Raw genomic sequence first — 283348 nt, 5'->3', positions numbered from 1 at the left:
AACTGTATGGAACATTGGTATCATCGAGAACCTTGTGCGTGGTGGAGATGGTTTGGTGAGATCAGCAATAGTGCGTACAAAATTTGGACTTACTAATAGACCAATCGTCAAACTGTACCCACTAGAGATAAATTCTAATGACAATGATGAATCGCAAATACTTAGAAGGAGTGTTCGTTTACAAAACCGCAATCAGAGACTGTAATTATAACTGAGCTGAGAACAATTTTCAATCGCAACTTGATTCAATGAAAGTTATATGTGATTCATAGACTTTAAAGTTTCAAATATTTCATTTCTTTTCATTTCATAGACAATTTTCTTAATTTCGATACATTGCTCATTGAGACTTTAATTGCACAAACTCGCTGCCCCGAGTATGTCGAGGATAAATAGAGACTATCAGTACCGCGGGAATCATATTTGTGCTTATACGCGTTAGCGCTGTCTATATGTAACGTCATGGTTGCTATGTGTTAACGTCTTTGTATTCCAGCATTATATAATTCATTTGTATAGACGTCTTTTTCTCACTTCATAACACAACTCATTCTACAATTATACGATCACGAGAATACACCCCCTCCAAACCCGAAAAAGCAAATGCTCGTCTGTAATGTCCTTCGTGTGGCCTGGTGTTTTAGAAGAGATCGGAACCTTTAAAAAAACTATCTCGGAACTTCTGTATTGTCAGAGAAAATTATTAAATGATTGGCATTGCAGCAATTATGAGTTAATTGCTTATTGCAATTGTCTTCCGTACGAAGCGTTGCGGGCACATAGACTTACCATACCGGGCGTCATTCTGTCCGTCTGGTGTTGTTTAAGCGCTCTCACGTGTACAATTCTTACCAGATTTTTATAAAATTTATATTAAAGGTTTATATAGGCAATGTCTTGGACAAGTTCGAAAATAAGTCTCAAACAACTGTTTTTAAAGCATTAATGTCCCTTTAAAATAGAAATCATATGAAAATTTGCATTAAGAGCTCCTTAGCCTACATTTTTTTTTTTATTGTTATGAAGTATTTTCCGAACCTTTATATTTAGCAATTTCTTGGATTGATTAAATCGGCGCTGATCTATTTTTTACATGAATTATGTCCATTAGAAATGAAAATTTTATAAAGAATGCATTGTTAGAGCTCTCAAGTGTACAATTCTTGCCAGATACTCATATAGAAAATCAACGCTGATCTTTTGTTTTTACAGGAGTTATGTCTGTTTGATATGGCACGTCTGAACCACTTTTATTACTTAATCTTAGATTAATCTAAACAAAAACAAAAACAAATCACAATTATATGTAGATGTTTGTTATCACGAGTTTATGCACTAAATATTATGTTATGATCGATTGATTGGTGTTTAATCTCCAGTGGCAAATATTAAATGCATCTGAGGATGAGAACATCTTAATGTTCATTTAGAACTAATTAAACTGCCTCTGAATATCGAAAAACGATATATTCTGCATTTATTATTGCCAATTCCCAATAAATCAAAAAATGTGAAATATGTGTGTTTAGGAGCCTGTTGTTCAGTGGTTCTCGTTTCTCGTTTTTTACATAGATAAGACCGTTGGTTTTCCTGTTTGAATTGTTTTACACTAGTCTTTTTGGGGCCCTTTATAGCTTGCTGTTCGGTGTGAGCCAATGCTCCGTGTTGAAGGCCGTACTTTGACCTATAATTGTTAACTTTTTATACATGGTGACTTGGATAGACAGTTGTCTCATTGGCACTCATACCACATCTTCTTTTTTATCTAAACGTCAAAAATGTACGTATAAAACAACAAAAAAGGACAAATTAAGCGAACTGTCGTGATAAATCTTTTTTTTTTCAAACAGCACTCAGACTTAAATGATTTAAACAGAAAAAAAGTGAGACCCCTATTTTTTTCAATATTTCAATTTCGAATACAACTATTAATAGTATTTGTTTACTTTGGTTTTTTTTTTTAGGAATTAACAGAGATGTCAAAATTTAGATACGACCCATGTTACCTCATTGATCCTTTGAATAAACTTATTCTTAAAGGTTTTCAATTTAACACCGTAGTAAGTTCTTTGAAAACTGTTCTTATCGGTACTGACAAATTTATATATTCAGGCGTTAAAAATAGAAAATGAGGTTAAGGATAATGGACATAATATTATGACAGACAAACTCTGTAACATAAGGCATCTGGAACATAATGCTATATACAAGTAGTCTACGCCGCCGTCGCGTTGAAATCCCTATGTTTCGCATTGTGCTACTTTCGTTGCAGGCAAGACAAAAATGACCTTTTACACATTATAAGAAAAAACAAAAAATACTTGCAAGGGATGATAGGAAAAAATCTCCCATTGGTGGGTCTTATGATTTATATACCTCTAAACCAGGTACTCGTAGTTAAATTTTATAAACAACTGAGATAATTAATATATAGTGGCTCATGGTCATTCAAGCTATTCAATTATTTTTAAATATACTGCAAATGTTCTCGGGAAAACTGGTTCGGTGTTTTCCTTTTTCGGTCAACCCTGTGCCTGTACCATCCTCAATGTTTTAGTTATTCGTAAAATTCTGTATCATCATTTTGTGACGACAAATACGTCAAACCTGTCCTGAAAACTTGTACATGTTGTATAGGACCCATTACCGATGTCATAATGTTTGACCCGGCTTTGACAAATCTTATCTAAGTCTTCTTACTATAGGCTCACCAAACAGAAACAACATCAAATGCAACCACGTGTACATACACAATCTAATCACTTGCTCAAGCAGCTATACGTTAAAACTTAGATTGAGAGCATCTCATACAATGAAAAGATTTGTAAATGAAAGTTTCTTTTTCCGTTTTATTCTAATTCGCATTTTTGATTTTCTGAAACTCACCCTTAAGTACATATAGTTTAAAGAGAATATTTTTTTTCAAATTGAAAGGCAAACAAGTAAAACAAGAACGTTTTTTTTCACTGCAGCTTATGCACTATTGTTTATGCAAACGTTCTCTTGTAAAAAATATAACATCTGGTTAAACCATACAAAAACATTACATCCATATAAATGTTTTGCAATAATATCTTCATTCTTCTCATTCAGGATATAATACATTTTGTGTAGAAATGAACCATTGAAAACAATAGTAGGATTAACATTTTCGAGTGGACATTGTAAAAGGCTGTTAAGATGTGTTGTATATAAAATACAAGACTGAAACTGTGCAAATGTGTATATGATATTCAGTATGAAATCTCGGTACGATTTTATATGTCCATCAGCAAACTCTGTTGCCTCGGAGTGCAAGTTTTCAAGCCTTCGAATAATTTTGGTTCCAGGTTGAAATTCTTTGTGTCTTGCAGAAAATAAAATGTAACAAATAAGAACAGATTTGATGAAGTTATTGTTAATAGACGGTTCAGCGACTCTTGCCCAATATGCTGTAATCATCAAAAATAGGCGTGTTTGATCGAGTTGTCCACTTGTTTTACTAGAAGGTACTGAACAACACAAAGCCGTACTTAAAATTTTGATTTTTACTGCAGACGACATGTCCGGTACATGCAAATCTTTGAGTACTCCTGTAGTGCTTATAACTCCCTTTCTTGAGAATTTGCATAAACTCCCTTTTTGTCGATCATATTCTGTAATGTTGGTTTCAGTTCCTACCAATAATGCATATATAACCTCTCGAATTGACAGACTGCAGTCGTGGGAGGAGGTTTCATGTGTGCCCTCTAATTGACACGTGAAAATGTTTTTCTTGTGTATTAATGTATTCATTGCAAAGTTTGGAATTTTACCCCTGCGGTGATGTTCAATTATCCACTTTCTAATACCAAATGGAAATGATGATCGACAAAATCTCCTCGCATCACTTCTATGAATGAGGTCATAAAGGTTATAACTCGTATATTTCCCGGTTTCTGTATATACCTCTAGGGAACGGAAGAGTCTTTCCTCTTCGTTCTTGTCTTCCTTACAGTAATATTGCAATTGTCTTTTCCCCCTTTCAACATCTTTGCAACGACTTATCCAGTATAAAACCTTTCTCGTTGTTATAAAAAAGGGTTCATTACGTTCACATGGCGTTTCAAACACATCTGAAGTTATGGCCATACACTCGGGAAGTCTAAAATTATCAGTATGGTATGCAAATTGTAGAGCTTTTGAATCTTTAACAAAGGTATCGTTACCGAGCGCAGTCGCCAATAGCGCCATTTTATCCGTTAAATAAGGAAATTTTTTCAATAAGTTCTGAATGAAATATATTTTGATTTCAACGGAGGATTTATTTACTCCAGTCAAAATTGATTTAAACGGTAGTGAATCAAATGGTATGTAACCGAACTGGACATCAAAGACAAAAAAGTCACTATTAGACGACAAAACCGGACATTTCAAATCATTACCTAATTTTTGAACGTCTCTATCAGCTTCAAAATCACTTTTTAAGTAGTTGATTCTAAGTTTGTCTAGTATGTTAATAAAAGTAAGAATGGCAAGAACTGGCGTACCTTCTTCCGGTTTATCAATACGATGTTTAGTTTTGCCTAATACAATTCCGATATCCTTGTTATCCATATCAAGGGCGCCATCAAAAACCACAAAAGGTGTTATCCTGCGTTTAAGAAGCCACTTAAAAAACATTTCTACCTTTTCGGCGTATTCATTATAATTTCCAATGGTATCAATATTTGGATATTTATACAGAAATTGGACTAAACAGTTACCAGCGATCACCAGTCCTATGTCTTGAAAGTCAGATATTTTCCAAAAGCTTGGGTTCTTCTTTGCAAGATTGTTTATACTTGGAATTCCCATTTTTTCAGCCTACAATACAAACTAAAAATAGAAAAAATGTTGTAATTTCTAGATTACACTGTTCTTTCTGTCCAGTTAAGAATTTTGAACGGAATTCAGAGTATATCATCATGATTTGTTTCCAAAACTACAAATGCAGTATACCAGTGAAAAAAAATAAGAGTAAAAATGACATGTCCATTTGCGCGAAAATGCATTTGTCAAAGGTTCATATCAGCAATGTCTTACAGTACAAATTTGAGAACTGGTACGCAAAACTATTTTTAAAGGAGTCATACCTCTTGGAAATATTAATAATATTGAAAATTGCATTGTTAGTTTACACTCTCATACCTACATTTCTTGTAGGATTGTTATGAAATGTATATCAAATGATAATATCAGCAATGTATGGGACGATTTCAAAAATCAGCACAGATCAACTAATACTGCAAGAGTTATGTCCCTTTGAAATCTAATTTATATTGACCATTGAATTGCGTAAACACTCACATGTACATGTCAAATTTTACTGAAATTAATATCAACAGTTTACTGATTTAAAACTGTTTATAAACATTTTAAAGAACAGAGAATTCCTGATAAGATGGATACTGCCTTTGAAACTCATATATCAACTGAATTTTTAAATAAGAACAACATTTATTTTTAAAGGGACAGATAAACCTGTAATATTTCAGAAATAAAGCACGTCAAAACAAACAGTTACAAAATGACAAAAAGCAGTGACTTAGATATGATTTGGCATGGCATAATAAAAAAAAAACAGTAGCTAAAACATTGTTAAGAGTATTAGCCAATTTTTTTCAATCTTCCATTGTTTACACCATTATATTCAGAAAAATGGAACAAAATCTAAATCTAATAATTAGGAAGCATTATGCCATATTCTACATAAGGAAATGCCTGTACCAAGTCAGAAATATGACAGTTGCTTTCTATTCGTTTGATGTGTTTGAGCTTTGATTTTGCCATTTGTTAAATAACTTTCTGTTTTGAATTTTCCTTGGAGTTCGGCATTTATTTTATTTTACTTTTTACTAACTTTCTATGTAAATTATTCAGTTCTATCATTAATAATAGATTATTGAGCATATTTGAAGCCCCCCCCCCCCCCCCCCCCACAAAAAAAAACAACAACACATAACAATAAGGAGGTGTAGTATGATTGCCAATGAGACAACTATCCACCAAAGTTCAAATGAAGTAGATGTAAGCAATAATAGGCAACCGTAAGGCCTCGAACATTGTTTGGATTTAGAAAATATAGTAGAACTTCAAATAGTATAATTGTTAAAACATTATTCCAAAAATATGTAAACCATGAAGGCAAAACATTTACGGATGTTTTATAAAACTAAACAAGAGGCTCCACAGAACCTGAATCGACCACTTGGTAAACATATGCCATTTGGATAATTTTTTCCTTCATTGCAATCAGATATGTTTGCTTATTTGTAGATCTTTTGAAAGTCTTGTTTTGATGATCATTTTTATTGTTTACAGTTGATGCGTGTTTATTAAAGTTTTTAAGATAAAAACGTCACTCAATGGCAATAAATCCGTAATTAGTGTGACAACTTGGCAATGATGACTTACATGTAGCTCTTTTGCTGATCTTTTTTGTTTCTTTTGAAGTTTCTCTGTAACTCCTATAGTCATGATAGTTTTTGAAAATAATGTAAAACATGGATAAAAATCATCATTAAGTACAAATAACTTCTATAAAGAGTTGGTTGATAATTTCAACCATGATGACTGTTTATAGTTTGTGCAAAAACAGCAAAAAATAAAATAAAATCATAAGATCTTTGCTTTTTACACATTTTCTCTATCTATAATGGTTTCTGCAAACATTTCTCTGTATCTATTATAGTTTCTGCAAAAAACGCAAACAATGAGTTCAATGTCTTTCAAGAGCAGTAACTCCTCTAAGGGGCCAATTGGCGATTCGTCTATGTTAATTTTAGACCATATTTTGTTAAACATTTTTACTATCGAAACATTCTCTGTATCAACAATTATAGTTTCATTAGAAATGCAAGAAAGGTAAAATTCACCATCTAAAGGCAATAACTCCTACAATGGGTCCTTTGATTACCGTATCACCATGGTGATACGGTCTGATTAGTCAGAGGCTGGACGTCTGGAATGTGGTTAATCTGTTAACGGTATCTCATTGGTTATAAATAACATTAAATGGCTGCATCTCAGCTGCTTCCAGGCTGCTTCTGGGGGAAGTGAAGGATATCTTAACGTCTGATTGGCTATTATTGAGTTGTATGCATTATATGTCAACGCGTCCGTAAGTGGGGTCAGATAAAAATCATGATAGTAGGTCATCGGTAGAAACTATAATGAAGTGTTCAATTGCTATCATAATTTAAGCCAAATTTAGTTCACGAAGCCCTGTCAATTTGAGCAAATAATATCATTCTGTGATGATGAAATTTATGTTATCTTGAAATTTTGTTGCAATTTTGGTACAAAGGTGTGTAATTATGGATTATTAATGTTCTTTCAAAAACAAAACAATAATACATCTAATCTTCACTTTATAGTGCGTATTGAAACATATTTTGCTATATTTCTTCATAAACTATAATTTTCAATAGTAAATACACAAAACGTGTGCTCTATGATTAAACATGTTATCCTCACATTTTTCATTGCTTGAACATATTGATTAGAAAATATTCAAATCACGGAATTTACCGTATTGATACGAAGATGTCCTTTCGTTTCCCCGCGTATTCACCGCTTCATTGATTTCTGATGTAAACAAAACAGACAATTGCCGATAAACAGCTGATTAAAACTTAGAAGAATAGAAAACAAACAAGGTGAGTAATATTGTTGCGTGTGTGCAAGGAAGCAAACACCAAGCATCCCTTTTTAGTTATGGGCAAGGGTTTCAGTGCACTATAGTTTGTTTAATGACCCCTCTAGCTGGACGTCTACGACTATAGATCTATAGATGAAATTAAAAAAGGCAGCAATGTCCAATGAGCAATTTGAATTAATATGCCTGAAAACCCAAGATACTTGCAGCACAGCGAGGTCCCAAATGATGTTCGCATGTAGGGTAGACAGTTTAATGTACTCGTACATGATGATTTATTCTTTGGAGTCGTCGTACACCCCAGGCGGATCCAAAAGTGGGGCTGGGGGCTGGGGCCGCCCCTCCCCTTGGTTGATTATATAGGCCCCCCTTTCTGGATCTACACAGTGGCGCTCAGCAGTCATTGTTAATTGATATATCAACAGCACTGAGAACTGCATTTGACAAATGTTTGATATAGATAAATCCAATTCTAATTTGTTCACATTACAATGTACAATGTATCAGGTCTTACAATAAGTATATTTCGTCGTGATGATAATTACTATTTGCTTTGACTCACATGCTCGAGATAATCAAGGTTTCCCATTTTCAGATGGTGCTGCTATTTGCTAACCTTTTCAAATCTGAATGAGCATAATCATCATAATTACACCTTATGTAGAATCCTGGGTTTTGATTGGTTGATAGCCAGTGTATTTTTCAACAATTTACTTTTATCAAGGATTTGTATAGTGATAGTATACAAATCCTTGCTTTAATCAAATAAATATCGTTCATTTTTTAACGCAGCCGGGGTATATGTAAAAAGGATATGCCTTTTTTACCCTCTCTGCCGTGGTATTTGCCAAAAAATACTCTATCCGACTGGACGCTTGTAACGTCACGATCATCAATGCGTTTTTGAACGTTAACATTCGGTGTAATTAAACAGATATAGCATGTTCTTGAGGGGTATTTGTGAAAAATACCAGTCTTGAGAATGAATTTCCCTCGCCTTACGGCTCGTGAAATTTAACATTCTCTCGACTGGTATTTTTCGCAAATACCCCTCCTTAACAATGATATATCTGTTCAATATACAATGGTGCTGAGTTTAATCTAACGGCTGTATTTGTATAAGTATTTGTAATATGTGATATTGGCAGATCGAACTGACTATGTATAAAGGCTCTAGTTTATGACTTGGATGCATTAACAATGATGGTGGTTGATAAGGAAATCCAGATCCAGGATGTTAATCCAAAACCGAACAGGTATTTTACTTATATATATTAGAATTCATCCTCCTGAACATAGTACCCATATATAATAACCATACACCTAATCGCTCTATGGAATTCTGTCCCAGCTGACCTGAGAATCTGTCCTGCTTCAACCATTGACATCATACTACAATCACTTTTCCATTATGGCGTCAGATATTTTGTATTATGACGTCAAAATTTTACGTGAACCTTTGTGATGGCCAGTAATTGCAGACAAATAGCAATAAGTAGGATTCAAAGCAATCTTTAATAAATCAACTCTAATGAAATATTATTATATATATACATGATATAGATGATCACGTGACATCATGAACATAGACGTCGCTTTACTAGTGCCGAAAACAAATTTTTCAAATGCATCTATTGAAAATAAATTATTGCATGCCTTTCATAAGTTCTGCTTTGGACATAACTGAATAACAATGCCGAATATAATGGAAGCATACATTAAAGTAAATTTCTTTATTTTTCACATAGCATCTGACAACATTGAATGATATGATATGAATCAGCAGATTTATCGTTGTTTTAGAAGTTCAACGAGAAGATATATATTTTACTTAGTTGGGTGGGTAACATAACATTTATCTTGTCATTATAATATAAAAAAAGAAGATATGGTATGATTTCCAATGAGACAACTCTCCAAAAAAGACCAAAATGACACAGAAATAAACAACTATAGGTCACCTTATGGCCTTCAACAATGAGCAAAGCCCATACTGCATAGTCAGCTATAAAAGGCCCCGAAATAACAATGTAAAACAATTCAAACGAGAAAACCAACGGCATAATCTATGTTTGCTCATCATTCATTATGAAAACCATCACATTACAAATCATTTTAGGAAAGCATGACTGTGTAAGCAGACATTTGAGGAAGCAACAAGTCTGTAGGCTGACTGTATATTATCTGAACAAGTTCATTTCTTGTCAACTTCATAATTATTTCAAATATTTTAATAGATGTCATCCAAATTTGGTCTACCGGTATTTCTTTCAGCTTAATATTCTTGCTTTTTCAAAGTCATGTTCATTTATTTTTCAACTGCGCCCAGAAATATGCGGTTACCTTTAATTTCAGAAAAGGATTTAGGGAAAGGCGATCTGGGTCCCCCTTTTAAAACCTACATTTAATGTTAATGCAGACATATTACTTGTTCCAAATCAAACCTTGTCAAGTTTCGGGCCCCTGGGTACCCCTTCTTTCTATAATTCATCCTACATCTACTTTTGAATTTGTTGCTTATTTGTTATTTGGTCTATGAATATCTGTCTATATATTGACAAAAAAGTCAATGAAACCACATCTTGATGGTCCCACAAAAATGTTGATAATGTGTACATTTCATTTTTTTTTCTAGCTCCTCTCATATGATAGCAGTACCTTTTTGGTCACTATTCTGTGTTGCGTCTAAATATTAATTGTAACACTTTAAAGTGACTGAACAGGTAAAACAAATACTTCTCAAGAAACAGAAAAAGAAGACTACTTGGAAGTTGGAACAGCAACAGACTATGTATGAATAAAAACTCAGATCGGAATAGCATGGATGATATATTTATACATTTTGTACATCATTGTGAATAAGCAAGGAAAGCTATTAATAATGGTGCGTTTTTTAAAAGTTTATTGGGTTTTTTATTCATATTTTGTTCGAATTTTCACACAATCTGTCAAAAAGGCAAAACTAACTTTACTGAAACTTTCAAACAATATGAGAAGAGTTTCATTCACCAAAACACTCTTGCTATTCTGCAAAAAAAAAATCATGCATGATTTTGTGAATGAAAGGGGAAAGAAGATCCTGAAACAGCGCACCTGAGCATGTCAATTGCGAACTGACCCAATAATTTATATATCACGACCAGTCAACTGATACTGACATTATCAGAGAGTACACATCAAAGGAAAAATGCACAAATTACCGATAAATTGTTGAATATGATATCATAGAATTAAATATGTTTTATTACAAAAAAAAGTGTTCTCAATCTTGTCGATAGATATATCAGAATGTCATATCAGTACCAAAGACTACTCTCTATCCAAGTCACAATTTGTAAAAGTAAACCATTATATGTTGAAGTACGGTCTTCAACATGAAGCCTTGGTTCACACCAAACAGCAAGTTATATAGTCCATATCAATCATGACAATAAACATAAACAAAAAAAACAACTATCGCTTACTAATAATCCTGACTATAGATCTATGTATTACATGGACTTGTTGCCATCAGAAATGAAGATATAAATATTTCAACTAACAAAAGCATATGCTTACACATGCAACCAAATATAAAGCACTAAATGATAATACCAATATGAAGCTCTCATCTATAGAACTTACAAAAAAAATGTCAAGATTACAAACTGCAACAAAATTATAAAAAATATAAGAAGCCAGCTGACAACATGTTCTAGAAAAATATTTGCAATTAATATTTCATTCCAAATCCATTACCACAAAACATCTTCTTACAGTTATACTACATCTGGAAATTAGTAATAACAACACTTAACCTGTACCTTCAAAACTAATTGCTTCTTCTAAGACAAAAGCCAGATGAGATATTCATCACTTGATGTGCTCCAGCTAGAAATAGAAAGGGGCAGGGTGCCAGTGAAGGGCAGGGCACTTTTTATGATAGGAAAAGGCACGTCTCATTTCTTTTGTCTACGTTTCTGTGTTTATCACGAGTTCACTTTTTTTTTACTGTATATGTTGTTAATAAAGATGCATTAGTTGTTGTTTTAATTATTTGCTCTATAAAATTTGCATTAGAAAAGTCATTCATACTACATGTTCATAAAACATGGCAATACACATTCATACATCAGATCACTATTAACCAAAAGAAGCGAAATAAACTTACTATTCTCCCCCCCCCCCCCCCTTGGAAAAAGGCGTCGGGGAGGGGCGCAACTGAAGGCACCCAGGGCATGGCTAAGGGCACCCAGGGTGCGGCGCCTTTCTAATTGGGGCTAAAGAGACCACTGTCTTCTATACATATAACATGTAATATTCTCATATTCGAACGGCCAACTATAGTAGTCAGAGGCGGATTTAGAGAGTTTTTCAGGAGACCCCCCCCCTTTTGTGGAAAAATTTTGGTTGATCATATACATGTAGTGAATCACTGAATCATGACTGGAGCTGGCCCCCTCTTATGAAAATTTCTAGATCTGCCACTGGTAGTCCATTTTGTCTAGCAGTAATCCTTAAAAGTAAATAATACGTTTTTCTTATCAACTTGATTATAACCTTGCTAACTATTACATAACTGTCAAGACACAGTATGCATGTTAAATCTACTTGCATTGTCATAAAGAGTAAACAATCATATTCCACAAAACAGACAAAAAAGTGTTTGTATCGTTACTTTAGCTATTACAAACCATATATATATATTATCATATGTGACTATCAAGCATCCTTCAATGATAACCCTGATTCACCAATACTACAACTCAAATCAAAAACCAGGAGTAAAAAGAAACTATATATTCTAATGCTAGGAGTTCAAGATTCCAATAAAAAACCCTATACCCACAAACCACCGATCTCAATACATGTATAAGCAGCTAAAATACGGCAAGCTTTTTAGAAAAGCTATTACTTGTGATTTCTACCAGTTGACTTATTTCTAGATCTTATTGTTGTGGTCATTGTTACTTTTTAAAAATTCCCTCTATCAGTTATAATTTTCAAGATAACAACCAAAACTGCGAAATTTGCCTTCAAAAATGACATTTCAGGAGCAATAACTCCAAAATATGTTGACTGATTTTTTTATTTTATAAATTAAGCAGGAGATAGACCTATACGTTATATTTTTAGCAACAGCGGCCATGTTTGTTAATAGATTTTTGTTTTAATAGATAGAATTGTAAAGCAATCAAATAACTACAGCTCCATGTTTTTAATATCTATAAAAATGATATTCCAAAATAATAATATGAAATGAAATGAAATCCATTCAAACTTGAAAATACTTCATTAAACTGCTTATGTTTGCAGACGACATATGACTGATGTCAGCGACTCCAGATGGTTTACAAAAATCTATTATCTATTGATTCTAGATAAATTAAATAAAAATTGTAAAATGGCAATAACTCCTACAAGGAGTCCACTGATAATTTCGGACCTGTTGACTAAATAGTAGATCTGCTGGTCAATTTCGCTATATACAGTTTCTTTCAATCTACTAACGTTTCAACAAAAAACACAAACATTAGTAAAAAGTGTTTTTCAGAGAGCAAAACTCCTATAAGGAGTCAACAGACGATTTTGGTCGTGTTGAGTGATTTGTCGATCTTGTCCTGCTGATCATTCTTGCATCTTATATTTTCTCTCTTCTATATTCTAGTTAACGAAAAAATAACAGAAAATGGAAAAGGCGTCTTTCAAGGGCAATAACTCCTATAACTGGAAATAAGTCTCAATAACTTTTGTGGGTCATCCTAAGGTATTAAAATATCAAAATATCATGACAATTTCCATACTTTAATTTTTTTAAATTATAACTTTTAGTAACCATGTAAATCATTTTAGTGTCTGTAACTTTTCATGTCTAGTGCTATATCTGTATGTCATTTTAATTTATTGTGTTTGTCAAATTCATGCCTTTTATCTTGAATAAATATATGTATATATATAATGAGTCAACTGACAATTTCAAATCTTAATATCTTCTTGGTCTCTGTTGTCATATACCGTAACAGTTTCTTTCTTAAAAAATAAAACTTGAATGTGTAAAATGGTCTAACAAGGGCAATAATTCCTATAGGAACCAACTGACGATTTCGATAATTTATATTAACTTATTTGTATACCATTCCCTGCTGATCATTTTTGGCATTTACAGTCACCTTTTAATAATTTAAGGTAAATAACCGAAATAGCAAAAAAAAAAACACCACACAAAAACGGTGAAAATCGTGAGTTAATTATAAGGGCAATAACTACTATAAGGAGTCTTCTGAAAGTTTTTGGTCTAAACGAAAGGAAGGCGGGTCTTTTAACGATCTGAACGTGTCTGTCCCCAGGCCGTGAGATTTTCTCTATCTACATGTATAACGGTGTTCAAGATAATAGACAATACTTGCATTTTACGCCTATGTTCTATTCTTAGTCTTGGCAGCCTTGTTGACTGGTAGGCGGGATAATCGGTCACATTTAAAAAATAAAATAACCTCAGCATGATTGTGGATAAGTTTGGTTCCATATAGCTCAGTAGTACTCAGTTGAGAAGATTTTTTGTAACGGACGACGACGACAGACGACGGGCGCCAAGTAATGTAATGGGAAATTCTTACACTGACCCTTTGATTGAGTGAGTGAGTAAGTGAGTTAAAAAGCAACCTTCTTACCTGAACTTTCACATAATTTTCATTACGGTCATAAAAAGGGAATATTTGGATCACATTCTTGAAGTTTTTCATGACATGTCAACTTGAAAGTGATGAGGAACATATAAGGTTGTTGTGAAGGAAGAATCCGGTTAATGGTTCTATTTCACAAAAGCACGACGTCACAATTAACTCAAATGCACACTAAGAATTTTGATGACATGTGAAATATGAGCTGCGTCGGATAGAAATCGACCGTATGCGAATGAATATCAATACATCTGTTATCTCGGGTTGAAAAATCTATATGCAAAGTATGTAACTGTTTGAAAATTGAGTTGTTATAAGAACCAAACAAAACAGACCAAAATTCATCTTTCATTTCGTATTTAAATGTTCCAAAATCAATGAAAGTCTTATACATGAACATGTATATGTGCACTTGCATAAGGTCGATTTTTATCCGACGCAGCTCAATTATGATAATATTAAGTTTAAGTTTGCTGATCATCTATATTCATTTTTGATTTCAATGACAAGAAACAAAATTACATAATTTCATATCTGTATGTTTAAAAGCATAGAAATATAATACGGTAAAAATGTCAAGTAATGAACGAAAATGATTTTTTTAAAGAAAAAAAAAACAAAGGAAAATATATATTGTGTGTTTTGTTTTAAAAACAAATGTTTTGTTGTTAAACAGTCGTTTTGAAATGAAATATCATTCGACTACCTTAGAAACGATTTGTCCTTTTTATGCCTTTCATTGATTGTTGTATGGTCCATCAAGATTGATATTGTTACGTTTTGATTAGTTTTGATTTGTGTTTTATTTAACTTTTCGTGGTTGAAATTAATCAGAATTGATGATAAAGGTATTAGAGGACGACCATTTGATATTCGGTGGGTTGGGGTTGGCCGGGGGGAGGTAGTGGATAGTTCGGGCTCGCTTTAGTTAGACTGATGGATTATTTGACTGTCAGTGGAGCGCTCGGCTTTGATATAGAAATTTCATTCATTAAAACTTTCCCGTCACACCACCACCACACTATTGTATGTTTTTTCATCTTTACTGACACTGATCATATTGCATTTGATTAAATCAATAAATAAAAAAAAACTCTTTGCACCCAAAGAAAAGAGCCACTCGGTATACCATCGTCCTGAGAACAAGATAAAAATTATAGTATGCCGTTCTTCGACGTTAAAAGCCAGGTACATGTACTCATTTGCATATTTCCCTGTAATGATCAGGAAAGGCTGTAAATGGCTGTGTTTGGATATACGCCAGAGGTGGCCTATGGTTATCCATAGGTACCTTTGGTTTGATATTCTATATATCAAAATATCAAACCATGGGTACCCAAAGATACCTATGGGTAACCATAGGCTGCCTTAGGCGTATATCCAAACACAGCCCATGTAGATTACTTTGAACATGCTAATAAAAACGTATTTCTTTTATATTCAAAACGCCTTCATTGATGATAAATGAATAAAACACAGATGGCAATTTTTCATTGTGTTCGTTATGATAAACTTCCCTATATAAAGTTAGAGATTTACATGTATCTACCGAAATGCGTAGATACCATCATTTACCTGACATACTGATTACACAATAAAATGACGATGCACTTTCCAATGTCACATAGGCTGTGTTTGGATATACGCCAGAGGTGGCCTATGGTTATCCATAGGTACCTTTGGTTTGATATTCTATATATCAAAATATCAAACCATGGGTACCCAAAGATACCTATGGGTAACCATAGGCTGCCTTAGGCGTATATCCAAACACAGCCATGATTATCTCTCTTACAATGGCTGTGTTTGGATATACGCCAGAGGTGGCCTATGGTTATCCATAGGTACCTTTGGTTTGATATTCTATATATCAAAATATCAAACCATGGGTACCCAAAGATACCTATGGGTAACCATAGGCTGCCTTAGGCGTATATCCAAACACAGCCCATGTAGATTACTTTGAACATGCTAATAAAAACGTATTTCTTTTATATTCAAAACGCCTTCATTGATGATAAATGAATAAAACACAGATGGCAATTTTTCATTGTGTTCGTTATGATAAACTTCCCTATATAAAGTTAGAGATTTACATGTATCTACCGAAATGCGTAGATACCATCATTTACCTGACATACTGATTACACAATAAAATGACGATGCACTTTCCAATGTCACATAGGCTGTGTTTGGATATACGCCAGAGGTGGCCTATGGTTATCCATAGGTACCTTTGGTTTGATATTCTATATATCAAAATATCAAACCATGGGTACCCAAAGATACCTATGGGTAACCATAGGCTGCCTTAGGCGTATATCCAAACACAGCCATGATTATCTCTCTTACAATGGCTGTGTTTGGATATACGCCAGAGGTGGCCTATGGTTATCCATAGGTACCTTTGGTTTGATATTCTATATATCAAAATATCAAACCATGGGTACCAAAAGATACCTATGGGTAACCATAGGCTGCCTTAGGCGTATATCCAAACACAGCCAATAATTACATAAATCTATTTCCTGAAAATTGTTTTTCAGAAAATCTTTGTCAATGTCTCGCGATTATCTCCCCTACAGCTGATTTACGTTTTATTTCTCTTTTCTCAAGCGGGGTCTTAGAATTGAAACAAACGAATAGGGAGAAAGAGTGGCACGGGGAGGGATTAGACTTTTTTCATTGTGTATGCAGGTATATAGACGCATACGGTATACACGTAGACGAGTCGCTAGCTATACAGAACGGGTCACTTTTATTATGTCAAAAATATTTTTTACCGAGGTAATATATTGCTGAATAGTTAGTTATTACACATGTAGTATGTCAATAGGTCATAACTTTCCATCTATGGTGATGTCTGTTACATGTAATACTGTACACTCTCCTATTATTTGATTATAATGAAAAATCTCATCAGGTTAACATGGTTAACTTTTAAAATATTTGCAACGCCGGGATATTGGAACGCTGTACTTTTATTGATAGACCGATAGTTCATATTGATTAAAAGAAGCCAGACAAAATTGCTCATATTGATCAGCAGATTTAATAATTCAATTAACAACAAACGATTATAATTAGAAAGGGGGCTTTAGAAACAGAAGAAGAAAAAATCGTTATATCTTCGCACTTACTGTATACGAATACGAATACGATTACGAAAGTTTTATTTTGATTCGGTTCACATATAACAATACAAACATAAGCTCTTAAGAGCTTTTTACCGAATATAAAGTAACACAAACACAACATTAAAACACACAACATGCAGATAGGATATATAACAGCACAGTCATATTGAAATACATGCAAAGCACTATTAAAATACATATCTAAAGCCAAAGCTGAAGCACAACTAAAATTTAAGCACAATTAAAATTAAGCACAAATAAAATATAGCACACATGCAAAAATATAAGGCATAATAACATGTCAGAGCAACTTCTAAAATATGAAAAAGCTTATCTACAAGCAGAACAACAACATTTTGAACCATTCCAAGACTGTATAAGGCTCTTAAATTGAGAAAACCTGTTTTCAGTCCTGAAATGGTCAGGTAGGCTGTTCCACAGAGTAGCAGCTGCAAATTTAAAACTTTTCTTACCAAACTGTGTAGTTTTTACATGCGGTGTATCCAGTATATTACTATATCTGAAAGAATATTTACAATCTTTTACATTTAATAAATCATGTAAACAGACAGGTGTTAATTTATTGACTATATTAAAAGTTTCAATTGCCATTGATCTTTGTCTTTTAATATGCAGTGAAGGCATCTTAGCCTTTTCAAGCAACTGTTGATATGAGCTTGAATGGTCTTCGTACACAAACCTTAGTGCTCTTTCTTGCACTTTTTCTAATTTTTTTGAATTTTTCTCGGTACAAAAATGCCATGCCAAAGGGCAGAAATTGAAGTTTGACAAAATAAATGTATGGAAAATAGTAAGCTTACTTAGCTTGTTCAGATAAGCTCCCAAACGTTTCATAATATTTTGTTGCTGAGATGCCTTCCTGCATATTTTACCAATATGAATATCAAAATTTAGCTAATAATCTATGTCAATGCCAAGTAATTTGACAGCTGACTCACACGAAAGATCAGCACTTTGGATACGTATAGATGGATTTTTGTTATATGTCTCTTTCCAAACTGCTAAGACCTGAAATTTGTCGGGGTTTGCCTGCATTTTATTTATTTTATTTATTTTGAACCACTCAATAAGTTTGAGTGATTCAGATTCCAAAGTAGAAATAAAATTATAAAGTATAAAGTATTGTCATCTGCATAATTATAAAGTATTGTCATCTGCATGATTATACAGAGTTCCATTTTTTATAAATAAGAAAATATCATTGATAAAAACATTGAAAAGTATGGGCCCCAGGATAGAACCCTGGGGAACCCCCCTTATGAATGTCAGCCCAACTGCTAAGAATACTATTTATTTTAATTTGTTGTTTCCTGTTTGTCAAACAAGATTTAAGTAGTGAAATAGAATGAAAAGTGACACCATATGCTGATAATTTATCAAGCAGAATTGCATGTGGTAGGCAATCAAAAGCCTTTGAAAGGTCCATTAAAACAGCAGCTATATAATGGTTTTTATCTAATGCTGCACGCCAATCTTCTAGCAGTCGTAACAGTGTGGTCTGACACCCATGGCCACGTCTAAAAGCACACAGATAGGGATGAAAAATAATTTCAAAAAAATCACCAAGTTGAATTTCAAAAACCTTTTCATAAATTTTAGAAAAAAATGATAGAACGCTGACAGGCCTATAATTGGCTTTGTCAAGTTGGTTGTTTTTCTTGTGCAGTGGTGTTACTTGAGCCTGCTTGAGTCTATCAGGAAATACTCCAGTTTCTACGAATAGATTTATAAGTGTTGTTAACTGTGGCACAATTATCGGTTTACAATGTTTCACTACTTTTGCTGGTATGCCATCTACTCCAGTAGTTTTTTTTAATGTTAATTTTGTAGGAAGTTGGTAGTTTGTGGTAAGGAGAGTCTATTCAGTTTCAGGTAAACTTTTTCTATATTTTAAATCATGAAAGCATGATTTATTTATAAGTAATAATTGGGATTTGAACCTGCTTTGAGTAAAACGAGAACATTTAGTTCGGTAGTCCTTTATCAGTTTTGTGCCAATCTGATATTAATATAAGCCTAAAAATCATATTTATTTTTCTGAATCTAATCAAATATTCTCGGTTTAAATATTTTTACCTAAAATGCAATTGATGCATTACTCATAATGCATAAACAATAATTTAATGTATAGAATGGAAGCACGTAGCCTTATTTCATTAATATTACAATAAAAAGGTGAACTGTTCAGTGCTTCTTTATTAAATTCATTGATGCAATCATTTTCATTTGATTATTTTTTTACTTATAAATAACACAACCTACTAATATGTAGCTTTAAAAAAACTTTGATACAAATTCGTACCGAGTAGTATTTAAAGGGAAAATCCGCGACTTTTTACTTATCATCTAAATATGTTCATCTACACATAAAAAACATATTCACAAAGTTTTAAATTTGGAGAAAATCAAGTATTTGTAACTTTTTTGGTTGACATACGTTAGTGGGTTGTGTAACTCGAATAATTCAGCACCCTCTATCCACTACTTTTCTCGAGGAATGGGGTGATCGTAGTGATCGTAATATAACGACTGGATTATTCGGGTTATGGGTTGTGACGTTTTAACCCGATTTGTTGAATGCTGGGAAAAACTAAAATCTGTTAAAGTCTTAATTGCTTATCGAAATTTGACGTAATTAAAAGCGCATAGATGACCGTTTCTCGTAGCTAATAACCACATTATAAGAAGGAAAGAAAATGAACACACGTGTACCGTTTTGCATTGATTTAATAAAACTTCCTATATAAAATATATAAATATTTCCGAATTAATTTCATAAATTATTGTTGAGATTTTCTTATAAAATAACTATTGAAAATTTTTTCCGCTTTTATTTTCATTAATAATTTCGGCTACCATTTCAACGCAAAATCTGTGTGATTAGAGTGTGTATATTATTTGGTAAAGTCATTGTTTATTTCTCAATTTAAAAACAATTCGTTTGAACTTCACCTTGTAGCAATTTAGCCTCAAGTGTAAATGTTGTCATCATGTATGGATTAACAGAAAGAGTATTGCGTGTTTAATACACCAAGATTAAATACCCGATGACAATAGAGATACAATAATTAAATTGTATAAGTTAATTGAAAATAATATTCATTTTTTTAATTCCGGAAGTGTATACAATATTAAAATGGAACAATTTTCGATTACGTTCTTTGCAATTAGCATTAAGATTCAAATATGAAGTTAAAAGAATAGAACTTTTAATATTAAAAAAATAAATGTTATATTTTCCCAATTAATAATAATTGCACATCTGTTTAATTTACTTTACCGGAATTCTTTAACTTGTATTTATAAATCTGGCGATGTATAAATTCTAACAAGTGCAAACAATCGTAAAACTATCGCAATTATAATCCAAATTAGTACATGTAATACAGTAGTAGTAGTAATTAAAGGCATAGCTTAGTAATGTATTACTGATATTGACAATTTTAGAACAGTTCGTCCCAACCTCGTTGTTCTTGAAACAAGCTTTACTAGTTTAAGTTTCCTGATGTATAAGCGCCATTGAGGATGAGATACAGAGGTTCTTTCTAACAGACAAAGCAGACTAATCGAATATCGTTTGTTTGTTTGTTGGGGCAGATGAATCAAACGATGATGGTAGAAAGAAATATGAGCGTCATGTGGCAAATATTACATGAATGTCGGACCATGAGTTGTCAATCTGTATGAACAGATTTTTTTCCAAAACAACCATTTTGAGTAGGAATTTTTACATGCTATACTCGTACTAGTATTACAGGGTTCTCATGTCGTTTGACTCAGACACACATCTTTTACTTTAAGATGTATGAAAGGTTCTATATATATATATGTATCTTTAAAATGTAACAATAATCAAACGCCTAGGCAATGACTAAACGGGTATGAAGTTTTCATACATATTTATTTTTATTTACACAATCATTAACAAACAAAATAAATTCAACAAAGAAACACAGTGACACTACGATATAACAAATGAGATACATAATTATTTTTAACCATGCTATGCAGAAACTTAACACATCAAGTGAAGTGCACTTGAATACCAATTAGGTATACGATGCGTGATTTTGTATAACCAAAAATATCAAAGCGAGCAATATAACTTTGTCAAGAAAACATTTTTTTTTCACTATGCCTCTCTTTATCTCCGCTCCTTTACAGTAACTATTTCCCCTTTCGTCGCTCATTCTCTATATTGTTCTCTATTCGGTTATTTTTTTTTTCACTATGCCACTCTTTATCTCCGCTCCTTTACAATGACTATTTCCCCTGTCGTCCTAATCTTTATAAAGATAGGGACATTAGACATAGAAGGAGCTCTCTAATCTTCAATAAATTAATATTGATAGTGACGATAAGTGCTGCATTACTTTATATTTGCATGTTTGTCAATCGACAAAAGCTTATATTTAAAAAAAAAAAGGTCCTGAATCATGCCAAAACAGTATTTCTTTCATGTTTATAAATTTCTTTTTTAACTTATTATCAGCAAAAATAGTGGATAATAATTATCAGAATATCATTCATTAACAGGTGGAATTATAATTTCGAACACGCACAAGATAAACAACGTTCATTATGTCTTTTCAGACACAAATATAAATTGTACACAGGATGTATATTACAGTAAACTGGTCCGCCATTCCATGGGCAGAATCAATTTGCGCCAATTACAGTTTTGAAAAGGTATCAATTGCGCCACTCTTTATTTTTCGGATGATATCAATTGCGCCAATAAATAGAATCAAATTGCGCCACATTCATCCGTACATTTTTACCTATAGCATAAATGTAACATGTACTGTGAATAACCTATCAACTTTAGATTAAACTCAACCCTCATCAAAATTGAGAAAAAATCACCAAGAAATAAATTGTTCAGTAACAGAATAGTTTTTCACATGTAAAGATGTCTGATATATCGTTCAAGAAAATAATGTTTGATAGAGGAAAACCTGTCATCGTTGTCGAAGAACACAAATTTCGTCAGGCATTTGTTCAGAAAAATAGAGAAATTAGATGGAGATGTACAGTTAAGTCGTGGTGTGCTATTTACAGATGAATATAGTACAGTTATATTGAGTAGGGAATTACATCATTTACATGAAACTTATACTCAGAACTAGAAAGACAGATTTTGAAAACAGCATGCAAATGAAAAGCAACTGATATATTAATACAGTGTAACCTGCCTAATCCGACACCTGAGTATTCCAACATCCTGCTTTAACCGACACATTTTCATGGTCGCAAAATAGGCCTATCCTTGCAGAAAAAACCTGAGTATTCCGACACCCTGCTTAATCCGACATTTTTTCTGGTCCCCCAGTGTGTCGGATTAATTCTGAGCATCTTCAAAATTGACGAGGAAAATTTAGAAAAAAAAAGATTTTGAATATCTCAATTCATGTACAACGAAAGAAGGAAACTGCACTCATCTCAACCAAAAAATCAAGCCAATTTCACAGAATTCTTGGTGATATTGGTGTTGTAACAAACGAAGACGATGACTTTGTTTTGTGTAAAATTGATTATAAATAAATAATTTCATTTTTAAAATTGGCGCAATAAGATGATTTTTTCAATTGGCGCAAATGATACCTATAGTTTTCAAAATGAAGTGGCGCAGAAGTAGCATTGGCGCAAATAAGTTCATTTTTGGCGTAAAAAGATATGGCCCCATTCCATCTAGTGTAGCGTTAAGTGAACACAACAGGGGTCCATTTTGATATTACAGCTGATAGTTTTATGGTTCAATAAATGTTACCTGTGCACACCGGGTACCTCAATAAAAGAGGCCATGAATGGACCTGTATTATATAAATGTGTAATACGAATTTTTAGTCGACAGGATGTCACTGCATGGAATACCCAAGGACTTATATCTAATATACGTCCTTAGAATACCTAACTGAATGTATCGATCTGACGGTAAACGGACAGAAAGTCACAGGACAAAAAGTCACAGGACATAAAGTCACAAATTTGATAGGACAAAAAGTCACAAATAATTTGTTGACAATTGTTTGAATATATAAGAGAAAGATCTTCAAATATTTTGTTTTTATTACATATATTCATTTTTAAGTTTAGGAAATTGTTCATAAGCCTTGATAAATGAAAATTTATTAAATCTTAATCATGCAAAGGATATATTTCTTGGCACAATGAAGCCATTTCAGTACCAAGCCACTTTGACATTTTGTTTTCATAACAATTATTTGCTCATTATTGATATTTATTGAATAAATTTTAATTACAAAGTTGCTTCATATATAATAGTTCAAGAAAAAAACAAAAATTTTATTTTCTAAATTAGCGTTTTCTTGTTCAAAGAAAAATAATCTCAAAACTGAGTTGTGACTTTTTGTCCTGTGACTTTTTGTCCGTGACTTTTTGTCTGTGACTTTTTGTCCTGTGACTTTCTGTCCTACATTCGCTCTGACGCGACCTCTATAAATAATTCATCTAGTCTGACATGCCTATTATCAATTCTGGAGAAAATTGAAACATTTATAAAAAGATAACGTATTACTAAATAAAATTTTAAAAGAAAAAAAAACTATTAATTGTTCACCGAACATACCAGATAGGGTCACACGTTAAACTGTAAAGTATCTTTATAAGTGACCGTTCTTAATTGATCCCGTATCAATTTGATGTCATTTAAAGCTTAGTTTAAAAAAAAAACACTTTTGATAAAACAAACCTTATATGAAAAAAAAAATTGAGATGTCCGATATTTCGATATTTACATATCTATAACTTGGGAATATTATACTATATCAACATATTATGTCCCAGCTAAAACCTCTTCCTAACATTGCTCCTTGTCAATAGCTGTTAAACATCATAATAAAAAAAATGTTTTTCATCGTATAACTTTATTAATTTAAAAAATTATCTGGTCTAATACGGAACTATTCTTTATATATACCAAATGCACTGTATATAAAAGAGACATACTAATTAATCTTTCGTAAATCAGTGACTGTTACAAGAACACTGAATTTGCTTTTTTTATAATTGAAATGTCAATAGCTGCTAAATATCATAATAAAAAAATGTTATTTATCGTATAACTTTATTAATTTAAAAAATGATTTTGTCTTATTACGGAACTATTCATTATATAAACCAATGCACTTTATATAAAAGAGGCATACTAATGAATCTTTTGTAAATCAGTGACTGAAACAAGCAACAACAACAAATGGAAGTTTTTAACGACCTTGACTGGATATACATCCCTCGCACGGTCGGCTCGGTGCCCGAAGGCGTTTGGTGAGCGTTTAAATAATTTTGTGCCATCGGTCAGGAACAGGTGGAGGACGCCATTTTGGTAGGCCGCCATCTTGGTTTTGTGAGTTGTTTTGGTTTTTCTTTTGTTGACTATTTTGATGTTATGTCTTCACAACAGCTGTTTTCAGGGCCAGATTGGTCAGCTTGGCAGCCCGCTAACCTCGATGATGGAGTACTGGTAGATGAGTCTCGGACGTAGTATTAACGATGACAGGAAGCATTATCAGGACCAAAGTCGTGAGACAGTGAAATGGTGGTCCATCATCTAACACCTAGGATACAGCCCTCGGACGTCACTCGGCATACCACTCCCCCATCCATAATGGGTTTTGGAGTGTATGTTGACGCGGGAATTAGCCCTACGCGGATTATAGCCTAACGTAGTCTGTACAGCGTTGGATTGGTTTCTGTCATCGAAAGTAGTAAGTCGTTGATCCATCTAACAATAAACCCTCATCGAAGATAGCGGGTAAAGGAGAGCTGACCCAGCACGTCCGTTCAGTTGTAATGACTGAGACGTGACTGTATGTGATGTGATTGTAATGACTGAAACAAGAACACTGCATTTGCCTTTCTTATAATAGACCAGTTTCACATAAGCGACTCATCAACCCTGATCTCGAAATCATATGCGCGTTTTAGTTTTAATCCCGCGATAAATAACGATATCATACGTGACAGGAGGTTATCCAATTTACCCTTATATTTGACAACACAATAATAAATACCGATAATACACATCTCTCTCTCTTGGTGTGTGCTGGAGGCAGGTAAACAGATGATACCAGTACACAGTATGTTTGTCACGGCGAACGTAGCTATTATGTATTGTACATGTACAGGGATTTTAAACGTGTAGAAATATATGCGTATTAATTAAACATGTTAGATTTTTATAACAAATGATGTAGTTTTTTTCAATATTAAATTTTTTTTATACAGCTGTCATTACTTATATTGATTAATCAGCATGCGTTCATGTATACATTTACTTCCTCATAACATATTGTATTTCAACGCTCTAACATTTTGAGTGTCTCTAAGAACAGGTAATGCAATTATATATTCTTTAGAACATGTACCGGGTATTTGGTTTTATTATTAGAAAATGTGGACATATCCTTCTGACGTAGTACTAGTTAAATCCTTGTTATGTAAAAATTGTCTGTTTACTTTAACATTCTGATTAATAATGAATGAATTTACAATAAGATATCATTATCAGTAATTGAATATCCTGCTTTACCATAAAATAAGATCAAGTTGCTGAATGACCCCCTCCTAAATTATTAAAATATATCTTGTTGCATTAACCGTAATATCTCAGTGTAAATTAGGTACATGTATCTTATACAGAAATAGGGTTTACATTTTTAACATCTATATTAGGGGATGACCATTTGAATTTCGGGGGGGGGGGGGGGGGGGGGGATCTTTTAGAAAATGAATATCCTGTCCTAGTAAGAGCTGAAAATAAATAATTTTGCCCACGGCAAGATGAAAAATGAAAAATCTGCATCACAAAATGCAGGAAATAATTGTGTACAAAAGTTAAATAAATTTTCGCGCAGCAAAAAAAAGTAGAATGCGTAGCAACTGGGATATTAAATCGTGATTGACAGTATAATATTCCCAGGTAGCAACAGATGACGATGAATATTCAATCCGAAAAAATCCTTCTGGCTTCCGTCAGAATATCAAATGGTCGTCTCCTTTTCAGCAACTGTATGTAGGAACGGGTACGTTTTTATCAATTGTCACCTGGTGAGATTGTACAAGGTATAACTAGGATCACACATGGCTATAAGGTGTTAATTGACTTCTTAATTTATCAGTGACCTATTATATGGATATGAAGTAACCCCCGCTTATTTTTCTAATTTATTCTTCCCGCTAAGTGAACGACCTCAGCGGGAATCCAAGCATTTCTTCGTGACAATTAAAGGTACAAAGTCAGGCGGCATATTAGGTAGTCTATTACTAAAACCCACAACACAACAGTAGTCCTTTTAAAAATCTTTTAATGTGTCATTGTTGATAAAGTTGTCTCGTCAATATATATTTTGATTCAAATGATGCTCGTGTACATATAAACGCAAACACTTAATCAGGTGATAGTTTTTCCAGGTCTACATGCATGGTCACTGCTTACATCAACCGTAAGCCCCCAGTCGATGAATTCTCGGGAATTATCGCGTGATTTCACATTTTGGCTAATAAGTTAGACATGCGCAGTTAAATGTGAAACTGGCGTATTGAAACTTTCTTCCTCATCAAATTTATATATTTTTTAATCAACGAGATCTTATCATATAAGGATTTGATAACTATAGCTATCAGAACTGCTAGGTTATTTTGTTATTAAAAAAGTATAATTACCATAAAATTTCCCTCGAAACAAGATTTTTCAAAATGGTCTTCACACACCAACTTGTGCTTGTTATAGATGAAACTATTTGCTGTTAGTTTAAGGTTGTACAACCATGTCTGATACAATTCTTTCTTTTTTGCGGGATCGGGAAAACTATGTAGACTTTTGTCATAACCTTGTCGGACAGAATAACCGTACGCTTGACACTTTTGACTTTTGACACTGAATTACGTCTACGGTCACGGTTTTTAACGCACGGTTGGCAAATCCCCGATTCTTTTGGTTCTTTGTGGTTTATAGATATCACGTGACTTTTAAGATCGGGAATGTCGACAAGAAAAGAACGATACTTAATTTTAAAAATCGATTTTGATCTCTTTACATAGAGAATAAAACTTTTTTTATTTATGAACATGTGATTTTTTATACTTAAAAAACAAAATATCAATTTTTTCATTTTTTTGCGGAGTTTCCCTTTAAGTATCGGGAATTATTCGTTTATCAAGGCTTTTGCACATTTAAACCCGCTCAATTTGTTTGCACAAGTCCCAAGTTAGGAACCATTTGTTCAGTGATTGTCATTTTATGCTGTAGTTCATAAGTGTTTCTCGTTTCTCGTTTTTCATATAGATTAGACCGTTCATTTTCCTGTTTGAATGGTTTGACACTTAACATTTTTTGGCTCTACAAAGCTTGCTGTAGGCTCTGTGTTGAAGGCCGTAATTTGACCTATAATAATGGATTTCTTGTTACAAATTGTGACTTGGATGGAGAGTTGTCTCATAAGAACTCATACCACATCTTCTTATATCTGTTTTGGGCATAAAATATCAAATTTTATTATTGTCGACATTTTTATTCCTTTTGTCTTGCATAAACATTTTTACAAGCTGACCACAAGTTGACGCACATCAAAGCCATGCTCGCAAATAACTTTATCGAGAGATAAATAAAACAAAGGCAAAATGATCTGTCCTTTTATAGTCTTTGTAAATGAGAACAACACATTTGGTGATACATATTTAGCACTTGTCTTTGTAATTGTTAATTACTAAGAATAAAAAAAATATTGTTTTATCAGTTGTTATGTAAGTTGGCTCGTGTCAATCGGTTCACTGATTTTTCGGCATTATCAAAGAAAAACCTGCACGTTCCAAATATTTTTCAATTACTCATTTATTGTGTGTTTCTTTGAATTTATGTATTAAAAATCAATCTCTATCATAATATGAAAACAATATACAAGTAACAGCATCCCTTCTCGTCATAAGCAGGGGATGATCCAGAACCTTGATGTCTGGGGGGGGGGGGGGGGGGGGGGGGGGTCGGGGCACCATGAAACCAATATTAAACATTTATTTAGAATTGTTTATATATATATATACTTTTTCACTTTTTTGGTCTTTTTGGAAAATTTTGTTTGTGCTGTATTTAGACCCCTCTACAAAGAAATTTGTTTTGCATGCGGTTTTTATCCAACGCAATCATAGGTTTGAACGTTGTTTTCAATTTAGACTTGTATATATATATATATATATATGCGAGTGTGGGTGGTAATGGGTTTTTCTTTGGAAAGGGGGGGGGGTGAGATCATCATTTCTATAGTTTATATATGTATATATATTACAATTTCACTCTATTCTTTAGCCATTTTTTTCTATTATATTCGTCCTAAACATGCATGTAATATTTGACACTGGACGTTAAGCAACCAACAGTCAATCAACATAGTCATTATACTTCATCACATCTGTATTCTGCTATTTCTATTTTTTGTCTCATTATTCTCTTCTGTAAACCCCATTCATACCCTCATAAATGGTGACCCATTCATAACCTCATACATGTACATCGGGTAATTTAAACAGGAAAAATATACCGACACATATTATTGTACGCTTGGTCTAAATGTTTAAGCCCAAGATAATGTTATAAAGTATGTATTATATAAATACAGTAGTATTTCATTAATTATTATATATAGGAGGGGCGAATATATATATTAGACAATGCAAATCCAATCCATATTGTGTGGATAAGGGAAAAAATACGACATTCAGTTTAAAAACAAAATCTAGTGTGAAAAAAATGTGTTGTTGAGTAAAGTCACAAATAAAACAGTTCCGAAAAAAGAAATTCACAAGAAATGGTAATGTAACGGAATTTTGTTATGAAGGCATATTCCATTTATCGATACAAACATTCTTGGCAATAAACATTTATTTGTACATATTCTTTAAAAAAAAATCAGTAGAATGTATTTTTGGAGTGGGGTGTTAAAGATATTTTAATCTGACAACACGAATTAATCAGACAACACGAATGTATAGTTGTTAATTTCTGTGTCATTTGATCTCTTGATGAGAGATCATACCACATGCATCTCCTTATTTTTATATGTGTTTTTAGATTTATTTTTTGTTTTATGTCCAAACAAAATGTGCTGCCTTGGGTTCAATATCCTTCCTATTTTCGGTTTTTGAAAAAGATGCATTTAATAAACAATTTCGGCTACTTTTTCTTATTCATTATACAATTAAGACAGCGTCACCGAAAAATATTTGTTGACTAATGTAAAGCGTTCCGAATTCACTCCACATTTCTGAATTTATCAACATGATGCCAAGATGAAAGAAATTTCAAATGTTCAGTCAAAACAAAAAATACCCTTTTCAGCCAAAATGATCCTTAGGAAAGGATGCACACAAGAGCTAACAGTTCACCTTTTGTTATATTGAACCGATTTGAAAGTCAAACGTAACGACGTAACGTACTATATTTTGATAGACACATTCCGTATTTCCCCAAATGAATGCTTGGATGATAATGGGTTTTCTTTTATTATTATTTGAAAATTAAGTCCTGGTAAATTTTTACAACAGAAAAACCATCGAAACCATTTTTAGTTTGACAGTCTATTGTTGACGACTTTTTTTGATTATTTGTATGGTTGAGTTGCTGTCTCCCTAGCGTATCTATCACATCTCCTTTTATTCTTATAGTGTTTTCGTATATGTACGCGACTTTAATATCGTCATTAAAATAAGAAGATGTGGTATGATTAACAAATTCGAATATTTATAGTATATAACCTCGCTATTTTCATGATCACAAAACTGTTCAATGTGTGTGACATTGATCTTCAGTTATGACATTTTTTTTAATTTGAGTTATTGACAAACAATCGCAGTTTTTACACGATCCTTCGTTCTCCATTCCGTAAAAAAGTATTTCCTTCTCGCACTTTAACGGTCTTTTTTCCTCAATTATTTTTAAAAGAATTTCAAAACAATTGATGGACTTTTTCAAAAAGATGTTTGTCTCATCTGTAAGCTAGAGTAATATTGTGTTGTACATATACATGCATGTTGAAAAAAAATGTAGATATCTATAACAAATTTAGCAGTTTATATATTGATTCATGGTATTCATATTATCAGAAGTCCATTACTAGTTATCAGAAGTGCTTTTTCAAAATTATTTGTAGGGCTTGATACAAATTATTTAACGAATGTCCAAGTGGATAGTCTACTGAGAAACGTTACGCAGTGCTGGTAATTCATTTACCTTTATAATTTTAATTTTTACATCGAAAATCCCCGAAATGACAAATGTAAAATACAAACGGGAAAACTAATGTCCTGATTTATGTACAATACTATTATGTAAAAAAACGAAAAATAAAAATGATATACAGTAACAAATTTGAACAACAATGTGACTGATTACAGCAGGGGCGGATACAGCAAACGGGTGTTCCAACTTATTTTCCCCTTGACATGTTATATGAAGTGCGCAACGTCCGGGGATATGGGTTAGCAACACCCAGGGGCTATGGGTTTTGTAACGACGTGCGTTAACCAATCAAACTCCTAGAAATATACTAAGCCGGGGATAAGATTAAATTATACCTCAATTTTATATATATATATATATATATCGGTGCGTGCCTGTGTATGTGTGGGTGGATGTGTGTGTCTGGGGCCTGTTTATCGAAATTGTCCTAAGATCGGTCCTAAGAATTTCTTAGGACAGAAATTAGGATAAAGTTAGGACCGACATGTCTCAGCATGCACATCGAAGCTATTTAAGGATTATCTTAGCTAGGGTGTTCTAACCGCTGTCCTAAGTATTGGCGTAAAATAAAAATAGCAAATTAAAAATGAAAAACATGAATATTGTATCAAATTTAATCTATAACTATAATTTAAAAAAAGATTAATGATTAAAAAACAATTATTAGTTTTGAATAAAAGGTAATAAATATTTTTTATATCATAATTGTACATTTAAACTCTATGAAACAAAACATAACTACGTTTTATATAAGAATTGAACAAACTAATTGTTAATAGTTAAAATTTAATATATAATTGGTAAAAGATGAGCTGAATTCGAAGTGTCACGGTTTCATACTTAAAAGTTCAAAGGCAAATCTCGTGCATCTTTTATATAATACTGAGTGCTTCAACTATTTTATTACTGAAAATAACATACGTGTGAATATGAGCAAGAGACGAAATTCGAATTTTACCGATGCAAAACTACAGACTCTCCTGGACGATGAATTTTGACAATTTGAAAAAAAGGCAGGACAGGAGTTTGGAGTAAAAAAAAAGGCAGAATGACTATTTATGTAAAAAAAGTCAGGATAAAGTAATAAAAAAGGACCGAATAGAGTGAAAAATAAAAAGGAAGGACAGAGAAAATTTTTTCATCCTAGCCCCTCCCCCCCCCTCGGCCATAAAAATCAAATGGTAGCTCCCTAAAGTAAATGCAACCAATACAGGACATATTTATTTATAAAATAACCATCCTAAATATATCCTAAAGTTAGGACCATCCTAAGACCATCTTAAGACACCTAAATTGGTATCCTAAAGTTAGGACAATTCCTAGGATTTTCCTAAGTTGCGACATGTTTGATAAACCCACTTAGGACTAAGATATGTCCTAAGTTGGTCTGAGGACACGTCCTAATCCTAAGACTGCTTCGATAAACAGGCCCCAGGGCCTACCGTGCGAGGTCTTTTTAGCCAGTCAGGTCGTTTAACCAAGCCATCATTATTGCAGACTGAAATTTATCTTATATATTCACAGAATAACCCAAAAACTCTTTTACATGCAGTCAGCAATCACTTAACACAATCGTAACCACGCTTCAATTTTTCGTTTGACATTTCCTTCTTTTCGACAATGAACGCCAGTATTATAATTTTACACAGTTTGAATAGTTCATTGAGCTGTTAATCTATAATTTACAATTTTCAGTAAGAATAAACTTTTTACACAATGAATTCAACTAGTGTTAACATTATCTACATCAATTTTATTATTTAACACAGAAATTGTTTTATATACAAACTATTTTATATGTCGGTATAATAATATTTTTTTTTACGAAAATGTAAGATGCATCGATTTTTTTCTATGTAAACAATAAATAATTACTGTTCCTTAGACACACGTGTCTCTATTTAAATAACGAGTACAAAAAAGGAAAACAGAAAAAGAGAAAAGTTCGATGCATATAATAATGACAAATTTAAACAGAAATATAAGTGATAATTTTTCATCACAAATTTGTTTAAATCTATTTATGTTCTATTGAATTGTTTTTAAAACATCTTTCATTTCTAGGATCGCGCCTATGAGTGCATTGAGGACCTTCTCATTCGCATTCTTTTTCCATTTAAAAAAAAATCCACAAGTAATTGTAAGAGACCAAACTTTACTTACACGTTAATTGTGAATATTTGTTGGAGGTATTTTCTGACTAAAATCGATAACGTTCGTAACGGATTAACGATAGTTGTACGACTTTGCCCCCAGCAGAGCTATAGAAAAACAGTACATTAACGGGTGTTACACGGACACTTTTTAGATGATACACGGACACTTTTTAGTTGTTACACGGACACTTTTTATGAATAGAATCACTCGTGCATGATCAGTGAGTTCATGGGCACTTTAAATTTCAATTAGATTTGAACTTTTTGTTTCGCCGACATATTTCCTGTCTTTTTAATTAAAATATTTACGTTAGCATCAATAACTATATATTTTTTTCAAACAATTCCAGTAACTATTCATATTAGTACACTAAGGGATTGACCATTTAACTTCAAAAGGTGGGTTATGGTTTTTTCCTAAAAAAAAATTTTGATCCCCAAATTTATGAGAAAAATATATAATACATTATATAGTTGAAAAACTAAATAATTTTCTTACTCAGAAAAGAACACACCCCTTTTGAAGCTAAATGGTCGGTCCGTAAATGTGTTTTTTTCAATATATGGACATGAATAGTATTCTGGACAATGCTGAAAGAAATGCTGGTACCAACGTTTATATTTCAATTTTCAATAAAAAAGACAGGAAATATATATAAAAACAATCAAATCTAATCAAAAGATAAAATCCCTATCAACTCACCAATGCACGATTGATCCTATAAATAAAAAGTGTCCGTGTAATACATGTTCAAATAGGCAGCAAATCTTGTAGAAAATCATTCACCTTATGTCATCAATTTTGGACGGTAAGCTCTGATTGGATCATATAATGACACGTGTTTAATCCTGATCAACACTATCAGAGACATATAAAAACCTATAAGCATGAACATTTTTTTTAGGCCAAAATAAATGCCTATATATATCTAATAACAAGACAAAATCCGTTTTTTCATAACATTTCATTCACTAATGAGATAGGAAATTAATTCTTTTGATACACTTATATAGTTATTGAATTCATATATATTGAATTCATATATTTGGCGGCAAACGTACAATTTTTACGAATTTATAGGGGGAATTTATCTTAACTCCCCCTTTTCCCCCAATAAAAATCAAATGGTTACCGTAGCTTGCTTACCTCTGAAATTTTTTTTTATACATTACTTACTTGCGAAGTTGCATTTCAAAAAGTCTCAAATGTGTATAACATTCACCTTTAACTTGAAATGGTTCTTTTTATAAAGTTATTAGATTCTTGATTTTTTTGAGAAAAAAACTCTCGGCTGAAGGGAAGTGAGAAAAAAAAATTGAGTTTAAAATTAAACTGTAACTTACATTAACTGGTATATGGCCATTTAAGTTTCTAATATCTTTAGTTTTGCTACCTCTTCTAAATGTAAAATGTACTTCTTCCTTCTTGAAACGTCGTACAAGTCAGATACAAAACAAAGGTAACAAAAAAACAGGCCGGAAACAACCTGCCGTATAGTTTGTCTGCACTTGTAGTCAGGTCAAGGTCCTCGGCTATCGCCTCGGACCTTGACCTGACTACTCGTGCAGAAAAACTATCCGGCAACGGTTGTTACCGGCCTGTTTCTTTGTTACCTTTGTATAGTATCTAATACATAACGGGGATGCTGCTCTGCTTCAGTGATTTACCTTACAAAAAGGCCGTCACTTTAAAGATTTAATTTACAATAATACATAAAAAGATAAAAGGTAGGAAAATTAAAAGAGACCACAACAACAACAAAGACCATCGAGTCCTGTACATAAATAGTAAAAATAGACGTTTAAAGTTGCAAGTGAATAATTCGACCTCATTGAATCCGTATTCATGTGAACTTCAATTTAACCCCTTAGCTAGAGATAGATAACGCATGAATCGTGTTTGCTGAGTTATTTAAAGGAAAAGAATGTCAACATTGAAAGTGAAACAAAGGTAAATCATTTGATTGACTGATTCAATCCACAAAAAATTATTCTTATACAGGTAAAAACGATGATTAACATATATTTTTAATCTATAATATGAAATTAAACAGACCTAGAAAAATCCAATTACACGAGTCCGGTTTCTATTTATATCTATGTTTATGTGTATACTGCTTATATGGGCTGTGTTTGGATATACGCCAGAGGTGGCCTATGGTTATCCATAGGTACCTTTGGTTTGATATTCTATATATCAAAATATCAAACCATGGGTACCCAAAGATACCTATGGGTAACCATAGGCTGCCTTAGGCGTATATCCAAACACAGCCATGGTCATCGGAGGTATTCCGAAGGTCAACTCGATAGTTGATTAGATGGCGTCTAGACTAAAATCCATACGAAACGAAGCTACATATTATCGACCCCATGCCCTGTAAATTGATTATTTTAGACTTTTTATAATTTGGATAAATGTTTTACATTGTTATAAATCAAATATGAGAATTTTAGTCAAATCGGTGAACATGAATTTGACAGCTAGTGCCCCTTTAAGGTTCATGTGGACCCTTTGGCTAAAATGGCTGCATTTTCACCTCATTATTTACTCTGAGTACAGACAAACCTGTGTATCTGGAAAAATGTTAAGGCATAGCATGCCCTAGATAAATAAAATTCAAATATATTTAATGTTTTAGAAAATTAAAAACTTAACAGGATTTTGCAGTGCACTTTTTTTCATTCCTCCAGAAGGTGCCAAAATAAACTAAGTTGTGAAAGAGGTTTGAGAACTTCCCCACAGGTAATAATTGACGTGAACTGGTATTGATTGACATGGACAATAGATAGACAATAGATACCTTACAATAATTGGTGATTTAAACTGTGTACCTTAGTGGACCATATCAAGTGAAACTCAACTGTTTGTTTATTTTATCATCTTCTACAGGGACGAAAAAAAGTGCACTGCAAAATCCAGTTAAGTTTTAAATTTTCTAAAACATACAATGCATTTGAATTTTATTAATCTAGGGCATGCTATGCCTTAAAACTTTTCCAGATACACAGGTTTGTCTGTACTCAGAGTAAATTTTGAGGTGAAAACGCAGCCATTTTAGCCAAAGGGTCCACATGAACCTTAATCAACAATGAACAACACAAAACCCGGATACCCGGACGTTTGGCTCAAATTTAGTGGGGCTAATCCAGTTTAACATGCAATCCCTCCCTGGTCAGACTTGGTGCAGGCACACAATCCAATGGGTTAAATCAGTATAACATGCACCATCCCCAGCCCGACTATGGCACAATATGTAGCGGTGTATTGCTGTGTGTTTGTTTAATCTACATTGGCTAGAGGTATAGGGGGGGGGGGTTGAGATTTTTGCTCCTGTCCCAAGTCAGGAGCTTCTGGCCTTTGTTAGTCTTCATTTTGTATGTTTTTTTAATTTTAGTTCATTTATTTGTTTAGGAGGAGTTAAGTATGACGTCCATTTTCACCGAACAAGTACACATTTTTGTTAAAGGGCTAGCTGAAGTGCCGCCTTTTCTCGCTGTGTTGAAGACCCATTGGAGGCCTTCGGCTGTTTTGTTTACTCTTTGGTCGGGTTGTTGTCTCTTTGAAACATTCCCCATTTCCATTCTCTATTTTAACATGTAGACAAAAAATTAAAAAAGGGGCAACATTCATTCTTCAACAAAAGAATACATCACAATATAAGTTTGTAAGAAAAAGACCAAATTCATGAGACGTTGTGTAGGACTTGAATAGCCAAGGCAAACTGATAAATATCTGAATGAATGAATCGATTGATGTAAAAAAAATCAAAGTATTAAACAAAAAAATAAAATGATTTTTTAATTATCCGGAACTCTTCACAAACAAAACCTGCATGTATGCATTGAATAAAAAGTAGGGTACTCTTTTTTAAATGATTACAACGTAGAAGTACTTATTCTCGTAATCAATAAGTTATTTTGTGAATTAACCCCATCAACTTAAAGTTTTTTACAATGAATAAACGTATTTTTGGATTATTTAATGATATCAGCTCTGAACATTATTATTCTTTAAAATGAAACTGTTGTATGTGATGGTATAAAAAATATTTAAAACAAATCTTTTAAAGTTTTGTGAAAAGAAAGTTTCATTTTATGGATCGAAATGTGTAAGAAGTGATCGTTATTTAAATCCCCACTGGAAGGCCTCTGACAGACTGAGTGAGCGTAAAATCATTGTTATCGATAGCAAATGACAAACAAGTTAAAGGTAAATGATTCAGTATTATTACCAACAAAAGTTTGACGGTTGACTACACTGGCTGTGTTTGGGTATACGCCAGAGGTGGCCTATGGTTATCCATGGGTACCTTTGGTTTGATATTCTATATATCAAAATATCAAACCATTGGTACCCAAAGATACCTATGGGTAACCATAGGCTGCCTTAGGCGTATATCCAAACACAGCCAATGTTATGAAAACGATTCTATTAGGTTGTTGTCAAGGAAGAATCGGGTAATGGTTCTGTCACGTGGGTTCTGTATCACGAAAGCACGAAGTCACAATCTCAAATGCACAATAATAATTTTGATATGTGAAATATGATTATATTGATTTAAGGTTGGCTGATCATCTATATTTAATGCTGATTTAAATGAAAAGCAACAAAATTACATAATTTCCGGCGTATGTATAAGTTAAAAAGCATAGACATATATTACGGTAAAAGTGTTTAGTAAAGAACAAAACTTCTTTTTTTAAAGAAAAAAAAATAAATAAAATAAAAATATAATATATTGTGTGTTTTGTAAAAAAAATGTTTTGTTGTAAGACAATCGTTTCGGTGCGGAGGGGGGATTTTGTTTGCGGATTAATATTCAATTAGGCAAGAATATCCCCCCCCCTCGAAAATCAAATGGTAGTCCCCTTACTTTATTCATACGTCAACTATAATGGCTTCCAATTCGGGTTCAATATTTTTTCAGGTAACTAATTAAAAGGACAAAAAAATAAGTTGTAAAAGATTTACCAGAAGCTACGTTTATTTTTTTTTATATAGTTATAAGGAAGTCAATACATAGTAGGGACTTTCAAATAATTGAAAGCAGACAATAAGCTGAGATGTGGTAATGATAACTTTTATGATGGATTGTCAGTCTGAAATAAGCCAGCCTCCACTATCCACTTCCCTACAAACGCAAGTGGATAGTGGGGGCTTGCTTTAGTCAGACTGATTGATTATTTGACTGTCAGTGGATCTCAGTGGAGCGCACGGCTTTGATAAAGACATTTCGTTCATTTAAACTTCCGTGTAGTATTTACGTCATACCACCACACTATTGTATGTTTTTTTCGTTTTTACTTACATTGATGACATTGCATTTGATTAAATAAATAAATAAATAAACTCTTTTATGCATGAAGTGGAAGGAAAAGCAGTAGACCCCTGTAATATATTTGCACCCAAAGAAAAAAGCCACTCGGTATACCATCGTCCTGAGATCAAGATAAAAAGTATGCCGTTCTTCGACTATAAAGTTAGGTACGTGTACTCATCTGCATGCATATATATATATATATGTTATCCTGTAATGAACAGGAAAGGCTGCATGTATATGTAGGTTACTTTGAAAATCTAACAAAAAACGTATTGAAACTTACCCTTTCTTTCATATCCTATTCCAAACGTCTTCATTGATTATAAATAGAATAAAATACAGGTTGCATTTTTTTCATATAAGCGTAAATTGTACAATTGTATTGTATTAATTATGTAAGTTATGATAATCTTCCCTATCATAAAGTTTGAGAGTTATCTACCGAAATGCGTAGATACAATCATCATCATGTACTTGACATTGATTACACAATAAAACTACGATGCACTTTTCAATGTCACATGATTATCTCTCTTACAATGTGTACATAAATCTATTTCCTGAAAATTGTTTTAAGAAAAGGGATTTCCAGAAATTGCATATCAATGTTTCACTCAGGATAAACTCTCCTACATTTGTACATTTAACAATTTTCTGAAACTGCATCTTCGAGATTTTACGTTTTAATTCTTTTTTTCTCAGGAGGGGTTCAAGAATTGAAACAGAATGGGAATAAAAACATAAACGATACCAATTTTGATTCATCAGATGCGCATTTCGACAAATAATGTCTCCTCAGTGATGCTCGAGGCCAAAATATATTTATTATATAATATCCAAAATCTTATACAAACGTTGAAGAGCGGATCAAATCAAAAAGGACCTAAAGTATAGCCAAATTCGGACAACGAATCAGGAGTCGGTTTCACAAAAAAATTACGACTAAGAGGGGCGTAAAGAGTGGGGGGGGGGGGGGGGTGTATCTGCACGGAAGAACGTGAAATAAAATTGCCATTTCACGATGAACGAACAATTAAACATTTCTTGCACGTTGATCTTTTTACCGATTTCACGAAACACGGTGAATAACGAACCTTTTTCACGGCTGCACGTGAAATAAAAATGGCAAAACACGTTGCACGAAAATAACCCTTTACCACGAGGATAAATTGATCGTTAGTATACTGAATTGTTCACGTGGAATTGTTCATGACTTACGATCAGTCTTAGTCGTAAGTTTTTTTGTGAAACCTAGAGCTTTGCATGAGGGACATTGGGAGAGGAAGGAGTGGCTCGGGGGAGAGGTTAGACTTACTTCACTGTGTATGAAGGTATACACGCATACGGCATACACATAGACGTACCGCTAGCTATATATAACGGGTCACTTTTGATATGTCATAAATATTTCTTACAGAGGTCATATTTTACTGGGTAGTTATTATTATGTCAATAAGTCATAAATTTCCATCTATTTTGATAAGATGTCTGTTACATGTAATACTGTGCGCTGATCCTTTCAATTAATTATTGTGAAAATATCACGAGATTAACATGGTTAAATTTTATATATCTGCTGAAAATCTTATTAAGTTATAACACAATTAAAATCAAACTTTGAAATTTAATCAATATGTCGACACAGAATGTATGCGTGATAGCTGATAAATGCCGGTATGAATTGGTTATGATTTTGCCATGAAATGTATATATATGGGTCAGGATGTTCACAAAACTTCAATATATATATATGTTCCGACCATATGAGTATTTGGGCCATACGCGTATGGTCATGACCATATGCGTATACTCATATGGTACGCGCATGGTTGGACCATATGAATATATATACTAGTTTGGTTATTGTCACTATTAGGACCATATAGGTATTTTTCGAATATGCACTAGAAATGATAACCAATTATCTGTGCTCATTTAATTTACTTGTGTGCTTTTTGTTCAGCACATCAAAAAAAATCAATCAATTATGTTCAGAAAACAAAACATGATATACTTTTAAAAGGATATATCAAGATTCGATGACAGCAAATAAGAAACAAAACAAACCCGTTTTGGACAAAAATGATTATCAGAATATTTCAATGTAATTGTTTAATATTTGAATAAATGAATTTTTGAAATATAAAAATATGTTTTGGACTAAGATGATTTCTCAGAATATTTCACTGTAATTGTTTATTTTATGACTAAATGAAATTTTGAAATATAAACATAAGTTAAAAGATAAACTGTATAAGAATTATAACTCCTTTCGCTGGAACTCACAACTCGTTTTCCTAACCCAAATCTGACTTCTTTTTTTTTTTATCTTGGACGCTTTGTCTGAACCTGGTGTAACTGTCAATTTTAAACGTATTTACTTTGTTTACTTTTTCGTCCGTTTTAAAGAGTTGACTTCTTGTTTGAAAGTTCATTTATATTTTTCAGGTTATCTTCCCAAGTGGACGAATTGTCATTCTTCAGGACAAATCGATAATGACCTTTTTTTTTACTTTTTTTTTATTATCATGCTTATGCCTGGTCTTTTTTAAAAGCATATGGAATACTTGTAACATATTTGAACTTTAAAAATTCGACCAGACTTTTCTTACTTACCCTGCCGAAAAGCTATGGTCAGGTGACATTACCCATAAGTTGGTATATCATGCAGACAATGTGTTCTATGTGGGAGGTAGAAATACCGGGCGTCTCTAAGGGCAGGCATACGGCACAGTAACAAGGGGGATAATGACGTTGCTAACGTAAAAGTTTTCGCAACGTCAAACTGTGACATACGGGGAAAAGATATTTTTCCAGTGATTTTAATCATCATCTGGAAAACGAGTACACGGACCCCTTTTTTATATGACATTTGGCTTGATTATGTATGAAGATCATTTGTTCCAATTTTTATGAAGAAATCACCAATGAATGTCTTTAAAATTAGATAAATATACAACAAAAAATGCCGTTTTTTTTCTAAAATCATGAATATTTGAAAAAAAATGAATCATTTCCAAAGAACTGTTATATACAAATTAGTGCATATATTTGTAAAAAAGATATTCCAAATCTTTTTACAGAAATCCGCATGTGTTTATCTTTTGAAATACAAAAGTATTTCTATCCAAAGGACGGACACAAATGACCAAGAAACCGAAATTTTGAGTAAATGTCTAAATTTCGATCCGATCTATCTCTAAATGTAGCACATGAAGGTATATTTTTTTATTACATTTTTTAATTGACTAGGTGGAAAATAGCTTGTATGCAAATTTTCGTAAAATAAAATCACCGTGGGATCAAAACTGTATCGTATGCCCTTAAGTGCTCTCACATGTACAATTCTTGCCAGATTTTCATGAAATTTATATCACAAGTTTATATCGATAATGTCTAGGACAAGTTTGAAAATCAGTTCACAAAAGACGTCATAAACAGTCTGAAAAAGCATATGACCCTGTGCAATGCCAAAACATAGGTACTTGCTATCGGCAAATGTAGAATCATATGTTTTCTTAACTGTATACCAATTCATAATTAGGTATGTGTTCATTCATCAAAAACACATTAATGTATTAGGTCCGATACCAATAATATCCAAATATCTTACCAAGGTGTTAAATTCAAAACCTGTAAGAATAAGTTTATTCGAAGGATCAATGAGTTTACATGGATTTTATCTTAACATCACTCTTAATATAAAAATAAAGATATGAGGTATGATTGCCAATGAGACAACTATCCACCAAAGTAATAAGGTGGATGTTAGCAATTATTGGAACCATACGACCGTCAACAATGAGAAAAACCAATACCGTATAGTCGGCTATAAAAGGCCTGACATGACAAATATGAAACAATTCAATTGAGAAAACTAACGGCCTAATGTGTAACAAAACAATTAACGAAAAACAAATATGACAAACATGAACCAACGACAACTACTGAACTACAGGCTCCTGACTTGGGATTTAAGTTAATAAAAAACAAATTAAAAAATCATTTTTCATAGTTTTGTTCGAAATCGAAACTGATTGAAAAATTTGGGATTTTCGTATTCGTTTTTTCTGTCTGCACCATTTAAGTATAAGAGATGTTTGAAAAAACTACGATTTTTCACGGTGTTATGCGTATTTTGTCCTTTTTATGCGTTTTCGCCGATTTTTACGTATAGGTTTTTATAACATTTATATACATATTACACATTTTTTTATTTAGTGTAAATAGGGAATAATAAAGGCAATATTTATCACATGTTTCTATATTTAGACGGTTTAACGATTTTAAATGGGCATTGAGATGTTCTTGTCTTCAAATGCATGTAATATTTGCTTCTGGAGATTAAACACCAATCAATCGATACTAACATATTACCCAAGTACCAAGATACCAGAACGTTGTCCCTTGATATATCTGCCATTTTTTATATTGTACAAAGATACAAATTATGTTTAGGTGCCTAAATCGGTTATATTTTTAAAGGGTATTCATCATACTTTCAACTTCCATGAAATTTTGTGTGAATCTGAAATGTACATAAATATGGTGGAAAATTATCTGAGTGAATGGTCCACGTTTTATTTTCGATTTCAACCACGAAGTTAATTAATTTACCCAATTTATATTCAAAACAGTATTGCTTTTTCAATGCCGGTCATGACCCTTCAAAATTCTAACAGAATAATGAATAGGACTATAAGTTTGAAATTTGAATTAAATTTCGGAAGTCAAATTAAGGAACATAAAATCTGAACATCTGTTAAAATAGTATTGAACTTAATTGTCAGGAAAGTCCACGTACACATCGACCACAGAAGACACAAGATCGAGAGCTCACGCTAAAATGTCTCGCCTGCTTGACTGACCATGATTGATTTTATGTTGAAAGTTTGAAAGTTAAAGGTTTTACTATATATATATGTATCACGTAAACTTAACATTATCAATGATCCATGACAATTAATGAGGTAAACGCTAGATAAACCCTGTATTCATAATATAATAATCCCTAGGTCTCACATTCTGCGAATTTTATCGCCGGCGAGACAAAAAAGGTCATTACCGAAAACAAGAAATACTTGCAAGGGCTATCAGGTAAGAATCTCCCATTGGTGCGCGCTTAAGATTTATACCGCTTAACCAAGTATTTAAAAGAAATTTCATAAACAATTGAGGTAATTAAATTGCCATTCGCAATGAAAATGGTGCCGTGTGCTGTTATTAATATCTAATTCATTACTAGGGAGAAATAATCTTCTTATCTTCGCATGTACTGTACGAAGTTGGTGTTAAGGGGGCCTATACAGTTTCTTGTAAACTTTTTGTATATTTTAGTCTTTAAAAGCATGATCTATTTATTAGTTATTAGGGGGCTTTGACCTTGTTGTCAGTAACGAAAAGAGCTTTATTCCGTTAATCTGTTAAAAGTTTGTTATCGATCTGATATACTAGCAACCAGAGCCTTATAATTATACATATTTTTCTGAATATAATCAAAAATTCTAGGATTTGATATTTATACCTAAAACACAATTTAATCATTATTAATAATGCCTAAACAACAATTTGATGTCAAGAATATGAGCTTGTAAACTATTTTGTTATAAATTAGACTGAATCGAATTGTTTCATATCGAGGCCTTTCATAGCCGACTATACGGTATGGGTTTTTCTCATTGTTGAAGGTCGTACGGTTGCCTATAATTGCTTACATCCACTTTAATTGAACTTTGGTGGATAGTTGTCTCATTAGCAATCATACCCCATCCTTATTTTTATACTGATACCTTATTTCACTAAAAATAACGTGAACTGTTCCAAACATATAGCGGAATTAAGTCACAATCATTTTTATTTGATTGTTTGTTTGACTTAGAAATAACACAATAAGCAACCTACTTTTTTGTAGCTTTAAAAACTTTGATACAAATTCGTACCGAGTCTTAATAAAACATGAACATGAAAAGTACAGAGTGTCAACCATTTAACAATATTCAAAGTTCTAAATCGTCACATGCTTTATCACATTCCGGAGCATTAGACAGTGTGTAAGCCTCATACATTGTCGCCTATATAAACATTCTCCTGTACAAATTGTAACATGTTATTAAAGCACTCAAAGTGATACTTCTCAGATGCTAAATATTGTCCAATAATGTCTGTTTTGGTTTCTTTGAGTGTATAATACATGTCGTGCAAGAATTTACCATTAAACACGAAGGCAGGATTTACATTTTCTAAGGGGCAGTTCAAAAGTTGGTTCAGATATGTTGTATACAAAATACATGACTGAAATTGTGCAAATATATAAATAATATTTGGTATGTAATCCCGGTTTGTTTTAATATCTTTTCCAGCGAACTGTGTTACTGCGGAGTACAAATCCTTAAGCCTAACGGCACTGTACAAATGTTCCGAATGAAAAACATCCGCCCCTTTACCATTGGCTCCTTTTCTGCTATCAGTGTGTGAATTTCTTTGGTATAAACTATCATTGTATCGGACATCAATTTTCAACTCGGCAAATTCATTACGTTGGAATGTCGAAAACAAAAGATAGCAAATCAAAACGGATTTTAGAAAGTTAATGTTTATAGCTGGTTCAGCTACTCTTGCCCAGTAGGCCGTTATCATTAGAAATAAACGTGTTTGACAAAGTGTTCCACATATCGAATCAGATGGCATTGGACAACATAAAGCTGCAACTAGTATTTTAATTTTCAGTTCTCTTGACATATTGTGTATGTAGGGATCACTAAGAAGACCAGTAACACATATAACACCGGTTCTTTGGAACTCACATAAACTCATTCTATATCGGTCGTGTTCGGTAACACTCTGCTCTGTACCTAGCAATAAGGCGTATATAACCTTCCGAATGGACAGACTGCACTCGTGAGAGGACAATTCATGAGTACCTTCTACCTGACTTAAAAGAAAAACTCTTTTGTGGATTAAAGTATTCAATACAAAATCTGGAACTGCACCTCTTCTATGACTGTCAATAATCCACGTGGGTACATGTGATGGGGTTAGGGACCTATCTAGGCCACCAGATTCTCTTTCTTGTAGAAGATCATGAAGATTGTAGCTCGTGTAGTTGTCTGGTTCTGTAAAAACTTTAAGGGAACGGATTAACATTTCTTCTTCTCTTTTATCCCTGTCGCAAAAGTATTGCAGTTGTCTTTTCCCTCTGTCAGCATCATTATAACGACATATCCAGTACAAAACTTTTCTGATAGTTATAAAAAATGGTTCGCCTGATTCACAAGGAATTTCAAATAAATCTGAAACTTCTGTTTTGCACCTGGGAAGTCTAAAGTTATCACTGTGATAAGCATTTTGTAAAACATTGGAGTGTTTGCTTAGATAATCGTTACCAAGTGCAGTTGCTAGTAACGCCATATTATATCTTAGGTATGGAAATTTTTTCCATAAATTCTCAATAACATAAACTTTTATCTCAAATAGATGATCATCAGTGCCTCCAAATATTGAGCTTAATGGCAGTGAGTCAAAAGGTATATAACCGAAATGTACATCAAAGATGAAAAAGTCACTGTCACGTGATAAAACAGGACATTTCAAATCATTGGCTAGCCTTTGTATGTCTCTATCAGCTTCAAAATCACATTTTATGTACTGGATTCTAAGTTTGTCTAAAATATTAATAAACGTTATCTTGGCCAGAATTGGTGTACACTCTACTGGACTGTCAGTACGTTGTTGAGCCCTGCTTTTGACTGTTTCAATTTTCTTATCATCAATATCATATGCTCCATCGAAAACAACATAAGGGGTAACTCGACGGTAGAAAAGCCACCTGAAAAACATTTCTACTTTCTCAGCGTATTCACTAAAATTTCCAATGGTATCTATATCTAGGTATTGATACAGGAAATTATACAAGCAGTTACCGTCAATAACTAACTCAATGTCCTGAAAATGGCATACTTCCCAGAAGCTTGGGTTTTTCTTTGCAAGAACAATAATACTTGGAACTCCCATTCTCAATCTGAAAAAAAAGAAAAGTTAGTATTGATATGTCTTATTTTAACCACATGCGCTTGAAGCATGGACCCTTTATGTTTCTTCTTTGGTGTTTGATTTTGAGTGCATATTCTTCAATATTTCCTCTTATATTCTCTTATCTAATGTGTCTTTGCTCTTATGCATACGATATATGCCAATAAAAAAAGTTTAAAGAAATTTACAAAAATCGGGCCAATGAGATAGTAACCCAAGAACACAAAAAACCAAAAGACGTATGGAGTCCCAAGAAGAGAGGCAAAAGATACCAAATGGATATTCAAACTTGTAAGTAAAAAAAATAGCAATGCCATGGCACAAACCAAAAAAATGATCAAAAGACAAACAACAAAAGCTAAAAAAACCTTTAAACAGACTTATTAAGAAGGGATATAGTTACGATACTGTTGTCAGGTCATTAAAGATTGCATATTTTGGCTTTAATATTGATTCACTTATAGGGTCTTTGCATCGGAATTAAACATATTTATTCTAAAACCAGTTGTTGGCATGACACGGGTTATGTTCTTCTCATATATTTTATGACGGTATAATACTAAACCCCTAACAGGAGGGATTGTGCCTGATGTTCATATGATGAAGACATAATCTTTCAATCAGTTTGATTGAGGTCTGGAGCTGGCATGTCAGTAACTGCTAGTAGTCTGTTGTTATTTATGTATTATTGTCATTTTGTTTATTTTCTTTTGTTTCCTATTCTGACATCGGACTCGGACTTCTCTTAAACTGAGTTTTACTGTGCGTACTATTGTACGTTTGTTTTTTCTACATTGGCTAGAGGTATAGGAGGAGGGTTGAGATCTCAAAAAACATGTTTAACCCCGCCGCATTTTTGCGCCTGTCCCAAGTCAGGAGCCTCTGGCCTTTTTTAGTCTTGTATCATTTTTAATTTTAGTTTCTTGTGTATAATTTGGAGTTTAGTATGACGTCCATTATCACTGAACTAGTATACATATTTGTTTAGGGGCCAGCTGAAGGACGCCTCCGGGTGCGGGAGTTTCCCGCTGCATTGAAGACCCATTGGTGGACTTCGGCTGTTGTCTGCTCTATGGTCGGGTTGTTGTCTCTTTGACACATTCCATTTCCATTCTCAATTTTATTAACAATATACAAAACACAACATAGAAATCTTAAAACTGAGCAACACGGACCCCACCTAAGACCGGGGTGATCTTAGGTGCTCCGGGAGGGTAAGCAGATCCTATTCCACCTGTGGCACCCGTCGTGTTGCCCCATATAGTTTAACACAATGTTGAATAACTAACAGGGACCATCGAAGACAAGCCATCAGCAATAAGTTCTTCGAAATGGCAATTAAATGGCGTGACTTATAAGACAACCATTGACAAGATTCCTGGTTTGGAAAGGCACACAAATTATGTAGCCGGGTCAATTTTTTTTCCGATCTCAACCCTCCCCTTTTGCATCACCTTAAGTGGACCAATAAAAGAGACTTCAAACAACATTCAATAAAATCTGAAAGCACAGAAAAAAACACTTTACTCTATACTAACGATTAAAGAGATTAAAAATGCAAACATCAACATAATCAAAATAAATTAAATGATGTCCAACAGTACCCCGGCAATACATGTTTAGACTCAATAGTACCTAATATCCGATACGGAGACGGATCACCTACAGACAGAGAAAATGTGGGATTTTTTTTTATTTATTTGTTATTGGTTTGAATTTGTAGAATATAAATACACATATTACTATTTTCGATTGTGAAATGCAATATTTTCTACGCGCAAGGCAAATTGCTGAATAGTGTGAACTTTCCCTCCAAGTTATTTCTCATTAAATTGTGCACATTGTACGGAAAGAAACGTACGAAAAGAAAGATAAATACACGAAGATTGCAAGATTAACCACTTTTTGCACCTCAATTTTTGTATTTCTATGTTGTTTACAATATAAAGACCCGGTTTGTCTTTATAAAGGACCCGGTTTTGTCTTTATAAAGGACCCGGTTTTGTCTTTATAAAGGACCCGGTTTTGTTTCATTTTGAAACCATAAATCTATGAAAAGCAGCACGGATCTGAACATTTTCCGTCGAAAGAAATTTAATAAACTAGTATATGATAGTGTGTTAAATAAGACAATTTTCCTGGAAAACTTTTCTAAATAGGGAGTCCAAAAACTTAACTTGGTTATAAGATAACGATTCCCCAAGAATGTATTTACCATATTGTTAACAGTTAAAACATAGACGACAGGAAACCTGACAATTGAGGGAGCAGAAAAATCATTTCATGAACTCATCAATGAAAACTCATGTGTTGTTACAGCTTTAAACAACACCAACGTCATAATGACAAATGAACCATGCAAATGAGGTCTAAGTAAAATGAACCGTGCCAGAAAGACATGCACAATATACACAAAATATATATAGTTGACCTATTACTTGCAGCATCAGAGATACAAAATTGACTATGAAAACTTAACCTTTATTCACTGGCCCCTAAATGAGGTCAAGGGAAGTTGAATCTGTCTGACGGACAAGAAGACTTGCAATGACCCCCTATATCAAATATAGTTATCCTATCAATCATTGTAAGTGTGAAATTTACCAAACAATCTATGCAATTTTTAGGCAGTCGTTGCTCCATGAAAGTCAGTTCAATGACAATGGACATAAGACAGAAGAAACTTCGTAACATAAGGGATGTGTATGCAAGTTGTGAAGCATTCAGGCCTATCAACTTCTGAAATAGAAGGTTTATACAAATATTGTTCAAGCGCCGCCGAATTGACATCTCTTGGTCTGGCGAGAGCAAAATACCAATGTGAATTTTGATAGGAAACATGATTTTCCAATTCACAAACATCCAATTCGGAGGATGTCTGTGTTTTCTTGTTTCTTATTGAATTTAAAAGATGATATACGATATAGTTATATTATTTTAACAATAATAAACTTAACCAACGTCACCTACATGTAAAACATTTGTCAATGTACTATAATTATTACACAATGGAGAGATAAAAGATCCGTTTATTTTCCCTGTATTAATAAAAGGTTCGACATTGCATTTTCTGGAGGGGCTGGGCTGGGACTATTTTCTAACTTATACCGAGTTTAAGTAGTATGTATTTTTCTTGTTTCAATACTAAACATATGGAGATACTATATAAAAACTACAGCCTTTCCCCTTGTACTCTTATAGTTGACATTTCTGTTCTTTTAATAGAAAGGGGAATTACTACAGTGCTAGCAATCATTGTTTCCCTAAAACAAGTTTTAAAATATAGATATTAGTTAAAACAAGTGCCAATATGGACCTATTCAACTACATCTTCTAGGTTGTGCTCGAGGTTGTTTAGTTTTTTTTTGTAAACAATAAACGCTAGCATAACATAGAAAAAACAAGTGAGTAATCTATGTTTAAAATGTTGTAACGAAAATCTCTGTAATACAGTCTGTGGATTTCATGTAAAAATCTTTGCTTAATTTTCCACAAAATTCACATATTCTATTAAATGCAATGAAACAATAAATATTATTTCTATTAACGATGGAATAAGAAGATAATTATTGTGATTCTTAACGTCGAATGATAATTTATACGGGCAATTCTGCATACATATATGTTGAACATTTTATGTTCAAGATATTCATTTTCAAACTATCATAGGAAAGATTACCCTCCTCCCCCAGGTAGAGTAGAATATTTACTTCGATAAACATCATGTTGTTCTAGAAAATCACATTTCAAATCTTCGTCTTCAATTTTCGAGACTGTACATTATCCAAGTTTGAGCACTAAATATTACAGTAGTCATATCGAAAAACGTATAGAGAGCTGAGATCATCAAGTTGAGTTACATTTTGTATTTGGATTTCGTCGTTAAAGAGAGACGGAAGAAACCAAAGGGGTAGTCAAACTCATAAGTCGAAAACGAACGGACTGAAAAAACATATTAAAAAATCGATCAAAAGACAAACGACAGTCTACAAAATACAACATAGAAAAACAAAAGACTTATCAAACAAAAACCGTGGGTTATCTCAGGTGACCCGGAAGGGTAAGCAGATCCTGTTCCACAGCATGTAGCACCCGTCGTGTTAAAATTCATTTTCAAACAATGCGAATTTAAAATTATGTTTTGTTTCAGTAAATCAGGAATGCAAGTGTTTACGGATTCAAATAAAGAATAAGTTGTCTCTTTATAGAAACCGTTTTTCCAACAAGCCTTTAATCGCCTGTTGAACGTCAGATTTTAATTCATATAATACTAGTATCATTATTTTCAATGACGAAACCGGGTCCTGTTTTGGGGAATTTAAAGACGACTTCGGGTCATACACATTTACAAAACCGGGTCCTCCCATTTTGACACGATCCATTTCTTTCGTTTCATGCATAGAAATACATTTATTGAGGTGCTCAAAGTGGCCAATCCTGCAATCTCCATGTATAGATCTTTCTTTCTGTACGTTTCTTTCCGTACAACGTGCACAATTAAAAGAGAAATTAAACAAATTCCAGGTAAGGTTCACTTCTTCTCATCATTTTGAAGTGTATTTTTATTTATTTTTCCATTAATCTAGAACGGTTGTAGAAAATATTACATCTCACAATCGAAAATTGTTATATGTGTATTTATGTTCTTCAATTTCACACAAAAACAAATAGATAAAAAGAAATCTCACCTTTTCTTTGTCTGTAGGTGAAAAACAAACAAATATAACCTGATGGAATTACTTTACTGTGGGTCACTGTCCAAATAAACCTGATGGAATTACTTTATTGTATGACACTGTCCAAATAAAGCCTTGTTAGTGACGTTGACGAAGTTGCCTCCATGGAGTTTTATTTATGACGTCCATCATCTTCTCATACTTGTTTAACTGTTGTTGCTATATTAAAAAAAAGCATAGGAGATCCGTCTCTCCTTTATTGAGACTAATCTATAATACGTTGTAGTATTCTAACTGTTATTTTATAATGCGATATAGATCTATTGAATAACACTGAAGGTCAGGGTACAGTAAATGGGCTATGTCACAGATTTTTGAAAAATTTTGCATTCAACTTTCACTTGGCTCGTTGAAATATAACCGAAAATTAAAAAAAAAATCGTTTATGGCTTTTATGACTGATTCAGAAGCAATTCTTTCAATTAAATGTAGATACATATTTGTTAAGAAAGCACTTAAAATCGGTGAAATAAAGTTCTTAAATTCGTTTTTAGATCATCCAATCTTCAATTAACAACGCGTCAATTTTATTGAAAATTCATACCGGTATGATGTCGATGAATAAATTACAGTTTTGAATATGTAAAAATTCATAGGTTTAGCGACACTTTCTAAAGTTTCTCTCTATATACTATTGTTTTTTGACAAAAATGTTATTACTATTACTATCGATCGCGATGTATTATATTTGCTACACAAATTTCAAAAATGGGTAGAAATCAATATTCAGTGACAGCAACTCTTACAAGGGTTCAATTAACGATTTCGGCCGTGCTGACTAAATTGTACATCTAATTGTTCGCTTTGTTCATTTTTACTATGTGAAGTTTCTCTCTATCATATAACTAAAACTGAGAAACTTGCTAAATAATTGACGTTTCAGAGGCAATAACTCCGTGATGGAGGTCGGATTTTTCAGGGTTCTATGTGACGTGGTCGAACTGATATGGGGTTATCAGTATGGGGTTATCAGCCTGGGTACGTTTGTACATCAGTAGTATATATGATAAAAAGATAAATACATGTCCTTATCCATATCGGCCTGGGTATCAGCCCTCGACCATAATAAGCCATCGACTATTACGTCTGAGGCTGATATGGGGGTCTCGGGATGATACCCGGCCCGTTATGGAATAGGCCATGTATTAATCTGTTTACGTTAACAGTTCATTTATATCTACCACGGACTGGTTAATGTTATGGTCATTGTTAACGTAAGAGACTGTGATGTAAATAAAGCTACGTATTGTAACGTCATATCAATTATAGTATTATGCTTTCTTCGAGTCTCGAGGCCAATACAGCTAACCTCGTATCTAAAACAGGGCAGATACAGCCAGCTAACTTCGTATCTATAACACGGCCAATACAGCTAACTTCGTATCTATATTAGGGCCAATACAGAAACAGCCAGTTAATAATACTATAGTATCAGTTGAAATGCAGATCACGGTTTTACCCAGAGTCTATAAGCAACACAAGTGTCACATAATGGGGAAAATTCAGTCAAACTATTCTGGAGACAAAGACCAGTTTTTTCGCATTAATATTCCACTGTCATGATAAAACATTTTTTTGATGTCGTGTTAAAGTTAAATTATTAACAAAACCTATAAATTTCAAAAATCGACCTATAACGTCTTGAAAAGGCTAAGATGCCTTCACTGCATATTAAAAGACAAAGATCAATGGCAATTGAAACTTTTAATATAGTTAATAAATTAGCACCTGTCTGTTTACATGATCTGTTAAATGTAAAAGATTGTAAATATTTTTCAGATATAGTAATATACTGGATATTCCACATGTAAAGACTACACAGCTTGGCAAGAAAAGTTTTAAATTTGCAGCTGCTACTCTGTGGAACAGCCTACCTGACCATTTCAGGACTGAAATAGTTTTTCTCAGTTTAAGAGCCTTATACAGAATATATCCTGGAATGGTTCAAAATGCTGTTGTTCTGCATGTAGATAAGCTTTTTCATACTTTTAGTAAATGCTAAATGTTTGCATTATGCCTTAAATTTAGCATGTGTGCTATATTTTTTATTTGTGCTTAATCTTTAGTTGTGTTTACTGGTTAATTTTAGTTGTGCTTCAGTTTTTAGTTATGCTTCGGTATTGGCATGTTTAGACGTATAGTTTAGTAATGCTTTGCATGTATTTCAATATGCCTGTGCTGTTTCTATGCATTTGAAAAATTTGCTACATATATATCTTATCTGCATGTTATGTGTTTTAATGTTATGTATATGTTATTCATATTCGGTAAAGAGCTCATATTTGTATTGTTATATGTGAACCGAATCAAAATAAAAACTTTCTTATCGATCATAATACTTAATTAAAACAGCATTATAAATGTCGTGCGTCCGAAGCGCTTTTCTGTATTTACCTTCATTAGGGTACATCAAACTGTAACAGACCAGGATGATTGATTGATTGATTGATTGATTGATTGATTAAACACGCAGAAAACTGTAGCTATATGACTGAAGGCGCGATTTTCCGAAAATTGATTCAATTGATTTGTATAAGGTGCAACGGTTTCCGAAAAATCGAAAGGAAGATTCTAGAAATATTTTAAAGATCTCAAATACTTTGATTTTAAGATTTTTTTAGTTAACAGTTTTAAAGGTTTAGAAGAAGCCAACTGATATTATCATAATGAATGCACGTTCGATATTTTTATAAAAGTTATAATAATTGTTATATTTACTTTCGGTATCAGTATATTTCGTTACATAAGCATTTTTGTATTTGTTATTAATCTATACAGAGTGATTTATCCTAAACTTGTGGTGTGTATTGGTCTTATTTTTCGTATGGTTTACATTGCTGAAATAGTATTACGAAAGTATTTTGGTCAGCCATGCGGCATTTAGGAGTAAAGGAACAGGTAAACTCGGATTAAGAGTGAAGCTGCACATATATTTTTCTGCGGACTATTACATGCCTCTTTCTTATATAATTCATGAAATATTAGCCTCCTCTCTGTTAACGCGTTGAATTAAAAAAAAATAGACATTAAGACTATTGAAAAAAAAAACAACATTATAAAACAAAAACAAAAATTCAACATTCCTCAGCTATTTTTCTAGTGACTGTAAACATCAATAGAACGAATAGGATTGTCACGGATCATATATGATGTTATTCTTCAACAGTAGTGTGACATGCTACTGTAAAGTATTAGTGAATCGATAAAGGGCAAGTGTGTTTTAAAGGGTCCATTCTATTCAATTAGAAACAGGCAAGATGTCTTTGTCTTTGTGAGAACCAGTCAGTTAAAATAAAACGATAACGTGGCGATATATGATATGTATTAATAAATGTCCCAAATCCTCAAAATGTTTATGAATAAGTTAAAGAAATAATACTAAAGACATTTATGATAAAGGTCAGATATGTCAGTATGATACATTTTGGTGGCGTAGTTACCATTGACGCAACAAAGCACTTGCGTGCACACACATAATGTAAATATGTTATTATTATACCCTATAGTGGGGTTTTAAAATTATTGCATTCACATTGTCTGTCCGTCCGTCCGTTCGTCAAACAGACGTCACACTTTTTTCTTATTAATGTCGATAGGTTGCTGTTTCGCTTGTGGATACAATACATTCACATTCATCGGTAAGTCAGGCAAATGTTGAATACTTGAATTGTTTTGAATCCATATTAAAAGAAATAAGATATTAAAACGAAAGAGGATACTGACTAACTGCTAGACTATTAGACAATCTATAAACAATGTTTTTGCTTGTTTGCTTTTTTTGCTTGTCACTTTCATATGTTTGATTCTCCACTTTTCAGTCTAATCCTACGGCTACTGAATATGTTCATCTCTGGACTTCGCCAATGCGTCTGTAAAACCCACGCCAGAGATGAGTGTGTAGGATGTAAAAATATACAAGCACGTCCAGTCTTGTGCTACGGTATCTGCACTTAAAAGAATCATTGCAACAAATCTATTAGGGGTTCGTAGATGTCCTGTTGCAATCAAAATTTCGTACCATATCCAACATTCGCTCATTTACTAGTGGCTTTAATTCAGTAAAGTATATATATTTGACGTCACTAGTACATTGGAGTAGTGGAAACCGTATCCTTGCACATGCAATTTTCAAACTGCACATAGGTGTTTTAAAAAAAAACGATATCCTTTTAAAGTACCAAACGATCGCGAAAAGTAAAAGCAGGAGTAGAGTGGAGTACGGTACATTTATCAATTTTTTTTCCGAGAAATAATATTGATTTGTATTAAATTGCATCAACTTTCATTATTTGCTGTTTATACATATCTCTTTGAGATAAAAACGTCATTTGATGGCAATAAATATATAACTAGTGTGACAATATGCCATTTTGACTTACTTGTAGTTCTTATTTTGCTGATCTTTTTCGCTTTTAAAGTTTCTCTTTATATTATAAAGTTTTTGACAAAAATGAATAAATATGATAATTCAGGGAAAAATAACTTCTTGTTGGTTGACAATTTATGTTATGACAACTGATTATGGTACATGTACATACAGAACTGGAGACAATGCTGAAATTTTTTGTAATATATTGTTGCTATCTATCTATCTTTGTTTCTGCCAAAAAAAATCATTCAATTGGTAAAAATGTTCATTCAGGGGCAATAACTCCTAAAGGAGTCAGTTGACAGTTTTGTCCATATCGACTTATTTGTAGATCGTATTGTGCTTAAGATCTTTGCTTTTTACAATTTATCTCAATCAATAATGATTTCTGCAAAAATTTAGAAATAGGATAAAAAATACATCTTTAAAGGGCAATAAGTTAATAACTCATATAAGCGTTCAGTTGACAACTTCTTCAAAGTTGACTTATTCATAGTTATTATTCACTGAACTCTTTTGCTTGTAATAATTTCTCTTTTAACTATTATAGTTTCTGCAAAAACACGCACAAAATGAGTAAATTTTGTCTTTCAAGGGCAATGACTCATAAAAGGGATGAATTGACCATTCGTCCATGTTGACCTACTTGTAGACCATATCTTGTTGAACATGTTTACTGTTGAAAAATTATCTCTAACAACTATAGATTCCGAAAAAAATTTAAAAATGCAAAAAGGGTAAAAATCACAATTTAAAGACAATAAATTCTATTAGGGGTCATTTGACGATTTCTGCCAAGTTGACTTATTTGTAGATTATACTGTTCTGGTCATTTTTACTATTTAAAATTTCTCTCTATCTATGATAGTTTTCATAACCAAAAAACTGCGAAATTTGCAATTACTCCAAAACGGGACGTCCGATTTTTCTGAAAATTCCACAGGCTATAGACCATGTCCTGTTGATTAGTTTAAACCTGTCAGATTTACTCTTTGTTTATTGAGATATAAGCCGAAAACTGCATTTTACCCCTATTTTCTATTTTTAGCAACAGCGGCCATGTTTTCTTATGGATCAAATCCATGGATACAGTGTTTAAACTAGATACCCCAAGGAACATTCAGGCAAAGTTTGGTAACATTTGGCCAGGTAGTTTCAGAGGAGTACATGACGACGGACGGACGACGAACAACTGACGACAAATGACGGACGACGACGACAGACACCAAGTGACGGCAAAATCTCACATTGTAAAAGGCAGGAAGAGGTGAATATGCAATACAACTGTTTCTAACATGAGGAGGATTTCTCAAAGATTTTACGCAAATTTATTTATTTTACACTTTCTGTAGCAACGAAAAAAAAAAATAACCATCAAAATCCAGAATAGTAATTATCATTTTTGAAACAAAATGCATTCATTTATCTAGCTGCTGGTAGGCTTAAAACTTTTTTGTTGAACAGGTTTGTTTGAATACTGTCAGAGCAAATTACGCGGTGTAAATATTTATAACCATTGTTTCCAAATGATTAAGACGAACCTTGATTCATTTTAGTCAGGCTGTGTAAACCATTTATATTATTAGTTGTTGTTTGTCTTAGTTTGTTAATACGTCTATTTGTCTGAGGAGACGGTCATGTCAGTGTTGTTAGTGGTTTGTTAATACGTCTGTTTGTCGGAGGAGTCGGTCATGTCAGTGTTGTTAGTGGTTTGTTAATACGTCTGTTTGTCGGAGGAGTCGGTCATGTCAGTGTTGTTAGTGGTTTGTTAATACGTCTGCTTGTCGGAGGAGTCGGTCATGTCAGTGTTGTTAGTGGTTTGTTAATACGACTATTTGTCTGAGGAGTCGGTCATGTCAGTGTTGTTTGTCTTAGATTGTTAATACGCTTATTTTTCTGAGGAGTCGGTCATGTCAGTGTTGTTTGTCTTAGATTGTTAATACGTCTATTTGTCTGAGGAGTCGGTCATGTCAGTGTTGTTAGTGGTTTGTCAATACGTCTGTTTGTCGGAGGAGTCGGTCATGTCAGTGTTGTTAGTGGCATGTTAATACGTCTATTTGTCTGAGGAGTCGGTCATGTCAGTGTTGTTTGTCTTAGATTGTTAATACGTCTATTTGTCTGAGGAGTCGGTCATGTCAGTGTTGTTAGTGGTTTGTTACTACGTCTATTTGTCCGAGGAGTCGGTCATGTCAGTGTTGTTTGTCTTAGATTGTTAATACGTCTATTTGTCTGAGGAGTCGGTATTGTCAGTGTTGTTTGTCTTAGATTGTTAATACGTCTATTTGTCTGAGGAGTCGGTCATGTCAATGTTGTTTGTCTTAGATTGTTAATACGTCTATTTGTCTGAGGAATCGGTCATGTCAGTGTTGTTAGTGGTTTGTTAATAAGTCTATTTGTCTGAGGAGTCGGTCATGTCAGTGTTGTTTGTCTTAGATTGTTAATACGTCTATTTGTCTGAGGAGTCGGTCATGTCAGTGTTGTTAGTGGTTTGTTAATACGTCTATTTGTCTGAGGAGTCGGTCATGTCAGTGTTGTTTGTCTAAGATTGTTAATACGTCTATTTGTCTGAGAAGTCGGTCATGTCAGTGTTGTTAGTGGTTTGTTAATACGTCTATTTGTCTGAGGAGTCGGTCATGTCAGTGTTGTTTGTCTTAGATTGTTAATACGTCTTTTTGTCTGAGGAGTCGGTCATGTCAGTGTTGTTTATCTTAGATTGTTAATACGTCTATTTGTCCGAGGAGTCGGTCATGTCAGTGATGTTAGTGGTTTGTTAATACGTCTATTTGTCTGAGGAGTCGGTCATGTCAGTGTTGTTTGTCTTAGATTGTTAATACGTCTATTTGTCTGAGGAGTCGGTCATGTCAGTGTTGTTTGTCTTAGATTGTTAATACGTCTATTTGTCCGAGGAGTCGGTCATGTCAGTGTTGTTAGTGGTTTGTTAATACGTCTATTTGTCTGAGGAGTCGGTCATGTCAGTGTTGTTTCTCTTAGATTGTTAATACGTCTATTTGTCTGAGGAGTCGGTCATGTCAGTGTTGTTAGTGGTTTGTTTATACGTCTATTTGTCTGAGGAGTCGGTCATGTCAGTGTTGTTAGTGGTTTGTTAATACGTGTATTTGTCTGAGGAGTCGGTCATGTCAGTGTTGTTTGTCTTAGATTGTTAATATGTCTATTTGTCTGAGGAGTCGGTCATGTCAGTGTTGTTTGTCTTAGATTGTTAATACGTCTATTTGTCTGAGGAGTCGGTCATGTCAGTGTTGTTAGTGGTTTGTTAATACGTCTATTTGTCTGAGGAGTCGGTCATGTCAGTGTTGTTTGTCTTAGATTGTTAATACGTCTATTTGTCTGAGGAGTCGGTCATGTCAGTGTTGTTAGTGGTTTGTTAATACGTCTATTTGTCTGAGGAGTCGGTCATGTCAGTGTTGTTTGTCTAAGATTGTTAATACGTCTATTTGTCTGAGGAGTCGGTCATGTCAGTGTTGTTAGTGGTTTGTTAATACGTCTATTTGTCTGAGGAATCGGTCATGTCAGTGTTGTTTGTCTTAGATTGTTAATACGTCTATTTGTCTGAGGAGTCGGTCATGTCAGTGTTGTTTGTCTTAGATTGTTAATACGTCTATTTGTCCGAGGAGTCGGTCATGTCAGTGTTGTTAGTGGTTTGTTAATACGTCTACTTGTCTGAGGAGTCGGTCATGTCAGTGTTGTTTGTCTTAGATTGTTAATACGTCTATTTGTCTGAGGAGTCGGTCATGTCAGTGTTGTTTGCCTTAGATTGTTAATACGTCTATTTGTCCGAGGAGTCGGTCATGTCAGTGTTGTTAGTGGTTTGTTAATACGTCTATTTGTCTGAGGAGTCGGTCATATCAGTGTTGTTAGTGGTTTGTTTTTAAAAATTGGCCAGTGTACGAACTCCTTGCATTAATTAATTTTTAGAACACATTTCCTTCCCTATTTTAGTGTCGAGTATTGTGCGGGTCCGAACTGGAACTAGTACTGCAAGGGCGTTTGGCTAGTATTCCATCAATTATTTACGGTTATTCCTCTTATACTATTTACGTAATAGAATGATAATATTTGTTGTTCTGGGAACGAAATATCATACTGATCCGTGTATGCTTGAAAATTCGTATGAACATTTTGATCTTTGCCCAAAATTTTGCAATACAATGCTTGTGTTTGTATGATTGTACTTACCTTTATATATTCTTATCCAATCTTACAATAATACATGTATTATAGATCGTTTACAGTTCGTAGTGATTATTATGCAACAACATTATGATGCACAAATGATACAATGTAATCATTCATGATTAGAACACCATGTCGGTAGTTTCAACGCGCTTTGTTTTCTGTGTATGTTTTGAACATCAGTGCATTTTTCGAAAATCAATTGTAAACCTTACGGTGCAATTTCCCGAAAATTGATAAAATTAATAATCGAAAATGTAATCGCGAGGAAGATTCTAGAAATATTTTAAAGATCCCAATTTCTATTGAAATACTTGGATTTTAAGATTAAAAGTTGTTATAGTTTTAAGGTGATGATGAATGGAATAACGATACTTCAAAACTTCTTTTGCACGTGTGCTTTTTTTGAACTATAAATTTATATTACTGAAAATATACCTAAAAATGTAGAAGTGATGCATTTCTTCCAAACAAGTCAGGAGCTTGTAGTTCAGTGGTTGTCTTTGGTTCATGTCTGTCATATTTGTTTAGTAAATTGTTTTGTTATAAATTAGGCCGTTAGTTTTCTCAATTGAAATGTTTCATATTTTTCATGTCAAGGCCTTTTTATATAGCTGACTACACGGTATGGGTTTTTCTCATTGTTGAAGGCCGTACGGTTGCCTATAAATGCTAACATCCACTTCATTTGAACTTTGGTGTATGGTTGTATCATTGGCAATCATACGACATCTTCTTTTTTTTTTTTATATATATAGTGTAATATTTTGGCATCATAATTTCACAGTACTAAATTGTACTACAAGTTTAAAGAACTAGTTTTTTTAACCTCCGTAGTAATGAGATATGAAGGTACAACAAAAATATCGTAGTACTTATTTTTGCTATAATTTGATTGGAAATTTACTCAAATTGTCCTTGATTGGTACAAACAAGTTTTTGTAACCAAAATGTACTACACGTTAAAATTATCAGGTAATTTCAACTTGAAGTCTAATTCCAGGAAAGTGAAATAAGTGTACTGAAAAAGTACGATGCTTTTGAAGTACTGTATAAGTAATACATTATTTAGGTAAGTTTTTTTTATAATGAATTCGCGTTATTGTTACAAATTGACTAGCACAACATGTATGAATAAAGGTATAGAGAATGGCATATTCACAGCATGGAAGTTTTAAATCAAAAATATCAATTATTGGATATATAATGTTATAACATTAGGTTACACATCAATGATTATCTCATAACAGTGAAACATTATTTCCTTCTTAGATATATATTTGTGGCGATTAAAATCAAATAAACAAAACAAAAAAACAAAAAAAACCACCATTTATCAATTAGTTTATAATGGGGAACCAAGGACTCCAATATTTGTTATATTCCTCTTCAGAGAGGTTTTTAAATGAAACGTGTTTCTCTAGGTTCATGTGTATCCTTTAAATATTTTTTAAAGCATTTAAGTTTGGCAATACTTCTTATAATTTTGTTCGGTAAATAAAATATTTTGTTAGCAAGTTTATAGTACTATAAAAGTACACATGCAAAAGTAGCTGTGTATGACATTAAAAAAAATTCCCGACAATTGATTCAATTGATTTGCAAAGTGCAACAATACTGGAAAATAGCATGGAAGATTCTAGAAACATTTTTAAGGTCACAATTCCTATAGAAATACTATGATTTTAAAAATGTTTAGTTATTGTTTTAATGTGATGATCACGATACTATGAGATAAAACAAACAACTGTAAAACATAAAATGAATCAATATTGAAATTAAAATGTGTCATAGTGTTTGTTTGAGTGTGTTTTATTAAGCTTTTTTTTTATAGAGGAGATGGGTGAACAAGTATAAACAAAAATCACAAAAAGTTTAGAGGAAGCCAATTGATTCACAAAATGTACTTTTATTATGAAAATGAATGCACATTTTGTTTAGAGGCCAGCTGAAGCCCGCCGTCCTGGTGCGGGATTTTCTCGCTGTGTTGAAGACCCTTTGGTGGCCTTGGGCTGTTTTCTGCTCTTTGGTCGGGTTGTTGTCTCTTTGACACATTCCCCATTTCCATTCTCAATTTTATTTACGTTCAATGTTCAAATATTTTTGTCAATTATTTATTTTCGATATCAGTATATTTTGTTACACAAGTCTATTTGTATTTGTTTTTAAAATGTTATCTATAAAGATTAATATATCTAAAAACTGAAGATATAAGAATATTTTGTATTGTTTAAATAACTTGTTTATAGATAATAATACGAATATTTTTTTTCAAGGATTCGAGTTAGCCATGCGATATTAAGAATTTAAGGAATAGGTCAAGCCGGATTCAAAATGATGCTGCACATCTTTCTTTGGGTGTTGCCTTGCGAGCTAGTACGTCGTAAGAATTTGACTCAGTTTATTGGTTAAGAAAGAAAGCAGGGTCTTATCCTTATAAAGTTAATCAAAATTCATATAAGCCACCTTTCTGTTATTTTCTGAAATTAAATTCGCACAATGCTTTAATTTGGATGAAAAGTTATAAATGAAATTAATGAATAACACACCTATTCAGTAAAAATCGTCCTTTCTAAACACTGAAAAATTATACTCAATGTTTGGAACGTTCTCAGTACTGGAAGTTATAATGATAACAGATGAGAATAAAACTGAATTGTCATATAATGTTACTATGAACCTCTTAATATAGCAAACGATGAGAACAGCAAGCTAATTGAGTTGTGAGAAAATTGGTTTTATCCTCATGTATTTTTCTAATGACAATAAGCGTACAAATGGCATTTATCCTGCACTTAGCTTATACATTTACGCTCCTACGAACCACACCAAAGCATTCTTGAACTTTGATGCCGATTTTTCGAAAGCGGTGGACATAAACCAAACATTAATTTTCCGAATGATATTGGACAATAATTTATTATTGTTGATGACTATTAAAATTAATTGTTCTATTACAAAAAAAAATAATTTCCTTGATGCGTTTTTTTTTACGCACGCCTTTGCGATTCTTTCCGGCGTACCTATCGTTAGCTGTTTGTGTCCATTTCACTTTTATGTAATACGAGTGGACTCCCCAGGGAGATGAAGGAAAAGTTATATTTTTGAAATGAATGATAGCAATCAAAATGAGTTTACCTATATCTTTAAGCAACAATCTTGAACCATATTCACTGCAGGATAAAGACAATATGTATTTGAACATTAAGCTCGCATGTCACCTGTTTTGAGCCTTGTACAAATAGAGCTGACATTTTAAAATTGTCTATACTATGAAACTATACCAAAATATAGCAAGAAAATAGATTGGTATGCAGCAAAGAATAATACTTTTAAACTGATGTCACCCTCTGTGCCTTCACAAAAACATCGATTGTATATATATAAAAATATCTTAAAACCTAAAAAGTGCTAAAGAAATTGTAAAACCTTTTAACGCATAATTGTTTTTGTAAACAAATTTATCTCTTTTCTTATCTGAAATGCCTAAAATTCAAATCATAATATTCATCCCAAACAGAAAAATACTTTTATATCGAGCAGTTTAGGATCACACAGCACACCAGGGTGATCAGAAACTTAACTGGATACAAGGGAAATATTGGGCAATTGCATGCCAAGGTAATCATTTTAACACCGTACGGTAGTTAAATCTTTAGATATTGTTCTTATCGGTACTAATAAATTATTTAGTTTTTGATGCATTTTTGACATGACATTCCAAAGCAATAAACAGTTCGTATGTCTCATTCATTGCCGCCTATATACACATTCTCCTGTACAAACTGTAGCATGTTGTTAAACCACCCAAAACGACACTTCTCAGATGCTAGATAGTGTCCAATAATGTCTTCTTTTGTTTCTCTGAGTGTATAATACATGTCGTGCAAGAATTTACCATTGAACACGAAGGCAGGATTTACATTTTCTAAGGGATTGTTCAAAAGTTGGTTCAGATATGTTGTATACAAAATACAAGATTGAAACTGTGCAAATGTGCGAATAATATTTGATATATTATCTCGGTTTGTTTTAGTATATCTTCCAGCGAACCCTGTCACGGCAGAGTACAAATCGTTAAGCCTAACGTCACTGTGTAAATATTTTGAATGAAGAATTTCAAATCCTTTACCTTCAACAACTTTTCTGCCATCAGTGTGTGAATTTCGTTCGTATAGAATATCATCGTCTCGGATATCAATTTTCAAATCGCCAAATTCATTACGTTGGGTCGCCGAAAACAAAAGATAGCCAATCAAAACGGATTTTATAAAGTTAATGCCTATAGTCGGTTTAGCCATTCTTACCCAATAGGTCGTTATCATGAGAAATATGCGTGTTTGGCCAAGTGATCCACAAATCGAATCAGAAGGCATAGGACAACATAAAGCTTCAACCAGTAATTGAATTTTCAGTTCTCTGGACATAGTGGGTATGTCACTAAGAACACAAGTAACACATGTATCACATTCTCTTTGGAATTCACACAAACTAATTTTATGTCGGTCGTGTTCTGTAACTATCTGCTCTGTACCTAGCAATAAGGCATATATAACCTTCCGAATTGACAGACTGCATTCGTGTGAGGATATAACATGAGAACCTTCTACTTGACTTAAAAGAATATTTCTCTCGTGGATTAAAGTATTTAATAAAAATTCCGGGATTGCACCTCTTCTATGACTGTCAATGATCCACGTGGGTACATGTGATGGAATTACGGACATATCCTGGCTACCAGATTGCCTTCCTTGTAGGAGGGCATTAAGATTATAGCTCGTATAGTTGTCTGGTTCTGTAAAAACTCTTATTGAATGGGTTACCATATCTTCTTCTTTGCTATCATTGTTGCAAAAGTATAGCAATTGTCTTTTGCCCCTCTCAGTATCTTTATAGCGGCACATCCAGTACAAAACTTTTCTGATTGTTATAAAATATGGTTCGCCTTTTATACTTGGAATTTCAAATAAATCTGAAACTTCTGTTTTGCATCTAGGAAGTCTAAAATTATCACTGCGATATGCGTTTTGTAAAACATTGGATTTTTTGCTCAGATAATCGTTACCAAGGGCAGTCGCTAATAAGGCCATATTACACCTTAGGAATGGGAATTTTTTCCATAAATTCTCAATAACGTACACTTTTATCTTAAATTCCTGATTATCAATGCCTTCAAATATTGATCTTAATGGTAATGAATCAAAGGGTATATAACCAAAATGAACATCAAAGATGTAAAAATCACTGTCCCGTGATAAAACTGGACATTTCAAAAGGCTAGCCTTTGTATGTCTCTATCTGCTTCAAAATCACATTTTATGTACCTTATTTCGAGTTTGTCTAAAATGTTAGTAAATGTTATTTTTGCAAGAATTGGTGTATACTCTTCCGGATTGACAATACGTCGTTGAGCCCTGCGTTTGACTGTTTCAATTTTCTTATCATCAATATCATATGCTCCATCAAAAATAACATAAGGGGTGATCAGACGGTTAATAAGCCACATGAAAAACACTTCGAGTTTCTCGGCGTATTCACTAAAATTTCCGATGGTATATATACTTAGGTATTTATACAAGAAATGCAACAAGCAGTTGCCGTCAATAACTAGCTGAACGTCATGAAAATGGCATACTTCCCAGAAGCTTGGGTTTCTCTCTGCAAGAGTAATAATACTTGGAACTCCCATTTTGAACCTATAAAAAGAGAAGTTACTATCAATATATCTCATTTTATCCACATGCTCTTGAAGCATGAACCCTGCTCTTATTCTTTGGTGTTTGAATTTTTATTCATGTCCTTGAATCACTTATTTTCCCATTTTTGATGTGTCCTTGCGCCATTGAATACGATATTGCATTAAAAGTAGTTTATATGTACTGATCCTCTTTTCCTGAAAAATCTAAATCGCCCTTGGAGGGAAATGACTAAGGGATATGTCAATGATGTCAACGAGACAGTAACCCAATAACACAAAGGTTTATGGAGTTCAACATAGTCTTGCAAAATGTTAATATCTAAACTGGACTGAGTCTAAAAAAGATGATGAAAATCTCTAACAGGGACCACCAAAGACAAGCAATCAACAGCAAATTCTCCGAAATGATTATTCATAAAGGCATGACTTATAAGAACCATAATTGACTAGATTCCTGGTCTTGGAGAGGCACCTGAATGATATAGCCGAGTCAAACGTTTTTAAAGATCTCAACCCTCTCTTTTTTTTATCACGATAGTTGGACCAATAAAGGAGACTTCAAAAACATTCACAATCTTAATTGACTAGGATTGTCAGTTTTCCTATCGAAGGTCGGTGGTTTTCTCTGGGCACTCCGGCTTCCTCCACCAATAAAAACTGGCCGCCACGAAATAGCCCAAAAGCGGTGCTTAAAAGTGGCGTTAAAACACCAAAAATCAAAAAATCAAAAAATCAAAAACATTCAATAACATTTGGAAAGTATAGTTAAAGCACTTAACTATATGGTAATGGTTAAAGAGATATTAAACAGCAATACAATCAAAATGAAAAGTAAATAACAAAAATACCCAAATCCAAGGAAAATTCAAAACGGAAAGTCCCTTATCAAATGGTAAAATCAAAAGCTCAAACACATTAAACAAATTAAAGTATTTCAAATCAAAGAATTTTGGCAGCTACTGAACGCATTGAAAATGCCCTTCTTCCTTATTTTAGGTTGATGTACTCCCCACATTACTTATGAAACGTCATAAACAGCACAGGAAGACACAACCTTGTACAGTGTCAAAAACTTCAGATTTTCAATACTGAAAAACAAAAAAGTATTACCTGATGAAATGACCGAGCATCAATACTTGCAGTTTATATCTAAGTCAGATTAGAAAATGATTTTACCGTATATAATTTAATAAATACCGAATCAAAATTTGTTTTTTTATCTTTCCTTATCTCAATTTAGGCTTTAATAAAGCCTTGTTAGTGACGTTGATGATGAGTTTTCATAAAGCGTATTGATGACGCCAATCGTCTGCTCATACCCGTTTAACTACTGTTGCTATATTCACTAAAAGCCTAGGAGAACCATCTGTCGTTCTCGGGAGACTTATTCATACGTTGTTGTATTCTGCCTGGAAAGTAGTTGTTACGATTACTTTTACGTTCGAGTGATAGTAAAAGGACTATGTTACAGATTTTGTCAAAGTTTTGCATACAACTTTGACTCGTTGAACTTTAATTGAAAATTAAAAAAAAAATTTATGCATTTTCTCTTGAATTTCTGAAATATTACAAAATTAATTAATTCTTTTAAAAAGAGACACATATTTGTTTAGAAAGGATATAAAATTGGCGAAAAAAGTTCTTACATTTGTCTTAAAATCATGAAATCTCAAATTACCAATGAATAGATTTTTTTTTAGAATAGGTTGTTGATATTTGAATATCCGTTTATATAAAGTAAAACCAATCATTGTGTAAGAAATGGGTAAACATGATCATTCAGAAGCGAAAAATACTATCAGGAGTCGTTTTACAATTTAGGCCATGTAGACATAACATTTTTTCCATTAACTTTTCCCTTTATAGTATATAGTTACAGCAAAAAACTCAAAAATGAATGAAATAATCTTTCTCTGGAAAAAAAAACGCCACTTAGAGATCATTTGATCATGTTGAATTATTTGTAGTTCTTATCTTGCTGAACATTGTTGCTGTTTACTGTTGCTCTCTATCTATTATAATTTATTCCAAAAAAATTGGGAAAATCGTATTTCACGACAACAAGTCCTAAATGAGTCAGTTGAAAATTTAGTTCATGTTGACTTATTTGTAGATTTCTTCATACTAAATATCTTAACAATTTAAAATTTCTCTCTATCTATTATTGTTCCTGCAAAAATCATCTTTAAAGAACAATAACTCTTATAAGGAGTCAAACGACAATTTGTTTTTCCAAGTTTGACATATTTTGTTGCATATTTATGTTAGAATTTTGTTCACTTTTTATTATAGTGCTGCAAAAATAGGTAAAATCAACATTCAGGGACAATAACTCTAACATCCATTAATGTATTGTGAATATTTATATTTCGCGTAAGCACGTATAACAGTTATACTTTTAAATTTGTGAATTTAATGATGCCTAATGCTACATATTTACGAAAAAACAAATGCGAAAACATGATTTAAATCTTCAAAATGTATGGTACAAAATGTACATTGTTTTACTTTAGCCTACTCATCCAAATGTTTTTTTCTTTTTGAATCTTTGATATAAAAAAGAGACTTAAAAAAAAAACACTTGACATAATATTTAATCTAGCCTGTGCAGATAAATGTCAATATTTTTTGGACAATAGCAATGTGTTAAGTCAGTGGGGTTTACTAAACATGGGATCCTGGTAAACAAACACTGATGTATGTATTGGCGGGAACATTGGCATATATGCTAAATATTGCATATCAGTATAAGAAAATATACCCGACCTGTTAAATGCAGCTGTTTGATCACACCAATCGAATTTAGAATTGTACTTGTATATTTTTTTTCAATTTTTTAATTACACCACGATTTAATGTGTATCGTGGATTCGTTCTAAAAATAAAATTTTAGACAAGATATAAGTTGAAAGATAAGAAGAGCCAGTACATATTTTAAAAATTCCCAATTGTAAAATCGCTTTGAAGTCTGAAAAAAGGTTATTGCTAACACATTCATTACTACTTTTAAAGCTAGTTAAATTTTATTTTAATGTTTAAAGGACGTGCGATATCATAAATAATTTAATCATCAATTATCGTTTATCAGTGAAAAATGTCAAAGCATTATTTGTAGTATTTTTGTCGAGTTATTTGTTTTTAAGGCGTGGAGGAATCTTTGGTGGTGGTGACTCCATCCGTTTAAATATCTATTGTAAAAACAACGTATTACTTAAGTGGATGTAACAGACGAACATTTACCTGATCTGACCCAGTCAATTGATGACCTGACCGAGCCAAGTGATGGCCTCGTCAACACTGTTATGAATTCGATTATATAAAAGGTCGTTTGACAGTTTTATAAATGAACAATAGGTAGAGCTCAACATTCGAAACATTTACTCCTCGTCAGATTTTCTCTTTTTTATAGCGGTTTTCAAAATAATATACAAAACTTGCCTGTTACTCATTTGTCTTATTTTTTATCCATGTCGGTCATCTTGGCAGGCGAGATCACCAAACAAGTTTGGTTAAATTTGATCCAGTAGTTTCAGAGGATAAGATATTTGTAAAAGTTTAAGGACGACGACGGACGACGAACAGTGGACGATATGTGATGAAGAAAGCTTACTCGTCCCTTTGGGCTAGGTGAACTAAAAATGAATTTTTGCTACTTCTCCGCATCATGCGCATATTTAGGGATAAAAACAAAACACGTTCTACTCAACGTCAGTATAAAAAGTCATGAAGGAATTACATGTAATTCATTAGATTGTTACCTTAGAAACTAGAAAGCAAACTTTTACTGAGCGTATAGTATTGATTTACTACGCAATAAGGTTAATATCACATTTAAATGTTCCCGTACTGAATATGCATGTAACATTTGACACTGGGCGTTAATCTTCGTACCATTCATCCAGCAACTCGATTTCAAGTATAAACGAGCCCATGTAGTCATCAGCCTGGCAACGGAATACTAATTTAACGTTTATAAAAGTGTGTGCAAAATTTAATATTGAAAGTTAGAAGAAATGTCTGATTTTGAAAACGCCGTCTTTTAACTGCTGAATATTGAAAATTAGATAAATATTAAACTAACAAAAAGGATACCGTATACTGGACCTAGTTATTTTCAATTATTAGATATCAATCATCAAATTTTAACACATTCTGATTTCCATTTGTAAAACACGGAGACAACAAGTAGAACAAAAAATAAATGATATGGATTAAACATATAATTATAAAAATAATACAAATTAAAGAGGCGTATGTCATAACTAATAACATCTATATTAAAACCAGACATACTGGATAGGGGGTATTAAATTAACTTGTCTTACGCAGACGTCGATGACTAGGACGTAAGACCACATATTATATAACTAACAATTATTCTAATTGGACAAATCTTTTATAATTATAAGTATACATGGGTATTTACAATTCTTCAGTAATATCCCCTACAAGAACATAAAGAATGCCACAACAATCTGCTGTTAAAATTATAAAATCCAGCCGTATTCAGTTAGATTTGATTTGATTTTTGGTGTTTTAACGCCACTTTAAAGCACCGATTTTGGGCTATTTCGTGGCGGCCAGTTTTTATTGGTGGAGAAAGCCGGAGTTTCCGGAGAAAACAACCAAACTTCGATAGGAAAACTGAAAAATCCTAGTCAATTAAGATTGGAGTAAAGTGCACCCGCAGGAGCTGGGTTCGAACACACTACCTCAGTGTTGACTGGCTAGTGATTACAGTAGTAACTACTTAGACCACTCGGCCTCCGAGGTTCCCTATTCAGTTAGAACTTCAACAGTTAATATTCTGAATAAACTATCATTTTTCATTAAGTTAAATCAATTAAGAATATCGAAAAGACATTTTCCCAAATGTAGTACTACAGTCTTTAGTTAAAAGTGTTTCATAAAGGCAACAGTAGTATACCGCTGTTCGAAATTCATAAATCGATTGAGAAAAAACAAATCCGGGTTACAAACTAAAACTGAGGGAAACACATCACATATAAGAGGAGAACAAAAACACAACAGAAACACTCAAATGCAACACACACATAAACGAACTATAAGATAAAAATAGCCATTTTCCTGACTTGGTACAGGACATTTTAAGAAAAAAATGGTGGGTTGAACCTGGTTTTCACCTGTTGGAAATTTTCCCATTATTTCATATAAACACACATTTGTTAAAAAAACATTAGGAAAAACTAATTTGAGGAACAAGACGAAATATTTTAATATTAAACTCATAAATGAGTACAGTTTTTGTGTTTATTATGATACATTTTATGACATGTAAGTACTGAAGAATCAGTTTGTAAACACATGATGAAATTATGTGTCATGTTTTTCCTTTATAGCCATAAGATTAATTCAAGCAGAAATTAATATGTGTTTTTAAAAAGTGATTTTCCTAAATCATTTCTTATCTTATGTTGCTTACTTCTTTAATTGATGGCTTGTGAAAATATAAATATATATGTAAATTTAAAGTACAACCAAATACTTACTTATTAATAACAGCTTTCAGATAGTACTTTATTCCGAACTAAATCGATGTTTCAGTATCGCATCGATTTGTTTTGTTCAAAAATTAAACATTTACTTTACGTACATGTTTGGCTAAAAAGTGTAATGTTTGAATTGATTATTTTGACCGTATGACTTGTTATGTAGATTTACAAAGAGGGTTCAAATTTTAAAATAAATGCTCTAAAGAGTTGTATAGTTCTTTGATCTTTAAAACTATTTATCGTATCAACTGTATAATATCTGAGATGTTATTTTTCAGTGGCGTAGTTACCATTGACGCAACAACACACTTTTGTGCATAAGCAACAGGTAAATACTTTAGTCTAGTATTTTATTATTTTATCCTATAGTGAGGGTATTATTGCATTCACCTTGTCCATCTGTGCATCTCTCCATTCGTCCAATATATCCGTCACACTTTGTTTTATATATGCCGACAGGTTGCTCTTTTGCTTGAGTATACAATACCATTCCCATATATCGGCATGTCAGGTAACCGTTGAGTAATTGTATCGTTTTGATTCCTTATGTTTTATTGTCAAGATTCAAATTTTCTAGATACGAATCGAATGATGAATGATGAAATGTAAAATGTATATTAACTATTGGCTTCATTGGTACACATGTTTTTGTATTGGCTTATTGGTTGTCGCCTTAATGATTTTATCTTATGCCAAAAACCAGCAGCCCCGAGCCTATGAAGAAGCCAAGATTTGAGAGTCTTCTTTTCTCTATTTTGTCTTAGGCATTTTCACTTTTCTTTATTTTCTAGTCCATTATTTCCTAATACATTGTAATCATTTTTTACAAACCCCATTAAGACCTTCAAATCTTAATTTGCAATTTTTGTTAAAATAGGCAGATTAAAAATTCTTTAGCGCCAATTAAATACATTTGTACTAAATCAATGCATTCTTAAATCAAAACGTCAACATCAAATACAATGTACTCAATATGCTAGCTTATCGACTATGACTATTAGACTATAGAAAAGCTTTTTGATTTTTTTGTTGGGTGTCTATTTCAAAAATGCCCCGTTTTTGTCACTGAATATGGTCATCTCTGAACTGTTCTAATGCAGCAGTAAAACAGAGACAAAAGGAACATTCAAGCTCACATGTCGAAAATAAACTGACAATGCCATAGCAAAATCACGAAAAGACCAAAAGACAAACAACAGTATACAAAACACAACATAGAAAACTTAAGACTAAGCAACTCGAACCCCACCAAAAACCCGGGATGATCTCAGGTGCTCCTAGAGGGTAAGCTGATCCTGATCCACACGTCCCCTTGTGTAAAACACATGCTTAAGAGGAGCGTACGTTTGAATGTACAGGATGTATAAATACGCAAACACGTCCAGTGAGAATGAGTACGTTAAATCTAATGCCTCATTTAGGGAGAGTGCACTTTAAGTAATCATTGCCATTAATCTGTTAGGAGTCCGTAGATGATTTGTTGCATTAAAACCATTTCCACCATACACGCATTTACCAGTTGTTGTAATTCAGTAAAGATATAAATATTTTGGTGGTGTTGGGGGGAAGCGGAAATCGTATCCTTGCACATTCGAAAAGTAAGCAGGAGAAGAGTGGAGTACGTTACAGTAATAAGTTTTCCCGCGAAATGATATTAATTTTCATAAAATTATGTAAACTTCCCTAGAGGCGAGACATTTTATGATACAAAATGAAAACGTATCCTTACAAGTAAGGTAGTATCCTGGCCATGAATTAATTTATAGTAACATGGTTTCATTGTATGAGTGTGATAGCCTGTTATTTTATGTATATAACATATCAATTGGAATACATTAAACAATTACATATAGTATCTAACTATTAAATTTTGAGTCACTTAGTGAGCTACTATTCATACTTAGACATGCATATATATCTTGACCAATTTCAACGATTTTATCAATATTATGATTATAATTACATCAATACTTCAAATCTGATCTAATCTTACAATTTTCAAGTGATTAGTGTGATTGTTGTGCAACAACATTTTAATGTAACATTAAACAGTAATCATCTATAATGAGAACACCATACATCCATTTTCAAAAAATATATTGTAAAGTTAATACAAGTTTGCGGTGCAATTTCCCGAAAATTGATAATTCATGTATTGATAACCGAAAGTTTAATCCAAAAGAAGATTCTGGAAATATTTTAAAGATCGCAATTCCTATAGAAATGCTTGGATTTTAAGATTAAAAGTTGTTAGAGTTTTAAAATGATGATAAATGGAATTGCGATACTTCGCTTATTCTTCTGTAGGTGTCCATTTTAAGAACTATACAATTATAGTACTGGAAATGTTCCTAAATAGAAGTGATGTATTACTTCCAAACTGGTGTTCTATCTAAATGTAAGTATCATAATTTTACAGTACTAAATGTGTGCTACAAGTTTGAAGTGCCAGTTTTGTATGTCCGTAGTGTAGTGATATGGAGGTACAACAAAAGTATCATAGTACTTTTTTTTCTATAATTTGATTGGAAAATTAATGAAATATTATTTATTTAAAAGTACCTGATTAGTACAAAATGTTTTTGTACCTAAAATGTACTACACATTAAAAGTATACAACTTGATGTACAAATCCACTACTGTGATATTATGGTACTGAAAAAGTACGATGATTTCGAAGTACTGTATAAGTACTACATTATTTAGGTACTTAGTTTATAATACTACAAAAAAAAAACATGCAAAAGTAGCTGTGTATAACATGAAAACTGACTTATAAAAGAAACAAAACTGAAACAATATTTTTTGATGGAGTAGGAAGGGGAGGCAAAAACAATCACAAAAAGTTTACAGGAAGCCAACTGATTCACAAAAAGTTTACAGGAAGCCAATTGATTCACAAAAAGTTTACAGGAAGCCAACTGATTCACAAAAAGTTTACAGGAAGCCAACTGATTCACAAAAAGTTTACAGAAAGCCAACTGATTCACAAATTTACTTTTATCATGCAAATGTTTGCACTTTCAATGTTTAAATTATATTGTTTACTATTTACTTTCGGTATCATTATAGTTCGTTACACAAGTGTATTTGCAAATGATATTTATCTGTAGTTAAGCAGATATTGACCAAACACTGCATTTTAAGCCTATGCATATTTTTTAAGCACCAGCAGCCATGTTGATGAATCAAATCCTCGGTTACATCTAGAAATTGACAATGAGGGTCGGTTGAAAACAAAACTTTACAACAAAAGAGATGATTTCAGCTTCCAAATTGTGAACTTTCCATTTCTATGTAGCAACATTCCAGCAGGGCCTGCATACGGAGTATATATCTTCCAGTTGATACGATATTCCAGGGCTTATATTTCCTGACATGATTTCCTTGATATAGGGTTGCTGTTCACAAGGAAGCTACTAAACCAAGAGTTTCAAGTGGTGAAGTTGAAATCACCCCTACGTAAATTTTACGGACGCCATTACGAGTTGGTTGACCGTTATGGAATATCTGTTTCACAGATGATAGCGGATATGTTCCAAATGTCGTAACTACAATCCCATCCCCTTTTCCCCGAATGTGACCTACCGAATTAGACTTATTACCTGGTTTGTACTAACATGAGCAACACGACGGGTGCCACATGTGGAGTAGGATCTGCCTACCCATCCTAAGTACCTGAGATCACCCCCAGTTTGTGGTGGGGTTCGTGTTGCTCAGTCTTTAGTTTTCTATATTGTGTTTTGTGTACTGTTATTTGTCTGTTTGTCTTTTTCTTTTTTAGCCATGGCGTTGTCAGTTTATTTTCGACGTATGAGTCTAAATGTCCCTTTTGTATCTTTCGCCTCTCTTTTAGAATAGTTGAGCTTCAGTAAAACTACTCTAGATGCAATCATCAGTTTTTCTTATTATGCTCATATAGGTCTTAAAGTTTTTCGGTTATACCTCCTAGATTTTCAAAAGTTCGGCTTTGAGCTTTTCTTATGAAGATTTATCCAGAAAAGAGTTTTAGACTTACGAAATTTAAAAAAAATGTTGTTTTTATTTTGTTAATTATAGCGAATTAAAATAACACTTAATGAATTTTCGTGCACCCGAAGCGCTTTTCTTGATTTACATTTATCAGGAACACTCTATCCAAAACATTTTAAAGCCAGGGATATATCAACATGTAGAAACTTAAGGAGATAGATGACTGAAGGTGCAATTTTCCAAAAATTGATTCAATTGGTATAAAAAGTGCAACAACACTGGAAAATATATAGAAGATTTTAGAAACATTTTTAATGTCACAATTCCAATAGAAATAGTTTGATTTTTATTTTTTTACTGATTGTTTTCATGTTATGAAGGAAGGAATCACGATACTATGACATAAAAACTGCTCGATAAAACAAACAACTGTAAAACATAAAATGAATCAACATTGAAATATATATTGTAAAGTGTTTGTTTGAGTTTGTTTTATTAAGCTTTATTTAGAGGAGATGGGGGAACAGACACAAAAAAAAAAAAAAAAAAAAAAACCAACAACAACGGAACGTTTAGAGGAAGCCAATTGATTCACAAATGTACTTTTATTATGAAAATGAATGCACGTTCAATGTTTAAATGTTATTGTTAATTATTGATTTTAGGTATCAGAACATATTTCGCTACACAAGTCTATGTGTATTTGTTTTTTAATCTTATCTATACAGATTGATATATTTAAAAATTGTGTGCATTGAACTACAAGAATCTTTTGTATGGTTTAATTTGCTTATAATTAATAAATAATAATACAAATGGTTTTTCCAAATATTCCAGTCAGCCATGCGGCATTAAGAAGTTATGGAACATGTCAACTTATGTCTTTGACTAATGTATGTGATTTGATATTCCACTGAAATTCAATTCAACAAGGCAATGTTGAGCTGTCGTTATCTAAAAAGAAATTAAATTTGCACAATGCTTTGATTTGGATGAAAAGCTATGAATGAAATTCATGCATAACATACATATTCAGTAAAAATCGTCCTTTCTAAACACTGACAAATTAAACTCAACAGATGAAAATAAAAACTGAATTGTCATATAATGTTACCATGAACTTGTTAATATAGCAAACGATGAGAACAGCAAGCTAATTGAGTTGTGAGAAAATTGGTTCTATCCTCATGTATTTTTCTAATGACTATAAGCGTACAAATGGCATTTATCCTGCACTTAGCTTGTACATTTACGCTCCTACGAACCACACCAAAGCATTCTTGAACTTTGATGCCGATTTTTCGAAAGCGGTGGACATAAACCAAACATTAATTTTCCGAATAATATTGGACAATAATTTATTATTGTTGATGACTATCAAAATTAATTGTTCTATTACAAAAAAAACAATTTCCTTGATTCGTTTTTTTGTACGCACGCCTTTGCGATTCTTTCCAGCGTACTAGTCGTTAGCTGTTGGTGTCGATTTCACTTTTATGTAATACGAGTGGACTCCCCAGGGAGATGAGGAAAAACTTATATTTTTGAAAGGAAAATGATAGCAATCAAAATGAGTATACCTATATCTTTAGGCAAAAATCCTGATCCATATTCACTGCAGGATAACGACAATATGTATTTAAACATTAAACTCGAATTTCACTTGTTTTGAGACTCGTACAAATAGAAATGACATTTTAAGATTGTCTATATTATAAAACTATACCAAAATATATCAAGAAAATAGATTGATATGCAGCAAAGAATAATACTTTTGTATTTATGTCACCCACTGTGCCTTAACGAATACATCGACTGCGTATATATATCTTAAAACCTAAAAGTTGCTAAAGAAATTGTAAAACATTTTAACGCATAACTATTTTTTAATTTTTTTTTATTATCTCTTTTTAATCTGAAATGGCTTATCATTCAAATAGTAATATTCATCTCAAACAGAAAAAAAACTTTTATAACGAGCAGATTACACAGATTACCGGCGTGCTCAAAAACGTAATAGATAAAAGGTAAATATTGGGCAATTGCATGCCAAGGTTATCATTTTACACCGTAGTAAAATCTGAACATTATTCAGTTTTTGATGAATTTTTGACATGACATTCCAAAGCAGTAGACAGTGTGTGTGTGTCTCATTCACTGTCACACATATAAACGTTCTCCTGTACAAACTGTAGCATTTTATTAAACCACTCAAAACGACACTTCTGAGATGCTAAATAGTGTCCAATAATGTCTTCTTTTGTTTCTCTGAGTGTATAGTACATGTCGTGCAAGAATTTACCATTGAACACGAAGGCAGGATTTACATTTTCTAATGGGTTGTTCAATAGTTGGTTCAGATATGTTGTATATAAAATACAAGATTGAAACTGTGCAAATGTATAAATGATATTTGGTATATATTCCCGGTTTGTTTTGATATATCTTCCAGCAAACTGTGTTACTGCTGAGTACAAATCTTCAAGCATTACATCACTGTGCAAATGTTTCGAATAAAGAATTTCCAATCTTTTACCATTTGCCCCTTTTCTGCCATCAGTGTGTGAATTTCTTTTGTAGAGACAATTGTCGTCCCGAATATCAATTCTGAAACCGCAAATTTCTTTACCTTGGACCGAAAACAAAATATAGCAAATCAGAACGGATTTGAGAATGTTAGCGTTTATAGGAGGATCAGCTACTCTTGCCCAGAAGGTCGTTATCATGAGAAATATTCGTGTTTGGTCAAGTGATCCACACATCGAATTAGAAGGCACTGGGCAGCATAAAGCTGCACTCAGAATTTTTATTTTCAATTCTCGCGACATATTGGGTATGTAAAGATCACTGAGAACACCTGTTATGCATATAACACCTGATCTTTGGAATTCAAATAAACTAGTTTTTTGTCGGTCGTGTTCTGTAACGCACTGCTCTGTACCTAGCATTAAAGCATATATAACCTTCCGAATGGACAGACTGCATTCATTCTACCTGACTTAAAAGAATAATTCTCTTGTGGATTAAAGTATTCAATACAAATCCCGGGATTGTACCTCTTCTGTGACTGTCGATGATCCACGTGGGTATATGTGATGGAAACATGGACCTGCTAAAACTACGAGAACGCTTTTCTTGCAGAAGACCGAAAAGATCATAGCTCATATAGCCATCTGGTTCTGTATAAGCCTTTATTGAACGGGTTACCATTTTTTCATCTTCTCTATCCCCGTTACAAAAGTATAGCAGTTGTCTTTTCCCTCTCTCAGCATCTTTATAACGACATATCCAGTACAAAACTTTTCTGATTTTGATAAAAAATGGTTCGCCTGGTTCACATGGAGTTTCAAATAAATCAGAAACTTCTGTCTTGCATCTAGGAAGTCTAAAATTATCGCTGTGTAATGCCTTTTGTAAAACTTTGGAGTTTTTGCTCAGATAATCGTTACCAAGGGCAGTTGCTAGTAACGCCATATTGCTTCTAAGGTATGGGAATTTTTTCCATAAATTCTCAATAACATAAACTTTTATCTCAAATAGATGATCATCAGTGCTTTCAAATATCGAGCTTAATGGCAGCGAGTCAAAGGGTATATAACCAAAATGTACATCAAAGATGAAATAGTCACTGTCACGTGATAAAACAGGACATTTCAAATCGTTGGCTAGCCTTTGTATGTCTCTATCAGCTTCAAAATCACACTTTATGTACCTGATTCCAAGTTTGTCTAAAATATAAAGAAGGGTTATCTTGGCCAGAATAGGTGTATGCTCTTCCGGATTGTAAATACGATGTTGAGCATTGCTTTTGACCCTATGAATTTTCTTATCATCAATAGCATATGCTCCATTGGAAACTACATAAGGAGTGATCCGACGGTTGATAAGCCACATGAAAAATATTTCTAATTTCTCGCCGTATTCACTAAAATTTCCAATGGTGTCTATATTTAGGTATTTATACAGGAAATGAAACAAGCAATTACCGTCAATAACCAACTCAATGTCCTGAAAAAGGCAAGCTCTCCAGAAGCTTGGGTTTTTCTTGGCAAGAACTATAATACTTGAAACTCCCATTGTATACCTGCAAGATAACAAAGGCATGATGGAGATATCTTATTTGATCATGTGTACACTAATGCATATGCAGTGTACTCACACTTTATTTATGTGAAAAAATTGTACTCGGACTCGGGTGGAAAATTATTTGTGTCTAGGTCTGTACAATATGTCTACCTCTAAATCGCCCAGAGTCTAAAAAGGTTGTAAATATTTTTAACAGAGACTATCAAAGACGACCCATCAGCAATGATTATTTTCCTGAATTGGTCATTTTGATATGAAAATAAGGAGATGTGGCATGATTGTCAATGAGACAACTACCGACGGGAGTGCCGTTGATGTATTCAACTATTCGTGAACTATTATTATCACAAATCAAAATCAATGTTAGTACCGTTAAGAAAATTTTCAAAGTTCGTATTATTGTATCAAAATGAAAACCTTTACAAATAAGATTTACCCAAAGGACCAATGAGTTGTTATGGATTGAATTTTAATTCGCGGGCTATATATACAACATTAAAAAATGAGGATGGGATATCCTGTTTTTAATTTGATAAGCATTCTACAGGTACAACCAAACTTCCTAATGAATTATGTTAATTGTTTAATACTAATAATATGTGGTAACGAAACCCTTGACTTAATAATTAAATAGATTACGTTAATTGTAACCTAAAACATTACGACAGACACGGATATAGCGAAGTCTGTTAAAGTGGTTCAGATAGATATTGGAGACCTCCAAAATTGTGATTCACTTTCAGATTTTGCGAACAATAAATTCTAGGCTGGTATCTTAAAGTACACATCATTAATATAGCTTTCATTAGAAACTAAAGATATTGAAGATAATATGCCTTGAAAGGTGATTTTATTTTCGATACCGCCTCTGTAACTTTGAGTTTGAGTAGCTTTTACTGTTCAACTCCCCGTTAAGTAAATAGTGTTTTAACATATTACTGTATGAAGTTAATCCCAACATGTTTTCCGTTCATATTTTTTGTTTGTACATCAATTCTATTTAGACGAAAAATTAACACAAAAGAAAATACAAAGATTATGTAGTAGTTTATTTTTGACGATATTTGTTAAAATGGGAGATATTGAGTCGCAATATCACAGTTCCATAACAGCCATTATTTAAAGTGTATCTACAGCATATACTGAAAAATCAAAGTACGACGTATATTAATTATGTACTGCGTATAATATAAAGCAAACACATTTTAAAAGATTATAATGTTGATGTTTAAACTAGGGCCGATAAACTCATAAACGGGTCTTCAATGCAGCGAGAAAATCCCGCACCCAGAGGTGATCCTCAGCTGGCCCCTAAATAAAATTGTGTGCTAGTTCAGTGAAAATGGTTTACCCCACCAGAAACGCTCAAACACCAAATTTATAAGTCCAATCTTAAGCATTGTAATTTTTGATAGTGTTGTCTATATCAAAATAAGAAGATGTGGTACGATTGCAAATGAGACAACTCTCCACCAGAGAACATATATAATTTGATGTAAAAAACAGTATTCTGAAACTATATATCTCCATAAGCATTGGAACGTCACTGTGGGTTAGATATGATCCCTAGTCTGAGTTCATTTTTATATATGACATTATATATTGGAAGCGTTTCAATTAACATTGACATGGATTTCAAATCGGGCACTTGCTGAACAAAATCCTCCTCTGTTACGTAAAATGATTGTTCAGTAGATTAACGACATTAGCAACTGCGAGAAACTTACAACAGTATTACGACAACGTTGGAGAATACAAATTACGACATGTCTTATGCATGTCGTATATTTACGATAAATAATTACGATACAACATGTTGTATCGTATCATTAGTGAATACGGGGCCTGGTTGTTAAAAACGTAGTTTCAGTAACATGGTCTATCGAAATGTCAACCAAGGAAATAATTCTAGCGAACCAAAACCATGTTCAAGTATGTGTTGATAGAGAAATCATATGACAGTGTACAATAAACTGTGTACAATGTGTTAGGAATAATGCATCACATTTAATAAAAATTATACTGCACTGCAAGAAAACACCGACCGCGTATTTTGACTTTAATACCACGTAACACGACAGATTAAACGTAATGTACAAAGTTTGAATGCACTGCTTGTACTGTATAATACTGCATATGGTGTTAAATGTATTGCACATATAGCAGAAAATTATCAAAAGACATTTCTGCGTTCACAGGTTTACTATTCTTGAAATGTACTTACTAGGTTAAGCTGTAGACGGGACAATATTAACCATGTACATCAACCTTGTTCAACATCGTGATTTCCATGAAGCATTTTCAAAAGCAAAGTCCATTTGATATCGATGTTTTCATAAAATCAAATTGAATATAATTTTATTACTAATTAATCTCATTGCAGATCAGTTTTTTTTATTTATATTACATCATGTTTATCCATAAAAACTGTTATCTGGCATAATCACGTAAAAGCTACATTGACGGGTTATCATTTAAATCAGTTTTTGATTATTAACACAGGCTGTTTATCCATAAAAAACTGATATCTGCCATAATTATGTAATAGTTACATTGACGGGTTATCATTTATAAACAGTATTTGCACTTGAAAGGTGTACGACATGATTTGAAGCGAACGATCTTCCAATAAAAGGGACACAAACACGGAAATACACGTAAATTTCAGTTCGAACAAAAACCTTATGACTTGTGAAAGAACAAATATTTAGTTAGTATTTCAAGTAAATAAAATGATGCAAGTTACTATTTTGAATAGAAAACAATGTGTCGTCTCGTATAGAAAACAATGTGTCGTCTCGTATAGAAAACAATGTGTCGTCTCGTATAGAAAACAATGTGTCGTCTCGTATAGAAAACAATGTGTCGTCTCGTATAGAAATTCAACTTGCATATGATCTGTATACTTGTCCTGTAAGTGATAAAATCTCGTTGTAACATGAATGGTAATGTTTCTTTTAATCTTCGAATGAGCTAACTTTGGAATCTGTTATACCTAGGGAGAGTGCGTTAACTGGACGTTTTTGTTTTAACTATTGCACTATCCAATCAAATAGTAGCTATGCACAACACTTATTGAAAAAATCTGGTAGGCAGGCATTTGAATAAAATTTAAATAAATCACTCTTAGGTCTGTAAACTTCAATGAAAATCTCACGGCAACAACAATTGATTTACATGTTCATGTAACATCCAAATGGTGAAGTTGAAATCATCCCTTCGTTAATTGTACGGACGCCATCACGAGTTGGTTGACCGTTATGGAATAACCGTTTCACAGATGATATCGGATATGTTTCTTATGTCGTAACTACAATATCCTTCCCTTTTCACGAATGTGACCTACCGAATTAGACTATTTACCGGATTTGTAATAACATAAGCAACACGACGGGTGCCACATATGGAGCAGGATCTGCTTACCCTTCCGGAGCACCTGAGATCACCCCCAGTTTTTAGTAGGGTTCGTGTTGCTTAGTCTTTAGTTTTCTATGTTCTGTCATCTGTACTATTATTTGTCTGTTTGTCTTTTTATTTTTGGCCATGGCGTTGTCAGTTTGTTTTCGATCTACGAGTTTGACTGTCCCTCTGGTATCTTTCGTCCTTCCCTTATATATACAAATCCTACTGCAAATATTTTATACATGTGTTCATATTTTGGAAAAAAAGAGACCTTTTGTGCATAGCAACTATGTGATAAAACATATTTAATTCTTATGATTAAAGCACAATTCAGCTTTATTGGTCAGCATTAAACCTTCGACACGAGTCATCGCCCGTTAATATTACAAACGAAATATAGTCACACCTTACTCATTAACATATTTAACAAGTAAATGGAACACAAACTAGCCTCGACTACTCGAGAAACTGGATAGACAAGAAATACGATTTGATACAAATAAAATAGAACAAGTAAAAGATTCATGCCGTAAGAAACGAAACCAAATGAAATAATACATGTAAAGTATGAAATAAAATGAATTAATTAAGTAGACTAGAGAAAATAAAATAAATACGATAAAAAATAATTAAAAAAAAACCAAATTGTCAGAGAATATTTCAATTAAATATGTTTAAAATGTTTCACAATTATTTTGCTTATAAGTTGTTTAGAGCGAAAGTAGCATGCTCTTCATAAATTGTTTGGCATAATTTGAAATAAAACAATAGTTCATATTTCCTGTTTTTTTTTTTTTTGTGTTTCCGTTTTTGTGATAAGATTTCTTCAAAATTAGTGAAAACTAAGCAAGGCATCATGGACATTAATTGTTGCATTGTTCAGTCCTTTTCAGTCATTAACAAAATGTAAATCTTCTTTTTAATTAAAATCAAATCATTTCGCTAACAAACTGTCATCGAAAGCATTGAAAGGTAGTTAGACATGAAATATGATTTGAGGTATAACTTCACAAACTGAAACGCAAATAGTGCAGTCGAATATAGATAGCTCGCTTAAAACAGGGGAAAGGGGTTGAGGGGGGAGGGGATAAGATACATTTATTCGAATTTCACTAACAAGATACAAAATATGTAATATATTTACTCAATGCCTTAGTCAGCGCACTCGATCCTTTTTATTTTGGTTAACTTGATCAGCGCCCAAAATAAAATTAATACTATCAAGGACTAAACATTCCTTTGGCTTCCCCCTAAATACTGCAAGCAGTGAACATAAATATTTGAACACCAAAACATGTAGTTAACGTTGCTCCACTTTTGGAGGGGTCTTTTTGTCAAGCATCGCATATTTATATTGAAAGTCAAATCAAATACCAAATGAATATCTAACTTAGACGTCAAGAAATGTGTGCAAATTTGAGTATTGAAAGTTAAAATAAATGTCTAAATGACTTTGAAAACATGTTTCAACCAAATTTATTTTTGAATAGATTAAGAATTAATTAAACAAATAAAAAAGACAGACAAACTGCAATGTATAAGCTATAAAGAGCATGTTTCACTCACATAGGTCTATGTAATGGACACTCTCCAACATTGCACAGTAGAATAGTATTCATAACTAAAACCTCCTATTAGTTTAACTTGTTTTTCTGATCATTAAATATGTTGATAATTTTTCTCCATCTCATGTACTTTTTGTCCAAACACAATGAGGGTAAAAATCGTCATTTCAGAGCAATTACTCTTATAAGGTATAGAACCACTAATTCAGGCCCAGTCGGAAAGAACATACAAGAAAGTAGTACATATTTTAAACAAAATAGTTCCTACGCATAGCTGTATCTTTGTCAATAGTGGGAATATTTGGGTAGTTTTAGTATCAAATGAAAGCTTGGGGACTTGGGATCACTGAAGAACCCTTGTTGAAAGTTTTATTTGAATAATAAAGAAGTATATGAAATTTTAATAGGAGGGCTCATTTGGCCTGTTGTTCAGATCAGAAGTTCCTGTTTTTGTACTATCAAACTTTCGGGAACCAGTACGCTCTAATATGCAATTAAAGGTATGTTGATTTTTTCAGCACACGTCAACATAAGGTACAGTTTTGACATGAAATAACTGTCACTTTATTTGAACTTAAGACAAAGTAGCCATTTATGCTTGAAATTGCAGAATTTAACATAGAAAGCAATGGGGCTATGAATTAGTGGTTTTATACCTATTACTGACAGGCATGTGAAATTCTATTTTTAGGAATCATACCCTTTACAGTGAAAATTTGTCACATTTGTTGTCAGAAATCATGTTACATTATTTTTTTTATGTAACAATTATGTTAGTGTCAAATTACAGCCCTCAAATTGCTACAATAAGGTATTTTAGCCTTTTTTGGTCATTTAGCATGCACACAGTAAAGATTTTACCTGAAATTCAATTTTTTGGATTATCTAACACTGAAACCAATGAAACTTGTATATTATGACTAGTTTATAGTATAAATATTGTTTTTAGTCAAATTATCTAGTGAGTGTTCATGTTTTATTGTGTTTCTTGGTGAATTATTTATTTCAAGGAAAAATGGTGTATACTTATATAGGATTTCCAAAATCTCACTTGAAATGCATTTTATAACCATTTTATCAAGTTGTCTAGCTTGGAGATACATAAATTGCTCTTGTTGATCCATGTTTATACATAAAAGTATGGTTTGTTTACCAAATCACTCTCCTTTTCCAACATGTAGAAAAAAGGGGGGACAAAATTATCAATTATATTTTATGTTTGGACCACTGTATTTATATTCAAGGAAGAATCTCTGATAAAAATAAGACATATAGGTAAGAACACTGTTATTTGAGTAGATATTAACAAATCAGAACTGGTAAAAATTGAAAAAGTGTCATATCTGTCACTATTAGTATCCATATGTAATTTTCTTTGTTTAACACATATGTTACTACCAGTTCACTTTGAGCTTGAATTCAGTGATATAGTGTTTTGACAAAAGCTTTATGTGTTTTTCTATGCTAGAAATTGATCATAGAAAGAAATTAAGTCAAGCAGAAGTCAATATAACACGTTTGGTGCTGTTATAGGTATAGAACCACTAATTCAGGCCCGGTCGGAAAGAACATACAAGAAAGTAGTACATATCTTAAACAAAATAGTTCCTACGCATAGCTGTATCTTTGTCAATAGTGGGAATATTTGGGAAGTTTTAGTATCAAATGAAAGCTTGGGGACTTGGGAACACTGTAGAACCCTTGTTGAAAGTTTTATTTGAATAATAAAGAAGTATATAAAATTTTAATAGGAGGGCTCATTTGGCCTGTTGTTCAGATCAGAAGTTTCTGTTTTTGTACTATCAAACTTCCGGGAACCAGTACGCTCTAATATGCAATTAAAGGTATGTTGATTTTTTCAGCACACGTCAACATAAGGTACAGTTTTGACATGGAGTAACTGCCACTTTATTTGAACTTAAGACAAAGTAGCCATTCATGCTTGAAATTGTAGAATTTAACATAGAAAGCAATGGGGCTACGAATTAGTGGTTTTATACCATAAGAAGACAACTGACAAATTCATCTACATGTATGCTGACCTATATGCAGATGTTGTCTTGCTGATCATTTTCACTTTCAAAGTGTCAAATTGACAATATAATTGGCTGAAACGCAAAAAAATGGAAAATAAATTGAGAATAAGTCTATGTGATACAAAGGATACACCCGCTTGCATATAACGTCATAAAAGGACATAATTGAACTCAAAAACGGTAAAAGTGACGCTACTCAAATTCGAACTTGATCTTAGTTTTGTGGTAATAAGCATTGTGTATAAGTTTCATAACATTTGGTTGAGACAAACTTAAGTTAGAGAACAAAAACGAACAATTCAGCATTTTTTCATTTGTAAAGAGGCATAACTCTAGAAAAGTAAAAGTGACGTCACCCGAATTCAAACTTGATCTGTGGCTTGTGGTAATAAGCATTGGGTATAAGTTTCATAACATTTGGTTGAGACAAACAAAAGTTAGAGAATGGAAACTAATTATGGGACGTACACACGTACGTGCGGACAAGGGTTACACTTAATGTCCCCTTCACAATGTCTTTGGCGAGACCAACGATTTCAGCAATAGCAACTTATTCGTAAACCTTGCCTTGTGGGACTTTTTTTCTCTAAAAAATTCCCTATCTATTATAGTTTCAAAATGATAAGCAGAAACAAAAAAGAAATGCTAAAATTCGTCATTAAAGGCAACTAATCCAATAGGGAACCGACTAACTAACTAACTTGTTGAGTTGAATTTCAATAACTTTAAAATCACATTCATTAGTCGAATACATAATGTGATTACATATGTAAGTACTGTTGTGATCACTTTTTTCAAATTTTTGGTGTGGTTTAGTTTTAGTTTTAGTTTTTGATTGTTTTGTTTTGTTTTGTTTTGTTTTGTTTTGTTTTGTTTTGTTTTGTTTTTGCTTTGTTTTTGTTTTGTTTGTTCCTTTTTTCAATAGAATTAATGTTTTTTTTAAACTTCAGTGATTGATAGATATGTAGCTAATGTTTTATGGACTTTATAAGAAAGAGACACTACTCTCTTCTTTAGCTTCAAGATAATTGAATTCTTGCGACGTAAGTACTAGAAACAATCAATATATCTAACATATCCACATATGCATTTAGACTGCGCAATTCGAACAGTTGCGGTTATAAAATACGTGACTGACATACAATTTTTTGATAGTTAAGCTAATTAGAATATTGATCCTGATTTCGTTATGCTCATTAGACGAGCACGCAAGTTACGATAGATCTTAATTTAATCAGATTAATTGATGGTACTTTTGTAACAATAACCTGCAATAATTAACTACATACATACCTAGTCCTTGTTAAGCTCGGAGGCACATAGGGCAAGGACTAGATATTTCCACTCATCTCTGTTCTGTTCTGTGGTTTCCTTTCTATCTCTCTGTAGCTGATTCCATTGTCTTTCCTTTCTGCTTCAACTGTTTTTTTCCCAGTTGTTTTTGGGCGTCCTGTTTTTCTTTCCCCTCTGGTGTCTATCTTAGGGCAATTCTGGTCAAGTCTTCAGCTGGTCTTTGTAGAACATGACCAACCCATCTCCATCGTTTTTGCTTTAATATAGTCTCCATGTTGTTGGATCCTGTTGTTTCATGGAGATCTTTGTTATTGATCTTACATGGCCATAATGTCTTAAAAGTCATGCTCATAATTGCCATTTCGCAGAATTTGTCCCTAACGGCTGTCTATGTTGTCCCTATTTGAGTTATTCGCAATGTCTTTAAAGACTTGGTGCCATTTAGATATAGCATGTTGTAGTAGTACATTGTATAAAGTAAAATAACAAAAATACCTAACTCCAAGGAAAATTCAAATCCCTCATAGGTCCATGTAACACTTATCAATTCAAAATGTTAAAAAGTTTTCAAATTTTAGATTTTTGGAATTTTTATCAAAGTTTTAAAATATCAAAATTCCAAATTTTTAAAAATTTTTGAAATATTGAAATTTTCACCAAATAATTAAAAAATTTCAAATTCTTAATATAGTTTTTAAATTTGGTAGATTAGATATTTGATCAAACTTTAAAAGTACTAAACTTAATGTGCAGTTTTGATTATTTCGCTTTTTAAAAGTTTGATTTTTTTAAATTTGATTAAGATATCAAAAATAGAAAACGGGCGAAAAGAGGGGTACCTGTAAAGGGCGAAACGGAATAAAAGCGGAACGAAACGAAACAAAACGAAACGAAAAAACCCAAAATGAAATGAACAGTTAATGTTACTTAAAAGTTAATGTATAAAATAAACCCAGAGGCACACAGTTGTAACCGGTGAAAAATTGGATAACAAAATAAATGTTTCTCAAAAGCGGAGAATTCATTTTAAAACAAGAAACACGGCTCTGACTATGATCATTCTTAGTTAGGAATAAAAAGCATGAAATATATATCAAATCATTTTTAATTGCAAAATAAATAATTGAAAGAAGAAGTCATTTTTTAAAAACAAATTGGACTAATACTATCCTGCAATTTTATAGGTTTTGCATCTATTGAGAAAAAAATAATTTTAAACCTATCTAAACCTGCATCAAACAAGTTGATTTACGTTTGAAAAAATCCCTTACATAAGCTTAGCGTTTCAGATAAATAATTCAGAACTATTTGGTTTCTCCAGCGACCATCATTTAGAAGTAGTAGTGAAAACTGACCGACTCGCAGTAGGCTAAATAGTATGGTAGGGTTGAGTATATATATATTTCCTACTAAACTTTAAGCAATAAAATGGCTCAATACACGGGTATTCTCTCAAATTTGATTTCAATTTTTTTTTTTTTTTGGCTTTACCACTTCTTACTTTCTGCAATCATGTCGGCAGATGAAATTATTGAATGTACATTTTGAACGATTATCTTCAACCTTTTTTCAACTATTTCGGTTGTTATAAATTGTTGGCCTTCAAATATTCGGCTTTGAGCGTTCCTGATGAAGGTAGATCCAGAAAAGCACTTCGGAGGTATGCAATTTTTAACGTTTTGTTTTCATTTTTTATCGATTGAATTACGATCATATATTGCCTTGTATCATTGATATCAGTTCAAAGTATTGATACGGTAGGAATACTGAATTAATGGTGTCGCAATGAACGTTGCACTAGCCTCGAATGTGGGAGGTTGTTGATATCTATTTTACACTGCTACCCGCTATACACGCTGAATTTAAGAGTAAGATCAAATATTAGTAGCTTGGAACCAAGACATTGTTATAAGGGATCTGAATAAACTCATCATAAATACCAGGATGGAAATTTTGTATTTGCGCCAGACGTGCGTTTCGTCTACAAAAGACTCATCAGTGACGCTCGAATCAAATACAGTTAAAAAGGCCAAATAAAGTAAACGTTAACATCCAACTCATGGTTCTGGTTTTGTAAAAGCTGAATACAGTCATATCATATAAACGTAAACCATAAACATTATTTTCAGCATGCATATTTATGTAATAGTCGCCGCTGTACATTAAGCGCCCATCTATATCCATTTGTGGGTGTCGGCATTTTGAAATCGTGATTTGAAATAAATCTTTAAAAGTTCATATCAACGATAAATGGTAATCTATTTGGGAATCGGAAGTATAAATATTGTCACTAAGATGACACTAAATTTGACTTGGATACTTCCACGATGGGCTTCAAAAGAAGGGGCCTAGTCAGGGAACGATCACTTTAAAGGAGGTGGGGGAGGGGGTATGGTTTTTTCCTAAAAAAATATTCTGACAAAATCGTTTGATTGATAGCGTTGAAAAAGTAAAAAAACAACGTCTGGCCTGTTGTTTGTAAAAAGTGTATGCATTTATCATATATGTAGTTCCATTAGAGGTCCTAAATCCGCATCTTTTTTAAAATAGCGAATGAAAGGAAACGGGACCTTGTATTAAGGGATAGTTCCGTATTTCTAAGTTATCGCACGACAATCAACTTTGAGCATAGAAAAAGTACGCAGCGAAGTCTAGTCAGAATGAGGCGTGTAGAAAGAGTGCCAAGCTCTCTTCACGTTAAGAACCCCTGCAGCAACTCGTTGGTTTGTTGCAAGGCAACATTTCTGTCCCTATCCAATATACCCTCATTTTCCAGTGATATTCAAATTTGCCGATCTTCATCCTGAACGGACTCTTACAGAACCTACATATTGTTAATTTGTTATCGTCCTGAGCATTCATGAAATACTACATATTTGATAATTGCATATCCTTTTTACAAGCATCGGTCCTAACGTTGTCTAACTAGGCCCCCACATTTTGAAACTCATGGATCCGCACCTGAAAAATGTACCATTATTGAAGCCCTTCGTAGAGGTATTTAAGTCAAATATAGTGTCACCTTAGTGACAACATTTATATTTCCAATTTATAACAACCGAAACAGTAAATAAAATGTTAACAGAGATGATCGTTTAAAATGTATATTCAATGATTTCATCCGCCGACATGATTGTAGATAGGAAGAAGTCGTAGAGCAAAACAAACAAAAAATGAACTCAAATTTGAGGGAATACACGTGTTTTGAGCCATTTTATTGTCTAAAGTACAGCAGAAAATATAAACATAATCAACCCTACCATACTATTTGGCCGAAAGCGAGTTGGTCAGTTTTCACTGTTACTCCTAAATGATGGGCGCTGGGAAACCAAATAGTTCTGAATTATTCATCTGAAACGCTAACTTTATATTAGAGATTTTTTTAAAAAGTAAATTAACTTGTTTGATGCCGATTCAAAAGGTTTAGATAGGTTGGCGGCATTTTGTTCAAGATTTACATTGTTATATCATGTATATGGCGGCATTGTAAGGATATGGTTGACTTTCTGAAATTGTTTATTATCTCACCCCTTATCTTATTGATTTTGTATTTACATTATGTCATAGATCAAATTTATTCGTTCAGTGTATATTCACTTGTTTGTTTTCATATGTCTTTTGATTGAGTTAAGCCAATTCAATTGATATTTTATAGTGTGTCTTTCTATGTTGTGATGTAACACTATTGTTTCAGGTAAGGGTGAAAGTTGGTACCTATTAAAACGTTTAAAACCCGCTGTATTTGTTTGCACCTGTCCTAAGTCAGGAACCTGATGTTCAGTGGTTGTCGTTTGTTGATGTTGTTCAAAAATGTTTCTCGTTTCCCGATTTTTATATAGATTAGACCGTTGGTTTTACCGTTTGAATGGTTTTACACTAGTAATTTTTTGGGGCCCTTTGTAAATTGCTGTTCGGTGTGAGCCAAGTCTCCGTGTTGAAGACCGTACTTTGACCTATAACGGTTTACTTCTACAAATTATGACTTGGATGGAGAGTTGTCTCATTGGCACTCATACCACATCTTCTTATATCTATTAAATAATATTTTTTTCAATAGATACAAAACCTAAAAAAATTCAGGATAATTTTATCTCATGTGATGTCCAATTTGTTTTAAAAGATAAAAAAGATATCTTAATCAAAAATTTAAAAAATCAAACTTTCAAAAAACTGCACGTTAAGTTTAGTACTTTTCAAGTTTGATCAAATATCTAAACTAGCAAATTTAAAAACGATATGAAGAATTTTAAAATTTTAATTATTTGGTAAAAATTTCAAAATTTCAAAAATTTTCAAAAATTAGGAATTTTGATATTTTAAAACTTTGATCAAAATTCCAAAAATCTAAAATTTGAAAACTTTTTAAAATTTTGAATTGATAAGTGTTACACGGACCCTCATCAAATGACAAAATCATAATCTCAAACACATCAAATGAATAGAAAACAACTGTTATATTCCTGACTTGGTACAGGCATTTCCTTATGTAGAAAATGGTGGATTAAACATGGTTTAGAAGCTAGCTAAACCTCTCACTTGTATGTCAGTCGCATAGAAATGCATTGTTTATGTTACTCTACAAACCTTTTGGTTAATTTGTATTTTGGGGTAATTGTCTCATTGAAATATACCCCCGTCATTTTCTATCAAATCTAACATTAAAATATCAGTACAATATCTGCAAATGAATTAAGTATGAGTACATCTAAAATATTGAAAATAGTGTAAAGAAAAAGTGAACAGCGATCAAGTCCAAATAACGGGCGCTTGGGACATGGATCCTTGCCCTCCGTTTTATTTTATTTTATATTCCTTTCCATTTTTAAAGAATTGTTTGTAAACTATATTAAAAATAAGAAAAGAGGAGCAGCATGTATACACTACTTTTATTGAAATATCGTATGTATAGGAGTAATGACACATTTAAAAAAGCACAACAAGTGAAAATATTTAAGAATAAGAACTAAAAATCATACATCAAAGTAAAAAAAAAAGACTGATGTGATTCAAGTGAGATATATTAATAATAACTTTTTTTTATTTTGCAGGTTTGAAATGAGAGTTCCAAGTATTATTGTTCTTACAAGGAAGAACCCAAGCTTCTGGGAAGTATGCCATTTTCAGGACATTAAGTTAGTTATTGACGGTAACTGCTTGTTTCATTTCCTGTATAAATACCTAGATATAGATACTATTGGAAATTTTAGTGAATACGCTGAGAAAGTAGAAATGTTTTTCATGTGGCTTTTCTACCGTCGAATTACCCCTTATGTTGATTTCGATGGAGCATATGATATTGATGATAAGAAAATTGAAACAGTCAAAAGCAGGGCTCAACAACGTATTAACAATCCAGAAGAGTGTACACCAATTCTGGCAAAGATAACATTTACTAATATTTTAGACAAACTCGGAATCAGGTACATAAAATGTGATTTTGAAGCTGATTGAGACATACAAAGGCTATCCAATGATTTGAAATGTCCTATTTTATCACGTGACAGTGACTTTTTCATCTTTGATGTACATTTCGGTTATATTCCCTTTGACTCACTGCCATTAAGCTCAATATTTGAAGGCGATGATGCTCCTCTATTTGAGATAAACGTTTCTGTTATTGAGAATTTATGGAAAAATTCCCATACTTAAGATGTAATATGACGTTACTTGCAACTGCCCTTTGGAACGATTATCTGAGCAAAAACTCCAAAGTTTTACAAAAGGCTTATTTATCACAGTGATAATATTAGACTTCTTAAATACAAGACAGAAGTTTAGATTTATTTGAAATTCCTTGTAGACCAGGCGAAACATATTATATAACAATCAGAAAAATTTTGTACTGGTTATTATAGGCTTAAACGCCTTTTTAAAGGAATTTATTGGTGTATAAACTCGACCAATTCACTCACAAACAAATAAAAGTCCGAAGGACTTTTATGATATGTTTGTGAGTGACTTGGTACAGTTTATACACCAATAAATTCCTTTAAAAAGGCGTTTAATCCTTATAATTCTTTAAAATTGGAGATAAGGAATTTATTTTTCAACACTCGTAACCTCTATCACATTATCAATATATTGTATATTTGTGTCATTGAATAGGCCTGGCGCATGAATACATTTGTTGGTTAACGCAAAAATATGTACTCCATGAAATTTGCAATCTGATAAAAAATAAACTACAAAAACTCTTGTTATCATTCAAACGAATGTTTTGTGTTTATTATTTAGTTTAACCATTAAGACCTATTAACGCGAATTGAAAATAAATTTTGTTAACGTCGATCCGGATTGTGTCATTATCGCCGCCATCTTGTTTACATTGGTTACGAAAAGAAGTTCGGTCAATGTCGTCTATCGAAAAATAAACAACTTCAAGAACAACTACCGGAAGTCCTGTCAACCAATCATATCAACGTATTCTCTAATATGCAAATCATATAAGAATTATGTCGTTATAATGATGCTGAGAGAGGAAAGAGACAACTGTAATACTTTTGCAACAGGAATAGAGAAGAAGAAAAAATGTTAACCCGTTCCCTTAAAGTTTTTACAGAACAAAACAACTATACGAGCTATAATCTTCATGATCTTCTACGAGAAAGACACTCTGGTAGCCTGGATAGGATAAGAATACCTTCACATGTACCCACGTGGATCATTGACAGTCATAGAAGAGGTGCAATTCCGGAATTTGTTTGAATACTTTAATCCTTAAGAGAATTATTCTTTTTGGTCAGGTAGAAGGTACTCATGAATTATCCTCGCACGAGTGTAGTCTGTCAATTCGGAATGTTATATATGCCTTATTGTTAGGTACAGAGCAGAGCGTTACAGATCACGACCGACATTAAATCAATTTATGTGAATTCCAAAAATCCGGTGTTATATGTTTAACCGGTGTTCTCAATGATCCTTACTTACCCAAAATGTCAAGAGAACTGAAAATTGAGTGCAGCTTTATGCTGTCCTGTGCCTTCTAATTCGATATGTGGAGCACTTGACCAAGCACGCATATTTCTCATGATAACGACCTGGGCAAGAGTAGCTGATCCTCCAATAACCATTAACTTTCTCAAATCTGTTCTGATTTGCTATATTTTCTTTTCAATCCAAAGCAATGAATTTGAGTTTATGAACACGGAAATCTGGAACGATAATACCCCGGTATTCTCTACCAAATTAATCCACACACCGATGGCAGAAAAGTGACAAATAGATGTAAAGGAGCGTCAATTCTTTATTCAAAGCATTTACGCAGTAACGCTAGGATTAAAGATTTATAATCTACAGTGACTGAGTTCGCTTGAAGATATATCAAAACAAACCTGGATTACATACCAAATATGATTCATACATTTGCACAGTTTCAATCTTGTATTTTGCATACAACATATCTGAACCAACTTTGGAACTGTCCCTTAGAAAATGTAAATCCCGCTTTAGTATTTAATGGTAAATTCTTGCACGACTTTTATTATACACTCAAAGAAACAAAAGAAGACATTATTGGACAATGTCTAGCATCTGAGAAGTATCATTTAAGTGCTTTAATAGGATGTTACAGTTTGTGCAGGAGAGTGTTTTTATATGTGACAGCGAATGATGAGACATACCCGAGGGTCTGTTTGGGTTTTATCGAATAGAAAAAAATGTGTTTGCAGATATGGAAATGATTATGCAATAAACTTTGTACAGCGTATAACAAATGTATAATGAATAATGCACCACATTTGATAACGAATATAGCACATTTAAGGACAAGCAAGCCTCGGATTTTGAACTTCCTACCACGTATATTGCCATATTAAAAAGAAGTGTGCTAAAAGTTTAAATGCGCTGCATTTACTTAATAGTGTTAAATGTTTTGCACAAATAAAAGAAAATCTTCAAAAGTCAACTACTGCGTTCAATAGTTTAGTATGCATTTCATGTATACTTATAAAAGAGGGACGAAAGATACCAGAGGGACAGTCAAACTCACAGATCGAAAACAAACTGACAACGCCATGGCCAAAAATAAAAAGACAAACAGACAAATAATAGTACAGATGACTCAACATAGAAAACTAAAGACTAAGCAACACGAACCCCACCAAAAACTGGGGGTGATCGCATGTGCTCCGGAAGGGTAAGCAGATCCTGCTCCACATGTGGCACCCGTCGTGTTGATTATGTTATTAGGTATGGATGTAAATGAACAAGATAACCCATATACTTCTATCTTATTCAGCATCGTGATTTTGATGATGCATTTTAAAAGCAAATTCCGTTTGATATCGATGTTATTCATTCCTAATCTTCTTCCTTGAAAGTTATATCAACTTCAATATGATTTTATTACTTAGTGTATCGCATTGCAAATCAGATTTTGATTTTGAATACAGGCTGTTTATAGTTATCAAAGATACCAGGATTATAATTTAATACGCCAGACGCGCGTTTCGTCTACATAAGACTCATCAGTGACGCTCAGATCAAAATAGTTATAAAGCCAAACAAGTACAAAGTTGAAGAGCATTGAGGACCCAAAATTCCAAAAAGTTGTGCCAAATACGGCTAAGGTAATCTATTCTTGGGGTAAGAAAATCCTTAGTTTTTCGAAAAATTCAAAGTTTTGTAACAGGAAATTTATAAAAATGACCATATAATTAATATTCATGTCAACACCGAAGTGCTGACTACTGGGCTGGTGATACCCTTGGGGACGAAACGTCCACCAGCAGTTGCATCGACCCATACAGCTGCTATCTAGCATAACAAAGTAATAGTTACATCGAAGGTTTATCCTTTATCAACAGTACTTGAAGGGTGCACACAATGATTTGATGAAAATGATCTTCCAATAAAGGAGACACAAACATAGTAAATTTCTCTTTGAATAAACACCTCATGACTTTAGGAAAAATATTTAGTTAGTTTTTCAAGTAATAAAATCGATTTAAGTAACCATTTTTAATAGAATCAAATTTGTCGTCTAGTATAGAAATTCAACTTGCAAATGCATTGTACACTTGTCCTGTAGGCGACAAATTCTCATTGTAAAATTAATGATTTTTCTTTTAATCTTCGAATGAGCTTCGTGTGTAACTTCAGAATCTGTTATTCTAGGAGAGTGTATTACCTGGACATTTATAAAGCTATTGCGCTATCCAATTCCACCGACGATCGCTTATCATAGGAAAAGCAAAGAATGGGAGTAGCTCAGACCAGTGCATAGACGTCCATCTCAGAATTTGTTATTGCATAATCTGGCTCCCCCTCCTTATGATGCTAAATAATGAAAAAAGAAAAAAGGAATGTTATATCAAACTTCACATCAAATTAGAAAAAAATAGAGATCACGCTAACATACCCCACGCCCCACATTGTCACTGGACACACTAAATGTCACCAAAAGTCGATATGCACATATACATATTATGTCCTTATTATCTACAAAGTTTCATAAAATTATGGTGTGTGTTGCAGAGGAGTTGTGATGACAAACTGTTGCAGTTGTATATTTAGGCCGAAATTCTAAGTTCAAAGGGGTATAACTCCTAGAAAAAAACCAATAAATCATAATTTACTGTCCTTAATATCTACAAATTTTCATGAAATTCTGTTGTGCGGTTTCAGAGAAGTTGCGATGACAAGAACAGGACTGACAAACAGACTAACGGACGGGTCAAAAACATTATACCGAACGCAAAGTTGCGTGGGGTATAATTAGAATAAGTTAAGATTTAGTTTACCCCCTCCACCCCCCGATTTATCATTTTTCACAGCAAGAATTCATTTACATGTTCATGTATCTGACATACAAACCCTACTGCATTGGTCAGCATTTGACCTTTGATGTATTTCATTTTATACATTTGAAAACGCTGTTCTTCTTAAATTTGTTTGTTTGTTTGTTTGTTTGTTTGTTTGTTTGTTTGTTTGTTTGAAAGGTATCTGTATTCAGACATCTTTTGACTTTTTCGTAGCTAGACCGCGAAGCATTATTGGCGTTATTTTCCCTCTGTACATATCTGTGACTATATATTAGTGGTGTCGTGACTTTGACTCACTTCAAATTAAGATTAGTCTTTGATTTTGTAAATATATCATGAAATGTAGACAAAGAGTTATGGCAAGTGCGCATTGCATCTTATGAAGTTTGGCATGTTTGCAACAATGTTAGAAAAGCGTACTAAACGATTACTGCAATCCGGAAAAAAACAATTCGTTCTCAGTTTAAGTAATATAACGAATGCGGGAGCCAGGAAAACAATCTTTATTATCCAACGACGAATAACTCTTGTAACCATGTACCCATGTACATTCGTTCAACAATCCGACAGAGGCGTACAGAGTTTGTCCGCTCTACGGTTGCTGGTGTGTGCAGATTGATAATAATTTAAAAAATAGTGTTCATATTGTCAAAATTTGATATTAATGACTTATCAACAAAATGAGGAGTAGTTAAACTTTTGAATTTTTAATGTACGGCACACTATTTCCAATTTTTATCTTTATAATTTTTAGTTCAACTCTTACTAAATGATTTTAGTTAGAAATATTTATTTTGGAATATGTTAATGCGCATCATGTATGTACTATTATGAGGATTTTTATTTAAATGAATTTTGCATTTATGATGCGAATTTCAACCTCTCAACTCTCTAATATATGAGAGTAACATGTTTAGTGTACCGGCCAAATACGATTAAAAGCTAAAAATATCTTTACAATCTGATGCAGAATAAGAAAGATGACGCTTTCAAAACTTTTTACATTAGAAGACGTAAAACCTGAAATTGAGTATGAACTATTTATACAGAAGTAGTTGTAGGAGTACGGAATCGTAAAAACTATGTTAAATATCATAATTTCTCGGAGGTTATATGAAGATAAAGAAAGTCTTAATATGGTATCTTAAGAAAACACTTCAAAAATCAAAGTCTGTTTTAAGTCCATTTTACAATCTATTTCATCATTATCAAAATCCGATTTATTATATACAGTCCGTATTATTTCGAACAAACAACGCATGTCATCAAAGCATTGTTGGTGTACGGTGGACAAGGAAGTGAACCGCAACGTGCTTTGACAGCATAGAAAAGTTTACCATTGTTGTTTGCTACTCCATTATATAGAACTTCCGGATAGTTGTCAAGGCAGACAAACTGTGACGCTGCTGGTTGTGTACGACTTCCGCCTGCAAGTTTTCCAAAATATTCTCTTTTCCATCCATCATAACACGTGGTTTTTCCTGGAATCATTAGAATAACAGATTGATGAGGTGTGTAACATACAGCACATGGCACATCATTTTGTATAAGTTTCGGACCAAAAACGTTATCTTCATATTCTTCTCCATACAAATAAGAAAGAAGCTATGGTGGTGATCACCGCCGCCTGCTATGCCTAGAGGAAACAAGAGGTAGCGCTGTTGAAATGTTTGTAGCATTCGAATTCTCACTAGTTTGGAAACCTATAATTATCGGTAGTTGGTTGCATAGCATAACGTTAATTTATTGTATAAGAGCTATAAAATTAAACCCACTGTTGGACACCATTACAAAATCTGAAAATACCTGTGTATGCTAATTCAGTTCAATTTCCAGGGCAAGTTTTCCTTCCCCATCTAGTGTAAACTGCGCCTAAAATAAATGAGCATGCCAATATTTTAGCCTGAAATGATAAATCAGGATTCCACATGATGGAACTCGTAACGCAAACAAACATATGCAAAACTTTCCTGCATACATAGGGTTCTATCTATTACAGATTATTTCCTTTGCTGCTATACTTTGAAAGCCAAATGCACACTGAAAGTCATTGTTGTTCTTTATTAAATATTGTTAATGTTGCCCTTCTTAATACCAAAATTTCTTACAAACGAGACTGCTTTTTTTTGTATTTTAAGTATTGCCTCCTTGTTGAGGATGTTCTGTTGGCCTATTATTATGGCGAGTTCGTTTCATTGCAGTGAAGATTTACATGCATGTACGAATTACTTAAAACTTTTAAGACAAAAATAAAGATATAAAAAGAAATGATTAACAAAGAAATAGCGAAAAATAATGTTACCATAAGCTTGTAAATTTTATCACAAAAAAAAATGGTTTAATGTGAAAATATTATTTCATTTGCGGAAATTTTACTTAATAAGCGGATTTTACGCCAAATTTTCGAGGTGATTTAGTAGGGTCGGCATTTCTGTTCCTTTGTAAAGCTTTCTGTCTAAAACATGAACTGTTCTTTCAAAATTTCAAAAATACAAATTTTCTTATACTTCTTTACATTGGCTTACTTCATATTTGGCTGATAGACATCAGGTCGTATCCATTTCAAATACTTTTTCAGATGTATCAAAATCAAAAACAGGTGTACCTCTAGGGTCAGTTTTAGGTCCTACATTATTTTTATTATTTATTAACGATGTGCCTTTATATAATTGTATTCATAAGCCTGATCTTTCTGCTGATTATAACATTTCTGTGATTTGGATAAACAAATATTATATAAGTCCGACGCTAAAAACTGTGTTAGAAAATCTCTTTCATTGGTTCGATAAAACAATGTTGGTAAATGTGTCAAAAACAAAAACAATGTGTATAAGTTCTAAACAGAAACTGTCTGGCAGTACCATGTGTAATGAATCATATAATATAACACTTGATGGCCAAAATATTAATAAAAGACACTGTGAAAAGATCCTTTGTATTTTTGTAGACGCAGCTTTGTCTTTGTCTGATCATATTATTATATATAATTATGTTTTCGAAAAAGTTATAAAAAAACGGTAACATATTTCTAATTGACCGTTTACTAAAATTGCAAAAGAGGCATCTATAAAAATTTTCAATGATCTATATATTCCAAAAACCATCTATCGAACTATTTAAAAAATCCGAAATTTTTCATGTTAATAAGAGAATTCTATACCACCAAGTCATTATAAATGTATAAATCAAAGTATGGATTGGCTCCGAAATATTTATCATATCTAATTCTGGCTACAAATTTTAAACAATCATACAATACTAGACTTTCATCATTAGATAATATTATCGTTCCTAAATCAAATATAGAATCATGCAGATTTTTCTTTGAGTGATCTAAAAGTGTAGAATTCACTTTCCAGTGAAATTTTAAAAAGTGTACATACAAAAATTGTTTTAGCATTCAAATGTTCACACAAGTCATTAAAAATGTTAAATCTTTTAACAAAGTGTTCTATTTGTAACTTTATTTGAAAATCATTTTAGATTAAGGAATACATATCCCTCATGCGTAGTTCTGATTCCTTGTTCTGGTTTGGATATATTTAGGTCCTTTTTGGTTTGATCAGCTCTTCATCGTTTGTATTAGGTTTGGATTTTTAAATACTTTGGCCACAAGCATTACTGAAAAGACATAAATTGTCGAAATGCGCATCTGATACTGCAAAATTGGTACCGTTAACGTTATAACTACCATTGGGTCTATACTGCTGCTGCTGGACTGTTAGACACAGAGGTTATCACCACCCTGTAGCCAGTACTTTGGTACTGGCATGAAAATACAGATGTTCTTTGATAAAAACTTGCTTTTATAAAATTGGGGATATCGTATTAGATTAAAGAATATATCTCTTCAAACAAAGCTCTAATTCCTTAACCCGATTTAACTATATTGTATGTCCATTTTTATTTAATCTGCTCTTCAACGTTTGTATTAGGTTTGGATTTTCAATGTTTCCGTTCCCTTGTATGAGGGGGTGGACAGGGGGTACCCTTCTCCCACCTCCCGCCCCCTATCTCCCATCTCCCACTTTTAGAATATTTTTTTCTCTCCCACCTATTTTTTGTCTCCCATCTCCCGCCCCTAACCTCCCACCTCCCTCAAAAGCTGTCAACCCCCTCTTGTATACATGTAGCATATGATCTCTGAACTAAATATATTACTAAAAAACGTAAACCATATCATAATAACAACGAATCACGACAAAATTTACTGAGACAACGTGTTTCCCCAAATCTAGCCCAAAATTTTAAACTCCTAAATATCAATAAATCCGTTCCTCAAGTAAGCATATTATTACTGGATGAAACATGACTTCAAATCAACATCATAAAAAGAACGTACTGAAAATAGTTTATTTTCTACTTTTAACATTTGTGATTATTTTGTGTACTTTATTAGTTGAAAATGCGAATATAGAAAAAAAAAAACCCAATAAAATAGATAATCTACTTCGTGTGCTTTCAATTTTGTAGGAGTCTTTTTGTATGTATATACTTGAGGCCAACATATAGTCTTCAAGTCTCTTCTTATGAATATATATTATGAGATTAGTGAAATATCTCCTGACATACTAAACGATACAAAAGCAAATTACCTTTTTGCATCCTCATCATCTGGCTTTCAAGACTTTGAATTTTTAGCTCCATCTGATGAAACTTTGCGTATAATACATCATTGTTATTCAGTAGAATTCCTTTATTGTCGTCACCAAAGACTACATCAAAAATTAACAATAAGAAGTGTAACATTTTAAAAAAATTCAATATTGACAGAAGTTTTATTTCCCAAATCCTATCTTTCGTGCACTACATATGATTATCTGTGTTCTAACAGTATTTCATATTTTGTTTTTTACTTTTCTATTTAAAATAAGACTGTACATGAAAATAAAAGAACACTTTTTTTTAATGTTTTTATAATTGACACTTTGCCATGACACACAAATGCAAATAAAACTTTAAGAATTCATTGCGTACGAAGCGCTTTTCTAGATTTACCTTCAACAAGAACATTCAAAACCTAATATTCGAAAGCCAAGGACGTATAAGTACGGAAACACGTAAAGAGTAAAAAGGGCTTAAAAAAAAGCCAAAAATGTAGTATATGATGTAATTGAAATATAAATAAAACGTATATGTCATCAAGCATGTTTTCAAGGCACGTGAAACACGAACGTCTTCATTTTGTATATATTGAAATGCACTCTATTATGACTAGAAATAAACTAATGCTATCTTTCCTTATAAAAATCAAAAGAGTTCCTGTGTATTTGTCAAACAAAAATTGTTATCATAAGATAAAACGCTATAAATGTAATTGCCGAAAAATCCCATACAGCATTAAGAATCAATGTCTGTAATATCTCTTGATGATGAATAAGAATAAACACATCGAATGAAATCTATAACTATGATGTGTATGTGTCCATTTGAGAGTCTCACAACGGGTATTAAATGTATGAATATTCCTGGTCAGAAGTTTTTGTTTTGTGAAAAAATTACCTGTATTATAAAAACACTTAGCTACACTGGCACGTAAAAAATTAGGCAGGTGTCAAAAATAACTATATCTATACCCAAACCGAGCATAAACATTACTATACATAAGTAGCAACGAATCCTTTACCTGAAAGCATTACAATAAGGAAAAGGAAGTGCTATTGGTATTTTAAAAGGATGTAGGACCTGTAATAGTTTCAGCATGAGATTTTACTGATGTAATATTAATGCACCTTGCTACAGTAAAACAAATAGTTCGGAAGCAAATGTCACAACACAAAATAAAGTTTTTTGGTCATTGTGACAAACAGTTTGTCTTGAATGCAGTTCCTCGTTATTTACTTGAACTAATGTCAATCATTGTGAATAGGACATATAATATGTAATGGAAAGCAGTTTCACAAAGTTTTCTATTCATTCTGCTGGTTGATATAAACTAACATTTGATTTTGTCAGGTTTTATGAACTTTCCTCTTTTTGAATTTACCTTGGAGTTCGGATTTTTGTTACAACGTTTTTTTTACCTAGCCATCGCTCAATAGTTGTATTACAACAGCCACTAAAAAGCAACAAAAGAATCAGATCAGCAGCAGAAACTTCAGTGGATTGCAATCCACGATTCGCCGTATACGTTTGTCTATTATAGTACACCAAGACCAGAAACCTACAACTCATTGATTCATTGCTTCAGCATTGACTATCCTTTCTTAAATTTTCGAATGTTGCAAAGACAAAACAAGCTCATCAAATAATAGCATGATATATCTTTTTTACGATTTACAGGGCATATCAATTTAATTTGACAATAACTGTCGCTTCTATTGATGACAATCTGACTTGGTGCTAAGAACATGAAAAACCAATTCCCGTTTTAGGGCACAATATCTTACATCTGAATATGTTTGTTCTTTCTAGCTTTTCAAAGAGTCACTGTCAATTTTCATTCCCTATTTCTTTACCCTCGATCTTTCTTATTAAGTATGCTGATCTTTGCGCTATGCTTGCAATGGAGACAAGACCTTCAGCTGTTTATTCTGAATTTTTTAAGGGAATTGTACTTTTTGAAAAAAAACGTTTTCAAACATTGGCTTTTGACCAAGTCCATGAACAAAACAACGCACTCGTAAAAGGTGATAGTGGTGTTATCGGTTCAACACAGGATCCTATAGTTCCTAGGCGATGGATGTTGGCCGGACCAGAAGTAAGTAGACTTGTTAGTGAATTTTTGACTGTTTATGGAAATGTTGAAATGAAAATAATAAATAGTCCTGAAGAAGCACATGCTTAGAATTTTTTTTTTACAAAACGAACAGACTACGTGTCATTCTTTCAAAAATAGGTTATTACTTTGAAGAAGAATGAACCTACTTGACGTGTTCTTTAGATGAAAAAAAAAGATGCATTGATTATGAAGTAGCCAAAGAGATAGCAAAAAAATAAAAAGCAGACACAGGGGAATTGTATGGTTTGTTTAAATAATTGAGAGAAATCAGGTTTTTATGAACCTTTAAAGTACAAACAAGTATGCTCTCTTTTGTCGTTAGAAAAATACTGATACCAGTGCTGAAACTCAAAACCTGATGTCGTCTTTGGTGTGTATTACGGCGACAGTCTGAAAAGTGAAGCAAGAAAGATTCGCGGAACAGGCTCTGGAAGAAAAGTAACAGTGCACAGCAGACCTCCAAGGTCATGGAACACTTTTCTGCGATGTGATGAAAACAAAACGGAACGGAACTGGTCGTTTTTTTTTTTTGGCAAACAAAATTATTGTATTCAACACAGACATCAAAGTCGTTATCACCATAGAGCAGAATGTTCTCGTGAATAAAGCATTCGATGTTGACCAGATTGCACCATACACCCACGAGGAGGCTGACACACGTATGGTCTTGTGTGCATACTATGTTATTGTATGTCAAATATGCATCAGTTAATTTACGTTTTTTGATTGAGTTAAGCCTTCCAATTGATATTTTATAGTGTGTTTTTCTATGTTGTGATGTTATACTATTGTTTCAAAAAAGGGAGAAGGTTTGGTACCATTAAAACGTTAAATCCCGCTGCAAATGTTTGCACCTGTCCTAAGTCAGGAATCTGATTACAGAAGTTGCCGTCTGTTTATGTAGTTCATACGTGTTTCTCGTTTCTCGTTTTTATATAGATTAGACCGTTGGTTTTTCCGTTTGAATGGTTTTACGCTAGTAATTTTGGGACCCTTTATAGCTTGCTGTTTGGTGTGAGCCAAGGCTCCGTGTTGAAGGCCGTACCTTGACCTATAATGGTTTACTTTTATAAATTGTAACTTGGATGGAGAGTTGTCTCATTGGCACTCATACCACATCTTCCTATATCTATCAATAGATAAGTGCTGATACTGATTTCGTTGTGACGGTGTATATTGCATTGCATAGCTATATGAAAAAAAGTAAAATAACACAAATACAGAACTCTAAGGAAATTCAGAACGGAAAGTTCTTTATCAAATGGCGAAATCAAAAGCTCAAACACATCAAACGAATTAAAGAAAACTGTCATATTCCTGACTTGGTACAGACATTTCCTTATGTAGAACATGGTGGTTTGAACCTGGTTTTATAGCTAGCTAAACCTCTCACGTGTATGACAATCGCATAGAATTCCATTATATTGACAACAATGTATGAGCAAAACAAACAGACATGGTAGGTTAAAATGTCAAAAATTTGCATTCTATGGATTGCTTAAGGCAAAGGAAATAACTTTCAATAGATTCCAATTCATTATGTAGCAAGATCGCTCTTTCCAAAAGCTGCGCTTCCCTTTTTCCATACATTCACTAGTTGTAACACGGTTTCTGCTTTTGTTGGTAAGGCAAAAAAGTCATCACGGCAGGCCTAGAATGTGTTTCAAGAGATTTTTCAATATTCCAGTCGTCCAGTGGATGTGACAAATGATGAAATTTCCATATCTTTGGAATTTGGAGCCGTTATATATGACCAATCCAGCAGCATTGATAAGGTAAATGAAGCACACCGTGACCTTTTGCATGTAAACAACATTCATATAAAGCCAATCCACCATATAAATAAAGGCAACAGTAGTATACCGCTGTTCAATAGTCATAATTCGATTAAGCAAAAACAAATCCGGATAACAATATATGTCTGCTCTTATCCAGTATATTAAGAGGTCAATTTTACAAGCTAGACAAACTTTGGGCCAGTATTTATGTCGCAATCAACAGTTGTCATCACCATATAGAGATGTTTAGAAAAGATGCTTCAAGTGCTTTCGTTCCGGATTGTCAAACACTGCATCGTGCAGCTGTAACTGTGGTGGAGTCATTTAAAAAAAGGATATTATATTAAAGAAACAACGCATGCGCAATGCATGAAACTCCCAATTTATATTTGTTTTAATATTAAGATAACAATTGGCATTCCCATGGGAACCAACTGTGCCCCTCTTCTTGTCGACTCGTTCATTTATTCAAATGAGGCTGACTTCATACAGGAATTTGTTAGGAAGAAAGAAAAAAAGTTAGCAGTATCATTTAACTTTACTTTCCGCTATAAAAATGATGTTCTCTCACTAAATAATTCAAAATTTGGTGACTATGTTGAACTCATCTATCCCATCGAACTTGAGATAGAGAATACAACAGATACAGTTAAGTCTGCCTCATATCTTGACTTACTTCTACAAATTATGAGTGTGAATGTCCCTTTGGTATCTTTCTCCTCTGTTTTAGATATGTTGCAATGCATTTAATGACAGTAAATCCTTTATAAGAATGTGATATAAGGTCTCGTGATTATTTAACTTTTTTACAAATTCTAAATAACCAATAATACGAAAATCATTGAACGTGGCAATTATTTTGAAAAAAGGTAAAAATTCAAGTGGCCAAGAGTTTATTTCGATAATGTGGACTATAAGGATGCTACAGGCCAAATCTGGAGATTGTGTCATCAAGTGAATTATTTTGAAAGCTTCCCGCTGGATCATTTTAAAAACGTTCTTCTTTTCAATAGATTCATTGCCATATTTTTGTTTTTACTGAAAAGGAAATTATGTATTTGAACGCGTCGCAAGTTTTTATTTGTTACCTATCAAAAACGTACTAATAAGAAATTCCTACATAAATTGCCAGTCAGATGTCATGTTCACGGTAGGTATAGTGTCGGTCTGGAATCGTGTTTTTCGAGTGATTTGATCGGGTTTTTTCGAGTGTGGCCACGTTTTTTCGAGTGAGTATGATCAAAAATGCAAACAAACAGACTTCTTTTCTGGTAAGACGTAAAAAAAAAGATGCCTGAACCTAATATTTAATATCATAGAAGGTAAATTAGTATTTGTGATAAAAATTTATTATCAATTTATTATCAACCTCACATTATTTTGTTTTAAAAGTGTTTAATTTTAGCCTTACAATGCTTTATTCCAAACTATAGATGAAAGCCATTTTTATACACATACCAATGCAAATGTCAATGGAAATGCTTACATGGAATCTATATATACTTAGATATACAGACACTTTACAAAAGTTCTTGTTTTTATATTGAAAAGTACATTTTGGAGAGTAAATACATTTTATATGTCCGTTTTTTTTAAAACAAAATTCCTATGGCTTAAAATGTATATGTCAGTGCATTTACGTTTAAAAACATTGAAAAATGTTAAAATAAAGTACTTTTCAAAGCACGGAACAATGCATTAACCCAGGTTAATAATGTTGTATTAACACGTACATTTCATAAAAAGGCACCGTTCATTTGTATTCAGATAGCTTCACGAAAGTGTACCGATATGGATTTCATACAGTAAATATTTCGTGATGTAAAAAATCTTTATGTGAGCTTAGACATGTTGGATTCAGACGTACGTACACATACTGTGTAAAGCGTGTAAATGTGTTAAAAGAAAATACATCCTAAATGCTTCATTTTCTGTTAGTCTTGATGATAATATTAGTTATCTGGGTGTAATCAAGGTTGTACACAATTTTACACCGGTGACGGAAAATTCATACTCCATGAGGTGCATCCGAAGGGTGTATTTATTTTCAAACCCGGTTTAAAATTCCGTACACCCCTGATTTCACCAAGATAACGATTTTATTTCTTATGAAGCGTTCCATTTCTCATTTCTTTACCGGGGTGTGAAATTGAAAAATGCTTATGAAGAACTTCCACGACATTATTTTGTGTGTAACCCATGTTGCTGTGCATTGTCAGATATTACCTATTTAAAATTTTTCTTTTTTTTCGAGAAATTTGAAAATATTGTTGTTTTTTTTTAATTTTGGGATTTTTTTTATTTTTTGCACCCAAAATTTGTTTTGGGGTATTTTTTGCAATCTTTATTTATAAATTTGGCAAAATTTTTCTTTTTTGAAAATTTTGGCAAAACTTTATCCCCGGGTGTTTGTTTCCATCAGAAATTAAAAGAATTTTATTTGTGAGGTGTACATATATTATATGCACATTTCGGTTTTTCAGTGGTAGCCGAAATTTCCCGAACTTCATCCCGAACGTCCTCTGTTACAGGATTTATTGTTTATTGGTTCTCGTCTTGAACATGCATGAAATATTTGCCACTGGACGTTAAGCAGCCAACAATCAAATCAATCATTGTCCGTTTATAAATTTCAAAATCATACAGAAACTGAGGATGTTTTTGGCTATTTTTTTTAGGTCCTTTTGGTTTTCAAATGTGTCGGTTCTTATACATCCTTGGCTTTCAAATATTCTACTTTTAGCGTTCTGGGTGAAAGTAAATCCAGAAAAGAACCGGATCATTTGTTGAAAAACCCGGACGTCTTAGATGTTGCTCTCGAAAATAAAACACGGACAATATAAAACAATGAATTATGAGTGAACTACATGGAAATTGTGCGTCGTTTAATTGTTCTCAAAATATATATAGCATTCAGAATAAGATGAACAGTCACGAATACAGCTATTATATTCGCGAAATAGCAGTAAATCGATCTGATCGCATGTTATATCACTCAAAAAAACCTGATCCACACTCGAAAAAAGTGGACCGATTCACTCGCAAAAACACGATCTCAGCCGGACACTATACCTACCGTGATATGTTGATCTTGAATGAACTAATGTAAGTCAACATTGAAAATATTGCGTTTTGATTTTCGTTGTCTACAAATGTAGTTCGCATCTAATTGCTAGTATATCTTTCAAATCAAGTTTTACTTAATTGAATATTTCTGCACGAAATAAGTTGAATCGCACGGGATTTTCGATGAAAAGGCTGTCTATTTGTTTACGTTTCCTTTGCGGTATCTCATTTAAACAATTGCGACTTACAAATGAAATGCGAGCAGTGTGATAAGTAGCTATAAGTTCATCTAAACATTTAAGAATCCTATTTGTAACAGTGTGGTGGCCGAGTGGTTAAGGCGTTGGACTTAAGTTCCAATGGACGTATGTCCGCGTGGGTTCGAACCCCACCCGCACTAGTCTTATTTTTATTACACCAAATTGACATCTGGTCTGAAACTGAGTGAATTGTACCCGAGTGCAGGAACTAACAATATCGAATAAGCGATGTGATTAAAGTTCAGAAATAAAGATCTACAGTTGCAACTGGAAGAGTAAAGGTTTTAAATTGTAATTAACGGCAGTCTTTTTCTTATTGCAACTTCAATCAGAAGTTACGCTGAAAGTGACTATAAGCAGGTGTTATGACCACTACTCCTTTATGACAGGAAACATATTGTATGTAACATTGCTTTCGTGTTGCGAATTGATTTTTTAGCTGAAATTGTCGTTTATGAGATAATACAATATTTTTTTCTTTTCTCTATATATATGATTATAAAAATTCCTATAGTAACGGTACTCGGGTTGACAAAAATCAAGTTTTACTTAATTGAATATTTCTGCACGAAATAAGTTGAATCGCACGGGATTTTCGATGAAAAGGCTGTCTATTTGTTTACGTTTCCTTTGCGGTATCTCATTTAAACAATTGCGACTTACAAATGAATGCGAGCAGTGTGATAAGTAGCTATAAGTTCATCTAAACATTTAAGAATCCCATTTGTAACAGTGTGGTGGCCGAGTGGTTAAGGCGTTGGACTTAAGTTCCAATGGACGTATGTCCGCGTGGGTTCGAACCCCACCCGCACTAGTCTTATTTTTATTACACCAAATTGACATCTGGTCTGAAACTGAGTCAATTGTACCCGAGTGCAGGAACTAACAATATCGAATAAGCGATGTGATTAAAGTTCAGAAATAAAGATCTACAGTTGCAACTGGAAGAGTAAAGGTTATAAATTGTAATTAACGGCAGTCTTTTTCTTATTGCAACTTCAATCAGAAGTTACGCTGAAAGTGACTATAAGCAGGTGTTATGACCACTACTCCTTTATGACAGGAAACATATTGTATGTAACATTGCTTTCGTGTTGCGAATTGATTTTTTAGCTGAAATTGTCGTTTATGAGATAATACAATATTTTTTTCTTTTCTCTATATATATGATTATAAAAATTCCTATAGTAACGGTACTCGGGTTGACAAAAATCAAGTTTTACTTAATTGAATATTTCTGCACGAAATAAGTTGAATCGCACGGGATTTTCGATGAAAAGGCTGTCTATTTGTTTACGTTTCCTTTGCGGTATCTCATTTAAACAATTGCGACTTACAAATGAAATGCGAGCAGTGTGATAAGTAGCTATAAGTTCATCTAAACATTTAAGAATCCTATTTGTAACAGTGTGGTGGCCGAGTGGTTAAGGCGTTGGACTTAAGTTCCAATGGACGTATGTCCGCGTGGGTTCGAACCCCACCCGCACTAGTCTTATTTTTATTACACCAAATTGACATCTGGTCTGAAACTGAGTCAATTGTACCCGAGTGCAGGAACTAACAATATCGAATAAGCGATGTGATTAAAGTTCAGAAATAAAGATCTACAGTTGCAACTGGAAGAGTAAAGGTTTTAAATTGTAATTAACGGCAGTCTTTTTCTTATTGCAACTTCAATCAGAAGTTACGCTGAAAGTGACTATAAGCAGGTGTTATGACCACTACTCCTTTATGACAGGAAACATATTGTATGTAACATTGCTTTCGTGTTGCGAATTGATTTTTTAGCTGAAATTGTCGTTTATGAGATAATACAATATTTTTTTCTTTTCTCTATATATATGATTATAAAAATTCCTATAGTAACGGTACTCGGGTTGACAAAAATCAAGTTTTACTTAATTGAATATTTCTGCACGAAATAAGTTGAATCGCACGGGATTTTCGATGAAAAGGCTGTCTATTTGTTTACGTTTCCTTTGCGGTATCTCATTTAAACAATTGCGACTTACAAATGAATGCGAGCAGTGTGATAAGTAGCTATAAGTTCATCTAAACATTTAAGAATCCCATTTGTAACAGTGTGGTGGCCGAGTGGTTAAGGCGTTGGACTTAAGTTCCAATGGACGTATGTCCGCGTGGGTTCGAACCCCACCCGCACTAGTCTTATTTTTATTACACCAAATTGACATCTGGTCTGAAACTGAGTCAATTGTACCCGAGTGCAGGAACTAACAATATCGAATAAGCGATGTGATTAAAGTTCAGAAATAAAGATCTACAGTTGCAACTGGAAGAGTAAAGGTTATAAATTGTAATTAACGGCAGTCTTTTTCTTATTGCAACTTCAATCAGAAGTTACGCTGAAAGTGACTATAAGCAGGTGTTATGACCACTACTCCTTTATGACAGGAAACATATTGTATGTAACATTGCTTTCGTGTTGCGAATTGATTTTTTAGCTGAAATTGTCGTTTATGAGATAATACAATATTTTTTTCTTTTCTCTATATATATGATTATAAAAATTCCTATAGTAACGGTACTCGGGTTGACAAAAATCAAGTTTTACTTAATTGAATATTTCTGCACGAAATAAGTTGAATCGCACGGGATTTTCGATGAAAAGGCTGTCTATTTGTTTACGTTTCCTTTGCGGTATCTCATTTAAACAATTGCGACTTACAAATGAAATGCGAGCAGTGTGATAAGTAGCTATAAGTTCATCTAAACATTTAAGAATCCTATTTGTAACAGTGTGGTGGCCGAGTGGTTAAGGCGTTGGACTTAAGTTCCAATGGACGTATGTCCGCGTGGGTTCGAACCCCACCCGCACTAGTCTTATTTTTATTACACCAAATTGACATCTGGTCTGAAACTGAGTGAATTGTACCCGAGTGCAGGAACTAACAATATCGAATAAGCGATGTGATTAAAGTTCAGAAATAAAGATCTACAGTTGCAACTGGAAGAGTAAAGGTTTTAAATTGTAATTAACGGCAGTCTTTTTCTTATTGCAACTTCAATCAGAAGTTACGCTGAAAGTGACTATAAGCAGGTGTTATGACCACTACTCCTTTATGACAGGAAACATATTGTATGTAACATTGCTTTCGTGTTGCGAATTGATTTTTTAGCTGAAATTGTCGTTTATGAGATAATACAATATTTTTTTCTTTTCTCTATATATATGATTATAAAAATTCCTATAGTAACGGTACTCGGGTTGACAAAAATCAAGTTTTACTTAATTGAATATTTCTGCACGAAATAAGTTGAATCGCACGGGATTTTCGATGAAAAGGCTGTCTATTTGTTTACGTTTCCTTTGCGGTATCTCATTTAAACAATTGCGACTTACAAATGAAATGCGAGCAGTGTGATAAGTAGCTATAAGTTCATCTAAACATTTAAGAATCCTATTTGTAACAGTGTGGTGGCCGAGTGGTTAAGGCGTTGGACTTAAGTTCCAATGGACGTATGTCCGCGTGGGTTCGAACCCCACCCGCACTAGTCTTATTTTTATTACACCAAATTGACATCTGGTCTGAAACTGAGTGAATTGTACCCGAGTGCAGGAACTAACAATATCGAATAAGCGATGTGATTAAAGTTCAGAAATAAAGATCTACAGTTGCAACTGGAAGAGTAAAGGTTTTAAATTGTAATTAACGGCAGTCTTTTTCTTATTGCAACTTCAATCAGAAGTTACGCTGAAAGTGACTATAAGCAGGTGTTATGACCACTACTCCTTTATGACAGGAAACATATTGTATGTAACATTGCTTTCGTGTTGCGAATTGATTTTTTAGCTGAAATTGTCGTTTATGAGATAATACAATATTTTTTTCTTTTCTCTATATATATGATTATAAAAATTCCTATAGTAACGGTACTCGGGTTGACAAAAATCAAGTTTTACTTAATTGAATATTTCTGCACGAAATAAGTTGAATCGCACGGGATTTTCGATGAAAAGGCTGTCTATTTGTTTACGTTTCCTTTGCGGTATCTCATTTAAACAATTGCGACTTACAAATGAATGCGAGCAGTGTGATAAGTAGCTATAAGTTCATCTAAACATTTAAGAATCCCATTTGTAACAGTGTGGTGGCCGAGTGGTTAAGGCGTTGGACTTAAGTTCCAATGGACGTATGTCCGCGTGGGTTCGAACCCCACCCGCACTAGTCTTATTTTTATTACACCAAATTGACATCTGGTCTGAAACTGAGTCAATTGTACCCGAGTGCAGGAACTAACAATATCGAATAAGCGATGTGATTAAAGTTCAGAAATAAAGATCTACAGTTGCAACTGGAAGAGTAAAGGTTATAAATTGTAATTAACGGCAGTCTTTTTCTTATTGCAACTTCAATCAGAAGTTACGCTGAAAGTGACTATAAGCAGGTGTTATGACCACTACTCCTTTATGACAGGAAACATATTGTATGTAACATTGCTTTCGTGTTGCGAATTGATTTTTTAGCTGAAATTGTCGTTTATGAGATAATACAATATTTTTTTCTTTTCTCTATATATATGATTATAAAAATTCCTATAGTAACGGTACTCGGGTTGACAAAAATCAAGTTTTACTTAATTGAATATTTCTGCACGAAATAAGTTGAATCGCACGGGATTTTCGATGAAAAGGCTGTCTATTTGTTTACGTTTCCTTTGCGGTATCTCATTTAAACAATTGCGACTTACAAATGAAATGCGAGCAGTGTGATAAGTAGCTATAAGTTCATCTAAACATTTAAGAATCCTATTTGTAACAGTGTGGTGGCCGAGTGGTTAAGGCGTTGGGAAGGCCTGACTTCCGGTTTGTGTTTTGAAATGGTTACACGTATTTTCTGAGTAGCGAAAATTCTTCTGTTTCTAAGGTTAAGCTCGGATATCCAAGCAGGGAAAGTGGAATATATTTTCGAACCTTGTTGACAGTAAGTGATTTTGAACTATTTAAGGAAAAAAACATTTGTAAAGAAGAATTATTAATCAAAGGTATCGTGTAGCTTTCAAGGCTGGAGGCACCATAAGGTTTTTTTTCATTAATAAAATTTAGACAATTAGTTTGAGATGAATATGGATAAGTTACCGAAGTTTCTATTAAGTGCTATAAAAAGTGCGTGTGATGAATTTAGTACAATTACATATAGTGTACATGGTGACGATGAAAAAGCTAGAATATCAATAATGTTTTCAAAATCTGACAATAAGCAGGTGAAACGTAAATCTGGGGCAGCATTGAGAAGAGATAACAAGCGATTAAGAGAATACAATGAAAGCAGCAATAAAATACAAGTTACAAGTTTAGATACATTAGACAATATAACTGTAGAAACCGAAAATAATATTACGAGTGTTAGAATGGATGAATTCAATATGGAATGTGAAAATGAACCCAAAGATGCCTCTGGATATACATCAAAACAGTTAGGTGACAATGTAGAACGGTTATATGTAAACATAGATGACTCGTCTAACAGGTTTAGCGACGTACACATAAACCGGTTAGATTCAAGTATTGACACACCTGTAGAGAAGACAATAGTTACAAAATTAAAACCCAATCGAATAGTCAAACATAAAGATAACGAACCGAATGTTGATACGGAAAAGTGCGATTTAGATACTAGTAGTTCATCACAACCATTACATGAAGAATTTGGAAAAATAGTTTATAAAAAAAGTCGAGTTGGCCGAGATGTGTTGATTGGAAAGGTTAAAAATAGAAAATTGTTAATTACATACGAAATGGATAGAATGGCAATTAAAACATTGAATGATGATGATTACAATTACGAACATTATGAAGAATTGGTTTTAAAAGAATTTGAAGATGTGACAGAAACAATTTTTTGGAACGATAGGGTTAATTATGGAATTGAGAAAATGATTGACTACGTGAAACAACATAATTTGTAATGTAAAAGTTATTTAATATGATAAGTCTTGTGCGAGATAGGAACGAGTGACCTTTGTATGACAGTGTTTTTGTATGTGTGTGGCTTTTGTTTATTGATTTAATATGAAATATAGGCAATACAATGTATTTCCAATGTTCGTGTCATATTTAGAAAATACATCGTATTCATTAACTTGCGTTTCTGGAATGGATATTACCAGCCGTACATGCATATAATGTGAATCTTTGACTTTTAATAGAGACACTTTTACATTCATGGAAAATATTGACTATAAATATGATTTAATAACTAACAATTTGTTTGACAATAGTTTAAAAAAAAAAAAAAAAAAAAAGGTTTTTAATTGTATGTAAGTGAATACAAAAGAATGATATGGTAAGAGTGAGGAAGCCTATGAGTATAGGGACTTGATGTTTTCTGTGATATATGTAAATATTGTAAAAAGTGAGATGAAGTTGAATAAATATACAAGATAAAAAAAAAAAAAAAAGGCGTTGGACTTAAGTTCCAATGGACGTATGTCCGCGTGGGTTCGAACCCCACCCGCACTAGTCTTATTTTTATTACACCAAATTGACATCTGGTCTGAAACTGAGTGAATTGTACCCGAGTGCAGGAACTAACAATATCGAATAAGCGATGTGATTAAAGTTCAGAAATAAAGATCTACAGTTGCAACTGGAAGAGTAAAGGTTTTAAATTGTAATTAACGGCAGTCTTTTTCTTATTGCAACTTCAATCAGAAGTTACGCTGAAAGTGACTATAAGCAGGTGTTATGACCACTACTCCTTTATGACAGGAAACATATTGTATGTAACATTGCTTTCGTGTTGCGAATTGATTTTTTAGCTGAAATTGTCGTTTATGAGATAATACAATATTTTTTTCTTTTCTCTATATATATGATTATAAAAATTCCTATAGTAACGGTACTCGGGTTGACAAAAATCAAGTTTTACTTAATTGAATATTTCTGCACGAAATAAGTTGAATCGCACGGGATTTTCGATGAAAAGGCTGTCTATTTGTTTACGTTTCCTTTGCGGTATCTCATTTAAACAATTGCGACTTACAAATGAAATGCGAGCAGTGTGATAAGTAGCTATAAGTTCATCTAAACATTTAAGAATCCTATTTGTAACAGTGTGGTGGCCGAGTGGTTAAGGCGTTGGACTTAAGTTCCAATGGACGTATGTCCGCGTGGGTTCGAACCCCACCCGCACTAGTCTTATTTTTATTACACCAAATTGACATCTGGTCTGAAACTGAGTGAATTGTACCCGAGTGCAGGAACTAACAATATCGAATAAGCGATGTGATTAAAGTTCAGAAATAAAGATCTACAGTTGCAACTGGAAGAGTAAAGGTTTTAAATTGTAATTAACGGCAGTCTTTTTCTTATTGCAACTTCAATCAGAAGTTACGCTGAAAGTGACTATAAGCAGGTGTTATGACCACTACTCCTTTATGACAGGAAACATATTGTATGTAACATTGCTTTCGTGTTGCGAATTGATTTTTTAGCTGAAATTGTCGTTTATGAGATAATACAATATTTTTTTCTTTTCTCTATATATATGATTATAAAAATTCCTATAGTAACGGTACTCGGGTTGACAAAAATCAAGTTTTACTTAATTGAATATTTCTGCACGAAATAAGTTGAATCGCACGGGATTTTCGATGAAAAGGCTGTCTATTTGTTTACGTTTCCTTTGCGGTATCTCATTTAAACAATTGCGACTTACAAATGAATGCGAGCAGTGTGATAAGTAGCTATAAGTTCATCTAAACATTTAAGAATCCCATTTGTAACAGTGTGGTGGCCGAGTGGTTAAGGCGTTGGACTTAAGTTCCAATGGACGTATGTCCGCGTGGGTTCGAACCCCACCCGCACTAGTCTTATTTTTATTACACCAAATTGACATCTGGTCTGAAACTGAGTCAATTGTACCCGAGTGCAGGAACTAACAATATCGAATAAGCGATGTGATTAAAGTTCAGAAATAAAGATCTACAGTTGCAACTGGAAGAGTAAAGGTTATAAATTGTAATTAACGGCAGTCTTTTTCTTATTGCAACTTCAATCAGAAGTTACGCTGAAAGTGACTATAAGCAGGTGTTATGACCACTACTCCTTTATGACAGGAAACATATTGTATGTAACATTGCTTTCGTGTTGCGAATTGATTTTTTAGCTGAAATTGTCGTTTATGAGATAATACAATATTTTTTTCTTTTCTCTATATATATGATTATAAAAATTCCTATAGTAACGGTACTCGGGTTGACAAAAATCAAGTTTTACTTAATTGAATATTTCTGCACGAAATAAGTTGAATCGCACGGGATTTTCGATGAAAAGGCTGTCTATTTGTTTACGTTTCCTTTGCGGTATCTCATTTAAACAATTGCGACTTACAAATGAAATGCGAGCAGTGTGATAAGTAGCTATAAGTTCATCTAAACATTTAAGAATCCTATTTGTAACAGTGTGGTGGCCGAGTGGTTAAGGCGTTGGACTTAAGTTCCAATGGACGTATGTCCGCGTGGGTTCGAACCCCACCCGCACTAGTCTTATTTTTATTACACCAAATTGACATCTGGTCTGAAACTGAGTCAATTGTACCCGAGTGCAGGAACTAACAATATCGAATAAGCGATGTGATTAAAGTTCAGAAATAAAGATCTACAGTTGCAACTGGAAGAGTAAAGGTTTTAAATTGTAATTAACGGCAGTCTTTTTCTTATTGCAACTTCAATCAGAAGTTACGCTGAAAGTGACTATAAGCAGGTGTTATGACCACTACTCCTTTATGACAGGAAACATATTGTATGTAACATTGCTTTCGTGTTGCGAATTGATTTTTTAGCTGAAATTGTCGTTTATGAGATAATACAATATTTTTTTCTTTTCTCTATATATATGATTATAAAAATTCCTATAGTAACGGTACTCGGGTTGACAAAAATCAAGTTTTACTTAATTGAATATTTCTGCACGAAATAAGTTGAATCGCACGGGATTTTCGATGAAAAGGCTGTCTATTTGTTTACGTTTCCTTTGCGGTATCTCATTTAAACAATTGCGACTTACAAATGAATGCGAGCAGTGTGATAAGTAGCTATAAGTTCATCTAAACATTTAAGAATCCCATTTGTAACAGTGTGGTGGCCGAGTGGTTAAGGCGTTGGACTTAAGTTCCAATGGACGTATGTCCGCGTGGGTTCGAACCCCACCCGCACTAGTCTTATTTTTATTACACCAAATTGACATCTGGTCTGAAACTGAGTCAATTGTACCCGAGTGCAGGAACTAACAATATCGAATAAGCGATGTGATTAAAGTTCAGAAATAAAGATCTACAGTTGCAACTGGAAGAGTAAAGGTTATAAATTGTAATTAACGGCAGTCTTTTTCTTATTGCAACTTCAATCAGAAGTTACGCTGAAAGTGACTATAAGCAGGTGTTATGACCACTACTCCTTTATGACAGGAAACATATTGTATGTAACATTGCTTTCGTGTTGCGAATTGATTTTTTAGCTGAAATTGTCGTTTATGAGATAATACAATATTTTTTTCTTTTCTCTATATATATGATTATAAAAATTCCTATAGTAACGGTACTCGGGTTGACAAAAATCAAGTTTTACTTAATTGAATATTTCTGCACGAAATAAGTTGAATCGCACGGGATTTTCGATGAAAAGGCTGTCTATTTGTTTACGTTTCCTTTGCGGTATCTCATTTAAACAATTGCGACTTACAAATGAAATGCGAGCAGTGTGATAAGTAGCTATAAGTTCATCTAAACATTTAAGAATTGTAACAGTGTGGTGGCCGAGTGGTTAAGGCGTTGGACTTAAGTTCCAATGGACGTATGTCCGCGTGGGTTCGAACCCCACCCGCACTAGTCTTATTTTTATTACACCAAATTGACATCTGGTCTGAAACTGAGTCAATTGTACCCGAGTGCAGGAACTAACAATATCGAATAAGCGATGTGATTAAAGTTCAGAAATAAAGATCTACAGTTGCAACTGGAAGAGTAAAGGTTATAAATTGTAATTAACGGCAGTCTTTTTCTTATTGCAACTTCAATCAGAAGTTACGCTGAAAGTGACTATAAGCAGGTGTTATGACCACTACTCCTTTATGACAGGAAACATATTGTATGTAACATTGCTTTCGTGTTGCGAATTGATTTTTTAGCTGAAATTGTCGTTTATGAGATAATACAATATTTTTTTCTTTTCTCTATATATATGATTATAAAAATTCCTATAGTAACGGTACTCGGGTTGACAAAAATCAAGTTTTACTTAATTGAATATTTCTGCACGAAATAAGTTGAATCGCACGGGATTTTCGATGAAAAGGCTGTCTATTTGTTTACGTTTCCTTTGCGGTATCTCATTTAAACAATTGCGACTTACAAATGAAATGCGAGCAGTGTGATAAGTAGCTATAAGTTCATCTAAACATTTAAGAATCCTATTTGTAACAGTGTGGTGGCCGAGTGGTTAAGGCGTTGGACTTAAGTTCCAATGGACGTATGTCCGCGTGGGTTCGAACCCCACCCGCACTAGTCTTATTTTTATTACACCAAATTGACATCTGGTCTGAAACTGAGTCAATTGTACCCGAGTGCAGGAACTAACAATATCGAATAAGCGATGTGATTAAAGTTCAGAAATAAAGATCTACAGTTGCAACTGGAAGAGTAAAGGTTTTAAATTGTAATTAACGGCAGTCTTTTTCTTATTGCAACTTCAATCAGAAGTTACGCTGAAAGTGACTATAAGCAGGTGTTATGACCACTACTCCTTTATGACAGGAAACATATTGTATGTAACATTGCTTTCGTGTTGCGAATTGATTTTTTAGCTGAAATTGTCGTTTATGAGATAATACAATATTTTTTTCTTTTCTCTATATATATGATTATAAAAATTCCTATAGTAACGGTACTCGGGTTGACAAAAATCAAGTTTTACTTAATTGAATATTTCTGCACGAAATAAGTTGAATCGCACGGGATTTTCGATGAAAAGGCTGTCTATTTGTTTACGTTTCCTTTGCGGTATCTCATTTAAACAATTGCGACTTACAAATGAATGCGAGCAGTGTGATAAGTAGCTATAAGTTCATCTAAACATTTAAGAATCCCATTTGTAACAGTGTGGTGGCCGAGTGGTTAAGGCGTTGGACTTAAGTTCCAATGGACGTATGTCCGCGTGGGTTCGAACCCCACCCGCACTAGTCTTATTTTTATTACACCAAATTGACATCTGGTCTGAAACTGAGTCAATTGTACCCGAGTGCAGGAACTAACAATATCGAATAAGCGATGTGATTAAAGTTCAGAAATAAAGATCTACAGTTGCAACTGGAAGAGTAAAGGTTATAAATTGTAATTAACGGCAGTATTTTTCTTATTGCAACTTCAATCAGAAGTTACGCTGAAAGTGACTATAAGCAGGTGTTATGACCACTACTCCTTTATGACAGGAAACATATTGTATGTAACATTGCTTTCGTGTTGCGAATTGATTTTTTAGCTGAAATTGTCGTTTATGAGATAATACAATATTTTTTTCTTTTCTCTATATATATGATTATAAAAATTCCTATAGTAACGGTACTCGGGTTGACAAAAATCAAGTTTTACTTAATTGAATATTTCTGCACGAAATAAGTTGAATCGCACGGGATTTTCGATGAAAAGGCTGTCTATTTGTTTACGTTTCCTTTGCGGTATCTCATTTAAACAATTGCGACTTACAAATGAAATGCGAGCAGTGTGATAAGTAGCTATAAGTTCATCTAAACATTTAAGAATTGTAACAGTGTGGTGGCCGAGTGGTTAAGGCGTTGGACTTAAGTTCCAATGGACGTATGTCCGCGTGGGTTCGAACCCCACCCGCACTAGTCTTATTTTTATTACACCAAATTGACATCTGGTCTGAAACTGAGTCAATTGTACCCGAGTGCAGGAACTAACAATATCGAATAAGCGATGTGATTAAAGTTCAGAAATAAAGATCTACAGTTGCAACTGGAAGAGTAAAGGTTATAAATTGTAATTAACGGCAGTCTTTTTCTTATTGCAACTTCAATCAGAAGTTACGCTGAAAGTGACTATAAGCAGGTGTTATGACCACTACTCCTTTATGACAGGAAACATATTGTATGTAACATTGCTTTCGTGTTGCGAATTGATTTTTTAGCTGAAATTGTCGTTTATGAGATAATACAATATTTTTTTCTTTTCTCTATATATATGATTATAAAAATTCCTATAGTAACGGTACTCGGGTTGACAAAAATCAAGTTTTACTTAATTGAATATTTCTGCACGAAATAAGTTGAATCGCACGGGATTTTCGATGAAAAGGCTGTCTATTTGTTTACGTTTCCTTTGCGGTATCTCATTTAAACAATTGCGACTTACAAATGAAATGCGAGCAGTGTGATAAGTAGCTATAAGTTCATCTAAACATTTAAGAATCCTATTTGTAACAGTGTGGTGGCCGAGTGGTTAAGGCGTTGGACTTAAGTTCCAATGGACGTATGTCCGCGTGGGTTCGAACCCCACCCGCACTAGTCTTATTTTTATTACACCAAATTGACATCTGGTCTGAAACTGAGTGAATTGTACCCGAGTGCAGGAACTAACAATATCGAATAAGCGATGTGATTAAAGTTCAGAAATAAAGATCTACAGTTGCAACTGGAAGAGTAAAGGTTTTAAATTGTAATTAACGGCAGTCTTTTTCTTATTGCAACTTCAATCAGAAGTTACGCTGAAAGTGACTATAAGCAGGTGTTATGACCACTACTCCTTTATGACAGGAAACATATTGTATGTAACATTGCTTTCGTGTTGCGAATTGATTTTTTAGCTGAAATTGTCGTTTATGAGATAATACAATATTTTTTTCTTTTCTCTATATATATGATTATAAAAATTCCTATAGTAACGGTACTCGGGTTGACAAAAATCAAGTTTTACTTAATTGAATATTTCTGCACGAAATAAGTTGAATCGCACGGGATTTTCGATGAAAAGGCTGTCTATTTGTTTACGTTTCCTTTGCGGTATCTCATTTAAACAATTGCGACTTACAAATGAATGCGAGCAGTGTGATAAGTAGCTATAAGTTCATCTAAACATTTAAGAATCCCATTTGTAACAGTGTGGTGGCCGAGTGGTTAAGGCGTTGGACTTAAGTTCCAATGGACGTATGTCCGCGTGGGTTCGAACCCCACCCGCACTAGTCTTATTTTTATTACACCAAATTGACATCTGGTCTGAAACTGAGTCAATTGTACCCGAGTGCAGGAACTAACAATATCGAATAAGCGATGTGATTAAAGTTCAGAAATAAAGATCTACAGTTGCAACTGGAAGAGTAAAGGTTATAAATTGTAATTAACGGCAGTCTTTTTCTTATTGCAACTTCAATCAGAAGTTACGCTGAAAGTGACTATAAGCAGGTGTTATGACCACTACTCCTTTATGACAGGAAACATATTGTATGTAACATTGCTTTCGTGTTGCGAATTGATTTTTTAGCTGAAATTGTCGTTTATGAGATAATACAATATTTTTTTCTTTTCTCTATATATATGATTATAAAAATTCCTATAGTAACGGTACTCGGGTTGACAAAAATCAAGTTTTACTTAATTGAATATTTCTGCACGAAATAAGTTGAATCGCACGGGATTTTCGATGAAAAGGCTGTCTATTTGTTTACGTTTCCTTTGCGGTATCTCATTTAAACAATTGCGACTTACAAATGAAATGCGAGCAGTGTGATAAGTAGCTATAAGTTCATCTAAACATTTAAGAATCCTATTTGTAACAGTGTGGTGGCCGAGTGGTTAAGGCGTTGGACTTAAGTTCCAATGGACGTATGTCCGCGTGGGTTCGAACCCCACCCGCACTAGTCTTATTTTTATTACACCAAATTGACATCTGGTCTGAAACTGAGTCAATTGTACCCGAGTGCAGGAACTAACAATATCGAATAAGCGATGTGATTAAAGTTCAGAAATAAAGATCTACAGTTGCAACTGGAAGAGTAAAGGTTTTAAATTGTAATTAACGGCAGTCTTTTTCTTATTGCAACTTCAATCAGAAGTTACGCTGAAAGTGACTATAAGCAGGTGTTATGACCACTACTCCTTTATGACAGGAAACATATTGTATGTAACATTGCTTTCGTGTTGCGAATTGATTTTTTAGCTGAAATTGTCGTTTATGAGATAATACAATATTTTTTTCTTTTCTCTATATATATGATTATAAAAATTCCTATAGTAACGGTACTCGGGTTGACAAAAATCAAGTTTTACTTAATTGAATATTTCTGCACGAAATAAGTTGAATCGCACGGGATTTTCGATGAAAAGGCTGTCTATTTGTTTACGTTTCCTTTGCGGTATCTCATTTAAACAATTGCGACTTACAAATGAATGCGAGCAGTGTGATAAGTAGCTATAAGTTCATCTAAACATTTAAGAATCCCATTTGTAACAGTGTGGTGGCCGAGTGGTTAAGGCGTTGGACTTAAGTTCCAATGGACGTATGTCCGCGTGGGTTCGAACCCCACCCGCACTAGTCTTATTTTTATTACACCAAATTGACATCTGGTCTGAAACTGAGTCAATTGTACCCGAGTGCAGGAACTAACAATATCGAATAAGCGATGTGATTAAAGTTCAGAAATAAAGATCTACAGTTGCAACTGGAAGAGTAAAGGTTATAAATTGTAATTAACGGCAGTCTTTTTCTTATTGCAACTTCAATCAGAAGTTACGCTGAAAGTGACTATAAGCAGGTGTTATGACCACTACTCCTTTATGACAGGAAACATATTGTATGTAACATTGCTTTCGTGTTGCGAATTGATTTTTTAGCTGAAATTGTCGTTTATGAGATAATACAATATTTTTTTCTTTTCTCTATATATATGATTATAAAAATTCCTATAGTAACGGTACTCGGGTTGACAAAAATCAAGTTTTACTTAATTGAATATTTCTGCACGAAATAAGTTGAATCGCACGGGATTTTCGATGAAAAGGCTGTCTATTTGTTTACGTTTCCTTTGCGGTATCTCATTTAAACAATTGCGACTTACAAATGAAATGCGAGCAGTGTGATAAGTAGCTATAAGTTCATCTAAACATTTAAGAATTGTAACAGTGTGGTGGCCGAGTGGTTAAGGCGTTGGACTTAAGTTCCAATGGACGTATGTCCGCGTGGGTTCGAACCCCACCCGCACTAGTCTTATTTTTATTACACCAAATTGACATCTGGTCTGAAACTGAGTCAATTGTACCCGAGTGCAGGAACTAACAATATCGAATAAGCGATGTGATTAAAGTTCAGAAATAAAGATCTACAGTTGCAACTGGAAGAGTAAAGGTTATAAATTGTAATTAACGGCAGTCTTTTTCTTATTGCAACTTCAATCAGAAGTTACGCTGAAAGTGACTATAAGCAGGTGTTATGACCACTACTCCTTTATGACAGGAAACATATTGTATGTAACATTGCTTTCGTGTTGCGAATTGATTTTTTAGCTGAAATTGTCGTTTATGAGATAATACAATATTTTTTTCTTTTCTCTATATATATGATTATAAAAATTCCTATAGTAACGGTACTCGGGTTGACAAAAATCAAGTTTTACTTAATTGAATATTTCTGCACGAAATAAGTTGAATCGCACGGGATTTTCGATGAAAAGGCTGTCTATTTGTTTACGTTTCCTTTGCGGTATCTCATTTAAACAATTGCGACTTACAAATGAAATGCGAGCAGTGTGATAAGTAGCTATAAGTTCATCTAAACATTTAAGAATCCTATTTGTAACAGTGTGGTGGCCGAGTGGTTAAGGCGTTGGACTTAAGTTCCAATGGACGTATGTCCGCGTGGGTTCGAACCCCACCCGCACTAGTCTTATTTTTATTACACCAAATTGACATCTGGTCTGAAACTGAGTCAATTGTACCCGAGTGCAGGAACTAACAATATCGAATAAGCGATGTGATTAAAGTTCAGAAATAAAGATCTACAGTTGCAACTGGAAGAGTAAAGGTTTTAAATTGTAATTAACGGCAGTCTTTTTCTTATTGCAACTTCAATCAGAAGTTACGCTGAAAGTGACTATAAGCAGGTGTTATGACCACTACTCCTTTATGACAGGAAACATATTGTATGTAACATTGCTTTCGTGTTGCGAATTGATTTTTTAGCTGAAATTGTCGTTTATGAGATAATACAATATTTTTTTCTTTTCTCTATATATATGATTATAAAAATTCCTATAGTAACGGTACTCGGGTTGACAAAAATCAAGTTTTACTTAATTGAATATTTCTGCACGAAATAAGTTGAATCGCACGGGATTTTCGATGAAAAGGCTGTCTATTTGTTTACGTTTCCTTTGCGGTATCTCATTTAAACAATTGCGACTTACAAATGAATGCGAGCAGTGTGATAAGTAGCTATAAGTTCATCTAAACATTTAAGAATCCCATTTGTAACAGTGTGGTGGCCGAGTGGTTAAGGCGTTGGACTTAAGTTCCAATGGACGTATGTCCGCGTGGGTTCGAACCCCACCCGCACTAGTCTTATTTTTATTACACCAAATTGACATCTGGTCTGAAACTGAGTCAATTGTACCCGAGTGCAGGAACTAACAATATCGAATAAGCGATGTGATTAAAGTTCAGAAATAAAGATCTACAGTTGCAACTGGAAGAGTAAAGGTTATAAATTGTAATTAACGGCAGTATTTTTCTTATTGCAACTTCAATCAGAAGTTACGCTGAAAGTGACTATAAGCAGGTGTTATGACCACTACTCCTTTATGACAGGAAACATATTGTATGTAACATTGCTTTCGTGTTGCGAATTGATTTTTTAGCTGAAATTGTCGTTTATGAGATAATACAATATTTTTTTCTTTTCTCTATATATATGATTATAAAAATTCCTATAGTAACGGTACTCGGGTTGACAAAAATCAAGTTTTACTTAATTGAATATTTCTGCACGAAATAAGTTGAATCGCACGGGATTTTCGATGAAAAGGCTGTCTATTTGTTTACGTTTCCTTTGCGGTATCTCATTTAAACAATTGCGACTTACAAATGAAATGCGAGCAGTGTGATAAGTAGCTATAAGTTCATCTAAACATTTAAGAATTGTAACAGTGTGGTGGCCGAGTGGTTAAGGCGTTGGACTTAAGTTCCAATGGACGTATGTCCGCGTGGGTTCGAACCCCACCCGCACTAGTCTTATTTTTATTACACCAAATTGACATCTGGTCTGAAACTGAGTCAATTGTACCCGAGTGCAGGAACTAACAATATCGAATAAGCGATGTGATTAAAGTTCAGAAATAAAGATCTACAGTTGCAACTGGAAGAGTAAAGGTTATAAATTGTAATTAACGGCAGTCTTTTTCTTATTGCAACTTCAATCAGAAGTTACGCTGAAAGTGACTATAAGCAGGTGTTATGACCACTACTCCTTTATGACAGGAAACATATTGTATGTAACATTGCTTTCGTGTTGCGAATTGATTTTTTAGCTGAAATTGTCGTTTATGAGATAATACAATATTTTTTTCTTTTCTCTATATATATGATTATAAAAATTCCTATAGTAACGGTACTCGGGTTGACAAAAATCAAGTTTTACTTAATTGAATATTTCTGCACGAAATAAGTTGAATCGCACGGGATTTTCGATGAAAAGGCTGTCTATTTGTTTACGTTTCCTTTGCGGTATCTCATTTAAACAATTGCGACTTACAAATGAAATGCGAGCAGTGTGATAAGTAGCTATAAGTTCATCTAAACATTTAAGAATCCTATTTGTAACAGTGTGGTGGCCGAGTGGTTAAGGCGTTGGACTTAAGTTCCAATGGACGTATGTCCGCGTGGGTTCGAACCCCACCCGCACTAGTCTTATTTTTATTACACCAAATTGACATCTGGTCTGAAACTGAGTGAATTGTACCCGAGTGCAGGAACTAACAATATCGAATAAGCGATGTGATTAAAGTTCAGAAATAAAGATCTACAGTTGCAACTGGAAGAGTAAAGGTTTTAAATTGTAATTAACGGCAGTCTTTTTCTTATTGCAACTTCAATCAGAAGTTACGCTGAAAGTGACTATAAGCAGGTGTTATGACCACTACTCCTTTATGACAGGAAACATATTGTATGTAACATTGCTTTCGTGTTGCGAATTGATTTTTTAGCTGAAATTGTCGTTTATGAGATAATACAATATTTTTTTCTTTTCTCTATATATATGATTATAAAAATTCCTATAGTAACGGTACTCGGGTTGACAAAAATCAAGTTTTACTTAATTGAATATTTCTGCACGAAATAAGTTGAATCGCACGGGATTTTCGATGAAAAGGCTGTCTATTTGTTTACGTTTCCTTTGCGGTATCTCATTTAAACAATTGCGACTTACAAATGAATGCGAGCAGTGTGATAAGTAGCTATAAGTTCATCTAAACATTTAAGAATCCCATTTGTAACAGTGTGGTGGCCGAGTGGTTAAGGCGTTGGACTTAAGTTCCAATGGACGTATGTCCGCGTGGGTTCGAACCCCACCCGCACTAGTCTTATTTTTATTACACCAAATTGACATCTGGTCTGAAACTGAGTGAATTGTACCCGAGTGCAGGAACTAACAATATCGAATAAGCGATGTGATTAAAGTTCAGAAATAAAGATCTACAGTTGCAACTGGAAGAGTAAAGGTTTTAAATTGTAATTAACGGCAGTCTTTTTCTTATTGCAACTTCAATCAGAAGTTACGCTGAAAGTGACTATAAGCAGGTGTTATGACCACTACTCCTTTATGACAGGAAACATATTGTATGTAACATTGCTTTCGTGTTGCGAATTGATTTTTTAGCTGAAATTGTCGTTTATGAGATAATACAATATTTTTTTCTTTTCTCTATATATATGATTATAAAAATTCCTATAGTAACGGTACTCGGGTTGACAAAAATCAAGTTTTACTTAATTGAATATTTCTGCACGAAATAAGTTGAATCGCACGGGATTTTCGATGAAAAGGCTGTCTATTTGTTTACGTTTCCTTTGCGGTATCTCATTTAAACAATTGCGACTTACAAATGAATGCGAGCAGTGTGATAAGTAGCTATAAGTTCATCTAAACATTTAAGAATCCCATTTGTAACAGTGTGGTGGCCGAGTGGTTAAGGCGTTGGACTTAAGTTCCAATGGACGTATGTCCGCGTGGGTTCGAACCCCACCCGCACTAGTCTTATTTTTATTACATCAAATTGACATCTGGTCTGAAACTGAGTCAATTGTACCCGAGTGCAGGAACTAACAATATCGAATAAGCGATGTGATTAAAGTTCAGAAATAAAGATCTACAGTTGCAACTGGAAGAGTAAAGGTTATAAATTGTAATTAACGGCAGTCTTTTTCTTATTGCAACTTCAATCAGAAGTTACGCTGAAAGTGACTATAAGCAGGTGTTATGACCACTACTCCTTTATGACAGGAAACATATTGTATGTAACATTGCTTTCGTGTTGCGAATTGATTTTTTAGCTGAAATTGTCGTTTATGAGATAATACAATATTTTTTTCTTTTCTCTATATATATGATTATAAAAATTCCTATAGTAACGGTACTCGGGTTGACAAAAATCAAGTTTTACTTAATTGAATATTTCTGCACGAAATAAGTTGAATCGCACGGGATTTTCGATGAAAAGGCTGTCTATTTGTTTACGTTTCCTTTGCGGTATCTCATTTAAACAATTGCGACTTACAAATGAAATGCGAGCAGTGTGATAAGTAGCTATAAGTTCATCTAAACATTTAAGAATCCTATTTGTAACAGTGTGGTGGCCGAGTGGTTAAGGCGTTGGACTTAAGTTCCAATGGACGTATGTCCGCGTGGGTTCGAACCCCACCCGCACTAGTCTTATTTTTATTACACCAAATTGACATCTGGTCTGAAACTGAGTGAATTGTACCCGAGTGCAGGAACTAACAATATCGAATAAGCGATGTGATTAAAGTTCAGAAATAAAGATCTACAGTTGCAACTGGAAGAGTAAAGGTTATAAATTGTAATTAACGGCAGTCTTTTTCTTATTGCAACTTCAATCAGAAGTTACGCTGAAAGTGACTATAAGCAGGTGTTATGACCACTACTCCTTTATGACAGGAAACATATTGTATGTAACATTGCTTTCGTGTTGCGAATTGATTTTTTAGCTGAAATTGTCGTTTATGAGATAATACAATATTTTTTTCTTTTCTCTATATATATGATTATAAAAATTCCTATAGTAACGGTACTCGGGTTGACAAAAATCAAGTTTTACTTAATTGAATATTTCTGCACGAAATAAGTTGAATCGCACGGGATTTTCGATGAAAAGGCTGTCTATTTGTTTACGTTTCCTTTGCGGTATCTCATTTAAACAATTGCGACTTACAAATGAAATGCGAGCAGTGTGATAAGTAGCTATAAGTTCATCTAAACATTTAAGAATCCTATTTGTAACAGTGTGGTGGCCGAGTGGTTAAGGCGTTGGACTTAAGTTCCAATGGACGTATGTCCGCGTGGGTTCGAACCCCACCCGCACTAGTCTTATTTTTATTACACCAAATTGACATCTGGTCTGAAACTGAGTGAATTGTACCCGAGTGCAGGAACTAACAATATCGAATAAGCGATGTGATTAAAGTTCAGAAATAAAGATCTACAGTTGCAACTGGAAGAGTAAAGGTTTTAAATTGTAATTAACGGCAGTCTTTTTCTTATTGCAACTTCAATCAGAAGTTACGCTGAAAGTGACTATAAGCAGGTGTTATGACCACTACTCCTTTATGACAGGAAACATATTGTATGTAACATTGCTTTCGTGTTGCGAATTGATTTTTTAGCTGAAATTGTCGTTTATGAGATAATACAATATTTTTTTCTTTTCTCTATATATATGATTATAAAAATTCCTATAGTAACGGTACTCGGGTTGACAAAAATCAAGTTTTACTTAATTGAATATTTCTGCACGAAATAAGTTGAATCGCACGGGATTTTCGATGAAAAGGCTGTCTATTTGTTTACGTTTCCTTTGCGGTATCTCATTTAAACAATTGCGACTTACAAATGAATGCGAGCAGTGTGATAAGTAGCTATAAGTTCATCTAAACATTTAAGAATCCCATTTGTAACAGTGTGGTGGCCGAGTGGTTAAGGCGTTGGACTTAAGTTCCAATGGACGTATGTCCGCGTGGGTTCGAACCCCACCCGCACTAGTCTTATTTTTATTACACCAAATTGACATCTGGTCTGAAACTGAGTCAATTGTACCCGAGTGCAGGAACTAACAATATCGAATAAGCGATGTGATTAAAGTTCAGAAATAAAGATCTACAGTTGCAACTGGAAGAGTAAAGGTTATAAATTGTAATTAACGGCAGTCTTTTTCTTATTGCAACTTCAATCAGAAGTTACGCTGAAAGTGACTATAAGCAGGTGTTATGACCACTACTCCTTTATGACAGGAAACATATTGTATGTAACATTGCTTTCGTGTTGCGAATTGATTTTTTAGCTGAAATTGTCGTTTATGAGATAATACAATATTTTTTTCTTTTCTCTATATATATGATTATAAAAATTCCTATAGTAACGGTACTCGGGTTGACAAAAATCAAGTTTTACTTAATTGAATATTTCTGCACGAAATAAGTTGAATCGCACGGGATTTTCGATGAAAAGGCTGTCTATTTGTTTACGTTTCCTTTGCGGTATCTCATTTAAACAATTGCGACTTACAAATGAAATGCGAGCAGTGTGATAAGTAGCTATAAGTTCATCTAAACATTTAAGAATCCTATTTGTAACAGTGTGGTGGCCGAGTGGTTAAGGCGTTGGACTTAAGTTCCAATGGACGTATGTCCGCGTGGGTTCGAACCCCACCCGCACTAGTCTTATTTTTATTACACCAAATTGACATCTGGTCTGAAACTGAGTGAATTGTACCCGAGTGCAGGAACTAACAATATCGAATAAGCGATGTGATTAAAGTTCAGAAATAAAGATCTACAGTTGCAACTGGAAGAGTAAAGGTTTTAAATTGTAATTAACGGCAGTCTTTTTCTTATTGCAACTTCAATCAGAAGTTACGCTGAAAGTGACTATAAGCAGGTGTTATGACCACTACTCCTTTATGACAGGAAACATATTGTATGTAACATTGCTTTCGTGTTGCGAATTGATTTTTTAGCTGAAATTGTCGTTTATGAGATAATACAATATTTTTTTCTTTTCTCTATATATATGATTATAAAAATTCCTATAGTAACGGTACTCGGGTTGACAAAAATCAAGTTTTACTTAATTGAATATTTCTGCACGAAATAAGTTGAATCGCACGGGATTTTCGATGAAAAGGCTGTCTATTTGTTTACGTTTCCTTTGCGGTATCTCATTTAAACAATTGCGACTTACAAATGAAATGCGAGCAGTGTGATAAGTAGCTATAAGTTCATCTAAACATTTAAGAATCCTATTTGTAACAGAGTGGTGGCCGAGTGGTTAAGGCGTTGGACTTAAGTTCCAATGGACGTATGTCCGCGTGGGTTCGAACCCCACCCGCACTAGTCTTATTTTTATTACACCAAATTGACATCTGGTCTGAAACTGAGAGAATTGTACCCGAGTGCAGGAACTAACAATATCGAATAAGCGATGTGATTAAAGTTCAGAAATAAAGATCTACAGTTGCAACTGGAAGAGTAAAGGTTTTAAATTGTAATTAACGGCAGTCTTTTTCTTATTGCAACTTCAATCAGAAGTTACGCTGAAAGTGACTATAAGCAGGTGTTATGACCACTACTCCTTTATGACAGGAAACATATTGTATGTAACATTGCTTTCGTGTTGCGAATTGATTTTTTAGCTGAAATTGTCGTTTATGAGATAATACAATATTTTTTTCTTTTCTCTATATATATGATTATAAAAATTCCTATAGTAACGGTACTCGGGTTGACAAAAATCAAGTTTTACTTAATTGAATATTTCTGCACGAAATAAGTTGAATCGCACGGGATTTTCGATGAAAAGGCTGTCTATTTGTTTACGTTTCCTTTGCGGTATCTCATTTAAACAATTGCGACTTACAAATGAAATGCGAGCAGTGTGATAAGTAGCTATAAGTTCATCTAAACATTTAAGAATCCTATTTGTAACAGTGTGGTGGCCGAGTGGTTAAGGCGTTGGACTTAAGTTCCAATGGACGTATGTCCGCGTGGGTTCGAACCCCACCCGCACTAGTCTTATTTTTATTACACCAAATTGACATCTGGTCTGAAACTGAGAGAATTGTACCCGAGTGCAGGAACTAACAATATCGAATAAGCGATGTGATTAAAGTTCAGAAATAAAGATCTACAGTTGCAACTGGAAGAGTAAAGGTTTTAAATTGTAATTAACGGCAGTCTTTTTCTTATTGCAACTTCAATCAGAAGTTACGCTGAAAGTGACTATAAGCAGGTGTTATGACCACTACTCCTTTATGACAGGAAACATATTGTATGTAACATTGCTTTCGTGTTGCGAATTGATTTTTTAGCTGAAATTGTCGTTTATGAGATAATACAATATTTTTTTCTTTTCTCTATATATATGATTATAAAAATTCCTATAGTAACGGTACTCGGGTTGACAAAAATCAAGTTTTACTTAATTGAATATTTCTGCACGAAATAAGTTGAATCGCACGGGATTTTCGATGAAAAGGCTGTCTATTTGTTTACGTTTCCTTTGCGGTATCTCATTTAAACAATTGCGACTTACAAATGAATGCGAGCAGTGTGATAAGTAGCTATAAGTTCATCTAAACATTTAAGAATCCCATTTGTAACAGTGTGGTGGCCGAGTGGTTAAGGCGTTGGACTTAAGTTCCAATGGACGTATGTCCGCGTGGGTTCGAACCCCACCCGCACTAGTCTTATTTTTATTACACCAAATTGACATCTGGTCTGAAACTGAGTCAATTGTACCCGAGTGCAGGAACTAACAATATCGAATAAGCGATGTGATTAAAGTTCAGAAATAAAGATCTACAGTTGCAACTGGAAGAGTAAAGGTTATAAATTGTAATTAACGGCAGTCTTTTTCTTATTGCAACTTCAATCAGAAGTTACGCTGAAAGTGACTATAAGCAGGTGTTATGACCACTACTCCTTTATGACAGGAAACATATTGTATGTAACATTGCTTTCGTGTTGCGAATTGATTTTTTAGCTGAAATTGTCGTTTATGAGATAATACAATATTTTTTTCTTTTCTCTATATATATGATTATAAAAATTCCTATAGTAACGGTACTCGGGTTGACAAAAATCAAGTTTTACTTAATTGAATATTTCTGCACGAAATAAGTTGAATCGCACGGGATTTTCGATGAAAAGGCTGTCTATTTGTTTACGTTTCCTTTGCGGTATCTCATTTAAACAATTGCGACTTACAAATGAAATGCGAGCAGTGTGATAAGTAGCTATAAGTTCATCTAAACATTTAAGAATCCTATTTGTAACAGTGTGGTGGCCGAGTGGTTAAGGCGTTGGACTTAAGTTCCAATGGACGTATGTCCGCGTGGGTTCGAACCCCACCCGCACTAGTCTTATTTTTATTACACCAAATTGACATCTGGTCTGAAACTGAGAGAATTGTACCCGAGTGCAGGAACTAACAATATCGAATAAGCGATGTGATTAAAGTTCAGAAATAAAGATCTACAGTTGCAACTGGAAGAGTAAAGGTTTTAAATTGTAATTAACGGCAGTCTTTTTCTTATTGCAACTTCAATCAGAAGTTACGCTGAAAGTGACTATAAGCAGGTGTTATGACCACTACTCCTTTATGACAGGAAACATATTGTATGTAACATTGCTTTCGTGTTGCGAATTGATTTTTTAGCTGAAATTGTCGTTTATGAGATAATACAATATTTTTTTCTTTTCTCTATATATATGATTATAAAAATTCCTATAGTAACGGTACTCGGGTTGACAAAAATCAAGTTTTACTTAATTGAATATTTCTGCACGAAATAAGTTGAATCGCACGGGATTTTCGATGAAAAGGCTGTCTATTTGTTTACGTTTCCTTTGCGGTATCTCATTTAAACAATTGCGACTTACAAATGAATGCGAGCAGTGTGATAAGTAGCTATAAGTTCATCTAAACATTTAAGAATCCCATTTGTAACAGTGTGGTGGCCGAGTGGTTAAGGCGTTGGACTTAAGTTCCAATGGACGTATGTCCGCGTGGGTTCGAACCCCACCCGCACTAGTCTTATTTTTATTACACCAAATTGACATCTGGTCTGAAACTGAGTCAATTGTACCCGAGTGCAGGAACTAACAATATCGAATAAGCGATGTGATTAAAGTTCAGAAATAAAGATCTACAGTTGCAACTGGAAGAGTAAAGGTTATAAATTGTAATTAACGGCAGTCTTTTTCTTATTGCAACTTCAATCAGAAGTTACGCTGAAAGTGACTATAAGCAGGTGTTATGACCACTACTCCTTTATGACAGGAAACATATTGTATGTAACATTGCTTTCGTGTTGCGAATTGATTTTTTAGCTGAAATTGTCGTTTATGAGATAATACAATATTTTTTTCTTTTCTCTATATATATGATTATAAAAATTCCTATAGTAACGGTACTCGGGTTGACAAAAATCAAGTTTTACTTAATTGAATATTTCTGCACGAAATAAGTTGAATCGCACGGGATTTTCGATGAAAAGGCTGTCTATTTGTTTACGTTTCCTTTGCGGTATCTCATTTAAACAATTGCGACTTACAAATGAAATGCGAGCAGTGTGATAAGTAGCTATAAGTTCATCTAAACATTTAAGAATCCTATTTGTAACAGTGTGGTGGCCGAGTGGTTAAGGCGTTGGACTTAAGTTCCAATGGACGTATGTCCGCGTGGGTTCGAACCCCACCCGCACTAGTCTTATTTTTATTACACCAAATTGACATCTGGTCTGAAACTGAGTGAATTGTACCCGAGTGCAGGAACTAACAATATCGAATAAGCGATGTGATTAAAGTTCAGAAATAAAGATCTACAGTTGCAACTGGAAGAGTAAAGGTTATAAATTGTAATTAACGGCAGTCTTTTTCTTATTGCAACTTCAATCAGAAGTTACGCTGAAAGTGACTATAAGCAGGTGTTATGACCACTACTCCTTTATGACAGGAAACATATTGTATGTAACATTGCTTTCGTGTTGCGAATTGATTTTTTAGCTGAAATTGTCGTTTATGAGATAATACAATATTTTTTTCTTTTCTCTATATATATGATTATAAAAATTCCTATAGTAACGGTACTCGGGTTGACAAAAATCAAGTTTTACTTAATTGAATATTTCTGCACGAAATAAGTTGAATCGCACGGGATTTTCGATGAAAAGGCTGTCTATTTGTTTACGTTTCCTTTGCGGTATCTCATTTAAACAATTGCGACTTACAAATGAAATGCGAGCAGTGTGATAAGTAGCTATAAGTTCATCTAAACATTTAAGAATCCTATTTGTAACAGTGTGGTGGCCGAGTGGTTAAGGCGTTGGACTTAAGTTCCAATGGACGTATGTCCGCGTGGGTTCGAACCCCACCCGCACTAGTCTTATTTTTATTACACCAAATTGACATCTGGTCTGAAACTGAGTCAATTGTACCCGAGTGCAGCAACTAACAATATCGAATAAGCGATGTGATTAAAGTTCAGAAATAAAGATCTACAGTTGCAACTGGAAGAGTAAAGGTTATAAATTGTAATTAACGGCAGTCTTTTTCTTATTGCAACTTCAATCAGAAGTTACGCTGAAAGTGACTATAAGCAGGTGTTATGACCACTACTCCTTTATGACAGGAAACATATTGTATGTAACATTGCTTTCGTGTTGCGAATTGATTTTTTAGCTGAAATTGTCGTTTATGAGATAATACAATATTTTTTTCTTTTCTCTATATATATGATTATAAAAATTCCTATAGTAACGGTACTCGGGTTGACAAAAATCAAGTTTTACTTAATTGAATATTTCTGCACGAAATAAGTTGAATCGCACGGGATTTTCGATGAAAAGGCTGTCTATTTGTTTACGTTTCCTTTGCGGTATCTCATTTAAACAATTGCGACTTACAAATGAAATGCGAGCAGTGTGATAAGTAGCTATAAGTTCATCTAAACATTTAAGAATCCCATTTGTAACAGTGTGGTGGCCGAGTGGTTAAGGCGTTGGACTTAAGTTCCAATGGACGTATGTCCGCGTGGGTTCGAACCCCACCCGCACTAGTCTTATTTTTATTACACCAAATTGACATCTGGTCTGAAACTGAGTGAATTGTACCCGAGTGCAGGAACTAACAATATCGAATAAGCGATGTGATTAAAGTTCAGAAATAAAGATCTACAGTTGCAACTGGAAGAGTAAAGGTTATAAATTGTAATTAACGGCAGTCTTTTTCTTATTGCAACTTCAATCAGAAGTTACGCTGAAAGTGACTATAAGCAGGTGTTATGACCACTACTCCTTTATGACAGGAAACATATTGTATGTAACATTGCTTTCGTGTTGCGAATTGATTTTTTAGCTGAAATTGTCGTTTATGAGATAATACAATATTTTTTTCTTTTCTCTATATATATGATTATAAAAATTCCTATAGTAACGGTACTCGGGTTGACAAAAATCAAGTTTTACTTAATTGAATATTTCTGCACGAAATAAGTTGAATCGCACGGGATTTTCGATGAAAAGGCTGTCTATTTGTTTACGTTTCCTTTGCGGTATCTCATTTAAACAATTGCGACTTACAAATGAAATGCGAGCAGTGTGATAAGTAGCTATAAGTTCATCTAAACATTTAAGAATCCCATTTGTAACAGTGTGGTGGCCGAGTGGTTAAGGCGTTGGACTTAAGTTCCAATGGACGTATGTCCGCGTGGGTTCGAACCCCACCCGCACTAGTCTTATTTTTATTACACCAAATTGACATCTGGTCTGAAACTGAGTGAATTGTACCCGAGTGCAGGAACTAACAATATCGAATAAGCGATGTGATTAAAGTTCAGAAATAAAGATCTACAGTTGCAACTGGAAGAGTAAAGGTTTTAAATTGTAATTAACGGCAGTCTTTTTCTTATTGCAACTTCAATCAGAAGTTACGCTGAAAGTGACTATAAGCAGGTGTTATGACCACTACTCCTTTATGACAGGAAACATATTGTATGTAACATTGCTTTCGTGTTGCGAATTGATTTTTTAGCTGAAATTGTCGTTTATGAGATAATACAATATTTTTTTCTTTTCTCTATATATATGATTATAAAAATTCCTATAGTAACGGTACTCGGGTTGACAAAAATCAAGTTTTACTTAATTGAATATTTCTGCACGAAATAAGTTGAATCGCACGGGATTTTCGATGAAAAGGCTGTCTATTTGTTTACGTTTCCTTTGCGGTATCTCATTTAAACAATTGCGACTTACAAATGAATGCGAGCAGTGTGATAAGTAGCTATAAGTTCATCTAAACATTTAAGAATCCCATTTGTAACAGTGTGGTGGCCGAGTGGTTAAGGCGTTGGACTTAAGTTCCAATGGACGTATGTCCGCGTGGGTTCGAACCCCACCCGCACTAGTCTTATTTTTATTACACCAAATTGACATCTGGTCTGAAACTGAGTCAATTGTACCCGAGTGCAGGAACTAACAATATCGAATAAGCGATGTGATTAAAGTTCAGAAATAAAGATCTACAGTTGCAACTGGAAGAGTAAAGGTTATAAATTGTAATTAACGGCAGTCTTTTTCTTATTGCAACTTCAATCAGAAGTTACGCTGAAAGTGACTATAAGCAGGTGTTATGACCACTACTCCTTTATGACAGGAAACATATTGTATGTAACATTGCTTTCGTGTTGCGAATTGATTTTTTAGCTGAAATTGTCGTTTATGAGATAATACAATATTTTTTTCTTTTCTCTATATATATGATTATAAAAATTCCTATAGTAACGGTACTCGGGTTGACAAAAATCAAGTTTTACTTAATTGAATATTTCTGCACGAAATAAGTTGAATCGCACGGGATTTTCGATGAAAAGGCTGTCTATTTGTTTACGTTTCCTTTGCGGTATCTCATTTAAACAATTGCGACTTACAAATGAAATGCGAGCAGTGTGATAAGTAGCTATAAGTTCATCTAAACATTTAAGAATCCTATTTGTAACAGTGTGGTGGCCGAGTGGTTAAGGCGTTGGACTTAAGTTCCAATGGACGTATGTCCGCGTGGGTTCGAACCCCACCCGCACTAGTCTTATTTTTATTACACCAAATTGACATCTGGTCTGAAACTGAGTGAATTGTACCCGAGTGCAGGAACTAACAATATCGAATAAGCGATGTGATTAAAGTTCAGAAATAAAGATCTACAGTTGCAACTGGAAGAGTAAAGGTTATAAATTGTAATTAACGGCAGTCTTTTTCTTATTGCAACTTCAATCAGAAGTTACGCTGAAAGTGACTATAAGCAGGTGTTATGACCACTACTCCTTTATGACAGGAAACATATTGTATGTAACATTGCTTTCGTGTTGCGAATTGATTTTTTAGCTGAAATTGTCGTTTATGAGATAATACAATATTTTTTTCTTTTCTCTATATATATGATTATAAAAATTCCTATAGTAACGGTACTCGGGTTGACAAAAATCAAGTTTTACTTAATTGAATATTTCTGCACGAAATAAGTTGAATCGCACGGGATTTTCGATGAAAAGGCTGTCTATTTGTTTACGTTTCCTTTGCGGTATCTCATTTAAACAATTGCGACTTACAAATGAAATGCGAGCAGTGTGATAAGTAGCTATAAGTTCATCTAAACATTTAAGAATCCCATTTGTAACAGTGTGGTGGCCGAGTGGTTAAGGCGTTGGACTTAAGTTCCAATGGACGTATGTCCGCGTGGGTTCGAACCCCACCCGCACTAGTCTTATTTTTATTACACCAAATTGACATCTGGTCTGAAACTGAGTGAATTGTACCCGAGTGCAGGAACTAACAATATCGAATAAGCGATGTGATTAAAGTTCAGAAATAAAGATCTACAGTTGCAACTGGAAGAGTAAAGGTTTTAAATTGTAATTAACGGCAGTCTTTTTCTTATTGCAACTTCAATCAGAAGTTACGCTGAAAGTGACTATAAGCAGGTGTTATGACCACTACTCCTTTATGACAGGAAACATATTGTATGTAACATTGCTTTCGTGTTGCGAATTGATTTTTTAGCTGAAATTGTCGTTTATGAGATAATACAATATTTTTTTCTTTTCTCTATATATATGATTATAAAAATTCCTATAGTAACGGTACTCGGGTTGACAAAAATCAAGTTTTACTTAATTGAATATTTCTGCACGAAATAAGTTGAATCGCACGGGATTTTCGATGAAAAGGCTGTCTATTTGTTTACGTTTCCTTTGCGGTATCTCATTTAAACAATTGCGACTTACAAATGAATGCGAGCAGTGTGATAAGTAGCTATAAGTTCATCTAAACATTTAAGAATCCCATTTGTAACAGTGTGGTGGCCGAGTGGTTAAGGCGTTGGACTTAAGTTCCAATGGACGTATGTCCGCGTGGGTTCGAACCCCACCCGCACTAGTCTTATTTTTATTACACCAAATTGACATCTGGTCTGAAACTGAGTCAATTGTACCCGAGTGCAGGAACTAACAATATCGAATAAGCGATGTGATTAAAGTTCAGAAATAAAGATCTACAGTTGCAACTGGAAGAGTAAAGGTTATAAATTGTAATTAACGGCAGTCTTTTTCTTATTGCAACTTCAATCAGAAGTTACGCTGAAAGTGACTATAAGCAGGTGTTATGACCACTACTCCTTTATGACAGGAAACATATTGTATGTAACATTGCTTTCGTGTTGCGAATTGATTTTTTAGCTGAAATTGTCGTTTATGAGATAATACAATATTTTTTTCTTTTCTCTATATATATGATTATAAAAATTCCTATAGTAACGGTACTCGGGTTGACAAAAATCAAGTTTTACTTAATTGAATATTTCTGCACGAAATAAGTTGAATCGCACGGGATTTTCGATGAAAAGGCTGTCTATTTGTTTACGTTTCCTTTGCGGTATCTCATTTAAACAATTGCGACTTACAAATGAATGCGAGCAGTGTGATAAGTAGCTATAAGTTCATCTAAACATTTAAGAATCCCATTTGTAACAGTGTGGTGGCCGAGTGGTTAAGGCGTTGGACTTAAGTTCCAATGGACGTATGTCCGCGTGGGTTCGAACCCCACCCGCACTAGTCTTATTTTTATTACACCAAATTGACATCTGGTCTGAAACTGAGTCAATTGTACCCGAGTGCAGGAACTAACAATATCGAATAAGCGATGTGATTAAAGTTCAGAAATAAAGATCTACAGTTGCAACTGGAAGAGTAAAGGTTATAAATTGTAATTAACGGCAGTCTTTTTCTTATTGCAACTTCAATCAGAAGTTACGCTGAAAGTGACTATAAGCAGGTGTTATGACCACTACTCCTTTATGACAGGAAACATATTGTATGTAACATTGCTTTCGTGTTGCGAATTGATTTTTTAGCTGAAATTGTCGTTTATGAGATAATACAATATTTTTTTCTTTTCTCTATATATATGATTATAAAAATTCCTATAGTAACGGTACTCGGGTTGACAAAAATCAAGTTTTACTTAATTGAATATTTCTGCACGAAATAAGTTGAATCGCACGGGATTTTCGATGAAAAGGCTGTCTATTTGTTTACGTTTCCTTTGCGGTATCTCATTTAAACAATTGCGACTTACAAATGAAATGCGAGCAGTGTGATAAGTAGCTATAAGTTCATCTAAACATTTAAGAATCCCATTTGTAACAGTGTGGTGGCCGAGTGGTTAAGGCGTTAGACTTAAGTTCCAATGGACGTATGTCCGCGTGGGTTCGAACCCCACCCGCACTAGTCTTATTTTTATTACACCAAATTGACATCTGGTCTGAAACTGAGTGAATTGTACCCGAGTGCAGGAACTAACAATATCGAATAAGCGATGTGATTAAAGTTCAGAAATAAAGATCTACAGTTGCAACTGGAAGAGTAAAGGTTTTAAATTGTAATTAACGGCAGTCTTTTTCTTATTGCAACTTCAATCAGAAGTTACGCTGAAAGTGACTATAAGCAGGTGTTATGACCACTACTCCTTTATGACAGGAAACATATTGTATGTAACATTGCTTTCGTGTTGCGAATTGATTTTTTAGCTGAAATTGTCGTTTATGAGATAATACAATATTTTTTTCTTTTCTCTATATATATGATTATAAAAATTCCTATAGTAACGGTACTCGGGTTGACAAAAATCAAGTTTTACTTAATTGAATATTTCTGCACGAAATAAGTTGAATCGCACGGGATTTTCGATGAAAAGGCTGTCTATTTGTTTACGTTTCCTTTGCGGTATCTCATTTAAACAATTGCGACTTACAAATGAAATGCGAGCAGTGTGATAAGTAGCTATAAGTTCATCTAAACATTTAAGAATCCCATTTGTAACAGTGTGGTGGCAACTGGAAGAGTAAAGGTTTTAAATTGTAATTAACGGCAGTCTTTTTCTTATTGCAACTTCAATCAGAAGTTACGCTGAAAGTGACTATAAGCAGGTGTTATGACCACTACTCCTTTATGACAGGAAACATATTGTATGTAACATTGCTTTCGTGTTGCGAATTGATTTTTTAGCTGAAATTGTCGTTTATGAGATAATACAATATTTTTTTCTTTTCTCTATATATATGATTATAAAAATTCCTATAGTAACGGTACTCGGGTTGACAAAAATCAAGTTTTACTTAATTGAATATTTCTGCACGAAATAAGTTGAATCGCACGGGATTTTCGATGAAAAGGCTGTCTATTTGTTTACGTTTCCTTTGCGATATCTCATTTAAACAATTGCGACTTACAAATGAAATGCGAGCAGTGTGATAAGTAGCTATAAGTTCATCTAAACATTTAAGAATCCCATTTGTAACAGTGTGGTGGCCGAGTGGTTAAGGCGTTGGACTTAAGTTCCAATGGACGTATGTCCGCGTGGGTTCGAACCCCACCCGCACTAGTCTTATTTTTATTACACCAAATTGACATCTGGTCTGAAACTGAGTGAATTGTACCCGAGTGCAGGAACTAACAATATCGAATAAGCGATGTGATTAAAGTTCAGAAATAAAGATCTACAGTTGCAACTGGAAGAGTAAAGGTTTTAAATTGTAATTAACGGCAGTCTTTTTCTTATTGCAACTTCAATCAGAAGTTACGCTGAAAGTGACTATAAGCAGGTGTTATGACCACTACTCCTTTATGACAGGAAACATATTGTATGTAACATTGCTTTCGTGTTGCGAATTGATTTTTTAGCTGAAATTGTCGTTTATGAGATAATACAATATTTTTTTCTTTTCTCTATATATATGATTATAAAAATTCCTATAGTAACGGTACTCGGGTTGACAAAAATCAAGTTTTACTTAATTGAATATTTCTGCACGAAATAAGTTGAATCGCACGGGATTTTCGATGAAAAGGCTGTCTATTTGTTTACGTTTCCTTTGCGGTATCTCATTTAAACAATTGCGACTTACAAATGAAATGCGAGCAGTGTGATAAGTAGCTATAAGTTCATCTAAACATTTAAGAATCCCATTTGTAACAGTGTGGTGGCCGAGTGGTTAAGGCGTTGGACTTAAGTTCCAATGGACGTATGTCCGCGTGGGTTCGAACCCCACCCGCACTAGTCTTATTTTTATTACACCAAATTGACATCTGGTCTGAAACTGAGTGAATTGTACCCGAGTGCAGGAACTAACAATATCGAATAAGCGATGTGATTAAAGTTCAGAAATAAAGATCTACAGTTGCAACTGGAAGAGTAAAGGTTTTAAATTGTAATTAACGGCAGTCTTTTTCTTATTGCAACTTCAATCAGAAGTTACGCTGAAAGTGACTATAAGCAGGTGTTATGACCACTACTCCTTTATGACAGGAAACATATTGTATGTAACATTGCTTTCGTGTTGCGAATTGATTTTTTAGCTGAAATTGTCGTTTATGAGATAATACAATATTTTTTTCTTTTCTCTATATATATGATTATAAAAATTCCTATAGTAACGGTACTCGGGTTGACAAAAATCAAGTTTTACTTAATTGAATATTTCTGCACGAAATAAGTTGAATCGCACGGGATTTTCGATGAAAAGGCTGTCTATTTGTTTACGTTTCCTTTGCGGTATCTCATTTAAACAATTGCGACTTACAAATGAAATGCGAGCAGTGTGATAAGTAGCTATAAGTTCATCTAAACATTTAAGAATCCCATTTGTAACAGTGTGGTGGCCGAGTGGTTAAGGCGTTGGACTTAAGTTCCAATGGACGTATGTCCGCGTGGGTTCGAACCCCACCCGCACTAGTCTTATTTTTATTACACCAAATTGACATCTGGTCTGAAACTGAGTGAATTGTACCCGAGTGCAGGAACTAACAATATCGAATAAGCGATGTGATTAAAGTTCAGAAATAAAGATCTACAGTTGCAACTGGAAGAGTAAAGGTTTTAAATTGTAATTAACGGCAGTCTTTTTCTTATTGCAACTTCAATCAGAAGTTACGCTGAAAGTGACTATAAGCAGGTGTTATGACCACTACTCCTTTATGACAGGAAACATATTGTATGTAACATTGCTTTCGTGTTGCGAATTGATTTTTTAGCTGAAATTGTCGTTTATGAGATAATACAATATTTTTTTCTTTTCTCTATATATATGATTATAAAAATTCCTATAGTAACGGTACTCGGGTTGACAAAAATCAAGTTTTACTTAATTGAATATTTCTGCACGAAATAAGTTGAATCGCACGGGATTTTCGATGAAAAGGCTGTCTATTTGTTTACGTTTCCTTTGCGGTATCTCATTTAAACAATTGCGACTTACAAATGAAATGCGAGCAGTGTGATAAGTAGCTATAAGTTCATCTAAACATTTAAGAATCCCATTTGTAACAGTGTGGTGGCCGAGTGGTTAAGGCGTTGGACTTAAGTTCCAATGGACGTATGTCCGCGTGGGTTCGAACCCCACCCGCACTAGTCTTATTTTTATTACACCAAATTGACATCTGGTCTGAAACTGAGTGAATTGTACCCGAGTGCAGGAACTAACAATATCGAATAAGCGATGTGATTAAAGTTCAGAAATAAAGATCTACAGTTGCAACTGGAAGAGTAAAGGTTTTAAATTGTAATTAACGGCAGTCTTTTTCTTATTGCAACTTCAATCAGAAGTTACGCTGAAAGTGACTATAAGCAGGTGTTATGACCACTACTCCTTTATGACAGGAAACATATTGTATGTAACATTGCTTTCGTGTTGCGAATTGATTTTTTAGCTGAAATTGTCGTTTATGAGATAATACAATATTTTTTTCTTTTCTCTATATATATGATTATAAAAATTCCTATAGTAACGGTACTCGGGTTGACAAAAATCAAGTTTTACTTAATTGAATATTTCTGCACGAAATAAGTTGAATCGCACGGGATTTTCGATGAAAAGGCTGTCTATTTGTTTACGTTTCCTTTGCGGTATCTCATTTAAACAATTGCGACTTACAAATGAAATGCGAGCAGTGTGATAAGTAGCTATAAGTTCATCTAAACATTTAAGAATCCCATTTGTAACAGTGTGGTGGCAACTGGAAGAGTAAAGGTTTTAAATTGTAATTAACGGCAGTCTTTTTCTTATTGCAACTTCAATCAGAAGTTACGCTGAAAGTGACTATAAGCAGGTGTTATGACCACTACTCCTTTATGACAGGAAACATATTGTATGTAACATTGCTTTCGTGTTGCGAATTGATTTTTTAGCTGAAATTGTCGTTTATGAGATAATACAATATTTTTTTCTTTTCTCTATATATATGATTATAAAAATTCCTATAGTAACGGTACTCGGGTTGACAAAAATCAAGTTTTACTTAATTGAATATTTCTGCACGAAATAAGTTGAATCGCACGGGATTTTCGATGAAAAGGCTGTCTATTTGTTTACGTTTCCTTTGCGGTATCTCATTTAAACAATTGCGACTTACAAATGAAATGCGAGCAGTGTGATAAGTAGCTATAAGTTCATCTAAACATTTAAGAATCCCATTTGTAACAGTGTGGTGGCCGAGTGGTTAAGGCGTTGGACTTAAGTTCCAATGGACGTATGTCCGCGTGGGTTCGAACCCCACCCGCACTAGTCTTATTTTTATTACACCAAATTGACATCTGGTCTGAAACTGAGTGAATTGTACCCGAGTGCAGGAACTAACAATATCGAATAAGCGATGTGATTAAAGTTCAGAAATAAAGATCTACAGTTGCAACTGGAAGAGTAAAGGTTTTAAATTGTAATTAACGGCAGTCTTTTTCTTATTGCAACTTCAATCAGAAGTTACGCTGAAAGTGACTATAAGCAGGTGTTATGACCACTACTCCTTTATGACAGGAAACATATTGTATGTAACATTGCTTTCGTGTTGCGAATTGATTTTTTAGCTGAAATTGTCGTTTATGAGATAATACAATATTTTTTTCTTTTCTCTATATATATGATTATAAAAATTCCTATAGTAACGGTACTCGGGTTGACAAAAATCAAGTTTTACTTAATTGAATATTTCTGCACGAAATAAGTTGAATCGCACGGGATTTTCGATGAAAAGGCTGTCTATTTGTTTACGTTTCCTTTGCGGTATCTCATTTAAACAATTGCGACTTACAAATGAAATGCGAGCAGTGTGATAAGTAGCTATAAGTTCATCTAAACATTTAAGAATCCCATTTGTAACAGTGTGGTGGCCGAGTGGTTAAGGCGTTGGACTTAGGGGTCCGAATTGAGTGCAGCCCTAGGATGGAAGTGTCATAATTTCTCCGGTGGATAATTCTGTGTTTCAACGGGATATTATGATTCGATAATTACAGTAAGGATTTATTTATGATTTATTAACAAAACTATATTGTTCTTAGTAGAGAAACAGTGATTATAAACTGTATTTCCCCCTAATCCGGCGATTCATTCGTGTGGAAAAGGGGGTCGTTTTGGAGCACTCGAGTGTTTGTTTACAAATTTGGGCTGTGCTTGCTTGTAATTTTTCGGAATTTCCGGCGGAATGGAGCAAAATAGTAAAAAATCGAGTCTATCTCAAAGAAATGGTAGTCGTGGTTCTGGGAATGGATATAATCAAAAGCAAAATTATGTTCTTGATGAAAAGTCGTATCAGAGAGATTGTACCGTGAGAATTGAAAGAATTCGTACTGATGTTATTGGTGAAAGAATAGTAATCGAAGATGTGGAAACAATCACTGGATTAAACTCAGTGTTAGCTGTTGTCAAAAATGATGCCATGTCTTATGATATAACATTAGATAGTAAGCAGACTGCTTTCAATCTAGTGCAAGAAGGAATTGATATTGCAAATAATGAATATCAAGTCAGTATGTTACATTCGGATATTACCGTTGTTTCTATTATGAAACTTCCATCGTTTATTCCTGATGAAGATATAAGAAGTAAATTAGTATCAAAAGGGGTTAAAATTGTTTCTCCTATATACAGACGAGCAATACCTGGAACGCAAGTAGCAGACGGGACTAGATTTATGAGATGCAAATTTCCACAAGGTATGTTCGCTTTGCCATGGACAATGCCTTTCAAAGTTGGCTCAGATACGAAATATTTTCGTGTTGTACACAACAACCAGATGAAGGTCTGCTCTGAGTGTTTGTCACCGGAGCATATGCGTAAACAGTGTCCGTACTTTATTTGCCACGGGTGTGGCGAATATGGACATTCAAAGAGACAATGTAAAGCTGTTAAATGTACATATTGTCATAATTTACCGTTGTTATGCGTGTGTGGAAGTAGCTCCGATACAAGAAGAGATCAACCTCCGACACATAAAAAGAAGAAGAACTGTGATGTCTGTGGTTTCTATTTTTGCATGTGCAAATGTAACATTTGCGGGAAAAAAGAGTGTATATGCGCCTGCTTCAAATGTGAAAAGTACCCATGTATATGTACTTGCGCTTTTTGTAAAAGTGATCCGTGTGTTTGTCCTTGTCAAGACTGTCGTAAATGTCCATGTGTGTGTACATGTGACACATGCCGAGAAAAACCCGATCGTTGTACTTGCGACAAACAGAATAACGAAAATGATCCGGAAATTATAATAAAGATACCAGGTGAAAATGAAGACGAAGATATTTCTGATGTTTGGTCAGAGAAAACTGTATCTGTTGGCGATGCTGATTCTAAAACAACTGTTCCGATAGAAGTTAATGTGGTGCAGCTTAATAAACAAGAAAGCCACCTTCAGGAGGAAAACAGAAAGAGAAAGATGGACAGTGATACAGAAAGTAACAATGAGATAACAGAGGATGAAATATTGAATCTAGATAATGTTAAAGATGGTAATGAAAACATCAATTCAGACAAAGATTTTTCTGATGGCAAAAAGTTAAAAATAGCCATTAATGACGCTCCTCCTGGGGACAATATTGTCACTGGGGAGAGTGAAAATGAAATTGAAATTGAGCAGTGTTGCTCTGATGATGAAATCACCTTCTTTGGTGACGAAGATGTCACCATGGAAGGTGCAAATGCAAATGAGTCTTTTGTCTGTTCTGATGGTGAAAATGACACCACAAGTAAATTTATAAGTGCCAAAATGGCCAGAAAAATTAAGAAAAAACAGAGGAGACTTGAAAGGAGATCTAGTATCAAAGTTGCTCCTAATTTGAGTGGTAAAAATGTAAGAAATGTGGTTGACAGTACAAAAAGGTAAAATGGATAAGTTCATATGTAAGATTGTTTTTCTTTTTGCAATGGTGGTTATTTGTTCTTTTAATTGTAATGGTTTAAAGAATGTAGTCAATTTTGAGAATTTTATAAGTATTATTCATGATAGAAAATTTAGTATGGTATTGTTACAAGAAACTTTCTGGGATGATGCTTATGTAAATAGTGTAAAACACTTATATGAAGGTGATATATATTGTAGTAACAGTTCACATGGTAGAAGGGGTGTGGCTGTTTTAGTGAATAATTATCTTAAAAATAAGATAAAATGTGTATATAAAGACTGTGATGGCAGATTTATTCATATAACATATGAAGAAGATGGACAATTGTTTAATGTAATTTCATTGTATGCTCCAAATGTAATTGTTGAAAGAGTTATCTTTTTTAACTTTGTTAAACAGTATACGGAAAAGTTAAATAACTTAATAATTGGTGGGGATTTTAATACTTCTCTGTCTATGTTAGACAGAGGTGGTAAAAGCAATCATGTTATAGATGAACCATGTAAAAGAATAAGTGACTTGATTGAAAATAACAATTTGTATGATGTATGGCGTACTAGAAATAAAAGTTCTAGAATATTTTCATGGAAAAGAATTTGTAATGGAGAATTACAACAAAGCAGAATCGATTATTTCCTTGTAAATAAACAGTTATCTTCTTATGTTCAGAATGTATATTATAATACTACTAGTTTAAGTGATCATTCATTTGTAATTATGAATTTTAACTGTAGTAATATTGAAAGAGGTCCTGGATTGTGGGTCTTCAATAATACATTATTATATAATGAAGAATATGTAAGGAGAGTAAAAGAAATTATATCTGATGAAAAAGAAAATGAATTGTATAATAAAGATTTAATGATTTGGTGGGATAATCTTAAATATAAAATAAAGAGATATTCCCAATTTTTTTCTTCTAAAATGGCAAAAGAAAACAGAAGAGATTATTATAGATTAGAAAGGCAGATTAATATTTTATGTGAAAAGGCTGCTTGTGGTGTAGATATTGATGTAGCTAAGTTAGAAAGTTTGAAACTTGAATTGTCAGCATATGAATTAGAAAAATGTAGAGGTGCAGTACTCAGATCAAAAGCTATTTGGGCTGTTGAGTCAGATAAAAATACAAAGTATTTTTTAAATCTGGAAAAATATAAACAAGAGAATAATTCTATAAAAGAATTACTAAATGACAGTAATGAATCAGTTTATGCTACTGAAGGTATTTTAGATTTACAATATAAATTTTATAAAGAATTGTACTCATGTGTAGATACAGATAATGATAAAATGTCAGAATTGTTAGATAGTGTAGATACAAAAATAGATGATAATGATTGTAACTTTTGTGATTCTGATATTTCACACGAAGAAATTTGTAAAGCAATAAATCAAATTTCAAAAAATAAAAGTCCAGGATCTGATGGACTTACAGTTGAGTTTTACTGTCAATTTTATAATGAACTCAGACATGTATTATTTGATTTGTTTAATGTAATTGAAAAAGAAGGTGTTTTAGGTAGATCTATGAAATGTGGAGTGATTAGTCTTATATATAAAAAGAAAGGTGATAAAAAGTCTTTAAAAAATTATAGACCTATTTCATTACTACAGGTTGATTATAAAATATTAGCCAGGATAATGGCAAATAGATTTAAGGTAGTATTACCTAAGATTGTATCTAATGATCAAACATGTTGTATTATTGGTAGAGATATTTCAAATAATATTGCTAATGTAAGAGATATTATAGAACTTATTGAAAAAGATGAACTTGAAGGGTATATAATGAAAATAGATCAGGAAAAAGCATTTGACAGAGTGAGTCATAAATACTTGTTACAAATGTTAAGAAAATTTGGATTTGGTGATAGATTTGTAAAATGGATTGAAATATTTTATTATGGTATTAATAGTGCTGTAAAATGTAACGGTTTTTTGACTAAATATTTTCATATTGAAAATGGTATTAGACAAGGTTGTCCAATAAGTGCATTGTTATATGTTCTTGCTGCTGAACCTTTACATTGTAGAATTGTTAAAAATGACAAAATCAAAGGTATAAAAGTCCCTAACTGTGAAAAAGAGGGATTAATTTATCAGCATGCAGATGATACTACATTATCTTTATGTAATAAAGAATCTATACCAGAAGTTTTTAAAGAATTTGATTTATACAGTAAGGCTACTGGATCTAAAATTAATAAACAGAAGTCAGAAATTTTATGTGTTGGTAATGGAGAGTTATCAGATGTAGAAAAAAAGCAATTTGGCTTACAAATTTGTAAAGATGCTATTCAGTTACTTGGGGTTTATGTTGGTCCTAACAAATCACTGTGTGATGACATGAATTGGAAAAATAAAATAAAGAAAGTAAGAAGTCTTTTGAACATGTGGTTACAGAGACAACTTACTTTACAAGGTAGAGTCACTGTTGTAAATACATTAATGTTGTCAAGATTTTGGTACGCATTATTTGTTACATCTATGCCAGAGTGGGCATATGTAGAAATTAAAAGATTATGTGTCAATTTTATATGGGATAATAGATCCCATTTAGTTAAATATAGTTCTATAGTTGATGAAAAAGTTAAAGGTGGATTACAGTTGTCTGATATCAAATGTAAAATGTATGCATTTAGATTGAAATATATAGGTAGACTAATTGATGATCAGTATCATGTGTTATGGAAAGATACATTCAAATATTTTGTATCCAAAATATATGGCATGCAATTAGGATTAGAAATATTATATACAAAAATACCAAATTGTGAATTAAAATGTATTCCTATGGTTTATCGAGAAATGTGTCAAGCTTTGTACTCCCTAGGACGTAAGTTAGATTTTCAGTTAACTGTTGAAAATATATATGATCAACCTTTGTTCTGTAATCCAAAAATTGTTTTAGATGATAAAACTATTATTTGGTATGATTTCATACAAGCTGGTATTGTGACTATCAAAGATATTTGCTATGAGGTTAAGACTGGGTTTTTACCAAAAAATGCAATTGTAGATATGATTGATAATGTATGTGATTATGTAAATATTCAATATGTAATTGATAGGTATCATTGTTTATTATCTATTATACCAGAGGACTGGAAGAATACTATTGACACTAATGTACACCATAGAAATATGGATAGAACAATAGATATATCTGTATTGATAAAAAATGTACCTTGTGACTTGAAATCTTGTAATGTTAAAAAGTTATATCAATGTTTGTTAGAAGACATAATTGAAGAGCCTATTGGGCCAATTATATGGAAAAAATTATATGCTTTAGATGAAGCAGAATTGTGTAAAATTTGGAAACATGTTAATGTGTTTTGGAAGCCCTCAAAAATGATAGAGTTGGATTATAAAATAATACATAACTGTGTCTTTACAAATGTGAAATTAAAGAAAATTGGGCTGTCTGATTCTGAATTGTGTGATGTATGTAATAAAGAAAATGAAGATATTATGCATATATTTATAAACTGTGATGAACTAGAAGACTTTCATGACTATTTGTCTACTTTACTATGTAAAATATTTGAACATTGTGACTCTGATAAAATAAGTTTAGTACAGAGTGAAATGTTATTATTAAATGGACTCAGATGGAAAATGAAAGGCGTGAATGACCTTTTCTTAAATTTTGTATTGTCAGTAGCTAGGTTCTGTATCTTTCGGAGAAGAAATTTACTGAAAAATGGACACAAAAATGTAAATTTGATCAAACTGTTCCAATATACATTGAAACATTATGTAACATATTTTTATGTATACCTATGTCAGCAAAATAACAAGAGCAATGTTTTTGAAAAGAACTTTCTAAAAGACAATCCAATTGTACAAGAAACAGATGATGTCTTAGTATTTGATTTGTAAATGTATGATATATAGATGACAAACCTCATTGTTTCTATTACTGTATGCATATTGATTAATGTTGTTTATTTTTGATTAGTTTTATCAGTTTTAACATGTACTATATCCGATGATTTATTTTAATAAAGATAAAAAAAAAGAAAAAAAAAAAAAAAAAAGGCGTTGGACTTAAGTTCCAATGGACGTATGTCCGCGTGGGTTCGAACCCCACCCGCACTAGTCTTATTTTTATTACACCAAATTGACATCTGGTCTGAAACTGAGTGAATTGTACCCGAGTGCAGGAACTAACAATATCGAATAAGCGATGTGATTAAAGTTCAGAAATAAAGATCTACAGTTGCAACTGGAAGAGTAAAGGTTTTAAATTGTAATTAACGGCAGTCTTTTTCTTATTGCAACTTCAATCAGAAGTTACGCTGAAAGTGACTATAAGCAGGTGTTATGACCACTTCTCCTTTATGACAGGAAACATATTGTATGTAACATTGCTTTCGTGTTGCGAATTGATTTTTTAGCTGAAATTGTCGTTTATGAGATAATACAATATTTTTTTCTTTTCTCTATATATATGATTATAAAAATTCCTATAGTAACGGTACTCGGGTTGACAAAAATCAAGTTTTACTTAATTGAATATTTCTGCACGAAATAAGTTGAATCGCACGGGATTTTCGATGAAAAGGCTGTCTATTTGTTTACGTTTCCTTTGCGGTATCTCATTTAAACAATTGCGACTTACAAATGAAATGCGAGCAGTGTGATAAGTAGCTATAAGTTCATCTAAACATTTAAGAATCCCATTTGTAACAGTGTGGTGGCCGAGTGGTTAAGGCGTTGGACTTAAGTTCCAATGGACGTATGTCCGCGTGGGTTCGAACCCCACCCGCACTAGTCTTATTTTTATTACACCAAATTGACATCTGGTCTGAAACTGAGTGAATTGTACCCGAGTGCAGGAACTTACAATATCGAATAAGCGATGTGATTAAAGTTCAGAAATAAAGATCTACAGTTGCAACTGGAAGAGTAAAGGTTTTAAATTGTAATTAACGGCAGTCTTTTTCTTATTGCAACTTCAATCAGAAGTTACGCTGAAAGTGACTATAAGCAGGTGTTATGACCACTACTCCTTTATGACAGGAAACATATTGTATGTAACATTGCTTTCGTGTTGCGAATTGATTTTTTAGCTGAAATTGTCGTTTATGAGATAATACAATATTTTTTTCTTTTCTCTATATATATGATTATAAAAATTCCTATAGTAACGGTACTCGGGTTGACAAAAATCAAGTTTTACTTAATTGAATATTTCTGCACGAAATAAGTTGAATCGCACGGGATTTTCGATGAAAAGGCTGTCTATTTGTTTACGTTTCCTTTGCGGTATCTCATTTAAACAATTGCGACTTACAAATGAAATGCGAGCAGTGTGATAAGTAGCTATAAGTTCATCTAAACATTTAAGAATCCCATTTGTAACAGTGTGGTGGCCGAGTGGTTAAGGCGTTGGACTTAAGTTCCAATGGACGTATGTCCGCGTGGGTTCGAACCCCACCCGCACTAGTCTTATTTTTATTACACCAAATTGACATCTGGTCTGAAACTGAGTGAATTGTACCCGAGTGCAGGAACTAACAATATCGAATAAGCGATGTGATTAAAGTTCAGAAATAAAGATCTACAGTTGCAACTGGAAGAGTAAAGGTTTTAAATTGTAATTAACGGCAGTCTTTTTCTTATTGCAACTTCAATCAGAAGTTACGCTGAAAGTGACTATAAGCAGGTGTTATGACCACTACTCCTTTATGACAGGAAACATATTGTATGTAACATTGCTTTCGTGTTGCGAATTGATTTTTTAGCTGAAATTGTCGTTTATGAGATAATACAATATTTTTTTCTTTTCTCTATATATATGATTATAAAAATTCCTATAGTAACGGTACTCGGGTTGACAAAAATCAAGTTTTACTTAATTGAATATTTCTGCACGAAATAAGTTGAATCGCACGGGATTTTCGATGAAAAGGCTGTCTATTTGTTTACGTTTCCTTTGCGGTATCTCATTTAAACAATTGCGACTTACAAATGAAATGCGAGCAGTGTGATAAGTAGCTATAAGTTCATCTAAACATTTAAGAATCCCATTTGTAACAGTGTGGTGGCCGAGTGGTTAAGGCGTTGGACTTAAGTTCCAATGGACGTATGTCCGCGTGGGTTCGAACCCCACCCGCACTAGTCTTATTTTTATTACACCAAATTGACATCTGGTCTGAAACTGAGTGAATTGTACCCGAGTGCAGGAACTAACAATATCGAATAAGCGATGTGATTAAAGTTCAGAAATAAAGATCTACAGTTGCAACTGGAAGAGTAAAGGTTTTAAATTGTAATTAACGGCAGTCTTTTTCTTATTGCAACTTCAATCAGAAGTTACGCTGAAAGTGACTATAAGCAGGTGTTATGACCACTACTCCTTTATGACAGGAAACATATTGTATGTAACATTGCTTTCGTGTTGCGAATTGATTTTTTAGCTGAAATTGTCGTTTATGAGATAATACAATATTTTTTTCTTTTCTCTATATATATGATTATAAAAATTCCTATAGTAACGGTACTCGGGTTGACAAAAATCAAGTTTTACTTAATTGAATATTTCTGCACGAAATAAGTTGAATCGCACGGGATTTTCGATGAAAAGGCTGTCTATTTGTTTACGTTTCCTTTGCGGTATCTCATTTAAACAATTGCGACTTACAAATGAAATGCGAGCAGTGTGATAAGTAGCTATAAGTTCATCTAAACATTTAAGAATCCCATTTGTAACAGTGTGGTGGCCGAGTGGTTAAGGCGTTGGACTTAAGTTCCAATGGACGTATGTCCGCGTGGGTTCGAACCCCACCCGCACTAGTCTTATTTTTATTACACCAAATTGACATCTGGTCTGAAACAGAGTGAGGGATGGTCGAGTGGACCTTTACATGACAGGACGTTGTTTTTGTGTACTGTGAAAATATTACTCTATTATAAGTTATTGCTCGGATTACCAAGCTGAAATATGGAATATTAACATTCTAACTTGTTTTAGAAGTAAGTTCTTTTCATTGATATTGAAAAACCGTCGTTTGTAACTGTTTGAAATATTGTAAATATTGTTAGATTGAAAGAGGCTACCCGAGGGTGAATTGTAATACTGTTTTGAATTAGATCTACAATGGAGAAACTTCCATCTTTATTGATGAGTACTATAGAAAATGCATGCGAACAATTTCGGAATATCACATTTACTGTTCATGGTGAAAATGACAGAGCTCGTATATCTATAGTTTTTACAAATCAAGATAGCAATAAAAGTAAAAGGAAATCAAATTCTACCGTCAATCGTGACAAAAAACGGATGAAAGAATATAACAATGATAATGTAAATATTTCTAATATTGAGAATCATACAGATCTGATTTGTTCAGATAGTTCATCTGATAATAATCAAATACCGAGTGGAAAGGTATCGACAAATACCTCAGATATAATGGACTTTGAAGATAACCCGTCTGAGGCCTCAGCTACTACAGGTAACATTGAAATTATAGAAAGTCCAAATATAGAACTGTCTATCGATACAGGTAATGAATTGTCTATGTCATCAACCTGTGTAACGAGTAAAATTGTAAACAATGTAAATAAAAGTAAAGAAAGACTATCTGTTGATAGAATTGAAAAGAATAAGTGTACAGTAGGAGAAGAAAATTTAGTAACAAAATTTACAATTAGTGAAAAGGATAATAGTGATATTGTATCTACTCCGTCAACATGTGATAAATTGAAAGAACATGATAATACCGTACAAGAAAGTAGACTTATTAGTAAACTTGTTTTGAAACAAAACCGATGTGGTATGGACATATTAATTGGAAGAACGCAAAGAGGACGTCTGATATTATTTCATATGGCCCATAAAGAGTTTGAAGTTGTCCTTCGCGGAGAACGAGATTACCGTTTATTCAACAAAGTGCTAAACGAGGATTTTCAAGATGTAAGAACAACAAAACTAATGACTGATGCAGTGAGTGAAGGAATACTAGAGATGGGGAAAATTGTGAAAATTAAAAAACTGTAACTTTTTATAAGTATTTTGTAATTTGCTTTTGTAGTGAGAAAGTGTGTATGTTTCTGTGAGAAAATGGAAAAAAGGGTTTTGCTGAATAATGATAATTATATTGTGATGTTGTTTGCTTGTCTTATTTTTTTCGATAATTGACTTGATATTTAATACTTTTGATTTTATTTGCCTGGTGGAATGGAGACCAGCCCTGTGCGAACCATTATTTCGATTGTATCAATTTTCGTCATATGTCGGACAATAAGACTGTACAAACACTTAACTCTTTGATTTTTTCTTTGTATTCAGTGTAAGCTTTTTATAATTTTGAATGTATGAGCTGAATGGTTGATTAGAAAGAGATTGAATATAATAATAGGGATATGATGTTTTTTCTATAGAAAATGATATATATATAAGAATATGAGTATACACAAATTGATCATCAGACAATCATGTTCGTGACAAATATTTCACGCAATATAGCTAATGTTTTATTTATGATTCATTTCAGAGAAAGGACAATAACTAATGACAATGTTTTTATTTTTGTGTAATTGAAACTGTGATATGTATATACAAATTGTGAATATAATAAAGATAAAAAAAAAAGGCGTTGGACTTAAGTTCCAATGGACGTATGTCCGCGTGGGTTCGAACCCCACCCGCACTAGTCTTATTTTTATTACACCAAATTGACATCTGGTCTGAAACTGAGTGAATTGTACCCGAGTGCAGGAACTAACAATATCGAATAAGCGATGTGATTAAAGTTCAGAAATAAAGATCTACAGTTGCAACTGGAAGAGTAAAGGTTTTAAATTGTAATTAACGGCAGTCTTTTTCTTATTGCAACTTCAATCAGAAGTTACGCTGAAAGTGACTATAAGCAGGTGTTATGACCACTACTCCTTTATGACAGGAAACATATTGTATGTAACATTGCTTTCGTGTTGCGAATTGATTTTTTAGCTGAAATTGTCGTTTATGAGATAATACAATATTTTTTTCTTTTCTCTATATACTAGTATATGATTATAAAAATTCCTATAGTAACGGTACTCGGGTTGACAAAAATCAAGTTTTACTTAATTGAATATTTCTGCACGAAATAAGTTGAATCGCACGGGATTTTCGATGAAAAGGCTGTCTATTTGTTTACGTTTCCTTTGCGGTATCTCATTTAAACAATTGCGACTTACAAATGAAATGCGAGCAGTGTGATAAGTAGCTATAAGTTCATCTAAACATTTAAGAATCCCATTTGTAACAGTGTGGTGGCCGAGTGGTTAAGGCGTTGGACTTAAGTTCCAATGGACGTATGTCCGCGTGGGTTCGAACCCCACCCGCACTAGTCTTATTTTTATTACACCAAATTGACATCTGGTCTGAAACTGAGTGAATTGTACCCGAGTGCAGGAACTAACAATATCGAATAAGCGATGTGATTAAAGTTCAGAAATAAAGATCTACAGTTGCAACTGGAAGAGTAAAGGTTTTAAATTGTAATTAACGGCAGTCTTTTTCTTATTGCAACTTCAATCAGAAGTTACGCTGAAAGTGACTATAAGCAGGTGTTATGACCACTACTCCTTTATGACAGGAAACATATTGTATGTAACATTGCTTTCGTGTTGCGAATTGATTTTTTAGCTGAAATTGTCGTTTATGAGATAATACAATATTTTTTTCTTTTCTCTATATATATGATTATAAAAATTCCTATAGTAACGGTACTCGGGTTGACAAAAATCAAGTTTTACTTAATTGAATATTTCTGCACGAAATAAGTTGAATCGCACGGGATTTTCGATGAAAAGGCTGTCTATTTGTTTACGTTTCCTTTGCGGTATCTCATTTAAACAATTGCGACTTACAAATGAAATGCGAACAGTGTGATAAGTAGCTATAAGTTCATCTAAACATTTAAGAATCCCATTTGTAACAGTGTGGTGGCCGAGTGGTTAAGGCGTTGGACTTAAGTTCCAATGGACGTATGTCCGCGTGGGTTCGAACCCCACCCGCACTAGTCTTATTTTTATTACACCAAATTGACATCTGGTCTGAAACTGAGTGAATTGTACCCGAGTGCAGGAACTAACAATATCGAATAAGCGATGTGATTAAAGTTCAGAAATAAAGATCTACAGTTGCAACTGGAAGAGTAAAGGTTTTAAATTGTAATTAACGGCAGTCTTTTTCTTATTGCAACTTCAATCAGAAGTTACGCTGAAAGTGACTATAAGCAGGTGTTATGACCACTACTCCTTTATGACAGGAAACATATTGTATGTAACATTGCTTTCGTGTTGCGAATTGATTTTTTAGCTGAAATTGTCGTTTATGAGATAATACAATATTTTTTTCTTTTCTCTATATATATGATTATAAAAATTCCTATAGTAACGGTACTCGGGTTGACAAAAATCAAGTTTTACTTAATTGAATATTTCTGCACGAAATAAGTTGAATCGCACGGGATTTTCGATGAAAAGGCTGTCTATTTGTTTACGTTTCCTTTGCGGTATCTCATTTAAACAATTGCGACTTACAAATGAAATGCGAGCAGTGTGATAAGTAGCTATAAGTTCATCTAAACATTTAAGAATCCCATTTGTAACAGTGTGGTGGCCGAGTGGTTAAGGCGTTGGACTTAAGTTCCAATGGACGTATGTCCGCGTGGGTTCGAACCCCACCCGCACTAGTCTTATTTTTATTACACCAAATTGACATCTGGTCTGAAACTGAGTGAATTGTACCCGAGTGCAGGAACTAACAATATCGAATAAGCGATGTGATTAAAGTTCAGAAATAAAGATCTACAGTTGCAACTGGAAGAGTAAAGGTTTTAAATTGTAATTAACGGCAGTCTTTTTCTTATTGCAACTTCAATCAGAAGTTACGCTGAAAGTGACTATAAGCAGGTGTTATGACCACTACTCCTTTATGACAGGAAACATATTGTATGTAACATTGCTTTCGTGTTGCGAATTGATTTTTTAGCTGAAATTGTCGTTTATGAGATAATACAATATTTTTTTCTTTTCTCTATATATATGATTATAAAAATTCCTATAGTAACGGTACTCGGGTTGACAAAAATCAAGTTTTACTTAATTGAATATTTCTGCACGAAATAAGTTGAATCGCACGGGATTTTCGATGAAAAGGCTGTCTATTTGTTTACGTTTCCTTTGCGGTATCTCATTTAAACAATTGCGACTTACAAATGAAATGCGAGCAGTGTGATAAGTAGCTATAAGTTCATCTAAACATTTAAGAATCCCATTTGTAACAGTGTGGTGGCCGAGTGGTTAAGGCGTTGGACTTAAGTTCCAATGGACGTATGTCCGCGTGGGTTCGAACCCCACCCGCACTAGTCTTATTTTTATTACACCAAATTGACATCTGGTCTGAAACTGAGTGAATTGTACCCGAGTGCAGGAACTAACAATATCGAATAAGCGATGTGATTAAAGTTCAGAAATAAAGATCTACAGTTGCAACTGGAAGAGTAAAGGTTTTAAATTGTAATTAACGGCAGTCTTTTTCTTATTGCAACTTCAATCAGAAGTTACGCTGAAAGTGACTATAAGCAGGTGTTATGACCACTACTCCGTTATGACAGGAAACATATTGTATGTAACATTGCTTTCGTGTTGCGAATTGATTTTTTAGCTGAAATTGTCGTTTATGAGATAATACAATATTTTTTTCTTTTCTCTATATACTAGTATATGATTATAAAAATTCCTATAGTAACGGTACTCGGGTTGACAAAAATCAAGTTTTACTTAATTGAATATTTCTGCACGAAATAAGTTGAATCGCACGGGATTTTCGATGAAAAGGCTGTCTATTTGTTTACGTTTCCTTTGCGGTATCTCATTTAAACAATTGCGACTTACAAATGAAATGCGAGCAGTGTGATAAGTAGCTATAAGTTCATCTAAACATTTAAGAATCCCATTTGTAACAGTGTGGTGGCCGAGTGGTTAAGGCGTTGGACTTAAGTTCCAATGGACGTATGTCCGCGTGGGTTCGAACCCCACCCGCACTAGTCTTATTTTTATTACACCAAATTGACATCTGGTCTGAAACTGAGTGAATTGTACCCGAGTGCAGGAACTAACAATATCGAATAAGCGATGTGATTAAAGTTCAGAAATAAAGATCTACAGTTGCAACTGGAAGAGTAAAGGTTTTAAATTGTAATTAACGGCAGTCTTTTTCTTATTGCAACTTCAATCAGAAGTTACGCTGAAAGTGACTATAAGCAGGTGTTATGACCACTACTCCTTTATGACAGGAAACATATTGTATGTAACATTGCTTTCGTGTTGCGAATTGATTTTTTAGCTGAAATTGTCGTTTATGAGATAATACAATATTTTTTTCTTTTCTCTATATATATGATTATAAAAATTCCTATAGTAACGGTACTCGGGTTGACAAAAATCAAGTTTTACTTAATTGAATATTTCTGCACGAAATAAGTTGAATCGCACGGGATTTTCGATGAAAAGGCTGTCTATTTGTTTACGTTTCCTTTGCGGTATCTCATTTAAACAATTGCGACTTACAAATGAAATGCGAGCAGTGTGATAAGTAGCTATAAGTTCATCTAAACATTTAAGAATCCCATTTGTAACAGTGTGGTGGCCGAGTGGTTAAGGCGTTGGACTTAAGTTCCAATGGACGTATGTCCGCGTGGGTTCGAACCCCACCCGCACTAGTCTTATTTTTATTACACCAAATTGACATCTGGTCTGAAACTGAGTGAATTGTACCCGAGTGCAGGAACTAACAATATCGAATAAGCGATGTGATTAAAGTTCAGAAATAAAGATCTACAGTTGCAACTGGAAGAGTAAAGGTTTTAAATTGTAATTAACGGCAGTCTTTTTCTTATTGCAACTTCAATCAGAAGTTACGCTGAAAGTGACTATAAGCAGGTGTTATGACCACTACTCCTTTATGACAGGAAACATATTGTATGTAACATTGCTTTCGTGTTGCGAATTGATTTTTTAGCTGAAATTGTCGTTTATGAGATAATACAATATTTTTTTCTTTTCTCTATATATATGATTATAAAAATTCCTATAGTAACGGTACTCGGGTTGACAAAAATCAAGTTTTACTTAATTGAATATTTCTGCACGAAATAAGTTGAATCGCACGGGATTTTCGATGAAAAGGCTGTCTATTTGTTTACGTTTCCTTTGCGGTATCTCATTTAAACAATTGCGACTTACAAATGAAATGCGAGCAGTGTGATAAGTAGCTATAAGTTCATCTAAACATTTAAGAATCCCATTTGTAACAGTGTGGTGGCCGAGTGGTTAAGGCGTTGGACTTAAGTTCCAATGGACGTATGTCCGCGTGGGTTCGAACCCCACCCGCACTAGTCTTATTTTTATTACACCAAATTGACATCTGGTCTGAAACTGAGTGAATTGTACCCGAGTGCAGGAACTAACAATATCGAATAAGCGATGTGATTAAAGTTCAGAAATAAAGATCTACAGTTGCAACTGGAAGAGTAAAGGTTTTAAATTGTAATTAACGGCAGTCTTTTTCTTATTGCAACTTCAATCAGAAGTTACGCTGAAAGTGACTATAAGCAGGTGTTATGACCACTACTCCTTTATGACAGGAAACATATTGTATGTAACATTGCTTTCGTGTTGCGAATTGATTTTTTAGCTGAAATTGTCGTTTATGAGATAATACAATATTTTTTTCTTTTCTCTATATATATGATTATAAAAATTCCTATAGTAACGGTACTCGGGTTGACAAAAATCAAGTTTTACTTAATTGAATATTTCTGCACGAAATAAGTTGAATCGCACGGGATTTTCGATGAAAAGGCTGTCTATTTGTTTACGTTTCCTTTGCGGTATCTCATTTAAACAATTGCGACTTACAAATGAAATGCGAGCAGTGTGATAAGTAGCTATAAGTTCATCTAAACATTTAAGAATCCCATTTGTAACAGTGTGGTGGCCGAGTGGTTAAGGCGTTGGACTTAAGTTCCAATGGACGTATGTCCGCGTGGGTTCGAACCCCACCCGCACTAGTCTTATTTTTATTACACCAAATTGACATCTGGTCTGAAACTGAGTGAATTGTACCCGAGTGCAGGAACTAACAATATCGAATAAGCGATGTGATTAAAGTTCAGAAATAAAGATCTACAGTTGCAACTGGAAGAGTAAAGGTTTTAAATTGTAATTAACGGCAGTCTTTTTCTTATTGCAACTTCAATCAGAAGTTACGCTGAAAGTGACTATAAGCAGGTGTTATGACCACTACTCCGTTATGACAGGAAACATATTGTATGTAACATTGCTTTCGTGTTGCGAATTGATTTTTTAGCTGAAATTGTCGTTTATGAGATAATACAATATTTTTTTCTTTTCTCTATATACTAGTATATGATTATAAAAATTCCTATAGTAACGGTACTCGGGTTGACAAAAATCAAGTTTTACTTAATTGAATATTTCTGCACGAAATAAGTTGAATCGCACGGGATTTTCGATGAAAAGGCTGTCTATTTGTTTACGTTTCCTTTGCGGTATCTCATTTAAACAATTGCGACTTACAAATGAAATGCGAGCAGTGTGATAAGTAGCTATAAGTTCATCTAAACATTTAAGAATCCCATTTGTAACAGTGTGGTGGCCGAGTGGTTAAGGCGTTGGACTTAAGTTCCAATGGACGTATGTCCGCGTGGGTTCGAACCCCACCCGCACTAGTCTTATTTTTATTACACCAAATTGACATCTGGTCTGAAACTGAGTGAATTGTACCCGAGTGCAGGAACTAACAATATCGAATAAGCGATGTGATTAAAGTTCAGAAATAAAGATCTACAGTTGCAACTGGAAGAGTAAAGGTTTTAAATTGTAATTAACGGCAGTCTTTTTCTTATTGCAACTTCAATCAGAAGTTACGCTGAAAGTGACTATAAGCAGGTGTTATGACCACTACTCCTTTATGACAGGAAACATATTGTATGTAACATTGCTTTCGTGTTGCGAATTGATTTTTAGCTGAAATTGTCGTTTATGAGATAATACAATATTTTTTTCTTTTCTCTATATATATGATTATAAAAATTCCTATAGTAACGGTACTCGGGTTGACAAAAATCAAGTTTTACTTAATTGAATATTTCTGCACGAAATAAGTTGAATCGCACGGGATTTTCGATGAAAAGGCTGTCTATTTGTTTACGTTTCCTTTGCGGTATCTCATTTAAACAATTGCGACTTACAAATGAAATGCGAGCAGTGTGATAAGTAGCTATAAGTTCATCTAAACATTTAAGAATCCCATTTGTAACAGTGTGGTGGCCGAGTGGTTAAGGCGTTGGACTTAAGTTCCAATGGACGTATGTCCGCGTGGGTTCGAACCCCACCCGCACTAGTCTTATTTTTATTACACCAAATTGACATCTGGTCTGAAACTGAGTGAATTGTACCCGAGTGCAGGAACTAACAATATCGAATAAGCGATGTGATTAAAGTTCAGAAATAAAGATCTACAGTTGCAACTGGAAGAGTAAAGGTTTTAAATTGTAATTAACGGCAGTCTTTTTCTTATTGCAACTTCAATCAGAAGTTACGCTGAAAGTGACTATAAGCAGGTGTTATGACCACTACTCCTTTATGACAGGAAACATATTGTATGTAACATTGCTTTCGTGTTGCGAATTGATTTTTTAGCTGAAATTGTCGTTTATGAGATAATACAATATTTTTTTCTTTTCTCTATATATATGATTATAAAAATTCCTATAGTAACGGTACTCGGGTTGACAAAAATCAAGTTTTACTTAATTGAATATTTCTGCACGAAATAAGTTGAATCGCACGGGATTTTCGATGAAAAGGCTGTCTATTTGTTTACGTTTCCTTTGCGGTATCTCATTTAAACAATTGCGACTTACAAATGAAATGCGAGCAGTGTGATAAGTAGCTATAAGTTCATCTAAACATTTAAGAATCCCATTTGTAACAGTGTGGTGGCCGAGTGGTTAAGGCGTTGGACTTAAGTTCCAATGGACGTATGTCCGCGTGGGTTCGAACCCCACCCGCACTAGTCTTATTTTTATTACACCAAATTGACATCTGGTCTGAAACTGAGTGAATTGTACCCGAGTGCAGGAACTAACAATATCGAATAAGCGATGTGATTAAAGTTCAGAAATAAAGATCTACAGTTGCAACTGGAAGAGTAAAGGTTTTAAATTGTAATTAACGGCAGTCTTTTTCTTATTGCAACTTCAATCAGAAGTTACGCTGAAAGTGACTATAAGCAGGTGTTATGACCACTACTCCTTTATGACAGGAAACATATTGTATGTAACATTGCTTTCGTGTTGCGAATTGATTTTTTAGCTGAAATTGTCGTTTATGAGATAATACAATATTTTTTTCTTTTCTCTATATATATGATTATAAAAATTCCTATAGTAACGGTACTCGGGTTGACAAAAATCAAGTTTTACTTAATTGAATATTTCTGCACGAAATAAGTTGAATCGCACGGGATTTTCGATGAAAAGGCTGTCTATTTGTTTACGTTTCCTTTGCGGTATCTCATTTAAACAATTGCGACTTACAAATGAAATGCGAGCAGTGTGATAAGTAGCTATAAGTTCATCTAAACATTTAAGAATCCCATTTGTAACAGTGTGGTGGCCGAGTGGTTAAGGCGTTGGACTTAAGTTCCAATGGACGTATGTCCGCGTGGGTTCGAACCCCACCCGCACTAGTCTTATTTTTATTACACCAAATTGACATCTGGTCTGAAACTGAGTGAATTGTACCCGAGTGCAGGAACTAACAATATCGAATAAGCGATGTGATTAAAGTTCAGAAATAAAGATCTACAGTTGCAACTGGAAGAGTAAAGGTTTTAAATTGTAATTAACGGCAGTCTTTTTCTTATTGCAACTTCAATCAGAAGTTACGCTGAAAGTGACTATAAGCAGGTGTTATGACCACTACTCCTTTATGACAGGAAACATATTGTATGTAACATTGCTTTCGTGTTGCGAATTGATTTTTTAGCTGAAATTGTCGTTTATGAGATAATACAATATTTTTTTCTTTTCTCTATATATATGATTATAAAAATTCCTATAGTAACGGTACTCGGGTTGACAAAAATCAAGTTTTACTTAATTGAATATTTCTGCACGAAATAAGTTGAATCGCACGGGATTTTCGATGAAAAGGCTGTCTATTTGTTTACGTTTCCTTTGCGGTATCTCATCATGTGCAAGAATATGTCACATTTCCAAGCGAGATAACCCAATCTGTTTATATTGGACAGTAGATAATTAACGATAACTCTTAACTCCTTCCAATAGATGTCGTTGCATTTACTAATCTTGTTAAATAAGAGACATGTCTCTGATAAAAATTAATTAGCGTCTTCATGGGAATTATAAATTACGATACTTGATTTAGTGGTCTTTAAAAGGACTATGATATTGAGATCAAAACCGCGTCGAGATTATATTAAATCAATGTACGAAGGGGAAATTATTTTAAAAAATTAGGGAAAAAATCCATATTTTTTGTTAATTGATCTTGAATGACATTTTTAAACAAACAGTCATAAAACGTATCTCATGAGTTTTGATGTTCATGTATCTTAAAAAAATACCATCTAGGAGGTTATATGACATCCTTGTTACCAAGAAATTTGATATTTTCATTTGTCCGTATGCAACAGAGCTGACGACAAAATTGGTACCAAACCGTAGCTTATTGCAGTTTAATCACCATTAGTAATGAAATTACATGACGTAATATCAGATGTGTTTTTATAAACATATATTAACACCAGCAAACACAAGTTTGTCCAGCTTTCTAACAATAGGGCATATATATTCATTCATTTCAGTACAATCATTCATTTATGCTTTGGACAAATAAGTTTGCTTTAAAATGATGCTATATGTCTTTGAAGAAATAACTTACAAGCTAGATGTTTTTCATTTTTTAAATGTTTTATGTAAAAACGGCTAAACATATCTCAACAATCTTTAGTAAGGTAAGGCGTAGCAGACAAAAGGTTCAATAAATCAAAGTTAGACAATTTGTGAAAATTAAAGATATAAATTACAAGACTAAATAATTGAAGAATAAGTCATTCAACAGTTAAAATATATTTTTATTGATATTGATAAGTAGAGCTCTCTCTCTGATTGATAAGTGAAGATTTATCAATTGTAGTAACTAAAGACATCATCATGTACAGCGAGTTAGGTCGCAAGCGCTTTTATAGTGGGTCTCCCTTTTTATGTGTGTTTAGGAGTAACTCTTATTTGAAAGTTTTCTTTCATATTTCAACTTATTTTCACTTATCTAAAATTTTCTGCTATCAGTGCGATTTAATACTACGGATAAAAATTCACAGGACAATAAGGGACGACATCAAAAGTTCAATGTACTAGGATAAACAAACTTAATTCACATAATTTTTTGACTGACCCCCACCCCCTCTTAACTTAATTTTGGAAAAATTGATTGACCAATACAGATATATGTAAAATCGATGTCAAATAAACAAAACTTGCAGCAATTTTAACCCCCTCCCATTTCCACCCCCAAACTACCCCCCCTCCCGCCCCCCACCCCACACTATTTGAATTTAGTTTTTTATCGTAGATTGATCTTTTGATGTCGTCCCTAGATCAAAGCTCATTTATGCGATTCATAGTTTGTCTTTGAAAAATAAATCGCCTTTTTTCCACACAACAAGAAAGATCAAAAATTTAAATTAAAAAAAATCAAGGACACAAATTCGTCGGACAAAACTAAATTAATAAATATAAGTTAGTTTTTATGAGTCGTGGCATATGCACCAGACAAAAGTGTTTTGAAATACAAGGAAACCCCAACATATCAACGAAGAAGGGCTTCTTGTGCTGTGCATAAGATTAAAACTTGTCACCAGGTCTTCAGCAATCGGCTTTTTAATATTCATTTACAATGACAAAACATTCATCATTATAACAGAAACCAACATTCAATGTGTTGTAAGCGTTACATTTTTTCACACAAGAACATTTTGAACAGTGTATTTCTAAAATGACCGAGAGACAACTTATATATATGTGTTTTGTATTGCACCATTAAGTAATTAAAAAAAACATATATATAGAAAATGACAAATTAAAAGAAGAAATAAAAAAACAAAAGCTGCAAATTAAACTATCTATAGAAAGATAACACTAATCAATTTACTTCCATGGTCAAACCAGGCGCGTAGCTGCCTTTACGCAAAAAATCATTTGCTTGCACATTTTTTTCACCAAAAAAAAAATAATTCTGAAATTGAATAACGGATAGTCTTTAGTCTTTACAGATTATCGTGTCTGGCGGTGTTTAAAGCCCAAATCTCTGATGTCGTCTGTAGCAGTGACTAATAAGGAACTATATATCCTTCAATATTCGCAATCTTCTCAATTCTAGTTACAATGCCAGTAACTACATCAACTACTGAACGGTCATTTAGTGCATTAAGGCGACCGAAAACTTATCTCCGTTCAACCATGGTACAGGACAGACTAACTTCGTTGGCGCTCATACATGTTCACAAAGAAATGGGTATCAACACCGAGAGAGTTCTGCGATCATTTGCCTTGGCAAAAAATAGATATATGGACTTTCGATATTAACTATACTTTAAGTCTTACATGCAGTATTAACATTTAATAATACAGGCTCAATACAATCACATTGAAAACATCTTAGATTTATATCCCTTACTTATAAGTCAAGACTTAAAAGTGGCCGTTATATTTCGAATTCCCATTGTCCGTTCGTCCAAAAGACTATTGATTCACCTGGGGTATTTGTGTCCCAAATGACCTTCTATCGATGTCGTAGAAACCTCTCCTTTGATTTGAGAATGGCCTTCGTGAGACACCGTGACTACGGGTGTCTTGCAAGAAGCAGGAACTGCTTACCCTTTTGGAGCACCGGATGTCGCCACATTGTTTTCTGGGTCCGTGTTTTTCATCTGTATTTAGTTTTCAATGTTGAATTTTTTTGTTTCTCCTTTTGTGTCTTATCTGTTCCCGGGTTTGTCAATTGTCCATTGATTAACGCTTCGGTTGTCGACTCTTCCTAATCTTCCCGTTTTATATAATTTATTTTATATTTGAAAATAACCATGTTAATAATATAAGCAGCAAGTTACGGAACTCACTAGACTTTTACTATCGTTTCATGAAAATATGGTATAGTAAGAAACAGATAGGGTATTTTTCATGTTCAAAGCAATCACTGTAATTACTCATATGCCCGGAGCTTCATGGAGATTCGCTTCCCTGGACCACCGTCTACGGTGCTGCCCTGGATCCCCGACTAGGGTGCTACCCTGGACCAGCTGGGGACTTTGAGCGGTCCATAGCCTCCTCCCTTGCCGAATCACTATAAAGTTCACAAGTATTCACAAAATAGGAGTTTGGGCTTGAATGTGATGTGAATTTCATAAGCATGGCATACCGGGAAAATGCCCGAAAAAAAGATATCATTTTCTGCATAAAATGGTAAAAAAAAAAATTTCGCCTCGCTGCGCTCGGCGATAGTTATGATTGCACTTTATGTAAGTCCAGCTACGCCCCTGCAAACTAAAGAGCGAGGAACACGATTCCCTAAAAAAGAGTGATTTGAAAGATTTTTTGCATTAGTTTTCGAATTCTCAAATTTGTTTTAATAGTTCCACCACATTGATGTAATGTCATTACAGGATGATACTCCCACAACAAACCGTGCATACATTCATTACATGTACATATGTCATCAATTAACACTAGTTGTATTGTATCAGATTCAATTTAATAAAACAAACAGTGGCATCCTGTTGAGCATATATAAGACATCGTAATTGGAGATAGGAAAGATAATCAAGCGACAGGGTGCCTGCTGATAATATAATTCATTTGACAATATATCCTTTTTTAATATACCACCTTTTCATTTTCTTTAAATATTATCGAAATACAAATGATGGAAAAATGTTTTACGGGTGAAAAAAAAAATTGAACAGCGAATCGTTTATTATTATTTAAATGTAAATGTATACTTTATCATTTATCATTAAATACTTTTCACCAAATACGAATAAAAAATATCTTTATAGTCTCTATTATATGAAAGTATACGAACTATGAACTATCATTAACAAGAACCCTTACAGTAAAACTCCATTATGTCCTTTGAACAGATGAGTTATCCCGACGAATACAATTTAATATAATTAAATATGATTTTATTTTGTATTCAATATTTATCGTTTCTATTTGAACAATAAAAAATAGCCGCAGTGAACACTTTGAATTTGAACTTATTATGTATTATTTCATTTATTTAAGAATAACCGGAATTTATTTTACTTGTATAACAGTATGATCTTGCTAATGTACGTTGTTTTCGTATATTACATTTGTGTTGGTTATTTTTTTCCAAAGACAACTTTTCAAAACGCCGGAGACCTAAGAATTTCTTGATTTAATCTGACTTTTCTGACATCAAAATATAGCTTATTGACAGGAGTATTCAACAGTATGTGTTAATAGTATTTTCTCCGCATATTAAGTGAGCTTCAATTTTTTTAGCTTCTGCTGTCTCGTTTCTTTTGAGGTAATTCATCGATATTTACTGATGTGAGTAAGGGAATTTTGATAATGAAATTTCAAAAAATCGGAGACCTAACAATGAGATAAGATAAACTGGATTTTTTAATACCACCAGAAAGGTAAATCTATGTAGAATTCGGTCGTATGTGTTAATAAGAATTCAGACGATTAATAAAAATAATATGAAGAATTAATGAATGGTACCCATTTATTTTCCCATTACTTTCTATGTTAATCGAACATCATTAAAAACATTGCACCCCGGGTGTCGCTGATAAGGGTAATCGGCCATTAGTGTCCTTCATTCTTGGGTATGTTTAAACAATTGCGACTTACAAATGAAATGCGAGCAGTGTGATAAGTAGCTATAAGTTCATCTAAACATTTAAGAATCCCATTTGTAACAGTGTGGTGGCCGAGTGGTTAAGGCGTTGGACTTAAGTTCCAATGGACGTATGTCCGCGTGGGTTCGAACCCCACCCGCACTAGTCTTATTTTTATTACACCAAATTGACATCTGGTCTGAAACTGAGTGAATTGTACCCGAGTGCAGGAACTAACAATATCGAATAAGCGATGTGATTAAAGTTCAGAAATAAAGATCTACAGTTGCAACTGGAAGAGTAAAGGTTTTAAATTGTAATTAACGGCAGTCTTTTTCTTATTGCAACTTCAATCAGAAGTTACGCTGAAAGTGACTATAAGCAGGTGTTATGACCACTACTCCTTTATGACAGGAAACATATTGTATGTAACATTGCTTTCGTGTTGCGAATTGATTTTTTAGCTGAAATTGTCGTTTATGAGATAATACAATATTTTTTTCTTTTCTCTATATATATGATTATAAAAATTCCTATAGTAACGGTACTCGGGTTGACAAAAATCAAGTTTTACTTAATTGAATATTTCTGCACGAAATAAGTTGAATCGCACGGGATTTTCGATGAAAAGGCTGTCTATTTGTTTACGTTTCCTTTGCGGTATCTCATTTAAACAATTGCGACTTACAAATGAAATGCGAGCAGTGTGATAAGTAGCTATAAGTTCATCTAAACATTTAAGAATCCCATTTGTAACAGTGTGGTGGCCGAGTGGTTAAGGCGTTGGACTTAAGTTCCAATGGACGTATGTCCGCGTGGGTTCGAACCCCACCCGCACTAGTCTTATTTTTATTACACCAAATTGACATCTGGTCTGAAACTGAGTGAATTGTACCCGAGTGCAGGAACTAACAATATCGAATAAGCGATGTGATTAAAGTTCAGAAATAAAGATCTACAGTTGCAACTGGAAGAGTAAAGGTTTTAAATTGTAATTAACGGCAGTCTTTTTCTTATTGCAACTTCAATCAGAAGTTACGCTGAAAGTGACTATAAGCAGGTGTTATGACCACTACTCCTTTATGACAGGAAACATATTGTATGTAACATTGCTTTCGTGTTGCGAATTGATTTTTTAGCTGAAATTGTCGTTTATGAGATAATACAATATTTTTTTCTTTTCTCTATATATATGATTATAAAAATTCCTATAGTAACGGTACTCGGGTTGACAAAAATCAAGTTTTACTTAATTGAATATTTCTGCACGAAATAAGTTGAATCGCACGGGATTTTCGATGAAAAGGCTGTCTATTTGTTTACGTTTCCTTTGCGGTATCTCATTTAAACAATTGCGACTTACAAATGAAATGCGAGCAGTGTGATAAGTAGCTATAAGTTCATCTAAACATTTAAGAATCCTATTTGTAACAGTGTGGTGGCCGAGTGGTTAAGGCGTTGGACTTAAGTTCCAATGGACGTATGTCCGCGTGGGTTCGAACCCCACCCGCACTAGTCTTATTTTTATTACACCAAATTGACATCTGGTCTGAAACTGAGTGAATTGTACCCGAGTGCAGGAACTAACAATATCGAATAAGCGATGTGATTAAAGTTCAGAAATAAAGATCTACAGTTGCAACTGGAAGAGTAAAGGTTTTAAATTGTAATTAACGGCAGTCTTTTTCTTATTGCAACTTCAATCAGAAGTTACGCTGAAAGTGACTATAAGCAGGTGTTATGACCACTACTCCTTTATGACAGGAAACATATTGTATGTAACATTGCTTTCGTGTTGCGAATTGATTTTTTAGCTGAAATTGTCGTTTATGAGATAATACAATATTTTTTTCTTTTCTCTATATATATGATTATAAAAATTCCTATAGTAACGGTACTCGGGTTGACAAAAATCAAGTTTTACTTAATTGAATATTTCTGCACGAAATAAGTTGAATCGCACGGGATTTTCGATGAAAAGGCTGTCTATTTGTTTACGTTTCCTTTGCGGTATCTCATTTAAACAATTGCGACTTACAAATGAAATGCGGGCAGTGTGATAAGTAGCTATAAGTTCATCTAAACATTTAAGAATCCCATTTGTAACAGTGTGGTGGCAACTGGAAGAGTAAAGGTTTTAAATTGTAATTAGCGGCAGTCTTTTTCTTATTGCAACTTCAATCAGAAGTTACGCTGAAAGTGACTATAAGCAGGTGTTATGACCACTACTCCTTTATGACAGGAAACATATTGTATGTAACATTGCTTTCGTGTTGCGAATTGATTTTTTAGCTGAAATTGTCGTTTATGAGATAATACAATATTTTTTTCTTTTCTCTATATATATGATTATAAAAATTCCTATAGTAACGGTACTCGGGTTGACAAAAATCAAGTTTTACTTAATTGAATATTTCTGCACGAAATAAGTTGAATCGCACGGGATTTTCGATGAAAAGGCTGTCTATTTGTTTACGTTTCCTTTGCGGTATCTCATTTAAACAATTGCGACTTACAAATGAAATGCGAGCAGTGTGATAAGTAGCTATAAGTTCATCTAAACATTTAAGAATCCTATTTGTAACAGTGTGGTGGCCGAGTGGTTAAGGCGTTGGACTTAAGTTCCAATGGACGTATGTCCGCGTGGGTTCGAACCCCACCCGCACTAGTCTTATTTTTATTACACCAAATTGACATCTGGTCTGAAACTGAGTGAATTGTACCCGAGTGCAGGAACTAACAATATCGAATAAGCGATGTGATTAAAGTTCAGAAATAAAGATCTACAGTTGCAACTGGAAGAGTAAAGGTTTTAAATTGTAATTAACGGCAGTCTTTTTCTTATTGCAACTTCAATCAGAAGTTACGCTGAAAGTGACTATAAGCAGGTGTTATGACCACTACTCCTTTATGACAGGAAACATATTGTATGTAACATTGCTTTCGTGTTGCGAATTGATTTTTTAGCTGAAATTGTCGTTTATGAGATAATACAATATTTTTTTCTTTTCTCTATATATATGATTATAAAAATTCCTATAGTAACGGTACTCGGGTTGACAAAAATCAAGTTTTACTTAATTGAATATTTCTGCACGAAATAAGTTGAATCGCACGGGATTTTCGATGAAAAGGCTGTCTATTTGTTTACGTTTCCTTTGCGGTATCTCATTTAAACAATTGCGACTTACAAATGAAATGCGAGCAGTGTGATAAGTAGCTATAAGTTCATCTAAACATTTAAGAATCCCATTTGTAACAGTGTGGTGGCAACTGGAAGAGTAAAGGTTTTAAATTGTAATTAGCGGCAGTCTTTTTCTTATTGCAACTTCAATCAGAAGTTACGCTGAAAGTGACTATAAGCAGGTGTTATGACCACTACTCCTTTATGACAGGAAACATATTGTATGTAACATTGCTTTCGTGTTGCGAATTAATTTTTTAGCTGAAATTGTCGTTTATGAGATAATACAATATTTTTTTCTTTTCTCTATATATATGATTATAAAAATTCCTATAGTAACGGTACTCGGGTTGACAAAAATCAAGTTTTACTTAATTGAATATTTCTGCACGAAATAAGTTGAATCGCACGGGATTTTCGATGAAAAGGCTGTCTATTTGTTTACGTTTCCTTTGCGGTATCTCATTTAAACAATTGCGACTTACAAATGAAATGCGAGCAGTGTGATAAGTAGCTATAAGTTCATCTAAACATTTAAGAATCCCATTTGTAACAGTGTGGTGGCCGAGTGGTTAAGGCGTTGGACTTAAGTTCCAATGGACGTATGTCCGCGTGGGTTCGAACCCCACCCGCACTAGTCTTATTTTTATTACACCAAATTGACATCTGGTCTGAAACTGAGTGAATTGTACCCGAGTGCAGGAACTAACAATATCGAATAAGCGATGTGATTAAAGTTCAGAAATAAAGATCTACAGTTGCAACTGGAAGAGTAAAGGTTTTAAATTGTAATTAACGGCAGTCTTTTTCTTATTGCAACTTCAATCAGAAGTTACGCTGAAAGTGACTATAAGCAGGTGTTATGACCACTACTCCTTTATGACAGGAAACATATTGTATGTAACATTGCTTTCGTGTTGCGAATTGATTTTTTAGCTGAAATTGTCGTTTATGAGATAATACAATATTTTTTTCTTTTCTCTATATATATGATTATAAAAATTCCTATAGTAACGGTACTCGGGTTGACAAAAATCAAGTTTTACTTAATTGAATATTTCTGCACGAAATAAGTTGAATCGCACGGGATTTTCGATGAAAAGGCTGTCTATTTGTTTACGTTTCCTTTGCGGTATCTCATTTAAACAATTGCGACTTACAAATGAAATGCGAGCAGTGTGATAAGTAGCTATAAGTTCATCTAAACATTTAAGAATCCCATTTGTAACAGTGTGGTGGCCGAGTGGTTAAGGCGTTGGACTTAAGTTCCAATGGACGTATGTCCGCGTGGGTTCGAACCCCACCCGCACTAGTCTTATTTTTATTACACCAAATTGACATCTGGTCTGAAACTGAGTGAATTGTACCCGAGTGCAGGAACTAACAATATCGAATAAGCGATGTGATTAAAGTTCAGAAATAAAGATCTACAGTTGCAACTGGAAGAGTAAAGGTTTTAAATTGTAATTAACGGCAGTCTTTTTCTTATTGCAACTTCAATCAGAAGTTACGCTGAAAGTGACTATAAGCAGGTGTTATGACCACTACTCCTTTATGACAGGAAACATATTGTATGTAACATTGCTTTCGTGTTGCGAATTGATTTTTTAGCTGAAATTGTCGTTTATGAGATAATACAATATTTTTTTCTTTTCTCTATATATATGATTATAAAAATTCCTATAGTAACGGTACTCGGGTTGACAAAAATCAAGTTTTACTTAATTGAATATTTCTGCACGAAATAAGTTGAATCGCACGGGATTTTCGATGAAAAGGCTGTCTATTTGTTTACGTTTGCTTTGCGGTATCTCATTTAAACAATTGCGACTTACAAATGAATGCGAGCAGTGTGATAAGTAGCTATAAGTTCATCTAAACATTTAAGAATACCATTTGTAACAGTGTGGTGGCCGAGTGGTTAAGGCGTTGGACTTAAGTTCCAATGGACGTATGTCCGCGTGGGTTCGAACCCCACCCGCACTAGTCTTATTTTTATTACACCAAATTGACATCTGGTCTGAAACTGAGTGAATTGTACCCGAGTGCAGGAACTAACAATATCGAACAAGCGATGTGATTAAAGTTCAGAAATAAAGATCTACAGTTGCAACTGGAAGAGTAAAGGTTTTAAATTGTAATTAACGGCAGTCTTTTTCTTATTGCAACTTCAATCAGAAGTTACGCTGAAAGTGACTATAAGCAGGTGTTATGACCACTACTCCTTTATGACAGGAAACATATTGTATGTAACATTGCTTTCGTGTTGCGAATTGATTTTTTAGCTGAAATTGTCGTTTATGAGATAATACAATATTTTTTTCTTTTCTCTATATATATGATTATAAAAATTCCTATAGTAACGGTACTCGGGTTGACAAAAATCAAGTTTTACTTAATTGAATATTTCTGCACGAAATAAGTTGAATCGCACGGGATTTTCGATGAAAAGGCTGTCTATTTGTTTACGTTTCCTTTGCGGTATCTCATTTAAACAATTGCGACTTACAAATGAATGCGAGCAGTGTGATAAGTAGCTATAAGTTCATCTAAACATTTAAGAATCCCATTTGTAACAGTGTGGTGGCCGAGTGGTTAAGGCGTTGGACTTAAGTTCCAATGGACGTATGTCCGCGTGGGTTCGAACCCCACCCGCACTAGTCTTATTTTTATTACACCAAATTGACATCTGGTCTGAAACTGAGTGAATTGTACCCGAGTGCAGGAACTAACAATATCGAATAAGCGATGTGATTAAAGTTCAGAAATAAAGATCTACAGTTGCAACTGGAAGAGTAAAGGTTTTAAATTGTAATTAACGGCAGTCTTTTTCTTATTGCAACTTCAATCAGAAGTTACGCTGAAAGTGACTATAAGCAGGTGTTATGGCCACTACTCCTTTATGACAGGAAACATATTGTATGTAACATTGCTTTCGTGTTGCGAATTGATTTTTTAGCTGAAATTGTCGTTTATGAGATAATACAATATTTTTTTCTTTTCTCTATATATATGATTATAAAAATTCCTATAGTAACGGTACTCGGGTTGACAAAAATCAAGTTTTACTTAATTGAATATTTCTGCACGAAATAAGTTGAATCGCACGGGATTTTCGATGAAAAGGCTGTCTATTTGTTTACGTTTCCTTTGCGGTATCTCATTTAAACAATTGCGACTTACAAATGAAATGCGAGCAGTGTGATAAGTAGCTATAAGTTCATCTAAACATTTAAGAATCCCATTTGTAACAGTGTGGTGGCAACTGGAAGAGTAAAGGTTTTAAATTGTAATTAGCGGCAGTCTTTTTCTTATTGCAACTTCAATCAGAAGTTACGCTGAAAGTGACTATAAGCAGGTGTTATGACCACTACTCCTTTATGACAGGAAACATATTGTATGTAACATTGCTTTCGTGTTGCGAATTGATTTTTTAGCTGAAATTGTCGTTTATGAGATAATACAATATTTTTTTCTTTTCTCTATATATATGATTATAAAAATTCCTATAGTAACGGTACTCGGGTTGACAAAAATCAAGTTTTACTTAATTGAATATTTCTGCACGAAATAAGTTGAATCGCACGGGATTTTCGATGAAAAGGCTGTCTATTTGTTTACGTTTCCTTTGCGGTATCTCATTTAAACAATTGCGACTTACAAATGAAATGCGAGCAGTGTGATAAGTAGCTATAAGTTCATCTAAACATTTAAGAATCCCATTTGTAACAGTGTGGTGGCCGAGTGGTTAAGGCGTTGGACTTAAGTTCCAATGGACGTATGTCCGCGTGGGTTCGAACCCCACCCGCACTAGTCTTATTTTTATTACACCAAATTGACATCTGGTCTGAAACTGAGTGAATTGTACCCGAGTGCAGGAACTAACAATATCGAATAAGCGATGTGATTAAAGTTCAGAAATAAAGATCTACAGTTGCAACTGGAAGAGTAAAGGTTTTAAATTGTAATTAACGGCAGTCTTTTTCTTATTGCAACTTCAATCAGAAGTTACGCTGAAAGTGACTATAAGCAGGTGTTATGACCTCTACTCCTTTATGACAGGAAACATATTGTATGTAACATTGCTTTCGTGTTGCGAATTGATTTTTTAGCTGAAATTGTCGTTTATGAGATAATACAATATTTTTTTCTTTTCTCTATATATATGATTATAAAAATTCCTATAGTAACGGTACTCGGGTTGACAAAAATCAAGTTTTACTTAATTGAATATTTCTGCACGAAATAAGTTGAATCGCACGGGATTTTCGATGAAAAGGCTGTCTATTTGTTTACGTTTCCTTTGCGGTATCTCATTTAAACAATTGCGACTTACAAATGAAATGCGAGCAGTGTGATAAGTAGCTATAAGTTCATCTAAACATTTAAGAATCCCATTTGTAACAGTGTGGTGGCCGAGTGGTTAAGGCGTTGGACTTAAGTTCCAATGGACGTATGTCCGCGTGGGTTCGAACCCCACCCGCACTAGTCTTATTTTTATTACACCAAATTGACATCTGGTCTGAAACTGAGTGAATTGTACCCGAGTGCAGGAACTAACAATATCGAATAAGCGATGTGATTAAAGTTCAGAAATAAAGATCTACAGTTGCAACTGGAAGAGTAAAGGTTTTAAATTGTAATTAACGGCAGTCTTTTTCTTATTGCAACTTCAATCAGAAGTTACGCTGAAAGTGACTATAAGCAGGTGTTATGACCACTACTCCTTTATGACAGGAAACATATTGTATGTAACATTGCTTTCGTGTTGCGAATTGATTTTTTAGCTGAAATTGTCGTTTATGAGATAATACAATATTTTTTTCTTTTCTCTATATATATGATTATAAAAATTCCTATAGTAACGGTACTCGGGTTGACAAAAATCAAGTTTTACTTAATTGAATATTTCTGCACGAAATAAGTTGAATCGCACGGGATTTTCGATGAAAAGGCTGTCTATTTGTTTACGTTTGCTTTGCGGTATCTCATTTAAACAATTGCGACTTACAAATGAATGCGAGCAGTGTGATAAGTAGCTATAAGTTCATCTAAACATTTAAGAATCCCATTTGTAACAGTGTGGTGGCCGAGTGGTTAAGGCGTTGGACTTAAGTTCCAATGGACGTATGTCCGCGTGGGTTCGAACCCCACCCGCACTAGTCTTATTTTTATTACACCAAATTGACATCTGGTCTGAAACTGAGTGAATTGTACCCGAGTGCAGGAACTAACAATATCGAATAAGCGATGTGATTAAAGTTCAGAAATAAAGATCTACAGTTTCAACTGGAAGAGTAAAGGTTTTAAATTGTAATTAACGGCAGTCTTTTTCTTATTGCAACTTCAATCAGAAGTTACGCTGAAAGTGACTATAAGCAGGTGTTATGACCACTACTCCTTTATGACAGGAAACATATTGTATGTAACATTGCTTTCGTGTTGCGAATTGATTTTTTAGCTGAAATTGTCGTTTATGAGATAATACAATATTTTTTTCTTTTCTCTATATATATGATTATAAAAATTCCTATAGTAACGGTACTCGGGTTGACAAAAATCAAGTTTTACTTAATTGAATATTTCTGCACGAAATAAGTTGAATCGCACGGGATTTTCGATGAAAAGGCTGTCTATTTGTTTACGTTTCCTTTGCGGTATCTCATTTAAACAATTGCGACTTACAAATGAAATGCGAGCAGTGTGATAAGTAGCTATAAGTTCATCTAAACATTTAAGAATCCCATTTGTAACAGTGTGGTGGCCGAGTGGTTAAGGCGTTGGACTTAAGTTCCAATGGACGTATGTCCGCGTGGGTTCGAACCCCACCCGAACTAGTCTTATTTTTATTACACCAAATTGACATCTGGTCTGAAACTGAGTGAATTGTACCCGAGTGCAGGAACTAACAATATCGAATAAGCGATGTGATTAAAGTTCAGAAATAAAGATCTACAGTTGCAACTGGAAGAGTAAAGGTTTTAAATTGTAATTAACGGCAGTCTTTTTCTTATTGCAACTTCAATCAGAAGTTACGCTGAAAGTGACTATAAGCAGGTGTTATGACCACTACTCCTTTATGACAGGAAACATATTGTATGTAACATTGCTTTCGTGTTGCGAATTGATTTTTTAGCTGAAATTGTCGTTTATGAGATAATACAATATTTTTTTCTTTTCTCTATATATATGATTATAAAAATTCCTATAGTAACGGTACTCGGGTTGACAAAAATCAAGTTTTACTTAATTGAATATTTCTGCACGAAATAAGTTGAATCGCACGGGATTTTCGATGAAAAGGCTGTCTATTTGTTTACGTTTCCTTTGCGGTATCTCATTTAAACAATTGCGACTTACAAATGAAATGCGAGCAGTGTGATAAGTAGCTATAAGTTCATCTAAACATTTAAGAATCCCATTTGTAACAGTGTGGTGGCCGAGTGGTTAAGGCGTTGGACTTAAGTTCCAATGGACGTATGTCCGCGTGGGTTCGAACCCCACCCGCACTAGTCTTATTTTTATTACACCAAATTGACATCTGGTCTGAAACTGAGTGAATTGTACCCGAGTGCAGGAACTAACAATATCGAATAAGCGATGTGATTAAAGTTCAGAAATAAAGATCTACAGTTGCAACTGGAAGAGTAAAGGTTTTAAATTGTAATTAACGGCAGTCTTTTTCTTATTGCAACTTCAATCAGAAGTTACGCTGAAAGTGACTATAAGCAGGTGTTATGACCACTACTCCTTTATGACAGGAAACATATTGTATGTAACATTGCTTTCGTGTTGCGAATTGATTTTTTAGCTGAAATTGTCGTTTATGAGATAATACAATATTTTTTTCTTTTCTCTATATATATGATTATAAAAATTCCTATAGTAACGGTACTCGGGTTGACAAAAATCAAGTTTTACTTAATTGAATATTTCTGCACGAAATAAGTTGAATCGCACGGGATTTTCGATGAAAAGGCTGTCTATTTGTTTACGTTTCCTTTGCGGTATCTCATTTAAACAATTGCGACTTACAAATGAAATGCGAGCAGTGTGATAAGTAGCTATAAGTTCATCTAAACATTTAAGAATCCCATTTGTAACAGTGTGGTGGCCGAGTGGTTAAGGCGTTGGACTTAAGTTCCAATGGACGTATGTCCGCGTGGGTTCGAACCCCACCCGCACTAGTCTTATTTTTATTACACCAAATTGACATCTGGTCTGAAACTGAGTGAATTGTACCCGAGTGCAGGAACTAACAATATCGAATAAGCGATGTGATTAAAGTTCAGAAATAAAGATCTACAGTTGCAACTGGAAGAGTAAAGGTTTTAAATTGTAATTAACGGCAGTCTTTTTCTTATTGCAACTTCAATCAGAAGTTACGCTGAAAGTGACTATAAGCAGGTGTTATGACCTCTACTCCTTTATGACAGGAAACATATTGTATGTAACATTGCTTTCGTGTTGCGAATTGATTTTTTAGCTGAAATTGTCGTTTATGAGATAATACAATATTTTTTTCTTTTCTCTATATATATGATTATAAAAATTCCTATAGTAACGGTACTCGGGTTGACAAAAATCAAGTTTTACTTAATTGAATATTTCTGCACGAAATAAGTTGAATCGCACGGGATTTTCGATGAAAAGGCTGTCTATTTGTTTACGTTTCCTTTGCGGTATCTCATTTAAACAATTGCGACTTACAAATGAAATGCGAGCAGTGTGATAAGTAGCTATAAGTTCATCTAAACATTTAAGAATCCCATTTGTAACAGTGTGGTGGCCGAGTGGTTAAGGCGTTGGACTTAAGTTCCAATGGACGTATGTCCGCGTGGGTTCGAACCCCACCCGCACTAGTCTTATTTTTATTACACCAAATTGACATCTGGTCTGAAACTGAGTGAATTGTACCCGAGTGCAGGAACTAACAATATCGAATAAGCGATGTGATTAAAGTTCAGAAATAAAGATCTACAGTTGCAACTGGAAGAGTAAAGGTTTTAAATTGTAATTAACGGCAGTCTTTTTCTTATTGCAACTTCAATCAGAAGTTACGCTGAAAGTGACTATAAGCAGGTGTTATGACCACTACTCCTTTATGACAGGAAACATATTGTATGTAACATTGCTTTCGTGTTGCGAATTGATTTTTTAGCTGAAATTGTCGTTTATGAGATAATACAATATTTTTTTCTTTTCTCTATATATATGATTATAAAAATTCCTATAGTAACGGTACTCGGGTTGACAAAAATCAAGTTTTACTTAATTGAATATTTCTGCACGAAATAAGTTGAATCGCACGGGATTTTCGATGAAAAGGCTGTCTATTTGTTTACGTTTGCTTTGCGGTATCTCATTTAAACAATTGCGACTTACAAATGAATGCGAGCAGTGTGATAAGTAGCTATAAGTTCATCTAAACATTTAAGAATCCCATTTGTAACAGTGTGGTGGCCGAGTGGTTAAGGCGTTGGACTTAAGTTCCAATGGACGTATGTCCGCGTGGGTTCGAACCCCACCCGCACTAGTCTTATTTTTATTACACCAAATTGACATCTGGTCTGAAACTGAGTGAATTGTACCCGAGTGCAGGAACTAACAATATCGAATAAGCGATGTGATTAAAGTTCAGAAATAAAGATCTACAGTTGCAACTGGAAGAGTAAAGGTTTTAAATTGTAATTAACGGCAGTCTTTTTCTTATTGCAACTTCAATCAGAAGTTACGCTGAAAGTGACTATAAGCAGGTGTTATGACCACTACTCCTTTATGACAGGAAACATATTGTATGTAACATTGCTTTCGTGTTGCGAATTGATTTTTTAGCTGAAATTGTCGTTTATGAGATAATACAATATTTTTTTCTTTTCTCTATATATATGATTATAAAAATTCCTATAGTAACGGTACTCGGGTTGACAAAAATCAAGTTTTACTTAATTGAATATTTCTGCACGAAATAAGTTGAATCGCACGGGATTTTCGATGAAAAGGCTGTCTATTTGTTTACGTTTCCTTTGCGGTATCTCATTTAAACAATTGCGACTTACAAATGAAATGCGAACAGTGTGATAAGTAGCTATAAGTTCATCTAAACATTTAAGAATCCCATTTGTAACAGTGTGGTGGCCGAGTGGTTAAGGCGTTGGACTTAAGTTCCAATGGACGTATGTCCGCGTGGGTTCGAACCCAACCCGAACTAGTCTTATTTTTATTACACCAAATTGACATCTGGTCTGAAACTGAGTGAATTGTACCCGAGTGCAGGAACTAACAATATCGAATAAGCGATGTGATTAAAGTTCAGAAATAAAGATCTACAGTTGCAACTGGAAGAGTAAAGGTTTTAAATTGTAATTAACGGCAGTCTTTTTCTTATTGCAACTTCAATCAGAAGTTACGCTGAAAGTGACTATAAGCAGGTGTTATGACCACTACTCCTTTATGACAGGAAACATATTGTATGTAACATTGCTTTCGTGTTGCGAATTGATTTTTTAGCTGAAATTGTCGTTTATGAGATAATACAATATTTTTTTCTTTTCTCTATATATATGATTATAAAAATTCCTATAGTAACGGTACTCGGGTTGACAAAAATCAAGTTTTACTTAATTGAATATTTCTGCACGAAATAAGTTGAATCGCACGGGATTTTCGATGAAAAGGCTGTCTATTTGTTTACGTTTCCTTTGCGGTATCTCATTTAAACAATTGCGACTTACAAATGAAATGCGAGCAGTGTGATAAGTAGCTATAAGTTCATCTAAACATTTAAGAATCCCATTTGTAACAGTGTGGTGGCAACTGGAAGAGTAAAGGTTTTAAATTGTAATTAACGGCAGTCTTTTTCTTATTGCAACTTCAATCAGAAGTTACGCTGAAAGTGACTATAAGCAGGTGTTATGACCACTACCCCTTTATGACAGGAAACATATTGTATGTAACATTGCTTTCGTGTTGCGAATTGATTTTTTAGCTGAAATTGTCGTTTATGAGATAATACAATATTTTTTTCTTTTCTCTATATATATGATTATAAAAATTCCTATAGTAACGGTACTCGGGTTGACAAAAATCAAGTTTTACTTAATTGAATATTTCTGCACGAAATAAGTTGAATCGCACGGGATTTTCGATGAAAAGGCTGTCTATTTGTTTACGTTTCCTTTGCGGTATCTCATTTAAACAATTGCGACTTACAAATGAAATGCGAGCAGTGTGATAAGTAGCTATAAGTTCATCTAAACATTTAAGAATCCCATTTGTAACAGTGTGGTGGCCGAGTGGTTAAGGCGTTGGACTTAAGTTCCAATGGACGTATGTCCGCGTGGGTTCGAACCCCACCCGCACTAGTCTTATTTTTATTACACCAAATTGACATCTGGTCTGAAACTGAGTGAATTGTACCCGAGTGCAGGAACTAACAATATCGAATAAGCGATGTGATTAAAGTTCAGAAATAAAGATCTACAGTTGCAACTGGAAGAGTAAAGGTTTTAAATTGTAATTAACGGCAGTCTTTTTCTTATTGCAACTTCAATCAGAAGTTACGCTGAAAGTGACTATAAGCAGGTGTTATGACCACTACTCCTTTATGACAGGAAACATATTGTATGTAACATTGCTTTCGTGTTGCGAATTGATTTTTTAGCTGAAATTGTCGTTTATGAGATAATACAATATTTTTTTCTTTTCTCTATATATATGATTATAAAAATTCCTATAGTAACGGTACTCGGGTTGACAAAAATCAAGTTTTACTTAATTGAATATTTCTGCACGAAATAAGTTGAATCGCACGGGATTTTCGATGAAAAGGCTGTCTATTTGTTTACGTTTCCTTTGCGGTATCTCATTTAAACAATTGCGACTTACAAATGAAATGCGAGCAGTGTGATAAGTAGCTATAAGTTCATCTAAACATTTAAGAATCCCATTTGTAACAGTGTGGTGGCCGAGTGGTTAAGGCGTTGGACTTAAGTTCCAATGGACGTATGTCCGCGTGGGTTCGAACCCCACCCGCACTAGTCTTATTTTTATTACACCAAATTGACATCTGGTCTGAAACTGAGTGAATTGTACCCGAGTGCAGGAACTAACAATATCGAATAAGCGATGTGATTAAAGTTCAGAAATAAAGATCTACAGTTGCAACTGGAAGAGTAAAGGTTTTAAATTGTAATTAACGGCAGTCTTTTTCTTATTGCAACTTCAATCAGAAGTTACGCTGAAAGTGACTATAAGCAGGTGTTATGACCACTACTCCTTTATGACAGGAAACATATTGTATGTAACATTGCTTTCGTGTTGCGAATTGATTTTTTAGCTGAAATTGTCGTTTATGAGATAATACAATATTTTTTTCTTTTCTCTATATATATGATTATAAAAATTCCTATAGTAACGGTACTCGGGTTGACAAAAATCAAGTTTTACTTAATTGAATATTTCTGCACGAAATAAGTTGAATCGCACGGGATTTTCGATGAAAAGGCTGTCTATTTGTTTACGTTTCCTTTGCGGTATCTCATTTAAACAATTGCGACTTACAAATGAAATGCGAGCAGTGTGATAAGTAGCTATAAGTTCATCTAAACATTTAAGAATCCCATTTGTAACAGTGTGGTGGCAACTGGAAGAGTAAAGGTTTTAAATTGTAATTAACGGCAGTCTTTTTCTTATTGCAACTTCAATCAGAAGTTACGCTGAAAGTGACTATAAGCAGGTGTTATGACCACTACCCCTTTATGACAGGAAACATATTGTATGTAACATTGCTTTCGTGTTGCGAATTGATTTTTTAGCTGAAATTGTCGTTTATGAGATAATACAATATTTTTTTCTTTTCTCTATATATATGATTATAAAAATTCCTATAGTAACGGTACTCGGGTTGACAAAAATCAAGTTTTACTTAATTGAATATTTCTGCACGAAATAAGTTGAATCGCACGGGATTTTCGATGAAAAGGCTGTCTATTTGTTTACGTTTCCTTTGCGGTATCTCATTTAAACAATTGCGACTTACAAATGAAATGCGAGCAGTGTGATAAGTAGCTATAAGTTCATCTAAACATTTAAGAATCCCATTTGTAACAGTGTGGTGGCCGAGTGGTTAAGGCGTTGGACTTAAGTTCCAATGGACGTATGTCCGCGTGGGTTCGAACCCCACCCGCACTAGTCTTATTTTTATTACACCAAATTGACATCTGGTCTGAAACTGAGTGAATTGTACCCGAGTGCAGGAACTAACAATATCGAATAAGCGATGTGATTAAAGTTCAGAAATAAAGATCTACAGTTGCAACTGGAAGAGTAAAGGTTTTAAATTGTAATTAACGGCAGTCTTTTTCTTATTGCAACTTCAATCAGAAGTTACGCTGAAAGTGACTATAAGCAGGTGTTATGACCACTACTCCTTTATGACAGGAAACATATTGTATGTAACATTGCTTTCGTGTTGCGAATTGATTTTTTAGCTGAAATTGTCGTTTATGAGATAATACAATATTTTTTTCTTTTCTCTATATATATGATTATAAAAATTCCTATAGTAACGGTACTCGGGTTGACAAAAATCAAGTTTTACTTAATTGAATATTTCTGCACGAAATAAGTTGAATCGCACGGGATTTTCGATGAAAAGGCTGTCTATTTGTTTACGTTTCCTTTGCGGTATCTCATTTAAACAATTGCGACTTACAAATGAAATGCGAGCAGTGTGATAAGTAGCTATAAGTTCATCTAAACATTTAAGAATCCCATTTGTAACAGTGTGGTGGCCGAGTGGTTAAGGCGTTGGACTTAAGTTCCAATGGACGTATGTCCGCGTGGGTTCGAACCCCACCCGCACTAGTCTTATTTTTATTACACCAAATTGACATCTGGTCTGAAACTGAGTGAATTGTACCCGAGTGCAGGAACTAACAATATCGAATAAGCGATGTGATTAAAGTTCAGAAATAAAGATCTACAGTTGCAACTGGAAGAGTAAAGGTTTTAAATTGTAATTAACGGCAGTCTTTTTCTTATTGCAACTTCAATCAGAAGTTACGCTGAAAGTGACTATAAGCAGGTGTTATGACCACTACTCCTTTATGACAGGAAACATATTGTATGTAACATTGCTTTCGTGTTGCGAATTGATTTTTTAGCTGAAATTGTCGTTTATGAGATAATACAATATTTTTTTCTTTTCTCTATATATATGATTATAAAAATTCCTATAGTAACGGTACTCGGGTTGACAAAAATCAAGTTTTACTTAATTGAATATTTCTGCACGAAATAAGTTGAATCGCACGGGATTTTCGATGAAAAGGCTGTCTATTTGTTTACGTTTCCTTTGCGGTATCTCATTTAAACAATTGCGACTTACAAATGAAATGCGAGCAGTGTGATAAGTAGCTATAAGTTCATCTAAACATTTAAGAATCCCATTTGTAACAGTGTGGTGGCCGAGTGGTTAAGGCGTTGGACTTAAGTTCCAATGGACGTATGTCCGCGTGGGTTCGAACCCCACCCGCACTAGTCTTATTTTTATTACACCAAATTGACATCTGGTCTGAAACTGAGTGAATTGTACCCGAGTGCAGGAACTAACAATATCGAATAAGCGATGTGATTAAAGTTCAGAAATAAAGATCTACAGTTGCAACTGGAAGAGTAAAGGTTTTAAATTGTAATTAACGGCAGTCTTTTTCTTATTGCAACTTCAATCAGAAGTTACGCTGAAAGTGACTATAAGCAGGTGTTATGACCACTACTCCTTTATGACAGGAAACATATTGTATGTAACATTGCTTTCGTGTTGCGAATTGATTTTTTAGCTGAAATTGTCGTTTATGAGATAATACAATATTTTTTTCTTTTCTCTATATATATGATTATAAAAATTCCTATAGTAACGGTACTCGGGTTGACAAAAATCAAGTTTTACTTAATTGAATATTTCTGCACGAAATAAGTTGAATCGCACGGGATTTTCGATGAAAAGGCTGTCTATTTGTTTACGTTTCCTTTGCGGTATCTCATTTAAACAATTGCGACTTACAAATGAAATGCGAGCAGTGTGATAAGTAGCTATAAGTTCATCTAAACATTTAAGAATCCCATTTGTAACAGTGTGGTGGCAACTGGAAGAGTAAAGGTTTTAAATTGTAATTAACGGCAGTCTTTTTCTTATTGCAACTTCAATCAGAAGTTACGCTGAAAGTGACTATAAGCAGGTGTTATGACCACTACCCCTTTATGACAGGAAACATATTGTATGTAACATTGCTTTCGTGTTGCGAATTGATTTTTTAGCTGAAATTGTCGTTTATGAGATAATACAATATTTTTTTCTTTTCTCTATATATATGATTATAAAAATTCCTATAGTAACGGTACTCGGGTTGACAAAAATCAAGTTTTACTTAATTGAATATTTCTGCACGAAATAAGTTGAATCGCACGGGATTTTCGATGAAAAGGCTGTCTATTTGTTTACGTTTCCTTTGCGGTATCTCATTTAAACAATTGCGACTTACAAATGAAATGCGAGCAGTGTGATAAGTAGCTATAAGTTCATCTAAACATTTAAGAATCCCATTTGTAACAGTGTGGTGGCCGAGTGGTTAAGGCGTTGGACTTAAGTTCCAATGGACGTATGTCCGCGTGGGTTCGAACCCCACCCGCACTAGTCTTATTTTTATTACACCAAATTGACATCTGGTCTGAAACTGAGTGAATTGTACCCGAGTGCAGGAACTAACAATATCGAATAAGCGATGTGATTAAAGTTCAGAAATAAAGATCTACAGTTGCAACTGGAAGAGTAAAGGTTTTAAATTGTAATTAACGGCAGTCTTTTTCTTATTGCAACTTCAATCAGAAGTTACGCTGAAAGTGACTATAAGCAGGTGTTATGACCACTACTCCTTTATGACAGGAAACATATTGTATGTAACATTGCTTTCGTGTTGCGAATTGATTTTTTAGCTGAAATTGTCGTTTATGAGATAATACAATATTTTTTTCTTTTCTCTATATATATGATTATAAAAATTCCTATAGTAACGGTACTCGGGTTGACAAAAATCAAGTTTTACTTAATTGAATATTTCTGCACGAAATAAGTTGAATCGCACGGGATTTTCGATGAAAAGGCTGTCTATTTGTTTACGTTTCCTTTGCGGTATCTCATTTAAACAATTGCGACTTACAAATGAAATGCGAGCAGTGTGATAAGTAGCTATAAGTTCATCTAAACATTTAAGAATCCCATTTGTAACAGTGTGGTGGCCGAGTGGTTAAGGCGTTGGACTTAAGTTCCAATGGACGTATGTCCGCGTGGGTTCGAACCCCACCCGCACTAGTCTTATTTTTATTACACCAAATTGACATCTGGTCTGAAACTGAGTGAATTGTACCCGAGTGCAGGAACTAACAATATCGAATAAGCGATGTGATTAAAGTTCAGAAATAAAGATCTACAGTTGCAACTGGAAGAGTAAAGGTTTTAAATTGTAATTAACGGCAGTCTTTTTCTTATTGCAACTTCAATCAGAAGTTACGCTGAAAGTGACTATAAGCAGGTGTTATGACCACTACTCCTTTATGACAGGAAACATATTGTATGTAACATTGCTTTCGTGTTGCGAATTGATTTTTTAGCTGAAATTGTCGTTTATGAGATAATACAATATTTTTTTCTTTTCTCTATATATATGATTATAAAAATTCCTATAGTAACGGTACTCGGGTTGACAAAAATCAAGTTTTACTTAATTGAATATTTCTGCACGAAATAAGTTGAATCGCACGGGATTTTCGATGAAAAGGCTGTCTATTTGTTTACGTTTCCTTTGCGGTATCTCATTTAAACAATTGCGACTTACAAATGAAATGCGAGCAGTGTGATAAGTAGCTATAAGTTCATCTAAACATTTAAGAATCCCATTTGTAACAGTGTGGTGGCCGAGTGGTTAAGGCGTTGGACTTAAGTTCCAATGGACGTATGTCCGCGTGGGTTCGAACCCCACCCGCACTAGTCTTATTTTTATTACACCAAATTGACATCTGGTCTGAAACTGAGTGAATTGTACCCGAGTGCAGGAACTAACAATATCGAATAAGCGATGTGATTAAAGTTCAGAAATAAAGATCTACAGTTGCAACTGGAAGAGTAAAGGTTTTAAATTGTAATTAACGGCAGTCTTTTTCTTATTGCAACTTCAATCAGAAGTTACGCTGAAAGTGACTATAAGCAGGTGTTATGACCACTACTCCTTTATGACAGGAAACATATTGTATGTAACATTGCTTTCGTGTTGCGAATTGATTTTTTAGCTGAAATTGTCGTTTATGAGATAATACAATATTTTTTTCTTTTCTCTATATATATGATTATAAAAATTCCTATAGTAACGGTACTCGGGTTGACAAAAATCAAGTTTTACTTAATTGAATATTTCTGCACGAAATAAGTTGAATCGCACGGGATTTTCGATGAAAAGGCTGTCTATTTGTTTACGTTTCCTTTGCGGTATCTCATTTAAACAATTGCGACTTACAAATGAAATGCGAGCAGTGTGATAAGTAGCTATAAGTTCATCTAAACATTTAAGAATCCCATTTGTAACAGTGTGGTGGCAACTGGAAGAGTAAAGGTTTTAAATTGTAATTAACGGCAGTCTTTTTCTTATTGCAACTTCAATCAGAAGTTACGCTGAAAGTGACTATAAGCAGGTGTTATGACCACTACCCCTTTATGACAGGAAACATATTGTATGTAACATTGCTTTCGTGTTGCGAATTGATTTTTTAGCTGAAATTGTCGTTTATGAGATAATACAATATTTTTTTCTTTTCTCTATATATATGATTATAAAAATTCCTATAGTAACGGTACTCGGGTTGACAAAAATCAAGTTTTACTTAATTGAATATTTCTGCACGAAATAAGTTGAATCGCACGGGATTTTCGATGAAAAGGCTGTCTATTTGTTTACGTTTCCTTTGCGGTATCTCATTTAAACAATTGCGACTTACAAATGAAATGCGAGCAGTGTGATAAGTAGCTATAAGTTCATCTAAACATTTAAGAATCCCATTTGTAACAGTGTGGTGGCCGAGTGGTTAAGGCGTTGGACTTAAGTTCCAATGGACGTATGTCCGCGTGGGTTCGAACCCCACCCGCACTAGTCTTATTTTTATTACACCAAATTGACATCTGGTCTGAAACTGAGTGAATTGTACCCGAGTGCAGGAACTAACAATATCGAATAAGCGATGTGATTAAAGTTCAGAAATAAAGATCTACAGTTGCAACTGGAAGAGTAAAGGTTTTAAATTGTAATTAACGGCAGTCTTTTTCTTATTGCAACTTCAATCAGAAGTTACGCTGAAAGTGACTATAAGCAGGTGTTATGACCACTACTCCTTTATGACAGGAAACATATTGTATGTAACATTGCTTTCGTGTTGCGAATTGATTTTTTAGCTGAAATTGTCGTTTATGAGATAATACAATATTTTTTTCTTTTCTCTATATATATGATTATAAAAATTCCTATAGTAACGGTACTCGGGTTGACAAAAATCAAGTTTTACTTAATTGAATATTTCTGCACGAAATAAGTTGAATCGCACGGGATTTTCGATGAAAAGGCTGTCTATTTGTTTACGTTTGCTTTGCGGTATCTCATTTAAACAATTGCGACTTACAAATGAATGCGAGCAGTGTGATAAGTAGCTATAAGTTCATCTAAACATTTAAGAATCCCATTTGTAACAGTGTGGTGGCCGAGTGGTTAAGGCGTTGGACTTAAGTTCCAATGGACGTATGTCCGCGTGGGTTCGAACCCCACCCGCACTAGTCTTATTTTTATTACACCAAATTGACATCTGGTCTGAAACTGAGTGAATTGTACCCGAGTGCAGGAACTAACAATATCGAATAAGCGATGTGATTAAAGTTCAGAAATAAAGATCTACAGTTGCAACTGGAAGAGTAAAGGTTTTAAATTGTAATTAACGGCAGTCTTTTTCTTATTGCAACTTCAATCAGAAGTTACGCTGAAAGTGACTATAAGCAGGTGTTATGACCACTACCCCTTTATGACAGGAAACATATTGTATGTAACATTGCTTTCGTGTTGCGAATTGATTTTTTAGCTGAAATTGTCGTTTATGAGATAATACAATATTTTTTTCTTTTCTCTATATATATGATTATAAAAATTCCTATAGTAACGGTACTCGGGTTGACAAAAATCAAGTTTTACTTAATTGAATATTTCTGCACGAAATAAGTTGAATCGCACGGGATTTTCGATGAAAAGGCTGTCTATTTGTTTACGTTTCCTTTGCGGTATCTCATTTAAACAATTGCGACTTACAAATGAAATGCGAGCAGTGTGATAAGTAGCTATAAGTTCATCTAAACATTTAAGAATCCCATTTGTAACAGTGTGGTGGCCGAGTGGTTAAGGCGTTGGACTTAAGTTCCAATGGACGTATGTCCGCGTGGGTTCGAACCCCACCCGCACTAGTCTTATTTTTATTACACCAAATTGACATCTGGTCTGAAACTGAGTGAATTGTACCCGAGTGCAGGAACTAACAATATCGAATAAGCGATGTGATTAAAGTTCAGAAATAAAGATCTACAGTTGCAACTGGAAGAGTAAAGGTTTTAAATTGTAATTAACGGCAGTCTTTTTCTTATTGCAACTTCAATCAGAAGTTACGCTGAAAGTGACTATAAGCAGGTGTTATGACCACTACTCCTTTATGACAGGAAACATATTGTATGTAACATTGCTTTCGTGTTGCGAATTGATTTTTTAGCTGAAATTGTCGTTTATGAGATAATACAATATTTTTTTCTTTTCTCTATATATATGATTATAAAAATTCCTATAGTAACGGTACTCGGGTTGACAAAAATCAAGTTTTACTTAATTGAATATTTCTGCACGAAATAAGTTGAATCGCACGGGATTTTCGATGAAAAGGCTGTCTATTTGTTTACGTTTCCTTTGCGGTATCTCATTTAAACAATTGCGACTTACAAATGAAATGCGAACAGTGTGATAAGTAGCTATAAGTTCATCTAAACATTTAAGAATCCCATTTGAAACAGTGTGGTGGCCGAGTGGTTAAGGCGTTGGACTTAAGTTCCAATGGACGTATGTCCGCGTGGGTTCGAACCCCACCCGCACTAGTCTTATTTTTATTACACCAAATTGACATCTGGTCTGAAACTGAGTGAATTGTACCCGAGTGCAGGAACTAACAATATCGAATAAGCGATGTGATTAAAGTTCAGAAATAAAGATCTACAGTTGCAACTGGAAGAGTAAAGGTTTTAAATTGTAATTAACGGCAGTCTTTTTCTTATTGCAACTTCAATCAGAAGTTACGCTGAAAGTGACTATAAGCAGGTGTTATGACCTCTACTCCTTTATGACAGGAAACATATTGTATGTAACATTGCTTTCGTGTTGCGAATTGATTTTTTAGCTGAAATTGTCGTTTATGAGATAATACAATATTTTTTTCTTTTCTCTATATATATGATTATAAAAATTCCTATAGTAACGGTACTCGGGTTGACAAAAATCAAGTTTTACTTAATTGAATATTTCTGCACGAAATAAGTTGAATCGCACGGGATTTTCGATGAAAAGGCTGTCTATTTGTTTACGTTTGCTTTGCGGTATCTCATTTAAACAATTGCGACTTACAAATGAATGCGAGCAGTGTGATAAGTAGCTATAAGTTCATCTAAACATTTAAGAATCCCATTTGTAACAGTGTGGTGGCCGAGTGGTTAAGGCGTTGGACTTAAGTTCCAATGGACGTATGTCCGCGTGGGTTCGAACCCCACCCGCACTAGTCTTATTTTTATTACACCAAATTGACATCTGGTCTGAAACTGAGTGAATTGTACCCGAGTGCAGGAACTAACAATATCGAATAAGCGATGTGATTAAAGTTCAGAAATAAAGATCTACAGTTGCAACTGGAAGAGTAAAGGTTTTAAATTGTAATTAACGGCAGTCTTTTTCTTATTGCAACTTCAATCAGAAGTTACGCTGAAAGTGACTATAAGCAGGTGTTATGACCACTACTCCTTTATGACAGGAAACATATTGTATGTAACATTGCTTTCGTGTTGCGAATTGATTTTTTAGCTGAAATTGTCGTTTATGAGATAATACAATATTTTTTTCTTTTCTCTATATATATGATTATAAAAATTCCTATAGTAACGGTACTCGGGTTGACAAAAATCAAGTTTTACTTAATTGAATATTTCTGCACGAAATAAGTTGAATCGCACGGGATTTTCGATGAAAAGGCTGTCTATTTGTTTACGTTTCCTTTGCGGTATCTCATTTAAACAATTGCGACTTACAAATGAAATGCGAGCAGTGTGATAAGTAGCTATAAGTTCATCTAAACATTTAAGAATCCCATTTGTAACAGTGTGGTGGCCGAGTGGTTAAGGCGTTGGACTTAAGTTCCAATGGACGTATGTCCGCGTGGGTTCGAACCCCACCCGCACTAGTCTTATTTTTATTACACCAAATTGACATCTGGTCTGAAACTGAGTGAATTGTACCCGAGTGCAGGAACTAACAATATCGAATAAGCGATGTGATTAAAGTTCAGAAATAAAGATCTACAGTTGCAACTGGAAGAGTAAAGGTTTTAAATTGTAATTAACGGCAGTCTTTTTCTTATTGCAACTTCAATCAGAAGTTACGCTGAAAGTGACTATAAGCAGGTGTTATGACCACTACTCCTTTATGACAGGAAACATATTGTATGTAACATTGCTTTCGTGTTGCGAATTGATTTTTTAGCTGAAATTGTCGTTTATGAGATAATACAATATTTTTTTCTTTTCTCTATATATATGATTATAAAAATTCCTATAGTAACGGTACTCGGGTTGACAAAAATCAAGTTTTACTTAATTGAATATTTCTGCACGAAATAAGTTGAATCGCACGGGATTTTCGATGAAAAGGCTGTCTATTTGTTTACGTTTCCTTTGCGGTATCTCATTTAAACAATTGCGACTTACAAATGAAATGCGAACAGTGTGATAAGTAGCTATAAGTTCATCTAAACATTTAAGAATCCCATTTGTAACAGTGTGGTGGCCGAGTGGTTAAGGCGTTGGACTTAAGTTCCAATGGACGTATGTCCGCGTGGGTTCGAACCCCACCCGCACTAGTCTTATTTTTATTACACCAAATTGACATCTGGTCTGAAACTGAGTGAATTGTACCCGAGTGCAGGAACTAACAATATCGAATAAGCGATGTGATTAAAGTTCAGAAATAAAGATCTACAGTTGCAACTGGAAGAGTAAAGGTTTTAAATTGTAATTAACGGCAGTCTTTTTCTTATTGCAACTTCAATCAGAAGTTACGCTGAAAGTGACTATAAGCAGGTGTTATGACCTCTACTCCTTTATGACAGGAAACATATTGTATGTAACATTGCTTTCGTGTTGCGAATTGATTTTTTAGCTGAAATTGTCGTTTATGAGATAATACAATATTTTTTTCTTTTCTCTATATATATGATTATAAAAATTCCTATAGTAACGGTACTCGGGTTGACAAAAATCAAGTTTTACTTAATTGAATATTTCTGCACGAAATAAGTTGAATCGCACGGGATTTTCGATGAAAAGGCTGTCTATTTGTTTACGTTTCCTTTGCGGTATCTCATTTAAACAATTGCGACTTACAAATGAAATGCGAACAGTGTGATAAGTAGCTATAAGTTCATCTAAACATTTAAGAATCCCATTTGTAACAGTGTGGTGGCCGAGTGGTTAAGGCGTTGGACTTAAGTTCCAATGGACGTATGTCCGCGTGGGTTCGAACCCCACCCGCACTAGTCTTATTTTTATTACACCAAATTGACATCTGGTCTGAAACTGAGTGAATTGTACCCGAGTGCAGGAACTAACAATATCGAATAAGCGATGTGATTAAAGTTCAGAAATAAAGATCTACAGTTGCAACTGGAAGAGTAAAGGTTTTAAATTGTAATTAACGACAGTCTTTTTCTTATTGCAACTTCAATCAGAAGTTACGCTGAAAGTGACTATAAGCAGGTGTTATGACCACTACTCCTTTATGACAGGAAACATATTGTATGTAACATTGCTTTCGTGTTGCGAATTGATTTTTTAGCTGAAAGTGTCGTTTATGAGATAATACAATATTTTTTTCTTTTCTCTATATATATGATTATAAAAATTCCTATAGTAACGGTACTCGGGTTGACAAAAATCAAGTTTTACTTAATTGAATATTTCTGCACGAAATAAGTTGAATCGCACGGGATTTTCGATGAAAAGGCTGTCTATTTGTTTACGTTTCCTTTGCGGTATCTCATTTAAACAATTGCGACTTACAAATGAAATGCGAGCAGTGTGATAAGTAGCTATAAGTTCATCTAAACATTTAAGAATCCCATTTGTAACAGTGTGGTGGCCGAGTGGTTAAGGCGTTGGACTTAAGTTCCAATGGACGTATGTCCGCGTGGGTTCGAACCCCACCCGCACTAGTCTTATTTTTATTACACCAAATTGACATCTGGTCTGAAACTGAGTGAATTGTACCCGAGTGCAGGAACTAACAATATCGAATAAGCGATGTGATTAAAGTTCAGAAATAAAGATCTACAGTTGCAACTGGAAGAGTAAAGGTTTTAAATTGTAATTAACGGCAGTCTTTTTCTTATTGCAACTTCAATCAGAAGTTACGCTGAAAGTGACTATAAGCAGGTGTTATGACCACTACTCCTTTATGACAGGAAACATATTGTATGTAACATTGCTTTCGTGTTGCGAATTGATTTTTTAGCTGAAATTGTCGTTTATGAGATAATACAATATTTTTTTCTTTTCTCTATATACTAGTATATGATTATAAAAATTCCTATAGTAACGGTACTCGGGTTGACAAAAATCAAGTTTTACTTAATTGAATATTTCTGCACGAAATAAGTTGAATCGCACGGGATTTTCGATGAAAAGGCTGTTTATTTGTTTACGTTTCCTTTGCGGTATCTCATTTAAACAATTGCGACTTACAAATGAAATGCGAGCAGTGTAATAAGTAGCTATAAGTTCATCTAAACATTTAAGAATCCCATTTGTAACAGTGTGGTGGCCGAGTGGTTAAGGCGTTGGACTTAAGTTCCAATGGACGTATGTCCGCGTGGGTTCGAACCCCACCCGCACTAGTCTTATTTTTATTACACCAAATTGACATCTGGTCTGAAACTGAGTGAATTGTACCCGAGTGCAGGAACTAACAATATCGAATAAGCGATGTGATTAAAGTTCAGAAATAAAGATCTACAGTTGCAACTGGAAGAGTAAAGGTTTTAAATTGTAATTAACGACAGTCTTTTTCTTATTGCAACTTCAATCAGAAGTTACGCTGAAAGTGACTATAAGCAGGTGTTATGACCACTACTCCTTTATGACAGGAAACATATTGTATGTAACATTGCTTTCGTGTTGCGAATTGATTTTTTAGCTGAAAGTGTCGTTTATGAGATAATACAATATTTTTTTCTTTTCTCTATATATATGATTATAAAAATTCCTATAGTAACGGTACTCGGGTTGACAAAAATCAAGTTTTACTTAATTGAATATTTCTGCACGAAATAAGTTGAATCGCACGGGATTTTCGATGAAAAGGCTGTCTATTTGTTTACGTTTCCTTTGCGGTATCTCATTTAAACAATTGCGACTTACAAATGAAATGCGAGCAGTGTGATAAGTAGCTATAAGTTCATCTAAACATTTAAGAATCCCATTTGTAACAGTGTGGTGGCCGAGTGGTTAAGGCGTTGGACTTAAGTTCCAATGGACGTATGTCCGCGTGGGTTCGAACCCCACCCGCACTAGTCTTATTTTTATTACACCAAATTGACATCTGGTCTGAAACTGAGTGAATTGTACCCGAGTGCAGGAACTAACAATATCGAATAAGCGATGTGATTAAAGTTCAGAAATAAAGATCTACAGTTGCAACTGGAAGAGTAAAGGTTTTAAATTGTAATTAACGGCAGTCTTTTTCTTATTGCAACTTCAATCAGAAGTTACGCTGAAAGTGACTATAAGCAGGTGTTATGACCACTACTCCTTTATGACAGGAAACATATTGTATGTAACATTGCTTTCGTGTTGCGAATTGATTTTTTAGCTGAAATTGTCGTTTATGAGATAATACAATATTTTTTTCTTTTCTCTATATACTAGTATATGATTATAAAAATTCCTATAGTAACGGTACTCGGGTTGACAAAAATCAAGTTTTACTTAATTGAATATTTCTGCACGAAATAAGTTGAATCGCACGGGATTTTCGATGAAAAGGCTGTTTATTTGTTTACGTTTCCTTTGCGGTATCTCATTTAAACAATTGCGACTTACAAATGAAATGCGAGCAGTGTAATAAGTAGCTATAAGTTCATCTAAACATTTAAGAATCCCATTTGTAACAGTGTGGTGGCCGAGTGGTTAAGGCGTTGGACTTAAGTTCCAATGGACGTATGTCCGCGTGGGTTCGAACCCCACCCGCACTAGTCTTATTTTTATTACACCAAATTGACATCTGGTCTGAAACTGAGTGAATTGTACCTGAGTGCAGGAACTAACCATATCGAATAAGCGATGTGATTAAAGTTCAGAAATAAAGATCTACAGTTGCAACTGGAAGAGTAAAGGTTTTAAATTGTAATTAACGGCAGTCTTTTTCTTATTGCAACTTCAATCAGAAGTTACGCTGAAAGTGACTATAAGCAGGTGTTATGACCACTACTCCTTTATGACAGGAAACATATTGTATGTAACATTGCTTTCGTGTTGCGAATTGATTTTTTAGCTGAAATTGTCGTTTATGAGATAATACAATATTTTTTTCTTTTCTCTATATATATGATTATAAAAATTCCTATAGTAACGGTACTCGGGTTGACAAAAATCAAGTTTTACTTAATTGAATATTTCTGCACGAAATAAGTTGAATCGCACGGGATTTTCGATGAAAAGGCTGTCTATTTGTTTACGTTTCCTTTGCGGTATCTCATTTAAACAATTGCGACTTACAAATGAAATGCGAGCAGTGTGATAAGTAGCTATAAGTTCATCTAAACATTTAAGAATCCCATTTGTAACAGTGTGGTGGCCGAGTGGTTAAGGCGTTGGACTTAAGTTCCAATGGACGTATGTCCGCGTGGGTGGGGGTTCGAACGCACCGGAAGGTCAACATGTAGTGTTTATAGGACTCTATAAATTTTCCGAAATTGGTGAGTTTGGATGAATGTTTTCCACTCGAATTGTTGTACATAGTATTTATTAATGTGAAAAGTTCATTTTTGACTGTATTTTGACTTGTATGAGTACCCTTATTCCTGTTTATCAGCAAACAGGATAAGGGGGAGGGGGATCCAGTGTGAAGGGGACAGTAACGTGTCTTACTTCGTTGTTTTGAATTATTTTGTTTTGCGTTCGGAAAAATGGATAAGGTGACTAACAAACATTTTCGATCTCCAAATCGACAGAAACAAAACTATGTTGTTGGAGATAAATCGTACTCAAGGGATTGTACTATCAGGATCGAACGATTAAATACAAATGTTATTAAAGAGAGAATAATTATTGAAGAAGTTGAGACTATCATAGGACTAAATACTGTTTTAGCTGTGGTTCAGCATGATGCATCTTCGTACGATGTAACTATGGATAGTAAACAGAATGCTTTAAAGTTGTTGGGTGGTATATCTATTGGAAGCCGGGAATATTCAGTAAGCTTAATGCATTCTGATATTACTGTTGTGTCTGTAATGAAACTGCCGTCATATGTTCCAGATGAAGATATTCGAATTAAACTAGCTATTAAAGGAGTTATTGTCGTGTCTCCTATATATAGAAGAACGGTTCCAGGTACGCAAGTTGCGGACGGTACCAGGTTCATGCGATGCACGTTCCCTCCGGGATTAGTAGCTCTACCTTGGACAATACCGTTCAAAATAGGATCTGAAACGAAATATTTCAGACTGAAACATAATAACCAAACAAAAGTATGTTCGGAATGCTTGTCGCCGGATCACATGAAAAATAATTGTCCTCATTTTGAATGCCATGGCTGTGGTGAGGTAGGACATCCAAAGAGGTATTGCAAAGCAACTAAATGCAAGTCGTGTAGCAATTTACCATTATTGTGTGTTTGTACTCGGGGTACTTTTGGAAGGAACAATAGGACACCTGATGCGTCAAAGAATTGTAAGGAATGTGGAAAATTCTTTTGTATGTGCAAATGTAGTATTTGTGGCAATAAGGTTTGCACCTGTGTTTGTTTAAAGTGTGAACAATATCCGTGTATATGTAGTTGTATGTACTGCCATGAGGAATCATGTGTGTTCCCCTGTCAAGACTGTGATAGGCAACCCTGTGAATGTAAATGTGATAATTGTTCGGAATTATTGAAGAACTGTACCTGTATGGATCAAAATATTGATGAAGATAAAGATAAGGATGATGACAGTGAGGTAGTTATACAATTTAAGGATGATGATGTAGAAAGTAGTGAAAATATAATTGATGATGAACAAACAGAGTTGAAAAAAGTAGATGATTCCCATATGAATGTTAAAATTGTTGTAGCAGAGGTCCATGCCAATAGTAGTGGCATACAGGAGGACAGCAGGAAACGGAAATTGGACAGGGATGATCAAATATTTGATGATGGTAATGATGGTGATGATGATATTAATGTAATTGAACAGGCTCAAGATAAAAACAAAAGAGCAGACAGTGATTCTGATGAAGTTGTTAAAAAGAAAAAAAATGAAGAGTGCTCTCCTGTTGACATTATTGTTACAGAAGAGTGTAATGTGGAGATGGCAACAGAGGAGCACTCGATAGATATGGATGATGAATATAGCACCTGTGATGATGACGAAGAAGTCAATGTTGAAGGTGCAAGTAATAATAAGGAATCATTTGTCTGTTCTGATGTAGAGTTAAATACAGATTGTAACATTATTGATAGCGGGATGAAAAAATGTATTAGTATCAAAAAGTTTTAAAAAATCAGAAAAAAAGAAAAGAAAAAAGAAAGGAGAAATAAAATAAAAATTGCTCCAAATTTGAATAGTCAAACTGTTAGAAATTTGTCAAAAAATACAAAAAGTAAAAATGGATAGATATATATGTCATTGTTTAATATTTTTTGTAATGGTTGTTATATGTAGTTTGAATTGTAATGGTATGAGAAATGTTGTAAATTTACAAAGATTTCTAAGTACTGTACAAGACAGAAAATTTGGTATTGTGTTACTTCAAGAAACATTTTGGGATGATGATTTTATTAAAGGTGTAAAACATATGTATGAAGGTGATATTTATTATAGTAATGGTATGGATGGCAGACAGGGTGTGGCTGTTCTAGCTAGCAATTATTATAAAGATAAAATAAAATGTATTTATAAAGATGATCAAGGTAGATTTATTCATGTGACTTATTATGAGAATGATACATTGGTAAACTTTATTTCTTTGTATGCACCTAATGTAGTTTCTGATAGATGTAATTTCTATGATTTTGTGATAGATTATACTAAAGATTTAGATAATTTGATTATTGGAGGTGATTTTAATACCTCTTTGTCTGTGTTAGACAGAGGAAGTAAAACTTGTCATATAAATGATGAACCCTATAGAAAACTGACTAAATTGATGGATGATAATAATGTATATGATATATGGAGGGCTAGAAACCCAGATTGTCGAATATTTTCCTGGAAAAGAATTTCAGAGGGTAAACTACAACAAAGTAGAATAGATTATTTTCTTGTTAGTAGGAATATGTCATCTTTTGTACAAAGTTTGTATTATAATGTTACTAGTATGAGTGACCACTCTTTTGTTATTATGAATTTAAATTGTACATGTATTGAAAGAGGTCCTGGACTCTGGATTTTGAATAATACATTGTTGTTTAACGAAGAATATGTACAAAGAGTTAAAGATATTATATCACAAGAAAAAGAAAGTGAATTATTTCATAGAGATTTTTTAGTTTGGTGGGATAACTTAAAGTATAGAATTAAAAGATATTCTCAGATATTGTCATCTGATTTAGCTAAACAAAACAAGAAAGAGTATTTTAGATTAGAAAGGCAAATCAATAACCTTTGTGAAAAGGCAGCTAGTGGTATTGTAATTGATATTGCCAAATTAGAAAGTCTTAAATTAGAACTGTCAAATTTAGAAATTGAAAAGTGTAAAGGAGCAGTATTGAGAGCTAAAGCTTTATGGGCTGTGGAGTCTGATAAAAATACAAAATACTTTCTAAATTTAGAAAAGTATAAACAAGAGAGTAATGCTATAAAAGAATTGTTGAATGATAATGGTGATACTGTGTCAGATACTGATGGTATTTTAGAATTACAACATAGTTTTTTTAGTGATTTATATTCATGTGTAACTACTGATGAAAATAAGATGTCAGAATTGGTAAATTTTGTTACAAAAACAGTAAATGATGATGATAACAATATATGTAATGATGATGTAACAGAAGATGAATTGTGTAAAGCTATTAATCAATTGTCTAAAAATAAAAGTCCAGGTTCAGACGGACTTACTGTAGAGTTTTATTGTAAATTTTATTCTGAATTAAAATATGTGTTATTGAAATTGTTTGATGTTATTGAAGAGGAAGGTATTTTAAGTAGATCAATGAAATGTGGAATTATAAGTCTGGTTTATAAGAAAAAAGGTGAAAGGAATTTTTTGAAAAATTATAGGCCAATATCTTTATTGCAAGTAGATTATAAAATTTTAGCAAGAATTATGTCAAATAGATTAAAATCTGTATTACCGAAGATAATTTCTGAAGATCAAACTTGTTGTATTATGGGAAGAGATATCTCAAATAATATTTCAAATGTTAGAGATATTATGGAACTTGTTGAAAGAGATGATCTTGAGGGATATTTTTTAAAATTAGATCAAGCAAACGCTTTTGATAGAGTTAGTCATACTTATCTGTTAGAAGTATTGAAGAAATTTGGTTTTGGTGAGAGATTTGTGAAATGGATTAGTATATTTTATAATGGTATAAATAGTGCAGTCAAATGTAATGGCTTTTTAACAAAGTATTTTGTCATAAAGAATGGTATTAGGCAAGGTTGTCCAATTAGTGCCTTATTATATGTACTTATTGCAGAACCACTGCACTGTAAAATTGTACAAAATGTAAATATAAAGGGAATTAATATCCCAAAAAGTAACAAGATTGGTTTGATTTATCAACATGCTGATGATACAACTTTGTCTTTATGTAATAAGGAATCAATTCCTGAAGTGTTTAAGGAATTCGATTTGTATAGCAAAGCAACAGGCGCCAGAATAAACAGACAAAAGTCAGAGATATTATGTTTAGGGACCGGTACATTATCTGTATTAGAAAAAGATCACATTGGTCTAAAAGTTTGTGAAGATTTTTTTCAACTGTTGGGAGTTTTTATTGGAAAAAATAGAAAAACGTGTGATGAAATGAATTGGAAAAATAAAATAGCTAAGATAAAAACCCTTCTCAACATATGGTTATTGAGAAGACTTACTATACATGGCAGGGTTAGTGTTATCAATTCACTGATGTTATCTAGATTTTGGTATGCATTGTTTGTTACTGCATTACCTGAATGGGCTTATATAGAGATAAAAAGAGTTTGTCTGAATTTTATATGGAAAAATAGATGTCATTTAGTAAAATATAACTGTATAGTAGATGATAAAAGTAGAGGTGGTTTAAATGTTGCTGATATCAAATGTAAAATATATGCTTTTAGGCTAAAATTTCTAGGCAGATTGTTAGATGATGAATATGAAGTATTATGGAAATACACATTTAAGTATTTTGTATCTTCAATTTATGATATGAAACTTTGTCTTAATGTTTTTTATTCAGTGATACCTAATTGTGAATTGAAAAAACTTCCTGTTGTTTATCAAGAATTTTTTCAAGCACTGAATTGTATAAGGAAAAAAATAGAGTTTCCATTGTCTGTAGAAAATATTTATGATCAGCCTTTGTTTGTAAATCCTAATATTATAGTTAATAACAGAACAATTTTATGGCACGATTTTATAGGTGCTGGTATTGTTTGTCTCAAAGATATATGCTTTGAAGTAAAAACTGGTTTCTTGCCAGATCATGCTATAGTTGAAATGATTCAAGTTGTATATGAAGATGTTAATGTACAGTATGTAATTGATAGATATAGAAATTTGTTGAATGTTATACCTGTAGAATGGAAAAACACAGTGAACACTGATATTCACAGAATATCTATACCAAGAGCAATAGACATTTCAATTATTTGTAAAAATGTGCATTATGATTTGAAACTATGTAGTACTAAAACATTATATACTATTATGTTGGAAAATATTGTTGAAGAACCTGTTGGTATTGAGTTATGGAAATCAGAATTTGAAGTAAGTTCTGAAGCATTTAGTAAAATATGGACACATGTTAATATGTATTGGAAACCTTCTAACTTGGTTGAGTTAGACTTTAAGGTGTTACATAACTGTATTTTTACCAATGTAAAACTTCATAAGATAGGTTTAGGTGATGATAATATTTGTAAAGTATGTTGCAGTGAAAAGGAGGACATCCTGCATATATTTATGAATTGTGATAAGCTTCAAGATTTTCATAATTATTTATCATCTTTGTTGGTTAGAATTTTTGAAAACTGTGATTCAGATAAGATTAGTTTAGTAAAAAGTGAGGAACTATTGATTTTGGGTTTGAGATGGCATATGAAAGGTGTAAATGATACGTTTCTAAATTTTTTTATGTCTGTTGCCAGATACTGTATCTACAGAAGGAGAAACTTGTTGAATAGTGGTTATTTTAATGTAAATTTGATAAAATTATTTCAATATACATTAAAACATTATGTAACATATATGCATGTCTATCTCTGTCGATGTCATAATATGAGTCATATATTTCAAAAAAAGTTTGTATTAGATAACCCATTGTTAGAAGAAACAGACAATATTCTAGTCTTTAAATTGTAATTAGTTTATATACTTTATATTGTGTACTTTAAATGTGAATTAACAGTAGTAGATGTATTGTAAATACAAAGTTAGTATATAATGACAACAATCAAGGACAATTGATTTTATATATTGTTTTACTTGTATAATATGATGTTTGATTTTAATAAAGATAAAAAAAAAAGGCGTTGGACTTAAGTTCCAATGGACGTATGTCCGCGTGGGTTCGAACCCCACCCGCACTAGTCTTATTTTTATTACACCAAATTGACATCTGGTCTGAAACTGAGTGAATTGTACCCGAGTGCAGGAACTAACAATATCGAATAAGCGATGTGATTAAAGTTCAGAAATAAAGATCTACAGTTGCAACTGGAAGAGTAAAAGTTTTAAATTGTAATTAACGGCAGTCTTTTTCTTATTGCAACTTCAATCAGAAGTTACGCTGAAAGTGACTATAAGCAGGTGTTATGACCACTACTCCTTTATGACAGGAAACATATTGTATGTAACATTGCTTTCGTGTTGCGAATTGATTTTTTAGCTGAAATTGTCGTTTATGAGATAATACAATATTTTTTTCTTTTCTCTACATATATGATTATAAAAATTCCTATAGTAACGGTACTCGGGTTGACAAAAATCAAGTTTTACTTAATTGAATATTTCTGCACGAAATAAGTTGAATCGCACGGGATTTTCGATGAAAAGGCTGTCTATTTGTTTACGTTTCCTTTGCGGTATCTCATTTAAACAATTGCGACTTACAAATGAAATGCGAACAGTGTGATAAGTAGCTATAAGTTCATCTAAACATTTAAGAATCCCATTTGTAACAGTGTGGTGGCCGAGTGGTTAAGGCGTTGGACTTAAGTTCCAATGGACGTATGTCCGCGTGGGTTCGAACCCCACCCGCACTAGTCTTATTTTTATTACACCAAATTGACATCTGGTCTGAAACTGAGTGAATTGTACCCGAGTGCAGGAACTAACAATATCGAATAAGCGATGTGATTAAAGTTCAGAAATAAAGATCTACAGTTGCAACTGGAAGAGTAAAGGTTTTAAATTGTAATTAACGGCAGTCTTTTTCTTATTGCAACTTCAATCAGAAGTTACGCTGAAAGTGACTATAAGCAGGTGTTATGACCACTACTCCTTTATGACAGGAAACATATTGTATGTAACATTGCTTTCGTGTTGCGAATTGATTTTTTAGCTGAAATTGTCGTTTATGAGATAATACAATATTTTTTTCTTTTCTCTATATATATGATTATAAAAATTCCTATAGTAACGCTGGGAACAGTATATCTAACGGGAAATGAATCTGATACGCTTTTCAGTATTAAATTGATAAAATCTCGGACTCCCCGAGACTTCCCAAGATTTACGGATTTTGGTAGCGTCTGACTGAAAAACTATCAGAACTGCTCAACAAATAAACCACATAACTCTAATTGTAAATAAATACAAGTTTTATCATTTAGCAGATATATTTTGTCATATAAAATTACCAAAATAAGTTTGAGTTATTTGATGTGAAGTGTTTTATAATAGTTTGGGAATTTGTAAATCATCGCGGCAATGGCCGCCATTTTTTATTACCTGGTTTCCATTCTGCACAATTCTGTGATGAAATGCTTGCGATTTTAACAAATTTGAAGTGACAGAATACAAGTTTGATACACTAGCATCACTATAAAACTAGTTTAAATGACATTTAATTGATAATATCAGAAATTATTAGGATAATAGCGAGTCCGTTTTTAACACATGTCCGTTTCTGTATCGTATCTTTATTAACTATGGCACGACGATAAAATCGACTACAATCAGGTAGTGTCAAGTCCCGTCAATATATATGTTCCTGAGTAACGGTACTCGGGTTGACAAAAATCAAGTTTTACTTAATTGAATATTTCTGCACGAAATAAGTTGAATCGCACGGGATTTTCGATGAAAAGGCTGTCTATTTGTTTACGTTTCCTTTGCGGTATCTCATTTAAACAATTGCGACTTACAAATGAAATGCGAGCAGTGTGATAAGTAGCTATAAGTTCATCTAAACATTTAAGACTCCCATTTGTAACAGTGTGGTGGCCGAGTGGTTAAGGCGTTGGACTTAAGTTCCAATGGACGTATGTCCGCGTGGGTTCGAACCCCACCCGCACTAGTCTTATTTTTATTACACCAAATTGACATCTGGTCTGAAACTGAGTGAATTGTACCCGAGTGCAGGAACTAACAATATCGAATAAGCGATGTGATTAAAGTTCAGAAATAAAGATCTACAGTTGCAACTGGAAGAGTAAAGGTTTTAAATTGTAATTAACGGCAGTCTTTTTCTTATTGCAACTTCAATCAGAAGTTACGCTGAAAGTGACTATAAGCAGGTGTTATGACCACTACTCCTTTATGACAGGAAACATATTGTATGTAACATTGCTTTCGTGTTGCGAATTGATTTTTTAGCTGAAATTGTCGTTTATGAGATAATACAATATTTTTTTCTTTTCTCTATATATATGATTACAAAAATTCCTATAGTAACGGTACTCGGGTTGACAAAAATCAAGTTTTACTTAATTGAATATTTCTGCACGAAATAAGTTGAATCGCACGGGATTTTCGATGAAAAGGCTGTCTATTTGTTTACGTTTCCTTTGCGGTATCTCATTTAAACAATTGCGACTTACAAATGAAATGCGAGCAGTGTGATAAGTAGCTATAAGTTCATCTAAACATTTAAGAATCCCATTTGTAACAGTGTGGTGGCCGAGTGGTTAAGGCGTTGGACTTAAGTTCCAATGGACGTATGTCCGCGTGGGTTCGAACCCCACCCGCACTAGTCTTATTTTTATTACACCAAATTGACATCTGGTCTGAAACTGAGTGAATTGTACCCGAGTGCAGGAACTAACAATATCGAATAAGCGATGTGATTAAAGTTCAGAAATAAAGATCTACAGTTGCAACTGGAAGAGTAAAGGTTTTAAATTGTAATTAACGGCAGTCTTTTTCTTATTGCAACTTCAATCAGAAGTTACGCTGAAAGTGACTATAAGCAGGTGTTATGACCACTACTCCTTTATGACAGGAAACATATTGTATGTAACATTGCTTTCGTGTTGCGAATTGATTTTTTAGCTGAAATTGTCGTTTATGAGATAATACAATATTTTTTTCTTTTCTCTATATATATATGATTATAAAAATTCCTATAGTAACGGTACATGTCCGTTTCTGTATCGTATCTTTATTAACTATGGCACGACGATAAAATCGACTACAATCAGGTAGTGTCAAGTCCCGTCAATATATATGTTCCTGAGTAACGGTACTCGGGTTGACAAAAATCAAGTTTTACTTAATTGAATATTTCTGCACGAAATAAGTTGAATCGCACGGGATTTTCGATGAAAAGGCTGTCTATTTGTTTACGTTTCCTTTGCGGTATCTCATTTAAACAATTGCGACTTACAAATGAAATGCGAGCAGTGTGATAAGTAGCTATAAGTTCATCTAAACATTAAAGAATCCCATTTGTAACAGTGTGGTGGCCGAGTGGTTAAGGCGTTGGACTTAAGTTCCAATGGACGTATGTCCGCGTGGGTTCGAACCCCACCCGCACTAGTCTTATTTTTATTACACCAAATTGACATCTGGTCTGAAACTGAGTGAATTGTACCCGAGTGCAGGAACTAACAATATCGAATAAGCGATGTGATTAAAGTTCAGAAATAAAGATCTACAGTTGCAACTGGAAGAGTAAAGGTTTTAAATTGTAATTAACGGCAGTCTTTTTCTTATTGCAACTTCAATCAGAAGTTACGCTGAAAGTGACTATAAGCAGGTGTTATGACCACTACTCCTTTATGACAGGAAACATATTGTATGTAACATTGCTTTCGTGTTGCGAATTGATTTTTTAGCTGAAATTGTCGTTTATGAGATAATACAATATTTTTTTCTTTTCTCTATATATATGATTATAAAAATTCCTATAGTAACGGTACTCGGGTTGACAAAAATCAAGTTTTACTTAATTGAATATTTCTGCACGAAATAAGTTGAATCGCACGGGATTTTCGATGAAAAGGCTGTCTATTTGTTTACGTTTCCTTTGCGGTATCTCATTTAAACAATTGCGACTTACAAATGAAATGCGAGCAGTGTGATAAGTAGCTATAAGTTCATCTAAACATTTAAGAATCCCATTTGTAACAGTGTGGTGGCCGAGTGGTTAAGGCGTTGGACTTAAGTTCCAATGGACGTATGTCCGCGTGGGTTCGAACCCCACCCGCACTAGTCTTATTTTTATTACACCAAATTGACATCTGGTCTGAAACTGAGTGAATTGTACCCGAGTGCAGGAACTAACAATATCGAATAAGCGATGTGATTAAAGTTCAGAAATAAAGATCTACAGTTGCAACTGGAAGAGTAAAGGTTTTAAATTGTAATTAACGGCAGTCTTTTTCTTATTGCAACTTCAACCAGAAGTTACGCTGAAAGTGACTATAAGCAGGTGTTATGACCACTACTCCTTTATGACAGGAAACATATTGTATGTAACATTGCTTTCGTGTTGCGAATTGATTTTTTAGCTGAAATTGTCGTTTATGAGATAATACAATATTTTTTTCTTTTCTCTATATATATATGATTATAAAAATTCCTATAGTAACGGTACTCGGGTTGACAAAAATCAAGTTTTACTTAATTGAATATTTCTGCACGAAATAAGTTGAATCGCACGGGATTTTCGATGAAAAGGCTGTCTATTTGTTTACGTTTCCTTTGCGGTATCTCATTTAAACAATTGCGACTTACAAATGAAATGCGAGCAGTGTGATAAGTAGCTATAAGTTCATCTAAACATTTAAGAATCCCATTTGTAACAGTGTGGTGGCCGAGTGGTTAAGGCGTTGGACTTAAGTTCCAATGGACGTATGTCCGCGTGGGTTCGAACCCCACCCGCACTAGTCTTATTTTTATTACACCAAATTGACATCTGGTCTGAAACTGAGTGAATTGTACCCGAGTGCAGGAACTAACAATATCGAATAAGCGATGTGATTAAAGTTCAGAAATAAAGATCTACAGTTGCAACTGGAAGAGTAAAGGTTTTAAATTGTAATTAACGGCAGTCTTTTTCTTATTGCAACTTCAACCAGAAGTTACGCTGAAAGTGACTATAAGCAGGTGTTATGACCACTACTCCTTTATGACAGGAAACATATTGTATGTAACATTGCTTTCGTGTTGCGAATTGATTTTTTAGCTGAAATTGTCGTTTATGAGATAATACAATATTTTTTTCTTTTCTCTATATATATGATTATAAAAATTCCTATAGTAACGGTACTCGGGTTGACAAAAATCAAGTTTTACTTAATTGAATATTTCTGCACGAAATAAGTTGAATCGCACGGGATTTTCGATGAAAAGGCTGTCTATTTGTTTACGTTTCCTTTGCGGTATCTCATTTAAACAATTGCGACTTACAAATGAAATGCGAGCAGTGTGATAAGTAGCTATAAGTTCATCTAAACATTTAAGAATCCCATTTGTAACAGTGTGGTGGCCGAGTGGTTAAGGCGTTGGACTTAAGTTCCAATGGACGTATGTCCGCGTGGGTTCGAACCCCACCCGCACTAGTCTTATTTTTATTACACCAAATTGACATCTGGTCTGAAACTGAGTGAATTGTACCCGAGTGCAGGAACTAACAATATCGAATAAGCGATGTGATTAAAGTTCAGAAATAAAGATCTACAGTTGCAACTGGAAGAGTAAAGGTTTTAAATTGTAATTAACGGCAGTCTTTTTCTTATTGCAACTTCAACCAGAAGTTACGCTGAAAGTGACTATAAGCAGGTGTTATGACCACTACTCCTTTATGACAGGAAACATATTGTATGTAACATTGCTTTCGTGTTGCGAATTGATTTTTTAGCTGAAATTGTCGTTTATGAGATAATACAATATTTTTTTCTTTTCTCTATATATATGATTATAAAAATTCCTATAGTAACGGTACTCGGGTTGACAAAAATCAAGTTTTACTTAATTGAATATTTCTGCACGAAATAAGTTGAATCGCACGGGATTTTCGATGAAAAGGCTGTCTATTTGTTTACGTTTCCTTTGCGGTATCTCATTTAAACAATTGCGACTTACAAATGAAATGCGAGCAGTGTGATAAGTAGCTATAAGTTCATCTAAACATTTAAGAATCCCATTTGTAACAGTGTGGTGGCCGAGTGGTTAAGGCGTTGGACTTAAGTTCCAATGGACGTATGTCCGCGTGGGTTCGAACCCCACCCGCACTAGTCTTATTTTTATTACACCAAATTGACATCTGGTCTGAAACTGAGTGAATTGTACCCGAGTGCAGGAACTAACAATATCGAATAAGCGATGTGATTAAAGTTTAGAAATAAAGATCTACAGTTGCAACTGGAAGAGTAAAGGTTTTAAATTGTAATTAACGGCAGTCTTTTTCTTATTGCAACTTCAATCAGAAGTTACGCTGAAAGTGACTATAAGCAGGTGTTATGACCACTACTCCTTTATGACAGGAAACATATTGTATGTAACATTGCTTTCGTGTTGCGAATTGATTTTTTAGCTGAAATTGTCGTTTATGAGATAATACAATATTTTTTTCTTTTCTCTATATATATGATTATAAAAATTCCTATAGTAACGGTACTCGGGTTGACAAAAATCAAGTTTTACTTAATTGAATATTTCTGCACGAAATAAGTTGAATCGCACGGGATTTTCGATGAAAAGGCTGTCTATTTGTTTACGTTTCCTTTGCGGTATCTCATTTAAACAATTGCGACTTACAAATGAAATGCGAGCAGTGTGATAAGTAGCTATAAGTTCATCTAAACATTTAAGAATCCCATTTGTAACAGTGTGGTGGCCGAGTGGTTAAGGCGTTGGACTTAAGTTCCAATGGACGTATGTCCGCGTGGGTTCGAACCCCACCCGCACTAGTCTTATTTTTATTACACCAAATTGACATCTGGTCTGAAACTGAGTGAATTGTACCCGAGTGCAGGAACTAACAATATCGAATAAGCGATGTGATTAAAGTTTAGAAATAAAGATCTACAGTTGCAACTGGAAGAGTAAAGGTTTTAAATTGTAATTAACGGCAGTCTTTTTCTTATTGCAACTTCAATCAGAAGTTACGCTGAAAGTGACTATAAGCAGGTGTTATGACCACTACTCCTTTATGACAGGAAACATATTGTATGTAACATTGCTTTCGTGTTGCGAATTGATTTTTTAGCTGAAATTGTCGTTTATGAGATAATACAATATTTTTTTCTTTTCTCTATATATATGATTATAAAAATTCCTATAGTAACGGTACTCGGGTTGACAAAAATCAAGTTTTACTTAATTGAATATTTCTGCACGAAATAAGTTGAATCGCACGGGATTTTCGATGAAAAGGCTGTCTATTTGTTTACGTTTCCTTTGCGGTATCTCATTTAAACAATTGCGACTTACAAATGAAATGCGAGCAGTGTGATAAGTAGCTATAAGTTCATCTAAACATTTAAGAATCCCATTTGTAACAGTGTGGTGGCCGAGTGGTTAAGGCGTTGGACTTAAGTTCCAATGGACGTATGTCCGCGTGGGTTCGAACCCCACCCGCACTAGTCTTATTTTTATTACACCAAATTGACATCTGGTCTGAAACTGAGTGAATTGTACCCGAGTGCAGGAACTAACAATATCGAATAAGCGATGTGATTAAAGTTTAGAAATAAAGATCTACAGTTGCAACTGGAAGAGTAAAGGTTTTAAATTGTAATTAACGGCAGTCTTTTTCTTATTGCAACTTCAATCAGAAGTTACGCTGAAAGTGACTATAAGCAGGTGTTATGACCACTACTCCTTTATGACAGGAAACATATTGTATGTAACATTGCTTTCGTGTTGCGAATTGATTTTTTAGCTGAAATTGTCGTTTATGAGATAATACAATATTTTTTTCTTTTCTCTATATATATGATTATAAAAATTCCTATAGTAACGGTACTCGGGTTGACAAAAATCAAGTTTTACTTAATTGAATATTTCTGCACGAAATAAGTTGAATCGCACGGGATTTTCGATGAAAAGGCTGTCTATTTGTTTACGTTTCCTTTGCGGTATCTCATTTAAACAATTGCGACTTACAAATGAAATGCGAACAGTGTGATAAGTAGCTATAAGTTCATCTAAACATTTAAGAATCCCATTTGTAACAGTGTGGTGGCCGAGTGGTTAAGGCGTTGGACTTAAGTTCCAATGGACGTATGTCCGCGTGGGTTCGAACCCCACCCGCACTAGTCTTATTTTTATTACACCAAATTGACATCTGGTCTGAAACTGAGTGAATTGTACCCGAGTGCAGGAACTAACAATATCGAATAAGCGATGTGATTAAAGTTCAGAAATAAAGATCTACAGTTGCAACTGGAAGAGTAAAGGTTTTAAATTGTAATTAACGGCAGTCTTTTTCTTATTGCAACTTCAATCAGAAGTTACGCTGAAAGTGACTATAAGCAGGTGTTATGACCACTACTCCTTTATGACAGGAAACATATTGTATGTAACATTGCTTTCGTGTTGCGAATTGATTTTTTAGCTGAAATTGTCGTTTATGAGATAATACAATATTTTTTTCTTTTCTCTATATATATGATTATAAAAATTCCTATAGTAACGGTACTCGGGTTGACAAAAATCAAGTTTTACTTAATTGAATATTTCTGCACGAAATAAGTTGAATCGCACGGGATTTTCGATGAAAAGGCTGTCTATTTGTTTACGTTTCCTTTGCGGTATCTCATTTAAACAATTGCGACTTACAAATGAAATGCGAGCAGTGTGATAAGTAGCTATAAGTTCATCTAAACATTTAAGAATCCCATTTGTAACAGTGTGGTGGCCGAGTGGTTAAGGCGTTGGGCTTAAGTTCCAATGGACGTATGTCCGCGTGGGTTCGAACCCCACCCGCACTAGTCTTATTTTTATTACACCAAATTGACATCTGGTCTGAAACTGAGTGAATTGTACCCGAGTGCAGGAACTAACAATATCGAATAAGCGATGTGATTAAAGTTCAGAAATAAAGATCTACAGTTGCAACTGGAAGAGTAAAGGTTTTAAATTGTAATTAACGGCAGTCTTTTTCTTATTGCAACTTCAATCAGAAGTTACGCTGAAAGTGACTATAAGCAGGTGTTATGACCACTACTCCTTTATGACAGGAAACATATTGTATGTAACATTGCTTTCGTGTTGCGAATTGATTTTTTAGCTGAAATTGTCGTTTATGAGATAATACAATATTTTTTTCTTTTCTCTATATATATGATTATAAAAATTCCTATAGTAACGGTACTCGGGTTGACAAAAATCAAGTTTTACTTAATTGAATATTTCTGCACGAAATAAGTTGAATCGCACGGGATTTTCGATGAAAAGGCTGTCTATTTGTTTACGTTTCCTTTGCGGTATCTCATTTAAACAATTGCGACTTACAAATGAAATGCGAACAGTGTGATAAGTAGCTATAAGTTCATCTAAACATTTAAGAATCCCATTTGTAACAGTGTGGTGGCCGAGTGGTTAAGGCGTTGGACTTAAGTTCCAATGGACGTATGTCCGCGTGGGTTCGAACCCCACCCGCACTAGTCTTATTTTTATTACACCAAATTGACATCTGGTCTGAAACTGAGTGAATTGTACCCGAGTGCAGGAACTAACAATATCGAATAAGCGATGTGATTAAAGTTCAGAAATAAAGATCTACAGTTGCAACTGGAAGAGTAAAGGTTTTAAATTGTAATTAACGGCAGTCTTTTTCTTATTGCAACTTCAATCAGAAGTTACGCTGAAAGTGACTATAAGCAGGTGTTATGACCACTACTCCTTTATGACAGGAAACATATTGTATGTAACATTGCTTTCGTGTTGCGAATTGATTTTTTAGCTGAAATTGTCGTTTATGAGATAATACAATATTTTTTTCTTTTCTCTATATATATGATTATAAAAATTCCTATAGTAACGGTACTCGGGTTGACAAAAATCAAGTTTTACTTAATTGAATATTTCTGCACGAAATAAGTTGAATCGCACGGGATTTTCGATGAAAAGGCTGTCTATTTGTTTACGTTTCCTTTGCGGTATCTCATTTAAACAATTGCGACTTACAAATGAAATGCGAACAGTGTGATAAGTAGCTATAAGTTCATCTAAACATTTAAGAATCCCATTTGTAACAGTGTGGTGGCCGAGTGGTTAAGGCGTTGGACTTAAGTTCCAATGGACGTATGTCCGCGTGGGTTCGAACCCCACCCGCACTAGTCTTATTTTTATTACACCAAATTGACATCTGGTCTGAAACTGAGTGAATTGTACCCGAGTGCAGGAACTAACAATATCGAATAAGCGATGTGATTAAAGTTCAGAAATAAAGATCTACAGTTGCAACTGGAAGAGTAAAGGTTTTAAATTGTAATTAACGGCAGTCTTTTTCTTATTGCAACTTCAATCAGAAGTTACGCTGAAAGTGACTATAAGCAGGTGTTATGACCACTACTGCTTTATGACAGGAAACATATTGTATGTAACATTGCTTTCGTGTTGCGAATTGATTTTTTAGCTGAAATTGTCGTTTATGAGATAATACAATATTTTTTTCTTTTCTCTATATATATGATTATAAAAATTCCTATAGTAACGGTACTCGGGTTGACAAAAATCAAGTTTTACTTAATTGAATATTTCTGCACGAAATAAGTTGAATCGCACGGGATTTTCGATGAAAAGGCTGTCTATTTGTTTACGTTTCCTTTGCGGTATCTCATTTAAACAATTGCGACTTACAAATGAAATGCGAACAGTGTGATAAGTAGCTATAAGTTCATCTAAACATTTAAGAATCCCATTTGTAACAGTGTGGTGGCCGAGTGGTTAAGGCGTTGGACTTAAGTTCCAATGGACGTATGTCCGCGTGGGTTCGAACCCCACCCGCACTAGTCTTATTTTTATTACACCAAATTGACATCTGGTCTGAAACTGAGTGAATTGTACCCGAGTGCAGGAACTAACAATATCGAATAAGCGATGTGATTAAAGTTCAGAAATAAAGATCTACAGTTGCAACTGGAAGAGTAAAGGTTTTAAATTGTAATTAACGGCAGTCTTTTTCTTATTGCAACTTCAATCAGAAGTTACGCTGAAAGTGACTATAAGCAGGTGTTATGACCACTACTGCTTTATGACAGGAAACATATTGTATGTAACATTGCTTTCGTGTTGCGAATTGATTTTTTAGCTGAAATTGTCGTTTATGAGATAATACAATATTTTTTTCTTTTCTCTATATATATGATTATAAAAATTCCTATAGTAACGGTACTCGGGTTGACAAAAATCAAGTTTTACTTAATTGAATATTTCTGCACGAAATAAGTTGAATCGCACGGGATTTTCGATGAAAAGGCTGTCTATTTGTTTACGTTTCCTTTGCGGTATCTCATTTAAACAATTGCGACTTACAAATGAAATGCGAACAGTGTGATAAGTAGCTATAAGTTCATCTAAACATTTAAGAATCCCATTTGTAACAGTGTGGTGGCCGAGTGGTTAAGGCGTTGGACTTAAGTTCCAATGGACGTATGTCCGCGTGGGTTCGAACCCCACCCGCACTAGTCTTATTTTTATTACACCAAATTGACATCTGGTCTGAAACTGAGTGAATTGTACCCGAGTGCAGGAACTAACAATATCGAATAAGCGATGTGATTAAAGTTCAGAAATAAAGATCTACAGTTGCAACTGGAAGAGTAAAGGTTTTAAATTGTAATTAACGGCAGTCTTTTTCTTATTGCAACTTCAATCAGAAGTTACGCTGAAAGTGACTATAAGCAGGTGTTATGACCACTACTGCTTTATGACAGGAAACATATTGTATGTAACATTGCTTTCGTGTTGCGAATTGATTTTTTAGCTGAAATTGTCGTTTATGAGATAATACAATATTTTTTTCTTTTCTCTATATATATGATTATAAAAATTCCTATAGTAACGGTACTCGGGTTGACAAAAATCAAGTTTTACTTAATTGAATATTTCTGCACGAAATAAGTTGAATCGCACGGGATTTTCGATGAAAAGGCTGTCTATTTGTTTACGTTTCCTTTGCGGTATCTCATTTAAACAATTGCGACTTACAAATGAAATGCGAACAGTGTGATAAGTAGCTATAAGTTCATCTAAACATTTAAGAATCCCATTTGTAACAGTGTGGTGGCCGAGTGGTTAAGGCGTTGGACTTAAGTTCCAATGGACGTATGTCCGCGTGGGTTCGAACCCCACCCGCACTAGTCTTATTTTTATTACACCAAATTGACATCTGGTCTGAAACTGAGTGAATTGTACCCGAGTGCAGGAACTAACAATATCGAATAAGCGATGTGATTAAAGTTCAGAAATAAAGATCTACAGTTGCAACTGGAAGAGTAAAGGTTTTAAATTGTAATTAACGGCAGTCTTTTTCTTATTGCAACTTCAATCAGAAGTTACGCTGAAAGTGACTATAAGCAGGTGTTATGACCACTACTGCTTTATGACAGGAAACATATTGTATGTAACATTGCTTTCGTGTTGCGAATTGATTTTTTAGCTGAAATTGTCGTTTATGAGATAATACAATATTTTTTTCTTTTCTCTATATATATGATTATAAAAATTCCTATAGTAACGGTACTCGGGTTGACAAAAATCAAGTTTTACTTAATTGAATATTTCTGCACGAAATAAGTTGAATCGCACGGGATTTTCGATGAAAAGGCTGTCTATTTGTTTACGTTTCCTTTGCGGTATCTCATTTAAACAATTGCGACTTACAAATGAAATGCGAACAGTGTGATAAGTAGCTATAAGTTCATCTAAACATTTAAGAATCCCATTTGTAACAGTGTGGTGGCCGAGTGGTTAAGGCGTTGGACTTAAGTTCCAATGGACGTATGTCCGCGTGGGTTCGAACCCCACCCGCACTAGTCTTATTTTTATTACACCAAATTGACATCTGGTCTGAAACTGAGTGAATTGTACCCGAGTGCAGGAACTAACAATATCGAATAAGCGATGTGATTAAAGTTCAGAAATAAAGATCTACAGTTGCAACTGGAAGAGTAAAGGTTTTAAATTGTAATTAACGGCAGTCTTTTTCTTATTGCAACTTCAATCAGAAGTTACGCTGAAAGTGACTATAAGCAGGTGTTATGACCACTACTGCTTTATGACAGGAAACATATTGTATGTAACATTGCTTTCGTGTTGCGAATTGATTTTTTAGCTGAAATTGTCGTTTATGAGATAATACAATATTTTTTTCTTTTCTCTATATATATGATTATAAAACTTCCTATAGTAACGGTACTCGGGTTGACAAAAATCAAGTTTTACTTAATTGAATATTTCTGCACGAAATAAGTTGAATCGCACGGGATTTTCGATGAAAAGGCTGTCTATTTGTTTACGTTTCCTTTGCGGTATCTCATTTAAACAATTGCGACTTACAAATGAAATGCGAACAGTGTGATAAGTAGCTATAAGTTCATCTAAACATTTAAGAATCCCATTTGTAACAGTGTGGTGGCCGAGTGGTTAAGGCGTTGGACTTAAGTTCCAATGGACGTATGTCCGCGTGGGTTCGAGACTTCCGGTTAGTGTTTTGAAGTGTATACACGTCTTTTGAGAGTAGGATTTATTTGATTCAGTTATCAAGGTTAAGCTCGGAATTCCAAGCAGTGAAATGTGTATCATTTTCGGACCTTGTATGCAGTAAGTCAATTAAACTATTTTTTAAGAGAATATCCGTTTAAAATATCTATTTTAACGGCTGAATTGTGTATCGAACCTGATCAGAGGCTCCGTTGGTTTATTTTGTTTCATTTATGAAAAATTTGACTGTGCGTTATGGATAGATTACCTAAGTTTCTTATAAAGGCAATAGAATGTGCATGTGAGGAATATGGAAATATAACATATAGTTTCCATGGTGATAATGACAAAACAAGAATTTCGATTATGTTCTCGAATACTGATACAAATAGGCAGGTAAAACGTAAATCAGAATCGGCAAGAAAGAGAGACAATAAACGTTTGAAAGAATTTAATTTCATTCAAAGTAACACAGACGTTTTGAACGTTGAAGATAATGAAAGTATTGTAATTGATAATATGAACATTGAAGCTTGTACCGTGGATAAATGCGAGGAACGTGCAATGATTACAGACATTTCCCTTATGGGAGCCTCTTCATTCACACATAGTATTCCAATTCAACACGTGGATGAGAATATAGAACGATGTACATTTAATAAACCAGTTACTGTTGATATGATACCCGTAAAACAGGTTATTAATAGCGACAGGAATTTACCTGTAGGAGAGACAATAGAGTGTAAAGAAAAACGTAAACAAATAGTGAAACGTAAACATAGTAAAGAAATTGAAATGAAAGAACAAAGTAGTGATGTTTGTAATAAAGATATTATAGAATCGAAACATGAAGAATTCCGGAAAATTGTTTGTAAAAGAAGTCTTACAAGTGGTGATGTTTTGATCGGAAAGATCATTAATAAGAACCTTATAGTTACATGTAATGTAAATAGAAAATCTGTTGAAGCGGTTGATAACCGGGATGCAAGATATGAACATTATTTGCGACTACTTTTTAAGCAGTTTGATGATATAACAGAGACGGATTTTTATTCGGAAAAAGCGAAGGAAGCAATTCAATTGATGATTAACTATGTGAAATGTAATAAATTGTCGACAATATAATGAAGTCATCTATAAGTCTTTTGTGTGATAGGTTTGCGTGAAGTTTTGTATAATTCTGTGAGTGATTTAATTCATTTATATTGCGGTATATACTTAGTTGCAAGCTAATTTTTTTGTGTTTATTTATGAAAAACTTTGACTTCGTTGAATGCGTTTTCAGGAATGGAATCCATCCGCAAACGCTACAAATGAACATTGTTGAATTTTTGAATAGACAGTTAAAAATAATGGTTGAATACAAGGTATATATATACGGTGTTATTAATATAATGAAGTAAATTTAGGATTAGTGTGATTGTTATTGGTTGTAAGATGAAAGAATGCTGTAGAATGGTAGTATAGGGACTCTATGTTTTCTGTGATAATATGTAAACTTGTTGTAAATAATAGAATTGAGGTTTAATAAATATAAAGATAAAAAAAAAAAGGCGTTGGACTTAAGTTCCAATGGACGTATGTCCGCGTGGGTTCGAACCCCACCCGCACTAGTCTTATTTTTATTACACCAAATTGACATCTGGTCTGAAACTGAGTGAATTGTACCCGAGTGCAGGAACTAACAATATCGAATAAGCGATGTGATTAAAGTTCAGAAATAAAGATCTACAGTTGCAACTGGAAGAGTAAAGGTTTTAAATTGTAATTAACGGCAGTCTTTTTCTTATTGCAACTTCAATCAGAAGTTACGCTGAAAGTGACTATAAGCAGGTGTTATGACCACTACTCCTTTATGACAGGAAACATATTGTATGTAACATTGCTTTCGTGTTGCGAATTGATTTTTTAGCTGAAATTGTCGTTTATGAGATAATACAATATTTTTTTCTTTTCTCTATATATATGATTATAAAAATTCCTATAGTAACGGTACTCGGGTTGACAAAAATCAAGTTTTACTTAATTGAATATTTCTGCACGAAATAAGTTGAATCGCACGGGATTTTCGATGAAAAGGCTGTCTATTTGTTTACGTTTCCTTTGCGGTATCTCATTTAAACAATTGCGACTTACAAATGAAATGCGAACAGTGTGATAAGTAGCTATAAGTTCATCTAAACATTTAAGAATCCCATTTGTAACAGTGTGGTGGCCGAGTGGTTAAGGCGTTGGACTTAAGTTCCAATGGACGTATGTCCGCGTGGGTTCGAACCCCACCCGCACTAGTCTTATTTTTATTACACCAAATTGACATCTGGTCTGAAACTGAGTGAATTGTACCCGAGTGCAGGAACTAACAATATCGAATAAGCGATGTGATTAAAGTTCAGAAATAAAGATCTACAGTTGCAACTGGAAGAGTAAAAGTTTTAAATTGTAATTAACGGCAGTCTTTTTCTTATTGCAACTTCAATCAGAAGTTACGCTGAAAGTGACTATAAGCAGGTGTTATGACCACTACTCCTTTATGACAGGAAACATATTGTATGTAACATTGCTTTCGTGTTGCGAATTGATTTTTTAGCTGAAATTGTCGTTTATGAGATAATACAATATTTTTGTCTTTTCTCTATATATATGATTATAAAATTCCTATAGTAACGGTACTCGGGTTGACAAAAATCAAGTTTTACTTAATTGAATATTTCTGCACGAAATAAGTTGAATCGCACGGGATTTTCGATGAAAAGGCTGTCTATTTGTTTACGTTTCCTTTGCGGTATCTCATTTAGTCAATTGCGACTTACAAATGAAATGCGAACAGTGTGATAAGTAGCTATAAGTTCATCTAAACATTTAAGAATCCCATTTGTAACAGTGTGGTGGCCGAGTGGTTAAGGCGTTGGACTTAAGTTCCAATGGACGTATGTCCGCGTGGGTTCGAACCCCACCCGCACTAGTCTTATTTTTATTACACCAAATTGACATCTGGTCTGAAACTGAGTGAATTGTACCCGAGTGCAGGAACTAACAATATCGAATAAGCGATGTGATTAAAGTTCAGAAATAAAGATCTACAGTTGCAACTGGAAGAGTAAAGGTTTTAAATTGTAATTAACGGCAGTCTTTTTTCTTATTGCCACTTCAATCAGAAGTTACACTGAAAGTGACTATAAGCAGGTGTTATGACCACTACTCCTTTATGACAGGAAACATATTGTATGTAACATTGCTTTCGTGTTGCGAATTGATTTTTTAGCTGAAATTGTCGTTTATGAGATAATACAATATTTTTTTCTTTTCTCTATATATATGATTATAAAAATTCCTATAGTAACGGTACTCGGGTTGACAAAAATCAAGTTTTACTTAATTGAATATTTCTGCACGAAATAAGTTGAATCGCACGGGATTTTCGATGAAAAGGCTGTCTATTTGTTTACGTTTCCTTTGCGGTATCTCATTTAAACAATTGCGACTTACAAATGAAATGCGAGCAGTGTGATAAGTAGCTATAAGTTCATCTAAACATTTAAGAATCCCATTTGTAACAGTGTGGTGGCCGAGTGGTTAAGGCGTTGGACTTAAGTTCCAATGGACGTATGTCCGCGTGGGTTCGAACCCCACCCGCACTAGTCTTATTTTTATTACACCAAATTGACATCTGGTCTGAAACAGAGTGAATTGTACCCGAGTGCAGGAACTAACAATATCGAATAAGCGATGTGATTAAAGTTCAGAAATAAAGATCTACAGTTGCAACTGGAAGAGTAAAGGTTTTAAATTGTAATTAACGGCAGTCTTTTTTCTTATTGCAACTTCAATCAGAAGTTACGCTGAAAGTGACTATAAGCAGGTGTTATGACCACTACTCCTTTATGACAGGAAACATATTGTATGTAACATTGCTTTCGTGTTGCGAATTGATTTTTTAGCTGAAATTGTCGTTTATGAGATAATACAATATTTTTTTCTTTTCTCTATATATATGATTATAAAAATTCCTATAGTAACGGTACTCGGGTTGACAAAAATCAAGTTTCACTTAATTGAATATTTCTGCACAAAATAAGTTGAATCGCACGGGATTTTCGATGAAAAGGCTGTCTATTTGTTTACGTTTCCTTTGCGGTATCTCATTTAAACAATTGCGACTTACAAATGAAATGCGAACAGTGTGATAAGTAGCTATAAGTTCATCTAAACATTTAAGAATCCCATTTGTAACAGTGTGGTGGCCGAGTGGTTAAGGCGTTGGACTTAAGTTCCAATGGACGTATGTCCGCGTGGGTTCGAACCCCACCCGCACTAGTCTTATTTTTATTACACCAAATTGACATCTGGTCTGAAACTGAGTGAATTGTACCCGAGTGCAGGAACTAACAATATCGAATAAGCGATGTGATTAAAGTTCAGAAATAAAGATCTACATTTGCAACTGGAAGAGTAAAGGTTTTAAATTGTAACTAACGGCAGTCTTTTTCTTATTGCAACTTCAATCAGAAGTTACGCTGAAAGTGACTATAAGCAGGTGTTATGACCACTACTCCTTTATGACAGGAAACATATTGTATGTAACATTGCTTTCGTGTTGCGAATTGATTTTTTAGCTGAAATTGTCGTTTATGAGATAATACAATATTTTTTTCTTTTTTCTATATATATGATTATAATAATTCCTATAGTAACGGTACTCGGGTTGACAAAAATCAAGTTTTACTTAATTGAATATTTCTGCACGAAATAAGTTGAATCGCACGGGATTTTCGATGAAAAGGCTGTCTATTTGTTTACGTTTCCTTTGCGGTATCTCATTTAAACAATTGCGACTTACAAATGAAATGCGAACAGTGTGATAAGTAGCTATAAGTTCATCTAAACATTTAAGAATCCCATTTGTAACAGTGTGGTGGCCGAGTGGTTAAGGCGTTGGACTTAAGTTCCAATGGACGTATGTCCGCGTGGGTTCGAACCCCACCCGCACTAGTCTTATTTTTATTACACCAAATTGACATCTGGTCTGAAACTGAGTGAATTGTACCCGAGTGCAGGAACTAACAATATCGAATAAGCGATGTGATTAAAGTTCAGAAATAAAGATCTACAGTTGCAACTGGAAGAGTAAAGGTTTTAAATTGTAATTAACGGCAGTCTTTTTTCTTATTGCAACTTCAATCAGAAGTTACGCTGAAAGTGACTATAAGCAGGTGTTATGACCACTACTCCTTTATGACAGGAAACATATTGTATGTAACATTGCTTTCGTGTTGCGAATTGATTTTTTAGCTGAAATTGTCGTTTATGAGATAATACAATATTTTTTTCTTTTCTCTATATATATGATTATAAAAATTCCTATAGTAACGGTACTCGGGTTGACAAAAATCAAGTTTTACTTAATTGAATATTTCTGCACAAAATAAGTTGAATCACACGGGATTTTCGATGAAAAGGCTGTCTATTTGTTTACGTTTCCTTTGCGGTATCTCATTTAAACAATTGCGACTTACAAATGAAATGCGAACAGTGTGATAAGTAGCTATGAGTTCATCTAAATATTTAAGAATCCCATTTGTAACAGTGTGGTGGCCGAGTGGTTAAGGCGTTGGATTTAAGTTCCAATGGACGTATGTCCGCGTGGGTTCGAACCCCACCCGCACTAGTCTTATTTTTATTACACCAAATTGACATCTGGTCTGAAACTGAGTGAATTGTACCCGAGTGCAGGAACTAACAATATCGAATAAGCGATGTGATTAAAGTTCAGAAATAAAGATCTACAGTTGCAACTGGAAGAGTAAAGGTTTTAAATTGTAATTAACGGCAGTCTTTTTCTTATTGCAACTTCAATCAGAAGTTACGCTGAAAGTGACTATAAGCAGGTGTTATGACCACTACTCCTTTATGACAGGAAACATATTGTATGTAACATTGCTTTCGTGTTGCGAAATTATTTTTTAGCTGAAATTGTCGTTTATGAGATAATACATATTTTTTTCTTTTCTCTATATATATGATTATAAAAATTCCTATAGTAACGGTACTCGGGTTGACAAAAATCAAGTTTTACTTAATTGAATATTTCTGCACGAAATAAGTTGAATCGCACGGGATTTTCGATGAAAAGGCTGTCTATTTGTTTACGTTTCCTTTGCGGTATCTCATTTAAACAATTGCGACTTACAAATGAAATGCGAACAGTGTGATAAGTAGCTATAAGTTCATCTAAACATTTAAGAATCCCATTTGTAACAGTGTGGTGGCCAAGTGACTATGGCGTTGGACTTAAGTTCCAATGGACGTATGTCCGCGTGGGTTCGAACCCCACCCGCACTAGTCTTATTTTTATTACACCAAATTGACATCTGGTCTGAAACTGAGTGAATTGTACCCGAGTGCAGGAACTAACAATATCGAATAAGCGATGTGATTAAAGTTCAGAAATAAAGATCTACAGTTGCAACTGGAAGAGTAAAGGTTTTAAATTGTAATTAACGGCAGTCTTTTTCTTATTGCAACTTCAATCAGAAGTTACGCTGAAAGTGACTATAAGCAGGTGTTATGACCACTACTCCTTTATGACAGGAAACATATTGTATGTAATATTGCTTTCGTGTTGCGAATTGATTTTTTAGCTGAAATTGTCGTTTATGAGATAATACAATATTTTTTTCTTTTCTCTATATATATGATTATAAAAATTCCTATAGTAACGGTACTCGGGTTGACAAAAATCAAGTTTTACTTAATTGAATATTTCTGCACGAAATAAGTTGAATCGCACGGGATTTTCGATGAAAAGGCTGTCTATTTGTTTACGTTTCCTTTGCGGTATCTCATTTAAACAATTGCGACTTACAAATGAAATGCGAACAGTGTGATAAGTAGCTATAAGTTCATCTAAACATTTAAGATTCCCATTTGTAACAGTGTGGTGGCCGAGTGGTTAAGGCGTTGGACTTAAGTTCCAATGGACGTATGTCCGCGTGGGTTCGAACCCCACCCGCACTAGTCTTATTTTTATTACACCAAATTGACATCTGGTCTGAAACTGAGTGAATTGTACCCGAGTGCAGGAACTAACAATATCGAATAAGCGATGTGATTAAAGTTCAGAAATAAAGATCTACAGTTGCAACTGGAAGAGTAAAAGTTTTAAATTGTAATTAACGGCAGTCTTTTTCTTATTGCAACTTCAATCAGAAGTTACGCTGAAAGTGACTATAAGCAGGTGTTATGACCACTACTCCTTTATGACAGGAAACATATTGTATGTAACATTGCTTTCGTGTTGCGAATTGATTTTTTAGCTGAAATTGTCGTTTATGAGATAATACAATATTTTTTTCTTTTCTCTATATATATGATTATAAAAATTCCTATAGTAACGGTACTCGGGTTGACAAAAATCAAGTTTTACTTAATTGAATATTTCTGCACGAAATAAGTTGAATCGCACGGGATTTTCGATGAAAAGGCTGTCTATTTGTTTACGTTTCCTTTGCGGTATCTCATTTAAACAATTGCGACTTACAAATGAAATGCGAACAGTGTGATAAGTAGCTATAAGTTCATCTAAACATTTAAGAATCCCATTTGTAACAGTGTGGTGGCCGAGTGGTTAAGGCGTTGGACTTAAGTTCCAATGGACGTATGTCCGCGTGGGTTCGAACCCCACCCGCACTAGTCTTATTTTTATTACACCAAATTGACATCTGGTCTGAAACTGAGTGAATTGTACCCGAGTGCAGGAACTAACAATATCGAATAAGCGATGTGATTAAAGTTCAGAAATAAAGATCTACAGTTGCAACTGGAAGAGTTAAGGTTTTAAATTGTAATTAACGGCAGTCTTTTTCTTATTGCAACTTCAATCAGAAGTTACGCTGAAAGTGACTATAAGCATGCCTGGTGGAAGGGGGGCGAATAGAACTGTGAAGGAACAGACTGTCCTAGTTGATGTTGGGGACAATAAAAATGTTTCGGCCTTATCGGTTATTAATAGTGTAGAGGCAGAAGTTGGTGAAGGTGTAGTGGAGGCTTGTGTCCCTAAAAGTGGAAACATATATGAGATAACACTCAAAGAAATAGAAGCTGTTGATTTAATATGCGACACGGGGTTCAAAGTTAACAATGAGACATTTAAGCCAAACGCTGTATTTTCGAAAGAAAAGATGGTGAGTTTCCTTAATGTGTCTTATTATGTGACGGATGAAGAAATTACGAAAAAACTTGAAGATTTCGGTGCTGAGTTAATATCGTCCATTAAACGCCGAATGCATCCGGGCACGACTATTGCAGATGGTACAAGGTACGTGGTAGTAAGGTTCCCAGATTTTCGTCAAAGTTTACCGTATACTATGAAGTTTTTAACAGGTGTTAATTCCCATGAATATATACGTGTATTACATGACAATCAGAAAAAGGTCTGCTCGAAATGCTTCGAATCCGGCCATGTGTATATCAACTGCCCTGACAATATGTGTTATCGTTGCAAAGATAGTGGACATTTGGCTCGCAATTGTCCGAAACCACGCTGTGATAAGTGTCATAGATATCCAGCCAGCTGTATTTGTGAACCTGTATGGGGTTATGATCGTCCTGATACAGAACCCCAAAATGACTCTAATGTTGAAGACTCTAATGTCGAAAATGAAAATGCTACTAATGATGATCAAATGGAAGAAGATGATGAGGTTAAAAATGGTGAACGTGGTGATGTAGATGATGTGTTAAATTTAGATGACCGTGACTCGACAGATGTAAAAGAAAATTCGGATGTTAATACTGACCAAGATGAACTAAACCTAGATGAAAATATTAAAACTGATTCCAGTAACAATACTCCTGACGATGATGATAAACAAACTGAAATTATGAAAGTACATGAACATTCAAAAGACAATTTAATTGACAATGAAATAAATATTTTGCATAAAAAAGGGGGGTCCAAAAAAGTGAACGAGTCAGTTTCTCATGAGTCAAATGTTGACATGGTTGATTGTGATCATGATAAAAATGCAGAGTCTTCGATTGCCAGTGAATCAGAAATGGAAATTACTGATGAGGAACTGGCTCGTAGTATGGGAAAAAAAGAAGGCGTCGTTTGGTTACTAGCCCCAACCTCACCCCTGAGGACATTAAGAAGATGAAGTCTAATCCTAAGTCTAAACTCTCTTCTAATCAACCAAGTTCAAGTTCATAGGTTCACATTTTTATTGTTTATTTTTCTGGTTGATGGTAAATATTGTTAGCATAAATGCTAATGGTCTCAGAGATGTAACAAAGTTTCAGAATTTTACAAAATATTGTTCAGAAAATTATTTTGATATTGTTGGTATCCAAGAAACGTTTTGGGATGATGATATTATTCCAAATATTGAAAAATTTTGGGAAGGAAAAATATATTTTTGTAATGGTGTAAACCTGAGACAAGGTGTTGCTTTTTTAGTAAGCAAAAGAGTACAAAATCAAGTGTCCGAAGTTCAAAGTTTTGACGGTAGATGTATCCATATTTCCTTTAAACAGGATGATAACGCTATTGATATAATTAATTGCTATGTTCCAAATATTATGCAAGAAAAAATTAAGTTTTTTGAGAAACTTGCTTCTAAAATGGCGAATTCAGAAAATATCATTTTACTAGGTGATATGAATACATCTCTGTCAAATCTTGATCGTTGTGGTAAAACAGAACACACTCAAGATAAAGCATACAAAGAACTCACAAACATGTGTGATATGTTTAATTTATATGATGTATGGCGAGCGAGAAATCAAAATGCACGAATCTTCTCTTGGCGTCGTATCGTTCAAAATGTCCTAATTCAAAGTAGAATTGACCACATTTTTATTCCGAAAGCATATTCTCAATTTGTCAAAAACGTGTATTATAAACATAATACTTTCAGTGACCACTCTTTTGTCAATCTAAATATAGATTTTACTGAAATTGAGAGAGGCCCAGGGTTATGGATATTTAATAATTTATTATTACATGACGAGGATTATGTTCAAAAAATTTCACGATTAATTGAAAAAGAAAAAAAATTGTAGACGTTTTGATGATGAGCCGCTTATTTGGTATGACAACTTAAAATTTAAAATAAAACAATTATCAAAATCATATGCGCAAAATAAATCGCGTATTGAAAAGTCCGAATATTTTAAGCTTCAAAATGAATATGAAAAACTATCGTCTATGGCGGTAAATAATGTAAATTTTGATGTAAATAAGTTTGAAGAAATGAAACTAAAACTTAAAACGTATGAAGATAAAATTTGTAAAGGTGCAATTTTGCGCTCAAAGGCCCAATGGGCTATAGACGGAGATAAAAGTTCAAAATATTTTTTTGCAACTTGAAAAATATAAACAAAATAGTAACGCTATAAAAGAATTAAAAACAACCGAGGGTAAAATTTTAACAAGTACAGATGACATTCTAGAAGAAGTACATAAATTTTATAAAGAGTTATACTCTAGTACAGTAATAAATAAAGATAAGGCAAAAGAAATTTTGGAATATATTTCTGAAAAAGTTTCTGATGAAGATAGTGAAAATTTAGAAACCGATTTAACTCTAGATGAAATTAAATCGTCATTATTTGGCATGTCAAAAAATAAATCTCCGGGTCCTGATGGATTAACAGTTGAATTCTTCTGTAAATTTTTTCATTTGTTTGGTGAGATTTTTCTTAAAATTTTTAAAGTTATAGAAGAAGATCACATCCTAACAAGATCAATGCGGCATGGTATAATAAACTTAGTTTATAAAAACAAAGGGGATAAAAATCTATTAAAAAATTTTAGACCGATATCTTTGCTTTGTGTAGACTACAAAATAATTGCTAGAATAATGTCCAATAGATTAAAATTTGTTCTACCGAAATTAGTGTCTAGTTTTCAAACATGTTGCATACTAGGCCGCGACATTGCAGACACTACATCAAGTATAAGAGATCTAATTGAAATAATTGAAAATGATGATTTAGAAGCCTATCTTATTAAAGCTGACCAGGAAAAAGCTTTTGATAAAGTTGACCATGATTATCTGTTTTTAGTTTTAGAAAAATTTGGTTTTGGTCCTAAATTTATGCAGTGGATAAAAATATTTTATAACAATGTAAACAGCAGTGTAAAATGTAATGGTTTCCTTACAAAGTATGTTAAACTAAATAATTCAATAAAACAAGGGTGTCCAGTTTCTGCTCTCCTCTATGTGTTGGTGGCAGAACCATTAGGTCAAGCTATAATTAAAAATAAAAATATTCAGAGTGTAAATATCCCAAAGTCAAATGTAAATGCTAAAATTTTTCAACACGCAGATGACACAAATATTTTTACTTCAAATAAAAAATCTGTAAATGAAGCTTTCAAAGTTCTTAATTTGTACAGTGAGGCTTCTGGTGCTAAAATTAATAAACAAAAATCTGAAATTATGAGTTTAGGTTCTGGCAGTATTACTGATTCAGAGTTAAATAAATTACAAATACAAAAAAGTGAAAATGTAACAAAAGTTTTAGGCATATATGTTGGAAAGGATAAAGAGTTATGTGAACTTCTTAACTGGAAGGATAAAATTAAAAAGATAAAAACAATTTTATTCTTTTGGAATAAAAGAGAATTAACTTTACCAGGTCGAGCTACAGTTTTAACTTCCCTCATAATGTCGCGGTTATATTATACTGTAACTGTATGTCCATTGCCGGAAAAAGTTAAAAATGAAATCCGACTAATTGTTATAAAATTTCTTTGGCAAAGTAAATCACATTTAGTAAAATATCAAAGTGTAGTAGGTACAAAACTGGAAGGTGGCTTAAACATTCCTGATATTTTTCTAAAAATGCAAGCCTTTAGATTAAAATTTCTTAAAAAATATTTGGACCCTGAATGTAAATCAATTTGGAAAGGTGCGTTTGATTACTTTATCTCTAAAATCGATAATATGGATTTAAAACAAGATGTAGTTTATACGCATTTAAATTCAAAACAGATTAAACACTTACCGCTTTACTATCAAGAAATGATAAACGCGTATTATAAAATAAAATCCAATTTGAAAATCGATTTTCAAGTGCAACATGTATATAATAATCCGCTGTTTTGTAATCCAAACATAACATGCAACGGTAAAATGCTTCTGTTTGAAAAATTCATTCAAACAGGCTTGATACGAATAAAAGACATTTGCTATGAATTTATGCCGGGTTTCTTCACATCGAATTCAATAGATGAAATAATAAAACAAAAATTTCCTGATGAAAAAACAGAACAAATAAAAACAGCTTTTGAAAAAATCATTCGATGTATTCCTGACGAGTGGAAAGAACTATTAAAATCCGAAAATCCTCTAAATGTTGAGATTACTCCGATTGTTAAAATTTGTTTAGATAACGATAGAGAAATTCACATTAGAAGTGCTGTGACGAAATTATTTTACAGCCTTCTTTTGACAAAATTTTTTGAAACGCCCTCTGCTGAAAAGCATTGGGCGGAGCTATATCCGTCTCTCAATTTCAAAAATCTTTATTTGGTTGTCAATCAGTGTTGTTTACCTCCTGATTGTCATTGCTTAAACTATAGGATTGTCCATAGAGCTATTTTTACACTCGAAAAGTTGGTCAGAATAGGTCAGGCAGATACTAGCACATGCAAAACGTGCGGCCAGGGTATAGAAAATCTTAGTCACATGTTTGTACTTTGTCAAAAGTTCAAACCACTTCATGATTACCTGAAAGATATATTACACAACATTTTTATCAATTACCCGCCTGATATGGTTAATTCTATTGATTATGAACAGTTATTTTTACTTGGGTTTTTGAAACGTTCACAAGTTATTAATACTTATTTTTTAAATTTTTTCCTTAGTGTAGCCCGACTTTGCATATTCAAATCACGGAATTTAAAAGTTTTTCATGACAAAGACATAGATGCACTTCGTTTATTCAAGTACACAACTAAAAGATACATTGAATACGCATACACGTATTATAAAATGACACAACAAAGACAATTATTCTATAAGTATTTTTTACACAATAACACTTTATTGGATATTAAAAATGACAACATAGTTTTGTTTGTCTAGACAGTTACTTCAATTTGATTGGTTGTTAGAACAAAAGATCACATTCCAATGTAAAATTATCGATCGCATTTAGGTGTGTTCGACTTTTGAAAATATTTTAGAGTTGTCTCGCTTTCAATATATAACTTATATTGAATCTGTCCTGTTCAATTCATATACCCTTTTGATGAATGAATCACTATAAAATTAATTGGGACTAATATGCTATACTATTTTTAAAGTTTTTAACGTGTCTCATCTAGATGTATTTTATTTTTTACTAATGTAGGAGGTTAACTACTAACAACTCTGTATATAGAAAACTTCTCACCAATGAGGAATGTCTCATGGTGACAGTATGTAAACATGTAATAAAAATTTTATTAATGATAAAAAAAAGGCGTTGGACTTAAGTTCCAATGGACGTATGTCCGCGTGGGTTCGAACCCCACCCGCACTAGTCTTATTTTTATTACACCAAATTGACATCTGGTCTGAAACTGAGTGAATTGTACCCGAGTGCAGGAACTAACAATATCGAATAAGCGATGTGATTAAAGTTCAGAAATAAAGATCTACAGTTGCAACTGGAAGAGTAAAGGTTTTAAATTGTAATTAACGGCAGTCTTTTTCTTATTGCAACTTCAATCAGAAGTTACGCTGAAAGTGACTATAAGCAGGTGTTATGACCACTACTCCTTTATGACAGGAAACATATTGTATGTAACATTGCTTTCGTGTTGCGAATTGATTTTTTAGCTGAAATTGTCGTTTATGAGATAATACAATATTTTTTTCTTTTCTCTCTATATATGATTATAAAAATTCCTATAGTAACGGTACTCGGGTTGACAAAAATCAAGTTTTACTTAATTGAATATTTCTGCACGAAATAAGTTGAATCGCACGGGATTTTCGATGAAAAGGCTGTCTATTTGTTTACGTTTCCTTTGCGGTATCTCATTTAAACAATTGCGACTTACAAATGAAATGCGAACAGTGTGATAAGTAGCTATAAGTTCATCTAAACATTTAAGAATCCCATTTGTAACAGTGTGGTGGCCGAGTGGTTAAGGCGTTGGACTTAAGTTCCAATGGACGTATGTCCGCGTGGGTTCGAACCCCACCCGCACTAGTCTTATTTTTATTACACCAAATTGACATCTGGTCTGAAACTGAGTGAATTGTACCCGAGTGCAGGAACTAACAATATCGAATAAGCGATGTGATTAAAGTTCAGAAATAAAGATCTACAGTTGCAACTGGAAGAGTAAAGGTTTTAAATTGTAATTAACGGCAGTCTTTTTCTTATTGCAACTTCAATCAGAAGTTACGCTGAAAGTGACTATAAGCAGGTGTTATGACCACTACTCCTTTATGAAAGGAAACATATTGTATGTAACATTGCTTTCGTGTTGCGAATTGATTTTTTAGCTGAAATTGTCGTTTTATGAGATAATACAATATTTTTTTCTTTTCTCTATATATATGATTATAAAAATTCCTATAGTAACGGTACTCGGGTTGACAAAAATCAAGTTTTACTTAATTGAATATTTCTGCACGAAATAAGTTGAATAGCACGGGATTTTCGATGAAAAGGCTGTCTATTTGTTTACGTTTCCTTTGCTGTATCTCATTTAAACAATTGCGACTGACAAATGAAATGCGAACAGTGTGATAAGTAGCTATAAGTTCATCTAAACATTTAAGAATCCCATTTGTAACTGTGTGGTGGCCGAGTGGTTAAGGCGTTGGACTTAAGTTCCAATGGACGTATGTCCGCGTGGGTTCGAACCCCACCCGCACTAGTCTTATTTTTATTACACCAAATTGACATCTGGTCTGAAACTGAGTGAATTGTACCCGAGTGCAGGAACTAACAAAATCGAATAAGCGATGTGATTAAAAATCAGAAATAAAGATCTACAGTTGCAACTGGAAGAGTAAAGGTTTTAAATTGTAATTAACGGCAGTCTTTTTCTTATTGCAACTTCAATCAGAAGTTACGCTGAAAGTGACTATCAGCAGGTGTTATGACCACTACTCCTTTATGACAGGAAACATATTGTATGTAACATTGCTTTCGTGTTGCGAATTGATTTTTTAGCTGAAATTGTCGTTTATGAGATAATACAATATTTTTTTCTTTTCTCTCTATATATATGATTATAAAAATTCCTATAGTAACGGTACTCGGGTTGACAAAAATCAAGTTTCACTTAATTGAATATTTCTGCACGAAATAAGTTGAATAGCACGGGATTTTCGATGAAAAGGCTGTTTATTTGTTTACGTTTCCTTTGCGGTATCTCATTTAAACAATTGCGACTTACAAATGAAATGCGAACAGTGTGATAAGTAGCTATAAGTTCATCTAAACATTTAAGAATCCCATTCGTAACAGTGTGGTGGCCGAGTGGTTAAGGCGTTGGACTAGACTTCCGGTTGACCTATGAAAGAGTAAACAGGTGTTTATATCGAGAGAGTCAATCTAATTTAAAAACTGTGTTTTTTGAAGTCATCGTATATGTGATTTTGTATATATTGCGTCAGAATGTGATAATATACATTAATATCGTTTTATTTTTTCAACTTTTTTGTTGAAAAAGACTTTGATTTGTCACCCGGGATGGGTGACAAAACGTACCCTTTGGATGATAATTATTCAAAGGAACAAACGGTTCGTGTGAATGTTGGCAGTACTAAATTGATTTCCCCAGAACCAGTGATAGATGAAATTGAGAAGAAATGTGGAGTAGGATCTGTTTTAGCGTGTGTTCCAAAGAATGATACCGGCTATGAAGTAGTAATGCGGGAAAGGAGAAATGTTGGAGAAATATCAGGAGACAGTATGTCGATACAAGGTAAATCATGTAGTGTAAACGAACTGATTTCCGTATTTAGAATTGTTTCAATTTTCAATATGTACGTAACAGATGAAGAAATAATTGATAGATTTGATAGAATGAGTGTTGAAATAGTAAATGACATTAGGAAAAGGAAAATGAGCACCAGATCGAATGTATATGATGGTACTAGGGTTTTTAAAGTAAAATTACCACCTACACTTGCCTCAATACCATATTCTATGAAATTTACAGTGAGCGGGAAAGACACAGCATATTATAGGGTTATTCATAATGACCAGGTCAAAGTTTGTTCTGGTTGTTATAGTGCTGAACATTTATATAGAGATTGTCCAGAATTTAAATGTTTTAAATGCGGTCAACAGGGACATATTAGTAAAAACTGTTCAGAGAATAAATGTAAGAGTTGCCTACGGACAAAAACTGATTGTGATTGTCTCACACGAAAGCGGTATTTTGGAGAAGGATTTGGTCAAATACCCGAAGGAAAAAGAAAAACACCCTGGGGTAGTGTTTCTGACAATAAAAGAAAATATCAAGAAATTAACACCAGTAGTGAAGAAAACAATGCAGAATTAAAAGAAAGTGAAAATGAAAATGACCTTGTTAGTGTGAATACGTCAGATATTGGTCCCTCAGTCATTAGTTCGGAACAGGGAACCAGTGATGATGTTAAAAAGTCAAAGGTCGTAAAAGTTGTGGCCGATATACACACAAGTAGTATTATGTGTGATGATGGGGAAGTTAATGGAGAGGATGGGAATGGAGAAGACGCTGATGTTGATGGTAATGGTAATGGAAATGATGATGATGGTAATGGAGAAATTGGTGATGGTATTGGTAATGGAGATGAATATGATGAGGATGAATTTACCGATGCTGAGGAAGCCATGGAGGATGATGTTACAGAAACCGTTGATAACGCGTCCGACAATGGTGAAAAGACAAAGATCGCGACTGACAATAGTGAACAGACAAAGATCGCGACCGACAATGGTGTAAAGACAAAGATCGCGACCGACAAGATGGATAAAGACAGAGAGCAAATTTCAGATGGACAAATTGTAACTGTTAGCAATATTAGCAAATGTAATTTATTGTTAAGTACAAATGAAATTATGAATGAAAATGTTTCATGTGAAACAACTGTTAATGATGAAAAAATTAGTATCATCCCCTCTCTGGAACAAAAATGCAGCCAGGGAGGAGATGATAGTGTTTGTGGTGAATTAGACGAAATTAGTATGGACACTGACCCATTGACTGAAGAAAGTGAGTGGGCTAGTGTAGAAGAAAAATGCAAAAATGTGTTTAAGAAAAAATGCAAGAAGAAAGTCATTGAAGGTTAAGGTTAATGTAAAGGCCGCTATGTTGGCACATCAGAAAAAAAATAGAAACAAATAAAAATGGATTGTAAATATTATATAATACTCAATATATTTTATATAGTAATGGCTATGTTTAATGTTATAAGTCTTAATTGTAACGGACTTTGTGACAGTAATAAAAGGAATTGTATTTTGTCATTGTGTAATGACAGATTTTATGATATGATATGTTTACAAGAAACATTTTGAAATGATTTGTTTGTAGAAAGAATTAAAAGAGATAAAACTATTTGGGATGGAGATATTTTTTATAGTAATAGTGGTAATAACAGGCAAGGTGTTGCTATTCTTGTAAGTAAGAAATTAAAAAATATTTTTTTAGAAGTGGAAAATGATAATGGAAGATTTATTCATATAAAAGGGACAATTAATGATAAATTAATTGACATTTATAATATATATGCACCAAATAATGTAAATGAAAGGTATGAGTTTTTCTTAAAGTGTAAACAAAAAATTAGTAAAGGAAAATATGTATTAGTTGCTGGAGATTTTAATACTACATTATCCAGTTTAGATAAGAGTGGGAAAACCCTGCATTGTAATGAAAAGGCTGTAAAATCCTTATGTAATTTTATGCAAGAAAAAGGTTTATATGATATATGGAGAAATAGAAATGTTAATACAAAAGTTTTTTCTAGAAAACAGGTTGTACAAGGGTTTTTAACCCAAAGCAGAATAGACTATTTTCTAGTTTCATTAGATTTAAAATCATGTATTAAGAATATTCATTATAAGGATACTAGTTTTAGTGATCATAGTATTGTCAGCATGAAGGTAGATTTTTGTAATGTAGAAAGAGATCCAGGTGTGTGGATTTTTAATAATTCATTTTTACAAGATGAATTATTTACTGATAAAATGAAGAGACTATTTGCAGAGGAAATTGGGTCAGATTTTTATGTGTCAAATCCTTTAATTTGGTGGGATAATTTAAAATTTACAATTAAAAGATTAAGCCAAATTTATGGCAAAGAAAAGCAAAAAGATTTAAACAGGGAATATTATAAATTGCGGAAAAAAATACAAGAATTATCAGTAAAATCTGCAAATGGTATTCAGATAAACTGTGAACAATTTTTAGAATTGAAAACACAATTAGAAGATATTGAAACATACAAATGTAAAGGTGCAATTTTGAGATCTAAGTCACAGTGGGCTCTAGAAAGTGATAGAAATACTGCATATTTTTTGAAATTAGAAAAGTATCGACAGAATAAGAATGTGATAAGTGAAATAAAAGATTGTGATGGGAAAATTGTTACAGAAACAAATGATTTACTTGATGTTATACATGATTATTATAAACATTTGTTTTCTTGTGTTAGTATTGATATGCATTCGGTTGATGAATTATTGAATAATGTTAATGTAAAAATTGATGATGAAGATGTAGAAATGTGTGATGATGATGAAATTAATATTGAGGAAATTGAAAAATCCTTAAAAGGTATGAAAAAAGGGAAAACACCTGGACCAGATGGTATAACTGCAGAATTTTATTTGTTTTTTTTCAATGAATTAAAGCATGTATTACACTATATTTATCAAAGTATTGGGGAAAATGATGAATTATCTAGATCTATGAGATATGGGAATATAAATATAATTTTTAAAAACAAAGGTGATCAATCAGATTTGAAAAATTTTAGGCCAATTAGCTTGTTGAATGTTGATTACAAAATACTTGCCAGAGTTATGGCAAATAGATTTAAGTATGTTCTTCCAAAAGTTATTTCACCAAATCAAAGCTGTTGTATCTTAGGAAAAGATATATCTGATACAGTTGCTAGTGTTAGGGATATTATGGATTTAGTAGAAATGGATGATATAGAATGTTATTTATTAAAATTAGATCAAGAAAAAGAATTTGACAGAGCTGGACACGAGTATCTTTTTGCAGTTTTAGACAAATTTGGATTTGGTAATAAATTCAAAAACTGGATAAAAATATTTTACACCAATATTTTTAGTTCAGTTAAATGTAATGGATTTTTGACTCCATACTTTAGATTGAAAAATTCTGTCAAACAGGGGTGTCCTATTTCGGCTCTGTTATATGTTTTGTTAGCAGAACCATTGAGTATTGCTATTAAGAAAAAATGTGAGATAAGAGGTGTTGTAATACCAAATACAAATGTTGAAGAAAAAGTTTTTGTACATGCTGACGATACAACTTTGACCTTAGTGGACAAAAATTCAGTTAGTGAAACATTTCGGGTATTAGAATTGTACGAAAAAGCATCGGGGGCAAAATTGAATAAAGAAAAATCAGAAGTTTTATCACTAGGAAAAGGAAAAATTTGTTCAAATGATTTAAAAATTTGGAAAATAAAAGAATGTGATGAAGTCTTACAGTTATTAGGAATATGGGTTGGAAAAAATAAAACACTATGTGAAAATTTGAATTGGGAAGGCAAAGTACAATCAATTACAAAAATTCTGAATTTTTGGAAAATGAGGCATTTAACTCTTCATGGAAGGGTAAGTGTTATTAGTGCCTTACTTATGAGTAAACTGTGGTATACATTAATGATTGTAAATATACCTGAAAAGTATTGCATACTTATAAAAAAGAAATGCTTAGAATTTTTATGGAATAATAAACCTCCTCTTGTAGCATATGAGGTTATTATTAATAAAGTAGTTGACGGAGGATTGAATTTTCCTGATATTATGCAGAAAATGTATGCTTTTAGATTAAAATATTTGAGTAGACTGTTTGATGAAAATTATTGTGCTATATGGAAACAAACGTGTCTTTATTTCTTTTCTAAGTTTGAAAATATGAATCTTGGAATTGAACTTTTATTCTGTGATCTCCGAAATAGAAAAATAGATGCATTACCAGAGTTTTATCAAAGTCTGATTTTGTCATGGCAAAGTATTTATGAAAATGTAGATATTGAAGTTAATTTAGAAAATGTTTTTGATATTCCGCTATTTCTAAATCCAAATATTACAAATGGTAATAAAATGTTATATCTTAAGACATTTATTGAAGCAGGTATATGCAAAATTAAAGATATCGCATATGAATGTAAACCAGGTTTCTTGAAAGAAAGTTATATTCAAGAGATTGTATTAGAAAAATTTCCGGAAGTTTCGGAAAATAAAATGTTACATGCAGTTAGAAATGTGTTAGAAACAATACCTGAGGAGTATAAAGTGTTAGTTGAAGCAAATGTCCATGTTAGTAAAACTCCTGTGTTAAATCCTATGATTAAAGATGGCGTCCAAATTTGTTCACTTCCATCCACGACGAGTTTTTATTATCAAATGCTTGTATCAAAGCTTTCTAGAGAACCTAAATCTGTATCACGATGGCGTTTGATGTACGCAGATTTTGACCTGAGAAAGGTCCAGAAAATCCTGAATTTTCCTTTTTTACAAAGCGGTTGTCACGAGATAGCATTTAAATTTTAACCGTATTATATTTACAAAAGAAAGGCTATTTAAATGCCGTATTACAAAGGACTCACTATGTATATGTAAGAGAATGATAATCCCTTTCTTCATGAATAAGTACGAGCGTTAGCGAGTACTTATCATGAAGTAAGGGATTATCATTCTCTTACAAACTTAGAATATTGTAAAGTGCTCAAGGCTCAAATGATCTATTCAAGAATTAGTTTCATTGTCAGTGCAATGTTTATAATTGATGCATGACTTCCTTTTTCGGCATGTCATTTATGGATTAGTTCTAGTGATGTGAGGACTTTCTTATCATTTGGGAAAATTTTAAAAAAAAATGCGTTATAGATATTAGGTGACACAACAGTAGAAAGAAAAGGTAGGAATTGTATGTTTCCTGATTGTGAGTATGAATGTAAATCATGTAATATTTCAGTGAGGAATTATCCTTTTTTTATTTACAGTTTAAATCAATTTAAAATACATTTGAGTTACAACTAAATTTTATTTCACAGCCAATAATTTGGTCCGGCTTTTTAAATCAAATACTGTTTCATTATGTCAGGGAAATGTTCAAAAATAATGCCTTTAAAAGTTTTTAATATGTTCAAAATTAAATTCCTGATTTTTTTTATCGGAAAACATGTATTGGAAATAACTATTCTCCCCAACCGCTGATCAAGTAATCAAAATTTTGGAAAGCTAAAGATTTAGGTTATTTTTTATCTCAAAGATTTTTTCTTTATTTTTGCATTGCTTTGGTATTGTTTAATTTTATAGTAATTTGAAGTTATTAATATTTTCATAATAAAACTCACGGTACCAATTTTACTGCACCAGTAAACTACAACTTATTTTGAGATTTTTGTTTGTTTCACTATTCAACTTTTAGTCAGTTTCAATCACTGTGTGATAAATCCTTTCAATCTGATAAATGTGCTTCGAGGCAGTTGTAACTCATTTATAGAAACTCTTTGTTTTGAACTGTAAATAGACCCAAATAATAGGATAATCCTTTACTAAGAACATGATTTACATTCATTCTTCACAATTAAGAGACATCCAATCCTACAATTTCATTGGTCGAGAATACTTTGCTATATTCTAAGTCCTATATGCTCAACTCTACCTGAGAGTTTAAATCACCTGATTTTAGAGTGTACGATGTTAACTCGCTTCAATGATTTTGTAAAGAATTTTTTACACAATATTTTGTATAAGAGTTCAGGCAGTTATATAAATGACCTTAGTTTTGAGTTTATGTGTATTTTTGGTTTGACCAAACAGAATAAATATATTAATTACTATTTTGTAAATAGTGTATTAGCAATAAGAAGATTTTGTATTGTAAAAAGACGAAATATTGCAATGTTAGAAAATAAGATTATAGACATAGAACAATACTTTAAATCTACTCTTGTTAAAAATGTGAACTATGCTTATGAACATTATAAACGCAACAATGCGTTACAATTATTTGAAAAGTATTATAGTGAAAATAATCCAGTATTAATTATTAGAGACAATCAAATTCAAATTGATTTCTAATGTGATCATAATCATGTGTTATTTATTGTGAATCTATATCATATGATTGAAGTTGTAATCTTACATGCTTATATTGTGATAATGTGAATTTTCAGGAGTATAGCCTGATTATTCTTTTTATATGTATTATTTGAATAAAGTTTTATCAAGAGAAAAAAGGCGTTGGACTTAAGTTCCAATGGACGTATGTCCGCGTGGGTTCGAACCCCACCCGCACTAGTCTTATTTTTATTACAACAAATTGACATCTGGTCTGAAACTGAGTGAATTGTACCCGAGTGCAGGAACTAACAATATCGAATAAGCGATGTGATTAAAGTTCAGAAATAAAGATCTACAGTTGCAACTGGAAGAGTAAAGGTTTTAAATTGTAATTAACGGCAGTCTTTTTCTTATTGCAACTTCAATCAGAAGTTACGCTGAAAGTGACTATAAGCAGGTGTTATGACCACTACTCCTTTATGAAAGGAAACATATTGTATGTAACATTGCTTTCGTGTTGCGAATTGATTTTTTAGCTGAAATTGTCGTTTATGAGATAATACAATATTTTTTTCTTTTCTCTATATATATGATTATAAAAATTCCTATAGTAACGGTACTCGGGTTGACAAAAATCAAGTTTTACTTAATTGAATATTTCTGCACGAAATAAGTTGAATCGCACGGGATTTTCGATGAAAAGGCTGTCCATTTGTTTACGTTTCCTTTGCGGTACCTCATTTAAACAATTGCGACTTACAAATGAAATGCGAACAGTGTGATAAGTAGCTATAAGTTCATCTAAACATTTAAGAATCCCATTTGTAACAGTGTGGTGGCCGAGTGGTTAAGGCGTTGGACTTAAGTTCCAATGGACGTATGTCCGCGTGGGTTCGAACCCCACCCGCACAAGTCTTATTTTTATTACACCAAATTGACATCTGGTCTGAAACTGAGTGAATTGTACCCGAGTGCAGGAACTAACAAAATCGAATAAGCGATGTGATTAAAGTTCAGAAATAAAGATCTACAGTTGCAACTGGAAGAGTAAAGGTTTTAAATTGTAATTAACGGCAGTCTTTTTCTTATTACAACTTCAATCAGAAGTTACGCTGAAAGTGACTATAAGCAGGTGTTATGACCACTACTCCTTTATGAAAGGAAACATATTGTATGTAACATTGCTTTCGTGTTGCGAATTGATTTTTTATCTGAAATTGTCGTTTATGAGATAATACAATATTTTTTTCTTTTCTCTATATATATGATTATAAAAATTCCTATAGTAACGGTACTCGGGTTGACAAAAATCAAGTTTTACTTAATTGAATATTTCTGCACGAAATAAGTTGAATCGCACGGGATTTTCGATGAAAAGGCTGTCCATTTGTTTACGTTTCCTTTGCGGTACCTCATTTAAACAATTGCGACTTACAAATGAAATGCGAACAGTGTGATAAGTAGCTATAAGTTCATCTAAACATTTAAGAATCCCATTTGTAACAGTGTGGTGGCCGAGTGGTTAAGGCGTTGGACTTAAGTTCCAATGGACGTATGTCCACGTGGGTTCGAACCCCACCCGCACTAGTCTTATTTTTATTACACCAAATTGACATCTGGTCTGAAACTGAGTGAATTGTACCCGAGTGCAGGAACTAACAAAATCGAATAAGCGATGTGATTAAAGTTCAGAAATAAAGATCTACAGTTGCAACTGGAAGAGTAAAGGTTTTAAATTGTAATTAACGGCAGTCTTTTTCTTATTACAACTTCAATCAGAAGTTACGCTGAAAGTGACTATAAGCAGGTGTTATGACCACTACTCCTTTATGAAAGGAAACATATTGTATGTAACATTGCTTTCGTGTTGTGAATTGATTTTTTAGCTGAAATTGTCGTTTATGAGATAATACAATATTTTTTTCTTTTCTCTATATATATGATTATAAAAATTCCTATAGTAACGGTACTCGGGTTGACAAAAATCAAGTTTTACTTAATTGAATATTTCTGCACGAAATAAGTTGAATCGCACGGGATTTTCGATGAAAAGGCTGTCTATTTGTTTACGTTTCCTTTGCGGTATCTCATTTAAACAATTGCGACTTACAAATGAAATGCGAACAGTGTGATAAGTAGCTATAAGTTCATCTAAACATTTAAGAATCCCATTCGTAACAGTGTGGTGGCCGAGTGGTTAAGGCGTTGGACTTAAGTTCCAATGGACGTTTCGAACCCCACCCGCACTAGTCTTATTTTTATTACACCAAATTGACATCTGGTCTAAAACTGAGTGAATTGTACCCGAGTGCAGGAACTAACAATATCGAATAAGCGATGTGATTAAAGTTCAGAAATAAAGATCTACAGTTGCAACTGGAAGAGTAAAGGTTTTAAATTGTAATTAACGGCAGTCTTTTTCTTATTGCAACTTCAATCAGAAGTTACGCTGAAAGTGACTATAAGCAGGTGTTATGACCACTACTCCTTTATGAAAGGAAACATATTGTATGTAACATTGCTTTCGTGTTGCGAATTGATTTTTTAGCTGAAATTGTCGTTTATGAGATAATACAATATTTTTTTCTTTTCTCTATATATATGATTATAAAAATTCCTATAGTAACGGTACTCGGGTTGACAAAAATAAAGTTTTACTTAATTGAATATTTCTGCACGAAATAATTTGAATCGCACGGGATTTTCGATGAAAAGGCTGTCTATTTGTTTACGTTTCCTTTGCGGTATCTCATTTAAACAATTGCGACTTACAAATGAAATGCGAACAGTGTGATAAGTAGCTATAAGTTCATCTAAACATTTAAGAATCCCATTCGTAACAGTGTGGTGGCCGAGTGGTTAAGGCGTTGGACTTAAGTTCCAATGGACGTATGTCTGCGTGGGTTCGAACCCCACCCGCACGATGCCTGAATGAAGCACAGCCGGATATAGATGTAGTTTACATTCTTCCGATGTGATTTTGTTGTTTTCAGTGTATAAATAGACCTATTTTTATATTGAAAGGTATTTGCGAACATTATTATACTTCCGTTCATGAAAACTAATATTGATTAACGCTTTACTAAACATTTAAACCCCTTAAACCGACGATTTAGTCGTTTGGTGAAATCGGGGTGGAGCGGTGCACTCGTCAGTTTTTTTTAAGGGCTGAAGTTGCTTTTGAAAAACCAGAATGACCGGCGGAATTGAGTTTTTTGGAAAAGGACCGCAAGGCTTTGGGCGAGGGCCGGAGAAAGTTTCTAAGGGTAAAGAAAATTATGTCTTGGAGATAAAAAGATATTCGAGGGACTGTACTATTCGTGTAATAGGGATATCTACAGAAAAAGTGCAAGCAATTTCTGTTATAAGGGCAATTGAGCATGTCACAGGATTGAACTCTGTGCTTGCTGTGGTTAAAGATGATTCCTCTTCGTATGATGTTACGCTTGATTCTAAGTCAAATGCAGCAAAAATACTTAGCGGAGTTGAGATTTTGGATAAAGATTACGAATGTTCGTTACTGTACTCAGATACGACAGTTGTGTCTTTCATGTACATCCCAGCATTCATTGATGATGACGATATAATAGCCAACTTGAGAGATAGAGGAATTAAAATCGTTTCACCAGTAATCAGAAGAGTTGTACCAGGTACGCAGGTAGCCGATGGAACGCGTTTTGTCAAATGCGTTTTTCCACCACATGTAATTGCACTTCCATGGAGTATGCCTTTTAAGGTTGGTAAAGCCACGAAGTATTACAAATGTGTTCACAATAATCAGACAAAGGTATGTTCAGAATGCCTTTCACCTGAACATGTTCACAAAAACTGTCCTTACATTATTTGTAATGGTTGTGGAGCACAGGGTCATGTGACGAGAAGGTGTCGTTCAGATAAGTGTGAACATTGTCATGAACTACCATTAAAGTGTAAATGTCAGAAGGGAGAAAATTTGAAAGCGCAACCACAGCCAATCGTTGCAAAGTGCAATGCTTGTGATAAACTAGTGTGTAGTTGCGTGAAAGACGTAAACAACGTGGAAGACACGGGAGTTAAAAACATGAGTAATACGCACGAAGAAACCAATAATGAAGTGTCAGAATCAACCGAGTTAAAAAGTGATGATGTACCAGAAAGTGAAGGTCTGGTCGATGGAATTCATAGGAACAAAAATGAACTGATTATTGAAGCTGTCGTGCACGTGAATAATGTTGTACAGCATGAGACAAGAAAGAGAAAAATTGCTAGTTCAGACGATAATTGTTCTGAATCAGATGAAAATATTGATGAAGATGTGAAAGATGATGCTGAAGTTGATATCTCTACTCCTAGTGTTAGTGCCTTTGAGGAAGAGAAAAAAGATGAAAAACTGGTAAAAAAGTCAAAAGAGACGGAGAGAGCACTCTTCTATGTGAAGAAGTGGAAATGAAGATTTAGATTTTGGGGATTTTGATCCCGATCATTGGGGAAAACGAAACGACACCCTTTGTGATGTTGCTTTAAACAACGCAGAGGGTGGTAGTGGTGGTGATCATGATAACTCCTCTATCTGTGTTGAGGAAAACATGGATGAAGGAGGTGACACGAACGTAGATGTTGATGTTTGTTCTCTTTCAGCTAAAGAGCTTAGGAAATTTAAAAAGCACCAAAGAAAGCTTGAAAGAAGGGCTATGATTAAGACTACACCTAATGTTAATGTTAGTAGAAGCTCTCAGGTGTCTGAAAATAAAAATAGAAATGGATAACCAATTTTATTATTTTATTTGTATCATAATGGTCTTGATTTGTTCGTTTAATTGTAATGGTTTAAAAAATGTGAATAATTTTCAGAATTTTGTATCTGTTTTATATGATAGAAGGGCTACTTTTGCTTTGTTGCAAGAGACTTTTTGGGATAAATCATATGTTGATGGAATAAAAAATATGTATGAAGGGAAAATATATGAATGTAATGGTTATAATACTAGGCAAGGTGTTGCTATTATGGTTGCCAATAGTGTAAAAGATAAAACAAAACTAGTATACAAAGATGATGAGGGGAGGTTTATACATGTATCATATGAAACTGATGGTCAAATTTTTAATTTTGTATCTGTTTATGCACCTAATAATTGTATAGAAAGAGCAAGATATTTTAAGTTTGTTAACAGTTGTATTGAAAATTTACAAAATGTTATAATAGGTGGAGATTTCAATACAACTTTGTCAAACTTAGACAAAGGAGGTAAATCTAAACATAGTATTGATGAAGCATATAGAGAGTTAAATAAAACTATTTGTAATTGTAATATATATGATGTGTGGAGAGCAAGAAATGAATGTAAAAAAAATATTTTCTTGGAAAAGAATATGTAATAATATATTGCAGCAGAGTAGAATAGACTATTTCTTAATTAGTAAATCCTTATCACCAAATGTACAAAATGTGTATTATAATGAAACAAGCTTTAGTGATCATACATATGTTTTTATGAATTTTAACTTCTGTGTTGTTGAACGAGGCCCTGGAATATGGGTGTTGAATACTACTGTATTGTCAAATGTAAATTATGTAAAAAGAGTTAAAGAGATTATAGTTGAATCTATGAATTGTTCATTATATGACAGTGAACCACTTATTTGGTGGGATAATTTGAAATATCGAATTAAGAGATATTCTCAAGTTTTTTCTTCAGATTTAGTTAAGGAAAAGAAAAGGGAATTTTTTTATATACAAAATAAAATACAAAGGTTATGTGCTTTACAAGCAAGTGGTATAGATATAGATGTAACTAGACTAGAAACATTGAAATGAGATCTAGGTAAATGTGAATTAGAAAAATGTAAAGGTGCTATTTTAAGATCTAAAGCCATATGGGCTACAGAGGGTGACAAAAACACAAAGTATTTTCTTAACTTAGAAAAGTATAAACAGGAAAGTAATTCTGTGAAAGAATTGTATAATGAAAATGATGAAATTGTAAATGATACTGATGGAATTTTAGATATTGAATATAATTTTTACAAAGATTTGTACTCTTGTGTTGAGATAGAAACTGATAAACTATGTGATTTTTTACAACATGTTGATAAAAAGGTTAATGATAATGATAAAGAGAATTGTGATTCGGATATAACATTTAATGAAATTGCTGAGGCCTTATCATCTATGTCTAAGAATAAGAGCCCAGGTTCAGATGGACTTACTACAGAATTTTATTGTACATTTTATGATTCGCTTAGAGAAATATTATATAAAGTTTTTAATGCTGTTTATGATGAAAGTATTTTATCAAGATCGATGAGATCTGGTGTTATCAGTCTAATTTTTAAGAAAAAAGGTGATAGAAGAGGTATTAAAAATTATAGACCTATTTCATTACTGCAAGTTGATTACAAAATTTTAGCTCGTGTCATGGCAAATAGATTTAAAAAAAGTATTGCCAAAAATAGTGTCTGATAATCAAACATGTTGTATAGTAGGAAGAGATATTTCTAACAGTATTGCCAATGTACGAGATATCATTACTTTAGTAGAAAATGATGATATGGAGGGATATATTGTAAAAGCTGATCAAGAAAAAGCCTTTGATAGGCTAAGTCATGAGTATATGTTGAGTGTATTAGAGAAATTTGGTTTTGGTGAAAGTTTTATTAAATGGATTACATCTTTTATAATGAAATAAATAGCTCTGTAAAATGTAATGGGTTTTTAACCAAATATTTTTCTATCAAGAATGGGATAAGGCAAGGCTGTCCAATTAGTGCTCTGTTATATGTTTTGGTAGCTGAGCCTTTACAATGTATGATTAGTAATAATTGTAATATTTCCGGAATCAATATTCCAATGTCAGAAAAAGTGTGTAAAATGTTTCAACATGCTGATGATACTACTGTAACTGTATCTGATAAGAAGTCAATTGATGAAGTAATTAATGTTTTTGAATTGTATGGTAAATGCTCTGGTGCTAAAATAAATAGGCAAAAGTCAGAAATAATGCCTATTGGAAAAGGTTGTATGACAGAAAATGAACAAAATTGTCATGGTTTCAAAATTTGTGAAAATGAAATTTTGTTATTAGGTGTTTATATTGGCAAAAATGAACATGTATGTAATGAATTGAATTGGAGAGGAAAACTAAATAAAATTAAGACGTTATTAAATATGTGGATACAAAGAAAATTGACAATACATGGTAGAGTAAATGTAATAACCTCTCTGTTAATGTCTAGATTGTGGTATAATTTATTTGTTACTTCTATGCCTGAATGGGCTATTGAAGAAATGAAAAGACTATGTGTTAATTTTGTGTGGAATGGCGGTGCACATCTTGTACAGTATAATACTATTATTTGTGATAAAACTAAAGGTGGTTTACAGCTGCCTGATATTAAATCAAAGCTTTGTGCTTTTAGATTGAAGTTTTTAGCCAGATTTTTAAATGAAGATTATAATGTAATATGGAAAGACATTTTTAGGTATTTTATTTCCAAAATATTGAATATGAAATTGGCAGAAGAAATTGTATTCATGTCTTTAAAAGATAAACATTTGTCTTGTATTCCTGTGATATACAAAGAAATGTTACAATCATTTTGCTTTATTAGAGAAAATGTATCCTTTGATTTTACGGTAGAAAATATTTATAACCAACCGTTATTTTGTAATTCAGAAGTTTTGATATGTGGGAAAACAATTTTATGGAATGATTTTATAGAGGCTGGAATAATTCAGTTGAAGGACATTTGTTATGAGGTGATACCTGGATTTTTACCTCAAAATGCTATTGTAGAAATTGTTTCTAGAGGGAATGATGAATATGATATAGATAGTATTATAAAACGTTATCGATCACTTCAGTTTGCTTTACCAGAATTGTGGACTAAAACTGTAGGGACTGAGGTGTATCACAGAACAAACAATAGAAAAATTGACATTAATTTGAACATGAATTGTAAACTTGTTGAATTTAAGATGTGTTCATCAAAACAGTTATATTGTCTTGTTATAGATAAATTGTGTCAGCAACCAAAATCTGTTGACAAATGGATGAATATTTTTCAAGAGGATGAAAGTATTATCGATAAAGTATGGAAAATTGTTAATATGTTTTGGAAACCGTCAATAATGACGGAGCTTGATTTTAAAATAGCCCACTGTATATTTACAAACGAACGTTTATTGAAAATGAAGTTGGTAGATAATGATTTGTGTGATATTTGCTGTAATGAAATAGAGGATATTATGCATTTGTTCATAAAATGTTCTGAACTATATGACTTTCATCAGTATTTGATTACAAAAGTAGAGTTATTATTAGATACTTGTGATTCAGATCAAGTGAATTCTGTTGTATATGAACAAATATTTATGCTAGGTTTAACTGTAACAATCAATGGTGTAAATGCCAGTTTTGTTAACTTTATGTTATCAGTTGCACGTTACTGTATATTTAGAAGAAGAAATCTTGTAAAAAATAATGTAAAGGGTATTGATATTCTAAGATTTTTCCAATACACATTGAAGCATTATGTGACTTATTTTCATGAATATTTGTGTCAAATGAAGAATATGAGTAACATATTTGAAAAGCACTTCCTTCTGCATAATTCTATACTGCAGAAAACAGACAGTGGTGTGATTATATTTGATCTCTGATGTACTAAATGAATTATAATCTTAGAAAACTTAAAGATGGAATTTGTATTATGTTATTAGAAATGTGCTGTATTGTGTAACTTAACTGTGATATTAGATACATTTTAATGATTTTATTTATGTAATGTGATGATAGATTTTAATAAAGATAAAAAAAAAAAAGGCGTTGGACTTAAGTTCCAATGGACGTATGTCCGCGTGGGTTCGAACCCCACCCGCACTAGTCTTATTTTTATTACACCAAATTGACATCTGGTCTGAAACTGAGTGAATTGTACCCGAGTGCAGGAACTAACAATATCGAATAAGCGATGTGATTAAAGTTCAGAAATAAAGATCTACAGTTGCAACTGGAAGAGTAAAGGTTTTAAATTGTAATTAACGGCAGTCTTTTTCTTATTGCAACTTCAATCAGAAGTTACGCTGAAAGTGACTATAAGCAGGTGTTATGACCACTACTCCTTTATTAAAGGAAACATATTGTATGTAACATTGCTTTCGTGTTGCGAATTGATTTTTTAGCTGAAATTGTCGTTTATGAGATAATACAATATTTTTTTCTTTTCTCTATATATATGATTATAAAAATTCCTATAGTAACGGTACTCGGGTTGACAAAAATCAAGTTTTACTCAATTGAATATTTCTGCACGAAATAAGTTGAATCGCACGGGATTTTCGATGAAAAGGCTGTCTATTTGTTAACGTTTCCTTTGCGGTCAGGGGCGAAGCTACCTTCTTAATGAAGTGGAATCACAGACTATAGGGCGAGGGGTCTGGGGGCCGCCCAAGGCCCCCAGTAGGTTCAGGGGAAAGCCCTGGTAGGGGGCCAGGGGGACAAAGCCCCCCCCCCCCCCCCGGAAGCTCCGCATATATAGCGTTTCAAAACAATCACAACTGAAATAAAATTTGGACATTTTTGTTGTGGTTTTATGGTCAACTTTTTGTTTAACTTCGAGTCGAAGACTTAACATTGTCGCATGCGTTTTTTGTACGTGAAAGCTTTTAAAATCACGAGATTTTTTTCCATATGCTAGTATTTGTATTGAGCAAAATAGATTTAAAAAAACACAATAAACATAAACACAATACTATATATGGAGTTTCTGTTAGCATAAACATCATGGATACCAAATATTTCAGTGGTGGACACTTTCTCATATATTTTGCTTAACATATGTATTTAGATGTTTAAAATTTTTGTGGGTAAACTCTACAAGAGAGAGATGAGAATTTCGAATTTTACGTAGTTAGGAATATTCGAGTTGAAATTAATGAACTTTTTCAGAGTAAATGGTACTTTGATCACGATCTTTTTCATGATCTGCGTTTTTAATTAGCCAGCTAATTAACAAATGCATATGCATTCGACCAGTTGTATGGCAATATCTAGATGATAACAGTGAAGATACGTGTAATAAAAGTTTGGTGTATCTTTCGAACAAGAATCAGCAGTTTAGTGTCCTACTCGCACAGACAGTTCTTTTTAAAATTGAATTACCTAATTGTCCAGTAAAACGAGTTAGAATTAACAATTTATTTAAATGGTTTTACAATCAACCATTCGTATAGCCGGCCCATATAGAAACGACTTCGAATTATCGAATCTATATATAAAAGATTTTTTTTTGTAAAATAAATAAAAACGTAAAACATGTACTGGAAAATGTGTACTTTTTTTTTATAATAACAGCACTTCCAACTTCTCATCTACTAGTATACGGAAACTATTGATTGATTGAATGGTTATTAATGTCCGGTAGCAAATATTACATGCAAACAGGACGAGATACGTTGACGTGATGTGAAAATGAACTATTCGTGTTGTCAAGACCTACATACTTAGTCAATATTGAACTAGTTCACAAGGTAACAGTCATTATTCCCGGATCGATACGAGTTGAAGAGTCTTCATTCTAGTAAGATGGGTGCTTTGGGGCGAAGCGGAAAATAATAATTTTCAAGTTTTTTTGTTAACCCTAAAGGGATTATGTTTTGTTTTGCACTCAAAGCGAGTATACGGTATGGTTGTGGTACCAACAACTATGTAGCTGGTATTTTCTAAACAATGCCCGTAATATAAAAAGTTCCTCTACGTATACACCAGTTGCATGTATTTATCGTATACATACATGTCTTACAGGATTAAAAATTCAACTGCATGTGTATTCCTCTTGCTTTTATTCTTTGTGTAGTTTTTAAAATGCAAACATAGAAAGACCAATTCCTATATGTTAACTTTGTCCCTCACTCTCTCTCTCTCTCTCTCTCTCTCTCTCTCTCTCTCTCTCTCTCTCTCTCTCTTCTTTTTTTTTTTTTTGTGAAAACGACGTGGATGCACGTGCTGCCGTGCCTCCGAGTAGCTACGCCCCTGGCGGTATCTCATTTAAACAATTGCGACTTACAAATGAAATGCGAACAGTGTGATAAGTAGCTATAAGTTCATCTAAACATTAAAGAATCCCATTCGTAACAGTGCGGTGGCCGAGTGGTTAAGGCGTTGGACTTAAGTTCCAATGGACGTATGTCCGCGAGGGTTCGAACCCCACCCGCACTAGTCTTATTTTTATTACACCAAATTGACATCTGGTCTGAAACTGAGTGAATTGTACCCGAGTGCAGGAACTAACAATATCGAATAAGCGATGTGATTAAAGTTCAGAAATAAAGATCTACAGTTGCAACTGGAAGAGTAAAGGTTTTAAATTGTAATTAACGGCAGTCTTTTTCTTATTGCAACTTCAATCAGAAGTTACGCTGAAAGTGACTATAAGCAGGTGTTATGACCACTACTCCTTTATGAAAGGAAACATATTGTATGTAACATTGCTTTCGTGTTGCGAATTGATTTTTTAGCTGAAATTGTCGTTTATGAGATAATACAATATTTTTTTCTTTTCTCTATATATATGATTATAAAAATTCCTATAGTAACGGTACTCGGGTTGACAAAAATAAAGTTTTACTTAATTGAATATTTCTGCACGAAATAAGTTGAATCGCACGGGATTTTCGATGAAAAGGCTGTCTATTTGTTTACGTTTCCTTTGCGGTATCTCATTTAAACAATTGCGACTTACAAATGAAATGCGAACAGTGTGATAAGTAGCTATAAGTCCATCTAAACATTTAAGAATCCCATTCGTAACAGTGTGGTGGCCGAGTGGTTAAGGCGTTGGACTTAAGTTCCAATGGACGTATGTCCGCGTGGGTTCGAACCCCACCCGCACTAGTCTTATTTTTATTACACCAAATTGACATCTGGTCTGAAACTGAGTGAATTGTACCCGAGTGCAGGAAATATGCAGGAACTAACAATATCGAATAAGCGATGTGATTAAAGTTCAGAAATAAAGATCTACAGTTGCAACTGGAAGAGTAAAGGTTTTAAATTGTAATTAACGGCAGTCTTTTTCTTATTGCAACTTCAATCAGAAGTTACACTGAAAGTGACTATAAGCAGGTGTTATGACCAGTACTCCTTTATGAAAAGAAGCATATTGTATGTAACATTGCTTTCGTGTTGCGAAATGATTGTTTAGCTGAAATTGTCGTTTATGAGATAATACAATATTTTTTTTCTTTTCTCTATATATATGATTATAAAAATTCCTATAGTAACGGTACTCGGGTTGACAAAAATCAATTTTTACTTAATTGAATATTTCTGCACGAAATAAGTTGAATGGCCCACCCACATCAGAAATGTTTTGGTTGAAGCACTTGAAATTCTTTCGATGTGTGTTTGTGCCTTATACCGGGTTGTCAATCAATGGCATATCCCGTCCGAATGTATCAGTCTAAATTATAGGGTGGTGACAGACACTATATTTACGCTTGATAAACTGCAACGTATAAACAAGGTAGATAGTAACATGTGTTTGTCATGCAAATCATGCCCTGAGGATATGTTTCACCTTTGGAGAAGTTGTCCGTTACAGATCGATTTCTAACGGTATTTAATTGACATAATACACAATGTACTTTTAAGAGATAAACAACATCCAATCATGGATTATGATCAGCTGATCTTACATGGATATTTGGTCGGTACACAAGCAGTTAACACATATTTTGTCAATTTTCTACTAAGTGTTGCAAGATTGTCAATATATAAAGCAATTAAAGACAAATAAAAAATTTACGAAGAAAAAGATATAGGTACAAAAAAGATCATTTATATTCACAATGCACAAATATGTTGAATATGAATACACATATTACAAAATGACCAACAAATTACATCTTTTTATTAAATATTTAAGGGAAAAGAATTCACTGCTGTTGTATATGTACGAATCGGGTAGCTACAAACTTTTTATTTAAAACGTCTATCAGTAGATATAAATGTACAGACTTTAAGAGTTATTCCTCTTTCATCAATACATATATTTAGTGTGCCTGTGTAACTTACTAGGTATTTTATAATTTAGAATTGATTACTATTTTGAGCTCTCAAGGACAATGACCATTATTTCGAGCTCTGTTTAGACAGTGAACATACAATCTAGATGGAATTCTGTTAAGATTTACTAACACATAACTTGGTAAATTAACAAAAATTGTTTTCAAATACTAATAAAAACATGGAAAGAAAGAAATTATATATATATATTTAAATGGTTATGGCATATGGTCTACACAACTGTTTTTATATTCCCCTACACATGACGCAAATGCTAAAACGTGTGGTATATAATTCTGCTCATGTGTAGTGTGAAACAAATGTGACATAGGTCCTTTTGCATAAATTACAACATCTTCTCCCGCATGTGTAGATGGGTTCAAAGGAATGGCTGATTCCGAAACATACTCCTTATCATCTACAAAATATCAAGAAATCCTTCAAATCATCAGCTTGTATTACTTATTTAGTTTGACTCGATCGGGAATGCATGACAATGTAAGCTTTACGATTAAGGAAAAAACTTGAAACTTTATAAAAATTAAAACAAAACACATTTTTTTTAACCTATTTACTAATATTCCAATAGTAAGTTGTAATCTTACCAAAGTGAAATGTAAATTCTAAGACTTGTAAACGCTATGTTGAATACATCTTGATCCATGATACGTTTTAAGCCGGATAGGACATTACCGATTATAGACGATAGAAATTACGGATATACAGGGTAATTACAATTTTTACCTGTTATGAACCGTTTCAGTTATACATGCCACATGTTAAAGATTAATGGTTCTGTAAGCTGTCAAGCTAGTGAACAGCAAACCCGTTTTTTCAACATTTCTATACGAGCGTGATTTTGATATTTGTAAGTACAAAAATAATTATCGGGAAAATATCATATTTTTCAGTGGTGATAAGATCTGCAAGTTTGTATAAAATGATTAATCATTAAAAGATAAAGGCTTCGAATGAAGCACTTTTTGCAAAGTAAATACAGTGGTGGTGCTTAAAAATCAGAAGGTCATATCGGTTAAAATAGAAACCAATCAAAGATACCTGGCTTATAATTTGATACACCAGACGTGCGTATTGTCTACATCAGACTAATCACTGGCGCTCGAATCATATCAGTTGGGAGGCCAAATCTACTACGAAGTTAAAGATCATTGAAAAAATTTCCAAAATTTTTTAAATTATGTCGGATTTGTACTGTAGTATACTGCAGTGCATGAGTATATGTCTACAACATACTTTTGCTGTAATATTAAAGGAATAATTATTAAAGCAGGCACTGTCACCATGATTTTTTGTAGTTTGAAGATATGCAAATCAAATTTGGGATTGCAATGAAACACTTATTTGAAGTCAACCTTCTTCTGAAAACTTTCCATGTAATCCATAAAATCAAACAATGGTATATGCTTAAGGAAGGTTTGTAGATATCTTTGCCTACTGCCAGTCTGGTAGAGTAAATTTGTTTACCATTACTTGAAAAAGCAATTTGCCTTCTTTGTATGTCCATTATCATTTTTCCTTTCCCATTTAGGATTGTCTGAATGGGATTTACAGAATAGAAAATAATGTGCAAAAATAGCAGTATAAAGGGCAAAAAATATAGAATAGAGAAAAATAGGCAAAAAAAAAAAAACAAACAGCAAATAATGGGGTGCTTAGATATAGATAATAGAAAATAATTGGCAAAGTAAATGAATAAAGAACAGAGAAAAATGTTCTAAAATTATTGAATAAAGAAATGAAGGACCCACATCCAGACCCTCATCTAGTGTTAACTGAATAAACTCAGTATAATGTTTCGCTTTTATTTAATAGAAATCTCAATAACAACTGTGTTTATATTATTTACCTGTATTCACTCCGGTCAAGTCAGGTCTGATTCCTGACCACGCCCCTGGACCAGTACCATAGATTAAGGATGTCAATGGTTTGTGGTCTTTTGCAAGTTCGAGTTTGCCCGCACTGTTTTTTATCAAACCTAGACAATAGATTATAATATTACAATAAATATAAACATAAATTACTGTTGTTTGTCTGTTTGTCTGTCTGTTTGTTTGTTTGTTTGTCTTTTTTTTAGCCATGGCGTTGTCAGTTTGTTTTTGACTTGTGAGTTTGAAAGTCCCTTTGGTATCTTTTGCCTCTATTTTATGTTCTATTTTCAATCTCTTAAATCAAGATCGCTCATTAAATGTGTTTAAAAAATTGAGAATGGAAACGGGGAATGTGTCAAAGAGACAACATTGCAGCTCTTACACAGTGGTGATCTCTAAGAATACCATCGCTTTAGAGTTATTTGTTCACTTACAAATAAGCGGGAACAGCTATCAACAAAATTCTTTGGACCCTACGGTCGATACACTGGTATGTTTAAAGCTATATTAAAAATCACATAAGAGATGAAATATGATTTGCTAGATCGCATCTTCTATTCTTTCAAATTTATTCTGATTTTTTTCCCTTTTAATTTTAAACAATTTAAGTTCATTAAAACTGGGAGAATCTTTTATTTGATCATAGTAATTCTTTTTCATTGGTTCAGTAAATATTTCTCCGAACCGAAATACATGCAGTTTGTTTAAATATCATGCTATGTTATATTTTCATAGTCACAAAAATGTTCCTCTTCGATTCATTAGCATAAATAACAAAAGGAATCACCACAAAGTGTCTAACCGCAGGTACAAATCGTCCTAGTATGAAACGACTTACACCCAATTCATTATAAATAAATGTCAATTATTAAGAAAACTCACCCAAAATATCATTTCCTCTGGCAGGATATCCTGCAAGTACCATAGTGTGTGAATGGTCAGCTGTGACTACGGCCAACGTGTCTCTATCGTTTGTCATACTATCCATTTTTGCAACAGCATCATTGAACGCCAGGGTTTCATGTAATGCCTTAACAGCATGATTGCCATGATGAGCTAGATCTATCTTACCACCTGTTGTGTATTATAATTAGTATTAATATTCTTATTTTATTAGCTTTTGTATGGGTTTTAAAAAATAATTTACAAGGCAGGCAAATAAACCATATAAATTACCATGAAGGATGTACTATGTACTGGGTCGTATACTCTTTCTTGAGGTTAGAGTTCACCCTCGATGATTTGTGTGGTTTAGTATTGCTTTCGGTCATGGTGTTGTCTGTCTCTCTTGAACTTGTATGTTTTGCACCTTTACTGTCGTTTTTTTTCTCTCACACGTACTTTTCAATTACCCTTTTTTATGGAAGATCCAATGTTGAATCGTTTTTAGCACTATGAGATGAGCTTTTTACGGAGGATACTTTGAGGATGCTTGAAGAAGCTTGTTTTCAAGAAAAATAACATGTTATGATTTTCTTATGACTGATTTATCATATACATATATCTAAGTATGTTTATATGGCATTGGATTTTTATTATTTTCTCAAGCATAAAAAGATGTAGTAATACCTTTATCTTGAAGACTTTCAACATACATACAATCATGAATAATAAATTTGGCGAGACATTTCAGCGAGTGCACTCTTGTTTCATTTGTTTTCACTAAAAATGAAAAAGTTAAAATAAAAAATAAATATATCCAAAATGTTTCCCTACCTTCAACCAATAAGAAGAACCCTTTAGGATTTTTCTGTAGAATGGTAATAGCTGCTTCGGTCATTTCTGCCAGGGACGGTTCACCAGCAACTTCATAATGTGTATCAAAACGATCTAGTTCATAAGCCATACTACTACTGTCAAAAAGACCTAAAGGAATAAAATAAGTGGCAATTTAGAAAGTGTTATTCAAAACAGTAGGACTGAAGAGAACGTGTCGTCTTTAGGAGAGTGTTCTTTGCAGTTAACGTTAAACACCCTGGCCCAAACGCTCTTTATGGGACACGTTAATGACCCGTTGTAAGACTAAAAATTTATGTCAGTTCCTGTCCAACTGTTTTCTGCCCATCTAAGTCAAATCACTGTGAGAACCTACCTATAAGGTGTATGATAGATTTGTTCTCTTCCTGAATATGAATGAACTATATACCAACTAACGTTTTCAATAAAATAAACATCTAAATATCGGTCGAGGTTTCGATGCACACCCACGATAATAATTTATATAATAGCTTCATACACACAAAATTGGTATTCAAAGCGAGTAAGCCCTGATACTGATAGGTAATTTCCCTCTACATTTATTTTGTCTATGATTGAGAGACATACCTCACATTATGTGTGAAAAAATATATTCGACGCACTCTCATAAAACAGTTAAATATTGAAATGTTTTATAAGCAAAAAATTAAGTAGGATTTTCAATACTCTTTCTTCAAAATCGAAGTTTAACTTTGCTTACATTGTCATAATTTCAAAATAATCTAACCAATTGAAGTTTTGTCTAAATTATACCGTTTCTGATCTTTCTTTCTTCTTTTGTATCTTGTTTTTCTTCCTTTCTTTTCAGTTTTAACTCAATATTTTCTTTCTTAAAACAATATCCGTCTATGATATAGTTGATTTACAATGGTCGGTCAGGTATCCTCTGTAGCGTGTGTACATACCAGACGTCCTTGCAAATAGCACACGACGCATCTTTTTGTGTACTTTCCTCCTTTCTTTCAGTTTGAACTCAATATTTTAAATACTTTTTTTCCTTGAAAACAATGTTTATCTATGATATAAATGGACAACTGCCAACTTCTCATTATAGGCATTGCTACCGAGCAGTTGAATATACTAACAGTCCTCAAATAAACTTATGGTGATTCTTTCCCAGGAAACATGAATAAAGGCATATTTTACCCACCTAAAAAGTAATCGAGTTGACTAAAGTTCGTCTGATGAAACTGTTTGGAATTCCATACGTATTTGTGAGACATGTTTCTTGCTGTTTTGTCATTTTCCCATTCCTACAATGTATATAATGTCATATATAAAATAATATTTCAACCGAATTCGCCGTTTTAGAATCCAAAGTACTATGGGTAATCTCTTTGTTCGTACACCAAAATGAAAATAACGTCACGTCATTAGTTGAGTTTTCATTGCCTACGTTGTTAACCAATCACAAAGTTTTGGTGTACTCCTTTGAAAATATTACCCAGAATGCATTAGATTCTGAAACACTACCACTGCTAATTATGTCCGAACTGATAGCCATTTTTATAATCTTTTTAACGCAGAACCTATAACTTTCTATCCAACCAAATGTATACATGCCATTAATTCAATGTATTTGATATACACATCGCTGTAAATCAAGACGGCATTTGCAACTTTATGTACGTTCACTTACAAAATTAAAAAAAAAAACATGTTTCTCTGTGCAATACTCTTGAAACGAACCAAGTCTAAGAAAAACTATATTTGCGTGTGTCAAACAGTTTTTGATGTTTTCCACCTCATTAAAGCCAAGATTTCAAATTCAGCATTAAATTTCAAAAGTCGTATTTATTATAAAACAAGTCGTTTTTTTTTCTTTAAATTTATCCATTAAGTCACTGTATATTTTATTCACGAACTTTTTACGTTAAAGTTCTATGACTATTTTTATTTTGTACAATATTTGTCGTAACCCAATGCTGTTGACCGTTTTGTAACTGGTATGTCATTGGTATCTCGCGTCCATTTTTTTTAATTTTGTTCCCGTATTTACTTACATCGTATCTTAGTTTTGAAGATATTCAACCATACCTTAATTAAATCTCGCCCATCTCTGCGTCCGTAATGTGTGTTAGAACCAGATTCTGGGTCTTGAGCAGTATATGGTAAGAAAAAACGACGTCCACCTCCCATCAAAACCTACAATATTATATAGGAAATATACTCGATCATTCTTTTATTTAAAAAAAAGATGTGGTATGATTGCCAATGAGAGAGACATATAACCATTAAGACGAAATATCATAGATTATTACTTTTTTAACTTCTATGTACGTGGGCTTTGTGCCTTGAATACTATTTTTTTCTATTCGTATGTTTGTTTATTTTTGTTTTTTTTTTTTTTTTTTTGTTGTTTTTTTTCGTTAAATATTTTTTTATATATCGCTTTTTTTTTTACCACTTAAATATCAAATGGAACATTTTCTCCCTGAAAAGCTTTAATTCTTTCCAATGATATTAGTCATAATCGTTAACGCAATGTTGGTGTAAACGAAGAACCAGTTTCGACAATTACCTGTATATTTGGATTATCTTCTACCAATTGAAGGGCTATATCTTTACATCCACCAACTACGTGCTGTGTGTAGTGATCTCCCTCCCATCCCCTATCAGCAACATGGGCGTAAGCAGACGAAGGGGTAGCATGTGTGATTCTTGCTGTGGTCACTATACCGACAGACTTTCCTGTAAATAGAAATGATCAAAGAATCATTTACTAAATCAATTAAAAACTTCTTAGAAAACCCGACGACAAAAACTTCTTGGAAAACGCGACGACAAAAACTTTTTAGAAAACCCGACGACAAAAACTTCTTAGAAAACGCGACGACAAAAACTTCTTAGAAAACCCGAAGACAAAAAGTTTCTGTTGCCCATTATTTTTTTCTGAAATTAAATATATAATATAAAATACTCTGTTTTTAATTTCAAAGAACTACTAGATGAATCTCGCGAAAGCAAAGACATCATTACCTGCTCAGAACATAACGTGTAAAAATGAATGCTGAAAAAAAAAATAAGTGGACTTTTTTCGTCAAATCAAAAAATATTTTTCTTTTTCGTGGACTCAATTTTGCAGTATTCTACCAATTTTATCTACATTGAAGAAAGTTATAGTGTGGTTTTGTTTGAAATTTTTTGTTGGTTAAAGGTTCAATCTTGTTTATTTAATAACACGTATGTGCGTGGTTGGATGTTGTGTAACATTTTTTATGTATTTCATGTGAAAACTTGTTACACTGTGGTGCATTGTTGTTTGAAACTTTTTATTTATTTTATGTCAAAAGTTATTTCATTAAGGTACATATAGTGGTACGTTATTGTTACCATCTAAATTGCTGACTTTAAAAATATTCGGTGGCCACGGAAAAACGGAAGTATTGACATGTATCGAAATCGGATTACAGAAAAATATGTCTTTTTCCCCAAATAAAATCAAATTAAATAATGTAAGTTTAGGTTAGCAAACTACACTGTGCATGATAGCTGCACGGGTAGGAAGATACTCATGCAGGGACATGACGTCTTTGCTTCATGACGTCCTCGATTTTGGAAAACATACCGTTTTCAGACAAACCAATATTTAGTCTTGCATTTGAATACGCATTTCTATCATTTGTTTTTTTAATTATAAGTTTCAAAATCAAATTCTTTTCTCATCATCAATACATTGTTACACATAAATTCATGATGATAGAACAGAAAGGATATTGTGTATCAATTCATTTTGTGCACATGAACAATTTAAAACTAAGAGTAAATCAAAAGAGCTTGCATTACTGTTTCTCATTCAAAGTCACAATGAAGCCTTCATCATAGATAAAAAAAAATCTCACTTCACTCCAATTTCACAACACCCCTAAGCACCGATTTATGCGAAATTCTTTGCTATATCTGCATTGAAGAACTGAGCTGATGGGTAGAATCAACTATTAATAGTATAAATTATATTTGGCAAAGAAATCCATTATAAGTCCAGATTAAGGAGAGAAATGACGATGTGTTTTGTTCAGTTTACATTTCATCTCTTCTCTTCTCTCTTCTATAATGAAAAATTATATAAAAAAGGGGCAAAATTCACAAGTGACGGTAGCCGGTCCTCATACCTATCAATTATCCCGCAAAAATCTCTACACTGGTAACCCGCTTTTTTATATGAGCATGTAGTGCTAAACCTACATTTTGGTAACCTTTTATGTGTTACATAGTTTTTTTTCCAAATGGAATTTTTGTTGAACAAAATTTAATAAATGCAATGGATTACTAATTGCAACTAGTACTAGACTATGTACAAATGAAGCTTAATTGATAAGACTACTTTTTGAAATCCTGTCCCATTCTAATTCTCTCAATTGGCCCATTTGATGACTTCAATACATTTACTTTGTGTATGTTATGGAGACCATCTGTTTTATGACAAAACCGGAATGTTATTTCAAAAGGGTGAACTAGTCCTACCTTCCGCCAATGACCAGTCCAGAATGGTGCTAAGTTCGTGTGCTGGTGAGGGATTACAGTGACCTCTATGTACACTAGCATCTACACCAATCACACCTTTGTTTGTCTTAACTCCTGACATGAAGGCTGTACCTGTTCCGGCAGAATCTGGTGTTGTGTAATCTTGGTTGTAGGTCTACAGATTTGAAACAACATACATGTCACTATATGTTTGTGCTCTTGCAAAGAAGTTGTTTGTTTAATTTATTTTATCAACCGAAAACAAGAATTATATAAATTTTGACTTTGAAAACTTTAATCTGGTTTACATTGTTCCAGAAACATGTGTCATAAGCAAAAGAATCATTATCATAAGTTATAAAAGAAGTACATGCACTTGATGAATGTATTCGCTTAATATTTTAAACTCTATGTTGCCTTGATAATAGAAACAAGAAAACCACTATTTACAAATCACTTATTTCTCTAGGTTTTTTGAACTCATTAAAACTCAACGAGCATTTAGTGAGATATACTTTTTTCTATCAAAAACCCGGAATTTTTATTTACATTTCCTTTCTACAACTAAGTATGTTGATTTTTTTAGAAGACTGTAGTTATATGATATGATAATGATAATTCTAAAAGTATCAACCAAACCTTAGACAACGCTAGATTTGGAAATGTTTCCCAGCTAAGTATAGTCTCCTCTCCAGTTTTACCATTTAGTTGACCTTTGAGGATTCGTGCTGAGGTAACAGTCGTCATGCTCATCCCATCTCCTAGCATGATTATGGTATTTTTTGCTTTCCCAATAATTGGTTGGTTCTTGATAGCATTGTCTAAGTCAGATTTTGCTCGATTCCTCCAATACAATGGAGCTAAAAAAATATTCTCAAAATGAGGATTTGTAACAGTTTGAAACCGTGGATATGCAGGCTGTTTGCATTTCATAAAACTGTACAGGTTATAAATACGGTATCTACTTAAAACTTTATATGCCTGTCTTTATCTAATGAATAACATGTTTAAAATTTAGAACAGCTTTTCCTCGGGAGTATTTTTATACTGCATATCCTAAAATTTACAAATACAAATAAAGTTAAAGGGGCATTAGCTACGAGATATATAAAAAAATATAAAATATGATTTTTTTGTTTGTTCAATCAGTAATGAAAGTGAAATCGTGAAATAATATATCGCTTTTAGCAGCCACTATGGTTCAATTTTGTCAAAATAAGCTAAGAAACATTGATTATGAATTATTCACTTGCAAGTGAATAATTCGACCTCATTTAACCCGTATCCATGTGAACTTCAATTTAACCCCTTAGCTAGAGATGGATAACACATGAATCGTGCGTGCTGAGTTATTCAAAGGAAAAGAATGTCAACATTGAAAGTGAAACAAAGGTAAATCATTTGAGTGACTGATTCGATCCACACAAAAAAATCATTCTTATACAGGTAAAAACGATGATTAATATATATTTTTAATCTATAATATGAAATTAAACAGACCTAGAAAAATCCAATTGCACGAGTCCGGTTTTTATTTATATCTATATTTATGTTTAAATGGCCATCGGAGGTATTTGGAGGTCAACTCGATAGTTAATTAGATGGCGTCTAGACTAAAATACACACGTAACGAAGCTACATATTATCGAGCCCATGCCCTGTAAATTGATTATTTACTTTTTATAATTTTGATAAATGTTTTACATTGTTATAAATCAAATATGAGAATTTGAGTCAAATCGGTGAACATGAATTTGACAGCTAGTGCCCCTTTAAAAAGATAGACATTCTAGTTGACTCAGATTGAATAAGAATTACAATTATAACAAATCACTTACTTTCGCCATTTCCCGTGTACTGACTGTTAAATAAATTACTTTGACTACTAGTTGGGGCGTTATCCAACAAGAATCCGTACGTTGACAAAACTAAAGACAGAACGAAAACTACCGTCACTGCCATTTTACTTTTAGTTGTGCCGGTCTTCGGACAAGCTATGCGGTCTGCAGATAAGACATATCACCAGGTCGTCTCGCATATGACATGCAGTAAAAGTCAATGCCAAAGTACGGTATTACCTCTACATGTAGTACTGAAGATAACCGTCATTGTGTGAATTGGTCAGTCACTTGTGGTCTGTGCGCATGTATAAATTCGACAAAAAGAAAAAAGTTAAAAATAAATATCGTTTCAAAGCAAAATTATTCAAGTGCTACACAAATCTTCAAAATTTTAATTGTGATAAATAATTGAGTTGGAAGTTCAGAACTTTTGGGATGTTTTGAGACTACCGATTAAGTCACAAAATTGCATGTAATGTTTAAGCTCCTGAAGATTTTCAAAATGATGTATGTTTCTTGCTGTGATATCACTTTCGGGAATCTTTCTGAAACGAGTGTCCATAATTGATGAAACAAACTACACAAATGTTTCTAATTTCCGATCGTAGTCCATGTAAATCCATCTCTTCGGCGCTCATCATTCAGTTTATTCTTACATTGCACTTACATTAGTCACTCTTTCTTTCCTACCTTGCTGACTATTATTCAACTTTTATTTCGCATTAAAACATATGAAGATAGATGTATGAACTCAAACTGAATTACTATACTTTTAAGAAAGATATATAGTATATTTCATGGTTTTTTGTTAGGGATACTTAGATTTTGATTTATGATAATTAATTGTCTCGTTGGTCATTTGAAAGCTGTTTGTGAAATTGATTTCTATTTTCTGTCTGGCGGTATTGTTATATAATATAATTCTGCTGATATTAAGTACTCAAGAGACGGTTTTGTCGAAAAAAAAGTGTTCTCTTTATACGTGATCTTCCCTTCGTTACAGAAGGTAAACGGAATTTAATATCGGGTATAAGATTTTACCATCTACAATCCATCTGTTTTTTTTTAGGATAAAATAAAAAGAACTGTATGTTCTGCATTCGATTTAATTTCCATCAGTGCCAAAAGTTTGGATAGACAAAGAGGAAGTAATCCACGGGGGGTTACGTTTAATTGGAAGAGGCTGGTTGTTCGTATTTTGTTTGTCGTCATTATAATTATTTCATTCATATTGACAACGACATAGACCGTTGCTAAATAAATTAATTTTAGGTACTACAAAATAGGTCGACTGGGATGACGGTCCGGAAATTAAGACTTACCACTAGAAGAATCTGTGGCAGTATTAATTGAATAAATTCACTTCTTGTCTGAATCTTGAGTTATTGAGTTTGATGACGACGAATACTTGCCGATAACAGATTTTTGTGTTGTAAAGCTGCAGTCTCATAGCTGTTGTCCAACATCTCTTATCCTTATAATGGTGGCGAGCTCTCCTCGAGTGATGACGTGCTAAGGTTTGATTGCCGACAGGTTTAAGCCACAAATTTTAATCTTATTCATATATTTATTATATTCATATCACATCAGCATGACTAGATCGACTGCTTTTCATTGAACATTCAAAAGACTACGTTTTAAAAGGGTAAGTTTTTTTATCAGCAAACCTCATTTTGCCTTTCAGCTGTTCCCTGTCGGTTGTTGGTTGAATGTTTGATATGCTCACAAAATCTCTTTATATTCATATGAATTGGACATTCTTTATTTTCATAAAAGAGAGGCGAAATATACCTAAGGGACATTCAAACTCATTAGTCGAAAATAAACTCACAACGGAAAAAAGAAAAAGACCAAACGACAAACAACAGTATACAAAACACACAAAGAAAACTAAAGACTGAGCAACACGAATCCCACCAAAAACTTGGGGTGGTCTCGGGTGCTCCAGAAGGGTAGGCAAGTCCTGCTCTACATGTGACAAGCCGTCGTAACATAATCCTTCGATTGATTAATTTACGTTCATGCCAAAACGATGGAAATGAGTAGGAATGATGTGTTGTATTGAATCTCTGATGTCATGCTGTGAGCTGATTTTTTCATTTCCAAATCTTATAATAACGTCCTTATTTAGATGTTGATTACAATTGTGGAGAAACATTGCTGAGACAGAAAAGTAATCTGTCGAGGAAAACCGACAATTGCCCTTATGTTTTATAGACTTTATTTGAAATACAAACCGTAAAACAACACAATTCTAATAAAAAATATAGATATTTTTTTTTTTATTTTCAAAATTAGACAAATCCTATTCTTTTAATACAAAGGAAGTGCTTTTCAAGATTATGATAATGTTGTGTTAGAATTCTTCATAAAGAAAGCCCATTTCTTTTGCTGCCATGGTTGCATTTTGTACCATCCAAATATAACACCAGTAGATGCAGTTGCAATCTTTTGTTTTACGATCATTCCTACAATATTTGAAATAAGAGTTAAGAAATAAGAAATAAACAGCATATTTTGCGTTAATCAGAATTTTTTATATTGAACGAACAAACTTCTTATATAAATATATATATCAACGGAACCAAGAATGAAATTAAGGTCATACAGCTTGAAACTAAGGAAAAAAATAATCTTAAAACTTTACCTATACTTTTTTAAATATGGGAAAACAAAACAAAGGAGTAAGTCCAGTAAGACCCCTTTTTGGCCCCAAATATAGCAGTTTTACAAAATTGTTAAAATGTAAACTTTTAGCTATTTATTGGAAAGAAAAATACTTCTGTTACATAAATATGGGCTGTTTTCGACAATACAATGCACATGTATCGGGTACTAGCATCATTAAGTCATGCTAAATTACTGAAATCTTCATAATTTTAGCATTTGAATTAATTTTTAGACGGTTTTTGTCTTAAATGGAAGTGGCCGCATTCGTGTTCATTCTAAATATTTAAATGTAAGTTGTATTTGATGATAATACATATCATTTATAAAGGTCGGGGATGAACACGAATGCGGCCACTTTCATTTTTGACAAAAACCATCTGAAAAGTGACATATTATGGCATAATTGATAGATTATTAATATTTAAGCCTGAATTTGAGCGTCTTTAGTGACTAAATCGGTCCAAATCTTTCAGATAAACTAATTGAATCTACTAAAGTAGACACTTGAGTGTTTAAAAAGTGTCCAAAATATTTCATCAGATGAACCTGAAATTTGAGGCCAAAATCGGCCCTTACTGGACCTACTCCTTTGCTGTACTTGGCAAGGATACTTATGATATTCTTTTCAGGAACTCTCAGAGTATAAATTTTGAAGAGCAAAAGAAGTATATTCCCTAATCTTTACTTATAAATCCGGTTTTGACCTCTTCGATTCTTGTTTTGTTTTATTGTGTTTCTGTTTCACTGATGTGTATTCCCTACATCGCTTTGAATTCTTACTCATCGGTAACGTTATTATAAAAAAGTTGCCTTGTTGTTTTAACCAGAAACTTTTCTTTTGCTTCAAAATTACTATAGTATACGAAGAAGGTTGTATGAACCTCCTTACATACAATCCTGTTATAAGAAGATGAAGTATGGCTACCTCTAAAACAATTACCCTATATAAAATAAAGTAATTGGAGAAATCAACATTTATTGATTTCATATAAATTTGTATTCCTCTTTTATGTATAATTTGTTTAGCATGGGAATAATAGTATTGGCTATACTTAATAAACTTGCTTCGTCCAGACTTGAAACTATGTGCCATGACGGAATATTTGCCTTGGACGTTTATATAAGCAACTACCAATAATTCATTATAGATGTGATTATTTTTTATTCTTTTCTGTTGTGGAATTATGGATTATGACAACAGATTGAATTTAATCAAAATCAGAAAAAAACTGGTATACTAGTTACCTTTTGGTACTGCACTAAAGCCTGAACATGTCTTAATGTTCAAGTCACGTGGATGGAGATATGTCTGGCGTGTGAAGATATAGGCAAATGTTGCTTCGTCACTGATTACTTCTGTTCATTTAAAAAAAAATTATAAGAACTATTAAGTGAATATTTCTCAAATTCGTGAACAAACGAATTAACAACATATAATACCACATTTTAAATATATATTTTTCTAAAGTATTTAAACGCCTAAAAAGTGTACAAAACAACACCAATAACAAAAAAAGAAAACTATAAATGTAATTATTTATAAATATTTCGGATAACAGATATCCTTCATCAGTATGATTATGATCATGGATGTCAAATGAATCATATCAATCTAAAGTTTTTTTTAAAGTATTTGTATATATAGATAAAGAAAAAAAGATTTTTATTTTTGCTTACATTTCTGTACAATTTGACAGAATGAACATGGAAAATATCAACTTATTTTCATGTAATAATAATAATATAAATAATAATAATTATAATAATAATAAAAGTTAACTTTACAAAAATAAAACATTCCGAAGTTTTGTAAACAATAAAAAGGCAACAAATCAATCAAAACAACTTCTAAACAAAAAGCAAGATGTTAATTAAAAAAAAAAAAAAAACAGACATATGATACTATGATTTCCCATTCCCATATCAATTAAAAACTCACTATCACTACTGATGCACTGGTGTTCGCCTTTCTCGGTTTTGGCTACTGTTTCCGACTTGATTTGCTTAAGGTTTTCTTGGTATTTAGTGATTTTACAGTCAGGAAGTTTTTCAGAAAATTCGTATTGAAGGTGAAATTCCTTTTAAAAAAAAATATAAGCAAACTACATTAATATAATTTTAGACATTAATATTCTATACAATATACATATCATGAGGGTCTGGAAGGAGTACAGCATAGAGAATAAAGGGTAAAAAGTGCAGTGTAGAGAAAAATAGGCTAAAAAATAAAGAAAAGAGAATAAATGGGTGTTGAAATATATCTCGCCGAGATTTTCTCCTGTTTTGTAGTAAGAACAAATGCATTTAACATTTTCTGACAATGCACGTATATTGGTTTTTTTTATCCTGCAATTTAACCCTTGCAATTTTACGCATAGCTTTTAATGCCAAATTTTGTTTGGTTCTTATAGAAATCAACATGAAGCAGAATAAAAAGGAGACTGCGTTGAAGGCCCATTTTTTTGGTCTTGGGCTGTTTTCTGCTCTTTGGTCGGGTTGTTGTCCCTTTGCCACATTCCCCGTTTCCATTCTCAATTCTATTCATTTGTTAAAGTACAAATAAAGCAAAAATTTATTTGCATTCCAATATTTTCAAAATAGTTGGCTGATTACAGGACTGGATAAAATACATTTTGTAATTGAAAAGGTCACTTTTCATAGTAACTATTTCTTCAAACGTCTTAATACATTTTATGTAAATCTAGATATCCATTTAAGTTACAACAAATCTTATCACACTAGATACTCCTCGATTAATAAGAATAGTTCAGTAGACTAGAACCTACAGCTAGCTCTAGTCTACTGAACTATTCTTATCAAAAGCTAGCTCTAGTCTACTGAACTGTTCTTATCAAATGAGGACTATACTTCCAGGAGGAGGAGCTTTCCATTTAGCTGTCAATCATGCATGCATGGCCATATCTGCTTATTGTCCCGTATTTCAGAGGCGTTTTACTTTAACTTCTTTCATAATTAAAAGAATCAAAAGCGCTTACGACTAAAAACTGGACTCATCGTAAAACATACGTACCTGTGGTAATACAAAACTGTATTTTGAACTAAGTGTATGGATGATGTTAGTAACAAAATTTTGGCTCTCAGTTTCTAGCTTTTGGATGTGCTGCATAATATCATGTGACCTGTGTAAACAAATATGCAAGTAATAATGGCGTGGCATGTACGGAAATTTAAACAAACTCTGTATTTTTTTTTTTAAACTGGATAGTGACTTTATTTACTTTTTGCACCAAAGCTACTGGTGATAAAATGATTAAAATGCGGGTTAAAACATTTAATAATTATTTTCCATAGGAAATAATTTTTTTCACACAATTATACAAGATGAGAAATATATCTTCTCAGTTTCTAGCTTTTGGATGTGCTGCATAATATCATGTGACCTGTGTAAACAAATATGCAAGTAATAGTTCAAAATGGCGTGGCATGTACGAAAATTTAAACAAACTTTGTATTTTTTTTTTAACTGGATAATGACTTTATTTACTTTTTGCACCAAAGGTACTGGTGATGAAATGATTAAAACGTGGGTTAAAACATTTTATAATTTTTTGCCATAGGAAATAATTTTTTTCACATAATTATACAAGATGAGAAATATATCATTCCTTTTTAATCATTCAGATATTTATATATATAATGTTTTAAATGCAAAACCAAAATGAAAAAAACTATGTCACTGAAATACAAATAATATATATCAGGCGGAAACCCAGTTCAAATTTGATTTTTATGGGGGGGGGGGGGGGGGGGGGGGGGGGGGGGGGAGGATGAAAAATTGTATCCTGCATTTTTTTTAGTTGTAATCTCGGTCCTGCCTTTTTATTTTTCACTTTATTCGGTCCTGCATTTTTTTATTAGTTTATCCTGACTTTATATACATAATTTGTCATCCTGCCTTTTTTTTTGCCAAGTTGCTCATCCTGCCTTTTTTTTTACTCAAAACTTCTGTCCTGCCTTTTTTTCAAATTTCATCCTAGCCCCCCCACCATAAAAATCAATTGGTAGCTCCCTTAAACAAAAGAAATGGAACTCTTTGTTAGAGAAGGTAAAACAGGTGAAGTTAGTAAATTTGAATTGTTTACATCTGTTTCTATGGGCTTTACAAAACAGTCGATTGTGGTAGGTGCAAATTCTCGTGGATCTTTTTTGTACATAAGCATAAATTCCGCCGAAAAAATTCAAAAGAAAGATAATTGATTCTTAAAGCATCAATTTGCATCTCTGCCCCCGGTGACAGTTTTTTTGGGAAAAAATTCCCATAATAGGCAATAATTTCATCGAAAAGAGAAAGTCGAGTACACCTTTTTAGGTTCAGGCATGTTTGAGATGACTATTCTGTCTTGAAAACGTATAAAAGAAAAATATTTGATACATCATCTCGCTTCACATTCTATTATTTTTATACATTTAGGCTGTAGATTGATACAAAAACATTAAAACTTTACAGTACTCAACGATGAAATATGGGTCAAGTGAAATACCTTTCTAATGAGTCATAACAACATAGTAGGCGTGTTCGAATAACATATTTTTTACTTAAAGTATATGACGACAAACTTTTCTGGTGGATCTTAAAAATGCATAACTTCAAAAAAAAACTTTTTTGTGTGTGTTAAATAGAGTAATTAGTCTTCAACCTCTGAAAATGTTTAGTCTGCCCTTCCACGAATATTAATTAGAATTTTTAAAAATATTTTTGAACTTTCGAAAATTCCCCCTGACAACCGATCAGACAACAGTTTTAAGTTGACCAAATGCATAAAAGTACATTATTAATAAAAGATGCTCAATAGCTAGTAAATACATTTGTCCTTTAAAATACAACCGTAATGATAATATGTGGATAAATTTATCGGTTTTCAAGAGCTAAATTGACAGCGCGTCATCACTACAATGGCTTCTATTTTTACGATTATAAAAATTAGGTGGCGTAATGGGGAGATAAGTTTGACGAAGTAGAATCCTGACTGATATTTTTTTTTAGATTATCAAAAAATAAAATGAAGCCTAACATTAAATAATTCCAACATATAACTTTGGCCATATTATTTATCGTATAATACCGATTTATAAAGAAACAATATCTATTGAAATGAAGTACCAGGTTAAAAGAAGACTGTTTTACCTTTCACTTGTGAAGGTTGACAAAACTCGCTTCAGAGAAGAAAGTCCACTCGATATCTTTTCTGTAAATCCGAATTTTAGACTATCTAAAATATGGCTTTCCAACTGTAAAGGAATTATTTATAACTTATTCGGATAATATATAATACTAATACAGTTTATTTTATCATAAAGTGTCATATATTGATTGAAATAATAAAATGTACAATACAGGCACCATCAGGTAAAACATTCAATCAACACCCAGCCTTAAAATTGACTTATAGGACATGAAAAAAATCTGCATTTAAACAATCACGTTATTTGAAGCATAAACATAAATAATTATAAAAAAAAAAGATTAAAGTTTAACCTTAGCATATTGATCACCTATTCAATAAAATACACTTGCAATTAATTTTGTTTTAAATCGCATTAACCTTAATGTCACGCCTCAAATGTCAAAAGTCTTCGACATAAAAAAATTTATTAAGAGACGTATATAGATGGGTTCCTAACTGTTCACGATTTTATCAAATTTTCCTATATATGTGTACCTGTCTAACTTTATCTTTGGCAACACTTTCGTCATGAAGCAAAGTCTGATATTTTCCAGCAGTCTCAGCAGCTTTCTCCATCTTACTCTCATATTTCTCTTGAAGAAAGTCAATGAAATCTCTTCGCAACCTTCCAGTTTGCAGCGAGAATGTGTCTGACTTTCTTACGAAGTAGATTCTTTGACCCATAAGTTTGTCTGCGGCTTCTGTCACTTTGTCGTTGATAATCCAACATTTCTGAAGAAAAAAAAAGAAAAAAACTATCCAATGATCAAATTTGTTGTCTTCAAAATTAAAACAATTGTGCATCACGTCTCTGCACTTCAATACCATTATGAATGCGAAGTTAGTTCGTCATCTGTTATTTGAAATCAATATCCAACAAGCTAGCATTCAAATTTTCCTAGTCAAAAGTAATAAAAAATTGAGATTTTGATAGGATTCAAAACTTTATATTAATAATCATATCTGAAATAGCATATGTAAATAAACAGATTAATCTTTTGTCTGACCACTACAGAATCGAGATTTTGTGTGACCACTACAGAATCGAGACTGATTCTATTCTATTGTTAAAGTGAAGACAAACTATAATTTAAAGAGGCAATTGTAATTTGTGTTAGGGTTAATATTCAAGAACAATGAGCATTTACCATAGTCTGTATGGGTCACAAAAATTTGTCAAAATACGACTAAAAATTTCGCTCATACATTATAGTCTTGGAAGATAATAGGGTAGATAGGGTGTCTTCCTCCATCTTGGATTTTGAAATACCAGAAAATAATCGGTCTAGACCTTTAATAAAATGTGCAAATTTTGAGAGAAGTGGGTAATTCATGTGTATGAATTTTCATATTAATATAGAAAATGACATGTTTTATTATATTTATGGTTGTATTTTACAAAAAACAGAATACTTTTGTTTGGTTCAATTTTTTCCAACTTTGCCACATAAGGGGAGGCAACTGAAATGCAAGGGCAGATAATTCAGATAAAATTACTTTTACAATAGAATGTGTTAGGAATTTATCTATTTTATTATGTAGCATGAAAACGGGCCCGGTGACCCCAATTTTGACATCCCTACTAAATATCAATATTGTTCTCGTTATTTTACCTTTTGTTGTTTCTGAAGTTCCTGATAAACTTCCTTGTGTTCCTCTATCAATTTCTTTAGATCTTGTACCTCTTTGTATTCTCTTACATGTTTATACCGCTCGTGGCATTTGTTCTCCGTTAAACTGAAATTCAACAGAACTGTATTGGAATACAAATAAGATGAAGTTCGATTGCTAAATCATACCCTAAATTACCAAAGAATTCACTTGAACACAGAGATTACTATCAGGTTCTGTTTATCAATGGGCCAAGTGAGCTTTTCTCATCACTTAATCAGAGCAAAATAAAACCAAACTTGGCGTAAATCATCCTTAGGGTATCTTGTTTAAAAAATGTATCCGATGACCATCAATCAAGATGGCCGCCATGGCTAAAAATAGAACATGGGGGTAAAATGCAGTTTTTGGCTTATAACTCTGAAACTATCTTTTTTAGCATTTATGAAATGACAGGAATGAAAATGTTCATCCGGTGAGGATCTGTCTGCCCTGAAATTTACAAACGCATCAGACAAACTGTTGTTGGGTTGCTGCCCCTGAATTGGTAATTTTAAGGAAATTTTTCAGTTTTTGGTTATTATCTGAATATTATAATAGATAGAGATAAACTGTAAACAGCAAAATTGTTCAACAAAGTAAGATCTACAATAAGTCAAACATGACCAAAATTGTTAATTGACCCCATAAGGAGTTATTGCCCTTTAAAGTCAATTTTTCACAATTTTTCGTAAATTTTTGTTATATTTTGCAAAAATCTTCTCCTTTGAAACTACTTGGCCAAATTAAACCAAGCATGACCTAAATCATTCTTAGGGTATGTAGTTTAAAAAAATGTATCCGATGACCCCGCCCATCAACCAAGATGGCCGCCATGGCTTAAAAAAGAACATGGGGGTAAAATTCAGTTTTGCTGATATCTCTGAAACTAAAGCATTTAGAGACAATCAGACATGGAGGTAAAAATGTTCATCCGGTCAAGATCTATCTGCCCTGAAACCTTCAGACGCATCAAACAACCCGTTGTTGGGCTGCTGCCCCTTAATTGGTAATTTTAAGGAAATTTTGCAGTTTTTGGTTATTATCTTGAATATTATAATAGATAGAGATAAACTGTAAATAGCTAAACACTCATTCTCAAGTTAAGGTGGCTAAGGCATATGCTTAAATCAATTATAATAAAGGTTACAAAATTACATTAAAACCTTTCATACATTATACCTAAATAAACCTGTTAATCAAAACTGCTATTCTTTTCTACTCACAAACATGGATAAAAAATTTACCAGCTCTTAGTTTTGGCGCCTTTAATGTCCAATTTTTGACAAAATATTTACGTGATCTGCAACTGACTGTTTTAAACATATTAAATAAAGCCAATGCTCATCAAAATACTTCAAAATATTGAGTTGTCTAAATAGAACAACAGTTTTGACTTTCAAATTCACTTCTGATTACCATGGTCCGAAATTCATATGACCGAATCAGCCAAATCAAAACTGGGTCCGTTTTTAAACTGTAGCTGTTCCTTTTACTCTATAAAATCACTTTCTTTGATTTATTTTTTTTCTCTGTTCAATGCATTGTAAGCAAACAATTTATGGCTGATACCTTTTTTTGAATAATTGCAATGAAATATGAAAAAGGTTTTCCCAAAGAAATGTTGGCATGGTAGATATTTTAAACTTTTCATAGACCTGTGTAAAGGTAACGTAAATATAAATAATCTAACTTATAAAATTTTAATCCGAAATTCTGACTTGAAACATTGAAAGTTTTTTTAATGAATGTACAACGAATTTATCAACTCAGACATTTGTCTACCATCAAATAAGAGACAAAAATTTCAAATTTTTAATTGGTAACGTAAATATCAAAATGCAAAGATTATGCATCAAACATGTTAAACAATTCAACAAATATGTTTTATTTATTTGTGTTCATTTCATGAGCTTCAAAGTTGTTCTCAATTCTAGTTCTGTCCTCTGGGCTTATTTTCCAAAAGCGTTTGCTCTTGCCGGAAGGCTCTAGATGATCAAGTTTATAGAAGACGTCTGATTTTTTGCACCATATCGTGTCAGGTGAAGTTGGCCACCTAAACATAGCTTTCGCTCTTTCGAGAAAGGTAACCTGTACATCTTCGTCGTCCATATCTAAAATTTTCCCGATGTACCACTGACCTTCATAAACACATACAATAAAGTCATCCACTGACACTTCTACTATTATTATTTCATGATAATCTTCATTTTGGATCTCATTACTTTCTTGCAATTCGTTTTGTGTGACTGTTTCTTCTGTGTGACTGTTATGATTTGTGTTACCTTCATATGTCTGTCTATTCCAGGATTCACAGAATTTCCCTTTCAAGCATGTGTCACAGTAGCATGAGGTTTCTCTGGTGCAAAGTTCGGCCGTCTGTAAGTCATAGGCTACAGCATGAAACTTCATTGTTCCTTTAATTGGCTTCAGCTTTAGTTTATTTAGTTGGTCGAGCTTCTTCTTGCAATCTTCTTTTTTTACAAACAAAAACTTCACTTCTTTCATGTTTGAAGTTATAGACCAATCAAGAAATTCTTTTGGATCTTGAATAACAACTGCTCCTCTCTTCACTGCTTCGTCAGCCATTCTTTTGATTGTTCCACCAAGACCGTCGCAAGGTCCCTTGCCATGCCCAGCCTCAAAATAATTCCAACGGGCCTGAATTCCATAAACTGATGAATGATTTGCAACGAGGTCAAAAATGGTTTTATTGCGGTATTGGTTTGATGGACTATCCGTCCAGTAGTGGACAAACTCGACATTTGGACAGATTTCCTTCAAGACTGGAACTAAAGAATCAAGAAATTTGCACACTGTACTGGTACAATGAGAAAGTTCATCAGAAATTATTGCGATGCTTTTGTGTTCTAATTTTGATTGGCCACGGAAATATACAACTACTGGGTGTATGGTGACTGGGGTTTGGTTCCAATAGGCACTCTGTACCTCTGCAAGAGACTTACACGAATAGTTCTCTGCAAAGTCCATTTGGACTAAAATTTCTTTCTCTTTAAGGCTATCTTTAAGTGTTTTGATTTCTCTATATTGACACCGTACTCTGTCAACGTGACTTGCAAACTGATTCATTTCAACTTTCATCATCTCTATAAATTCATTCTTCTCTACTGTATTTTCTATAATCTTCATTTTCTTTTTATCTTCAACAGCGACTTGTTTCCATACTCGATAAGCCACTCGATTTTCTAGCAGCTGGTCCATAGAACGCTCTATTTCAAGACTTTGACCTATTAAGTGTTCAGGATTTTCTCTTACGAAAATGTTGTATTTCTTAAGTGTCTGACACTTGAGGGCCATATTCTGATGTTTTATACATAGGCAGGATGTTCGGGATATGAACTTTGCTGTTAAGATATGGCGTGGACGTAAACGACAAAAGGTTGCCAACGAAATTTTCACTTGAGGGTTTTCTACAGAAAATTTCTTATGTAGATCAGCAAGATAATTTGTTAGAATAATTGTTTGCTTCTTTTCTCCCTTCGAAATCTTAATTGCATCCCCTTTTCCTGGTTGCATGCGACTATTATCTTCTCTGCTCATGAAATCTTCAACATCTAAAGCAAGCTGTTTGACTGCACAAATACGTCTGTCTGGTCTTACCCGCTTTGTGGACACTTTTGTCAAAGTCTTTCTACATATACCAGTTCCTTTACTTATAGCAAGATTGAGTCTGTATTTCTTTGACAACTTTCCAGACACTAGTCTAGCTATGGACTGTCTCTCATACATGGACGAAGTTGAAGCTCTTGCTTCTGAAATTTCGTGCAACACCACATTCTTCAACATTAACTTTCGCTTTACCCTCTCTCTTCTTCTGGGTGTCAAATTTAATTCTCTCAGTTCTAATTCAGTTTTGCTGTTAGGTGTACAAGGTTCAGATGGCCTTCTAGTTCCGGAATTAATCTTAGTGCTGAGCCTTTTCAGTTGTCTGGACTTTGCTTTTAATTTTTTCAGAAGCTTTTCCTTTTCTACTTTCAAAAGCTTCATTGCACCATGGGCTCTAGCTAAAGCTCTTGTATTTTTCTTTTTTCCTCCTTTCCTCCTTCCAACAAGTGGCAACTTTACCACCAATGGGCTACCTATACTTTCATAACCACTGCTTTCTGTAACAGATTCATTCAAAACCATTGCTGCTGCATTTCTTTTGCGTCTATGTGTTTGGTTGTGGACTTTTGCTCTTTCGTTTCTTTTTTTTCTTTCCTTAGTTGGCAATTCAGCTGCTGGAACATAGTATTTAATCACCCTGGCTGATTCTTTCTTTAAATAATTCTTTCCCTCTTTCAATTTCTTTCTCTCTCTGTACTCTTTTTGGATTTGACTTCGTGACTTAGCCATGTATACCTGCAAAAGGAGTACATTTTGCATCAAACTGAACTATAATGTTCCAGTTTTATGTTAATTTAGTGATATCAAAATATGAACTATATTAGCAAACACTTTGTTTTGAAAGAAGATAGGAATAATAAGAAGTCTAGTTAGGTAAACATAATGTATGTTATAATAATGTAATAAAAAATTTACCTTTAAGCAATATAATAAAATTTTGATATTTACGTTACAATTAGACCCAAAGGCAGATTAGTTGTAGTAATTGGTAAACTTGTATGTATTGTTTTTTGTTCATTTTGTTATCTTGATATAGCATAATATAAATGTTGAGATGCATTTTTAGCACGTTTTATTGATTTGATTGCTTAATTAATGGTGAAATTCCACGACAATTCTAGCATTACTACGCATCTTTTTAATGCAGCTACAGTAGAAAAACATTCATTTCTATGAATTTTAACCACTGAAACTAGCATCATATATCTATAAACCAACTTTAAAATCACAAAGACAACTTTTTTTTTATTGTATTCACTCTATAATTCAGTTATAGTTAGTAAAATATTTACGTTACCCAATCGTAACGTAAATACTTTCCCCATTCAATTAACTTGTGTAAATAATCAGTACAAAAAGTGTATTTGAAAATGACAAGAACTAAGCATGGAATACAATTAAACTTCTACTTCATCAGTTTATTTCAAAACGTAAGAAAAAATATATATCAAACATCGTCATAGTTACCTTGCTCTTCTATTTGCTTTTATCTCTCTACTGTAATGTATGGATATGTAACGCCATGAAATCTTGTAAACAACGTGTTAAACAATGACGTCATAGACGCTGTTTTTGAAAAGTGCTAAAATGATGATCAGTACCTGGGTCCGTTCCAAAGGTATATTTTGTATCGTAAATATCCGTAACGTAAATATTTTTGGCTAGATAGTAATTCGTTGTTAATACTAACTGTTTATGTAGAAGACAGTACAGATGTCAAAATTGTACATATACTTCCACCTCTCCAATAACTAAGAACTGTTGACATTTGAGTTATGTGTTATTGTTGTGTCGTGCAACACGTAAATATCCCTTGTTTTTATAACCATGATCCTTGGTATGGAAAAAAATGCAAAATCAATGTGAACAGAACAACTTTGCAATATTTGATATTTGTCAGCTAAAACAATGTGTCTAAGGAATAAAACAAATAGGTTTTGTTTACTATAACTACATTTAATGCAGTGCTAATGTCGTTTAAGAAACACATTAATTCAAATAGTTTGGACTTGGTGACACTGGAAATTTAGAGTTCGTTTCAATCTGATTTTTAATATGTGTATGCATTTTACAAGTATCAGTTGAAAAGTATGATAATTCTTCAAATAACTGCAGAATTTTTTGTGCACAAATAACTCAAATAACACGAGACTGAGATTTTAATAATTTGATACCTTGCCGTGGACAGTAACGTAAATACTGTTTTTGACGTTCATAAAGCTGGATTTTGTTTAAATTGTGAGAGTTACATGTGGAAAACAATTATTTCTATCTCCGCACCGGTATCCCCTATCCGACTATATATAAAAATGTACAAGTCTGTGGTTGAATATGTCTTTTACACTGCGGTACATAGAATTGCGACCCTAAATTGAGAATGAGTGTAAAATGTTCAGCAAAGTAAGCTCTACAAATAAGTCAAATGATCAAAATTGTCAATAGATCTAGACCCCTTCAGGAGTTTTTGCTCTTTAAAGTCAATTTTTCACAATTTTTCGTAAACTTTTGTAATCTTTTACAAAAATCTTCTCCTCTGAAACTTTTAAGTCAAATTAAATCAAACTTGGCCTTAATCATCCTGAGGGTATTAAGTTTTAAAAAAAGTATCCGTTGACCACACCCATCAACCAAGACGGCCGCCATGGCTAAAAAGAGAACATGGGGTAAAATGCAGTTTGGCTTATATCTCTGGAACTGAAGCATTTAGAGCAAATCTGAAATCAGGTAAAAATGTTCATCAGGTCAAGATCTGTCTGCCCTGAAATTTTCTGACGCATCAGACAACCCGTAGTTGGGTAGCTGCCCTTGAATTGGTAAATTTAAGGAAATTTTGCAGTTTTTGGTTATTATCTTGAATATTATAATAGATAGAGATAAACTGTAAACAGCAAAAATGTTCAGCAAAGTAAGCTCTACAAATAAGTGAAATGATCAAAATTGTCAATTGACCCCTTCAGGAGTTATTGCCCTTTAAAGTCATTTTTCACAATTTTTTCGTAAATTTTTGTTATCTTTTACAAAAATCTTCTCCACTAAATCTACTGGGCCAAATAGAATTAAACTTAGCCACAATTTTCAATAGGGTATCTTGATTAAGAAATGTATCCGATGACCCTGCCATCCAACCAACATGGCCGCCATGGTTAAAAATAGAACATAGGGGTTTACTATAGAAGTGTATGGGAAAATTGTAGAAAAAACAATTTCAAATGGTCACAACTTGAAAACTAAATTTAAATTATGATAAGGGGTCTTCAGTAACTATTGTAAGACTACAATGGTTTGACCTGCTTTTAATCTAACTACTTGGCAAAATTAATCTAAACTTCGTCTCAATCATTATTGGGGTATCTTATACTATTTATTATGATTTTAACCTTATTTTACATGATTTCCAAAACCACAGTAGATACAGGTGAGCGACACAGGCTCTTGAGAGCCTCTAGGTTTTTTTGTAGTACGTTATTCGAAATATAAATTATCTAAACTCACGTTTGATGTGGTAGAATTCTACCTCCCACTATCATTTTTTGAACTTTGTCACGAATTATCCGAGCAACTGATGGCTTAGTTGATTCAGAAAGTGACCAATTTTCCTGGGACTCGACAACACTGAAAACCGTCTCCGTCATCAAGTAAAATAACTCGTTCATCTGAGGAAACACTGCAAAGATATTAAATTGTACATTGATGAATTATTTTAGAAACACAAGTTTTTAGTCGTCTATAAAAGTTCACCTTGTCAGTTACAACGTATCTAATTGTTGGTTAATGACAGAACAATTTATATGACTTTAAATTCATCATAATAACACTGAATTGTATTTATCTCCGAAAATAAACCACCAATATTTTTAATGAAGGCAAATAATGAAATCGTGCTCGCAAATACAATGTATATACTAAATTAGGGAATTTATAATTAATTACCCACGAAAATAATTGTGTAAACAGGATTTCTCAGAAAAAAAATCGTAAATAGTTTTTCGATAATAAAACATCTCCTTTAATATATGTAAAATTCATTGGCAATCGAAAAGTTACCTTCATTTGGTTTATAATCTCTCAATCTTTTCATGATGCTTATCATCTTTTCCATACGCACTTCATCTATTATTGGATCAAGATGATCTTCTAGCTCTTCGCACAAAGTCGTAAAGTTATCAATTCTGCAATTGGAAACATTCTAAACTAACTTTGTACAGGAGAATTTTAAAATTGCACGCTAGTTGAGGATCTGGATGTGATTAGAGAATAATCATGTGCAGAGTAAATAAATGAAGGACCCCATCCAGACCATGTAGCTGCTTTTGATTAAAAATCAGCACATAGGGTCCACTTGTGTTTGTTTTGAGAGTTAACTAAATTGTTCATTAAAGTACAATAAATTACTTGCTGAAGATCTCTAATTTTGTATTTCTTACAAAGTACTTTTATCGTTTTTTTTTCATAGAAGATTTGCCTGCTTCTGTATGTTCACAAAAGCAGGAAATCGTATGACTACTATATAAGCTAGCTGATAGAAATCAGCATAATCTGTAATTTTACAAATTTTTGTTAACCAAAACTAATTCTTCGGTTATCAAATATTAGCGTTTTTTTCTTGTTTCAAGATTTTCAAGATTTATTGATAACGCTCAGACACATAAATGTGTAACATGAGGTCAAAGTATAATACATAAACAATTGAATGACGAATTGAGCATGCAGTACTATTTAAACACATAGAAATACATTTGTAAATATTTTAGAATAAACAAGCAATTTTCTTAATAAAAGATGATAGTCGTTTAATTGTAGACTTCCATATTACATATGGACAATAATCCTTCCATTTTAATTTATTGCGGATTAATAGTATAATATCTAGGTAAGTATTGGTTTCTATAATTAACAATAGAATCATGTTGACATACAAATAAAATATGAAATTCATCACCAACAAATTTATGACATAAAGTACATATTCTCTCTGGTCTAGGTATATTTTGCCAACGGCCTGTCTCGATTGGAATACGTAAGTTCGATGTCCTTAATCTAGTTACCCACCCTCTGTTCTGTTCAGATAGTCTGATCAGATATTTTTCTAATCCAAAGTCCTTTTTAAATGTCCCATAAAATTGTCCCCGAGATGAATTTTCTATATCGCCAAACCATGAGGTAATAAACTGATCACTCAATATTCGGTCGAGATAATTTTTATCACAAAAGCCAATTTGATTCATGAAAATGTATCCTAGACCAGTGTTGCTAAATATTGATTCTACAGAATCAATCCATTTGAAAGCATAATAACCATGATTCTTCAATGATAACATCAGCCTGTACAAAGCACTACTAAGTTTACTGCTATTGTTTACAACTTTACACCAATACGAAATCATTCTACATTTAACTCGAATTTGCAGAGGAAATCTTCCCAATTCTCCATACACCATAAAATTGGGTGTAGTATTTCGAACTTTTAAAATTCTTTTGCAATATTTCAAATGCATCTGTTCAATAATTTTCAAATTCTCAAAACCCCAAACTTCAGAACCATATAAAAGAATTGGTTCTATCATGGAATCAAATAATTTCAGTTGCAAATCTATAGGAATGTTTTCGTTTCTGACAATTCTATGTATAAAATGCATCGATTTTTGTGCTTGATCAATAACTTTCTTTTTGGTATCTAAAAAAGTACCGTTATATTTAAAGATACATATGTAACACCTAAATAAGAAAATTTTTCAACAATCTCAAGTTCTTTGTCTTGCAGTAAAAATTTAAATTTCTTTTTGCTTTTCCTCTTTCTAAAAATCATTAACCTTTGTTTTATTTAAATTTACTTCTAATTTCCACTTTTCACAATATAACTGAAAAATTTTTAGTGATCGCTGCATACCTTCTTCTGTTTCAGATAAAATTACAGTATCATCTGCATATTATATAACAAATAATTCAAAAAATATGTGCAATTCACTTTGAAACTTCTCTTTTACAGTTTCTAGTGGAATCCCATCTAGACTCTTAAAGTAGTCTTCTAAGTCATTAAGAAAAATTGAAAACAAAAAAGGCGATAAATTCTCCCCCTGTCTTACACCTGCTAAACAGGGGGAAAAATCTGACTGACATCCATTATATTTTACAGATGATTTGATTCCTTGGTACATATTAAAAATAACTTTGAAGCACTTCCCTTTGATATTACTCAATTGAAGTTTTCCCCATAAACCAGATCTTGATACCGTATCAAATGCTTTCCGAAAGTCTACAAAAGTACAAAAAAAGTTTTTTGCCAAATGAGAAATACAGCTCTATGAGTGCATGAAGTACAAACATATTGTCTACAGTTGAATACCCCTTTCTAAAACCAGCCTGATTTTCATGTATAAGTGAAATTTCATTTGCAAAAAAATTCAATCGAGTATTGATTATGGAAGTAAATAATTTCCCTACACAACTAATTAATGTTATAGCTCTATAATTATCTGGATCCTTTGGACAACCTTTATTTTTAAAAACTGGTATAATTATTCCTGCTGTCCAAGTTTCAGGTATAATACCTGTATCCAATATCACATTAAATAGTTTAGTGTAAATACATATAAAAAATGGTGGAGAGTTTTTCAAAAACTCATTCAGTATCCTGTAAGTACCAGAGGCTTTACCATGTTTCAAGTTCTTAATTGCATCCACAACCTCTTGTTCTGTAATGACGCCATTTAAAATTTCATTATAAATTGGGTCACTACACAACGCATTGATGTCAATGCCATCAAGATCTTCTTCGTCACTTGCATTCATGTTTTTAAAATATTCATGAAATGCTTCAATACTAATAGAGGGATTGTCTTTTTTGTAGCCAGAATATTTTTTAAGTGTCTTCCAAAATCCCTTAGAGTCATTTTTGATAGTGATCTCAGTTCATCCGAACATTTTTGTTTATACTGCTGATGGTTAATGTTAAGTGTCTTGCGGTATTCCTTGGCCTTACTATTCATTGCCAGTTTATTAACACCTGATTTCACTCTGTTATATAAGTTTCTAGCTTCTAGTTGTTTGGATCATCGATGTCAGTAAACAACACACTTACCTGTGGTATGGACCGGACATAAGCCGGTATATATCTGGTATTAAGACTGTATTCATTTCTTTATCTTCGTTAGAATCAATGAAAATATCCTGAA

At 33.4% G+C, this 283348-nt stretch overlaps 5 protein-coding genes, 137 non-coding genes and 2 pseudogenes across 146 annotated transcripts; 137 read left to right on the top strand and 7 right to left on the bottom strand.

Moving 5' to 3' along the window:
* Window positions 1–2829: 2829 nt before the first annotated feature.
* On the bottom strand, window positions 2830–38709 carry LOC127700346 (protein asteroid homolog 1-like). Of its 5 annotated transcripts, XM_052203771.1 has the most exons (4): window positions 38490–38709; window positions 17927–17973; window positions 13169–13300; window positions 2830–4824 (listed from the first exon to the last, which is right to left on the bottom strand). In XM_052203771.1, exon 4 carries the CDS (start codon window positions 4813–4815, stop codon window positions 2974–2976), a length of 1842 nt encoding a protein of 613 aa, XP_052059731.1. In that variant the 5' UTR covers window positions 4816–4824; window positions 13169–13300; window positions 17927–17973; window positions 38490–38709; the 3' UTR covers window positions 2830–2973. The 5 variants fall into 5 exon arrangements, with proteins under 5 accessions (XP_052059731.1, XP_052059730.1, XP_052059729.1 ...); XM_052203770.1 differs by lacking the exon at window positions 13169–13300 and having other exon boundaries at window positions 2830–4836; XM_052203769.1 differs by lacking the exon at window positions 13169–13300.
* Window positions 38710–44087: 5378 nt separating this feature from the next.
* On the bottom strand, window positions 44088–46166 carry LOC127702060 (protein asteroid homolog 1-like). Its single transcript, XM_052206062.1, has one exon. The coding sequence runs from the start codon at window positions 46040–46042 to the stop codon at window positions 44264–44266; it is 1779 nt and encodes a 592-aa protein (XP_052062022.1). The 5' UTR covers window positions 46043–46166; the 3' UTR covers window positions 44088–44263.
* A 15464-nt stretch (window positions 46167–61630) lies between these two features.
* Window positions 61631–65219, bottom strand: LOC127701949 (protein asteroid homolog 1-like; annotated as a pseudogene).
* Window positions 65220–77611: 12392 nt separating this feature from the next.
* Window positions 77612–78790, bottom strand: LOC127701948 (protein asteroid homolog 1-like; annotated as a pseudogene).
* Window positions 78791–108738: 29948 nt separating this feature from the next.
* On the top strand, window positions 108739–108821 carry Trnal-uaa (transfer RNA leucine (anticodon UAA)). Its single transcript has one exon. It is a non-coding gene; the product is annotated as a tRNA-Leu (tRNA).
* A 591-nt stretch (window positions 108822–109412) lies between these two features.
* Window positions 109413–109495, top strand: Trnal-uaa (transfer RNA leucine (anticodon UAA)). Its single transcript has one exon. It is a non-coding gene; the product is annotated as a tRNA-Leu (tRNA).
* Window positions 109496–110087: 592 nt separating this feature from the next.
* Window positions 110088–110170, top strand: Trnal-uaa (transfer RNA leucine (anticodon UAA)). The gene has a single exon. It is a non-coding gene; the product is annotated as a tRNA-Leu (tRNA).
* A 591-nt stretch (window positions 110171–110761) lies between these two features.
* Window positions 110762–110844, top strand: Trnal-uaa (transfer RNA leucine (anticodon UAA)). The gene has a single exon. It is a non-coding gene; the product is annotated as a tRNA-Leu (tRNA).
* Window positions 110845–111436: 592 nt separating this feature from the next.
* On the top strand, window positions 111437–111519 carry Trnal-uaa (transfer RNA leucine (anticodon UAA)). Its single transcript has one exon. It is a non-coding gene; the product is annotated as a tRNA-Leu (tRNA).
* A 592-nt stretch (window positions 111520–112111) lies between these two features.
* On the top strand, window positions 112112–112194 carry Trnal-uaa (transfer RNA leucine (anticodon UAA)). Its single transcript has one exon. It is a non-coding gene; the product is annotated as a tRNA-Leu (tRNA).
* A 591-nt stretch (window positions 112195–112785) lies between these two features.
* On the top strand, window positions 112786–112868 carry Trnal-uaa (transfer RNA leucine (anticodon UAA)). Its single transcript has one exon. It is a non-coding gene; the product is annotated as a tRNA-Leu (tRNA).
* Window positions 112869–115754: 2886 nt separating this feature from the next.
* Window positions 115755–115837, top strand: Trnal-uaa (transfer RNA leucine (anticodon UAA)). Its single transcript has one exon. It is a non-coding gene; the product is annotated as a tRNA-Leu (tRNA).
* Window positions 115838–116428: 591 nt separating this feature from the next.
* On the top strand, window positions 116429–116511 carry Trnal-uaa (transfer RNA leucine (anticodon UAA)). Its single transcript has one exon. It is a non-coding gene; the product is annotated as a tRNA-Leu (tRNA).
* A 592-nt stretch (window positions 116512–117103) lies between these two features.
* Window positions 117104–117186, top strand: Trnal-uaa (transfer RNA leucine (anticodon UAA)). Its single transcript has one exon. It is a non-coding gene; the product is annotated as a tRNA-Leu (tRNA).
* A 591-nt stretch (window positions 117187–117777) lies between these two features.
* Trnal-uaa (transfer RNA leucine (anticodon UAA)) lies at window positions 117778–117860 on the top strand. The gene has a single exon. It is a non-coding gene; the product is annotated as a tRNA-Leu (tRNA).
* A 586-nt stretch (window positions 117861–118446) lies between these two features.
* On the top strand, window positions 118447–118529 carry Trnal-uaa (transfer RNA leucine (anticodon UAA)). Its single transcript has one exon. It is a non-coding gene; the product is annotated as a tRNA-Leu (tRNA).
* A 592-nt stretch (window positions 118530–119121) lies between these two features.
* On the top strand, window positions 119122–119204 carry Trnal-uaa (transfer RNA leucine (anticodon UAA)). The gene has a single exon. It is a non-coding gene; the product is annotated as a tRNA-Leu (tRNA).
* Window positions 119205–119795: 591 nt separating this feature from the next.
* On the top strand, window positions 119796–119878 carry Trnal-uaa (transfer RNA leucine (anticodon UAA)). The gene has a single exon. It is a non-coding gene; the product is annotated as a tRNA-Leu (tRNA).
* Window positions 119879–120464: 586 nt separating this feature from the next.
* Window positions 120465–120547, top strand: Trnal-uaa (transfer RNA leucine (anticodon UAA)). The gene has a single exon. It is a non-coding gene; the product is annotated as a tRNA-Leu (tRNA).
* Window positions 120548–121139: 592 nt separating this feature from the next.
* On the top strand, window positions 121140–121222 carry Trnal-uaa (transfer RNA leucine (anticodon UAA)). Its single transcript has one exon. It is a non-coding gene; the product is annotated as a tRNA-Leu (tRNA).
* Window positions 121223–121813: 591 nt separating this feature from the next.
* On the top strand, window positions 121814–121896 carry Trnal-uaa (transfer RNA leucine (anticodon UAA)). Its single transcript has one exon. It is a non-coding gene; the product is annotated as a tRNA-Leu (tRNA).
* A 592-nt stretch (window positions 121897–122488) lies between these two features.
* Window positions 122489–122571, top strand: Trnal-uaa (transfer RNA leucine (anticodon UAA)). Its single transcript has one exon. It is a non-coding gene; the product is annotated as a tRNA-Leu (tRNA).
* A 591-nt stretch (window positions 122572–123162) lies between these two features.
* Trnal-uaa (transfer RNA leucine (anticodon UAA)) lies at window positions 123163–123245 on the top strand. Its single transcript has one exon. It is a non-coding gene; the product is annotated as a tRNA-Leu (tRNA).
* Window positions 123246–123831: 586 nt separating this feature from the next.
* Window positions 123832–123914, top strand: Trnal-uaa (transfer RNA leucine (anticodon UAA)). Its single transcript has one exon. It is a non-coding gene; the product is annotated as a tRNA-Leu (tRNA).
* A 592-nt stretch (window positions 123915–124506) lies between these two features.
* Window positions 124507–124589, top strand: Trnal-uaa (transfer RNA leucine (anticodon UAA)). The gene has a single exon. It is a non-coding gene; the product is annotated as a tRNA-Leu (tRNA).
* A 591-nt stretch (window positions 124590–125180) lies between these two features.
* On the top strand, window positions 125181–125263 carry Trnal-uaa (transfer RNA leucine (anticodon UAA)). Its single transcript has one exon. It is a non-coding gene; the product is annotated as a tRNA-Leu (tRNA).
* Window positions 125264–125849: 586 nt separating this feature from the next.
* Window positions 125850–125932, top strand: Trnal-uaa (transfer RNA leucine (anticodon UAA)). The gene has a single exon. It is a non-coding gene; the product is annotated as a tRNA-Leu (tRNA).
* A 592-nt stretch (window positions 125933–126524) lies between these two features.
* Trnal-uaa (transfer RNA leucine (anticodon UAA)) lies at window positions 126525–126607 on the top strand. The gene has a single exon. It is a non-coding gene; the product is annotated as a tRNA-Leu (tRNA).
* Window positions 126608–127198: 591 nt separating this feature from the next.
* On the top strand, window positions 127199–127281 carry Trnal-uaa (transfer RNA leucine (anticodon UAA)). Its single transcript has one exon. It is a non-coding gene; the product is annotated as a tRNA-Leu (tRNA).
* A 591-nt stretch (window positions 127282–127872) lies between these two features.
* Window positions 127873–127955, top strand: Trnal-uaa (transfer RNA leucine (anticodon UAA)). Its single transcript has one exon. It is a non-coding gene; the product is annotated as a tRNA-Leu (tRNA).
* Window positions 127956–128547: 592 nt separating this feature from the next.
* On the top strand, window positions 128548–128630 carry Trnal-uaa (transfer RNA leucine (anticodon UAA)). Its single transcript has one exon. It is a non-coding gene; the product is annotated as a tRNA-Leu (tRNA).
* Window positions 128631–129222: 592 nt separating this feature from the next.
* Trnal-uaa (transfer RNA leucine (anticodon UAA)) lies at window positions 129223–129305 on the top strand. Its single transcript has one exon. It is a non-coding gene; the product is annotated as a tRNA-Leu (tRNA).
* Window positions 129306–129896: 591 nt separating this feature from the next.
* Window positions 129897–129979, top strand: Trnal-uaa (transfer RNA leucine (anticodon UAA)). The gene has a single exon. It is a non-coding gene; the product is annotated as a tRNA-Leu (tRNA).
* A 592-nt stretch (window positions 129980–130571) lies between these two features.
* Trnal-uaa (transfer RNA leucine (anticodon UAA)) lies at window positions 130572–130654 on the top strand. The gene has a single exon. It is a non-coding gene; the product is annotated as a tRNA-Leu (tRNA).
* A 592-nt stretch (window positions 130655–131246) lies between these two features.
* Trnal-uaa (transfer RNA leucine (anticodon UAA)) lies at window positions 131247–131329 on the top strand. The gene has a single exon. It is a non-coding gene; the product is annotated as a tRNA-Leu (tRNA).
* Window positions 131330–131921: 592 nt separating this feature from the next.
* Window positions 131922–132004, top strand: Trnal-uaa (transfer RNA leucine (anticodon UAA)). Its single transcript has one exon. It is a non-coding gene; the product is annotated as a tRNA-Leu (tRNA).
* Window positions 132005–132595: 591 nt separating this feature from the next.
* On the top strand, window positions 132596–132678 carry Trnal-uaa (transfer RNA leucine (anticodon UAA)). Its single transcript has one exon. It is a non-coding gene; the product is annotated as a tRNA-Leu (tRNA).
* A 592-nt stretch (window positions 132679–133270) lies between these two features.
* Trnal-uaa (transfer RNA leucine (anticodon UAA)) lies at window positions 133271–133353 on the top strand. The gene has a single exon. It is a non-coding gene; the product is annotated as a tRNA-Leu (tRNA).
* Window positions 133354–133944: 591 nt separating this feature from the next.
* On the top strand, window positions 133945–134027 carry Trnal-uaa (transfer RNA leucine (anticodon UAA)). The gene has a single exon. It is a non-coding gene; the product is annotated as a tRNA-Leu (tRNA).
* Window positions 134028–134619: 592 nt separating this feature from the next.
* Window positions 134620–134702, top strand: Trnal-uaa (transfer RNA leucine (anticodon UAA)). The gene has a single exon. It is a non-coding gene; the product is annotated as a tRNA-Leu (tRNA).
* A 592-nt stretch (window positions 134703–135294) lies between these two features.
* Window positions 135295–135377, top strand: Trnal-uaa (transfer RNA leucine (anticodon UAA)). Its single transcript has one exon. It is a non-coding gene; the product is annotated as a tRNA-Leu (tRNA).
* A 592-nt stretch (window positions 135378–135969) lies between these two features.
* On the top strand, window positions 135970–136052 carry Trnal-uaa (transfer RNA leucine (anticodon UAA)). The gene has a single exon. It is a non-coding gene; the product is annotated as a tRNA-Leu (tRNA).
* Window positions 136053–136644: 592 nt separating this feature from the next.
* Trnal-uaa (transfer RNA leucine (anticodon UAA)) lies at window positions 136645–136727 on the top strand. Its single transcript has one exon. It is a non-coding gene; the product is annotated as a tRNA-Leu (tRNA).
* A 591-nt stretch (window positions 136728–137318) lies between these two features.
* Trnal-uaa (transfer RNA leucine (anticodon UAA)) lies at window positions 137319–137401 on the top strand. The gene has a single exon. It is a non-coding gene; the product is annotated as a tRNA-Leu (tRNA).
* A 592-nt stretch (window positions 137402–137993) lies between these two features.
* Window positions 137994–138076, top strand: Trnal-uaa (transfer RNA leucine (anticodon UAA)). The gene has a single exon. It is a non-coding gene; the product is annotated as a tRNA-Leu (tRNA).
* Window positions 138077–138668: 592 nt separating this feature from the next.
* Window positions 138669–138751, top strand: Trnal-uaa (transfer RNA leucine (anticodon UAA)). The gene has a single exon. It is a non-coding gene; the product is annotated as a tRNA-Leu (tRNA).
* Window positions 138752–139342: 591 nt separating this feature from the next.
* Window positions 139343–139425, top strand: Trnal-uaa (transfer RNA leucine (anticodon UAA)). The gene has a single exon. It is a non-coding gene; the product is annotated as a tRNA-Leu (tRNA).
* Window positions 139426–140016: 591 nt separating this feature from the next.
* Window positions 140017–140099, top strand: Trnal-uaa (transfer RNA leucine (anticodon UAA)). The gene has a single exon. It is a non-coding gene; the product is annotated as a tRNA-Leu (tRNA).
* A 592-nt stretch (window positions 140100–140691) lies between these two features.
* On the top strand, window positions 140692–140774 carry Trnal-uaa (transfer RNA leucine (anticodon UAA)). Its single transcript has one exon. It is a non-coding gene; the product is annotated as a tRNA-Leu (tRNA).
* Window positions 140775–141844: 1070 nt separating this feature from the next.
* Window positions 141845–141927, top strand: Trnal-uaa (transfer RNA leucine (anticodon UAA)). The gene has a single exon. It is a non-coding gene; the product is annotated as a tRNA-Leu (tRNA).
* Window positions 141928–142519: 592 nt separating this feature from the next.
* Window positions 142520–142602, top strand: Trnal-uaa (transfer RNA leucine (anticodon UAA)). The gene has a single exon. It is a non-coding gene; the product is annotated as a tRNA-Leu (tRNA).
* Window positions 142603–143194: 592 nt separating this feature from the next.
* On the top strand, window positions 143195–143277 carry Trnal-uaa (transfer RNA leucine (anticodon UAA)). The gene has a single exon. It is a non-coding gene; the product is annotated as a tRNA-Leu (tRNA).
* A 592-nt stretch (window positions 143278–143869) lies between these two features.
* Window positions 143870–143952, top strand: Trnal-uaa (transfer RNA leucine (anticodon UAA)). Its single transcript has one exon. It is a non-coding gene; the product is annotated as a tRNA-Leu (tRNA).
* Window positions 143953–145022: 1070 nt separating this feature from the next.
* Trnal-uaa (transfer RNA leucine (anticodon UAA)) lies at window positions 145023–145105 on the top strand. Its single transcript has one exon. It is a non-coding gene; the product is annotated as a tRNA-Leu (tRNA).
* A 7302-nt stretch (window positions 145106–152407) lies between these two features.
* Trnal-uaa (transfer RNA leucine (anticodon UAA)) lies at window positions 152408–152490 on the top strand. Its single transcript has one exon. It is a non-coding gene; the product is annotated as a tRNA-Leu (tRNA).
* A 592-nt stretch (window positions 152491–153082) lies between these two features.
* On the top strand, window positions 153083–153165 carry Trnal-uaa (transfer RNA leucine (anticodon UAA)). The gene has a single exon. It is a non-coding gene; the product is annotated as a tRNA-Leu (tRNA).
* Window positions 153166–153757: 592 nt separating this feature from the next.
* Trnal-uaa (transfer RNA leucine (anticodon UAA)) lies at window positions 153758–153840 on the top strand. Its single transcript has one exon. It is a non-coding gene; the product is annotated as a tRNA-Leu (tRNA).
* A 592-nt stretch (window positions 153841–154432) lies between these two features.
* Window positions 154433–154515, top strand: Trnal-uaa (transfer RNA leucine (anticodon UAA)). The gene has a single exon. It is a non-coding gene; the product is annotated as a tRNA-Leu (tRNA).
* Window positions 154516–156975: 2460 nt separating this feature from the next.
* On the top strand, window positions 156976–157058 carry Trnal-uaa (transfer RNA leucine (anticodon UAA)). The gene has a single exon. It is a non-coding gene; the product is annotated as a tRNA-Leu (tRNA).
* Window positions 157059–157650: 592 nt separating this feature from the next.
* Trnal-uaa (transfer RNA leucine (anticodon UAA)) lies at window positions 157651–157733 on the top strand. The gene has a single exon. It is a non-coding gene; the product is annotated as a tRNA-Leu (tRNA).
* A 592-nt stretch (window positions 157734–158325) lies between these two features.
* On the top strand, window positions 158326–158408 carry Trnal-uaa (transfer RNA leucine (anticodon UAA)). The gene has a single exon. It is a non-coding gene; the product is annotated as a tRNA-Leu (tRNA).
* A 592-nt stretch (window positions 158409–159000) lies between these two features.
* Window positions 159001–159083, top strand: Trnal-uaa (transfer RNA leucine (anticodon UAA)). The gene has a single exon. It is a non-coding gene; the product is annotated as a tRNA-Leu (tRNA).
* Window positions 159084–159681: 598 nt separating this feature from the next.
* Trnal-uaa (transfer RNA leucine (anticodon UAA)) lies at window positions 159682–159764 on the top strand. Its single transcript has one exon. It is a non-coding gene; the product is annotated as a tRNA-Leu (tRNA).
* Window positions 159765–160356: 592 nt separating this feature from the next.
* Trnal-uaa (transfer RNA leucine (anticodon UAA)) lies at window positions 160357–160439 on the top strand. Its single transcript has one exon. It is a non-coding gene; the product is annotated as a tRNA-Leu (tRNA).
* Window positions 160440–161031: 592 nt separating this feature from the next.
* Window positions 161032–161114, top strand: Trnal-uaa (transfer RNA leucine (anticodon UAA)). The gene has a single exon. It is a non-coding gene; the product is annotated as a tRNA-Leu (tRNA).
* Window positions 161115–161706: 592 nt separating this feature from the next.
* On the top strand, window positions 161707–161789 carry Trnal-uaa (transfer RNA leucine (anticodon UAA)). The gene has a single exon. It is a non-coding gene; the product is annotated as a tRNA-Leu (tRNA).
* Window positions 161790–162387: 598 nt separating this feature from the next.
* On the top strand, window positions 162388–162470 carry Trnal-uaa (transfer RNA leucine (anticodon UAA)). The gene has a single exon. It is a non-coding gene; the product is annotated as a tRNA-Leu (tRNA).
* A 591-nt stretch (window positions 162471–163061) lies between these two features.
* Window positions 163062–163144, top strand: Trnal-uaa (transfer RNA leucine (anticodon UAA)). The gene has a single exon. It is a non-coding gene; the product is annotated as a tRNA-Leu (tRNA).
* A 592-nt stretch (window positions 163145–163736) lies between these two features.
* Trnal-uaa (transfer RNA leucine (anticodon UAA)) lies at window positions 163737–163819 on the top strand. The gene has a single exon. It is a non-coding gene; the product is annotated as a tRNA-Leu (tRNA).
* Window positions 163820–164411: 592 nt separating this feature from the next.
* Trnal-uaa (transfer RNA leucine (anticodon UAA)) lies at window positions 164412–164494 on the top strand. The gene has a single exon. It is a non-coding gene; the product is annotated as a tRNA-Leu (tRNA).
* Window positions 164495–169784: 5290 nt separating this feature from the next.
* Window positions 169785–169867, top strand: Trnal-uaa (transfer RNA leucine (anticodon UAA)). Its single transcript has one exon. It is a non-coding gene; the product is annotated as a tRNA-Leu (tRNA).
* A 592-nt stretch (window positions 169868–170459) lies between these two features.
* Window positions 170460–170542, top strand: Trnal-uaa (transfer RNA leucine (anticodon UAA)). The gene has a single exon. It is a non-coding gene; the product is annotated as a tRNA-Leu (tRNA).
* A 592-nt stretch (window positions 170543–171134) lies between these two features.
* Trnal-uaa (transfer RNA leucine (anticodon UAA)) lies at window positions 171135–171217 on the top strand. The gene has a single exon. It is a non-coding gene; the product is annotated as a tRNA-Leu (tRNA).
* Window positions 171218–172287: 1070 nt separating this feature from the next.
* Window positions 172288–172370, top strand: Trnal-uaa (transfer RNA leucine (anticodon UAA)). The gene has a single exon. It is a non-coding gene; the product is annotated as a tRNA-Leu (tRNA).
* Window positions 172371–173440: 1070 nt separating this feature from the next.
* Trnal-uaa (transfer RNA leucine (anticodon UAA)) lies at window positions 173441–173523 on the top strand. Its single transcript has one exon. It is a non-coding gene; the product is annotated as a tRNA-Leu (tRNA).
* Window positions 173524–174115: 592 nt separating this feature from the next.
* Trnal-uaa (transfer RNA leucine (anticodon UAA)) lies at window positions 174116–174198 on the top strand. The gene has a single exon. It is a non-coding gene; the product is annotated as a tRNA-Leu (tRNA).
* Window positions 174199–174789: 591 nt separating this feature from the next.
* Trnal-uaa (transfer RNA leucine (anticodon UAA)) lies at window positions 174790–174872 on the top strand. The gene has a single exon. It is a non-coding gene; the product is annotated as a tRNA-Leu (tRNA).
* Window positions 174873–175463: 591 nt separating this feature from the next.
* Window positions 175464–175546, top strand: Trnal-uaa (transfer RNA leucine (anticodon UAA)). The gene has a single exon. It is a non-coding gene; the product is annotated as a tRNA-Leu (tRNA).
* Window positions 175547–176616: 1070 nt separating this feature from the next.
* Trnal-uaa (transfer RNA leucine (anticodon UAA)) lies at window positions 176617–176699 on the top strand. Its single transcript has one exon. It is a non-coding gene; the product is annotated as a tRNA-Leu (tRNA).
* Window positions 176700–177291: 592 nt separating this feature from the next.
* On the top strand, window positions 177292–177374 carry Trnal-uaa (transfer RNA leucine (anticodon UAA)). Its single transcript has one exon. It is a non-coding gene; the product is annotated as a tRNA-Leu (tRNA).
* Window positions 177375–177965: 591 nt separating this feature from the next.
* On the top strand, window positions 177966–178048 carry Trnal-uaa (transfer RNA leucine (anticodon UAA)). The gene has a single exon. It is a non-coding gene; the product is annotated as a tRNA-Leu (tRNA).
* A 592-nt stretch (window positions 178049–178640) lies between these two features.
* Window positions 178641–178723, top strand: Trnal-uaa (transfer RNA leucine (anticodon UAA)). Its single transcript has one exon. It is a non-coding gene; the product is annotated as a tRNA-Leu (tRNA).
* Window positions 178724–179315: 592 nt separating this feature from the next.
* Trnal-uaa (transfer RNA leucine (anticodon UAA)) lies at window positions 179316–179398 on the top strand. The gene has a single exon. It is a non-coding gene; the product is annotated as a tRNA-Leu (tRNA).
* Window positions 179399–179990: 592 nt separating this feature from the next.
* Trnal-uaa (transfer RNA leucine (anticodon UAA)) lies at window positions 179991–180073 on the top strand. Its single transcript has one exon. It is a non-coding gene; the product is annotated as a tRNA-Leu (tRNA).
* Window positions 180074–180665: 592 nt separating this feature from the next.
* On the top strand, window positions 180666–180748 carry Trnal-uaa (transfer RNA leucine (anticodon UAA)). The gene has a single exon. It is a non-coding gene; the product is annotated as a tRNA-Leu (tRNA).
* Window positions 180749–181339: 591 nt separating this feature from the next.
* Trnal-uaa (transfer RNA leucine (anticodon UAA)) lies at window positions 181340–181422 on the top strand. The gene has a single exon. It is a non-coding gene; the product is annotated as a tRNA-Leu (tRNA).
* A 592-nt stretch (window positions 181423–182014) lies between these two features.
* Trnal-uaa (transfer RNA leucine (anticodon UAA)) lies at window positions 182015–182097 on the top strand. Its single transcript has one exon. It is a non-coding gene; the product is annotated as a tRNA-Leu (tRNA).
* Window positions 182098–183167: 1070 nt separating this feature from the next.
* On the top strand, window positions 183168–183250 carry Trnal-uaa (transfer RNA leucine (anticodon UAA)). The gene has a single exon. It is a non-coding gene; the product is annotated as a tRNA-Leu (tRNA).
* Window positions 183251–183842: 592 nt separating this feature from the next.
* Window positions 183843–183925, top strand: Trnal-uaa (transfer RNA leucine (anticodon UAA)). Its single transcript has one exon. It is a non-coding gene; the product is annotated as a tRNA-Leu (tRNA).
* Window positions 183926–184995: 1070 nt separating this feature from the next.
* On the top strand, window positions 184996–185078 carry Trnal-uaa (transfer RNA leucine (anticodon UAA)). The gene has a single exon. It is a non-coding gene; the product is annotated as a tRNA-Leu (tRNA).
* Window positions 185079–185670: 592 nt separating this feature from the next.
* On the top strand, window positions 185671–185753 carry Trnal-uaa (transfer RNA leucine (anticodon UAA)). The gene has a single exon. It is a non-coding gene; the product is annotated as a tRNA-Leu (tRNA).
* A 592-nt stretch (window positions 185754–186345) lies between these two features.
* Trnal-uaa (transfer RNA leucine (anticodon UAA)) lies at window positions 186346–186428 on the top strand. The gene has a single exon. It is a non-coding gene; the product is annotated as a tRNA-Leu (tRNA).
* Window positions 186429–187498: 1070 nt separating this feature from the next.
* On the top strand, window positions 187499–187581 carry Trnal-uaa (transfer RNA leucine (anticodon UAA)). The gene has a single exon. It is a non-coding gene; the product is annotated as a tRNA-Leu (tRNA).
* A 592-nt stretch (window positions 187582–188173) lies between these two features.
* Trnal-uaa (transfer RNA leucine (anticodon UAA)) lies at window positions 188174–188256 on the top strand. The gene has a single exon. It is a non-coding gene; the product is annotated as a tRNA-Leu (tRNA).
* Window positions 188257–188848: 592 nt separating this feature from the next.
* Trnal-uaa (transfer RNA leucine (anticodon UAA)) lies at window positions 188849–188931 on the top strand. The gene has a single exon. It is a non-coding gene; the product is annotated as a tRNA-Leu (tRNA).
* Window positions 188932–190001: 1070 nt separating this feature from the next.
* Window positions 190002–190084, top strand: Trnal-uaa (transfer RNA leucine (anticodon UAA)). Its single transcript has one exon. It is a non-coding gene; the product is annotated as a tRNA-Leu (tRNA).
* A 591-nt stretch (window positions 190085–190675) lies between these two features.
* Window positions 190676–190758, top strand: Trnal-uaa (transfer RNA leucine (anticodon UAA)). The gene has a single exon. It is a non-coding gene; the product is annotated as a tRNA-Leu (tRNA).
* A 592-nt stretch (window positions 190759–191350) lies between these two features.
* Trnal-uaa (transfer RNA leucine (anticodon UAA)) lies at window positions 191351–191433 on the top strand. Its single transcript has one exon. It is a non-coding gene; the product is annotated as a tRNA-Leu (tRNA).
* Window positions 191434–192025: 592 nt separating this feature from the next.
* Window positions 192026–192108, top strand: Trnal-uaa (transfer RNA leucine (anticodon UAA)). Its single transcript has one exon. It is a non-coding gene; the product is annotated as a tRNA-Leu (tRNA).
* Window positions 192109–192699: 591 nt separating this feature from the next.
* Window positions 192700–192782, top strand: Trnal-uaa (transfer RNA leucine (anticodon UAA)). The gene has a single exon. It is a non-coding gene; the product is annotated as a tRNA-Leu (tRNA).
* Window positions 192783–193374: 592 nt separating this feature from the next.
* Trnal-uaa (transfer RNA leucine (anticodon UAA)) lies at window positions 193375–193457 on the top strand. Its single transcript has one exon. It is a non-coding gene; the product is annotated as a tRNA-Leu (tRNA).
* Window positions 193458–194049: 592 nt separating this feature from the next.
* Trnal-uaa (transfer RNA leucine (anticodon UAA)) lies at window positions 194050–194132 on the top strand. Its single transcript has one exon. It is a non-coding gene; the product is annotated as a tRNA-Leu (tRNA).
* A 592-nt stretch (window positions 194133–194724) lies between these two features.
* Window positions 194725–194807, top strand: Trnal-uaa (transfer RNA leucine (anticodon UAA)). Its single transcript has one exon. It is a non-coding gene; the product is annotated as a tRNA-Leu (tRNA).
* A 592-nt stretch (window positions 194808–195399) lies between these two features.
* Trnal-uaa (transfer RNA leucine (anticodon UAA)) lies at window positions 195400–195482 on the top strand. The gene has a single exon. It is a non-coding gene; the product is annotated as a tRNA-Leu (tRNA).
* Window positions 195483–196080: 598 nt separating this feature from the next.
* Trnal-uaa (transfer RNA leucine (anticodon UAA)) lies at window positions 196081–196163 on the top strand. The gene has a single exon. It is a non-coding gene; the product is annotated as a tRNA-Leu (tRNA).
* A 592-nt stretch (window positions 196164–196755) lies between these two features.
* On the top strand, window positions 196756–196838 carry Trnal-uaa (transfer RNA leucine (anticodon UAA)). Its single transcript has one exon. It is a non-coding gene; the product is annotated as a tRNA-Leu (tRNA).
* Window positions 196839–197436: 598 nt separating this feature from the next.
* On the top strand, window positions 197437–197519 carry Trnal-uaa (transfer RNA leucine (anticodon UAA)). Its single transcript has one exon. It is a non-coding gene; the product is annotated as a tRNA-Leu (tRNA).
* A 7336-nt stretch (window positions 197520–204855) lies between these two features.
* Window positions 204856–204938, top strand: Trnal-uaa (transfer RNA leucine (anticodon UAA)). Its single transcript has one exon. It is a non-coding gene; the product is annotated as a tRNA-Leu (tRNA).
* Window positions 204939–206111: 1173 nt separating this feature from the next.
* Window positions 206112–206194, top strand: Trnal-uaa (transfer RNA leucine (anticodon UAA)). The gene has a single exon. It is a non-coding gene; the product is annotated as a tRNA-Leu (tRNA).
* Window positions 206195–206786: 592 nt separating this feature from the next.
* Window positions 206787–206869, top strand: Trnal-uaa (transfer RNA leucine (anticodon UAA)). The gene has a single exon. It is a non-coding gene; the product is annotated as a tRNA-Leu (tRNA).
* Window positions 206870–207571: 702 nt separating this feature from the next.
* Window positions 207572–207654, top strand: Trnal-uaa (transfer RNA leucine (anticodon UAA)). Its single transcript has one exon. It is a non-coding gene; the product is annotated as a tRNA-Leu (tRNA).
* Window positions 207655–208246: 592 nt separating this feature from the next.
* Trnal-uaa (transfer RNA leucine (anticodon UAA)) lies at window positions 208247–208329 on the top strand. The gene has a single exon. It is a non-coding gene; the product is annotated as a tRNA-Leu (tRNA).
* A 594-nt stretch (window positions 208330–208923) lies between these two features.
* Window positions 208924–209006, top strand: Trnal-uaa (transfer RNA leucine (anticodon UAA)). Its single transcript has one exon. It is a non-coding gene; the product is annotated as a tRNA-Leu (tRNA).
* Window positions 209007–209598: 592 nt separating this feature from the next.
* On the top strand, window positions 209599–209681 carry Trnal-uaa (transfer RNA leucine (anticodon UAA)). The gene has a single exon. It is a non-coding gene; the product is annotated as a tRNA-Leu (tRNA).
* A 592-nt stretch (window positions 209682–210273) lies between these two features.
* On the top strand, window positions 210274–210356 carry Trnal-uaa (transfer RNA leucine (anticodon UAA)). The gene has a single exon. It is a non-coding gene; the product is annotated as a tRNA-Leu (tRNA).
* Window positions 210357–210948: 592 nt separating this feature from the next.
* Trnal-uaa (transfer RNA leucine (anticodon UAA)) lies at window positions 210949–211031 on the top strand. Its single transcript has one exon. It is a non-coding gene; the product is annotated as a tRNA-Leu (tRNA).
* Window positions 211032–211623: 592 nt separating this feature from the next.
* Window positions 211624–211706, top strand: Trnal-uaa (transfer RNA leucine (anticodon UAA)). The gene has a single exon. It is a non-coding gene; the product is annotated as a tRNA-Leu (tRNA).
* Window positions 211707–212298: 592 nt separating this feature from the next.
* Window positions 212299–212381, top strand: Trnal-uaa (transfer RNA leucine (anticodon UAA)). Its single transcript has one exon. It is a non-coding gene; the product is annotated as a tRNA-Leu (tRNA).
* A 592-nt stretch (window positions 212382–212973) lies between these two features.
* On the top strand, window positions 212974–213056 carry Trnal-uaa (transfer RNA leucine (anticodon UAA)). Its single transcript has one exon. It is a non-coding gene; the product is annotated as a tRNA-Leu (tRNA).
* A 592-nt stretch (window positions 213057–213648) lies between these two features.
* Window positions 213649–213731, top strand: Trnal-uaa (transfer RNA leucine (anticodon UAA)). Its single transcript has one exon. It is a non-coding gene; the product is annotated as a tRNA-Leu (tRNA).
* A 592-nt stretch (window positions 213732–214323) lies between these two features.
* On the top strand, window positions 214324–214406 carry Trnal-uaa (transfer RNA leucine (anticodon UAA)). Its single transcript has one exon. It is a non-coding gene; the product is annotated as a tRNA-Leu (tRNA).
* A 592-nt stretch (window positions 214407–214998) lies between these two features.
* On the top strand, window positions 214999–215081 carry Trnal-uaa (transfer RNA leucine (anticodon UAA)). Its single transcript has one exon. It is a non-coding gene; the product is annotated as a tRNA-Leu (tRNA).
* Window positions 215082–215673: 592 nt separating this feature from the next.
* On the top strand, window positions 215674–215756 carry Trnal-uaa (transfer RNA leucine (anticodon UAA)). The gene has a single exon. It is a non-coding gene; the product is annotated as a tRNA-Leu (tRNA).
* Window positions 215757–216348: 592 nt separating this feature from the next.
* Window positions 216349–216431, top strand: Trnal-uaa (transfer RNA leucine (anticodon UAA)). Its single transcript has one exon. It is a non-coding gene; the product is annotated as a tRNA-Leu (tRNA).
* Window positions 216432–217023: 592 nt separating this feature from the next.
* On the top strand, window positions 217024–217106 carry Trnal-uaa (transfer RNA leucine (anticodon UAA)). Its single transcript has one exon. It is a non-coding gene; the product is annotated as a tRNA-Leu (tRNA).
* Window positions 217107–219978: 2872 nt separating this feature from the next.
* Trnal-uaa (transfer RNA leucine (anticodon UAA)) lies at window positions 219979–220061 on the top strand. The gene has a single exon. It is a non-coding gene; the product is annotated as a tRNA-Leu (tRNA).
* A 591-nt stretch (window positions 220062–220652) lies between these two features.
* On the top strand, window positions 220653–220735 carry Trnal-uaa (transfer RNA leucine (anticodon UAA)). Its single transcript has one exon. It is a non-coding gene; the product is annotated as a tRNA-Leu (tRNA).
* Window positions 220736–221328: 593 nt separating this feature from the next.
* On the top strand, window positions 221329–221411 carry Trnal-uaa (transfer RNA leucine (anticodon UAA)). Its single transcript has one exon. It is a non-coding gene; the product is annotated as a tRNA-Leu (tRNA).
* Window positions 221412–222004: 593 nt separating this feature from the next.
* On the top strand, window positions 222005–222087 carry Trnal-uaa (transfer RNA leucine (anticodon UAA)). The gene has a single exon. It is a non-coding gene; the product is annotated as a tRNA-Leu (tRNA).
* A 592-nt stretch (window positions 222088–222679) lies between these two features.
* Trnal-uaa (transfer RNA leucine (anticodon UAA)) lies at window positions 222680–222762 on the top strand. Its single transcript has one exon. It is a non-coding gene; the product is annotated as a tRNA-Leu (tRNA).
* A 593-nt stretch (window positions 222763–223355) lies between these two features.
* On the top strand, window positions 223356–223438 carry Trnal-uaa (transfer RNA leucine (anticodon UAA)). Its single transcript has one exon. It is a non-coding gene; the product is annotated as a tRNA-Leu (tRNA).
* Window positions 223439–224029: 591 nt separating this feature from the next.
* Trnal-uaa (transfer RNA leucine (anticodon UAA)) lies at window positions 224030–224112 on the top strand. Its single transcript has one exon. It is a non-coding gene; the product is annotated as a tRNA-Leu (tRNA).
* Window positions 224113–224704: 592 nt separating this feature from the next.
* Window positions 224705–224787, top strand: Trnal-uaa (transfer RNA leucine (anticodon UAA)). Its single transcript has one exon. It is a non-coding gene; the product is annotated as a tRNA-Leu (tRNA).
* A 592-nt stretch (window positions 224788–225379) lies between these two features.
* Trnal-uaa (transfer RNA leucine (anticodon UAA)) lies at window positions 225380–225462 on the top strand. Its single transcript has one exon. It is a non-coding gene; the product is annotated as a tRNA-Leu (tRNA).
* A 6436-nt stretch (window positions 225463–231898) lies between these two features.
* Window positions 231899–231981, top strand: Trnal-uaa (transfer RNA leucine (anticodon UAA)). Its single transcript has one exon. It is a non-coding gene; the product is annotated as a tRNA-Leu (tRNA).
* Window positions 231982–232574: 593 nt separating this feature from the next.
* Trnal-uaa (transfer RNA leucine (anticodon UAA)) lies at window positions 232575–232657 on the top strand. The gene has a single exon. It is a non-coding gene; the product is annotated as a tRNA-Leu (tRNA).
* An 8220-nt stretch (window positions 232658–240877) lies between these two features.
* Window positions 240878–240960, top strand: Trnal-uaa (transfer RNA leucine (anticodon UAA)). The gene has a single exon. It is a non-coding gene; the product is annotated as a tRNA-Leu (tRNA).
* Window positions 240961–241552: 592 nt separating this feature from the next.
* On the top strand, window positions 241553–241635 carry Trnal-uaa (transfer RNA leucine (anticodon UAA)). The gene has a single exon. It is a non-coding gene; the product is annotated as a tRNA-Leu (tRNA).
* Window positions 241636–242889: 1254 nt separating this feature from the next.
* Window positions 242890–242972, top strand: Trnal-uaa (transfer RNA leucine (anticodon UAA)). Its single transcript has one exon. It is a non-coding gene; the product is annotated as a tRNA-Leu (tRNA).
* An 8188-nt stretch (window positions 242973–251160) lies between these two features.
* On the top strand, window positions 251161–251243 carry Trnal-uaa (transfer RNA leucine (anticodon UAA)). Its single transcript has one exon. It is a non-coding gene; the product is annotated as a tRNA-Leu (tRNA).
* A 592-nt stretch (window positions 251244–251835) lies between these two features.
* Trnal-uaa (transfer RNA leucine (anticodon UAA)) lies at window positions 251836–251918 on the top strand. Its single transcript has one exon. It is a non-coding gene; the product is annotated as a tRNA-Leu (tRNA).
* Window positions 251919–253309: 1391 nt separating this feature from the next.
* On the bottom strand, window positions 253310–263068 carry LOC127701947 (alkaline phosphatase, tissue-nonspecific isozyme-like). Its single transcript, XM_052205923.1, has 10 exons — window positions 263041–263068; window positions 261842–262062; window positions 261203–261377; window positions 259260–259429; window positions 258776–258883; window positions 257889–257991; window positions 256697–256846; window positions 255863–256054; window positions 254959–255087; window positions 253310–253509 (listed from the first exon to the last, which is right to left on the bottom strand). Exons 2-10 carry the CDS (start codon window positions 261968–261970, stop codon window positions 253310–253312), a joined length of 1356 nt encoding a protein of 451 aa, XP_052061883.1. The 5' UTR covers window positions 261971–262062; window positions 263041–263068.
* Window positions 263069–265376: 2308 nt separating this feature from the next.
* Window positions 265377–270930, bottom strand: LOC127701622 (uncharacterized). The gene is made up of 5 exons (XM_052205601.1): window positions 270860–270930; window positions 268745–268853; window positions 267653–267791; window positions 266959–267069; window positions 265377–265511 (listed from the first exon to the last, which is right to left on the bottom strand). The coding sequence occupies exons 2-5, from the start codon at window positions 268838–268840 to the stop codon at window positions 265384–265386; spliced, it is 474 nt and encodes a 157-aa protein (XP_052061561.1). The 5' UTR covers window positions 268841–268853; window positions 270860–270930; the 3' UTR covers window positions 265377–265383.
* Window positions 270931–271603: 673 nt separating this feature from the next.
* On the bottom strand, window positions 271604–276299 carry LOC127701946 (uncharacterized). Its single transcript, XM_052205922.1, has 2 exons — window positions 275038–276299; window positions 271604–271631 (listed from the first exon to the last, which is right to left on the bottom strand). The coding sequence occupies exons 1-2, from the start codon at window positions 276297–276299 to the stop codon at window positions 271604–271606; spliced, it is 1290 nt and encodes a 429-aa protein (XP_052061882.1).
* Window positions 276300–283348: the final 7049 nt, after the last annotated feature.

This window comes from Mytilus californianus, unplaced genomic scaffold (assembly GCF_021869535.1).
Source record: "Mytilus californianus isolate M0D057914Y unplaced genomic scaffold, xbMytCali1.0.p SCAF_5, whole genome shotgun sequence".
NCBI lineage: Eukaryota > Metazoa > Mollusca > Bivalvia > Mytilida > Mytilidae > Mytilus > Mytilus californianus.
The sequence above is the reverse complement of the archived record's forward strand: the minus strand, read 5'-3'. Positions and strand labels throughout refer to the sequence as shown.

Coding starts and splice junctions, on each gene's coding strand:
- LOC127700346 (XM_052203768.1), bottom strand. CDS start 6,477: ATGACTATAGGAGTTACAGAGAAACTTCAAAAGAAACAAAAAAGATCA. Junction 4,825..6,414: donor GATCAGCAAAAGAGCTACAT/GTAAGTCATCAT, acceptor TTTGTATTGTAG/GCTGAAAAAATGGGAATTCC.
- LOC127701622 (XM_052205601.1), bottom strand. CDS start 268,840: ATGCAGCACATCCAAAAGCTAGAAACTGAGAGCCAAAATTTTGTTACT. Junction 267,070..267,652: donor CCAGTGCATCAGTAGTGATA/GTGAGTTTTTAA, acceptor TTAAATGAACAG/AAGTAATCAGTGACGAAGCA. Junction 265,512..266,958: donor CTTTAGTGCAGTACCAAAAG/GTAACTAGTATA, acceptor CAAATATTGTAG/GAATGATCGTAAAACAAAAG.
- LOC127702060 (XM_052206062.1), bottom strand. CDS start 46,042: ATGTTTTTCAGGTGGCTTTTCTACCGTCGAGTTACCCCTTATGTTGTT.
- LOC127701947 (XM_052205923.1), bottom strand. CDS start 261,970: ATGCTAGGAGATGGGATGAGCATGACGACTGTTACCTCAGCACGAATC. Junction 257,992..258,775: donor ATGGGCGAGATTTAATTAAG/GTATGGTTGAAT, acceptor TATACATTGTAG/GAATGGGAAAATGACAAAAC. Junction 256,055..256,696: donor GTTCTTCTTATTGGTTGAAG/GTAGGGAAACAT, acceptor AATACACAACAG/GTGGTAAGATAGATCTAGCT.
- LOC127701946 (XM_052205922.1), bottom strand. CDS start 276,299: ATGTATGAGAGACAGTCCATAGCTAGACTAGTGTCTGGAAAGTTGTCA. Junction 271,632..275,037: donor ATGAAAGAAGTGAAGTTTTT/GTTTGTAAAAAA, acceptor TTTTTTCTTCAG/AAATGTTGGATTATCAACGA.